Below are 288,358 nucleotides of genomic sequence, written 5' to 3'. Positions count from 1 at the left end.
CTGCTGTGCCAGTTTGACCACAGAGTAGCTTTCAGAGCACTCTAGGCTCAGCCTATGTCCTGAGGAGCTGGAGCTGACCCAGCTCTGCTGCCCATTGCTGGTGAGACAGAGCTAAAGCTGGGGCATCACTGGTGCTGCCTGTGCCCAAAGCCCAAATCTGTGCAGTCCAGAGAAGGCAAGGGAGGAAATAACCCCTTTGTGATGATTTTACAGAGGGGACAGCGGGATTTTCAGGGTTGGCAGGTCTGAGCGTTACAAGCAGGTCTCCAGCAAGGGGTGGGGGGTGTTGGCACAGGGACTCGCACCAGGGTGGGTTCGGGGTGCTGAACACCCATCAGCACAGCACAGACCAAAACTAGTCCCAGAGATTCATCAGGGGCTGCCTTTGATAAACAGACACACTGAGAAAAACTTAGAAGTGTCAGTGGGTAAATCCAAAGAAGACGAAGCCAAATCCAACAAAAGCACTTTCTGTTCACTATCTTCCTGTTCCTAGAAACCAGCTATTTTCTGTAGCCACAGTTAAAAATAACACCTGATTAAAATTTTCAACACTGTCTGGGAGAATTGAATCAGAGCCCACTAAAATGTTAATACTTACTGAGAAAGGTCTCTGCATTCTTCTGTGTAGAGAGCAAGTTAGATTTGGGTAATCCCATTTTTGGAAAGTACAGGCAGCATTTTCAGCACTGTGAACCAAAGAGTTATTCCTATCTATGTTTATGATATTTCTAATTGTCAGATCAAGTGAAAATGATTTAGGAATGTAAAATAAATAAGATATCCCGCAGCACTCCTGCTCCACCTATGTTGAGTTGCAAAGGCCACCTTAAGGCTTTCAGTGTTGAATCTTAATTGGATCTTCCAGACAGAAACAATCCACTCCTCACACAGGAGTGCCAGTAAGGAGAAAGAAAAGGACAAGGAATTTTAATTGCACTGTAACCCTTCCTTCTTGCAAACACCACATTGCAGGGACCTAACAGACTAGAACCAAAAGCAAAATTCACTGGGAACCTCTCAAAAGAAAACACATTAAAATCCATCCATAGATGAGTCTCCAGGCAGTTGGCCATGCTGTTGTTTAATGTAGGAAGTAATATAAATTAAACCATTTGTCACTCCTAACTGAAAGGGAAAAAGGGAACCAGCCAATTTGTCAGCAGATTTTGCCTTCATCATAATTGCTGTATCCATCTTTGCTGCCTCTCCATGCCCCAGCACAGGCTCCAATCTCTCAGCAGTTCTCACACTCAGCTTTGTTGCTGGGAAAACGTTTCAGTCTGTAGTTCATATATCTTGATGAGAGGCCTATAAATAGACACCATTTTCTGCTCTTGTTCCTGGGCTGTATCCATCACCCTGAGCAGCAAAATCACCTTTCAGCACTGCAGCAAGTCAATGATTCTCCACTGCAGAGCACCACAGAGCCACCCTGCTCACCAAAACCACCTGCAGCTCCTCAGTCCCATCAGGAGCGGTCCTGATGTCTCCACAAAATACTCAAGTTGCCAACAGGCTGCCAACCCCAGTTCCTGACGATCCAGACAGAGATTTCCTTGGTAAAGATTTGCCGAGTGGATTTGAGACCCAGCTCCCACTGGTGCTGCCCCAGGAGAGCCCTGCTGGCCATGAGGAGTTGGGAGGATGGGGATGGGGGATGAGCTCTTAGGGACTTGCTGGACCCTGTCAGAACCTCCCACCCCAATGAACTTTGGCAGCACTGTATTCCAAGCCTGGGCTATGGAATTGTGTCCATTTACATTATGGAATCCCAGAATGGTTTGGGTTGGAAAGGACATTAAAGGTCATCCAGTGCCACCCCTGCCATGGCAGGGACACCTCCCACTGTCCCGGGCTGCTCCAGCCTGGCCTTGGGCACTGCCGGGGATCCAGCGACAGCCACAGCTCCTCTGGGAATTCCAGCCCAGCCCCTCCCCACCCTCCCAGGGGGAATTCCTTCCCAATATCCCATCTAACCCTTCCCTCTGGCAGTAGGAAGCCATTCCCTGTGTCCTGGCCCTCTCTCCATCTTTCTTCTAGGTTCCTTCAGGCACTGGAAGGCCCCAGTTAGGTCTTCCCAAAGCTTCTTTTCTCCAGGCTGAACAATCCCAGCTCTCCCAGCCTTTCCTCCCAGCAGAGTTGCTCCATCCTGGAGCCTCCTCTGGACTCTGTACAACACCTGCTCCTTCATGGGGCTGTGGAGAGCATTCCCAACTCTTCCTGCAGCTTTAAAGCAAAGTTTAAGAAGTTTATAGTTAAGAAACTTTACAAGCATCTTTTATTTGTGACCATCACGATGGCAGAGTCCCAGTAATTCCCAAGGCGGAATTCCAAGGCAGGGCAGCCAGGCCTAGGTGGAGCAGTTTAGCTGTGCTGCTCCTCCAGGTTGCCTTGGGAATTCAGAGGGGGTTTGTGTGTGTGTGAGAGGGTGTTCTGCAACCCTTGTGAAAATCAAATTGCACGTTTTCCTTGTGCTTGTCCCTGATTGCCCCAGTTAATGAGTTTTCAGTGCACTGAACCCGACGTAATACATTGCCTAATAAAATGAGAGTAATTAATCAATTATCCAAAAGGGCCCAGCTTTTGATCGTTCTTACGCACTTCTGGCAGCAGCCAGGGTCCTTTCCTCACTCTCCTGAGAAACCTCCCCCTTCAGATGATGTCCTGGACACAGTGAGGGGCCTCTCTGATGGGGTGAGGTGGCTGCTGGCCACACTTTGTCCCTGCTGTGTGGACAAACTCTTGGCCTTGCTGACACTCGTCCCTCACCAAGCTGCTCCCAAGTCTCCAACCAGGACCACACTGGGGAATGCAGTTATCCTGGAATGGAAGTGTGATAAATGAACTTATGAATAAAAATTCGTAGAGGTCTAAATAAATATATTTGTAGCTATAATAATATAAAATATAAAATACAGTGTGGCAAACAAGTCCTTCCCCAGATCTAGTCGCGAATTCCCAATCCTAGCCGGCGCCCATCAACGGAAAAGAATGAGCAGGACACGGGCCATCAGGCTGACAAAGGAACGAGCTCGGATGAGATACTCATCACCAGACCTGAACACCCCGCCTTGCAGGCCACTGTTGGGGAAGCAATCAGGCTGACTAAGGGAAAAGTCCAGCCGAGATATCCATCAGCTCCAACCCAGATCCAACCACCCCATCCAGATGGCCTGAACCACAATGAAATCAAGGAACACCCAGAACTTCTTTACATATGAGGAGACTCTGCCCGGACGTCTATTTGACTCTATTCTCCAACGCCAGGAAATCAATTCATACGACAATCAAGGACCCTTGGTGAATGGTGCCTGCCTGGAATTTGGCCTCAGGACACAAAATCCCTATAAAAACCCAGGCCAGAGAACCCTCCTTCGTGGATTTGGGAACACCTATACCTTTGGGTATAGACCCCTGTCCACCCAGCGCTGCGCTGTTTGTTTTATTGTGGTTTTTCCTCGTTGTTTATTTTTATTATAAAAATTGTTTTATAATAAACTGTTCTTTTATTTAACCTAAATTTGCCTTTGCATATATAACAGAAGGGACCTTAAATCATCCACTACCACCCCCTGCCATAGCAGGGACACCTTCCACTGTCCCAGGCTGCTCCAAGCCCCAGTCAGCCTGGCCTGGGACACTGCCAGGGGCAGCCCCAGCTGCTCTGGGCACCCTGTGCCAGGGCCTCCCCACCTTTATTCATCTACACTGGCTCAGGACAATCTTCTTCACCAAAGCTAAGCCTTGCTGAGCTCCCTGTGCTGCCACAGTTTGAGTTTCCCACTCCCACTGCAGCTGTGTGCACTGTCCATGGAAGTGCAAACCCCCAGCACAGCCCCCAGGCTCCAAACACATCCCCTAAAACATCGCTTGCTGCAGCTGCTGGGACAGAGCTCTAGGAGTGTCTGCTGCTCCCTCCTGGCTCTTTCCTCAGACTGTCTCCTGCTGCTGTGCTGACCTTGGCAGAGGCCAAATCTCTCCTCTTATTTCAGTCCACTGAAGCTTCTGACCTTCTTTTGTGTTCCCTCCTCCCTCAGGCTGCCCCTCTGTCATGGCAGCACAGCAGTCAAAGCCTTGCAAGTCATCCCAAAAGAGGAACTACTGCAAACAGCCACACTTCGTCATTTACTCCTCACAGCTGAGCATCACAGAACTAAAAAATGAACTCATGCTCCTGCAGAAGCCTATCTGTGAGAAAAAAAGGATTTCTTCCACCTTAGTGACAAATGGTTCATTTCTAGTGGGGAAAGAAAAGGAGAAATCACAAGCAACCTCCGAAATCATCTTGCCAAGGTTCCTCCACACCTCACAACATTGGGAGTTGATGTTCTCTGCTGAACTCCACAGTGAACAGCTGAATGTTCTTTGCCTGGGATCTTTGTGGATGCTGAAAACATGCAGGTTTCTTCTATGTTTTCAGGGGCTTTTTTTTGTGGAAATATAAAACAGCACCTGCATGGCCCTCCAACCTTAAAACCTGGAAGGAAGGGAGTAAACCTTGGATAAATTAAAGGAATAGAAGGGACTTAAATATCAGACTTCCACTGAAAGAAACCTCACTGTAATTTAGGCAAAGATCATCACAGAACTCCAGACCATTCCATTTCATTCAGCTATGCCTGAATAAACCTGAATACATCAGGGTCAGGCCCTGCCAGAACTATTCATCCAGACTCTGAGTCATTCTGCAGTGCCCTCCTTCCACTCGCTCGCAGACAGAGCAGAGGCTCTGAGCTGGACCAGCCCCATCAGGAGATCTGGAGGCTCTGAAACCTCCAGGTCTTGATAATTCCACTGGATTCTGAACAAAACAATCCTTCACCCCTGAATTAACATCTAAGCATAGATAAACTCAAGAGGAGCCCAGCCCCAGCCACAAGTCTGCTCAGGGAGCAGCAAGCTGGTGCAAACAGCCCCACATTCCAGACTGGGTGGATGCCCCTGGGGTTTGGAAATACCGGGTCTGACAGCCGGGCTGCAGTGCTGGAGGGCAGCGCCTTCCTGCCAGCCTGCTTGCTTCCCTTGGCATTTCTGGACCTGCAAACCCAGGCAGGATCCTGGAAATACCAACTGGGAGCAGCCCAGCACTCACCACCGCTGTCAGGATCTTCTGAAGATCCTGATATTCAAGGGAATATTCAAGAGAAATCCACTGGCCAGATGCCCATCCTGACAGGAAAAACCCCCAAGTGTTTACTGCAAGGTTTTCAAAAGTGCTCAGCAATTAGTGAGGCCCAAACTCCTGGCGTGCCTGCCTCCAGCAGGCTGTGCATCCAATTTCCTGGCACATGGGAACAGAGACGTGCTCCATGGCAAGGAGACACAGGTGTGATCCAGGGAAGGAAGAAGGTTTTGCTCTTTTTTTTTCTTTATTTCCTCATCCTCCTATTGGAGGGATGGGACAGCTCTGCTGTGAGGAAAGGTTGAGTGAATTGGGATTGTCCAGCCTGGAGAAGCTTCAGGGTGATCTAATTGAGGCATTCCAGTTCCTAAAGGGGCTGACAGGAAAATTGAGAGAGACAATTTACAAGGGATGGAGTGCCAGGACAAGGGGGAATGGCTTCCCACTGCCAGAGGGAAGGGTTAGATGGGATGGTGGGAAGAAATTCCTCCCTGTGAGGGTGATGAGGCCCTGGCACAATCTGCCCAGAGAAGCTGTGGCTGACCCTGGATCCCCGGCAGTGCCCAAGGCCAGGCTGGAGCAGCCCGGGACAGTGGGAGGTGTCCCTGCCATGGCAGGGGTGGGATTTAAGGTCCTTCCAACCCAAACCATTCTACAATTTGTCAGACAGAGACCCTGAAAGAGGGAGAGGAAGCCACTAAAGAAGGGGCTCAGCTGAAGGAACTTCAAAGTCCTGAGAGACCCTCGGGGGCGATAGAGCGTGGATTGCTCTGCTGAAGCTGAGAGCAGAGAAGCTCAAGGGCTCTGCCACAGCCACTTCAAAGAGTTCACCTTCCTCAGTAAACCCAGGGGCATAACAGATTCTAATCTATCAGGATATACCTGCAATTTTCCCTATAAATTCTTGGAAAATTACCTTTCTGAAGCAGAGCTATTTTAGCACTCAGCCAGTGAAAGAAGAGCCTACAGCAAGCTCAGGGCAGTAATTGACTGAGCCAGGAGATGCTGCTGAGGCTGAAGCTGTTTGAAAGCACCTGGGAAAGCACAGACACAAAAAGCTGCTCCTTGGTTAAATCCAGGGGACTCCACATCCCTCTTGGAACAAAGCTTGGAGTGGTAGAGCTGGGAGGATAAATACAGCTGCAAGCCAGGGAAAGCAACAGCGAGACCTTTGGCAATATGAACATTTTGGGTGATTGCTCCCTGGCCAGGGAAAATCAAAGGGAGGCAGAGGCAACATAGGTCAGAATATTTACCAGCACCCTGCAAGAGACTAAAGCTCAGACACCTGGGACAAACTTTAAATTCAATTTATGTATAAATAGCCTCATAAAAGTCTGTGTTATCCCACCCTACAGTGTTTATAGAGGAAAAACACAGCTCGAGAAAGCAGGACCTGGTGAGTAACACACAAGGCTGTCCAGGCTGCTGTGATTAAATGCTTTACAGAAGCATATTTAGGCCAAATCCTATTCCTTATTTCCTTGTCTGAGCCTAATGCTACAAATGTGCATCACACCTTCTTTGCTCCAATGACCATGCAAAGAGATACAGATTTTACTCATTTTATGTCCCTTCATCTTGAGCCAAATCTCCTTGTTCTTATCCTCAAAGTGAAACAATATAGTCTATGCACTGAGGGAAATTCTCTTTTATCTCAAATTATCCCTCATCGCAGGAAAAGGGAAAAAACACCACCAGAATTGCAGACTTCCCTTGAAACATTCCAAATAGGAACAATAAAATATTTCCACAGCTGTGAAAAAATACAGAGTCATTTTTACCCAAGTTATAGGTGATTTTTTTTTTTTTTAAGCTTTAAAAAATTATAAATTGCCACTAGTCACAAGCCAAATATGTCTTTTCTTCATGTTACCCAGAATCAACACACACAAAGGTCATATGATGAAGTATCGGTGTCCATTGATTGAATTTTTTAAAAAATCAAGCTGGGATGAGAGAAAAGTGTGGTTTTCCAGGGAAGATGCTGCTTTATCAGGAAGGGCTGCAGCAGCTCCTGGTTAATCAAGCTGCTGAAAGGTTAATTATCTGTCAGAACACACATGGGGTGGGGGAAGATCCCTGTGAGCAGTTGCTAGGGAGGGGAGGCTCCAGAACAAAAGGCAGTGGGTGCTCGGGGCAGGGAATCTCCGTCCTGGATTAGGGAGGGAGGCACCTGCAGGGCACCTGCAAGGCCACGATCCCGGGCATGTGCAGGGCCAGCACTGGGCTCGATGGTCCCTGTGGGTCCCTCCAGCTCAGCACAGCCCATGGCTCTGGGATTATGTGAGCAGAGCGGGGCTGGGAGCACCCTGTGCCCACGGAATGCTGCCACAGGCTGGGGCACAAACCAGGCACAGCAGAGAGAGCTGCCAGCTCAGCCTGAAGGGCTCTGGCCCTCTCCCCAAGACCTGCAGCAGGACACTGGGAGCTCAGCCTGGCCTGCAGCGGGCTCTGGGGATGGAGGAGAGCTCAGTGTGCTCCAGCAGGCTCTGACCCAGCTCCAGAGAGCTGCCCTGGGCAGCCTCAGGTCCCACAAAGGATAGACAATGCACGGGGACCCTGAGCCGTGCCCCTCATCAGTCCAGCTCTGATATTCCACACACACCTTCGCTTGGTGCTGCTGAATTTGTAGCTCCCAGTGAAGGTGTGGCACAAACTGGCCTTACTGGGACTCTAACCCAGCCTGTCCAGAAGCCTCAGCCTCTCTTCCTCATGCTTTAAACTGGTCTTCTGACAGATGCTGATGCTGGAAAGCCTCCACTGCTCCTTTGGGACCCTTGGAAGAGCCTGGGCTGTGACCCAGCTCGAGGGCATTGCCACAGGAGCCCTCTGGCAGCACAGTGAGGGCACGGCCAGCACATGTGCAAGTGCAGCTCTCCTGCACCAGGCATCTCAGCCATCCCAAAGTTGCTGCAGGCTGTCTGCAAACCCAGGCAGAGATGGGAAAAGCAAATCTATTTAGGCAGATTTTAACAGGTTGACCAAAAACCCATAGAAACTCCCTTCAGGAAAAGGGAAAAGCTGGTTGAATATAATGGAAGCTCTAAGGAAGAAAGCAGCCCAGTGCATGTGAAGGTTAATCAAGCCCCACTTCAAGTCAAAACATGAAGGTATTTACTGGTGTGTTGGAGAAAAGGCTTCAGGAGGTTTAAATTATCCTGTCCAGCCCATATTCTAATGGCTCTGCCTGACCCCCAGAGATCATTGCTGGGTTTCTGGCTCACTGCCCTGCTGCATGTGATGAAAGCATTTGGGGCTTAGCAGCAAGGTTTTCATGGCTCTCCACGGGAGGCCTGGGCAGACCAGGGGAACAATGGACATTTCCTTGCTGGTAAGAATGTCGGGGGACAGATTTTATACCAGGCACTGAGAGGGAGAGGACCAGCAGCATCACTCATCCCACTTAGAATCGCTCATAGCCCGTGCACAGGGGTGTCCAAGGCTCTACCTCCCCTGCACAGCAGAGTTTGGCACAATCCCCGTTTGGTTCACACCACTAAACTGATATCACAGACCCTCTCCGGTGAGGCTCCACGATATCAACTCACTGCAGAAACCAGGCAATGCCTCTTCAGATCCTGACCCTCATGGCACAGCTCATGCAGGATCCCCATTGCCTGATCCCACTGAATAAACATGGTGTTGTACTAGAGATAAAGGTGAAATATTCATTTTAGCAAAAACAGAGATTAAAAATATGCTCACTGACACAGTGAGCTGACACATCCAGTTCAGTAATTTAAGACTAAAGACCATAACCTCATTATCTCCCTAAGATATGGCCCAGAAAAGCAGCCCACCAGAAATCATGGAGTTCCACACAAATTTGAGTCTCATAGGAATATTCCTCTATAGGAATATAAAATCAGTAATTGCTTCATGGGTCATTAAATCTGGTTTTATAAGCTAAAACAGACATAGCATATAATTCAAAATGAATCACACCAGAACAGGTCAGAGAGCACACATTAGCATGCAATTGGCTGACACTAAAATTATCCACACTGGCTGAGAATTTGGAAAAAATATCCTTGGTATTTGGGTTCATTACATGAAAGGATAATAGAAATCCTTTGCTTTTAACTAAGGTAATTAACAGCTTCCTACAGCACATTAATATTTCCATTTTACAGATGAGGACTGAGTCACAAAGACTTTCCTATGGCCAGTATCAAGTCAGGGGCATAAAGGCACCTGCTGCTTCAAGTACTCGTCCTGCGAAACAAACACACACTTCCTATTTCTAGCCCAATTAAAAAACAAAATCCTGAGCACTCGGAGAAGATCAAATCCAGCAGAAAGGGATGGAGAGCAAAATAAACTGGTAAGAAAAAGGGGAAGTTGTGCAGCCTGTGTGGTTGTGGCTGTGCCAATTATACAAATTATGCAAATGTGATGCTCAGAGAGGTGTGTACAGCAGCAACAACATACAAGTGCTTTGGGGCAAAAAACACATGTTCCCATGTTTGGAGCATTCAGTATCACAAATCTCAGCCAAAGCAAGAGACACGGGCTGGGAGGAAATCTTTTCTGCCTTTTCTCCTGCTTTTCCTACATTTATCCAGTTATCTATTCCTGAATGCTCCCAACTTCCCGTTCCACTGCATCTCCCTTCCTCCAGCACTCAGCAGCGCCAGGACCCCCGGCAGCTCTGCCTGCTCCTCACAAACCTCACAACTCGTGCCCAAACGCTGAAATCCAACTCCCCCCTCGGATTTCACATTCCCTTCGCTCCGGCTGCGCTGCTGGGAGGAGCTCTAGGGATTTATCTCGCAGGAGGGGATGGGAGGCTGCACTTCCAGCATCTCTTTTCTCTTTTTCTCTCTCTCAGACGGTTCTCCGGGAAAGAAAAGCCCCCGAAGAGAGTCTGGTGTGGAGGCTGCCAGGGTGACATCACGGATGGTGCCACCGCAGGAGCAGCCAATTGGGGAGGGTGAGTCCCTCTCACCTAGCACAGGAGCCTATGGGAGAGTGCTGCACTAGGCAAAGACTCGCTCCTGTTCCTACGATGCTGATCTTGCCACTCCTCCTCTCTCTCCGCTCCCCTCTCCAGCCTGAGTGCACACACACACACACACAGAGCACAGGCACAGCAAAAGCCGGTGTGTGAGCGCCTGGCAGCTGCTGCCACTGATCCACACCCATCACAGCTCCCTGCTCCTGCTGGAGCCGCAGGTTTGTTCAGAGATTTCAGTGGCAGGAAGAAGCTTCCTCCTCCTCCTAGTCACTGATGATTTTAACTCGTTGTTATAACAGCCAACAGGCTTTGGGTTTCTATCCTAAATGGAGTAAAAGCAATTCAGCTCCAGCCAGAGAGCCCAACCAGGCCTGCAAGGCTGTGGAAAGACAGCAGAGAATTGAAAGGTGGGGCTCAATAGGCTCGAGCTGCACCAGGGGAGGCTCAGGTTGGACAGCAGCAGGAATTTCCCCATGGAAAGGGTGGTCAAGCCTTGGCAGGGACTGCCCAGGAAGGTTTGGAGTGCCCAACCCTGGAGGTGTCCAAGGAAGGCCTGGAGGTGGCACTCAGAGCTCCGGGCTGGGGACAGGATGGGCATCGGGCACAGCTGGGACTCGATGACCCTGGAGGGCTTTTCCAACTTCAGTGATTCTGGGATTCTGTGCTCTGCCTTTCCCTGGTACCTGTGAATTTAATTAGACAAGACCTAATTTTTAGCACACAGAAAGCCCAGCAGCAGACTGGGGCAAACTGCAGCGCTTGCAAGTGCACCCTGTCTACACCAGAGATCCTCACTGCAGCTGCTGCCTAGGAGGAAATGGGCACATAAAGCTCTTTGTGAGCTGAAGCTATTAAAGCAATTTGTAGACATCTCTTCTACCTGTCAGACAGTGCTCTTAAAGCAGCAGCTGTAATTGTCTGCTGCTCTCACTCTGAAATGAAATGACAATCGGCACATTGTGGGAGCAAGGCTGGGGTGTCTCCTGGTACTGGTGCAGCCTTCTCATGTGAGAGAGCAGCCAGGCTCTCTGGGAGAATCCTAAAGGAGACTGTTGTACACACAGCTTCAAACCCAACTAACTCCCAGCACCTAAAAGTCTTGTGAGTACAAAGAGATTTTTATGTCCCATTCTTTGCAAGAAATATCTGAGCACTGCTTCAGCTCTGGCCAGCCCTCACACACTTACAAGGCTTTAATTCTGACTTTGCAAAGATGAAGCTGAAAAATGCACCTCTGTGTATCCATTTCTGACTCTGACACGAACTTTGTTCCCATCTTATCAGGATTTATAAAAGTATCTGTATTTTCACAAAGATTGCTGTAACTGGAGCTGGCTCGATAAGCCCAGGAGCAGAAACGCTCCATCCTTGCCAGGCCTGGGCAGCACAGACAGACCCTGCCCAGCCCAGCAGGGCAGAGTCTGCAGCTCCTTCTGACCTCCCATCTGGAGGAAATTGCACTGAGAGCAATTCTGTCTTACCCAGCACCACCAGCTGTAAACACTGCTCACAAAGCATTCTCCAGGCCTTCAGGAGGAATTCTCAGACAGAAAAATCCAGAATGGTTCCAGATCTGGAATACTGATTAGAGTGCATCCCCCTCTTACCTATAAACAGGACAGACCACTTCATAGAATCCTGGAATGGTTTCGGTTGGAAGGGACCTTAAAGCTCATCCCCTCACACCCCCTGCCATGGGCAAGGACACCTCCCACTGTCCCAGGCTGCTCCAGGCATATCCAGCCTGGCCTTGGGCACTCACAGGGATCCAGGGGCAGCCACAGCTGCTCTGGGCACCCTGTGCCCATCCTCATGGGGAAGAATTTCCTCTGTATATCTCACATAAATTTCCCCTCTTTCAGTTTGAACCCATTAGTCCTTGTCCTGGCACTGCAGTTCCTGACAAAATGGGAAACTTCCTTTATATATTCTCTGTATATGTCTCTTATGTATTATCTACATATCCTTTGTTTATATAAACATATATTTCTACATTCCTCCTTCCTTGGAGGGGAAAGTGAAGCAGTGGCCCCTGAATGCCCCTGGGCTGTGCCAGCTCCAGTCACACATATCAAGAGTTCAGTGCGAGACGCAGAGCTCTCCCAGCACCCACACTCCTCCCTGAAAGATCTGCAGGGCTCCTGGAACCAGGACACACACACAAAACAGGCCAGTGTTTTGTCCCAAAGCTCCCCAGGACAGAGCTGCGGACTCCAAGAGGCTCGAGGTGTTAGAGCAGCAGTGGAAGGAAGGAAGGAGTGCAGGAATGTCACAAAGCAGGGGGAGAACATCCCAGCCGTGCCCTGCACGGTGAGTCACAGGAATAATGCAAAGGCAGAAGAGGATTTCAGCCAGCAGCAAGGTGCAGAGCAGGTGTTTTTGTTGTTCCAGCTGCAAAATGAGGATGGTCCCACAAAGCTCCTCCCAGCACCTGAGGGGCCCCTGCCTGCTCCTGGCCACAGAATGAGCTGGAAGAACCAGGGGTGCAGTCTGTGTCTAAAATTCCACCATGCATTGTTTACATCATGCTAGGTCATAAACTCATCCAGCACTGTTGAAATAAATGAGGAATTATTAATTTTTTTATAAGGAAAAGAGGAGCAAGGAATATGTCTCACTCAACATCTTGCATTTAAAGGTTTTTCTATTGATGAATTACAATCTCCCAGCCTGTATTTAGATGCAGGTTACATGCCAGAAGTCAAAGGCTGTGAGAAGATTGGTCTTAAAACAGTTTTTCATTAAAACACTTATTAGAAGACACAGGAAAATGCACCTGAGAGTCAGAGGCTCCTTAATCTACCATAGAAAGGCATTCCAGGATCCAGGGGCTGAAATTTAAACTCCAAAGTAAAGTGAAGCTAAAAGTGGAACAGCTCAAGGCATAGGCTCAGCACAACTCCACACAGACAGCTTTGCAAGGATGTGTCCTAAATTATACACCTTAATACACTGCAACAACTTCAACAGCTGTAGGGCTATTCCCTTTTTTATAAACACCAGAATAAAGCATTTTCTGGCCTTAAAATTCACTGATTTGTCTTCAGACAACAAACCAAGTTACGCAAACTGCACCACTAAACAAAAGAAAATATCTAAACAAACTTCCCAGTCTTATCAGAAAAGTGTTAGGAAACAGTTTAAAATAGAAAAATGCCTGTTTCCATCCTCTCAGTTCTCTGGCAGCAGCTCAGAAAATTAAGTCATGGTTACTTTCCTTCCTGGAAAAGCACCCCTCGCTCTCCCCCTAATGTCAGCACTGCCCCTGAGTCAGCTCAGCTCACACTGGGCAGGGCACAAAGAGGGACCTGATGAAGTGGAAATTAATTGAGCTTCCTCTTTTTCATGGGGATGCTGTATCCAGCACGAGGTTTTTCAGGTTTTTGTTTTGTTTTGAAAGTGCTGGTTGAACTACAGGGCATAGTTCAGGGATCCCAGGGGTTTGTTTTGGTTTTCAAGGCCCAAAGCACAAAGGAATCTTCATAAATTGCAAACACAAGGCAAAGATCCTACAAACACTCGCAAGGAATCAGGGCTTCACTTTCAGATGGAATTTTTACAGGTATGCACACACACTAAGGTTTTTATAGTGATATTATATTATTATTATATATATATTTATATGTTTTTGTAGTGAACTTTGCCATTAAACAATTCAAATTCTAAGCTTTTCAGATGTGTACAGTGAAGCCTGAACCCAGTGTAAGGAGGACTCAATATCCCACCACTGACCTCAGCCACAGAGCACCTGGAGATTCCCTCAGGTCAAGGTAGAAGGGAACTTTCCCAGAATCTGAAATTCTTGGACAAGAATGAAAAGAAACTTGAAGACAATCCTCAACTCCATCAAAATGTGATTTACATCAGAATAATCCCAGAGAAAATAAAATGCTGCCTTATGCAAGGTGACCTTGTATTTATTCTTGCATTACAACTAAAAAGGTTTTGAAGAAATTCAAAAGTTCAGGCCCAAGTTTCACTGTGAGTGCCAGAGAAACTTTCTGAATGTAGGGTTTATAATTTTCTCTTATGTCTCTGCAAAAAGAAAATCCCATTTACACAAAATTCTGGATTTACAGATTAAAAATATACAAAAGAATAACTAAAATGGGTGGTGCCAGTAATCAGAATGGTGCCATTCCCACCTAGAATGAACAACTATCCTCATGATAAACAGAAATAACCCGTGCTCTTGAACCAGGAACATGGAGGCAGATTAACAATTAGGGTTTATGTCCCTTACTCTTTAATCTGCAAATTAAACACAATTAGGAAACAGAAAAGAAATACAAGGAATACAATAGAGTTGACCAATCATACAAAATCTCAGCAATTCTACTTTACATTTCATATGCCACCACATTATTTTCCTTTCAGAGTTTTCCTGGACAAGGTGCTGGAGGACTTGGAGAAGGTACACAAGGCCAACCAAGGGGAACATTTTTATTAAGCGCTTCAGGAAATGAAGCAGATGATCCCAGGCCACTAAAAAACAAAACAAAAACAAACCCAAGCAACCTTTCAAAAAAATTATTCCGGTCTATACAATGTTCATGTCACCCAGAACAAAACAGTTCCATAAAACATCTTAAAAAGCAAACCTGTAAAGAAAAGGAAAGAAAGACAAAACAAAGGCGCAGCATGAAGCAAATTCAGACAACCACTTTTGTGAGAGCTTTAATGGCACAAAATGTTTATAAGCTACAACTTATACATGTAAACTGTATATAATGTTACAAAGTGCTAACTAATTTATGAAGAATGCATAATCACTTTGGCTCAGTTAACTCCAATATTTCAACAAATGTCAATTAAAAAATTTGAATTTCTAACAATCTTCAGCTTTCACTTTTGAAAACAGTAAGTAAATATGCATTTGCTGCAGTTAGGTCAGCCTGCATCTTTAATGTGCGAGTTTATGCATTTTTTCTTGATCCTATTTACAAATAAGTCTAGGCCAGTTTTCACTGAATGTAAGAAAAATGAAGCCTACTTTTTTATTTTTTGTTTTTTCGTCCAAAACTGTAAACAGGTATAAAGCTTTTTAAACAACATTTATCTTAACAAAACTTCAACTCTCAATAGTTGAAACCCCTTTTTGAATGATACAACACTCTGTTCCTGTTCATTGTAAAACTGGAAGTTGCAGACTTTCCTCCAAAGCTTAGAATAGGGTCTCAATAAATACTGCATTGTATCCCAGGCAGTGTTACAGTGACCACGGGGCATTCCTCAGCTCTGGGTTTCACAGGTTTTACTCAAAATATCTTTAGTGATCTTGATACTCCAGCCACAAGCTTGCACTGTTATTTATCAGATATTCTGGAGAATTACCTTTTCATATAGAAAGGGGTAATTTACTGGGTTTTTCTCTTTAAAAATTATTCCCTACTTAGTAAAAATCTGTTTTCCCACTACTCCAATTTCATACAAAACAAGGTGCTGGGTTAGAACTGAAAGTGGTCCAACCTTTCTCCCATCCCGTCTGATTTTAGGGCTGTAAAATGAAATATTTGATGCTCTCTAAAATGCCCTCCACCACGTTCCCCTGCCCACCCCCACCTCTGGGTGAAACCCAATATCCACACCCAAAACAAACCCGCACTTGTGGGCAGTTCAAGCGCCACTAAGTATTCACAACTAAAAGAGAAAAAAGCAAATTACTCAAGAGGATTTGTTGTTCACCCTGAAAGCATTCTCTGACAGCATTCAGAAGTAGAGAATGAAAATAAATAGCAGTGGATTCATACTTTACTTTTTCACTTCCTGGGAGCTGACCAAATCTCAGCTGGGGTTTAGCGTCTATGCATCAATTGGTTCAAGCAATCACTGCTCTATCAAATAATCAACTTTATAAAGTCTGATGCAAGCAAACAATTATAGGTAGCTGTTTTCTCCAAATGGCTGACTAGATTTTCTTATTTTCTACAAGTCAGCCTACTAAAGTTTTTATTTAAATGAGATTTTTGCTAGTCTTAAAATTAGCATTGGTTCCCTAAATACTTAGTATTAAAGTCTATATCATATTTTTATATATATATTTATATATATATATATAAAAAGAGTATTCTATCCTTCAGAGTTCATGCTACATGTTCTGAAATCCAATAAAATCTATTTAAGGACGTGACTGTCCCGATGCTTTGTAACAATTTGGTACTAAAGCTTCACATTTTGAAAAGAAGTGTCACTGAAGGAGGACAAGGCTTAATGTTCCCTAAGATAAAAGTTCAACAATATCAGTGAGAAATCTACCCTAACATGAGACATCACAAGTGACTTTCAGGTTCCAAGTATCCCCAAAAAGGAGACTGTACAGTAAACAATGAGAGAGAGGAATATTGAAAATTCATTTGCAGAAGACATTTCAGAGCTTTCACAACTTTTGAACCTTTATGCACCTGCAAGATTGTCCCCCTTAAGGATGAGTCAAACACTTTTCCTGCCAGATCTTCGGAGCTGTAAATGGTTCCACAACAAACAGAATCATTTCCTTTTACACAGAGCCTACCTACACTACAGCTGTTGGGTTTTTCCTTAATTTAGAACTACTTTGAAAAGGAAAATTTCACGCTGAAAATTTTCCCTTAACAGGTAAAGAAAAAAAAAAGCTTCTTCACATGCAAACAATGCAATTTTTCTAATATTTCCTAGATATCAGACAGGTTTTCCTACAAGGAATAAGGAGCTGACTTCATAGAAAAGACAAGATTACAACAATTACCTAGTATTAAAATATGCTGATGGATTTAGTTATCCTACTTTCAAATTTATGCAGTCTTTGCCTCCTGCAATTCAAATGGTGTTTGTTAGCCAATAAAAGGGGCTGAGTAAATTCCCCCCAAAAGCTGATTTAAACTGGATCTTTATTGCCAGTGATTTCTTAGTTTATTCCATAACCAGCTTCTTTTTTTACAGAAGAAAAACTCTTTTCCACTCCAATCAGTAATTTACTTCCAAAGAGACTTTTATCACCACCATGCAGTCAACACTTTGACCCTGCACAGCTGCAACCGAGGTCAGGTTGCACTAAGGAGGCAACAGCATCACTGATAAAATTAAACTTGCTGGTGGCATTTTGCATTGAGAGAAGCCCTTGCAACATTGAGACAGTTGTAAACTCCATCCAGCAACTCTGACGTGTCTTGCAGGCCAAGAGGCAGGGGAATGGGAGAGAGGGAAAGAATGTGGATAGCCAAACACCTCAACAGAGTTCCAACACAATACTGAATTCCAGAGTTAGCAAAAACCTGGATATGGAAAGGGTGAAGTCAGGGTCATGCTTAAAATGGTCTCAAGTCAAATGTACTAAATGAGACAGTAACACCTTCACAGGTCACGTGGGTTCCAGGTTTGCTCTCCATGGTTCAATAAGTGCTGGCTGAAGGTGTGGTCAGGCGCTTCCCAATGTAGATGCTGAAATAAAAAGGATATCATATTGCACAGGAATACTCCCTGCTTTCCCACAGTCCCCATACACCCAGCTGCTCTAATCCCTCTCTCGAGTCTGAGATCAATCCACAGACTTGACTTCTCTTCTGTAAAATTACTCACAGTGAGGTTTTGCATGAGTCTGGAAGGATCAATGCTCTCAATACTCACCCAAAGTGGGTTTTCCTCCAGTCCCAGGCTCATCTGAAAACCCCAATCCAAAAGCTTTTGTGTTTTGAGTACCTGACACAGCAACACTCCCAGACAATTGGGGTGAAACAAATCAAGTGCTGCCTATAGAGAGGGGGGTGAGCTTTGAAACTCTGAGCATTCAGGATCTACGCAAGCACTGACCACAAGCAAGATTTAAATCATTGCAGAAAGGGACAATTTTGCTGTAGTACAAATATCTCACAGTACATCCTCACACATTCTATCCTAATTTACTTGATAGTTTACAAGAATTTAAAGAGACTTTAAACTCCACAAAACCAAGCACAAAGCTAAATAAAACCACGTTTTGAGTCCATGCTATTGCCCCATCCCAGAAGAACATAAGGTGGATAAACAGAACATAAGGATTTAGGCAAGGTGAGAGATTACGTGGGATTATACAGGCAATGAAAACACTGCTGAGCACAGACACAGTTGATCTTTCAGGACACATCCAATATTTTGTTTCTCTTACTCTAAGTACTCCAACCTAGACTTTCAGTTCCATCATAATGCAGCATTAAACTGGAAATTACAGAGTTTGTGCCACACACACCACCTCAGAATCATTATTGTACAGTGTAGTTTCATACTGGGCAGTAAAAGGTATTTTTCATCTATTCCAATTTTCCCTTTATAACCTGAAGCATTTAAATGGAAGGCACATAATCAAATTGCACATGTTACAACTGCAAAGGTTATTTGCAAATTCATCCATGCATATTCAATATAACTTGATTTATTCTAGAAATAAAGCACATTAAAAATTTTAATGCAAATTTTTAATTGTTGCAAAGTTTTCCTGCCTTTGTAGAAGTCCACCAAGTTTGGGCGAGAGGCAAAAATTGTTACTCTGGAAAAAAACCCTTTTCACAGGACCTGACATTCAAGCAAAGTGGAAAAGCAAAAGTTGAAGTGAGAATTAGGTTAATACTTACCCTAGTCCCAGAGCCAAAACATGAGATATGAACAGAGATGGAATGAAAACCTTAAGAAATTCTGCAGAGAAAATGCCACCTTTTTTCATTGCTCCACTTTTTCTCATACTTAGAGACACTGAACGTTTAGGATGTCTGAAATGGAATTCCCTGGAAGAAGAGGGGGAGGGGGGAAAAATTCATCAAGACTTTTTTATTTCTTTCCCTTTTTTCTCATTTTTTTTTGCACACAAATGCACAGTTCTCTGTAGGAACTTTTTTTTTTTAAAAGTACAAAGAGCTAGAGATCAAAGCCCGAGATCCCTTACACAGAGTAAGGAATCAAAGGTAATAAGAGGAGGGATTGTGGAGAGACCACTTACACAGACAGTATAGACACAAAGGGAGCAGGAGCTGCAGAGAGAGGTAGGTCCGAGAGAGGGAATTTCAGGATGTGATTTGTTAGCAAGAGGCCTCATTTTTTGTTCCAAACACAGATACAGAAGTCTGCCAGATTTAGACAGCATCCTCTATTTTAATAAAAATGCTTTGCATTCAAGGATCTCAAGGTTTCCCCTTCCGTGGATGAACATTACATATTTTACATAGAAAGAAAAAAAGGGACAGAGAATTTAGGAGACTTGCTCAACACCCTTCCATTCAATAAGCCAAGACTAAATCCCATGAATCCCAGCTCCAAGTACTCAGCTCTCCCATTAACTGTAATTTTGTCAAGAAACCTTGCAATCAGCTTGTTGTGGCTTTGTATCACCTTCAAGTCATTCTGTTGCTATTTTGATTTTCAGACTTCATTGTTTTGATCTTTTTAGCCTCCCCACAGAGAAATCAATGAAATCAATCTCTTCCTAAGATGAACTTATTTTGATTGTGAGATTGTGATGATCCTTTCCTTCGTCTATTCATTGAAATATATTAATATTCATTAAAAACCCAGAGTTGAACTCACTTGGGAGGAATGTTTTCAGGCCTACTTGACCAGTCTGACACCCAGTCTGCACTTTTCTTCAAAACTTCCAATTCTTTCTCTCCTTCTACTGCTTCTTCTTCGGACTGAAACACACAGGGGACAAGCCTTGTAACACTCAATTAGCTCCTCCTCAGGGTGTTAAATTGAGAGTGACAACAGTGGTGACACGATAGGCACCAAATGGTGGCACCTGATAAACGAGTAAGTGTTCTGGGACTGCTGATTATTTCAAAGAGATTTGATTTTGCCACCAGTAGTCAGGAAACCACGAATTCTATTAGTATATCCAGGATTTCCACGTCATTGCAAGCTGTTTGTTTTTTTAACTAACAAAAACAAAGGATTATTTTAATCCTAAATGTAATAAACCAGAACTGTGCAAAAAATATTTACAAATGGAAAAAAACATTAGGTTGATGGCATTCCATTGAAAGTCCACAGAATATGACTAAAAGCATGGGAAGTCAAATAAAAAGGTTTTAAAACCAGTATTTTGACTTTTTAAAGGTGTTTTTAGTCATTTAAAATTTGTACGACTTGCAACTAGTGGCTTCTAGTGGGTGAATACCAGATGCAGGAGGGAAAGGCAACTCGCTCTAATTGTATATAAAGATTTAACTTCACATCAATAGATGCAAGTGTTACCATATAAGAAAATAAATAATCAGGAAGAGTAGAGAACACCACTGACTTTAACTTAGTATTAAAACAATCTCCTGAGTGACTCTTATTAAAATAAGATAAACCACTTACAACATTAAATGAGAACCACAGCAAACCCAGAGGTGATCAAATAGCACAGGCACAAGTGAGATGCAGAGCTCACCGACACTGTCATTCAGACCCTTTTGGATGTCAGGGCAGAGCTGCAACAGTCCCAGGTCTTTGACAAAATTAAATGCAAGGTTTCATTCTTCCAGGAATGCTTTTTATTTATACTGCTGAAGACAGCAAATTCTATTAAATGATCGAACTAAGAGTTCAGCATTAGTCTCCTCTCAGTTTGTGTTATGGAGATTACTCAGTGTCATGTGAGTGTCTGCACAGCAATCACTGAACACCCTGAAATCTTGGGCAGAAATATCAACATTTCAAACCCAGCTCTGACACTCAGGGCCAGCAGGGTTACACAGTAACATGACTGCTAGGAAAGAGGCATTTCTCAGCTGTACACATGGAGATTTGTTCTTCCCTCACTCCAAAACTATTAATCCCTAAGTGAAATTTCAATTAAAACAGAATTTAAGTCTTTTGACATCACAAAGAGCTTGTTCTACCCTTCAAGCCTAGATCAAATATCCACAACTTACAAATGTATAGTTTAAAAGGAAGAAAATACCTGAGAACTACTGTCTTTACTTGTGTGCATTTCCACATCAAAAGTTATCTGTCCATCATCTTGAGGTGACGGGCTAAAGGAAAATTGATTTTGTTATGTCATTTTGTCAACAAAAGCATCATCAGTGTAGATAAATCTCAGCTGAATCATTTACTCACGCACTTCTGGACATTATTCAGCTGAGTTACAGACTGCACCACCCTTCAGATCCCAAATACCAGCATTAGAAAGTCTTCCCAACCCCCCCATCGTTTCAATTTTTTTTAAATTTATAATCCTACCTTTCTCACAGTGTTGACAGTTGCTCCCTAAAGCAAAGAAAGCACTGCCCAAAAGTTCAGCTGCTACAGAAAAGATGCAAATCCCTTTGTTCTTGTAGGGAACGCTGCCAGTATTGTGAATTACATGTGTTTTTGTATCATTACAAGTGGAAACATCACACAGTTACCACAAGCCAGCAACTATTCCAAATACTGGAGCACAACAGACTTTTATTCCCTGAGAAAAAGCTTCACCCATCCACAGGACAATAAATCGCAGGCAGAGTAGCCAACACTCCTTTACCTGTCACAGTGGGAACTACCTCTTGAACTGCTCTGTCCTGACTCGTGCTGGGCATCCAGGAGGATTTTTTCCATGTCTCCATTGTGGATGGAGGAGGAGGACGGGACGTGCTCCAGGCCCCCGTTCTTGCCGTTGCCGTTGTCGTTGCTGTTGCCGTTGCCGTTCATCTGCAGCTCCACCCAGGAACCTGTGGGGCAGCCACACGTCACCCCACGGACACCCCAGCACTGAACACACCTTCAGTTTATCAACTGCCCCCAGAGGGAAACACCGTCATGCTGGGCTCAGATAACACCCCTGACCTGGGAGCTCATAAACATGGGACAGAGGCAACAGTGACAGCCTTCTCCTTTCATCAGCACAAACTCCCCTAAAAGCTGCAGTGCTGCTCCCTAACTCTGGAGCTGGTCAATAAAACATCCCCTTTCTCCCCTGCTATTAACACTTTAATCAGCCACATCTTTCTGCAGCTTGGAGCTGTAATTAATTATGGCTCTACATTCCTTTCTCAAACAGAATTTTCATCCCTATGACCATGTCCTGGGGTGACTTTATGATACTGGTTTTCCTCCCTAATTTGCCCTAAACTAGGACAAACCCCTACTACAAAACTCCCCACGTGCAGCTTTATATTCTCCTTTCCTTTGCTTCCAAAGGCCTTGGATCAATCCCTGATTTTTCTATACATGCCATTCTCAGGTCCCATTCAGCTTGCTTTGCCCTGGCACAAACATCTCCCAAAAAGCTCCCATTTACTGTTTTTTTTGACATTTTTTGGGTAGTTTTACCTATCGGACATCTACATGTGCACTGATATTCAACAAAGAGCAAGAGTGTACCACAGATGACAAGAGCAGCTGCTAAAAAGTTCACACACTGTGTAGTTAAAGTGAGGATTTTTAATTTTAAATGTATTTATTTATATTTTATGTACAGATTAACTAAATATGAGAGTACTGATACATTCCTTAGTTGTTTCAATTGGAAACTAACAGGTTTTTGTGATATATATCACCACAACTCCTGTGTAATTTAGTTTATTCCACCTGAAGGCAGGCACTTTCAGGGATTTTTTTTGTATTTGGCTGACTATTTTTTAAAGTTTGGACATCTTCTTCCCCCATGAGTTAAAAACATCCAAGTAAGAAAAGCAAACCTGAAGTTACAAATATCACATCTGAAACTACTTTTTGAGCATTATTTGTACAGGTTCTACATTTTAGCACTGATTTTTGATTTCTGAAATATACCTGGGAGTGCCTGTACTTATTTTTGTAGCATGGTTTTGTCTCTGGGAGCTCTATCAGTGACACAAGAAGGGATGTTTAATAACAAGCTTGTTTTCAATTTGGTTTGGTGAAGAATTCACCTTTTAGCACCAATTACTCAGGATGCCATGACAGTGATGTCCATGGAAGCATCACGCTCTGGTGGTTCCCATCCCCGGTTCCCCAGGCTGGATTCACAAACAGGGAATTTTGGGAGTGCACAGGCACCAGCTCAGCACAGAACATTTGGCTTTTCAGACAATCAAGTGTTAACTGCTAAGAGGCAACTTTGCTCAGTCAGCATCAGACAGAGGCTGTGTTATTCCAGATTGGTGATGATTGCTGCTGTCTGAATTCCTAAATAAAACAACCAAACTCTAAGAGCTCCATCAGGAAGGTTGTTCTGCCTTGCAGCAGCAAGAGGCCACACCTGCAAAAAAGCAGGTGGCAAATGCAGTTAGCAAGTGGTCAAAAGTTAGGTAAAAAATGCTTTGTATTCCCCAACAACCACTTCTGGCTATTGGAAAAACAGGACCTGCAAAGCCATCTATGATTAAAAAAATCAGCAGAGGGCAAAGGTGCGAGGGGATGTGTTCCTCTGACACTAGAACACCCAGAGGATGGTGATCAGATCTCATTACTCTGCCACACAGCTCTAAACCCACCGCCACAAATCAAATTTTTATTGATTTACCTCAGGCTGACAAAGTCTGTGCTTATCTAAAACACACCGTGGCCGTAGTAGGAAGAAATCCCAGATTCTCCTGTAGTAAAGAGTCCCTGGGAGCTAAGTAGGAGCTGACATGAGGAGCAGCACGTTCCCAGCTGAGCTCACTGGGAGTGACTCAAAGCACATCCAAGGAAGCATAATCTGCCATCAAGCTGCAGCACGCTCCCCGCTCCCACCAGCACCCACAGCTGCTTTGGGACAGGGAGCAGCAACCACCATGGGCTGCAAGGACTCACCACAGGGACATAAATCTCCATTTCTTTAAAGAGATGGACAGGAATGTATTGGAGAATAAACTGCCCAAATAACAGAGAGTGGGGTTTGCCTCAAGCTCTTTTGAGAGCTGAGTTACATTATTCACCTGCCTGAAAACTTTTAATTTTATCATATTTCTACTTGACAGTAGAATAGAAATGTAGCAGAATGAAGAGTGGTAGAATTGAGAGCAATAGAATTAAGATATGTGGCAGCACCTCCTTCCTTTCACAAATCACATAACACACACTCTTTGGAGAAAAAAAAACCAACCCAAACAACTGTTCATATGAATGGTATTTTTCTACAGAATTGTTTGAGTTTTGGTTTTGCTCTGTGGCTAATTATTTTACTATGAATTTATATATACTGACTTAAATTCTATGTTTTTCCATAACTTGGTGAACTGTTTTAACAGCAGGAGCTAAACATGTTGAGGAAGATGGGTCTCATTTTGTTTATTCCCTCTGATTTCAGCTGGGTGCATGAAGTGGAGATATCAAAGGCAAGATATAAATTAAATACCAGTATACATTTTATAGATATAAAAATACTCCAAAGTAGAAACTCACAAATAGTCTGAGGCATGATAAACCTGAATAAACTAACAAATATCACTTTTACAATGAAATACAGCATTAAAAAAAAAAAAGAGGGAAAGGAAAAGAAAGCCAACCGGATTCCCACAATGGTAATTATTAAGCAGATGTTCCATGACAGAGCTAAATGGGCTCTTGCTTAAGGTGGGATTTCTTTTTGTCAATATGTAACAGAGCTTTATAATAATTAAAATATAGGAAGCATCTAGAATTCCCAAAGCAAGCAACTTGGGATTTTTATCTCTATGAACCCAACAAAGCCCAGGTTACCAGTTTTATCCCAGCTCTTCTGCCCTCCAAGTGCTAAGGGATCTTTCAATAGAAGGCCCTAAACACGCACAAATGACACAGAGAACATCATGAATAGGTGTCTGAGCTCATTAGCCTGAGAAGTTCACTGAAAAGCTGAGAGAATGGCAGAAAATGCCCCTCTCCCACCAAAGCATTGTGCAGGGGCTGAACATCTGAAAGCAGCACTAAGCCTGCGTGGAGCTGATTGGGTGCATTTATTTTGTTCCCAGAGCACAGTGTCCAACATTTCCTCTCCTACCTTGTGCTCAGCTCCTCCAGCAAACACTGAGCTGGGTGAGCCTCGAGTGCTGAGCCAGGAGCCAGAGCTCCGTGGGCAGATCTGTCCCGGCTTACAGGGCTCATCACTCCCATCACCCAGCAGATTTATGAGTCCCACAGAGTTACCACATCACCAGAAATTAAAAATAAAATATACAGGAATCAAATACAGTCATTTCTGATGTAAGCATCAAGTCAGGGACCCAGCATGTGGAAACTTTGACAGCCTAGTTGTTATTTAAGTATAACAGGCCTGAATAATTAGCCAAAATTATTGACTCAGGTAACATTGTTTATGGTGCCATGGTTATCACACGATGCACAATAGCAGCATTATGAAATGTGTTTCAGTCTATTTTCCTTTCATACAATTCCCACTGAGTTATGGAAAAGCAACTAACGAGTTTATTTTGTGGTGAGCTAAACTTCATCGAAAACCACGGAGATTACAGTTAATCATTAATGCAATTTATTCACCTCTTCTATCCTTAAAATTTAGATAAATAGATTAAAGGACACGCCGAAGGAGCTGTTTATAACGAAGGGAAAGCATTTGCTAAGTAAATACCAGACCCTATAGATGTGCCTTACTAGTGTTATCCCAGGAACAAAAGGATGCAGCAAAGCAGCTGACAGAGATGCCGGATATAGAGGGAAATAGCTCACGTCAGTGCTATTGACTCAGCCACTGAATAAACTCATTCCCACAGCCACGCTCCTCCCCCTACCCCGCTGTATCCCCATCCTCGCTGTTCGGGTAAACTCCGTGTAACCACGCAACGAGCTCGGGCCGCTCCTCGCAGAGCTCCATCGCCCTCAGCCTCCTGCGAGAGGCGGCGGGTCGGGTCCCCTCGGGCGCAGCACCCGGAGCCCGTTTAATCCACGCCGGCGGTGCCCCGCGTCCTCTCGGCTCTCCCGGCCGCGCTCCCGCCGCGCGAGGGGCTGCCCGGGGCCGCGGGTGTTCCCGGTGCGGGCCGGCCCCTCCCGGGCCCCGCCGCTGCCCCTCTGCCCCCTGCGGCCGCCGCCGGCGCATTTATACCCGCTCCGCCGCCGCCCATTGGCCCCCGGCGGCTCGCGCGGCGCGTCCTCCGCCAATGGCGGCCCGGAGCGGCGCGAGGGGGTCGCGGCCCTCACGGCCCCTCAGGGCTCCCCGCGCCATTCCCCGCCCGCGCCCCCGCGGCCGCACTCACTGTTGAGGCCGGGCTCGCCGTGCGTCCCGTCCGCCGGCGGGTTGTTGTTGTTGTTGTGCTGCGGCGGCTCCTGAGGGCTGGACATGGCGGCGGCGCGGCTGAAGCGACTGAGGAGCCGCTGGGGCAACAACAACAAACCCGGACTCCGTTTCGGGCCCGGCCGCCGCGCCCCGCCCCCTCACGCGCTGCGCATGCGCGGCGCGCGCCGCTCCCGCCCTCCGCCTCCATGGCGCGACCCGCGCCCGCGCACGTCCCGCGCGTGCGCATGGCGGGAGCGGAGGCAGCGGCGGCGGCGGCGTGGGGGGGACGGGACGCGGGCAGAGCGAGGGACAGCGGCGGCCGGGCTGCGAAAGCGCTCCCGGACCACCGAGTCCGACCGCTGGCCCATCCCAGCCTGACCCCAGCCCAGAGCTCCGAGTGCCGCCTCCAGCCCTTCCTGGGACACCTCCAGGGATGGGCACTCCGAAGCTCCCTGGGCCGTTCCAAGGCCTGATCCCCCTTTCCATGGGGAAATTCCTGCTGCTGTCCACCCTGAGCCTCCCCTGCCCAGCCTGAGGCCGTTCCCTCTCCTTCTGTCCCTGTTCCCTGGGATAAGATCCCAAATCCCTCCGGCTGTCCCCTCCTGTCAGGGAATTGTGCAGAGCCACAAGGGCCCCCTGAGCCTCCTGTTCATCTTGTTATCTTCATTCTATCTTGACATCACTTCAAGGTTTATTTGGAGGTCTAGACTCTTTCTGGTGGAGTTTTGTGACTTCAGTCTCATCGCTCTCACACATGTATCTATATTTATAGGCATTTTTCTTCCTAAAAGCTGGAGCCTTTTACACTGTAAAGTGCTCCCATCAACAGCCATGAGTGTATAAATTGTGGTTTTTTCATTACTCCACTCACTGTAGGAGTTCAGCAACACCATCTGAGTGAAGCCACACAGACACAACTCCAGTAGTGTTCTTTGTTTACTCCCCTTTACAAATGTGAAGAAATCACTTAATTTCTGTGTAGAACTATTTTAAGCTAGAGAAAAAGCTTGTATGCACAAGTGTCACATTCACCCCATACTACAATACCTATTTTAAATATTTTTTGTCTTCTATTCGTCTACACTAATGCTGAATATTTCACATCCACCTTTTGTACCACCAACACTTTTCAATTTGACTGCAGGCCTTGCATGACTGTACCAAATATCTCACCCTGTGGAAGATCTGGATGTCCCTGGGATAGCACTGGGAGAGAATTAACAACATTGGTAGTAAAAAGAAAGGGGCAATTTAATTAATTTGATAAAGCATCTATTTACAGGTAAAGGGGCTGCAGAAAACATTTGAGCTTGGAGTCAGAACAATGAGCTACTTGTGATTTTGAATAAAAAACTCGCTCGGGTAACTCAATCCTACTTTGCAACCCTCAAATCACAGCCTAACATGAGCATTTGTCACTACCCTCATTCAGGAAGCATTTGCCACAACACTTGTGGCATGAATATTTATCAGTCAAGTGGGACTATTAAAATTTCTGAGTCAGAAATAAATTGATCAAGATTATAGAGTGAGTCAATGCAGAGCCAGAAATAGCATTCACAAGGCCTGACTTTCAGCCCTGTGCTCGAACCACTACACAGGTTCCTTGAGGCATTTGAATGATGTAATTAATGTTTTTAATTTCAATCCTGGGATGGAAAATGCTGTGACAATGGCAGGGTTGGTCAGACACAAAACCACATGTTAATAGAAGAGAAACAATGGCCATAAATTCCTGGGAAAAGCTCTTTGTACTGGAGTGCAATACAAAGGTTTTTCTTCCAGGAAAAAAAACCAAAAAAACCCTTCAAGTCAATTGAAATCAAACAATTAACCGGACCTGTGCCAAGATAATCCCACTGGTTTATCTCATGGTTTCAAGGTGTTCTAAATGTTTGAAACAAGTTGGAAAGCCCTGGATGCCTGGCAGTGTCCAAGGCTGGGATGGACGGGGCTGGGAGCAGCCTGGGACAGTGGGAGCTGTCCCTGCCATGGCAGGGGTGGCACTGGATGGGATTTAAGGTCCTTTCCAACCCAAAACATTCCATGATTCTCGAGTCTAAAACATGCCATGATGACTTTTATTTTCTTTGTTTAGTATTTCTGTTCCCCAAAGCTGAAAAAGAGCCTTTTCCTGAGCTGGACACTCCCAGCACCCCCAACTCAAGGGGCTCTTTCCCCTGCACACCTCGGCTGAGCTCTTCGTACTGCAATAATCCACCCTGCAAACGCTTTTATAGCGTTTCATATTTAGCAACAACTGATCGCTGTTGATTCCGGAGGTGACTTCGAGGGACATTGACCACACCTCGTCGTGACCCCTCGCGGCTCCGAAGCCTCCACCTCTTTACAGGAACGTTTTGCCTCCTAGTGGAGAGCCCCGGCTCAGAAAAGCTTTATTAAAACCAGCCAGGGCTGTTTTCCTGTTTGCAAAGGTTGAGATTGTTAAAATTGGAGGGTAAAATTCACTGTGTAGAGAAATTGAATTGACAGTTTTTATTCTCTCAGCTGCGAAACAAACGCTGTTTTTATTCCACCGCATATCTTTACAAGCCCAAACCAAGTTAAATAAGATGTTTGCTGCAGGCAAACAAACAGCTCCAGACACCCAGAGTCATTACACAGCAGCCTCACTCCCAGCACACCTCGACCCAAGAAACTAGTCCTCCCCTTTACAAAAGCCAATTCCCTGGGAAAGGGCAAAAGGAGGCACCCTTTATTCAGTAAAAGGAGTGTTTGATGTGAGCCGGGATGTTTTACACCTCTGCAGCCAGAGGGGAAGAGCAGCACACAGGAAATTGCTTCCCAGCTCTGCTGTGCCTAAGAAGATGACAATAAAAATTTCTATTAAAATATTGGTATTCCATCATTCATAGCCCCTCTCCAGGAGGGGAAACCCCAGAAGTTTCTGCTTGTCAGCACTGCCTGAGCTTTTCCCAATCAGGCTGATAATAAAAGGATGTGTAGTTAAGCAATAAGTGACCCTGTCCTCCCTGAACCCAGCAGCAGTGGGGCAGGTACTGCTGCAAATCCAGCGTGTTTTCCAGGCAGCAGCCACGTCCTGGCAGGGAAGTGACCAAGGATTTGAGGCACAGGGCTCCTGTGCACCTCGGCACTGGGGCAGCTGCATAAACACCTGCCCTGAACAGAGCTGGTGGCAGGAGCGATGCTGCCGCTGTCACACTGCAGATACAAACCACCCCAGTGGGGCTGGAGGCGTTTCAGTACCATCAGCGGCTTCAGGACAGGAGCAGGGAAGAGAACACCTTCCCCGTGTGGTGTCTGGCATTCAGGGACTGGGAATTGCGGATTTGCACTGGTTTTACTGGGCACTGAGGAGGTTGTGCTGACTGGAGCAGCTGATGGCAGTGACCAGCACTGTCCTGCCTGCTCCCCAGGCACAGGGAAGAGACCACTCATTCAAAAATACCTGCAAAAGCAGAAGAGAAGGGATGGGAAAGAGCATAAAAAGCATCCTGACAAAGTGTATTCTCTGCGTACTTTTATTAATAAAATATATGATTTACAGCATGTATCAGTGGACAGTGTGCTTAGAGAATTCTCTAATGGATAGTGTGACAGCATAGGCAGGAGCTGGGTTTGGTGAGGACAAGTTAAACCTCAGATGACACCTCAAGGATCACCATTAGCAACCCTAACGTTTTCCCAAGGCAAGCTTTAACCCATCCCAGCAGGTAACCCAGGGTAACCCAGCTGCGCTCCAAGAGGAAGCTGTACTGGAGTATTGCTCTAGGTGACTGCACCCAGTCACTTGGTGCCATCTTCACGTGCTCAGCTCTAGCTGGGGCTGTGCTGAGCACCTTCAGTGCATCCCTGGGGCTCTGGGTGGCACAGGAACAGCAGCCTCAATTCCACAGCCCTCATCTTCCCAATCCAGCACCGTTAAACCTACACCTTTCACCAAAACACGGTTTCAGCAGCTGCACAGCAAAAGTGTCTCATCACCTCTGTGCCCTCACGCTAAGATAAAGAATAAACCCTGGCCGTGGAAACAGCTGTGCATGTGATTAATGTTACTCAACGAGTTGTTTCTTGAATGGTTGGAAAGTCTGGTTGCTGGAGTAAAATTAGTCACATGCTACTAAGTAGGAGTAGGGTGCACTCGTTTATTCACTCACTGGAAACCAGCTGCTGTCCCTGGGGCAGTTCATTTGTTTTACAAGGCTAGCAGGTGAAAAAAAAAGGTAAAATCCTTACAAAGGCTCATGGTCAGGCATGCATGGTACAAGACAAATACTGTATTTAAGAGAACTGGATTAATAAATATTAGAATTTTTACATTTTCAAAACACTGCACAAGGACTTAAAAAAACTGGAGTGATTGCCATAGTAGTCTTGTTAACAACCTCTAACCCAGCCAAAATTTTACAGCAGAAACAGTATCTCAGTTGATCAAATCAGAACGTCATTTTAATAACTAACTCTAAGCCACAGAAATAATTAAATATAGGTAACTCAAAAGTGAAAATTCTCCCAGTCAACGTAAATTCACCATGAATTCAAACTTCACTGAACATTTCCATGAAGGAAGAGCAGAACCTAAAAGCACGTTTAGCAAAAATATCTGGAAGTAAAAACTCATGAGCCTTATAAAGCATCAATATCTAGTTCATCTTTGGATAAACCTTATGTGCTGAAGAGTTGAAATCTCTCACATCACTATGAACACTTATTTCATGCAGCTTCTGTACTCCACGTTTGGCTCCTGGCACCAGTGAACATTTTTCTAAGTGCAGGAACTTTGCAAAGCCAAAAGCCAGAGGAAAACACTTGCATGGTTAAAACTACATTTCCAGTTAGCAATAAATACAGAAAATAGAGCAGCAGAATGCAGTGCAGTCATTAGCTATGGAACCATGGTGCTGGTACTACAGAATACCACACAAGAGCTCAGACAACTTCTCACAAAGCCACAGGGGACTTGGTGCTCTAAACAAGGCATTAAAGGTATTTTATCCTAAAACAAGGCATTGAAGAAACCAGGACAAAACGAAACATTAAGACATCAGTCCCATAGAATGGAATTTAAAACCTGAAGATATTCTATTCCCTTTCTGATTAAAGCAACAGGTGAAAAAGAGGAGCATTCAAGGACACAGGAAGTGACTGCTCAGATCAAAACCTGAGAGGAGTTGTGGTGCCGAGATGGAAGTGGTCACTCACTGGCTGGTGCTCAGGTTACTCAGGAGTGAGTGAAGGTACCTGTGAAATCCCTCCCTCTCTTCATTCCCATGAAAAATAATTAATACTGGTTAAAATCATTACAAAAAACATCATTTTATTTTCATGCATCTAAGGTAAAACACAGAGTATTTGTATAAAGAGGTAGATTAAAAAAAAAAAAAAAAGAAAACAGATTTTCCATTCTTTGTCACTTTTATTCAGTAGTTTGTTTGTTTTTTTCCTTATTTTCTCTTTTTTTTGGTGCCAGACATGGCAAGGAGTGATTACAGTCAACTGTTTATTAAAACATTTGTTGCAACACAGACCCCCTTTACCACTGACCCCAAACGGACCCATTTTATGTGCTTTATTTTGTTTATTTTTTTCCATACACCACCACCGAGGCAAGGTGGAGGGGGACAAAGGGGGAAGGGGGAGTCCAGGAGGCCAGAAGGAGGAGGAATGCTACAAGCCACAGCAAGAATGAGCTGTATTTAATAAAAAAAGGGGGCCACGAATGATACAGTAATGAGGTTACACAATTAAATCCCATAGCATGATTGAAGGCTTTCCCTGTGTCTGACGTCATCACAATGGAAGGCATAAAAAGTGGAGTAAACCGATGTTGAGACAGTCCAGTCTAGTCCATTAGGCAAGATGGTGCAAGTAGTCATTTAAATTAAAAAGTGCCCTATCCTCACCTAAATGGCTAGCAGGCATGGAGACAACAGAGCCACAGAGCCTTCTCCATGGAGCTATAAAAGTGTGTTGTCATATGGCACATTTTTAAACACTGGAAAGGGGTGCCATAATGGACCTCTCACTTGCTTTCATTACAGGTACAAATGCTAGATTCAACTATGTCAACTATGCAGGAAGTGACTCTTCAGTTAGGAATGCCAACCCTAATTCATCTTGTCTTGAAATATATACAAGTTGTTTGTGGTAGCTACAGCAATGATGTTCTCCTTGGGATGCCAGGCTGTGTGCAGGATCTTCTTGTTGAAGTCTAAGCTGTCGACACTGATCTCGTCCTTCTTTCTCTTGCCGCTGGCGCACACCTTGCGCGGCTTCAGCACCGTGCGGGGTTTGTTGTTCTCCCGGGACGCCTCCAAGGTGATGTCTCGCTTCGTGTTTCTGTCAAACATCCTGAAGAAGTTGTTGTAAGATCCTGTCATGACAATGCTGCACAGAGGGGGAAGGAAGAAAGAGGTCAGTTGGGAATTCCTTCTCCTTTTAGCAAGCTGGAGGGTCCCAGCTCAGGCCACGCAAATGGAAAGGAGGTGGCCTCACCCACACCTGTTACAGCTAAAAGGAAGCAGGTACTGCAACATTTTATAAATCTAAAACCTCCCAAAAGCACCCTTTTTCCTTCCCTGGGACTTTTGAGGTATTTTGTTATCTAAGCACCTCCAATATCATTATTTAATTTGTTTTTCACACCCACAAGAGATCCAACAAACCCCAAACACACTGGATTTTTAGTCATGTGGTTTTAGTGACACTCAAGCTGTGTAAATTTAGGTACTAAGCAGCACATCTAGTTTGTGAAAATCCCTTATAGCTCCTGATTCTGCATCAGCTGCTCAGTAACAAAAATACACTTACATGTTTCCCTGTCCTTCCTTTGCCTCAAAAAATATTTGAACAGATAAATGCCAAATTGAAAAAAAATAAATAAAAAAGCATCACGCCTGACAGTACTGACAGGGAACCTGAGCTGCTTTACATGCAGCAAATAAGCAGTTAATGACATGATTATCACAGAGGCAAGAGCTGTCCTAAGTGGTGTTACTGGCAGGTCACTACCATGGCAAATCACTGTAAAAAGGAATATTCCTGAAGTTTTTCCCATGGCTTCCCCTAGGTGTGTGCAGATTCTTACAGAGCTAATAATGCACATGTTAAAGTCTACTGAAGTACTACAGCGTTGTCCAAAACCAGGTATTTGAGGGCCACTGCCCATTGTAAGGACAGCTTGGAAAGATCTGAAGTGCAGAGGGATAAGAATTCCACTTGCCTGTCTGATCCATTCCAACAGCATTCAAACTTGTCAAAAATGCAATCATTCTCATACAGCGAGCAGAGTTTACTTCTGAGGTATTCATGCACCTGGAAAAGAGGGATCAGAGAAACTGAGTGAGCATTAGACTCACACACCTGTAAAACAGCCCTCCCAGACTGTTCCAAAAGCAAGGAACCTGAGCCTCCTGACAAGAGCTCTTCCTTGTAAAGAAAACAGCAATTTTCAGTGGTGGCTAAAAACATTTTACGAAAAGGAAATGTTTCATCTCCCGTTTTCTTCAGGAAATAACAGAACATAAAGACTTATGGTTCTCATGGCTGGAGATGACCTCTCCACCTCCCAAATTCCTGCTGGGTAAGAAGGAGGCTTTTTCAGCCCCAAACACAGGTTTGGGTTCTGCCACAACCCTGCAAATATTAAGATCTTTCAAGCAGGAGTGTGGAATCCCCAAACCTCAGGGATGCTCTGCCTGAATCTGCAGACAAAACTGCCACATCAAGACCATCAGTAAGACTCAGCCTCTGTCCAGGTTTTTTAATTTCCAACTCCCATGATTTTCACCCAATACCTGGTACGTTTCCACAGGTCTATTTTCCATATTTAAATCCCAGATCTTCACTGACAGATAATCTCTAGTCATCATATAGCGACCACTATGGCTAAATTTGACATCAGATATGGAAGAGATGATTTCAGAGAAAAATGATCTGTTGCTAGGATCTTCTGGTTCTTCAAACACTGCAGAAAATAAGACAGGCATTTCAAGAAGTAAGTTTGTATCTCTTTGATACAAAATACACCTGAATTACTTTAACATTAAGCTTTCCATCTTGTGTTACTCTGTGTTTTATAAAATAACTTTCAAGGAGAAACATTTGTAATACAGTTGCCATACTCTGTTATTGTTGGAGCAAGCCAAGGTCAGCTTCTTACAAAACATGAATTATTTTCTAATATGTCAAGTCTTAATTCACACATGCTAGATTTCCAGCATCAAGTACAGATCAAATGGCTTTTAACCACCTGAAGTCTGCAAAAAGCCATTCCTGGTGTCTAAGCAGAAGCTGCTACTCATTTTATTCACTATCTTCACTCCAGAAAAACATAAATATAATTTTAGGATTTATTTAGATTTTAGGCTTTAGATCTGTTCAATACACTACAGGAATCCTACACAAATGCACCAAGATTATCTCAAACACTGAATTGTCTAACAGCAAATGTCCTCTGGCGCAGGGAGACACTGAACTGCAGCACTCACACTTTGAATGTCTGTCACAGAGGGCTGATGCCCTCATGTCACACAGGCGAATGGTGCCTTTACTGCTGCTGTAGACAAACGTGCTGCAGCTGTTGGGGTGGAACTCTGCAGCTGTGATCACCTCTGTCAGCTCCTCCATGTTGGCAGGCTTGATATCTACAATATCTGCAGCAGCTCGTTATGGAATTGCCTCTAGTGAAATGGGTTTTTTCCCAAGGTATTTTTCAGTTTTAGATGCTTGCAGAAATGCTGCTTCAGGCTTGTGAGACCCAGGCACAACCCAGGCAAGAGTTAAAAGCAAGCCACACAATTTGTCTATAAAGCAAGGTGGTAACATCACATTCTGTATCAGTTTCAAGACAATTCTTACAGCAGCAAAAACCTGCTTCAGTTTTGCTCCACTCCAGCAGTAATTAACTCTATACTATATATTATCTCCCAAGTTTTTCATATTGAACTTTATCTTGCTTAAATTCTAATTATACTGCTACATTATAAAATGCTGCTTCGTATTAAAAACTATACACAGCTGTGGCTTCTCCATCCCTAGAAATGTCCAAGGCCAGGTTGGAGCAACCTGGGATAGAGGAAGAGGTTCTGCTGACCTGGATAAGCTTTAATGTCCCTTCCAAACCAAACCATTCCTTCTCCAGAAGTAAAAGCCCTTACAATCACAGGGAGAAATACCCAGTATTAATGGAGATGAATTCTCTGTTTATATACTAAACACATCTGATGAAAGGAAATAAAATGCAGCAGTTTTCCTGTTCCCATCCTACAGAACAATGGCAAAAGGATACTAAAACTTCTGTCTGTGATTTCTAGGTGCCACAGGTTGATCCGCAGGTCGTCTGCGGACAGGTACGTTTCATAGTCACTATTGATGGAGATGGAGTTGATGTGATATGTGTGGGCATTGGCAAATATCCTCCGTGGGCTGGCTTCCACCATGAGGTCCATAGGCCTGAACACTGGCACCTGCAACACACAGAGCAGGGCGAGAGTGAGAGCCAGAGCCAGCACCAGCACTGCTCAGCACAGCTCTTCGACGTGCCACACCAAATGGAGTATCTCAAAAGTCAGTATTTATCTCAAAAGTCAGTATTTCTGCCGAGTGGCATCACAGGCAAGATGAAGTTAAGGATGTGATGGGGGCAGCTCCTCCCAGAGCCATGGGCTGGGAGAGGAGAAATTAGCTGCTTGTGAGCTACTCACCCGTAGTGTTGTAACTGTAGTAGGATCCCTATACCGTCCATCCTCCTCCTTTAAATTATAACCCTCGGGTCTTTTGTCCCTTTCACTGATTTTCCATAACTTTATTGTTTTATCTGCAATGAAACAGCCACAGCTTAAAATGAGAGCTGTGGAGAGACACCAGTCATCACTGCTGATGCCTTCAAACAAGACAAGGCCGCCCACATGCACCAAAAAAGACAAAAATGCTGCTTGGGGAAAACAAGACAAGATAAAAAGCATTAAAAAACCTCCTCCACAGTTTGTTCTTTTTATAAGAGTTAGAGCAAGTTTCAGTTAGGACAGGGATTGCTATGAATGATTAATGTAAGCTCTGACACGGGGACTCACATACACATGAAGGTCTCTGGGCTATAAAGCAACTAAACCCCAAATACACCACCCCCCTGTGCTGGGGACACCTGTGCTCAGGGAAGTCACCAGAACCACATCCTCAGACCCTTGCAGTTAAACCCTGCTTGATTCCAGCCTTTTGGAGAGGGTTAGACCAAATCCTAATAGCAAGCCCACATAATAACATGTTATGGTGCAAAATAAACTTACCATTTGTAGACAATAAAAACTGAGCAGCATTTTTCTGGGGTAACCACCTAATTTTGTTGATCTTCTCTTCAATTTCTAAACTTTTCAAGTAGTCAAACTCTGGTTCATGGCTTTGAAAGGTACTGTAAACATTGTATTCTCCCCTACTGTGAGACTGGGTTTTGTTCTGAAAAGAGAATTAAATGATCAATATATGTATACATCGCACATTGGGGTACAACCTGCTTGATTTTCATGAGCCTGTGAACCAAATGAAATGAGCATCATCTCTATTGCAAGAAATTTATTAAAGTTTCTACTATTTTGGATAAGAAAACATCAGAGAACAGACAATTTATGCAGCAGTTAAGTTTCCAGAAACTCCCCTCAGAATGTGAATAACATCTCCAACAAGTTTTCACATTAATGCTGAGCAGCTGAACAAACTAACATTTTGCCCAAATATTTTATTAAAAAAAACCCAAAAAAACTACAATTTGTTTCATCTTTAATTTTTCCACCTTTGTTGTTTAAAGGGAATATTCCTTCCTCTGCAATACACACACAAATAGCAAATCTACTCTGTAAGTACATTCAGCTTTTCAGGCACACTATGGAAATCCCACATGGCACCTCTAAATTTATACCAGCAGCTCCACTATTCTGGTTTATAATCTCCAAGTCCCATGAGAGCTTCTGAACTGCTTAAGCAGCTTTTTCTTCATCATTCCAGAAGGGCAAAAAGCTCATCACCTCTGCTGAATACAGCTCTGGCATTAGAGTCACCCCTGCAGTTACCTGTCTAGGTGGAAATGTTTGCAAAACTGAAAAGCTTGCACAATTCCTCGTTCTGAAAGCTGCGTCTTAGGCACCAAAATATTGCACTGCATGGGCTGAACCTTGAATTTCATCCACTGTGTACAGAAAACTGGATCCATTTCTGGTGTAGTGCTCCCCACATTTACCTGAAGTGGTTTCAAGCTGAATTTTGTGATTTATTCCTGTCCCACCCACTCCAGAGATTGCACCATCAGATGCCTTTGCTATGATGTTCCTGGCTGGGGACTTTGCTCCTTCCTTCCCTGGTGTCTCATGTCCATGGGCTCATTTCATCCCTCAGTACCTCACCAAAACACATCTGATACAACCCTTGCTGGCCCACATTTGTCACATTCCTTGCATCATTTTCTCATGCTTCATACCCTGAGAGCTGGCAGGAATTCTTACACTTTAAAATAAGCTGGGGGCAGGGAAGGGATAAGGGGACAAAATGCTCAGAAATCCCATTTGGCCCAAGAATTCTGTACCCCACCTGTCCCTTACACTGGTTTTCCCACCCTGGAGGATGGAAGGGACTTTGTTCTAAGCCTCAGTCAGAACTAACAAGTGAAGCTGGGTCGCTGCATGGAAAAGCTTGGAAAGGAAATCTATTGTGCTGTAGGAAATACCTCAGGAAATCCAGAGAACTTTCTTTCAATTCCAGACTTACCAGACTGAGGCTTAAATATCCAACGTGTGTATTCTAGTAAAACTTTACAGCACCAGAATAATACATAAACCCAGTAATACATGAAATCCATCCTGGGAATAAAATCAAAATTTAAACTCTTGAGTCTCATGGTGCTCAAAGGAAAAAAAAAAAATCCAGACAAGGAGAGGTGTTGGCCCAAGTGCCTGACGTTAAATTCCAATTTAGGTAATAGCACTGTGCCTACGCAAATTCCTCCTCGGTTTCTGTGAGATGCAGCATTCACTTCCTGCCTGGCACTGAGCTGATGTCACTGGCTGCCACATTCCAGCCCGGAGGTGGCAGCAGTTTGGCAGTGGGTGAAGCCACGCAGGTTTGCACAGCTCTTCACACAGCCCTTGTCAGTGTTTCTCTTCCTGCAGGCGTGGTCTGCAAAGCTCTCCAGTGCAGTGTGGCAGAAAGAGGCCCAGAATTCCTAATAAAACACTTCTATTTTATACACTTCCACATATAAAACCTGCTCTAGACAGTTTTTTGTTGGAACAACCAACTACCAGTGCATCAGGGAATCAAATTCCTAAAAGCAAATCATTCCCTAAACACAGAGAAGCCAAAAAATGCCAAAAACAATTCTGTGGAATTTCATCTGACAGCCCAGGTGGTTCTTCCCACCCCTGGATCCCAGCTCCTAAGGATGTGAGCTTGGATTATGCTCCAGAAACCAAGGAGTCATTTAAACACAGCTCACCTAAGAGCAGGCAAGGAACTGCTGCAACTTTAAGCTACGCAAGAGGATTCTTAAAAGCATCAAGCTACAACCCAAGAATTAAAAGTACTAAAGAAATAAAAAGAAAACAATAAAAAGACACAAAATATGTCAAGAGCTGGTGCCAGGCAGCCCCACTAGATGTCCCCACTGACCGAGGGGAGCTGCTGGCACAGGGACAGTGCCCCTCCCACAGACCAGCCCCCTCCTCTGGGCACCGGAATTCCCAAGCTTTGGGCGTTTTAAAATGGAAATTAAAGACTAAACAAAAACTAACAGTGACACCTCTTATTTCTCCCTGAAATCCCCTCTGAGTGAAATACATTCTAACCACAGCAACTTCCAACTATAGCCTCAGTTAAAATCAGGCACTGCAGCTCAGCTGCCCACTGACATGGGGGTAGCACCTAAAGACCAAAAAACAAGGACAAAAGGAGAAAAGATACCCCTGCTACAAGGATTCTTTGGTTTTACCTGATTGAGACCAGCGTGGAAAAGGACATCTGATGTCACAGTCACACACCTGCTTAAGGGCAACTTTTAATATCCCCAGCTAAATCTGAAATCATTGTCACAGGCAGGAAGAGTCATTGTAAAAGAACCAACTTCAGCTCCCTCAAGGGTCTTTTGTGTCCTACCCCCTTTTGGTTTTCACTTTCAACATTCTTCAGACCACAGCCAAAGAGTATTTAAAATAATTTCTATCAGTGCCACAAGGTTCTCATTAAATTTCAGTATTGTAATCACTTATCACACAGGCATGCACTTTGTGTAAAGGATTTTATAAAAACATACTCCTTCCCTTTAAAAAAGGAACAGAAAGAACAAGAAATACAGTGTTATTAGACAGCACTCACCTCCTGCTCCTGTTGAAAGATGACAACTCTCCCTCCCTTGTCTCCTGTTGCTAACAACTCTCCAGAATGGTTAAATTCTACTGTAGAAATTATATCCGCTGCAGAACAACAAAAATAAACCCCACAGATTAATCATTCTAAATACCAAGTAGCCAAGAAAGCAACAATTTAAGAAAAAAACCCAAACCATTAAAAAATCATGCTTTAGTTAAAGGACATCTATGAAATGCAAGTAGAAGTTCCTTCCAAAAAATAACAGTAATTTTTAAGCTGTACATTTGAGAAGCATTAATAGATCACCATGCCAGCACTACAAGCCTGGTGTTGTGCAATACTTTGTTCTTAAAAGTTTAATATCATCAACTTCTTAGAACTGATTTTCCTACTCTGACTCAACTTTAGATAATATAGACTGTACCTTCCTAGAGAAACTGTGTACATTTATTTTCTCAATTTTTCCTAATGCATGATTTAGATACAATCATCATCCATATGACCTCAAAGCACCTTTTTTTTTTTTTGGTTTTTTTTAAGGACTCAGTACACATTTGATAACCTAAAGGCAAAAGGTATCAGGGAAGAAAACCATCAGTGTTTAAGGAATGCAAGGAGTAAGCAACAGCAGAAAACAAGGAAAAAACCTCAACAGTCTCCAAAAAACCCAAGTATCTCTTCTGGATGAAGGAGGTTTACATTATCACAAGTGTTTTTATAGGGAGTGCTAAAATTAAATTGTGAATATACACTGACAAGAATAGTAATCCCTAGTATCAAACTGAACTGTTCATACATCAGAAAGGATAAATTACAACTTAAGCTCAAGCCCACCCATTCACATTTCCAAAGGTACAAATGCTCCTTGAACTCCCAAACAACTGAATCAGAAGCCAAACCATTTTTGAAACACCAAACTGCAACACAACTCTATAAATCTAATTTTCTGCAGGAGAAACTACTTGAGAGTTTTACAAGTCTTGAGGCCGTTTCACTTCCATGCCAGTCAGCTGTAGATAAACAGTATTTTCTGTGGGATGGTTTCTTTTTTCTCCATTGCATTTGTAACATTCTAGAGTTAAAAAAGATCAATACCTGCTTGACTTAGAGCCAAACACCATCTGCACAGAGTTTTGTATTGTACAAACTGCCTCAGAGATGCCCCCACCAACCTCGCTGCCACTGTCACCTGGCACTGCTCCAGCTGGCTGGAATGGCTCCAAAGGGAGTTAAGGACAGAAACACAACCACAGCCTGTACCTCACTGAGCCAGTACCCACATCACACACACTAAAACTTCCATTCCAGGGCTCATTTTCCTCCCAAAGGCAGCAGTTACTCCAGCCAGTCATTCTTCTATTTGTGACCAGGATCAAGTGATTTATCTCACATCTGTATGGCTTGACGGGCAAAGCACTGAGCTGCAGATGTGGTGTTTGACAGGTACCTCTCCTAGGTGAGCACAGTGTGGAGATAAACAATTCATCAATGTGCAGAAAGTGGGAGGTGCAAACCAAGCAGTCCAATTTTGACTTTTCCACACAATGCAAAGCACATGGTTGTACTCCTCCAACAGGAAAATACCTTAAAAGATTATCAATTAATTGAAGAAAAACTCACATCTCTCAGCAGTGAGAAGTACACAGAATAATTACTACTGTGAAAAACACAGACTTAACACTACAAGCTCTGACAATCTTGAAACTGATAAGACAACACAGTAAATTATCAGCAGATCCAAGGTGTCCATATATGTGGAAAGAGAAGAGCAAATTAAAAGTTGCCTTAGAAATCTCATATATCCATCTAAGAACAGATGGATAAATTAATCAAAGTACTTATTTGGTGAAAGTCATGGGAAAGTTTAGAACAGGCAGCAACAGCAGCCAGAAAAACCTTTAATTAAGAATAAAAAACCTCTATTTTCCTAGGTCTGATGATGCTATATATTATATTTACTATAATAGAAATCTCATGTATAGCAGAAACACAACAACTTTTTTGTAGATCCCAGACATTCTTGCTTTTGCATTTAATTTCCAGGAGAATCCAAGCTGCAAACACAAAGCTGCTCCTGCTGGGAAATGATGCCAGTGCCAGGAGCACCTGGGAGGGCTACTGAAGGGAGAAGCAGATGTGTAGTGCCCTACTGTCACCACATCGATGGCTGCTGGAAATAGGATGCATTTCAGTGCCCTCTTCCAGCAGAGTGTCAGAGATAAATAACCATTGACCCCTTATCTGATTCCCAAACCCCTCCTAGGCCACAGGGTTATCTGCTGTCACACCCTACCCTGGAGATCAGATTTGCCTTCTCCTCCCCTCAAGCACCTCAGGACATCTCTGACACCAAGATGCATGTGACATTGCCAGTGCTGAGGGTTTCAAACACTACATGGCAGCATCAATCACAAGAGATGAAGACATGATTGTGACAAAGACAAAAATCATGACAGCAAGGTACAGCCGCATTCCTGCAGGGCACCTGCAATACCAACTGAACCAGGTTCTCATTCTTGCAGGACTTTGGACAAAGAATTCACAGGTTATTACATCATTTACAAGTATTTCTCTGCACAGATCTAATACTAGTCCTTTAGTTCCATTCAATATTCCTTCACAGACACTTATTGTTGTAGAAATGCTTCTGAGACTGCTAAACGCTTTCAAATGATGTTATTTAGTGACCTGAAAGCAAAGGGGTGGTGGGGTGGGAATCACCTATACAACCTGAAATCCATTTACGAATTAAAACATTCTGCAGCAGGTTGAGCAGATCACAATGGAAACACAGAGCTGCTGCACAGCTGTATCCCCACCTCAGAGATATAAAACTCAACAGTCGAACCAAGCCACTGATGACAAAAATCTCAAACTCAAGAGAGGCTTTGACCCATCAGCACATGGAGACAGGACAGATTCTGCTTCCCCCGGAGCCATCCAAAGCTTCCCACAGCTCTCCCAGATTCAGCAGCTACAATCTGACCAAGCTTTCCTTTCCTTCTGCACATCATCTTTATGTTCATGACCTGCTTTAGGTTTTTTAAGCTTCAATGAGACATCTTCGCTTTTCAAGTGCCCCAACAAAACCACCAGCAAGATCTGGACACTTGACTGGATTCAATCAGGACTAAATTCTTCCATGGTAGACATGGAGACAGGGACCTGAGAGCCAAAAAAACATTTAAAACAAGGTGTTTTGACAGGGAATAGGAAAAGGATAAAACACATTTCAAAGCTGCAGGCAGGGCTCTGAGACCACTGGGCCAGTGTATTGGAAAGAAAACTAGTTCAAATTAAAAAAGAAGAATAAAGGAATTCAACAGATCTGAAACGACTTTTCCCCTGTTAAAAGCAGTGTTTGGAACAAGAAAAATTCAGTGACAAACACTTAAAAATCACTTTCACACTTTAGGGGCCTTCCACATGTTGCAGTGAATGCAGAATGGGTGCATTGGCACCAAGTTTTCAGAAACTTTAAAGAAGGGACTGTGATGAGGTTTTACCACTATCCAAGTATCTATAGAAAAAGGGAATAAACCAGCTTCATCAATCCAAACCAGCAAAAGAAAACTGCCAATGACTTCATTCCAGAAAGCCCACTGCAAACCTGAAAAGCAATTCTGTATGCAAATTTGTTACCAATAATAGAATAAAGGGGATTTTATTAGTAGAGAAGAGGCTATTTATTTTAATGTTCCATGAACTTTATATAAACTCTGCTTAGAAAACATGCTTGGTAGGCAAAACATGTCACCTACTCTGCAGCATCGAGTCAATCATGGCAGGAACAAAGAGAGGCTTTATTTCAGCATACCCAAAAGGTTTCTGTGCAAGTTTTTGGAATCACGTTGATCTGCTGGCTAAGCAGAGAGCAAGTAAATCAGAGTGTTTACACAAGTGGAGCAATCTCCTGATGTTCCCAAGGACTGAACAAAGAATTGCAGCTTTTAAAAAGCATTTTAAAATTATTTAGAAAGTATTGTTTATAAACCTTCTCAGTGGCTCAAAACACCATTTCTGGAATTTTCCAAAGGAGCAACTCAAAAAAATCTTGTCCATAAAGCAGAGCAGATTATTTAAAGGCTGGCAATTCTGTCCTGGGGAGTGAAAACTGAATTCACTGACCTAACGTGGAGACCACTTCCTCAGTTTATCAGCCTGGAAAAGCTTATTTTCATCAAACTAAACAGCAATCAAGGATTGATCATTCCAAGGATACGTCAGAAACTGTCTCAAAAGAAAAACATTAAGAAACAACTTTTAGGACTGGTACTAAAATACATGGAAGCTCAAATAGCCTCAAACCGAGGAAGCAGCAGGGGAATGGATAAACATCATGAGAGATAAAGACAGTGAAATATTTGAATTTGGTACACAACTGCTGAACATGCCTGAGCCATTCTTCCTAAAGTGAGCAAGAGTATCTTGTCCAGGAGAACCTGCAGACATTAAGTGTCTGGAAATCACTTGGGGCTGTTTGGTCTTTTCCAATCCAGGTTGAAGCAAAACCTCCCTGCTTCAAATACTGAACAGATGTAACTTCCAGAAACTCCAGCTCAAGTCCCAGCTAATGACAGAAATTCGTGGCTTTTGATTGGACTTTCTTGTTTGTAATAATGGTTTTGTTTTGGAGTTATGTACTTCATCATTGGGAAACAAAACCCAAACAAACAATGAAAGACACTGGAGAGAAAACAAAAGCTCTTCCAAGGCTTCAAATATTTTAAGCAGCTCCACAACACACTGAGTCATCCCACCAACACCCCATTGTTTGTGATTTGGATTGACTACTTTATCCAGAGTCCTGATATATCGTGCATTTATCTCTGTATGTAGTGAGGTGTTAATCCCAAAGTGAACAGGAAGGCTGTTTAAACAAGATTGAGGTAGGGTGACCACACATCTGTGTGCAGAGAGCTCCCAACACAGGGTACCACAACTTCACACCCCAGGAAAAGAGCAAGAGCAAAATGCCATGCACTGTTTAGTGCTGGTGGTATAAAACAAAACACCCTCTGCATTCCAGCCTCATTCCTAATTTATGTCTGTGGAGAGGGGGAAGGGAACACAAGAATTGTATGCTCTAAAGTTACCATGACCAGTTTTACTATTGACTTCATTTCCCTCTTTCTTTATTCACTTGCAGGAGTGATTCCCTGCATTCATTCCATCTCCCTGAAGTGACCAGGCAACAAATCCAAAGGCAGCTGGGAGAAGGCATTCCACTGCTCAATTTACTGCTTGAGACTCGTTCCAGAAGTCCTTTAAATAGATCTCTTCTCTACTAGAGAGGGCATTAAAAATATATTAATTCCTTCAAATATGGGGACAGGAAGAAATGCACGTAGAAATAGAGAAGCCAGAAAGGGGTTATTGCCCTTGTGGCAAAAGCCCTCCCTCTGTGCTGTGCATCTCAGCCAGAGCCAGCTGGTTCCTTGTTCTCTCCCAAGTACCAGCTCTGGAATTTTGTAGCAAACAAAGCTGCCCTCCTTCCCAGGGAAGGGAATTTGTCTGATGGCCAGCTCACTTCTCAGGACTGTTGGCCCTGCTGGGGCAGACACAAACACACGGGAGCCCAGGGTGCAGCTCCAGCAGACAGTAATTAGGCTGGGTTTGCTGGCTTCTGCAAACCTGGGAGCTGTACAGAGACCAGGAAGATTTACAGAGCGTTCCCTGGCCTGCACGTTCACTCCAAGTGAGTGAACTCGCTTGAACAGCCCTGGGAGGCTGAAAACTAAAAACATGACCATGACGAGGTTGTAATTTTCCTGCTGATGCTGAAAGCATTTCGTGCCCTTTGAGGCTGAGACTCTCCCAGTCCTATTTACATCCCTACCCATGTGGAGCATACACAAGATACCAGTGGCCAAACAGGGAATACACTTCACAGAATAAATTACTCACCTAAGTAAAATAATCAAATATAAGCCTTGTCAACCAGGCCTAAACTACCATGACTTCATTCTAATTTCCTGGACTCCTCTATACTCCCATTGATTTTCTTTTATTCACCCTTTCTTCTCCCTTTCCTCCTCCAACTTCGCCAATCTTTGAGAAAAGACACACTAGGGAAGTTCTAGTTCAACAATGAGCTCAACTTTAGATTAGAAAGCCAGAGTGATTTACTCATTATTATTACTACTACACATTTAATTTGTAACTTTTTATTTAGCTCCCTAAAATAAAAGTTTGATACTGCTTGTTTAAGCTTCTTCTTTTGCAACTTTTTAAGTTGCATTAGCATGCCCCATACCTGCCCTGCTCACTATGGTCTCCCAGGTAAGCAGGGCTCTACTCTTGCATTGCAAAGCACAGCTCAGAGTGTGCCACATCCTCCTGAGATCACTCTTTGTGCTGTCAAATCCATGCAATGACAGCGAGAACACTGTTATCACCAGCCTCCAGAAGCGGGAGCTGGAATTAAGTCACTTTTTTAATGGGAGGAGGAACTGGAGGCAAGGGAAAGAACCAGTACTCCAAGACTCCATAGGATTTCTATGTATTAGGATGGCACAGAATTTACAGCTGCGCTTGTAACACTTAGATATTCTATGGGTAATGCAACTCAATACTCAAGTACAAAACAATGTTATTTTGGTGGTTTCGCAAATTCATGCAAATAACTTTTGTTAAGCCTCATGGCTTCCTAGAGAACACAACAACAAACTTCCATCTCTCCCAGGATGGAATTTAGCAAGGAATTTAGAATTCCTAGCAGGAATAGTGGCACCAGCCCTAATCTTGTTGTCATTACTTTTATGTAAGGCCAGTAATGCTCCTAACCAGCTTTACCAGGCTCAATGCTGAGAGCAGAACAACTCCAAATCCTTCTGTCCCATGCACTAGAAGCTGCTCCTCCCTGCAAAGCCAGAGTGAGAGGATGGCATTCGAACTGCAGAGAACAGGATTACCACAGAAGTGACTCAAAAGCTTCTACAAGCTGGGATAGGAACAAATACGTAGATTAAGTGTTTTACAAGATAATAGTAAAGCAGAGAAGAGAGTCACCATCTGCTAATCTCTCATCTGGAACAGCAGCTTCTTTCTTATGCATCCAGAAATCTTTATGCAATCTCAAGTTAACTCTGGCATCAAAGTAACATCCTCATTTAACCAGAATTCATAGAAAGCACAATCAACATCACAATCCATGTTGGAGAGACAGCAGCACATGGAATGTTTTCACTCTTGTGTTTGGCAAACAACTCCTGTGCCTCACTTGGGCAACTGCTTCAACATCTCCACTCAGGGCAAGTTTCCCCCACCAAATTCACCGTTACTATTCCCCACAGTCCATTTCTGGACCAAGGCAAGAGACCAACAAAGAATTGTGTAAACCCAGCAACGCTCAGAAGGAGCAGAAATCACTACAGAGAACTCTTATAATCATCTTCAACAGACACTGCCATCACCTCAAACTTCTGTGAACAATGGCAACACAATTCATTTCTGTTCAACGATTTGTATTTTGCTAAGCTAACAGATAGCTGAGACTGAGCTGAAGGCATCAGATGAGTAAATTTGCTGTGGGGGAAAGCAAGGAACACACTCAGGAGCAGCCACATCTCCAGCTAGCACAGCTGGATTTGCGAAGGCCACAGAGCCCACACTCAAAATGCCACTTAACTGCATTTCTGTGTGCAGTCTCCACGAGCTTCCGTCTAAAACAAGGCCAGAATCTGGCTTTGCTAGAACAGAAAGAAAACTGATTTAAAGTGCAGACCACTGCCTTCCTGTCTCCATCTATAGTAGGAAACTCAAGTCTCCAGTACACAGGACTCCAAGACACCTGTGGTGGCAGGGAAAAACAGAGATGACAAACGGCAGTAAGTCAAAGCACTCTGAAAACAGATGTGTCAAATACTGATGTGTCCCTGCTTCCCACCACTGAAAATGACATAAAATTGCTCTGAAATTTTATCTTAGTGAAAAGAAAGCATTCACACTGAAAAATAATACTATGAGCTTAGGGAAGGAACTTTTACACTTTAAATTGATTTAAAACTGTAATCCACTGTGCAATACCTGTACCATGACCACTGTAACCACTGGGCTGTAAGCTTTATTTCTGCTCACCAAGCCTGGCACTGCACTCTGTAACTCCTTGCACGCCAACTTCACTGCAAACCTACAGAAGAAAGCAAACCTATGGGGTTAGGATTTGTTAGCAGGAAACAGTCCTGAACTGACCCCTTGAAACCATTTCATCTGATGAGAGAATTAAATAGTTTTGGGGTTTTTAACCCCAAGTAAGTTTTTATTAGTAAGTGTTTAAAAAATTACTGTGAAAAATGCTCTCCTGTTAAACTCTCAACAACAGCAAACAGAAGAATGTTCTGGCTATACAAACAAATGCAAAGCTGTTTGGTTTCTGGATAGAAACCATTAACCCCCATCACACTGATTAATTACTTTCTATTTTTAGACTTTAAGACATGACTGCAGTTACCTTCAGAACACATGCACAGGAGATCAAGAGGCAAATTCCCTCCTTCCACCAAGCAAAAGACTATCAACTGAATGAGTTTAGTACAAAAAATGCTGCAAACCGGAGTTCCCAGTATTTGTCTTGCCCCTAGATGGACATGATGATCTCGTTGGGAGAACTGATGAAGGCACAAGCAGTCTGATGACATGCAGATAAGCAGGAAAATACATTTACAACAGACCAGATGAATAAACACCCAAAAAACTCCTGCTGCCTGGGCCGCCCAACCCAGGCGCTGAATATTTAACAGGTAAAGGTTAACCTGGCTCCAGCAGTGGTCGATGTGGAAAACATCACACCCTGAAATCAGCAAAACAGGAGTTGTGGCCCTCACTGCAGTTCCCAGGTAGGTCCTTTGGGAGCTGCCTTCACCTTCACCTCACACTCTGAGGTGTGTTTTACACATACACCCAAGGCCATCTACCCCACAGCCCTTGCCACCCTGGAATTGAGGGGGTGTCTGAGGCTTCTGCCAGAGCTCCACAACTCTGGAGACTGCTGTTGTCCCAGGAACTCTGTGTGAACTACTGCAAAGTGAGGACCTTCCCAGCTCAAGACAGAGCCATTTTTCAGCTCAACACAAGCTACATCAGCCTGAAAATACTCCAAACTCAATAATAAGGGATTATTTAATACCTGATGAGAATTCCCTGGAGGCATCCTCTGCCTGGAAACCACAAACAGCAGTTACTGCACTCTGTGAAAGGCAGCTCAGTCTCAAGATGAGCTGAGGCACCACTCCATTATTTCACTTTATCCTTATAGTTTCTAGTCTTTCCAAGAGGCCTCCAAGTTGTCATTTGAGGAATAAATGTGACTAGGAAAGCAACAACTAAGTCAATTCCCCCTTTTAAATCTTCATTACCCAGGTGCAGAGTTTTTCTCCCAAAGAATATCCTAAATAATGTACTCATACAGGGAATTCCACATTACATTAGTAGCATTGCAAACATATTTAGGAAGGTAAGAGACACACATACACAGGGAACATTTTGCTGGGGACAAAGAGCAAGGGATGAGCATTTAGTTCACATCTCTTAAAAACACGCTTCCCAAACTCAAATATTCCTTCAAATATGACAGGAAGTGCCTATTTGCTTTTCCTATTCATACTAATTCAGGTCTATTGTTGGTTGAAACAAAGGTCTTTCAACCTGCATCAACCGTTCCCAGGACATTTGACACCAGTTTATTAATATCATAAACAGGAGAGGCCTGAGTGGCAGAAATCCAGCCCCACTCCTGGTGCCCAGCTGAAGTTACCTCAGAATGGAGGGTGTCTCAGTTTGTGGAACTACAACATTTATCCAGGACCAGGAATAAGCAGTTGAAGGTCACAGTGTCTCCTTGAGTCTTTCTTTGCAGCTACTGTAATATTGCAGAATAATAATTTATTTTCTTTTTAAAAGGGCTCAATCTTTCCTGCTTCCAAGCAGAATTGTTCTGCTTTTAAACAAAAAAGTAATCAACAGTAAATCCAGTGTTTCAGCATTTTTAAATGCCAGGCACCTGTTTGACGGAAAAGCTACTGTGAGGCTCAGTTTCCTAACATCACAAAATTCAGCTGTTGAGAGCTTCCAGCTCCTGAAGCTTGAATCTATTTTCAGGCAGGGAAGAGGAAAAGAAGAGTGGCCCTCCTACTGAGGATGTGTCACACTCAGTGTTGCATCAATCCCCTTTCAGTTACAGTGAAAACTCCTCTTCGCTCAGTCTACGATTACCAAAAAAAGCCTGGGAACAGTAGTTATCCAGAGGTTGGATAACACCACAATCGGAGGCTATGCACCCCCAGCATTCCTTGAGAAAGGATGAGTTTAATGGGAAATAGGAAAAAAAATAACAGGCACACAAAACATATCAAATCTCCTACCTAAGCAACATTTGTGTTAAAAACAGAAGTGCATCATAATTCTTAATTCATGTTGTTTCCAAACATCATCTGCCATAAAAATCCATCTGACATCCCAGGGACCTGGCCTAGCTTTGCTTGTGCCTGCTGCCATCACAGGCCACGTCAACTACACTCAACCTGGAGAAGTTGTGTCCCTGCTCTGATGCAAAGCAGCCCAGAACCTCAAGCTTCCATCAAGTGCCACAGAATTCTGGGAATAAACAAAGGTTTTAACAGCCCACGAGAGTCACAGAACCAAACCTTCCTTAAGTGCACTGAAAAAAATGGGTACACACATATTCTTTCATGCTGCAGTAATAAAACTCTACCTAAAAGCAATTTTCTTCTATCCTCAAGTGAAATATTTGCTAAAAGGTAACAATATGAACTCTACAGTTTGTTTGAAGGGGGACTGGCAGTGTCAGGGTACTCTGCTTCCACAGTTTTGAATACAGATAAAACATCAGTTATTACTGCAACATAGAGATAATTTGGCTAAATTACACAAGAAAGAGCTTCCTTTCCTTGTAATTTTCCCTTTCAACCAGGCATTATCCCTTTAAACCAAGGAGCTGCACTAAGTGTTACACACAATCCATACCAGCTCTAGTTCCTTCAGAAACACTTCCAGCCACCAGAACCTACACTGATTTCTGAGACAAAGATGACAGAATGGTTTAGTTATATTTGTATTGTGTAGAATTTAGTTTGAGAGTTACTCATCATTTCTGTCCTTTGTAGAGCTGCATACAGATCATACATATCTAATTATAGGGGAACAAAATTAACTCCAGCAGGAACCAACTTCATGCCCACAATTGCTTCATCTGAGATCCCCTCAGGTGCCTGAACATTCTGTCACTATCACTCATAAAACTGGAACCTGTTGAGCAATAGGAGAATTGAGACCAAAAAAACCTTATAAATAACAGATTTGATTATTTCTCCTCTAACACAGCATTTGCCTGGTTTTCATACTCTGATATATTGCTTGTTCCATCTTTTCTGCCTGCAGAGCTTTAACTTACAACCTATCATTAATAAAGCTGCAGCAAAACTGCATATCGAATTTTCAAGAGGGTAACAACTCAATTTTAGCACTGCTGAAGACAAAAATTCATGTTTACTGATTTTCCAGAATAAACTTCATGCTGAAACAACAAAATTAAATGTCTATTTCTGACATTTGTGAACTGTAGAAAACACCCTGCTGACCTGAAGATAAAGCACGCCCTAGGAATCTATAAAGATTGAGGAGACCCCAAATCCATCTCAAGCCACCGCTCCCTGGCAAACCTGTAAGTCACAGGCTCGAGGCTCCTCAGGGTTTATCCATAATGCTCATAAAAGTGCTCCATAATTCTCCTAAGACATGCTTTGAAATGCAAGTTATACAGAGCAGAAGGATTCCCCAAAATGCATTAGAAGTATTTGACTGAGTCTTATTGAAGCTTTATTTCTTGTCTCTCTGATAAGTATGTTGGCAATGTATCTGTTTTGCAATCCCAGGCTAATTACCCCTTGGTAGCAGAAGTGCTTTGCTGGAGTGCAGAGCTGCTTGATTTATACTTCCAGTTTCTTAGGGAGCTGCTCTCAATGTGCCTACAATGAATGAAAAAGTGTTCATGAAATAAGAAAAATGAGAACAAGCTCAGAAATACCACCTGGGCCTTCAAAAAGAAAAGGGTGCCAGCACTTGAACTGTTCTTCCCACCAAGAAAGATGGAGAGGGACTATTTCCAAGGGCCTGGAGGGACAGGACAAGAAGGAATGGGTTCAAACTGAAAGAGAGGAGGTCAAGATGGGATACTGGGAAGAAATTCCTCCCTGAGAGGGTGGTGAGGGGCTGGGATGGAATTCCCAGAAAAGCTGTGGCTGCTCCAGTCCTGGACATGTCCAAGGCCAGGTTGGACAGTGTTTGGAGCACCCTGGGACAGTGGGAGGTGTCCCTGCCCATGGTAGGGGTGGCACTGGATGAGCTTTAAGATCCCTTCCAACCCAAAGCACTCCAGGATTCTCTGACTCCAGGTTCTCCCCAGTTATCAGCACAAAGCCAGAGCCTCAGAGCTGTACCAGCACTGATTTCCACTCCAGCCCTAGGTGCACCCCACACCCACAGTGCAGGGGCTCCCTCACCAGGGGCGAGGCCGAGGCTCTGAGCAGTGAAGATCTCAGAGATCCTTTTGAGACTGCTCAGTGGCCACAGCTGAAGGCTTTTAATAAACATCCAAGAGGAGCAGCAGGTACAGCTGAGAGATTTGCATTGAGAGATCATCCTAACGAGCTCCTGTGGGGCTGTTCTCAATGATCCAGCCTCACTCTGTTTGACAGCTGATAAACACATTTGCAACGATAACCAGGGGCTGAGGACACTCCAGAGTCCCCACTCTGAGTAGGGATTTCTCAAATGCTAAAATTACTTTTGTGCTCTTTGATTGCTTTTAAAAGTGAATTTCTTCTTTCTGAGGAAAAAAAAGTTTATGAGCAACAGGACCCACAGAGAATCAGCCTTGTGATCAGGCAAAACACAAAAGTATTTATTCACCTCTTTTCTAATTCACAGAATGTTTTTAAGTTTCTTCTCAAGAATACAAATTACTCGAGACAGCTTACACCGACTATAACTGAATATTCTATTAATTACTGTATTACTTATTCAAGTGAGTGTTTACCTACACAGCACTGAAAAATACAGCCTGTTTCCTAGTGCAGGTATCAATTCACATAATAAACATCCAACCAGTATCAATTTTGGATGTCTGTTCATGGAAAGAATAAACAATTTTAATTTCAAGTCGTATTTACTTGAACCCTAACCTAATGCTTAGTCATTATCTAATAGTGTTTATTTTAAAAATTCTAGAAAGAAAATCTACTTGCTTATGCTTATATTTATTAGTTTTTATTATCCCTTTTTTTCCCCTATGCTCAAGACAGGCGATTTGTGAGTCCTTGGATCTAATTTGATTGGTAATTATTTACTTTTAATTCCTGCTGACAGTCCTCTCATAACCCTATAGAAAAATTCCTCTCATCCACCACAATATCTGCCCTGAAGTACACACTAATAACAGGCTAAACAGTCCCTCAGCAGACCTTACTTCAGATCTTTTCAGGGTTTGTTTGTGTACCCAAGTAGTACAGAGCTATTTATGGAAAAATCTCTGCTGGAATCACAGCCAGAATTTCAATAGGCTGCACGGCACAGTGCAGCCAGGGGTTGCTGTTCTGTTTGCAAATAACAATATATTTGGAAATAACATACTGGGCCATTGTTCTGCACGTAGAGAAAAGAGGCCTTCAGGCAATGCCTTTCTTGTCACTGAGAAAGCTACAGACAGAGCTCTGCAATACCTTCATTTTCTCTTTTTGCTGAAGCCAATCCAAAACACATGCTGCAGGTTAAAATTTAGTAATACTATTATTAGAAAAAAATATAATACTTTGGCAATATCTTTCAAATTAGAACTCTGTGACTTGGTGTGCATTCCTGTTGCAGATATATAAAAAAAAAAACCAACTCCTCAAAACTACCCTGCTGTTTCAGACTCTTCTAACACATTCTTTGACCAAAGGATCTATTCCAGGTGCAAAGCTCAGGCCAAACATTTGGAGGCTTTTAATCTTTGTGTGTAGAATGCAGGAGGCTGTTGTGGCTCAGACAATGCATGTAGTGCCTCCTTCCAAGCAAGGAAAATGAAATGAGGAATTCCTCCTGCCTACCAGAAAGGCAGGGAGGGAGGGCAGGAGGAAGGGCTGCTCTCCAGCTGAATTTCAGGCAGTCTGCCGGGGAGCACAGGGCCTGTGAAGGTCACAAGTACAACTGAAGTTTCCAACAGAGATAAATACACAGCTCTATGAAGTGGCTGGAGAACCAAAATTTCTGATTACTTGCCTCACTCTGGTCACTCACTCAGCTATCAGTTCCTTTTAATACCTAATGCATCTTTAGTGGCACTTGGAACCTTAAAGAACAGTCTTCCTTTGCCTAGTTGCCTTTTCTCCCCCCACCCCCCACTTGGCAAGTGTTTTCCTGTGTTTCTATTCTGGCCCAAGCATACATACTTCAGCTTCTTAAAAAAAAAAAAAAATCATTATTAAACAGAAGCCAATGCTAATTTCTGGCCTGGACTCTGAGATTCCTAACACATGGAATCTTGACAACTCCAAAGCACATTTATAACACCTCTTAAAATTATATATATAGTCTACTAGTCTGAGCAAAATACCAACCTTTATTTTTAAGTGTTTGTTTCAAATATGTCTGTTTATAGACCAAGACCTTTTCTGTGGGTTTTGGAAGAGTTGCATAACAGATATATAGGTATATATATATATATTTGTTTATATATGTTGTACATATGTTTTATGTATAAAAAGGTAGAGAACATTTTGGTAGTGTTACTGTTCTGCAAGGATGTCAAAGGTCATTACAAAAAACTATAAAAGGCTTTGGAACTTCATTTTAGGAAACACCACCCAGCTCTCACAAGCAGGGATGATAAAGCAGGGAAGGGTTAAATGACTCCAAAGAAAACAACCTCAGATAACTGAAAGAAATAATCTCCATTTCTAGTCTTCCATCAGTCTCCCCACCATCCCCTGCAATAATGACATTCAAATTTAAACTTCTAAGTTGGCAAAAAGTAAAAGAGTAATAAGAACTCTGTAAGAAAATGGACCTCTGACCAAAGACCCTGGTTAGAACAAACATGAATTGGAAGATGCCACACAACTTCCAGTTGAATGCAACATAAATCCCCTGGAAAAAGAATTTCAGTGTATACACAAACAAGTTTATGGGCACAAAGAGAACTTGACAGCTGTTTCAGAAAGGACAGTGAGCAAGCAGCAGGAAGGAAATGCAGGATACAACCCTGCCATGGCACCTTTCTAACACAAAGGTGCAGCTAACCAGAGCGCAGGAACACTGCAGCAGCACAGAGGCATGACCTGCCTGCACAGCTGCTGATGCCAGTTTAAAACCAGCAGAATAATGAGCATCCCCCAGAAACAGGCAGGTGTTTGCTACTCCCAGGCTTGGGATGAGCTTCCTCAGGTCACACCAAGCAAAAGAATTCCCAAGCTCCAGGGAGCTCATGTGCAAAATATCCAAGTGATTTTGTTTTGTTTCAAATGCTCTTTACCTTCCTCCTGCCCTTTCGTCTGAGGCATCTCATTACTGGTAGACACAAACGAGCTGGGTTAAGCACAGCACGTGTCCTGCTGCAGGAACACAACCCTGCTGCCAGCTCCTGCTGCTTTCCAGAGCAGGTTACCACTTCCAGAAAGGTCTGGAATAAAATAAAAGACCCTGGATACTTTTTTAACACACACATACATAAAAGGAGTGTGAGATTTAGCTTAAAATGAACAAACAAATAAAACTAAATCAAAACAATGACATGTAGCTGTGAGAAGATTTTATGAAGAAAGGCAGAAGGATTATATGGTTTTAGAAAGTTTTAAACTTCTGGGCAAAAAGCCATTCCTGCCAGGTCCACATTCCAGTAAAACAGCTTATGAATGTTTCACTATTACCTCTATAAACAGTGACATTTTCTCACTGCTGGGCTATATAATGAACACTGTAGGCTTCAACTGCTGTTTGTCCATATTGATCTATGAGAAGAAATGTCCTCAAATATGAATCTCAGTGCACTGAAAGCAGAGTTTTCACATGAACAAGCAGGTATCAACTATAAACATGAGCAGGAGGCTCAATTGTTCCCAATTCCATAGTTTCCCATGTTGTCTTAGAACCATTATCAACTCTCCAAGAGAAGTAATCCATTCTTTCACCTCTTATCCCATTCCTCTAGGACCACCACCTATCCCACCACAAACATTTGCTAAGAGTTGGACAAATTAAGTCTGGAGAAGATGATGTGGAATAAAATTAATCCAAAAGGAAGCCAAGACATGAAATTTTCATTTGGGTTGGTTTCCCCAAGTGCCCACCCTGGGGCTCAGGGATCACTTGGCTCAGCTGAAGGCAGTGACTGGCAGAGGCACCAGGAAGGACCATTTCTCTCAGGAGCAGCAGCTACTTGAAGTGACAATAAACCCACAGGCAGGCCAAGGTGTAATTTAAATTTGATTTCCTCTTCCCACACCAAGGGCACACTTAAGAACAAGCAAAACTGGGTAATTATTAAAAAATAATCCAAATTTTTCTTTATTATCTCTAATATTCCTATATATTATTCCTTACACAATGCACCAGGAACAGTACCAGAAAAGTCAGGGGTTTGTTACGCAATTCCAATGGAAAATAGCCCAGGAACTCTCAAACAAGTGTCTTTGAGAGTCATTATATTTTTATGAAAGCCAAAGCTTTATTTCAGTATGTAGTTCTTGTCCACTGGACCAATTCACTTCCAAGTTATTTGAAAATAATGCAGGACCTTCAGATTACATTTATAAGCACTATACACAAGCATAGTTCATGACTTCTTAAATCATCACTTAACAAGAGCACAAATGCCAGCTAAAATCACTGCTTTTAAGGATCAAAAATGGTCACTGAAATACTTTTTATAGTCATTGAAAAAAAAAAGAAGAAAAAAACAGTTACTGGCATTCAACAAACAAGAATATATTAGAAATTATACCACATTTTAAATAAGCAACTATAATACGAAGTTTCAATTACCTTAACTGTTCCTGAATACATGCAATTATCTTTTCTCGGGTTCTCAAAACTAGAGTGCCAACTGTGTGCGTGTGCTGTGAGCTCACATTATTCCCAGAGCATTAATTTAAGAACTGCAATTGAAAATGCAAAGGGAAACATTTCCACACAACATGCCTTCTACATATCTGGGAAAATCAATTTTTCTTACAATACAACTCGTTTAAACGCTCTTTTTCCTGACCCTAAAATTTTCTTCCAAAATTAGATGCAAGCAGAACTGCCTCAGGGGTTTCACATGTGACCTAAATATGCTGGTTCTCTTCATGGTGCTATCACTTGTGGATCGCTGAGAGGAAAATACATTTTGGTAAAGAATGGCTGACCAAATTAATAGCTTCTCCTCCAGTGCCTAATAAAAGAATGATAAGTTAGGGGAAGAACAGGAGAAGCTTCCAGCCACTCCTGTTTCTCTCACTGAATTACCGTCGTGCAGAGAAGCCTCAAGTAATTGTTTTCAGTAATATCAGCTCACAGTAGCAGAACCTGATGGTGGTACTTAATTTCAAAGGAAAATTAACAACCCAAAACCTTGCAGTCCCTAAAAAGCCAGGTGAGAGCACCCTCATGGAACACTGCCTGCTGCCCAGAGCCGTGTCCCACCCTAGGCCTGGCTGGGAAGCCAGAAAGTGATCAACACTACATTCAATTAAGGAAATCCTGCTAGTAAAATTATGAATAAGTGCACACATACAAGGTATCAATACTCCACCTCATAAGACTACTTTTTATTCCTTTTTATGCTTTCCCCATTTTCAAAGGCCCATGTCCCAGTGATTTCCAGTTTACTGACACAGTGACCTTACAAAAGCAGCATTTAGCTGGTGCATGTTGCAAGAGCTGAACTGAGCTGTGGCAATATAACTAAAGCTATAATTATACGTGTTCCACTCAAGTTTAAAGCCTAGAAAACTGTCCTTGCATTGTTATTTTGACTGTAAGAGCTACCACTGCTTCTTGAAAGAGATTACTCCAAATTGGTTTGGATCAATAAATACTTCCTGTATTTATCTGCTTTCATTTTCATTGGAACAGGGTAACTGTTGCCTCTGTTCACATTCACAACCTAAACATCAACCTAAGCCAAGGCTTTTTACTCCTTTCAATCATTTCTTTGAAAGTGCAAACCTCAGTTTCACGTGATTACTGAACACTGACTTGTTCTGCTAAACTTTTCACTCCATACTAAATATACTGTAGACACAGTTATGGTGCTGCACACTATAGAGCATTGAAAACAGGAAAAAAGGCCTGAAAAATACCCTTAAGGCAGTTATTAGAACATCTTATATAATGAAATTATTGTGGGAGCACAGTGTTTCCTACAGATGAAAGGATAAACTGCAGCCTTAACTCGGTACCATCAGTAATTGATGTTTTTGCTCCAAGAGGCGCACACAGAGCAGATTTAATTGCATACCCACTTTAACAGCAGCTAAAACAAAGGCAGACTAATTCTACAGCATTTAATGCAAGACAATACATCAGTTTAGGTGAAGGTGAAATCCCAAAGAAGGGATCCATTTTTCAAATCATATTAAGACTGATAAGAAAGGATAAGAGAAGATTATCATTTGTCAGATTATCTTTAAGTGCTTTACAGTAAAGCAATCAGTAATAACCCACCTCCCATTCAAGTGGTATTATTTCCTACAACAATTTCAAAGAAACTGAACTGCACTGATATTAAGCTCATTTTACTAAGAGAGCTCGAAACAACACTGAACAAATCCCATTTCCACAGACTGCTTGTGTGGACACAGAAGAAAACCCACTCCACATGTACTATAAAAAAAAAAATCCATCACAAAATAATTCTGATACTGCAACAGTGATTTTATTGCTGGCCTGAAGATAGCACACGTTCAAAGTATGGATTTTGAAAAGCAAAGGTTTAAAGTTCCTTTTAGCAGCTGATTTTACCCTTCATGGTAGCACGACACTCAGAGATCAATCAGGATCTTACATTGCCTGTACATAAAGTCCTACAAAGAGACCAGTCTTCTTCCAGAGCTCCTCCTGTTCCTCTGAGCCACTTGATCACCCTCCGCACTCTGCTGGCATAAGCACATGCAGAGCTCTGTGAATCACATCAGGGTTCAATTCAGCCGAAAAATAATCCAGTGAAAAAACACGATTTTACCAATTTTTCAGCTGGATCAGCTTCCCCAACAAGTTCACTGTGCACTTAGGTGAACACCCATGCCAGCAGAGTGGGAAGGAGTGCCTCTTTAAGCAGAAATGCTGCCAAACATGCAGCTGTGGCCTAAATAGGCAAGCCAGGGAGAACAGAAAGAAGGAGGGGGGGGCGGGAAAAGTAGACAGTACAGCTTGGAACACTCAGCTTTTAACTCCTTCTTCAGCTCTGCATCCACTGGGAGCTTTAGTATTCATTTTAGCTCTTCCAAAATTCGTTCTGCAAAGCTACAGCTACCACAGAACCCCATTCCTACAGTAGAAATAGCAAAACCAGAAGCATTTAGGTAGCACCTTTAAAATGAAAAGCTAGAAAGTTTCACAAAGCTGATCCAGAGCTGCAATCCATCAGGACTGCTGCTGATAACCTAGTTTGCAATCGTGTGCTGTGGAGTCTGATGGCTTGATCACTCTAGGAGTACATTTCCAACGCAAAAGCCTTTTTTATAACTAATTTTTAATTTAAGACACAGATTCCAAGTACAGCAAAGCCTCACAGAAGGGACAGAAAAATCCCTGACTGACAAGCTGAAGTGCCCCAGCTTCCAAACCCATGCATGAAAGAGGACTGAATTACTTCTGGGGAGCTGAACAGCCACTGCCTATTTATCTGTCTGCTAAATGCTCTTTGTTTTGGGGGACTGCACACTTTAAATGCACACTCTAGTCCATCCAGAGCAGCAGTTCCTAGAACACAGTAGCCTATTTCTCTCTCTAGATACAGACAGTCATTCTCTGAACAGCTGAAGAGCTCAAATACAGAAGCAGATTCAGGAATAAAGAAGAACTGTAACCTTGGATCTTCCTTTTCTCCCATCTACAGCATATTTCAAACTACCTCTTAAAAACAAACCTATTACTAGGCCTTGCTCCTTGTAAATGTTACCTTATGAGCACAGAGAACATAACCACAGCCCTCAAAAACCCAAATTAGTTTCCCTCCCACAGTTATATCCCAATCTTTCCTCAGCAATATTATTGCAATCTCACTGTCACTCTTTTTCTCTGAGAGTTTTTTCTCCTCTCCAATTCCATCAACCCTCATTAAAAAAAAAAAAAAAAAAGGCACCCAGATTGTGGTAAACTACTTTTTTATAGCCATCCTTACTCCTGCCTTCACTCAGAAATAACACTTTTCATGCATTCAAGACAAACTACCACTGTTGAAGCAACATCAGTCCCCACTGCTGCTCTGCAATTCTGAAACCTGTCAAAAAAAAAGCATCAAACTACATTTGACAGACATAACACACCTAGAACCAAACACAGAAAGCATTCCTGAACAAGGGAAATGTCCAATTTTGTTTCAATCTTTTACCACACACAAGCCAGGGACAGAATTTTATCTGTTCATCATTTTCAGTCTGAAACAGACACAGCCATGTTTGAGTCTAAGAGGAGACATGAAGCAAACCCAAGATAATTAACAAAGCATCACAGAATGGTTAAGCATTAAGCACAAATAAAGTCACTAATTAGCACCCACAGCAAGTGTTCAGGCATGAAACAGTTAACTTGCCCAAGATGAGCAGTAATCACTCAGGGTTAAAGCTGAGGACTTAAGTTCCTGATCCCAGCCTTGGACCTGGACTATCAGACTTCTACATATCTTTGAATTACACCTGAAAGAACACTGAGATAGAACTGCTTGACTCTTCTCCTTCTGCTGAGCAATTAAACAAATTTGACTTAATTTGCTCTGAAGTACAAACTCACTCCATTAAGCATGTAGTTTTCAGAGGCAATTTAAACTCACAATTCTTAGTTACTCCCAACTGCAGTTGCTACTATACACATTCTGAAGATCAGCAAAAGAATAAAACCAACAAAACTTCTGCTGAAAATCTTTGTAATCCTTTTCCATAATCATTCCCATAAAGGAAACTTCCACTAAGAAAACACTGGAGTATTTCTGGACAATTAAGTCTCACTTGCACTGAAACTGTGATGGCACAAAAGAAAGAAATTTGTGCATTACAGGCACTTTTGATAACCTGATCACTGAACTCATCACAAACAAGCACTCTGTGTTCTCCACCCCACAAGACCTTTCTAACCGTTCCCCACTGCACATGGAGAGGAACACAGATATTGCTGTAGGACTGAGCTCCAGCAAGACAAATATGAAATTAAGAAGGGAAGAAAACTATTTCAGAAAGGGAGGAAGCAACCTGCAACAACCTTTGCACTCATACAGTGGACTTCTAAACCACTAGAAGGCAAACTTCTGCCATCAATTAGAATTAAGGACCTGAGTTATAATGAAGGTGACACCAAGATTTCAATTTATAACCTGATTTCTGTGCTTAACTGTGATCTGTCACAGCCAGGCCACAGCTTACAAGCAGGGATAAATTCCATTCATACCAAATAAAGAGAGGCTACTTCTGTTCCTCACATTCACAGTAGAAAAGCTTTGCCACAGCAGTGACCCAGGCCAGCCCCAGATACAAGTTCAGTGCCATCTTTCACCAGGCTTTAGTGGCAATTTCCCCTTCTACCCCTTACATCCATCCATCACACAGTGCTTGGAAAGCCAGAAAATTAAAAACTGTGTATCAGAGTTCATGTTTCAGCCACCAAAGCCACCAAATATCGACTTTGTAACAACCAGCCAGCCTAATCCAAATATCTAAAGAATTATAGGATATACATGTGATAGGAAGGCTGGAGGTCAGGTCTGACCTTAAATATACTGAAAGCTACAAAACAGCATTCTTGGCAGGCTCTTTAAAGTTAATACAACTGTTACTGTATTAAAAGTGTTACTGTCCAAAATGTTATTCTCCATTAGCCAGTTTAATAGACAAAAAGCACTGTAGGGAGACCAATGGGTTTTTATCTCACTGATTAAAGCAATTAAATGATGTAGTTTTCCTGGTTATCACTCCTTTAGCTTAGTTCAAGACAGCTTTCCAATGTAAATATTGCAACACTGAGTTACCAACAGGAGGAAAACAGAAAGTGAAACTCCCAATTCTTTTACATTTGTTTTCTTCACTTTGTTTTTAGTGAGTTTCAGCACTCCAGAACAAATTGCTATTTATATTTTGAGCTCTGCAGCCATTCAAAAATCAGGTCTCCACAGCCTTGTACTCCTGTACACAAATTGGTACTGTGCTCACCACAGGCATGATTGGAATCCAGACCTGTTCTCTGGCAGACCACACTGGTTAAAGAGTCATTAAAGCTTCAGACAATAAGAATTCCTCGAGCTTTCACCATGGGCCTGCCCCAAGAAAGCAGATGGAAAGGCAGGGAATAGGAAAGGTCCTCAGACTGCGCTTGGACCTGCTGTCAATTTGTTGTTGGGTATTCCAAAAGACCAGAAGCTGCTGCTCCAGTTGATGCAAGAACCACACAAGGCTCCATGTCATGGAAGTGAACCTTGAAGTCAGAAATATTGCTAGGAAATGGGAAAATTCAACCACCCAATTCCAACAGAATTACAGCGAGGCACTGTGCTGTATAACAAAAAATCAATATAAACAAATGCTTTCACCAACTTCCAGTATGGATTGTGGGAGCCAAATACACAGGAATAGGAAAGAATTTCAGCTCAACACAGTAATTACAACCAAGTATAACATCAACAATACTTGGGACCTCTCTCTAGGCAGCTCAGTTTCATAACATCTTGCAATGTAATACCTTTTGTATCTCAAGACTCATCCTATGTCAGGTAGAGCTGACAATGAAACAAAATTTCTCTCCACTCTTTGGGTTACAGAATCAGAAAGCTACACTGTCCAGACAACAAAAAATGGATATTGTTACAATGTTTCAGAAACCAAGCTGCCTGGCTTGCTGAAACTGCAGCCAGTTAATTCCCTTAAAGGCTTCCCTGAACCCCACCTCAGGATTCCAGCAGTGCTCAGTGCAGCTCCCAGCCTGGCAAGGCACCCTTTTGTAACACCAAGTGCAACACTTAAAACAGCTCAGTCTGGCTTTCCTATTTCCTCACTTCTGCATTTCCAGATCCCTGTAAAGGCTAATTTTCTATATTTAAGTTCAATACCACTAGAAGCGTATCAACATGTATTTTATTGAAGAATTATTTGCAAGCACCACAACTTCACAACCACAACTTCTTCAATACTTGCACATAATTAAGGATTAATTTGATACATAAATAAAACAAAGGTTACAGAATTTTAAATCTGTCAGGGAAAAAAATTATACCACATTTAACAGCACTTTTGAGTTCAAGTTTTAAAATCTTCTTCCTGAAGAATTTAAACTGGAAATTGCTACAGCTTTCTCATTTCCAAAAAATATATTTCAACTTGCAAACAACAGAGGCCTCAGTGCATTGTTTGCCACATGCTGCAGCTAATAAATAAAAACAACTCAGTTATGCTTATACTGATCTTTTCTTTGGGCCTTTGGAAGCTAATCTGAACCACATGTCAAGCAGGGAAATAATGGAAACTGTAGTTACTGCTTTTCTAAATATAACATTAATCTCACTTGTATGTCAGAGCATTCAAGATATGCAAAAAAAGAAAAAAACCCAGGAATTACATAAGTGACAAGGCCAACTGCTTGCAAAAGAAAACTTTTAACTCATGATCTTACAGGCTGCTTTGTGCAAATAGGATTTTATGGCCTGAAGTCAGGGGACCTCTCCTCAAGAATGATCACAGAAGATTCTGCTCTCCAGCACAGAGAAAAGCACCATTCCTCCAAAGATCTCAAAGCCAAGGGGGAAAAAAAGCCCAAAAAACAGTACAGTTTTTACAGCGAAATTCAGAGGCAGCCATCTTAGTGTAACATAACACTTGTCACTGCCAGCTTGGAAAAGTTTTAGACAACTTCTAGTATTATTTCAAACCCAAACGTGCTCTTTACCTACTAAGTAGGCGTGCACAAATATTCAGATTTCTTCCTCCTCCTATTAGGAGCTGGAAAGACTGGGATAATCACTTTATCTAGTACTTAGATCTTCAAAGAGTACAAATATTAATTCTCACAACACCTCCTTGTGGAATGCAAGTATCACATTCCCCATTTTGCAGATTAAGAAAAAACAAATCAAAAGCCAAAAAATCAGAAAAATCTTAATCTTAAGAAAACAATTCCAGCAAAAATAAGTTAAGAAGTCTGAACTTTTTTACAAGAGTGCTGAATGGTACTTTCAAACCACAGTTTAAACCTGAATCTGGATATGGGAATGCACATTAAATGTCCATTTGCTTTGCTCAACGTGGACACAGCAACACTGGGATATTTCAACGACTGCATCCATATCTCCCTACCTAAGGAACAGTTAAAAAGTCAGAAAGCAGTAAAAAATTTTGCTCTTACCTTCTGCTACATCATCGTCTACAGCGCCTTTCACCTGAGAAAAACACCACTGAATGTCATTTCCTCCTCCAGCTCCTAAAAAAATGAAAACAATTCAATAAAAACAAGCCCCCCCCAGAGCAGCAGTGCAAGCACACAATGGTTCCAGATTGCACATTTCAGAGCCTGTGCACGCCCACTTCCTCAGCAGTGCTGAGGCACAATCACACACCACCCTCCCCACCTTTTTCCTTTGGATATTGTTTTTGTCAGCCTTCAATGCAGTATTTGTCAAAAACAGGGAAGCACAAGCAGTGAAAAAGCTTCACTCACCCAAAGCTCGCTGGACTAATCACTATTAAATACAAATTTAAAATTCAAGTGCACGAATGGCCGTGTTTAACACGAAGCTTTTTCCTACTTGAGCAATCAGAACCCTCTAAACACACACACACACAAACAACTTAAATATCAACTATCAGAGCTGTGCATTTTTAGAAAATTTCAATCTCCCATCCAATACAAACCAAGCACGCAATTCATTTCCTCCTTTCACAAACCCACTGCGCCGACCCTACGCACTCAAGGCTAAAGAAAAAGAATTTTACCACAATTTTAGAGTCTCTTCGCAGAAGTAATGAAAGCAATTATCAGCCTGAAAAAACAAAAAGCAGCAAATCCGAGCAGAAAAGCAAACAAGCAATCGGAGTGGAACAAGTTCTACTACCATAGAAAACGGATCGGAGAGAAAACTTCAGGAACATTACTGCCTCGGCTGAAGGCAGTGATTCATTTGAACCGTGCCACCAAAACACACACCAAAAATCACCACCCATTTCTTTTGCATTTCATTCTGAGCAAATCACTGCAGGGCTGAGGACATACAGGAAGAGACAGAAATGGGCTTGCCTCGGTTGGTTGGTTGTTGTATTTTTTTTTTTTTCCTCCAAAAGCCACTGTCAAAATGGAACTTTTCCTCCACACAACTCAAACCGGCTGAGCAACAGATGGCATTTACACATTAATCCCGAGCTCTGGTAGGGCCTTGGGGATAACAAAGAATATAGGAGGAAACTCTTCCCAAGTTAAGAGAGGCAAAAAAACTCAAAGAGAATGAAACCAGCCTGAAAATAATCCTTCCAGAAAAGATGAAGCACCTCAGAATGAGAAGTCCTGGAATAGAGTACAGCTTGCATTTTTCACTTGCTTTAAATTCATCCCTGAAGGATTACAGACATCCAAGCTGCAGAATCTGAGAAGGTGGAGGCAAGCAACAGCACCCATTTATGCAGGAGATGGCAAAATGCTTTCCCCCCACATCATTCCCCCAAAATCCTGCAATCCATTTGCTTTCCTCTCTTCAACTTATTCATTTGTCGTTTAGCACCACAGAAGCACTTAAAGGGAACAGCTTGGAGAGAATCAGTGCTCCTGCTACTTCGAGCTGAACTCCTCTTTTCCATGGAATTTACTTGAACCAAGTTGGCACTTTTTTCCCCCCACGACTAAAACGGCAAGAGGAGGGTGGAGCATGTGCATATGGTGTAGGGGGGAAAGGCAAGCACAAGCCTCACAAAGCCTCCCATGCTTTGCTCCTCCACATGCAAAGCACTGAAAAGACAATTCATGTGCAGAGGAGGGGGATGAATAAATTTCCAAATGAAGAAATTGCCAGGAAAAGTAAGAGGGAAGAGATCCGTTCTGCACACACATTTCTAAGCCTAACCAACAGCACTTTGGGATACGAAATGGGGAGCAAGCAGTGGAAAGAATGGGAAAGAAAACACAGCGAGACCTGTGCTGTTTAATTACGCCCTGTGCCAAATTTTACTGGCATTTGCAGATGCTCAGAGGCTGCTCCCTACAGAAGGGTGCGACTGCAATCTGGACACCGCCTGCACCTGGAACCTCTCCGTGCACGGCAGCGCTTCTGAGAAATAACCACAAGCACCGACCCCAAAGCCTCAAGGGAAAAACTCTTTACCCAGAGCGTGTAGTGACAGGACAAGGGGGAATGGGTTCAAACTGAAAGAGTAGGTTGAGCTGGGATATTGGGAGGGAATTCTTCCCTGGGAGGGTGGGGAGGCCCTGGCATAGGGTGCCCAGAGCAGCTGTGGCTGCCCCTGGATCCCTGCAAGTGTCCAAGGCCAGGCTGGACGCGGCTGGGAGCAACCTGGGATAGCGGAAGGTGTCCCGGCTCATGCCAGGGGGTGGAACTGGATAGGTTTTAAGGTCCCTTCCTACCCAAAACATTCCATGATTCTACGAAAAGGCAGCAGACCCACCCTGCCTGCAAGCTCCTCAACTCCAAAACACACCACTTCCCCCTCCACCTTGCTTCTTCCATGCTTTTTTTTTTTTTTTTTTTTTTTTTTTTCCCCGAGAACGGAGGGAAGGAAGGGTGGGTGGGAGCAAAGCACGAATTCCCACAAGAGAGGATAAAAAAAACCAAAAACCCACCCCACAACCAGCAAGGCGCAAGCGACTCGGAACAGGAGAGGCGGCCGGGAGCCAGCGGGGAGAGCCCCCCGAGCCATGCCAGGGCAGGGGGGGCAGGCTGCCCTTACCTGCCATGTTGTGCTGGCGATAGCGGCCGCGGCGGGTCGGGTGGAGCGGGCGGCGCGGGCGGGGCGGGCGGCGCGGGGCGGGCGGCGGCGACGGGCGGCGATGGCGGCGGATGGAGGCGGCGGCGGCGCGGCCGCGGCGGGGCTGGGGCGGCCCCGCTCCGGCCCCCCCGGCGGTGAGCGTCCAAAATGGCGCCGGCAGAGCTGGGGGTGACGTCAGCGCGGGGCGGGAGCTAGCCGCCCTCACGGGGGCGGGCGGCGCCGCCATGTCCCTGCGCAGCCCCTCATGGCCGGGCTGCCGCCCCTTAGCCCGGCATCGACCGCCCTCATGGTGGGGCTGCCACCCTTCAGCCCGGCATCGACCGCCTCCATGGCGGGGCTCCGTCCCTCATGGCGGGGCTAGCGACCCTCACTCAGCTCGGCCCCTGCCCACCCTCATGGAGGGGTTGCCGCCCCTCAGGCCAGCATCGATCGGCCGCCTCCATGGCGGGGCTTCCTCCTTCGTGGCGGGGCTGCTGCCCCTCAGCTCGGTCCCTGCCCGGTGTCATGGAGGGGGTACCGCCCCTCGGCTCGGCATCGCCCGTTCTCAGCCCCTCGGCGCTCCGGTGGCCGCCACCCGCTACTCCCCGGGCTCCCCTGCGGGAAGCGCTCCCTTCGTTGACCCCTCTTCCCTCCGGCTCGCCCTTCATGAAATCAAATATCCTGAGCTGGAAGGGAAGCACCAGGATCATCGATCCAGCTCCTGGTCCTGCACAGACACCCCAAAATCCCACCCCGGGCATCCTTGGGAGCGTTGTTCAAACGCTCCTGGAGCTCTGGCAGCCTCGGGGCTGTGGGGAGCCTGGGCAGTGCCAGCACCCTTGGGGGAAAAACATTTCCCTGATAATCCCTTCATGTCTCTCAGAGCATCTCGCCCCTCACTAGTCCTTTGGTCTTGGGTTTTTTTTTTCTCCCCCCCCCTCCCTTTGCTCCCTTCTGCCATTTCCCTGTGCAGCAGCCACACATAACCTGTTTGCTTGCACATTTTCCACCTCCTTGGATGCTTTCTACAACGTCCAGGGCTCGGTCTCTGATTTCACTCCGTTCTCATTGCTATTCCCTGCATACACCAGCCATGCTCCTGAGCCATTTTTAGCCTCCATCCACCTTTCACACTGGCAGCAAGCAAGATCCACAAAGAAAGGCTTTCAGCCGAGCCCAGCTTGGCTCAGCTCCTGCTGGCTCGGGGAGGATGGAGGCTCCTTTTTAGCTTGCTGGGTCCCAGTTACAGTCTCAGCTGTAGTTAACTACAGGACTGGGATAATTGATTCAGTACAATCTATTTAGGATCTTGTGAAAGTCATCAGTTTCACTTCACAGATGTTTGTGCAAACATTTTCTTCTCGGGCTGGGTAGATCTTGTTAATCCAGATTTCACTCGGAGCTTCATGAGCTCATCCTGCAAACCCAGCACTGCCACAAACTCGAAATGTGACTTGGAACAAGTCTCCAAAACCATCCCATACACCGATTTTTGCATTTCTAGCTCTGAACACCTAAGAGGCTGCTTTTATAAACGAAAAGGCCATTGAATTGCTGCTCGAGTCCAGCACAAAACAGAGCTGTGGGAACTGAATAACACTTATGAACACAAACAGATAGGCTCCCATTAGAAACCCAGAACTGGCCCCAATTATCAGTTATTATGAAATTCAGATTTATCTCTTCATCCCTGATAAAAAATTGCACAGGTAAATAAATCAAACTTGGAAGGAACAATAACATTTGAAAGAATACTCAGCATATATGGAATGCTTTAAAGAATTGCAACTCACCCAAGCTTGGAAATCTCTGGAACCGAGTGTTTTGCTTAGGTTGTTTTGAGAGCAACCCAAAAACCTAAAAACAAAAACACTGCAAGTTTGAAAACTATCACAATGAGGACAATCTCCCTGGTCCCAAACACCCCAGTCCATGTTTCCCAGAGTTCAAGAGCCAATTCACACAATTCTACAAATTTGTGGCCGTGTTTGTTTGATACCAAATTCAGCATGAAAGTTGCCATTCCTCCCTTTTCAGAATTCCTTAAATACACTTTTTTCAACCTAAGCAGAATTGTCCTGCAACTGTTTAGTAGGAAAATTTAAAAATCAAGTCAAATTCGTCCGTTGCCTTCTGTATAATTACTGCAGAATTTGTCCTTATAGTAGAATAAGCATTGGTTCAAGAACTTTTGTTGCTAAAAAAATTTAAATAAGGCAAAGAGACCTGCAATTAGCTCTGTAATAGAAATTAATGAAGCTTTAGTACATACCTTATAATTAAAATGAAATCCCTCTTAGAAAAGATTTAATATCATGGTGCCAGGAGGATAGATTGTAACTTCAACATTTCAGGTTTTTGTTGTGAAGTAACTGAGCTACAGAAAATAATGGAGCATAATAAATAAATAGCATTAAATCACAACCAGAGTAATTAGTGAGACATCTTGGGAACCTTTGCCTGGGTGTTCACTTGCATGGTAGTTCAGAGTGTTCACACTATGAATGGCTGATGCAAATTAGGCAGTGTGTTCCATAGCCCTGATTCAAAGTTGGTGAGCACATACTTGCATTTCTCTGGAGCTTGAGCATTTGTTGAGGTGCTCTGGGGAGATTGTAACTGTAGGATGTTAAATTTATACAAAGCCACCAACAGCACAAAGCTTTAATAAGCATTTATCTACTCCAATCATGCTTTAATGACTAATTCTTACTCTACACACAAACTCCTTCAGCTGAGACTGAAGAACACCTCTGGGAAATGGGAGGGACTTACAGGAAAAAGGACTCACAAAACAGCATTTCTGGGTCTATTTGCTGTGCTATTTGTCAGAAAACTACATGAAGAGTGGTCAGTTCACAGCAGCTTAGACCAGGCGCTGTGGAAGTTAGAACAACCTAAAAATCAAAGTGTAACACGTGACCAGCAACCAATAAAAATATAAAATGTCAAATGACTGATCAAACAACTGAGGCTCCAAAGAAGAGCGCTATCAGCAACTCATTTTGTATCTGCTTTAGTTTTCCAGTAATTTGACCTGTTAGACAAGACTATAATGAATTACAACAATTCAGTTTAGAAATAAAAGGAGCAATTATCACCAGAATTATCACTGGAATTTAGTAATAGCTGAGCCATCTGAGGCCATGTGCAGGTTAACATCAGGGCAGTGTAATTCCCTCCTCTCTGTACTTCATTCTGCTCAGCTTCAAGCTCTCACTGAGAGGTTCCCATTGCATTTTTGCAGAGCATTTCAGAGAATAACAGGCTTAGCTCTTAGAAAATGTTTGCTAATGTTCACCCCCCTTTTCCCCACTCTTGATTTCCCATAAACAGCCATTATCAAACCAGTGCTGAGTCACATCTTGGTGCTGCTGCAGGAAAACTGAACAAAAGGTCAGGCAGACCCTGGTTCTGCAATGAGTCTCAGGGAAAATTACCTGTGGGACAAGTCCCAACCCATCCACCTTCTCTTCTTACACCAGCCTCGCTCAGGCAGCTGGGTCCCTGCTGCTGTTTGTGATGCCAGCTCCAGCCCAGCCCCTCTTCTGTGGCCACACAGAATTTCCTTTGCTTTTCCTGCCTTTACTCGGCCCGATTTCACCTTAACCAGGTTCCAGCTGCAAACCCTCAACTGCCAGTGGCCACAATTTTTCAGCTAAAGTTGAGGTGTAAACAAAGGTTTAAGCATTTCCAGTTCCTGCCACATTGTGTTCTAAATCTGAATGCTATAAAGATATTTCTCATGCTCTATATCACTACTGGGGCACTTCCAAAGTCACTGGGTCTTATTTTTGGGAAGGGAAATGTTGAAATTAAAGTTTCTTATGTGACTGAGTATCTGCACTTTTGGGGAAATCATGGAATGCTTTGGGATGGAGGGGACCTCAGTGACTATCTACTTCCATCCCTGGGCATAAAATATCATCTGATCAGTCACTGGGCAGCTTTGTTTCAGTCTGATCACTGATAAAAAGCAGAAGAAGATAATACATATCTTTTAGTCCATTTTGCAGCTGCCAAATTTTTAGAGACCCAATTCCCCAAAAGCCCAACCTAACAACCATCCAATGGTTCTAGAATTGAGTGTCCCAAACTACTCCTCATTGAGCAAACCTCTGCCATGGAAACTCACTAATTCTGGTAACGAGTTTTTGTCATTCCAAAACTGTCAAGTTCATTGGATTAAAGCCCTGCAATTACAAGAGGAACCCTCAGCATTTTTTTCTTCCTAAATTATTAAGACTTTTATTCTTAACTTTAGCTTGATACAAGCAAACAGAAGAGCTAATTAGGATTGGAAAAAAAAAAATCATATGTTCATTACAGTAGTAGTTTGCAAGACAGGTTTAAAACCAGTTTCAAATTTGATCTGTTTAGAACAGGACTAAGACACTGTTACTACTGAAAATACAATTTACAACCCATTACTTTAACTGATTATTTAAGCGCCTTTTGTATAGGATTCAAGCACCTGAATTTTATTTTAAAACAAGTGCAAAAATAGAGGGAAAGATAAAGGGAAAACTAAGCTTCTGGAAAAGAAGGGAAAAGGTCTTAGAGGTAGTCAGGAAGCACCTGTATGGAGGGAAGAAAACAAGCATTTTTCAGCTTGGAGGGCCTGTTGGTAGAGGCAGGAGTGTCCCAGTACTTTGGGGTTAAAAGTTAAGATGAGGGGTAAATTGAGTATAGAAAAATTTCATTCTTATTTCTGCATCTTTTGCTATAGAGTTTTTTTTTGTGGTTTTTTGTAGTTTTGTTTGGTTTTTTTTAAGCAAACTGTAGTTAGTTCTATGGAAAGATGAACCCAACCAAAAAATAAGAGAAGTGTTATGAGACACTAATAATCCCATTGAAACTAAGACTGGAGCCATAGGAGAAGATAAGAAGTTCACAAGGCATAAACTTGACACCCTCTAAAAAGAAGTAGCTAGAATTCAGTGTTTGGTTCTGGATAACCTGGCACTTTGAGTCTTCCAACTCAGGATAATTTGGACATTCTGAATGCTACACACAGTAGGAAAACCAACAAAATGAGAACAAACAAAATGAGAACAGTCACCCCAAACTATGCACCACGAGGACAACACAAGGCCCTCACAAAGTGGTTTTATTCTAACAAAAATTATTAAATACTGAATGACATTGCCAGAAAATACCTGCAGCACATTCACTATGAGGCACTCTTAAGAGCAAATTCCCTTCCTGGGAACAGGCTAAGTAGAGCTACTCCCTGCCTAAGGACAAGGGATGCTTTAGTCCTTGCCAGCCCCAATTTCCCCACCTAACAGAGAACCAGATTCTTCGGTTGAAACCAGGTTCATTGTACCAGTGGCAAAATCAAGTTACACCAAAAGCAATAAATCCATACTCAGAGAATACTTTTAATACTTTTAAAGCTATTAAATCCTCCTCCTATTCAGTCTTCAGAAAGGGGATAGTTAACATTTCTTGACTCTTTGAGTACATTTAGATTAATGAGAAGAACATAACAGAAATACAAACAATGAGAAGAAGAAGACACCTTGTGGGGAAAGCCCACCCTATCAGACAGCATGGTGCATCCCTCAGGAACACAGGGAGCTCCAAGGTGAGAGGAGCCTCACTCATCCTCACCACCTTTAGGAGGCACTTTGCAGGAAGGGGAGGAGACAGGATACACAACCCCAAAGGCCTTGAGGAGTTTGCATTTGGGGTTGGGTTATTTTTTCTTTTTAAGCTTCAAACTCTCATGGCCTATACACAGAGATTTTTTGTTTTGGCTAAAGGACTTCAGGATTATTGAGGGAAAAGAAGCATTAATTTTACTTTACTAATAAACCTGCCTAGGTGATCTAGAAAAGTGAAAGAAAAACCTCAGAGACTTTTGAAATGTTTATGCTTAACAAAAGCAGGAATCTGAAAGGCGAGCATGTTAAAAACACTGCTGTCCATAGGATTTCCCTGTTATATTTACCAGTTGGCTTTAACTCTTCTATTTTAGATTCCTACTAAAGCAAAGTGCTTTTAAGCATTAATTGAATTAACAAGCTATTATCCTTCAGTAGGAGCTCGAAGAATTACACCTGTGCAGGTGTATTTCAAAAGGGAGATGTAAATACGAGTCTTAGCTCAGGCCCTGTAGTTATCTTGTGTGACTGAAGCTGTTGTTCTAAAACACACCTAAAAAGCCAACTGATCTAAAAGGAGCGGGATCAGCTCCTTGGAATCATGTTTTTGCACTTTGAAGATGCCTGCAATTTTAGTAGCACTAGGCAGTAAGAAGTTAATTGGTAGCTCTGAGTGGTGCTAGCAGGGAATATCAACTTATCACATCAAGAATCCCACTTTGCCAGAAGAAATACTCCTTAAAAACCATGGATTGTGGGGAATGATAATTAAATATATAATTTGGACCAAAATATCACTTCAGGCTTTGAGCTGAGGCATTCTTGCTCTTGATCCGAGGTTCTAGACAGTTTCAATCAGCTTGGTGTTACCAAATTCCCATGGCATTTAAAGGGTGTGAATGCACTGATGTCCTAAGCCCTGGAATCATAGAAAGACATAGGAAATTTTCAGGTCATGTTTTTCCAGCAAATTTTAGCTCTTGATTCCAGGAAATGTGAAAATGTGACTTAAAAAAAAGAAAAAAGGAAAGCAAAGGTATCTCTTTAAAACTCCTTTGATAGTAACTTACTCCAAGTAGTAACACTGTCACATTAGTGTTGCTCAAGTCATGTGTGCAAAAAATGACATGTGCAGGTCGCTACCATCATTAGTCATTCATTAACTTACTCCTTGGTTTAGGAGTTCATTTACCTTTTGGTTTCATTTTTCATTAACAAGAGCACCATATGTTGAAGGTATTTCTAAAGTGTTTCAAACTTAATTAAGCAAACAAGTATATAAATCAAAATTCTGGTATTTGCAGCTGAAACATTTGTTCTGAAATGTTCTTGTCTTGCTTTGCTTTGCCCCACAGTTCTTCTGGTACCAGGTTTGCAAGGACCTGAGGGTAATGCCAGGAATGAACTTAGAAGGGAAGGAAGGGAGGCTGAAATAGCAGAATTAATTGTTCCATTCACATGGCTTTTCTGCTTGGGAATAAGTTCACATTGTAAACAGGAGAGAGGTGTGGTTTGCAGATAGGACAGGAAATCCTTAGTTCTAATCCTTGCTGTGTTGTTGGTTCCCTTGGAGACCTTGAGCAAATGCATTCTGTCCCTGGACTTTTAATTGGAAATAAACTGGGGATGATTGCCCTTAAGTAGCTCAGAGGAGCAGCCTTTCACTTAAACATTCATAACGTATTTAAAAACAGCTCCTGGAACTCAGGCTTGAAATCAGCTCATGTCTTGCTCTGGGGGTAACTCCTCACCCTGCTCTGAGGAGCAGGGAACTCTGAGCTGGGGTCACCAGAGCACAGCCGGGGCTGTGCTCCTCTCATTCGCTCGTGCCAGTGCAAGGCTTCACTGGGGATAGAAGGAAATGTGACCTCCTGTTGTCTGGTGTGATTTTCTCTGTCATCCTTAGTGCACTCTGGGCCTACAGCAATCACATCTCTTACCTTTTCCCCTGGACTGCACTGCTGTGAGTGAGGTGTGTTACGGGGAGAGCCCACTGAGGACTGTGCCTTTGAGGAGAGCTCTGGGTCAGACCCTCCTTACACACCTCGGCTCAGGCTGTTGAGCAGTGTGGCAGTGCCCTGGGTTCCCACACCTCTGAGGCAGCTCCTGGCAACAGTTTGGCCATGTCTGAAGGGAGAGGTCCTGGAACCAGCAGAGGATGGTGCTGGGAATCCTGCAGGAGCACGGAGCCTGGAGGTGTGACAGCCCTGCAGGGAGTCAGGGAAGAGATTCTGATTTTTTTTAGTGCAGATTCTCTGTACTGAGGTAAATGATGGTGTAAGTGATGAATCAGACTTATAGGCTTGTCATCCTGCTTTAACTAGGGAGAACTGCAGTGACAGGGTGTGCTAACAGTAGCATGAAAATGTTCAAGTCCAGACTCCTGGAAGGTGTCTGCACCTCAGGTTCCTCACTTTTCTTTCTCTCTCACTGCTTACAGACACAATTTCAGAGCTACTGACCTCCCACAGCTTGTCCAGAGGAATGATGGAAATATCTCTAGGTCTGAGTGACAATTTTCTTCCATTGCATAATCAGAGGAGGAAAACTCGCTAAAGAGTTGTCTGTTACTTACCAAACCTTGTTGGCTTTTCATTTGACTGAAAACATTTTGAACTGTCAAAACTTCTGAACTGTTGCTGAAACTTAGACAATTTTCTCAGTGTTTGTTTGTGACTACTGGTATTTCAAATTGCATTTCATCCTTGCCCTGAAAAGCTTTATAAATGAGGCTGAATCTGAAAGACAACTCTGAGAGCCTAAAGAAGTTTGGTTTTGATTTGCCTATCATTTGTCCTGAGCCTGGTATGATATCCTGAATTTAGCCATGAAGTTTTACATGTGTAGAACTCTATTCTCTTTTATTGCTGAGCTATAAGAACTGTAGAATCAAAGATTCATAGAATAGTCTGGGTTGGAAGGGGCTTTAAAGATCATCCTGCACCACCCCCTGCTATGAGCAGGGAAAATTTCCATTATCCCAGGTTGCTCCAAGCCCCATCCAGCCTGGCCTTGGACACTTCCAGGGATCCAGAGGCAGCCGCAGCTGCTCTGGGCAACCTTTGCCAGGTCCTCACCACCCTCACAGGGAAGAGCTTCTTCCCAATATCCCCTCTAACCCTTCCTCCTGGCACTGGGAAGCCATTCCCCCTTCTCCTGACACTGCAGACCTTTGTAAATAGTCTCTCTCCATCTTTTCTGTTGGCTCCTTCAGGTACTGGAAGGTGCGATTAGAACAGCCTGTAGCTTTTTCTCTCCAGTCTGGACAATTCCATGTCTCCCAACCTTCTCTCCCAGCAGGGTGCTCCAGCCCTCTGATCATCCTGGTGCTTCCTCTGGACTCTCTCCAACAGCACCACGTCCTCCCTGCGCTGGGAGCCCAGGGCTGGGGCAGCTCTGGGGTCTCATGAGAGCAGAGTATCCACCTGACTGTCTAAAAGTATCTTTCAATGTTTGCAAGATCTGTTCTTCCCATGCTTTTCCACTCCTTATGTATTTTCCACATATTCTCCTACTTCACTTTCTCCTCTTCCCCTTAAAAATCCAAACCTTTGTACCTCAAAGAAGAAAAATCCAGGACAAAAGTTCCAGCAAGCCCAACATTTTCTTTTCATTTTGACTGCACTGTGCAAGGACCTGTGCAGGGAAGGGCCAGTCCATGCAGAGGGCCAAGTAATTCCCATGTGGTTCCCAGAACCAGAACTCTGATCACTGAATTATGTGCTTGTGCTACAGACAATGTCATTCTCAACTTGGCAAATGGGAAGCTAATTATAAGACACCAATGAAAGACACAGTTATTTGTAATTAAGCCTGGCAATAGATCTCAGCGGCAGTGCCACAGCCAAGTGCTGCCATGGAGGAGGAAAAGGTGTCCCTTTTTCAGGGAGAAGAAATTGTGTTTCCATGTATCCATGATCTGCAGCAGCAGATACAGCTCAGAGGAGCTGTGTAGGGAGGACCCCTGAGAAATAGGAAAATGGCAAGTTGTTTGATGTGATTCTTAATTGATCAAACGTAGAGACTCTTTAGAAATCCTAGACAAGGCTAAGCCCTGAATTACTTTCCTTATTGACCTTCTCTGCTTTCCCTTTCTGTGCCTGGATCATCTTTGCACTTGGAAGAGAATAAATTTGCCTTTCAGGTTCCCTGTGCATATGGGTTTTGACATGATCTGCTTCTTGTTTTGCCCATCAATAGAGAGACCTGGGTACTTCTATCCCAGGGGGAAAAGCCATTTATTGTTTAAACTGAAAGTTACTTTATAAAAGACTCCAAGAGGGATGGAGGGATAGAAACTAAAAGCTCCTTTACTGATACTTGACTATCAGTTTATTCAAACTATTCTTGTGCAAACACAAGTGTGCAGAATGCCAGAATTAGGTATCCAGGGATCGTTGAAAGAGCCATTCCTATAAGCCAGGTGGAATTTAGGATGTGGTCACACAAGGACACAAGATGCAGCTGATAATGTCTAACGAGCACTGCACTGAGCTGCAATAATTACAGACACAGAGCATCTGCCCAACACGCTGCATGCAAAGAGAAATTAGTTCATCTGAGCCACTACTGCAAAGTTTAATTATTAAAAAGTGGTTCAGGTTGACTCCTTTAACTTTGCTTAACAGAAGATGTGAGTTTTTTTGGAGCTCCAAGTGTTATTCCTAGCCTTCAGCCTGACCACTGGGTAAAGCTACATTTCTGCAGTGTCATTGTTTTTATTTTATGGTTCCTGAGATTAAAAGTAAACTTCTCCTATCCCCATTGCATCAGCCAACATGAAACTTACATGGTCACGCTCTCTATCTCTGTAGATAAATTCCTATTTCTCTCTTTCCACATAGGAACTTTTGACTCAATGATTAATTCCAATTAAGTTTTGTGGTAATGGATGTTCCAAGAATATTCAGCTGCTTACAGCTTCAAGAAAATGATATTGAATTTTTGCCTGCATAGGGAGCTTGGGCCTGGTAAACTCCAGAGAATACACACTGGAAAAGTGGTGTTAAAATTATTTATCTGTGGAAAACACCTTAATCAAAATTTGCATCCTTCTGGACAGCAGAGAATCCAACTATGAAGCATATTTGTCTTAGGGACCAGACTTTCCAAGTCCTCCTGCTTCCCAAGCGGCTCATTTCTGCTTTTTGTGTAGAGCCCTCTCCTCTTGGTGACATTGAATCCAAGGATGAACAACTCTGATGGACAAAACCACAAGGTTAGAATAAGTCGGTTTTCACATTCCATATTTTATCACAGTTGCAAGAAGTGATAAGAAAGTGGGTGGCAAATGAGAGCTGCTCTTTGAAAGCACAGAGCTGTTCTCTAGAAAAATCTGAGCCACAGAAGAATGCGCATAAATATTCAGTGGCAGAAAATTACCCTCTACCCAAAAAGCAAAAGTATTTCTGGTTTGAGAGAAACTTCATCTTTCCAAAACTGGACCAAACTAGGAATATCTCCAAGAATCTGGAAGTTTCTGCAGGGACTCTGGGAAACCAAGGAGTTAATCACTTGTGCTCCAGTGGTTATACAAAAAAAGGCTGCAGGAAAAAGAATCAGTTGCAGGCAAAATGTGAAAGTTTGAGGACTTGCAGTGCTTCAAATTGAACATTTGGGGCTCAATGAAACAGGGTTCAGTTTCTCAGAGTGGGTTTGAGCAGCTCTTGTCAATACTCTGAGTATAATAATAAGTTCAGTCAAACACATTGACAGCAGCTATATTGTACCCTACCTGGAGAGAAAGCTAATTAAAACATTTTGTTTAAAGAAACGCCAAGATCTCCATGAAATGGTCCAAGATAAGAAGGGAAGGTACAGTGTTTTGATTTTTTTCTGCAAGGGTTTCCCATACACAAGAGGGTTAATTGAAGTTCTTGTTCTGCTTGATTCTGCCCAAGTCCTTGGTCTGTCACACTGCAAACCAGTGCCCTAATTAAATTTGTTGCTGGCCATCATCAGCAAAAGCTGAGTCTCTTTCTCTGTACTTTGCCAAGCAACAACAAAAGGGTTTTAAAAGGCCTTAGTTTTCACTACATTGTAGGGTGAAAAAAAAGTACATTTCAAAGCCTGGAAAACTTCCCTTCCCAACATAAAAATAAAATGTAAGACTTACAAAATCCTCTCTGCCTGCTTTACCCAACACTATGGAGATGTGCAGATTCTTCAGGCATCAGCAGAATGATGCGACAACAAAGTGGTTGTTGCAATCAAAACTTTGGTTTACCTGGACCCTTGAAAAACCAGGTCATTTTGAAAGCCAAACATCTAAACCCCTCTTCACAGCAGGTTATTTGAACACATTAATCATAACTTCAGTTTAAAGTGCACATAAAAACTTGTGTCTTCAGGAAGCAGCTACCAGTGAGGGACCATAGCCCTGACACCTCATTTCTGCCCTCCTGCTCAAAAAGAGCCTTTCATCCCTTAAGTCACATACATATCTACTTACATTTTCCTCTCCTCTCATTTTCTGGCCATGTTTTTGCTCCTCTCCTTGCCTCAGCTGGGACATTGCATAAGGAGGCAATTGTTTGCTTAAAGCACTGCATTTCTGTTGTTTTCTGGGAATAGCAAGGAGACAGCTTTGGCTCTGCCATGAAAAACCAGAGCAGCCACCACACAGAGTGAAGCTGCAGTGTTCATTTTGCAGCAGCCTGAAATAGATCCTTCCTCTGCCTGCTGCTCCTCCTGGTTTTCCTGTGCAGTGCCAGCATCAGCAGAGCTGTTGCAAACAGCCTGGGTGTAGCACCCGACCAGTTTCATCCAGCATTGCCAAAAGTGCAGCTCTCGGAGCCTGCCCACTCCTTCCCTCCCAAGCTGGCGGGATGTTTGCCATCCTCAGAGCTTCTGCAGAGCGCTCCAGATCAAATGGGGCTGCCCTGGAATGAGCACTTTGCTTTTGCTGTCCTGGGATGGGCGGTTGGTTTAGCAGGAGAACCCCGTGAAATCTGAAACGTGTGAAATTGTGGATTCATTGCCACATTCCTCCAGAAGAGATGGGACATTCCCTCGAGGGGGGGGTGCTGGAGAAGCAATAAACAGGGGATTGGAAAACACCATCCACTGGGCTCAGCCTGACATCCCTAACTCTGCATGAACCTGGAGAATGTTTATCCAGTGCTACTCCCTGCATTTGGAAATGTGCTTTTGGCCATGAGACAACTCAAACCAAGAGCTCCATGAGGAGCATTCCAACCCACCTAGGACTTCTGTTGACAACAGTAATAAACTATCAAACCTTTGTTTTCCCAGTCTCTGATGTTTCCAGGACTCCTAAAGAGGGTACAGACATGTTAAATATTGTTGCTCTCCTTTTTGCTCTGATCCACATCAACAGAATAATCCAAGCGAGTGTTTTCACTTGCATCATGTGAAAAATCACTGCAGAGGTGAGTGTGAAGGTAAAAAGAAGTTTACTGGTCTTGGAAACAAGCTTTATTCCCTAGAAATTGGCAATTCAGATGATTCTATCACGGTTTTAAGCTGAAACTGCCCTTTTTGCTTTACAAATTGTAGTTGTATCTATTGGAGGATCTGCCTCATGTAGCATTGAAATGCAGCCACTTCTGGGGTAGGTTTTGAAATCTGTTTGGTGGAAAAGATCACAGCATGGATCAAAAAGAAACTCGTCCTGTAGTTCTGTTTTACAAAAATGAAGGGTAAGTTCTTCATTAGAAGATTGACAAGGAACTTAAGGGATCTGTTCCACATTTGTTGTGCCAGCTAAGCAAATAATCTCATTTTTTCCTTCCTTTTTTTCTAAAAGAAGGAACAATAATAGCTTCTTTAGCCGGATCCATGCATTTGGACATCTCACTGCACCTAGCATGCAGGACTTACTGCTACATGAATGACTAGAATTGCTGTCTAAAAAGAAGGACCTGAAAGTCTTTTGGATCTATGTGTAAAATAAATTCTGTGTAAGATTTTATGTGATTGCAGAAAAATTATAAAAGATCACAAGACGAAAACATCATCAGATGAAGGAGGTCGGGTTTAGATGAAATATTAAGATGCAATTATTGCTTGTGAGGGGAGTGGGGGACTGGAATGGAATTCCCAGAGAAGGGGTGGTTTCTCCAACCCTGGACATGTCCAAGGCCAGGTTGGACAGGGCTTGGAGCAGCCTGGGACAGTGGGAGCTGTCCCTGCCCATGGCAGAGGGTGGCAGTGGGTGGGCTTTAAGGTCCCTTCCAACCCAAACCATTCAATGATTCTCTGTAAAACTGGGAAATTAAAGGTAGGGAACAACGACCCTTGGTGGAATTCAGCTAAGAATGATGAAAACAACCCCCTGAAAAAATAAACAGGTATAAAAACCTCTTTAAACACGTGAAGTAAAACGAAGTCATCGTCCCTTTAAATGTATATACAAAGCTCTTGGTTTTTTATTTCCCATCTGGGAAGGTGTGGAGTTTCCAGGGCTGTGCCAAGCACCAGGCTGTGCTGCTGGCTGCCCCCGGGCTCAGGGGACACTTGCTGGGTTATTTTTGGCCACGTGAGCACATCCCTCAATGCTGCCACTGTTTGCAGCTGTGACAAAGAGAGGCCTCTGTGTCATAAAACTCGAGTGGATGCGTGGAGGAGGGGAGGAGAAAAATGAGGAAGGCATGACCCAGACCACGTTTTGCAAACAGCGTTAATTCCCTGCTTAATTAAATAGTTAATTAAGTTCAGGCTGCAGAGTAGACAGAACAATTAATTGCAGGCTTGTTGCGTTTTTCAATTTGTTTTAAGAAAACAAAAATCAATTCATCATCATCATCATCATTCCACTGGATTTTGCTTACCTCCCAGAGCTCTGATGTGAGCGATGTAGCAGTACCTGCCCTTTCTGGTGATTGTGGGCCAATGCAGAAGAGATTCCCATGCTTTAGGGAGATTATTCAGAAAAGACTGGGAAAATGCACTAAAATAAGAGTGGCAGTTTCCTTTGGGTCGGTTTTTAATTTAAAGATTTTCAGCATAATATTTGGAGAGGGGAAGAGACTATGGAGAAGAGCTTCATTGGAGGAAGATGTTGGAGAATAATGAAAACAAAAAATCAGATTTTTCTTAAGTTTTATGAATATCTAAAGAATAAATGCAAACTTTCCCTAGTTCTAGTGGGAATGGGTGCTGTTTGTTAAAATGCTGTGAAAGAGGAGGGAAACCTAGAGAAAATACAACTTTCAGACCTTTATAATTAAACTATTGTCAAAATGAGAATTTATGTGAGATTTTCAGTTAAATTTTTGTTGTGTTTTTTTTTTTTTTTTTTTGCAGGTAGGAGCCCCAAAATACTTCAAATGAAAATTGAAATAGGAACCCCTCTCACCCCCCAATTCTGAAATTTGTTTGGGATCCCTTCAAGGAGAAGCCCTGGACTTGGTTGGGTCTCTCTCATTTGTGTGTTCACTATGTGGAATTTGGTGTCATCCAGGAACACTTCCAACACTTCAGAGCAGCTCAGGGTATTTGTCCTTGAGAGTGAACATTTGGAGTGGGTGCAGTGTCAGCTGTGGCAGGAGGTTTGAAGTGAGATTTCACAAATCCTGGATAATTTCTGTTCCAGGTCTCCATTGTCAGTGTGGTTTGTAGAACAGGGAATGTCTTCAGCCTCCTCTACAAGCATTGGTTTAAACTTTTACATTTTCCTCCTTATTTTTGGAGGTGAAATCAACCAGGAGAGGGGAGCAAAAGCATAAGTGGGTGAGGCAGCTGAGGGAGATGAGAGGCAGCTTCCTTGGGGACATTTCTGTACCAGTGTCCTAAAAAAGAGATGAGAAAGGGGAAGGAGGAATTTCGAATCACATGCACATTATGGAGCTGATAAAGCAGCTGAGGAAAATGAAAATCAGCTTTTGGAGGCTTCTGCTCCTCCTGTGTGGGTGATGGGGGGACTCTGCTTTTGAAAATTACCTGGTAAATGAGCCTCTGTTTTGGGGTAACCCCCCAGTTCTGCTTCTGAAAGTAAAAGCTGAGATTATTGGTAATTACAGACCTGTTAATAGCTATAAATTATCAACCCAGCTCATTATTGAGCCTTGTTTGGATGGAATTCCAGCCTTCCTACTGGATTTTAAAATTCATCCTCTAGGTTTGTATGGCAGCCTGGTCTGGGCGACAGCACTACAGAAATAAAGGAATTATTTCCTAGAAGGTTTTTCCCATAAGGGGGATTCCTGTCGATGCTGGAGCATCATCCTGCTCATCTGGATTTTTTCTTAAAATCCTGCAGTAATGCTGCCACCTATGGAAGATTCCCCAGCCCCGACCTTTGCAATCTGCCCGATGCGTTTACAGCTGTGAAAACAGGATCTGAGCGAGCTCCTCTGATCTGCTGATAAAACTCCCTATTTTCTACTGGATATTTCATCCTGACATGAAGAGGCTCAAATTCGCTTCCTCCCAAATAAATTACTTTTGAAATTGAAATTGCTTCTGGAAATTGGCCCTTAAGAAAATATTTTTGCTTGACAGTGGCAACTCAAGGTCCCAATGCTAAATAGCATTTTAAGAGCTGTAAGAACACCACAAAGAGCTCGGCAGCATTTCCAGCTCCCTTTTTTTAATTAATGATACAGCTGAAGAAGGTTTCAGGCAAAATTCCTTCTTCAGGGATATACTTTAACTTGCTGAGTGTATATAACATTTTCTATGATGTACATGGTGAAAGTTCATGTGATATTGGGGCATTTTCTCTTAAATTTGTGCCATTTTGGGTGTCACAATAGAAACCCGTCAGGAAATTTGCACATTAGGTCTGGGAGGAGGCCACGTTTTTGGAGTTAGGAGAAACGGGAATGTGCTTGACCACTGCTGCAGGTTCTCCAGTCAAAAGCATTCTCCTGGCATTAGTGCCTGTTTCCTGGGACTCACAAGACAAAGATGCTTAAAATGTTTGAGAAACATTGAAATAAATGTTTATGAAATGCTGAAAATGTGGTTTTTCTCTGCTGTGGAAAGCAGCCCTGAAGGCTTGAGGTAAAGCTCTGTCTGCAAATGCCTTTTCCTCTGAGCAAAGCACAGCTTTGACCATCACCCCCTGCCTTGCACATAGCCCTAGAACAGCAAATTTTAATGAAAAAAGTGGTCAAAGGATTCCTATTTCTCTTCTTTGGGGGGGAAAAAAGGGAAAGACTAGGAAAAAGGGAAGGGGGAAATGAGCCTTAAAGTCTGTGGGGGGAGGATGAGAAAAGGTCCATTAGTGTGAGCTGTGCCAGGTGTTTCCACTGAAGAGCGGATGGCTGAGGGGCTGCAGAGCCTTCTAGAACTGGGTGGGGCAGCTCTGGCTCTTGAGGTCTTGAGTCCTCCTCTCTCAGACCATAACTCTGCTTGTCTGAGGTGGGGAAGGTTCTCTGGTGGAAAAACAACTGTTTGAGGACGTTCTCCAGGTAGGAGATGATTTCATTTGCTGCAGTAGGGTGGCAGGATGGGGTTGTGCCCTGTCTGTGGTGCTCGAAGTGGTTTTTTCCCTCTGGTTGTGGCTGGTTTGTAGCCTGCTGTGATCCTGCCCTGACGGTGCTTTTGAGCTTCTGGAAAGGTTTGGGAAGGGCTGGTCTGCCCCTTCTTTTCTGTAGAATGGCTTTTTAGCCTTCTTGTGGTGTTCTTGGGTTGTTTCCAGTTCAGTGGGCTTTACTGTAATTGGTAGAATGAAATGAAACAATGAGTAGTGAAACTTCTCCATGATGTTGGTGGGATGCTTTGAGGTGAAGCACCAAGGCCTGCAGAAAGAGGAGTTTACAAATATTCACAAGTGGTTTTGTTCTTTGCTTTAGTTCTACCTTCTCTCCATAAAAATAACAAATAGAAGATGCTTTTGCTGTGGCATGAAATGTGGGGAGGAGTACTGGGAAGTCCATGGGTAAATGAGGGTGTTGCTGTTGCACCTTTCAGGAGGAAGGGATGCATTTTCAAATACTCAGCTGCTGCTTGTAAGACAAAGCTCAGTGATCACCAGCATGGCTCTTGTGTCATCACCTGGCACTCAGTTACTGCAGATAAGATTGGAGACTTCCCTGTGTTTGCGATCACCTCCCCAAGATGCGGTTTTTCTTCCCCTCTGGAGTTTTGAATACACATAGAAATACTAAAAATATAAGTATTTAGCAAAATTCAGACATGCTGTTATCTGTGTTGCATTTGATAAAGCATTTCCTGCTGACTCCTTGTTCTGCCAGCTCTTTACAATGCCTGTAAAGCAAATTCAAACCCTGGACCATGAGATTACTTTTTTTCTCCCATATATGTTTTTTGTACTAATAACTGCACAGCTGCCTGTTGATGATGAGGCTCCTGTTGTGTTAAATGTACTAAGAGTGCTGTAAAGAGGCTGTTGAGTTTGTAATTTAGATTAAGAGGTTTAAATATAGCATGTGAATGTAGCAAAGGCCAGTGGGATTTAGGGGGAAGACTTTATGGGCTAAAACTTTCAAAGGAAACCCAAAGGAATAAGGTGCTCAAATGCTGATAGAAATTGGACCCTAGAGCTTGTCTGAGCAAGGAAAATGACAGGAATGACTCCATAACTGTTCCTAATCACTCCCAGAGCAGATGTTTCCAATCCAAAAATCCTGGTTTGTCTCGATCTGCTTTACAGAAAACGAGAGCAGTTGTAAATGGCTGATTCTGTAATAAAGTGCCCTGGCCACCCTTCTCAGTGCAGTGTGGCCTCTGTTGTTTCACTGACAGAGCTCTGAAGCTGCTCCACTGAGATGTGAAGGAAGCAGCAAAGCAAAGGGAGAGGAAAGGCAGTAGCTTTCAATGTTTTTGGAATGAGTTTGTCTGTGATGTAAAACTCTCTGAGGTCCATGGCTGATTGGCAAGTGTAAATTAGAGTAATGGAACTACAAAATTAACTGGTAAAAGAAGTATAAACCTGGCAAGGCAGTGGTTTTGTCCAAGAGTTGCAGTACAAACAGAGGATGTAATCCTCTGAGGAGGAGGATGCTGCAGGCTGGCAGTGTCCTGTTCTTGGCTCCCTGAATCAGTTCTGTGTCCAGCAGGGCAGGAAGAATTGCTGTCTGTGCTTTTGTGCCCTGGAGAGTAGCCTGGGCTTGCACCATACAGGATGTCTTGGTTGTATCAGTAGAAGATATCCAAAGTATTTTTGAATCTTTATGGAAGCTTCAGATGGGCTTTATCTACTTAGAGTAGAAATGGATTTTGCAATAGTCACGGGGCCAAACATGAGAAGTTTGATATCCACGATTTTTCTGCCTGTCACCTGAAGATCTTTAGTCATACTGCAATGGCAAAACTCAGCCAAACCTGGGATTGTTAGTCCCTCATTTGATCTGTGTAGGCACTGAAAGCTGGAGCTCATCCAGAAGGGAATCTGCCTTTATGCAGAATTGCTCTGGTGTGTTCCAGAGCGTATTCCTTCTGTATAGAGCATCCCTTCGAGCCTGTGCTGCTGCTTGTGCTTGGGGCGACAAAAGCCTGGTGTGGAGGAAGGCTTTGATGTGCTGGGCTTTGTGGAACCTGGTTTACATTGAGGCCATCATGTCTCAAAAAATTTCCCTGAGTAGGGCTGTAAAATCGTGCTCTTGCTGCAGTGACCTCCAGGGAGAGTTACTATCCTAGAGAAAAGGTGGGTGGGAAAGCCTGTTGGGATGGGATACGGTTCAAAAGAGAGGAGAGGAATCTCTACTGGAATAGCAGTACAAAAAAGGCCCTTTTCAGAGCTCACTGAGTGTAACTTTGTGTTGAGAACAGGAATTTATTTGTACTAACAATGGCTAAGTAATCATATATCATTAAATTCCATGACTGCCACTCCACTGGGGCTGTTCAGCACTGGAGTTTGAGCAGAGCTCCCTCAAAAGAGAACAGCTTTAGGTTCAGACCCTGTTGAGGACATGGGGATTGGAGCAGAGAGTTGTTGTGCAGACCACAAGGTGGTGGCATTGCCCAGGTAAATGGTGCGTGAAATATCATGATTTTAGTATTTCTGTGTGCTTGAACTGCAGGTTTGTCATTTGTGCCAGCATTATTTTGGGAAAGGAAATCCCATTTTAAATATTTGACTCTGTTGCATAATTAATCAGGAGTGTAAAATACTTTTCTTGATGCTGGGGACTTTTATTTTCTCTTAGAACATTTTCCTCTCCTGCTTTCCCCAACACTAAGCAATTTGAACAACATTTAGCTGTACTGCAAAGGGACTGAATGCAGTTGTGCTCTGAAAGACAGCTCTGGGGAGTGGGAGAGTAGGGCTGAGTTCTTCCTGTATTATTTCAGGCAAGTGGCTTAAATTTCATGGCCCCCTGTTTCTGATCTGTGAATTGGGAATGTAGCTTTCCTCCTCCTGTTCTTCATGGCACGTGCAGGTGCTGCCTCGCTCACTAACCCCCTCTCTTTTCTTGAGGATTTAAAGTGTAATCCCTGCAGAATCAAGAGGCACAGTGCCAAAACATCTTTAATTTGCTTGTTGTTGGTAAATTTGCACAAATGTGTTGGGTGTTCATCACTGGGAACAGCTCATGCTGAGCCCAGTTCCTGGACCTGTGCACTTGAAACATGAATAAGCCTCAACACTTCTGCCTTAATATTTAAAAAATCTGAGTTTTGTCTTTCTACCTGAATTTCCAGGCTCAGGCTGTAGGATGGGGATATTCTGCCCCTGTGGAAGTGCTCCCCATGTTTATGGTGCTACTGAGAGGGGTCAGTTTAGGTGTTGCTTCAGCTTTGCCTCCTTCTGTTATTCCCTTATCCATCCTTTTCCAAAATCATGGCCTCTTTAAGGGCCTTTCCCCAGTGCTGTAGGAGCTGCTGCCTCATCAGCCTGTTTCCCATCACCTTGCAGCTCTCCCCTTCCTCCTGCAGCATCTGTCAGTGCCTGAGGAGAAAGTTGCCTGACAAACACTTCAGACTTTGCAAAGTTTCAAACAAGATTGGTGATCTTCTCCCTTTCCTTTTCTAGGAATTCTCTAGATCTGAAGGTGAGTTTTGTACTAGGATATGGGGGAAGTGTAGCTCAGAATTCATCTGCTTTGTTCTGAAAAGCTTTGAGCTGTGTTATACAGATTAAATCACGGAACTGTGATTTTATAACTTTTATGTTTGGCTTCTGACAGCTGAATGGACTTCTGCTTTTATACTAACTACTCTTCTGCACTCAACCTACAGACACATCCTTTTTAGCTCCTCTAACTTGTATTTCTTGAGTTGCACACAGATTCTGAACTCCTGGATATTTGGAGTTTCTGGGTCACACTACACAGCACTGGTGCTTGTGACAAAGGACAAGGCTGGGGTGTGTTGTGAAGTCAGAGATCAGGGATCCAAGTGCAGCTTTGCTATTGTTGAAACTGAGGGTGAAACTTCACCAGCCCTGATTCTCACCTGTTGTACCCATGAACAACAAATGTACCCAAGATCCTGGGGACAGGAAGTCAGTGCAGCTGTTAAAACACCTTGCATGAGCAAATATTTAGTTCCTTTCTTACCAAATAATTAGGCCAGGTGTAAAACAGGAGTTCTGCAAACTATTAAGGCTTGTAAGTACGTAATATGCAATATTAATGATATGTATGTAATATGTAAATCATATTTCCCGTTTTACTAACAGTGTGGAAGCAGAAACCTTCCAACCATTGAGAGAACATTTTATCAGTGGCTGAAGTTTTACCTGTAGTGGCAAGCTCGACTTTCTAATTCTGTGTTACAAATGCACATATGTTGTACACACACACCATGAACATGTAAGAGTGTGTAAGTGCAGGAAATTCAGGTTTTTAGATGATGCTGTCGATCCAAGTGAATGTCCTTGGCTCATTTAACCAATCCTTGGTGGAAAGGCAGAGGTTGTTGTGTTCCCAGCCCACGAGGATGTTCCCAAAAACAGATGTTTGTGTTGGCTGTCTTTGGTACTTCTTCAATGTTGTTATTTTGCAGGATACGTGGCAAACGTGCCAATAGTTGAGCCCTGGGGATGTGTTTGCACGTGTCCATGGATGGCATTGTCCCAGGATTCAGGAGCTCCTGAAATCCAATCCTGTCCCTGCCACTGACCTGCAGCAACTTTGACTTCCCCGTTTTCCCACTTTTTACAGGCCAGGAATGATCCAGCAGCATTTACCTGCAGCAGATGCTGAGCAGAAGGGCTTGGTGTTCACTGAAATGGGGTTTGTCACCTTGGGTCTGAATTATGAAGGAACAGCCCATTTGACTATGACTAGATTATGTAATTTTATTGAAACCACAGTGGTCAACAAAACCAGGGAAAAATAATCAAGAAATGAGAATCTAAGGGAAAACAGGAAGAATTTAACTGTGTCAGTTCTCCCAAACTGGACTAGTCACTGAAGCAAACCTCTTTCTTTTATGGTTTGGAGATGTGAAATTAGAAGTGTTCCTTAATATGACTTATTAGTTAATACAAAGTATTTTGCCTGATTGGTAATGCTGATTATCCTGGCTGACAAAAAAAAAAAGGAATAGCAGTGAAAATGGTAAAATGTGGGTTTTTTTGTTTTGAAACGCAGGTCGTTACTACTTGGCCAAATCTGCTTAAACTGAATGCTGTGCAGGACTAATAATGGCCAGAAAAATTCTGCTTTCTTACTTATTTCATCCTGTAGTCTTATTACTTCTCACACTTGAATTCTCTTTGGAACACTTTACAAATTCCTATGAATGGTTTAGCACTGGGGAGCTCTGGATTCTTGGTTTGAGCCTTCATGTGCTGTTTGGACAAAGGATGATAATAAAAGTAGGGATTTTTTCATTGGCTTCCCAACCTATGTTCTTGTTTGGAGCCTTGGCAGATGAATATGTGAATAATAACAATTTCCTTATCCATTAGAAAATTACATTAAAAATAATTTCTTCCTTTCTGTTTATTGGGTGATTTTTTTAAAAAAAAAAAGAAAATATAATACATTTTCTCTTTGTTTTCTCACTGGAAACCAGTAAGGATGTAATTCCTTAATGGTCACTGTCCTAGGCTGGAGTAGGAAATGCTGGCTGGCTGTGGCAGCTGGCAGGGAGCCAAAGCAAGGTTTGGAGCTGTTTGATACTTGCCAAGGCCTTTTATTGCCTGTAGGCTCTGTCACCATGAACATTATTCATGTTCTGTGCCAGGAAAAATCAGGTGCCACAAAGCATCCTGTGGGATGGCTTTCCCCTCCCGAGGCTGCACGTGCTGTGCTGCTCTCCTTCCCTGGGTGTGACCCCTGCCTGGTCACCTCGAGGTCAGCAGAGCAAATCTGGCCTCTGGGGGTGCCTGGGTACGGCTCGGGGCAAAATCCAGTGGTGGGAGGTTTTATCCTGGAGTACAGCCCCTGAGTGCCTCAAATTTTGTAGCTCAAATGTCAAATCTTGAGGCTCAAGCCCCTCGGGTGCTTTCCAGGCTTGAGGCAGTGCCCATGTCCAGGGTTGTCACTGCTGTAGGGTGATGTCCTGTCGTGTGGGACACTCTTGGACACTGCCTTGACCAAGCAGGAGTGAAGGGGAAAGTCCATGAACAGCATTCCTTTAGTTGCTTACTAATGATGTTGTGTCACCCAAAGTGTTCTGAGGTTGTGTTTTCTCCTCCTGGCTTCCCTGTCTGTGCCTCTGCTCCATCCTCATTTCCCTCGTTATTTCTTCTAAAGTTTGGATTGTGAGCAGCGCAGCAAAGGAGCTTTATCTCATATGGTTTAGACCTTGGGTACTAGGCTGTCTTAAAAAGCACAAAGTCAGTTGAAAGCACCATAATTTGCGAAGTATCAGTGCAGGCAGAGAGCAGATAGAAAATCTTAAAGGTTTGTGACATATCTTAAAGATGCGTGACATGAGTTTGACCAAGCAAGTTGCTCAGTCCATCCTTACCAATAGTCCCTGAACATTTTTCTGATACTCACGTGCCTCGAGGTGATGCTGAAGACAAAAAAATAACCTTGGCTGATTCCAAGTCCACGGGACATCAGTGACAACATAACAGATGAGCAAGTTCAGAGGGTTTAGGGCACCCTGAGCAGACACAGCTTTGTGGTCCACATGCATTCTTTGGCTTTAGGGAAGGAAAACACCCTCTGTTGTTTTCAAGAGCATGTGTTCAGAGCATCTGAAGGCTGGAATATGTTGAAGCATATGGCATATTATTTCCTTTCTTCCATTCACAGTCTGCAGCAAGATCAGTCCTGGTAAGAACAAGCTCCAGCTTTCATTTGAAGATATTTCTGTAGCCATTTCTGTCTAGTAAGCAGAGCTTTCTCTTGAAATACAGAAATAGTATCAGACTATTAAGTAAAATATACAATTTTTGCTCTCCTAACTGATGAAAATGTGATGCTTTACAAGCAGGCTGATCAAATCCTTTCAAGTATCAGAACCATTTAGATGTGAGAAACTTTCAAACCATTGCTGTTTAGCCTGCTAAAATCAGCGATGAAAGAAACAGTTCAAATGGTAAATTGTAATTAAACACTGCAGAAGGCCTAAATCTCTGGGAAGATTTCTTACCTCCTGGAAGATAATGGTCAGACTAACCTAGATCCAGATGACTTAAATTTTGAGCTTTTGGTTTTGGCATTTTCACTGGTTATGGGAGATAAAGATAGAACATCACTGTCACATAAAAATCAGCTCCCCTGCTTTGGATACAAATCTCAGCATCAGAATGTGGCTGTGTAATTTGGCAGCTTTTGAAATGCAATAGACTGAGGTAGGAATCCTGTTGGCTTTCTGGAGTGAGGTGTGTTAATAGTTCTGTTCCACCAAATAACCTGAAGTTTCTTTGTTTAATGTGCTTCAAAGAAGAGCTGAGCTGTCTTTCCAAGGTTCTAAAGCTCTAATTGTAGAATATTGGGATTTTTACTGCCACTTTCTTGCCTTATGGAAAGAATGTAGGAATAGTCAGATTTGATTAGATTTTTTGTGTATTTTATTTTAGCTTCTATTACCAGATGCTTTAAAAAAAGGCACAGGAAACTTTTAAAGAGGCAGGTATTATGATTATTGACTGTCCAAGTGATTTTCCTAATCCTAATGTGCTCTGCCTTTTCTATCAATGAAGGGAAAAACTGGCAAGTTTGGAATTAGACACAACTTGCATAATCCTGCTTGTAGTTTGATATTCCTGTCACTCGAGAGTATTCTAGTTTATATGTTAGGTTGTACTTCACAGGAGATCTGTGAAGTACAGAAATCTGCAATTCTTATATTTTTAAATTTAAAATAAGGGTTTTTGTCTAGCGAGTTGCTTAAGGCTTGCTGACTTTTGAGCTGGCAAAGTGTCCCTGTGGCACCACTTGAGAGTGACTATTCATGTAATTAAAGTGAGACACCTGTTTAAGGCAGAGCTGCATTCAGTTGAGTCAAGAAATAAAAATCAGGCCCTCACTGTGCAGATGTTTGAGCACGAGGTTAAGCATGTCTGCATTGTCAAGTAATTCTTGTAAGACCACTTGAATGACTAGAGTAGGTTAAGTGCCAGTGTAACAATGTTTGCAGTTCTGAGGACCACTTTTATTTGGTTCAGACATTAATGAATTAATTGAATTCTGATCTCCAGTGTGTCTGCATTTATCCAGTTGCTTGTGGAGACTCCATTTGACAGCTGGGGTTGGATCCTAAGCACACACCTGGAACTAGAAAGACTGTGATAACCTAAACTCCTTCCTAGTGAATATTTCAGGTAGTTTATATACAAAGACATATTGAAAAGTTGACTTTGATTGCTTTCCATAAAGTGCAAAATGAGGGAGAGGATCCCAGCACAAATATACACCCTCTTCAAGTATTTTTCCTGAGTGTGGTTGTTGCTTCAAACCTCCATGTGGTTACAAAAACAAACTTCAGCACTATGACTCCTCAAATCTGCATTATAAAATAAAATGGAACACACACTCCCCATGGTAAAATATTATTTCCTAAAGTGTTCCAAAAACTATGCTAGGCAAAAGGCAGTAAAAGTATCTTTTAAAAGAAAAAAAAAAAAAAGTTGGATATAAAATGTAGCAGATGTGTTTTTCTGTTCTAGTGAAAAGAAAAACACCTCCTTATTGGAATGAGCAGGAGACTCAGAAGTGGATCTGATGGATACAGTGTTTTCTCTCTTTTGGGAAAGATGAGGTGGGGAAGAAGTTATTAAATGTTTACATATGCATTTGTGAGTTTGAAAGCATTCCTTTGTTCACTGCTTACAAGTGTGGTGGGTGGAATCTCTGTAGTTTGTGAGGGCTGTGAGCGTGGAGAGCTGCCTGCAGTAAATAGTGAGTGCATTTATGGTGCCACAGGGAAGGGGAGAGAGGCAGAGACCAGGTAGGGCTCACAAGGCTGCAGCTATAAACCCCTGCTTCTGCTTTTACTGAGGCTGTGCGGGGGATCTGATGAGGATCTATTGTTTTATTCTTGGGGGCTCAACTTTTTGAAGCAATCAGATGGAGAGTTCTCTTCTGAGAAATGTGTTGATTGTATAAAACCAGGTCTAGAATAAATATCACCGATGGCACTGCAGCACTTCAGAGCCTGTTTTTGCACTTTTTGCAGTTAAGAACTCAAGTTGCTTTCAGGGTTTAGTTGCACCCACCTGAACTGCTTTAAACCTCCCCTGTTAAAAGCGTGTTAAGAAGGTTTATTTCCTTACCTATGTTTTAATTTTAGTTAAATCGAGAGTCTTGCAAATCGGGAATAGTCTTGCATAAGCTGGAGCGATTTTCTAGTCTGGTTGTGTACACAGTGCTCTGACTGCTCCCCCACGCTCCTCACTGCTGGCTTTTGTAGCCGCATTTCTATCACAAGCGACCCCGTGGAAGTGGATATTTTGTCTATGCTGATGCTCGGCTCTTGAAAGCTATTTTCGGGGACTTTGTTTGTTGAATACCGTTACTATATTGCTAAAAGTGCAGTTGGTGTGTGCTTGAACGCGTGACTCTGAACCAGAAGCTGTTACCAGCTTAAGGAAACGTTTCTAAAAGGCACATTTCTTTTTCTGGTACAGGTGTGCTGGAAAAATGAACCTTCCAGTGAGATTAGTGGATAAAGAGGGAAATGTATTAGTTGTCCTTCTCCATTCTGACACTGATAATTTTAACCTACAATTCGTTCCCTTGAGGCACCTGAAGGTTGGTGAATTCTCACAAGTGAATAGGAGCACGCATGAAATGTTTCCTTCCAAGTGTTGTCTTTAGGCTTACTTTAACTTTTATTTTTTTTTCCTCTGACATTCTCCCCTTAAACGTGAGAAGAAACAATAGTAGTTGAAGGTTATGCTTTCAAATGGGTTAAATATTATCTTCTATCCATCTTGCTTCCTGCTGGGAGTCGCTGAGATGTGCCGAGGAGTGAAAGTTGACTCCGGAGTATGAAACGACGCTGTTAAAAACCTGCTAACAAAGACGAGCATCTCTCTTTACCACGTCAAATCTGCCTCACCTGTCATTTTGACCCCGGCATGTGGAAACGAGTGCGGCAGTCTGGAGGGGAATAACTCTTCCTCCAGAAGGAAATGATCAGCACTCACCGAACCAGTTGCTTTCCACACCCGCCCTCCCACCTCCCACCACCCGCTTTCTCTTTTAGTCCGAGGAAGAAAATCGCTGGAAGCGATTCGCAGAGTGAAGGGATGGAGAGCTGGGGGGATTCGGGGGCGGCCGGGAGGGACCCCCCGAGCCCGGGGGATGCGGGGAGTGCCCGGCCCGACTCCCTTCCCCTCCCTCCGCCCGGAGAAGCGGGGCGTCTGAGCCGCTCCAGGCTCCTCTGGGCTCCGGAGCCCCTTCCCAAACCTTCGGCTCCCATTTGTGTCCGTAATTGTATTTACGGCACGGCGGATGCGCTGCTGGAGGCTTCCCTCGCTTTCCAGGGGTCTGGAAGGTTGTTTTTTGGGTTTTTCCACCTCTCAGAGTTCCGCGGTGCTCTTTACCTGCCGGCGGGCGACTCCCCGAGCCGAACTGCGGAAACCTCTAAAGCGCAAAAATCCAGATTTATCGGCGGTCGCTCGCGTATAAATGCCGCTTTTTAAATTTTTTTTTTTCGGAGTGAATTTGCATCAGAAGAATCTGAGCGATGGTCTTTTCGCTTGGTTTAAATACAGTTTGGGCTTGAAATGGGGAATCTAGAGCAGGAGTTTATAATTTCAGAAGTATTCAAGGACTGGAGTGATTTTGCAGTGTATCTTAAAGGCGAGAAACTTGCTTGGGGGAGCAGATTGTGCCCCCGAACGCCCTTGCCCTGCCTGGAGCGGTGCAGCTCCCCCGGCGCTCCCGCAGTGCCCGTGGGAGGGGGCACCCCACGGCCGCAGCCCCCGCGGGGCCGGGAGGGGACGATGCTCCCGCATCTGTGCCTCGACTTCCGAATCCTGGTGGCAGCTGTGTGGGGTGAAGGCAGCGCATCTCCCCTGACCTGCGGCGCTGCCCTCTGACCCCCGGAATCCCTAAAAGCGGGGGTCCCCCGGGGCCACCGCACACGGGTCCCCTTTGTTCGGAGAGGGGCTGGGTCGGAGCCGACCTTGCGGGGATAGGCTCGGCTTTATCTCCAGGGGAGATGGGCTCGGTTTATTAGGGAGCGTTCACTCCCTGTAAACGCATCGGCCAAGGTTGCAGCGAGAGGGAATTCTGCCCCCTCCCCTTCCGCCCCTGCCCCGGGTTAGGAACAAACGTAGGAACGCTCGGACTGGCATTGCCAGAAATTATCTTACTACAAAGAGGGGGCTTTTATTCGAGGAAATGCACCCACACCTATTGCGAAATGGTAAAAAAACCCCAAAACCAACAGTATAATATGCCTTACCATCGCCTGTATGTTTATCTTGTATGCTCTGGTTTCTCACTTTTTTTTTTAGTATTTTTTTAACCTGTTTGGTTGGTTTGGGCTTTTTAATACAGAGAGATTGCCTCTCAGGGATACCAAGATCTTATATTGAAATATTGGCCTCCGTCAAACTGCTGTTGCTTTTCTCTAACGTTAAAATAGCGCCAGCCTCTCCTATTGCTAACCTGGCAAAATCACTTCCTGCATATTTATCAATTTGGGGAGGTGGGTTAGCATGGCAAATTTCCTTGAACAAAGATTGGGTGAGAGGTATTAGTTCATCCAATACCATGTCTGTCACTTATGTAGACAGAATGAATCTGAGTCCCGGCTTTGCCCTCAATCGTGTCTGAATTAAGGATACATTTTTATGAAAGTTTTATGGGAAGATTTTAATTTGAGATTCTTTTTGGAGAGAACTGTATGAAACTCCGCGAAAATAATCTAGAATTTAATAGACGTCTTTTTGAATCGCGGCTGAACGTGGATGGAAGGAGTTCGGATTTAATCTGAAATGGAAATTATAGTTCTATCCCGTTTAAAAAAAAAGTAAAACTAAGCAGGTTAAAGAGAGGAGCTGCACATAATGAGTCAAGGAAATACTTGAATCCTTGCGCTGTGCCTTTAACTACCGAACATCTGATTCCCTCATCTGGCAGATGGTCTCTGAGCACAGATTTGCATTCATTGTCTTGAAATCTGTTTTCGCGTTGGTGTTATATAGATTTCAGAGGCAGATCTATACGCGGATCAGAATACAAAAAGGCCAGGAGGAGAACATCGCCAAGGCAGGGCAGTTTAAAAAAATAAACTAAAATAAATGCAGACCTAGGTACGGTGGAGGGTCACGGCGGGCCGGGCTGGGAAGAGCTCCGGTTTCCTTTAATGGGAAATGTTGCCTCCATGGGATGTTATAAAAAGTTTTAAGGTGAGAGCTGGCAGCTCTCAGGGTGTAACTTTGGGGTCTGTTGGGTGCCTGGCGGTCTCGGGCTGGCTCTTGCCCTGCCCGCAGCCTCTGCCCGCAGCCTTCCCCGGACCCATTTCTCATTTTTCATTTTAAATCCCGCGCCTGGAGCCCAGCGGCCGCTGCCCGTGCGGCGGCTTTGGCAGCGCGCTCAGAGGGACAGAGCTCGATGCTTTGGGGGCACTTCGGGTGTTCTGGGCCAGGACAGGTCGGGCTGAGGCTGCCGGCACATCGCGATAACCCCGCGGCTCCCGTGCCCGGCTCCGGCTGTCCCGGGACGGGCGCGCTCCTCCCGCTCCGGCCCCGCGGTTTCAGCGCACTCTGTGCGGGCTGGGGCAGCACCGCTCGGTGCGAGGCTGTCGGTCCCTGGCCGTAACCCATCGCGATCAACCATCGCGATAAACCCGCTGTTCCCCTGCCCGGGCTTCTGCCGCGAGGCGGGCGGCGGGTGCGCTCCTTGCAGCCCAGTCCCGCAGCTTCAGCACTCTTTATACGTTCTGGGGCAGCACCGTTCGCTGTGGAGCTGCCGGGCTACGACGATAAACCCATCACGATAAACCCATCGCGATAAACTCGCTATTCCCCGTGCTCCAGATGCGCCAGGGTGTTTCCACCCCGGTCCAGCTGCTTTAGCACAGTTTGCGCGGTCCGGGGCAGCACCGCTCGGTGTGCGGCTGCCGGGCTATGAGCACAGCCCATCCCCATACCCCTATCGCGACATCCCTATCGCGACATCCCCACTGCACCAGCCCCGCCGGGCGCGCTCCTTCCCCACCGGCCCCGCGCGCGGGAGGGCGCGTCGAGGGGAGGGGGCGGAGCGCAGCCGAGCGGCTCAACCAATGGCGACGCGAGATGCAAATGAGATACCCTTATTTGGCGCGGGGCCCCGCCCCCCGCGCGCCGCCCGCGCGCCGCCCGTAAGCCATTGATGGCGCGGGAAGGGCCGGGCTGGGTGCGGGTGGGAGCGGCCCCTGCCCCGCTCCGTCCCTGCCTCTCGTGCCCATTCACCGCTGCTCTCCCCTGCCTTCCTCCCGGATCAGCCTGCGGCCAAAGCCTTCTCCCCGCTGTCTGCTTGAGGAACAGGTGATCCTCCTTAGCGGCCCGTTTCTGGATGCGGCTCTCTCGCCTGCGTGTGAAGGATGATGATACCAGGCGAGGCTGAATCAGCGTAACTTTTACTTGGCAAGAGGAAAAACTTTCTTCCCCGTTTGAAGGCATTAAAAACACGTAGCGTTAAAAAGCAGAAGAAGTTGGTTTTAAAGCTGAACTTCACTTTCCTGGGATTTGTGTGTCAGATTCAAAGGCTGCATCGTTTTCTTTTTCTTATTTTTTTTTTCCTCCTTCCTTATCTCCCAAAAGGAAACTGTTGCTAGTTGGAATAGACTTTTTAAATGTTTGGAATTCAAGACACGTTAGGAAGAGGACCGATTCTGAAAGATAAATCTCTAGGTTCTGAGATGGATTCCGTCAGGTCCTGGGTCAGAAACGTTGGGGTTGTGGATGCAAACGTAGCAGCACAAAGGTAACCGTGCCTATTTCTCTCCCGCTTTTGCCCTGTTTTTTTTTTTTTTTTTTTTTTTTTTTTTTTTAAGCAAACCTTTTCTTTATGCGCTGTTGTTTGCATTTGATATTAAATTACATTTTTTTCCTCTCTGTCTCCCTCCCGGTCTTCTCCAGTCAGCGAAAAGTGAAGGTTGGAGCTAGAGCTAGGCAGTAGCGCTCCAAAACCGGAGAGCGTCAGGAGTCCTAAAACCCAATGTGGGGCTCAGATGACAGCGAGATGGGATCACCCTTTTATTTTCTGCCCCAGGAAGGTGTGTGGGGCCCTGGATCTGTTGTTCCCAGTGATCCAGGGTACCCCTCCCTGGGCTACACAGCCGAACGGAAGGGGACCAAGTTAGAATGAACTTAAATGTAGATGTCAAACCCCCGCTTCCCCGGCTCGTCTTGTGTTGCTTAATTCATGGTGGGCATCGCCGAAATCTTCACCCGCGGGTTCAGGGCAGGCAGAGCAGGGGCTGAGGGAGCAGGGGAGGGCTCGGACACCGAGGATCCCCGCGGGCATCCTGTGCCCGCCCGCCTGGAGCACCTGCCCGAGCATCCGAGAGCTCTGTGCTGAGCTGAAATGCCTCTGAACACCGCGAAACTGGGGCCTGGCTGGTTGCTTTCCACTTCTTTGGGCGGCTTATCTCCCTTTATACCCCCCTTTTGTTTTCTCTTCCCAGCCAAGTCGGCACAGGGCACTTACCCCACTCTCTTCCCGTTGGGGTAAGACGATGAAAACTCTTTTAGGTTTTGTTTTGTTTTTTTTTTCCCTTTGTTTTGTTTTCATTGCTCTCTGGATAGCTTTAAAAAAAAGCAGTAGCGTCGGGAAAGGCTAAATTTGCACCCCCGGGGATAAACCTGATTTTATTTAGTATTAGAGACAAGGTGAAGGGCATGGAACAGCAGAGGGGACTTCAGCTGAAACAGGGACGGTTTAGAAATTGTACATCCATGCCCCCAGCCACGGCTTGATCCGGCAGCAAGGTTTTCCAAGAGCCATGGGAGGAGTTATCAGAGTTTTATTAATGTCGATAGAGCGTTTAGTAAATACGGGTGGTGGCGGAGAAGAGGTTTATCCTCGAGGAAATCGAAAGTAAAAGGAAACAGCTCCTAACAAGACTCCACGGGAGCGGTGGAGGTGCAGCCGTGTTGTGCTGCCCGCTGGCATCGCCAGGTTTTTCTCCCAGCTATTCCTAAGAAACCAATAAATCCCAATTTTTACACGCAGAACCAGAGGAAGCCCCAAGCTAGGTGTAGCCGTGGCGGATGTGGCGAGTTCACACCGTACCTCATTGGCAAGGAAAACATCTGTAGTTCCCCGAAAGAGTCAAATACTTTTGCCAGTGCTGTGGAACTATTCTGGGGACTAAAACCCAAAGTTGTCCAGCTCTTAACTAATCTGGCACATAGGTTTAATCTGTCTATTAAGTAATTTGGAGGTGCTCATGTGCACCTATTTTCTTCGCAGTAAGTAGAAATTTGCTTTAGGGAGAGGGAGCAACAACTAATTTCACAAAGAAATAAAGCTGCAGTCAGGGATATTGTGGGTAAACAGAAGCATTTGAATCTTCCCAAGCCGGGAAATGCGTGGGAAACATCACAATTTTTTCTGCAGTCAGACTTTCGCAAGGGCTGGTTAACCCGAGACTAAATTCTTTCAGCTTAAATCAGATATTCGATTAGCAGGGATCGGTTTAAGTAAGTCAGTGACAAGTCAAACTTCGCTGCCGGGGGAAGTCGCTGCTCTGCTTCAAAGTCGTTGTCTCTCACCAAAACCGAGGTGCCCCGAGCTGACAGCAGGGAAGATTTTTAGGGTCGCTTGTTTTCCCCTACAGGAAAAGGGACCGGGATGCGCAGAGAGCGTTTCCAGAGCCTCTGACACGTTCTGGCCGCTTCCCAGCCCGCTGCACTCCGGCGAGGAGCCGCGACAGGCGGGGAAATAAGCGGAGGGAGGAAAGCCCCCGCTGCCCTTAGCACTAACCCCTCTCTGAGGATTGGCGCTGTCCCCGGGCTTGGCAGGGAGCGGGGCCACGCTCCGGGGCGAGCCGGGCTCCAGCGAGCATCGGCCGGCGGTGCCCGGGGCAGCCCGAGTGGGCTCTGCCTTGTGTCTTGTTGTTTTGCCTTTACTGCTGCACAACCTGGTAATGTCTTTGTCTCTCCCCCCTCACCCCATCCCGTGTGTTTCCTCCACAGCGGAGTAGCTTTGTCCAGAGCCCACTTTGAAAAGCAGCCACCCTCCAACTTGAGGAAATCCAATTTCTTTCACTTTGTTCTGGCTCTCTACGACAGACAGGGGCAGCCCGTGGAAATAGAGAGGACAGCTTTTGTGGACTTTGTAGAAAATGATAAAGTAAGGCTCCTTACTCTTCTTCCTCTTTTTCCTCTCCAATTTTGATCTTCTCCCCCCGCTGAGCTGCCGACTTCTGATACCTGTTGTCCCTAATAAAATCCAGCCGTGGTTTGGTCAGGGTTCAGGTGCTGTGGTAGAGCTGTAGCTGCTGTAGTTAAAAAGAGTAGGAAGCCTCTGCTCTGTATCAGGAATTTCATTCACCTACTAAAAATAAAATGAATAAAATTCATGGGGGATAAATGAATTTATTTTCTTTTTTATCTCCCACATCTGCCAGGTTTTATTAGTACCCAAACAGAAATGGAATCTGACCTGTGATATATCAGATTATCGTTAAGCTTGATTATATGTATTTCCTAAGGCTCCAAAGTCAATGGCAGGACTTGAAAAGCATTTGCTTTTGGATTTTAATTCCATGTCTTGACCACTTTGCATTTTTTTAATTACTTTCTTAGTCATGAACAAGATTTTTATTGAACTGTGAATCATAAATACTTATCTTATAGGAAATTACATTTTAAAAAATGCGTAAGAAACATCCCTGTACCACAACCTTCAGGAAATAAATATAAATTTTGACTCAAAGTAACACTATTGCAAAGCAGTGATCACAGTAAAATCAAAAGCCATTGTGTTTTCCCACTGTCAATCTGCTTTATATTAACTGATTTGAAATGCATAAATTCTTCTCAATGTATTGCCTTGTAAAAGTTGAGAGCATAATGGCAAATAAGAGAAGGAAATAAGTTCTTGAACTCCTACAGGAGAAGATGTCAGCAGTATTTTGTAGTTTGTCCTGGGTCACTCGGAGGGTTAATACATCCCAATCAGTGGATTCACCTCTTAGAATTTTAATGAACTTTGTTGTCACTTCCATCATGATTATCAGCTCTTGCATTTTAAATGTGCCAAGTGTAAGTTCTGGAAGGATTTTTTTTTTTCCTTTTTTTTCCCCCTTTTTTCCAAATTCCCTTTCAGGAGCAAGGCAATGAGAAGACGAACAACGGCACACACTACAAACTCCAGCTCCTCTACAGCAACGGTGAGTGCCCTTCCACGGCACCTCCTGGGGGCTGTACAGTGAGTCAGGGGCTGGCTGGAGGTGCTGTGATTTCCAAAATATCCTGAAATTCCCTTGCTCTGAGGCCCCTTCAGTGCAGGGATGGGCCCTGGAGTTTCTGTGGGCTTGGGAAACAGAACTACCTGGGATGCAGAGGGTGTCTGGAATGGGTTTGTTGTGCTGCTTTTAGGGCAAGATGCCCATAGGATGTTATTTATCCCTGCTCTCCCTCGCTCTAGGAGTCAGGACGGAACAGGATCTCTATGTGAGGCTCATTGATTCTGTCACCAAGCAGGTGAGCAGGGCTGATCTGTGCCAGGCTGTCCTGTCCCACCTCATCCTTCCTGTTTGCTCAACATTTCCTCACATGTTTTTCCTTCTCTGCTTCACTCTGGTTTCTCACTCAGCTCTATTGCAGACCTGTTTTGGAGGGTAATTGAAAATTGTGCTCTTAAGTCTCTTTTTTCCCCCTTCCATGGACTGTAGGGTTTTATCCAATTCGTATCAATTTTCATGTAAAGCTGTTTTCCCTGCACATAAAGGGGAAGGTGTTTATTTACAGGCGGTGGTGAGCAGTGCTAAAATCCCTTCCCCTCACATCTGAATATCTTAAGGAATAAATAACCCCCGATTCTCCTGCCTTACCCCTTCTCTTAATTTTTGTAGCCCATAACTTACGAAGGCCAGAACAAGAACCCCGAGATGTGCAGAGTGTTGCTCACCCACGAGGTCATGTGCAGGTAAGATGAATTTATTAACACATCGCTTGTGAGCTTCCCTAAATGCTGGAAGAGCCTCTCCAAGGAAATTTTAGCTAGGGAGAGTTTGATTTTGTTGTTTGTTTTGTTGTTGACTCACAGAGGGTCTTTGTGTAGGAAGATTTTTCTCTTTACGTGGGTAATACTTGCTTGGGTTCAAAACAGATATTTGGGGGGGATTTCTGGTTTTTTTGTTATTCATTTTTCCTGCAGGAGGCAGGAAAAAGCACAGCTGCACTATTTTCGTTTAAAGTAGGCCGTTGCATGTGTTGTTTAAATCAAGACTTTTATGTGCTTATCGCTCATAAAACTTCTGCTTACCTTATAAGAACAAGCAGTTTCACTTCTATATTTTTACCTGGAAACTGCAAGATGGTCTTCATGTAATTTCCTTTGGTGAAATATTTTAATTTCCTTAATTAATGTGGTATCATTAATATTCTTTAATTTGGGGCAGTTCTACCCCAAAAAGAAAAATCCCTTAAGCCCTTCCTTTGTATACATGTGAACAATATTTAGGGGCCTTCTACTTTTTAATTAAAACAAAAATCCAGACACTATTTTTAGCATTTAAATTTATAAATTAGAGGGTGAAATGACTCGAGGATGTTTTTAATAACTTTTGTATAAGTCTGAACTTACATGTACCTTATGTATGTATGTCGTGCTTCCATGGTAACTTATTACTTCTCCTGTTCTCGGGTAATTAAATTTTTTTTCAATACATATAATAATGCAAACAGTCAATGTTCTTATATTAAAATGTGTTAAAATGTGCATAGAACATTCATAAAACAAGAGGTAAAACCCATTTGTGACCTTTATTAAACACAGTTTGTGATTTATTGTGTCAGTGGGAGAGGATTAAGCTGTTGGACTCAGTGTTGCTTCTTTTAATGGTGCAGCTTGCTACTTGATTGTGATTTTTTTGGGGTGTTTTGTTTTGTTTTTTTTTGTTAAAGAAACCTTTTAAATAAATGTAGCAGTGAGAAGCTTATTTGGACAGAATTTTTATCAAGGGAAAGTCTTAGTTTCAGTACTTAATTATGTCAACAATTCCATTACTTTTTAATATGATATGAATCAGGCATTCAATATGAAACCAATGTATTGTTTCTCTGTTGTGCTTAGTTCTCATTAATTAAGGAAATGAGCTTTTGACCAATATTTCCATATTTATGCCCAAAACCAATGTATATCACATATGAGGGATGAATTGGATGTGCTTCACAAGGACCTGGTGATGTAGTGGCAAAGATCAAAGGTGTATAAGTGACTTTCTGGCACGTCTAGAACTCACATATATAATTATATATAAATATATATATATATGTATGTATGTATATAAATACACGTATATATGTATCCATGTTGTTGAAAGGTTTCACTGTAACCAGGTGAAAATATGAGGAGAAAAATCTGATTTCTTGTGCAGCTGGGCTGTGGTTGGTGATAACACAAGAGCAGTGAGCCCATTTCTTGTCTCCACTCTCCCTGCACAGAGCACGGCTCTGGTTTGGAAGTTCAAGTATTTTAGCACCTTCTGATCCAAATGGGTTTGTTTGATTTAAAATTAATTTGGGCTTTCCCCTTGCTCCCTCTCCCTGCCTTTGTGGTATCAAATGATCTGCTCAGCTTTGATATTTCTGAGCTCCAGTGATGCCTGCAAACCTCCTCCGTGCTTGATTTAAGGTAGCATTGCACAAATCTAAGCCATTATTCTGATTATTCTCAGCTCTGCTGCTTGATAGATTAACCAAGGAAGAATTACAACTCAGGGACGTCCTTCCCATGTAAAACACAGATTAGTGAAGGGAATCAAAGGCGCTCTGTAACCTAATGAAGACATTTGATTTTAAATGTCGTGTTTTCCTGAAGTATCTCCGAGCAGGATGCTGTGTGTTCTGAAGAGGCATTACACACATCACTTTGAATAATGCCAGGGGAATGGCTCCAACTCTAGTTAAACTTGACATTTTATTTTATTTCTTTTAAGTACAATAATCAAATCTTCCTCATTGTGTGCTGCTTAAGTGGCAGCATCAATTTTTAAAGCCCCTAGTTTAGTTTGCATTAGGAACAGTATATAAAATTTTAATGCACTGTACCCACTCTGCTGTCGAAATTGATGCCTACTGCTTTTGAAAAGAAAAGCAAGAAGGGTCTGTCTGTCTTTCTGCTTCTCTTCCAGTCCTCCCTAGTTGAAGGCAGGACTTTTGGGAGGGAATTTTCTGTACATAACCACACACGGAGATATTTATTGCTGCGTGGAGACGAGTGCCTCCGAAAGTGCCCGTCTCTCCCTCAGACAGTGACAGATGCCTGCTTAGCAGGAAAGTTGTCTAAATATTGATACGGCTGCACCAATCTGTCATAGCCATTGAAAGTTCAGCTCTCAATAATTAGTGCTTCCAGTGAGAGGCTCAATTTATTCTTTCCCAATCTGAATTATTATTTTTTTTCCATTTGCCTTCTTATGGCCTAACAGGAACAGTTCCTAAGAGGTGGGTTTGTGTGGAATAACACAATCCCGAGGGCTGGAAATCAAGGTAAAACAACCTCCTCTCCTGGAATAATTCCCCCCCCTTTCCAGATCTTCTTCTTTTTCTTCCAATTATCCTCTAAGAGGAAACTCGTTGTTATGCTGCTGCCAGCAACCCCCTACGCCCTCAATGCTCAGAGGGTTAAAAGGTATTATAATTCGAACAGAAGTAGTCTCAGGGTCTACAGCTGGCTAATAACAGAGTTGTATTGAGTGGAGCGAGCCCCACAGCTGTGACTTTCGCCACAAGGCTCAGACTAGACGGGAGCTCTAATCAGCTGGGCCAGGCGGCCACTGGGGCCCGTGTCTTTATCGGCCAGATGGTGTGAATTTAGACACTTTTGTTATGCAATTGCAGGGAGGAGTTGGGCAGAAGAAAACAAAACAAAAGGCCACCATGCTGTGAGCTTATTTGAGTTTGAAATTAGAGACAGATTTTTTTTTTTTTAATTTTTTTTAATTTTGGTGTTGGGGTGAGGGGAGGGAAGTTGAAGGATTAATTTTAAAACCGTCTTAGTCAAGCTCGAGGAGGGAAAAGGATGGAAGTTTGGCTTCTGGGGTGCTCAGTTTGTAGGGCTGGGGTTGTCTCTGGGAGCTGTCTGGGTTTGGTTTTAGCTTTTTCTGGACCATTCTTAACATAAACCCTCATTTTCCCGAAGTAGATCTAATTAGAGGGGGAAGTAGAACAACAAAAGATGTAGAAAATCACCTGAAGCCTTGATATTCTTGTCCTAAGCAGATGAGCATCTCTAAAGGTGCGTTCCCAACCCAATGCTGTAGCAGAAATGTAAATATTGGTGAAGTCATGCCAATAATTTTCTTGAAGAGAATATTGAAGGCTTGATCCTGAACCACCAGAGTTTGGGGGTTTGGGCTTGGTCTGAAACTGGAACTTGTGAAACCAACCAAGTGGAAATGTTAGTGCTTGGATATGGGGCAAAACACCTGGAAATGGGGATTTAAAGATTTAAGAGGTATTTTTGCTTAAGTGTTGGGTTGAAATATCCTCAGTCCCACTCTGATCTTTGTGCAAACAAGTCCTTCACTGGAAGTGGCTCTTCTCCCTCATCGTGATTTTATTTCATATATTTGGGCTCAGAAAATACCATGGTCAAAGGGGAAAAAGTTTATCACTGACAAAGATCTTTCCCCAGCTGTGATAGGAATGTCGATATCAGTAAAATATTTGGAGAACTTTAACTGCAAGCCACAGGTTTAGAGGGAAAATGTTTGAATATTACAAACATAAAGTTCAGAACTGCAGTAATTGTGGAAATAGAAATAAAACAAGATGCGCTTGTTTCCGAACCCAGCCACTTTGTGCTAAATCTCACAGAATTCACCCTAAAACACTCTGGAATCACTACAGAAATATTTTAAAAGCTGTGTTCCTTTTTTTTTTTCTTTATTATAATGGCCTCTAAAGCAGCAAAGATTTTATTCCAAATGTTATTTTCCATGTGTTGCTAGATTGGACACGTCAAAGTACATCCCAAATTTATGTTCCTTTGAGAGGATTTTCTGCTCTTTTTTGTGGGGGGTTTATTATAATTTTCTCCTTTAGAAAGCATCTCCCATCTTGACTCCTGGTATAAAACCACTCCATTCCTTCTAAACACGGATTAGGCAGTGAAATCCATAAAAGATGTACTTAAAATAAAGTTGGGAGAAGGAGGGAGGGTGATTTTCTGTGCTGGTGTGAATTACCAGAGCTGCGATGAAGTCGGTGGAGCCATGACAACTTACAGCCGCTACAGGGGCTGCCCCAGGGATTTTTAAATATTTAGTGTATCCTTTTATTTTAAAAGGAGTAGCATTGATGAATAAGTGCAGGTTTGAGGCAAGGGGGATGTAGGAATGTTGAAACAGTTAGAGCTGCTATTCAAACAGATCTGCTCCTTCCAGCTCATCTGGCTGGGCAGTTCCAGCCCCAGAGCAGGAGCTTCCTGGAAACTGGAGGAAATGTTGGGATTTTTCATAGCTGAAACAGGTTTTTTCATCTAAATGCTCATGTTAGGCATTTATAATTGAATTTTAGGCATATCAAGAAAAACATCCCCACTTAAGTATTTTATTCTGCCTTCGATGAATTCAAGTATTTTATTTATTTCTTCTTTTAATATTTATTTATTTTTAAATTTATTTATTTTTTATTGTATTCTGCTTGGGGTTGCTCCCCAGTTGGAAAACTGATATTCAGAATGCTTGAGAATTTTGTGAATGTATTCAGCACCCCTGTACAAAAACCCACCAAAGTTTCTCCATCCCACATGTGTAAATCTGCACAGAAACCTCTGCAGAATGTGGGAAACATCTTCTGGAAAGTTCTGATCTGGTGACTTTTGAGGGATGTGGGAATTCTGACAGAGACTTTTTAAACTTTGGGGTGCTTCCATCCTCCCCATCCCATGCTGACTTTGACTGAAACAAAAAATCTGAGAGTAAAAACAGCTTAAATCTTCTCTGTTGCTTCAGGTTATTAAAAGTGAGGATTTCAGAGCAAGAAATTTTTTTTAAATCTATTAAATTCCTGGTACTTCACTACCATGTGTGCTAGGAGCATCACCCATGTCAGTGATTATATCAATGGAAATAAAATAATGAACTCTCAATTTTAAAATTTTTGTTATTATTTATTATAATTAATATAATTGAATGTGTACTAATTAATGCTTAATCCTGAGGGTTAATCATTGCAACAATTGCAAAAGCCAACCTCTCTTCAGATCCTTTATAGGATCTAAGTATGTTCAGTTTCTGGCTTTTCATGGAGTGCTGAAGTTTTCAGTCACCATATAAAACTTAGATATTTATTAATAAAAAAATACAGTAAGGTAAGAAAATAATATTATTGGAATATCCCAAGCCATTAGGTTGCATTAGGTTATAGTCAGTTCTAACACCTTTTGATGGACTTTTAACCCCACATAACCCATTTGGTCCTGCCTGTAATGACATTATGGCATCTGTTAATCACTTATTAGACCTTTATAAATATCACCTCAGTCTCAAGTGGGGCCATATTGCTGTTCATTTTTGGCTGGTTAATTCAGAATGGATTACAGGGAGCCAAGTGCCAAACTCCAGCTGGAACCAGCCAGGACTTAGGCACCCAATTCCCTTAATTTTCCCTTCTGGAAAGCAGAATTTTTACCCTTTCAGCATATATTGAACACCGAAGGTTTTCTGACAGACTTTGAGCTGGTTCCTTACCCTCAACTGTCCCAGTTGTTCTTTAATTTTGGATTTCTTTCCCTCTCCAGCCGGTGCTGTGAGAAGAAAAGTTGTGGCAACAGGAATGAGACTCCATCTGACCCTGTGATCATTGACAGGTAGGAGATGAATCCTCATTTTCCTGCAAAAGCATCCCTAAAATTGTTGTTTTTCACTTGGAATGATCTGAGGTTGTTTCTTGCTGGTTATCTGTTGATGCCTGACATATGGGGACCTTGACAAAATTGATGTTTATTTTTTAAATGCAGTTCTGTTTTTATTGTGACCAAATATCCCATGTGTGCACCTGGAATGTTCCCCCCTCACCAGGGGTGAGATCCAACTGGATTTACTGAGACAGATAAAGCTTCGAGCAACCTGGCAGCTTCAGGAATGTTCTTTAACAAATGAACAATATTTTTGTAGAAATGTGGGGAGAAAGGGAAGGGTAAAAAGGCCAAAATGCAAAAATCTGACAGGCTGGGGATTGTGAGCAATTTTATGTAGAACAGCTTGGTGTATTACTCAGTTTCAGCTCCAGGTTTCAGTTCTTTTGCTGTTTTTAGGTCAGCAGGATAAATGGGGAGAGCAGTAGTCTGTTAAACCATGAAGTGGCACTGTAAAAATTGTGTGCATTTGGGGGTGCTTAAAAAACTTCCTTGTGGAACCCACTGACATGGAAGGGTTTGAAATCTGGAGTTCAGCAAGGCTGAATAAAAGGGAAAATAAAAACAGGCAGAGCTGCTTCAGAAAGGAGCACACTCAAGGGCTCCAGAAGGGGAACAGTAAATAAGGAAAAGCCAGGAAGAAAATGTTTCCCCCCAGATTATTCTGTAGTAACTGTTAAAGGGTTCCTTTTCCCTGAAGCAGATGCTACAAGAGCTGGTGCTGGAGTGGGTTGATTTTAGTCACTTTTTATGCCTTTCTGTGTCTGGCCTGTTCTAGCTCCTTTTATTGTCACAGTGTTTCTTGTGGACTTATTTTGGCACTCAGAGCAGTAAAGCTGGCTTGAATAAAGATCTGCAATAATTTCCTTCTTTTTTTTTTTTTTTTTTTTTTTTTTTTCCATCATAGAGTTAATCTAAATAATTTTGGAACTCTGATGAGGTGATGGGTTCTTCTTTACCCCATGGTTTTCCCTTTTAATTCTGTTCTCACAAGTTGTGGTTGGGGCCAGAGCTGGAAGTTGCAGTGAGATCTTCGGGGAGCAGAAGTCCTGGATGTGCCATCTTGACCTTTCCTATGAAATTTTGAGCTTATTTTTGGCTGTGTGGATGCTTGGTATGAATGTGCATTTGGGAGCTTTCCAGCCTGAAGTCTGAATTTTCTGGGAAGCAGCTCAGGATGGAAGGCCCTGGATTTGCCCCTGGATTGAGACCTCAGCAGGGGCAATTCCTACCCCAGCTGAATTTGTCATCCTAAGCCAGCTGCCTGTCCTCAATTCTGAGGCTTCCTTGGGGGGCTTTGGGGTCTGCTATCAGATGAAAAGGAACCTATGAGGAAGAAGAGGGTTTTTCTTTCTAACCATGTGTGAAACGTGCATCACAAGTCACCTGTTGTGCTCAGCGAATCCCAACCTTTTCTGTTTTGCTCCAGGACCTCTCCTAGCTTCATCTAGACCTCTCCTAACTTGTTCTGAACCCAGAATTTTTTTCCTGCCTGCCCAGCTAACAGCAGCAGGCATTCTCTTGATGTGGAAGCATCCTCCAGGCTCAGCCTGGCAGCTCCTTTCTGTGTGCTGGTCCTTCCCTTTGTGTGTGTCTCCATTCCAGGAGAACTCTGGAGCTTGGTGAGGGAAATAAATCAGGTGCAGCCTGATAAAGCTGCTCCATTCGGTGTTAAAGGCAGTTCCTAAATTGGATTTAGGCCCCAGAGAGAAGAATTTATCCCAGCTCTGCCCTGCAGTCTGAAGAAGGCTTGACTTGGTGAAAGGAGCAGAGGAAAGAAAAGGAAAATGGAGACAGAAGAATTGCAGGAGCACCTTTGTGTTATGCAGAGCTGGGTCTAAGCAGTGTGGGCAAAGTGAAACAGAATTTCCATGGAATAAAATTCCAGAGTCTTTGAGATTGGAAAGGTCCCAAGGTCATTCACTCATAACTCCATCACCAATATAGTGATTTCCCCTTTATTTGTTTCTCTCCCCACATTTTTACCTTCTGTGTGCTGGAGGGAGACACAATTCACTGGTGTTCACCAGATCCTGGGGATTTGTATCGCTGTTTAAAAAGGAAGAAATAGTATAATGGGAAAAAAATGTCAGCCCTCTTGTTGTTGTTGGGCTTTTTCTTCTCCTTGAAAGAATTCCAAAAGTTCTGATGCTGAATAAAACATTTCTGCAGTGACCTTTGCTCTGGGGACTGGATTTAGATCCGAAGGCCCTTGCAGTTATTTTTCCACTCCCTCTTGGAAATGAGAACGTTTCCATATGAAAGGGAACTTCTCTCCTGAAATTTAGAGTGTGCCCTCTCCTGCTGGCAGAAATCTGTGGGATACATTGGAATACTTTGGTTCCTGTGATGTTCTGGGCCAGAATTCCAGTGTAACTCTGGTCAGAATTTGATTTCAGAGTGATGCCTCTGATTTAACAGGGATGGCACAGCTCAGATCCTGCAGTGCTGCTATTACAGGTGTTCAAAATTGGGAATTCTGCTGGAAGGACCTGGGATTGAATTTTTAATCCAGAAGCACTCGCACTCCAATGTTTTGGACAACATGAGCCATAAGCAGTGCTCAAAATGTCACAGCAAACTTTAACTCTGTGTGCACAACCAGAATTAGTCAGAGCAAGTTGGTTCTGGTGCGTTCCTGTGGTGGATCCCAGCTCTGGGAGATCCATCCTGGATTTCTGCCTTTTGAAGTTGGTCTCTGTGGAACTGGTTGGTTTAAGAGACATCAAAAATGTAAATATTGTCTTTCCCCCTCCCCCCCCCCCCCCCCCCATGGCTGAAATGCTGGTTCTTGATGTTCCTGGTAGCTGGAGAGTGAATTTTGTGTTTCCTTGTTGGAAATCCCAGGGACAGGAGGTGCAGGGGCTGGGGGACTTTTGGGTGGAAGGGTGGAAGCTCATTCCTCTGAAGATGGCACTTCCAACTGAAAACTGTATTTTGTTGCACCTGTGTGAGAATTACTCAGTTTGTTGTCTTTCCTATCCTGCTTATGAAAATAAAAAGAAACTTGGTGTTAGGATGAAGAGGTCATGGAAGATGCAAATTAATTTAATTAATCACTTTACTGCAAATTTTCTCTCATTGTAGGTGAGTAGTGTAGTTTTGGATATAAATTCATCAAATGGCAGTGATTTTTTAAAATTTTATTTTATTTGTATTTCTTGAAGATTCAAGCTCTTTAGAAGAGGTTATTTTGTGTACTCATTACTCTTAATGCTTTACTGAGTTTACTGAAGCTGTTGTTTAATTGAAACCTCTGTGGTACAGGGGAGAATTGGTGTGACTCAAAGTTGAAAAATTTGCTTTTTTACCTTTCCCCCCACCTTTTTTAATAGAGAGAAACAATCAAAAGGAATTTACATGTAATTCAAATGAAACCTTTTAAACAGTCAAAATTTCTATGTCATTCAAACAAAACATCTTAATTCAATTAACAATGCAGCATCATTAGGGTGGGGCAGGATTTTTTTTGTTCCTACAAGGGAAACTCCTTGGAACAGCACAAAAACTTGGGATTGCAAACCCTGTGTGCTGTTTGTAGTTCCTCTGTTCCCTTTGGGCTCACGGAACGAGGTCTTTTCGCTCAGGTTCTTGCAGAATCCGAGCCATCGGGTCCAAGTCTTTCTGCTTTTAACTGAGCTTCTTTTCCTAAGCTCTCCCTCCTTGTCCTGGGAAGAGTGCTGTGTGTTGCACACTCGATGAATTTATTGCTTGTGATTGTTGCTGGGGAGGGCATGAGGGGTTGGAGTGAATTTTGGGATGCAGGCTGGGATCTCCAGCTGGGTCAGCACCACCTTGGGGTGGGTGGTGAAGGGCAGCCTCCATCAGTTGTTGCGTGCTGCAAAACCAAAACTGAGGCTTCTCTTGTTGTTATTTAACAAAAAACCCACATCAGCCCGCTGCCTGAGCACGGCTGGCAGCTTGTCAGCCTCTCTGGGGAGGAGCAGAACCTGGCTGATGTCCCTGTGCTGTGGGGGTGCATCCCTCCAGGTGGAGTTGAGGTGCAGGGATGGAGGTTTCCACCCCTGCAGGGACAGGGCTGAGTTCTCCCTGGCTGCCCCATGTCCCACTAAAACTCACTTCAGGCTTAACAGGTCTGGGCTTTGCATCTTCTCTGTGTGTGTGGGTCCCTCCCTCCCCACTTCCCTCTCCCTAAAAAATGTAAAAGAACACATTTCATTCCTTATCCTTAATTTTGAAGGCTCGAACTCCAAATAAATGCAGACTTCTCACTGTTGCCTTTCTTTTTTTTTCTTTCTTTTCTCTTTTTCTTCCTTTTCTCTTAATCTCAGCCATCTGAAAAGGACTTTATGCCTTGTGCCTCCCTTTTGGGGTGCTCCCAAAATCCACTGGGTAACTCAAGGATATTTCCTTGTGCTCAGAGGCAGAACAGTGAGACTGGAGAGGCCTGGGTTGAATTCCCACTGACACTGGGTTGTCCTGTCACCTTAAGTGACATAAGTATGTGCCTCAGTTTCCCCCTTAATACAAAGCATTAACAACTGCCTGGCTGTGGAAAGCGGCTCCAGATCCCTGAATTGGAGTTTTTGGGGTTTATTTTCCACATTCTTGCTGCCAGGAGAATTTAATCTGCTCGGCAGAGTTTGATTGTTCCTGTTCTGCCCTGTTCTCTGTGGCCCTCGTGAGTCCTGCCAAGGCAAAATGAATGTCTGGGATCTGTTGCTGCTGTGGAGTGAAACCAGGAGCTCTTCCCTGTGTGCCCCAGTCCCCCCTTGCAAGCCCCCCAAACCTACAATGATCTCCCCCCTTGTCCTAGGGAGTCAAAGTCCTTTGTTCACTGCTAAACCCTGCTCTCCTGCAAAGAGCTGCTGTTGTGCCATCTGTCTCTTTATGAATTTTTTAGTAGACTGGATGTTTGTGGGGAGTCAGTAACTTAAAGTGCACTATCCCAGCCATTTGACAAGTGGTTCTCTTAGTGCCTAATTTGTTTCTTTTTATTCTCCCCTCTCTTTTAGACAAAAAGAAAATTCTTTACTAGTCTGCTGTCCAAAACATCTTGAAATCTTTGATGTGTGCAAACACCTAAAGCCTGTAAATGGACTAAACTGGAGTGTAGCTTGTGTCACTTAATTTTTTCATTTAATGTTGACAGACAACAGATTTTCCAGCAAGCTGGTGAGTCAGAAGAAGCCCAAATCTTTTTGAGTGTGCTAGAAAAATGAAGAATGGGCTGGTTGGGTCTGTGGCAGTCCTGGGTTCTGCTCCTTTCTTTCTCCCCATCGCAGTCCTGCACTTTGTAGCCATTCACAGCGTCTGTGTTTGACTATAAACCATGCGTGTGAGCTTCTGACTTTCCCTGCTAACACAAAGACACATTTGCCCAGAGCTGATGTGTGGAAATGCTCTGGTGACGTGCAAGAACATCGCTGTCACAGTGGAGATGCTTTTGGAGCGATTTGTGACGTTTCTCTCCCCCAGGACTGTTGGTTGCTGCTGCCTGGGCTGGAGATGCTGCTGCTTCTGGAATGGAGCAGGAAATGAGATGGGTTTAAATCACTGCTGGCTTCAAGCACAGATTTTTGGGGAGTTGAAGCCACACTTATTTTCACCAGCATTTTCTGCAGGTTTTCTCCTGGCTGTGTGCTGTCACTGTGGCATCTCTGCCCTCCAAACAGAGAGATGCCTTTTGGGATGTGTCAGAGGGAACACACGTGTGGGAGTGCCCACCAAAACTGATCTCTTCAGTTCCACTAAATCTTTAACTAGAATAGTTAGCTTATGTCCTGGTCTGGGAACAGTGAGGGAAACGTGGCTGAGCCTAAGCAAGGGCACATTACATAATTTAAAGAAATAAAATCTGACTATTTCTACTACTGCCTGGAAGCCTTAGGAAAATAAGTCAAATGAAGACAAGACCCAAAGGACTTTAGCAGTTCTGCATAAATCAGATAAGCTTCCCTGATGTTCTAGAGCAGCTTTGACACAAGCAGGAATGGATTCCAATCTTGTTAGGTTAGTTGAGATAAAGACACTTATGGTGCTCAGGCTAAATCCTGCATGAGCAGTGCAAAGCTGGGAGCAAAGTTTACACACGGTGTAGGAGAATCCTCGTTTCTTTTTAAATTGAGGCTTTTTGCTGTAAATGGGGAGAGTTTGGTCCAGTTTGTGCTTGTAAACAGTGAGTGAGGGGGTTAAGGGGCTGCTGACCTCGGAAGGACGGAGAGCAGAGTACGGAGCCATTGGAATCAATGAGGCTGGTAGTAGTGGAAAGGGGAATAGAACACAAGTTTCCCATGGACTAAAGCACCTCTGGGAATAGAAGCTGAGGATAAATTCACCGCGCAAGCAGCGCAGAAGAAATTCTGAGTATGTAGAGCAGCAGTGTGTGACATGGGATCTACACAGCTCCACTCCTTGGGTCTGTGTTTGCCTGGCTCCATCTGCACTCATCAATAAAAATGCCAATATTTCAGAGTATTTTCATCCTAATGAAAGCATCCCCTGTGTATTTATGACCTGAAATACTCTTCCTTCTCACTTTTGCACTCCTCTCAGCCTCTGTCTAGACCTGGTTTTATGGACTTGTCACTTCATCTGCCCTAAGCTTTTTAGTTACTGCCTCTTGCTTTCCTTTTGAACCTTTTGTTTCTCTTCATCCCTTCCCTGTGTGTTCCTTTCACCATCTGTTTCTGGTGGGATCTCCCACATTTTCAGCCCTGTAAACATCCCAGGGTTTCAACTTCTCTGAATTGATTACTTCACCTCTGAAAAAGTTCTCCCAATTAATGTGTCCTGCTTTCAGATGGGGCACAAAACAATTTGTCCTGCTTGGAACATCACCCCAAATCCTTGTGAAGTGAAGAAAAGATTGAGACTGAAAGTACATAATGTGCATCTGAAGCTTAAATCCGTCTGAGAAGTCATTTTAAAGCTATTAAAATCTTACATGATCTGCCCAAGAGGATGTAGGAGACAGGTTGCAGGACACACTCCACATGAAGGAGTGGAACCCAAGTCTCCTATTCCAGGCTGGATCATGTAAGCATGTCCTGGAACAGCATTTCCCCTCTGCAGCTGTGATTCCCATTCTCATCTTCCTCTCTGGTTTGGGTCTTTAATAGACTGCTGTCATCCCAGCCATCCTTCCTTTTCCTCCTTATTATTTTCCTTTTTCTCCCCATCTCCTCTGCTACTCAGAAATAAATGTTCATGGCTCGACAGGCATCCCACTTAGAGCCCCACATTTGGTGGCTTTTTCTCCAAGTGGAGTCCATGGAGCCTGTAAATTGTATTGGATCAGTGAGCCCATAATGAGGCTCCTTAGTCCAAACAGTGCAAGTCTGCTGGGATTTTATTGTTCATAAAGCTCCTTCCCTGGGGAGTGATAGAGCCATTAGGTGTGTGCTGTGTTTAATATTTGGTCATGACAGGAAGCAATAATTTTCTATCTTTTACTGTGGCTCTCAAGTAGTTTTTAAGCAGTCAGCTTATTTAGTCTCGGTGCCTGTGAACCCATTAGGCAAACAGCTCTTCCCTCTGTGAGTTGGTGTCTTCCTACAAAGGCTGTTTCAAGAAAATAAAATCAAATGGCAACTGCTTTCCCTGTGGTGGCTTTTAATCCCTTGCCCTTCTCAGTGGCTGTTGCTGACAGGAGTTGCCATAAGGCTGGTTTCACCAGAAAATGACATTTCTCATGCTAAATGAGATTATTTTTTTATTTATTCCAGCAGAGAACAACCACCAAAGCTCCCCTTTGCATGGTGTGTTATGGGTTTGGGTATTTATCTGGTGCAAATCTATTCTTTAATTTCAGTGGAAGCAGCAGGAAAGGTTGTATTCAAATATTCTGGAAGTGGATACCTATATAAACAGAATATATCTGTTATATGTATCTATATAAAAATAATATATATATCTATATAAACAGAAAAAAAAGAAAAACAACAGTTTTGGTGTAGCCTGCAGGAATCTGCTCCTCTGACTGTCCTTCCCTTGCATTCCCAATGCTTCCCTCAAAGAACCAGGCAACTTTCTCCGTGGATGTGCAAGGAATTCTTCACTTTCTGTGCTCTGATTGTACCATCAGGCTGCTTTTCAGCCTGATTATTGCAGGTGTTCTCTTGCTCTCTGCTTAGGTCTCTTCCTTTGCTCCAGGGGAAAAGTTTTCCAGTTCCTCATTTTCCCTCTGGGTCCTTGTCTTGGATCCCTGCAGCTCAGTGGGAGAGGTTTGTATCAGAAAGGGACGAAATAATTGGCTGCTCTGTGTCCCAGAGCTGCTGTGAGGGCACAGAAACATGGGGTGGGCTGGCATGAACCAGGAACACGTGGGTTCTTTTCCAAACCAAACCTCAGAGGAAGATCCTGGGGTGTTTGGAAAGAGGGAAGGCAATTCTAAAGGTGCTCACAGCAGTTGAAAACAAGACACAACCACCACATGAAAGCAGCTCATGGTATAAAGAAATTAAAGCTGAGTGCTGATGTCTTATAAATCTTATTTAATTAATTTTTAAGAGGAGCACTTAGGTTTTCTTACCATAAAAAGTTATTTTAAATGGAACCTGGTTCAGCAAAGCAATTAACACTTTGTATTACCTAGCATCAACATCAAGAAGGGTGGATGTAAATAGTTTAAATGAAGTGAATCCTGGAAAGAAAAATGAAACTGCAAATGTTGAAATTGGGGCTCCTGCTTCCTTTCACAGTCACAAAGTTTCTGTAAGAAAATTCAGATCTTGAAGTTGCCTTTTTTTGAAAAGATGAAACTTGAGGTGCTGGTCTTCTCATGACTGTAAACCACAAAGTGCAGTTTTGGGTGGCTGACAAAGCTGAGTTCTGCCTCCTTACACCCCTTTACCTTCACTTTCTACTGTGGAAATGATCTTGGAATTTATGGCAGCTGAAAAGTTCCCTGGGTTTTCAAACTTGTGTGTGCTAGGCTGTAATCTGGATTAGGAGTGCTTCAACATAAATTGTCATTTATTTTAATTGTCATTCTTGTCATTTGGATTAGGAGCACTTGGATTTGGTTTTCCAAATCTCTACTCTCTTTGGGAATGGGCGTGCTCGGGGCCTGGAAGAAAAGTAACCACAGCTTTTCCAAGTGCCAGTGTAAATCCTTTCCCTTGATGCTGACAGAGGATCTGCTCAGTCAAAATTCCTCTGCTGAGGAGGGGAGGAAAAGCTGTACGGCGTTGTCAGTGTCACTTGGTCACACAGAACCTCTAAAAAACCCTCATCCTCTGGGTTGTTTTGCTTAAAGATATTTTTTTTTTCCCCTTTCCTCTTTATCTGAAACATTTCCCAGCATTCCTTCAGGCACATCTGGTTCTCTCATTTTCCAGCTTTCATTTGGTGCCTTCAGAAAGTGTCACTGTCGGTTCTTCCTCTTCAGCCAAACAGCACAGGCTCGTCCTGCCCAATAATTTGCCTAAAATGTGGTTACCTTCAGAAGCAGAGACAGAAACCATTTCTGGGATGGGGAATGTTAGTGTGAACTCACATTTAGTTTTATTTTTATTTATTTTTATTTATTTTATTTATTTATTTTTATTTATTTATTTTTACAGAGAAATATCTATTATATATATATACAATATATTTTAAAAAAATAGACCTCATATTATGTGTTATTATTGTATATTAAATATATTATATTTATAATATAAATATATATGATTAGACATATTTTTACAGACAAATATATCATCATTTTTACATGAAAATAGGTGAAGTTCAGTCTTTTCTGCACTCATAAATTGATGCTTCTTTAGAATAATAAAATACCAAAACAGAGTTAAGGCTTGTACTGGATATGTCAGAGATGACTTAATTTAGAGTTACTTCTTTCATCCCACTTCTAGCATTCTGTAACCCCTGAATGAGTTTTTATGAGGAATATTCCTGTACTCAGATCTTTGGTGTGTAATTTTCCTTCAACATTGCTGCAGCAGGGTGTGAGGTTTGGTCTGTCAGCAAGCTTTAATAAGGATGTTAACAATAATAATAACAATAAATAACAATAACAATAATTCCCTGTATCTTCCATGTACTTTTCTTTTCTCTCTGTATAAGACAGCTGGAGCTGTCTCAGAGCTGTTTTGGGGCAGCACCAGCACTGGCAGAGCAGCACGGGGTGGTTTTTGCACACTCCAGGATAAGAGCCTGCAGCACAACCCAGCTCATTCCAGGTCCCAAACGCCCAGGATTGTACCCAAACTCCCAGGGTTTTGCACAGCTCAGGAGCTGATCCTCTCTGCCACCATCACCTCGTCCCCTGGCACATTTCAGGTCCATCGTGCCCCTGAAGAGCGGAGTTAAACCAAGACATGACTAGATTTGAGTTTCCTCTGAGATGTGGAGCTGAGCTTGGGGAGTTCCCTGAGCCAGTTGGTGCCTGCAGCAGCCCCCAGCCCTTTTTTTTAGCTAATGCTTTAAAACCAGGGCAGCTGGGCAGGAGCTGTGGTAGGGAGGGACATTGGCAGGCTCCAGCCCGGGCAATGGGAAGGGGAGGTGGCTCCTTCTCCTGTCACCCGTGCTGTGTCAAAGCCCCCAGGTGAGAAGGGCAGGCAGCTCTCAGTGACATAAATCTTCACTTTTCAGTCGTAGGGATTCATCCCCCTTGGTCCCCAAAGGTCTTTGTGAGATATTTCATCCCTGCCACGGTTCCTATCGCTCTGGCACAGGGAGCACATCCTCCACGTGTGCGCACGCACCTTGGAGTGGCACATTGTCCCTTTCTTGCATTTCTTAGACGCTTTCTTGTCTCTTTTTTTGCATTTCCTAGCATAAAAATGTCCCTTTCTGGAGGTTTGTTGCTGTTGCAGATGGTTTTTTATTGAGATTTTGGTGTTTGGGTGGGCTAAAGGGCTCTGTGCTCGTGTGCCCTGTGTGTCTCTGTGTCACTGACTCGGGCTGTCACCTTGTGCAGGTTGGTTTTTCCTCTGGAGGAATTGTCAGGAGCATGAAGGGTCGTGTTCCCACTCGTGCCTGAGCCCATCCAGTGCCTGGTGTCAGAGGAATATTGGAACTCATGTCCCATTGTCTGTGTGAGCTCTGTTTTGTGCTGTCTCCTGCAGAAAAGGGTCTGACGTGGAAAACTTTATTTCATGGAGAGTTAGTCTGGAGACAACTGCAGAGCACTGTGCTGCAGGAATATTTGGGAATACAACATTTAAAAGGAGAGTGTAGTTTGTTAGTTTGTAACCAAAAAAACAAATCCAAATCCAGCATTATCGCTGTGGGTCCTCTGCGCTTCATTGGCTGCATTAAATCCTCAAATCTGGCTCTTGCTTGTATTAATTTAAATATCTTTTATGCTCTTCATATTTTAGGGCTGTCCAGGACAACTGTCCTGTTTTTCTTGTATTTCAGCTATTCCTTCTCTATCCTTTCTCTCTGGGAAGCTCTGGAATAAAGGGGTTTGTACTGTGCCTAAAGAATTGGGGTCCTGCTCTAGGCTGAGTCTGCAGCTGCTTCTAAAATAATGCAATAATTTCAACTTGTCCCTAGTAATATTTACTGCTGGACATGGAAACGTGTTTGCTTATTAAATGGACTCAAATGAAATGTTTATTTTCTCCTCACCCCACAGGTGTGTGTAAAGTAATTCATAAAACTGAATAACCATTTAAATATTTTTGCTAGTTACTTAAAAATTCTCTTCTAGAATTCTTCATATTATTTTTGCATAACTGGCAAAACATTTCAGTAGGTTTTGTCACTTGTTGGAAGTCTTTGAAAATAAAAAAGTGTTCCTTTATAAAACCTGGTTCTGTTCAATTAGCATGCTCATGCAGCATTCTAATTGTTTCATCAAGAAAAAGTAATCTCAGATTAAAAAGTAGGGATAAAATCCTTCATGAAAATTATTCTACTCTAATGCCCCAAATCATTCCTGCTAACGATGGGGTCTCTCGTTTCCAGGCTGCTGGTTCTAATTGATGCCATTTGATCTGATCTGTTTGCTGGGCACCGAGTGGCAACTGAAACATGAGCTGGCTTTTGAAGGGTCTGTGTGAAAATAATTTACTGCCACGTTGGTGTCCCTGCAGGGCTTCTGGCTGCAGAGGGAATTCCTGTTGTGGGCAGAGACAAAATCTGGATTTTAGTCCCTTTTTGTCTGGCCCAGGTCTCATATCCCCAAATATTTGCTGTAAATGGCAGAAAGCTCATTGGGACCAGGTGGGACACTCTGAATTCAGGGGCTCTGTGGGATCAGCGATTCTCTGTCAGGCCAGTAACCCACATGGAAAACTTCCCCTCATCTCGTTATATAAAAAATCCTCCTCCCTCATCCCACTGGAAATTTCCCCTGTTCCGTGGTCCCATCTCTGTCTCCTAAGCCGTGTTTTCTCCTGGAGTTCACCATTGTTTTGCCAGCCCACCCCTCACAAAGCAGGGGTCACATCAACACGACCTCTTTGCTGGTACGAGGAGGCTGCTAAATAATTCACGTGGCCAACTTGATTTCGGGGTCCACATTTGTTTTTTCCACTCTCCTAATCAAGATGCTCATTTAATTCTATTCCAGCACCTGTTCAGCAATTAACACCCTACAATTTGCATCTTACCCTGACATTTGCTATCTTTCCAATTAGTTTTTATATCAGTATAATTAGGTAGGGTTATTACAGTGCATCAAGCAGGGTCGAGGATATTCCCAAGCCTTTAAGCTCTTTCCCAGATTTGTTTAGGGAAGCCACTAAGGGTAAACGGTTGATTAGGATCACTGTTTTTCTTCTTCATTCAGATCAGGCGAAAACTGTTTCCCCATGTGGCCCATGAAAGATCAGGGAAATATGTCAGGCTGTAAGAACTAATATTATGTAGTTCGTGACTTTTGGGGTGAATTTACAGGGGATTAGGAGTGAGGGTCAGGCTGTGCAGCCCCTTGCAGCAGCATTCACCAGTAGCCTTCATTATACTCTTGCTTTATGTTAAGCTGAGCAACTTGCAACAATGACTTTAATTTTTAAAATCAATTTTTTTTTTTTTGAGTTGACATGTGGGTGGGTGGGTGAAAAATCCAAATTAGAGGATGGCCTGACCATATTGAACACATTGGTAAAGACTCTGGGAGTGAAATGACTACTCCTAACACCTTTTAATTTCGATTTCACAGAAGGAAGGTTTTGCTGTTCAGCTGTGATTGGTTCGAGCTGTGGTCTCCTTGAATCCAAAATTGGTCCTGCAGCCAATGTGGCAGCACAACGGACCTTCCTAAAATTGCTGAACTCCAGGAGCACCCCCCTCAGTACCCAGTGCTGACAGAAGGGAGAGTGATGTGTGGGGGGGAGTGGGACACGAGGAGGGGAGATCTAAAGTATGGATCATAGGGGAGAGGATTCTTTCCTTACCTCACACCATCCAGCTCTGCCTGGTTTTTTTTAAGGTTCAGCTTGAAATCATCTCCCTGCTGCCCCCAAACTCCCCTGCATTCCCTTCTGGAGGAGCACACAAAGGCTGGTATTACCAAGAGGTAACGTTGCCCTTGGCAAGGTTGCAGTGGAGAGTGGGACTGGAGGAAGATTCACATCGTGCTGGGGAAAGCGAAGAGTTGGATAAAAAAAATAACCAGAAACAGCCTCACTGCAAGTCTGAATCTGAGTGTTATTCTGACCTTTTCTGCAATGCACCTCAGTGATGCTCTCCAGGCCTTGGCAGGGACCTGCTGGGACCCCAAAGGAGGGATCAACCCAAATTCCCCAGCCTGAAAAGGCTGGAGAGAAGTAGAGCTCCCCGGTGCTGCCGTGGTACAAGAAGTTCTAATGTTTGCAAGTACACAAGAGGTTCACCCTTGCCCAACTTAATATTATTTGCTGTAATGAGCTTCATCTCTCCTCATTCTGTTGGGGTTTTTTGAATCTCCAGTTGCCCTATATTGGTATCTGAAGAGGCTGAGGAAAATAGCAGGGTGAAATACCCTGGGGAGCCAGGGCAGCGAGGAAGAAGTAAGAGGTTGTTTCATGGAGCGGGAGGAAGGGGTTGGATGTAAAGAAGGCAAAGCAGGACACAGAGATAATAGAATTCACTCCCTCTGCCAGTGCACAGAACCAGCCTTGCTCATCTCCCTCCTCAGCCTGTGAGAGCAGAGTCTGACCTAAAAACCCAAAGTCTTCCCATTTATTGCTTGGATCAGGCTGTACTGGTAGAAGTTATCTCCTCAAATGAATACAGCTACAAAGGAGAGCAATAAAAAAAAGGGGACTATTTTTTGTGAGGGTCAAAACTCCACTTGGGGAGAGCAGAATCAACAGAAGCCCCTCAGCGGATGCTCTGCCCAGCAGATTTCAGAGCTTCTGCTGTGAGCAGGCAAAGCAGCTGCTTACCTGTGCTGACAGGAGCTGTGGGCTGTCCTTTTCCCAAGGTTTTGTCTCAGCCAGGAGCCTTGTTCTTGGGCTGAGCTGTCTGGATAAGAACGGCCTTTTTATACCTTAAGTCCTACACATGGATGGCTGTAAATGTGCTCTGAGAAATGGGGAGGGAAAATTTGTATAAATCTGATTTAAAAGGAGGAAGAGTCTATCTTGAGGAGACTTTTAATGAGATTTTTTTTCAAGCTTTTCTGCTTAGCTGGATGATCATCTAAGCTAAGCAGTTGGAAACCTTCTCTGAAGCTCACCTGCTTATTCACCAAGGTCTTGGACTTAAAAAAACGGATCTTTAGCTCCCCCATCACTATTTAGAGCAGATCTGCCATGCTGCCTAGGACTTCATAGCAGTAATTATAATCCAAATCTAATGGCTGGCTTGGGAAAGCCATCCTAGAGGCATATTGATGTTATAGAAATCGCTGGCTCTTAAGAACTTTTGAAAATGAAGCCCTCTCCTGCCAATTGCTTTTGAATTTCAGGATTCTGTTGTAGATTGTTGTATCTTATGTACGCAACGTGAGTGACTGTTCCAGGAGGGAGAATGAGATGCACCTTTTATCAGTGTCCAAAACTTAACCTGCAGCGTCCAGAATGTGCTTGTGGTGTCTTTCTCTGTCAGTGGAATCAGAGTTATAAAAGTTGGGTCTTTTCCATCTGGATTAGGTCATGCAGTGCACTCCCTGGCGTGGCCCTGCTCAAGAATCCCTCACTGTATTTTATTAATGAACCTCCTGCTGTAACCTGGCGAGTTTTTTCCCTGAAGGATGGGATGTATCCCAGGGATGTATCCCACCCTGTGCTGTACCCAGGAATGGGAGAAGAGTGAGCTCCATCCCGTTAATGATGTTTGCTAAGCCTCTCCTCCAGTGCACCAGCCAATGTAATTGTTTCAGAGCTTTGTGTGAAAGCCAGCAGGCTGATGGAGAAACAGAAACAAAATTATTCCCTTCCCTTTACCCCAAACAAGAATATATCCATTAATAAGGGCTCTTTGTTTCCTAAAAATCTAAAAATAGAAGCATAGTGTGTGAGCAGGCAACGTTTGTGTGTGTAATCAGTACTGGCTGCACTGCCAACTGCATTGAATTTCCTCTGGTTTGGGGGGATCTTCCAGGGCTTTTGTAGTTGTGCTCATGGAATGAAGTTTCTCTACATGAACAACTGAATATTTGTGTGTGAGAACCTGCAGTGATCACTTTTGAGCTGTTTTTCCAAGCCCAGATCTATCAGCACATTATTAAACTGAAAAGACACAAAACTCTGCAAATCCCTTTTTAATCTTTAAATGAAATTTGGGGGAAACAATAATAATAAAGACAGGAATCCTACAGGTTAGGTACCATCAGCGGGGTGTTTGACTTCTCGATTTTCCTCCTGTAAATCTCCTCGGGTGAGCTCAGTGCTTGTAAGCTGTCAGGTACAGAAGGAGGCGGCTGCTGTTTGGAAATAAATAAAGTTGTAGGATGAAAGGTCACACAAAATATTTGGGACTTCTGCAGGTGGCAGCGGGAGCAGTTGCCTGGATTCCCCCGCTCGAGGTGTTGTTGTGATATTTTGGGGGATATTTAGGGGAAAAAGGGAAGGGGGAACCTGCTGAGTGTTTTGCAGCCGGGAGCAGGTGACCAAATTGATGAGTTGCTTCTGTGTTTTGTGCGAGGAGGGGTCAGGCAGGAGAGAAGAAAAAAACAACCAACAAAACGTGTGCGGGGAGGGCTCTGCATTTTAACACCTTCCCTGCTGAGCAGGAGGCCGGCTCGGGGTGCTAAATTCCTGTCTGTGGAAGAAATCCGTGCGCTGTGCAGTCCCAAGCTGTCAGCAGCGCTTTGCAGTGATGCCTTTGGAGAGGTTCGCATTGCTCCCGGAGCAGCCGCAGCCACTAGGGAGCTGTCTTTAGCTCGGATTTCAGAGTTAGCTCATTAGACCAATAACAGCAGACACTCACTGGCTTTTTCTTCCAGAATTTGTCAAGCCGGGGTGTATTTATAGAGTTATGGCTCGACGGTAATGATATTACACCTCTCTTTACCTGTTGCAGTGGTTTTCTCACAGAGATCGGCTTTCCCGTTATTCCCGAGCGCTATTCTCTGCGCTCGTCTCACGTCTTCAAAGGAGCTTGGGATTGTTGAATTCTCTGGCTCTTCTCAAATTCGGGGTTGGCCTTCTCTTTTGAGCAATAACCCTAAAGATAGAAATGGGAAAATGCTACACCATCACTCCAGCCATTAAGAAAATCTATCCTGTAGGGTCTGAAGAGGTGAGACAGCCCTGTTAATTCCAGTGCAGGAAAAGATGTGGAATTACCAGAAAAGCAGAAGCCAGAGACTCCAGTTTAATATCTGATACACTTCCCCTTAGCCAAGTAACTTGATGTCTTCTCTTAAATTTTAGCAGTCAGGCCTGACTGGTTTGGGTTGGAAATCCTCAGTTAGATTCATAAATAAGAGGGAGAAAAGTGTGAAAGAAAAAGAATAAAAAAGTTAATATTTTTCAGTTTCAGCTCTGGTATGGGAAAACTGTGACTTGCAGCTTTTGAGCCTGGTCTAGGTCATCACAAACATCGGCCTGGCTTGTTACCAATGACATTTGGGATTGTTAAAGCAGATCTGTGGTAGCACGGCTCAAAGTGGGAGTAAGGAAAGTCTGGAAATGTTCTGTGTGATCCTGCCTGGAACGTGCAGAGCGCTTGGAGCAGGTGGGAATGCTGTGGCAGGATGTGACCTGAGGAGGAAGGATACGAATGCACTGTGACCTCCCGGTGTAAAATGTCATCAGCCAGTGATGGCTGGGAAGGCAGGGATGGATATCAGGGATGTGCCTGCTTTCTCTTCCAAAGGAATGACTCAATCTGCCCCTTGTTTCCAGACACCTGGTGGGTTTGGGACTGGAATAGAGAGAGCAAAGCCAGAAGCTGAGGGGAACTAGAGGTAAATATCTGTTTAGATAAAAGGTGACAGTGTTGGAAATTCAGTGGTACCTTTCATATCTTTTAAATAAGGAAGGAAAACCCCTGAACTGAGCTAATACAATTCTTATTTCTGCTCCATCAAAATCCTCTCCCAGCTTTGGACCTCAGCCTAAAATTTGTCCAGCTGATATGTCTCTGCATGGGAAACAGTCCAGATAGGACTGACAGGCAACCAATGTCCAAATTTCTTTTACCAGACTAACATAACCATAAGTAAGTTTAAAAAAAAGTAATACAGAGCCAAGTTGGTTAGGAGAACATGATAGTGGTGGCTTTTCCTTATCAAACAGAAGATATGGCTCGCTGTCCTTCTGGCTTCTACTTGGCACTTGTTTGCCTGAGGGAAGGAAGGTGGGTTTGGAGCTGGAGCTGACACCAGAAGTGATTAATTTGTCACAGCACCCCCTTAATTCTGTGCCTTGCTCTGGAAAAGCTGTGAGTTGCTCTGTGCTGCACTGGAGGCACCAGAGTCCAGTTGCCATTTGGGTTCATTCCCTGCAGGAGCAAGTCCAGCACAGCCATATCTGGCAGAAAAGCACTGGCAAACTGCACATTAATTAAACAGCTGATAAAGTTTCATTTGGTTCATTTTCCCTGCAATAAACCACTAATTATGTCAGAATGGGAGGGTTTTGTGAGCACTACAGCAGGATGGGGTTGAAACACTGTGATGGCTGTGAGTGCAAAACCACCCACACTCTGCAGCAGTGCCGGGAAAAGCACAATTCCAGAGCCAAGGGATGAAGTCGAGGAGGAAGTGGTGGGCTCTGATGGTCAAATCTTTCACTGAATCTCTCTGGTTTCAGCACACAGTTCAGCATCTCTCTGCTTCAGCTGATAGGAGGAAACTTCCACTCAGATGGTTGATAGTTAGAATGGGTTGGAAGCTGTTTGGGACTTTGTGTTTGCATAATAACTCTAAAAATTAATAGTGACAAAGTTTTCCTCTCTTAGCACAAAGTCTTTGGAAGTTGTAAGTGTATTTTCAATTATTGCAGAGAAAAAAAGTAGCATTTTTTCAACCAGTAAATGCCCAATAAATGTGATGAAGAGTTGCACTGCAATACTTCTTGAATCCTGAAAAGAGCATAACTAATAATGGAGATAATTTCTTATGACTGTTTAAAATTATTCTTGGTAGATTGTTTTTTCCTCCAGATCCCCAAACCCTTTTCAAAGGTAATGTTGAAGGACATGGAATAGGACTGATTAGCAGTATTTCTGAATTATTTGAATTGATACCTTCTGTAGCAATAAAAACATTTTTCAGTTAATTTTTCCACTAATAACTTCCCATTTTGGTGATTTTGTGCTAATTTCAGGACAATTTTCTTAATAAGAACTACCTTCTTTGCAACCTTCAAACTGGGTTAATGGATTTTGCTTTTGAAAGTGTAAAATAGCCAGCTCCAAGCATCCAAATTTATCTGTGACTGGGACTTGGTTCTGTGTTTGGAATATGAGTATGTGGAATATGAGACTCTATGACAAGGCTGATGTTTAGGGAAAGGTCAATAATCCCATCTTGAAAGGGTTACACAATAGGTAGTTTGGACAATGTTGTTGGCTGAGCCCAGGCCTGAAGGCAGATGAACAAACTGATGTCCCTTCAAGGTCTCTCACAGTGTTATTTTTTAAAGATTGAGGGTGGTGTAGCGTAATTTCCTTCCAAAGACAGCAGCCCTGAGTGCTCCTGCCCTGGTAAGGGCACTCCTGGAAATTTAGCTTTTTGGGATCCATCTGGCAGCCTTGTTCCAGGCAAGGTACTCCCAGATGTTCCCAGATGTGTGGTAGTTTCATGCATGATTTTGTGTAAGGCAAACCATGTTTTTAGGCTGTGTCTCATCCTCTCTCCTCCCCCATCCTCATGTGGTTGTTTCTCCTCTGAGGTTAAGCTACAGTCGGGGAGAATAAAATAACGAATGCAACGAGGAAAAGAAGCTGGGGGTTTCTTTTTAGCATTTCAGTTTTATTTCTTTCAAATGACACTTGAGGAGCTGGAGCCTGTTAAAGCTCTCTCCAAGGAGCAAGGTTTCTTTTGAGAGGAGGACCACGGGGAAATGCAGCAGCAACAACAAAAGTGTACCAGAATCCCTCAGACCTGGGCATTCTCCAAAGAGCTCTGGCTGTCGTAATTTACACACCTTGCCTAATTCAGAGCACATGTCTCAGCTACAAGAGGCATTCAGTAGACATGCTGCTGTCTTCCTCGCAGTGGGCCTGCTGTGAGTTTGTCAGCAGTGCTGTTAACAATGACAAAGTAGTTCATCAATGTATTTCTTTTCTTTTTCTTTTTTTTCTTTTTTTTTTTTTTTTTAACACCAATATCCCAGAAGCAGCAAAAATCTCCCATGTTGTTCCTGGGCCGTAGCCTTAGGGGGAAGCTCAGCAGTAATAGAGCTGCTGCTGCTGGGTGCTGAAAGCTTGTTCTTTAATCATGGAATCGGCAATTTTCCCTTTAATATCCCTGTCTGTGGGTTGTTCTTGTATCCAGGTGGGATTCCCTGGGCTGCTGACACAGCTCACAAATGCTGCTGGGCCAGGGGCTGTCCAGGGCATTAAATGCAGTCTAGGCAGAGCCACTTGTGCTCCTGCATCAGCTTTGCTGGGTTTGGAAGGGCTTGGAAGGGCCCAGTCTTTGGGCCTGAGCCTGGTCTGTGTCTTCTGTGTGGAGCACAACCAAGTCAGCTAATCCTCATGGATCCAGAGAAGCTTGGGAATGTGATGTGGGGAGATGTCTGAGCTGGCTCTGCAGGAAATTCAGCTGGATGATTCAATTTCCTGGTGATTTTCATGCTGCTGCCATACTCTGAATGGCACTTTATTATCCAAAAATCACCACTTGCACTTACCCGTGGACCTCTAATCTGACCCAAAATGACCACTTGTGCTTTTCCGTTGTCCTTTAATATGCCCCAAAATCATCACTTCTGCATGGACTTTTAAGCTGCCTGTCTTCCTTGGTGGGTCTGATGGGAATGGAGCAGAAATGTGTTGAAATTAAAGACTGATAACCCAACAACAAAATCAAATGGAACTGGGGAAAATTTCTGGAAGCTTCTGGAAGTTCTTTTAGGAGCAGATTCTGGAAACAGGAATGGGAGAGAGTAGATAAAGAGTCTTGGGAGCCTTGGATTACACCTTGTTTCAGTATAAAATTGTCCTCTAAGGTTTGTCTTCTCAGGCTCCACTGAACCCAGGAGAGCCCAGGTACTGACCCTGAGGGCTTGGGCACCGACTAGAAAGTTTCTGGTCAATAAAAGAATGAACTCCACCATTTTCATCCTGATCTCATGAATTTCTTAATAGTCCTCAGTCTTCAGCTGCCTGGTGGGGCTTTTTGAGGGTGCTGGGGTGTGGAACTAGGAACTGAACCCTCACAGCTGATAAAGGAACCTTCCCCTCTCCCCCTCCCCACTGCTCAAGGAGCTTGGTCTGACTCATGTCTGGCCTCTACAACATGTGGTAAGAGTTAAGAGAAAGGAAAAAAGGGAAAAAAAAAAGTGGGGGAAGGGTAGGATGAGAAGGTTCCACTGAATTTAGTAAGAGTCCTTAGAATTGATGCAAAAATCCTACAGTGAAAGTGAACACACAAACACACACAATGTTTCTACAAGTTTAGAGCCAGAAAATGCAGAATTTGGGTGGAGGTGTTCAGAAAAGACACAGGGCTTGCAGGTAGAAAAGAAAAATGAAGAAAGACGTGTGAAAACAAACTTGAAGTTAGACCCTGGTGGGTTTAACCTTTTTAGGACCTTTTTAGTCCTAAAGCTGTTGAATTCCCACTCCACTGGATGCCAGCTGGGGGGCTGTTCTTCTCCCAGAGAATGTTTGGGAAGAGCTGGTGGAACTTGCCCTTGGCTGCAGCGTTGGGTGAGTGTTTAAGGAAATCAGATGGATGCTGTTCAAGCCAAAGTTGCAGAATCCATGTTCCCTTAATCCCATCCGTGTTTTTATCATCCCCACGGAAGGCGGTTTGGAATTATTTCTGAGTGAACAGATTTGTTCAAGAAAAGATTTGTAGAGCTCAGCTGCACAAGTCTCAGGCCCGGGTTTGCTTCATGCCCAACCTTCTCACTGCCTTGATCCCAAATTGTGGGAATTGCTCTTGAGTCAGGTCTTAGTGCAGATCCTACAGGGAGAGTTTGTGTTTCCCTGGAATATCTTAAGGCCACATTTGTTGTGTTACCTCTGTGTGGGCTTTTTGGCTGCCCGAGCACTAATTTGTTGACATAAGAATAGAACCATATTTTCAAGCAGCATCTGCTTTGTCTTTCTTCCATGAGTTCTGCATATTTTCTGCTGTGTTTTTCCAAAAGCTGCTGGGCGTACATCCAATAACCTCTCCCCAGCTCTTCCAAAAGCTGATTTCTGCAATTGCCCAAGGGTCTGAATAAGGATGAAAAAAAAAAAATAAAATAGGTTATCTGCATGAGAATGATTGATTGATCGATCGATTGATTGTAAGAGTGCAATAAAATTGGAAAAGCTAAGCCCTCCCTCCCCAGGAAAATGTATGATCCATGGAGTCCATGGCCATGGAGTTTTAAAAACAAGGCCTTGGGGTGTAGTTTGAGCAGTGCCATAAAATCAGTTTGAAATCTGCTCACTTAGGGCTTTGATTTGTGTTATTTACAGCTCAGGTGGTGCCTGTTCTGTACTGTGGAGCTGGTGGAGTGAATCCCAGAATCCCAGAATGGTTTGGATTCAGAGGGCCCTTAAACCCACCCAGTGCCACCCCTGCCATGGCAGGGACATCTCCCACTGTCTCAGGCTGCTCCAGCCCAGCCTGGGACACTGCCAGGGATCCAGGGACAGCCACAGCCAACAAATGTGCCTGAATTTCACTCACATCATGGACAAAGATGTAGCTCAAACTGCAGCTGAGCTGGGTTTAAGCCAAGCTTAGCTCCTTTTACAGCCAGGTAAATGCTGTTTGTTCCACTCCGCTCTGAGAGGGGTAACCCCCAAAAATCATAATTATGAACTCTGAGGGCAGAAACTTCTTTCAGCCCTCCCAGGTGTGTGTGTGAGGATATCTCTGAGCTGTTCCTGGTGCAAGTCTAGTGATGAAAACCAACCAGACAACACATAAAGAAGATGAACTTGTGGGCCACCCTTGTGCTCCATGAGTTGGGAACTTGGATCATCAGCTCCTCTGGAAACGAGATCAGTCTTGTCATGCAGTGCCAGCTCCAGCTCTTAATTGCCCTGTCGTAACACTCTATTCCTTTGCTAATAGTTTGAGTTATTTCTTTGTTAACCTTTACACAGCCAATAACAAATTAAACATCATTATCTGAGTTTAAAATAGGCTGTAAATCTTGAAGCTCCGCTTGGTTCTCAGGTGCTTACAACAAGGGAGCAATAAAAGGACATTTAATGACACTCCCAAACGCAATGTGGGAAGTGTTATAAGCGAAAGGGAGGAAAACAGGGCAGTTCTGAATTGTCCATGGGAAGATTGGTTTGCATAAATGATCGATCTGAAAAAGTGGTGCTAATCAAAGTTGTGAGCTTTTCGAATTGCGGGCAGGTAACGCGGTTCCAACGCTCTGAATGGTTTTGACTAAGCAAAATTAAAGTCCTCTAGGAACATTTGCCACAAAATCACCCAAATAACTGCCTGCCTCATCCCTGGGAGTGTCCAAGACCAGGCTGGATGGGGCTTGGAGCAACCTGTCCTAGTGGAAAGTGCCCCTGTCCATGGCAAGGTGTGGAGTTAGATGAGTTTTAAGGTCCCTTCCAACCCAAACCATTCTGGTATTCTGTGAAATGCTGGATGTGGGCTGAATATTGCAGTGCTTTAATCTCAGTCTTCAGTCTTCAGCAAATTCCAGGATCAGACATTAGGAACAATCCTGCCTGGGACATTTCCTGGCTGTGCATGTACCACATTTGCTCTGCAAAGGGAAATCCCACCAGCTCCCACCCCAGTTCCTGATGGGTGGAGTTGCCTGACTGGGGGACAGATTTCAAGCAGATTGGATTTTTTTATTACCTTTCCAGAGGACCACAGTGTGCTAAACCCTATTTTATTTCTATTTTATGATGAAAATGCATTGTGGCATTACAATACTATGATGGTTTGTTTTGGAAGGGGAATTGTTGGCTCTAATGTCCTTGGGGCAGATCCTGGTTTAGGTACTGGGTCATCCCATTCTACCTCTGATTCCTGATGAGGCTCTTCACCAACATTTGTCCTCCGTGCTGTCACCTATACAAGGCCATAATTCCTGCTGGCACTACTTGGATGCATTCCTTCTGCCATAATTTCCTTAAAACCTGTGATAGAAGGTGTTGTGTGCTGAGCTTGGCTTGGGGAGAGAATCAGGATCTGGTTTTCTTTGTTTTCTGCTCTTGGTGGCTTTGGCTTCCACCAACCTAAGCCAAAGATGACAAAAATGTGGGAAGAGGTTGGACCTGGAGTTGCTCCTTGCTGAGGTCTGGGCAGCTCCTCTGACCTCCTGCAGCTCTGGAACAAACATATGCTGGGTGGTGCCTACAGACAGGACGTTTATTAATTTAATTTTTTATTGATTTCTTGGTAAAGGTGCTCATTCAGCTCTTTAAGTGTGCAACACCTGTTACATCTTACTGCGGCTTGAACTGGAAATGCTTCTAGAAGATTAAAAAGAAATAAAAAATTAAAAATCAGGTGTTATTTTTGAGCTTTGTGCTGTCAAATAATATGGAGTTTGAAGTAATAATTAAAAACCAAGTGTTAGTTTTTGGGCTTTGTGCTGTGTAATAATATGGGGTTTGCTTTTTTACCTGGAACAAAACCTGCACAGAAGTTGCTGTGGTTTGGAGATGAGTGACCTGGACATCCTGAGCAGCTTCTGGAGAGGCTCCTCAGTGCTGCCCTATTTATTTTTGCACTTGAAGAGGCTTTGGAAAGTTCGTGGTGCTCAGGGAGGGGGTGGCAGGACCTGGTGGAGGATCATTCGAGGTGTCAGAGGTCGGCAGTGCCAGAATTGACACACTTGACCCATTTCCCTGTCCCAGGAGGGAGGGAATTCCCTAGGGGCCAGCACAGGGGGTTTGGAGCTGCATCCGCAGCCCTGCCCTCCCCCGAGGTGTATAATTTGCTATTTACAGCCCTTCTCTCCAACAAGGTCTATGACACCTCGGGGACCCATTGGGGAAAGAATGCTGATTCCCTTTATGAATTTTTGATGGGGGAGGAGGAGCAAGGGAGGCCACATGGGGAACTTGTGAAATGTTAATATTTTTTTCTTTTTTAGCAGTGCTGTGAACATCCCCTCTGATTATGTTTGCGAGGATAAACTTCCCTGAATGTCCCTTCTCTTCAATTCCCCTTTTCCTGCCTCCAAAGCAAGAAACAATAGCCAGGAACTCTCATTTCCATTCCACAACTTCAGTAATGACAGAATTTTCAGCTGCTGTCCTCCTCCAAAAAACCGAGATGCTCAGCAAACAGGATATTTCCCTTGAATATGCTCTAAATGAGCCTCCTTTGTTCAGCTTTATTTTGGTGGTCCATGGGGGTGGCACTCCTGGGACTGGGAGTGTCTGAGTGTGTTTCAGTGCCGAGGAGGAAATGAAGGGTTTGCTTTTATTAGAGCGTATGAATACATATTACTCAGCTGCAATTTTTCTTCTTCCCATCATCAACACAAACAAATGTTCGCCCCTGCCTTCTTTTTGCAGGTGAAATGTTCCCCCAGTGTGACCTGAACCACAGCTTTAATCACAGAGAGGGTCTTGAGGGGTTTTTTTTGTGAGGTGTTTTTTTGGCGCGTTTCCTTTTTTCTTATTTGTAATTCACACAAAGCTTTGCAGAGGTAAATCTGATTCTGTGCCTTTCCCTGCTGGCTTTGGTTTTGTATTTAATTATAAATTTGGCTTAGAGTGATGCAAGGTCCGCATAACAAAAGGAACTGGTGATGCTTAAGTTTTGTAAGGGACCGTCAGACAAGGGTTAAAGAGGACAAATGTGTCTCCTGCAGTCCCATCACCTGGGCTGGCTCCACGCTCAGCCTGGGCGCAGTTTGGGCTCTGTAAGTTGTGTTTCCCCCTCTCCCTTCCTGTTCTGAGGGCAGGGTGTCAGGCAGGGAGGTTTGGGTGATGCTTTTTTGGGTGCAGCAGGTTGGCAGGTAGAACTGGTCTCTTATCAGTACAGCTCACCTGGGGAATTCCTGCCTGTGTGCTTCCGCTGGAGCCTGAACACTTTGGGTTACTCAGAATGGTTCATGCTAGAATTCAAATGTTACATCAAATAAAAAGGGAAAATAAACCCTCTCCTCCCCATTTGGAGCTGGCTGCTCATTCTGGTTTAATTTGTGTTCTGCTTTCACTCACAGTCTGTGTCTTCCAACCTTGAATTAGGGTTCTGTGTGTGCTTGAGAGCCCTATTTCTGTCCCCAGAACTTTTATTCACTTTCTTCTTCCTTCAATGAGAATCAGAGCTGTCCTTCACTAGCTGTGAAGCCTCTGAGATGATGTAAAATGATGTTACAGAGCTCTCTGTCAAAAGCTTTGCATGGTGTGGTGAGTTGAGCCTCCTTCCCAGTGCAAGGTGATGCAAATGCTGCTCTGAACAGTCATGAAACTCCAAATTCCAGCAGGATGTTGAGATTTTGAAATTATTATTGAGATTTTGATATTTTTACTTTAGCTGGGGCAGGTAATAAATGTGTCATCTGCCATGTTTTGCTTTTCCTGTTGATTGATTCCCAAATCAATGTGAAAGCAGAGGCAATTCCCACTGTGGCCTCCATGCTGGAGGCACTGAAAACATGTTTTTAGCTCTGCTCTGGGGAGCAGTCCTGGGGAATCAGCCAGGGCCTGGACTTTGGGGGTCTTGATCTGTTAGCTCAGGAAAGTGGGAATCAGAGCTGTTGCATCCTGCCCTGCTCCCAGGGGTGGAGATGGTCTGGGAGTGGGATGGAGGAGAGGGCATCAGGGAATCAGGAATCAGGAGGTCTGCTCTGTTTGTGACTTCAGAGGAGTAAAAAAAACCAAAAACCAAAAACCAAACCAAAACAAAAAAACACCAAACCGCCCCCCCCGCAAAACCAACAAAATTACCAAACAAACAAAAAACCCAAACCAAAACAAACAAAAAATAAACAAAAAAAGGAAAGAAAAAAATAAGAGAGGAAAAAAAAGAGGTCTGGATCTTTGCCTTGAATTTCCCCATCTGTTCAATAAAGATTAAGATACTTTCTCTGCCTCCCATCAGGGTGTAAAATTTAATGGATTAGATTGGCTGCTTTTTGATGGCACCTGTTAGGTGCTGTATTTTCAAGCCTGGAGAATGCTGTGTTTCCTTCTGTGAAATCTTTATCCTTGCTGCTTTTTGCAAAGTCAGGAAAACTTTATTTTTGTGCTCCTTTTCTCTTCTCAGTCTGGTCCTCCACAATTTGACTTTGTTTCAATGTTTTCCTCCTCTAAGCCAATCCTCAGATATTTTTCCTTTGGCGTTTCTCATGCTCCCTGTTTCCCTTCACAGCCAATGCTTTGCAGCAGCCTTGCAAGGTAAATTTGACTTTTGTTCTTATAATGATGTCAGATTATTTTCCAAGAAGCTTTAATGCTCCATTATCTTCAAGAATCAGAGGCTCAAGGCAAATCTTAATTTCATCATTTCTTTTTGCTGCACCAGGACCCATTTCTTACCTCTTCCCTGCTACTGTCCATTCCAGACCTCTTCATGAGGGCTTTTTTCTCCCTGTTCCCAACTTGTTAAAAACCTTTGGGAATGCAGAAAAGACCTCCAAGACCCTTTTATAAAATAACTTTAACTTTTGTGCTGATCCACTTTACCATCTTGGTTGATTTTGCCTTCCTCCTTTCTTCTGGAGTGTGTTGGAATTTGTGGAGGAAACCCAATGGACTGGCAGTGTTTGTGCAGGACATTGCCAAACTCGCTGAAACTTCTGCCAGCTCTTTGCAAATATTTGTTGTCTCACGTGGAAGTCTTGTTGGGAACAGCTCTATGGATGTGGAAAGCTTTTAGCATCAGGAGGGACAGGGACAACTCTCCTACGTCGTTAAAGCAGCAGAATATAAAAAGCCTTCACACAAACGTGTTAAAAGGAGCCTCCAATATAATTAGATTGAAGGAGGCTGTTAAAAACATTCGTTCCCATCATGATGAAAGTGGGCTAATGCAAACATTGGTACAACCCCCACTGTCACACAAGCAGAGAGTGCTGCAAACCCCTGCAGGAACCTCCCCGTCCCCTCAAAGGTGCAGCAGCCAGCCAGCATTTCACAGGAGTCTCGCTCACCACAATAAAAGCAAATTAGCCAGGCGAATACCACAGGCATCTGGCAGTAGAATCCCTGATCTCACTTGGAGCATCTTGGTTCCCAACAGCCATCTTGACATGTGGCTGCACCGTAAATTGCTTGGGGAAAAAGCCAGGCATTTAGCAGTCGTAAAAGGAAAAGCTTCCTGCTGCTGCTGGGAAGGGTTTGCTGCTCCCCACGCCCCATTTCTGCGCTCCTACAGCAGCTCTGCCTCTTGCTGAGCTGCAGGTGAACCTGTCTCAGCCTTGCTAGCCCGTCTGTCTGTCTGTCAGTGCTCCTTTTGAGGAGTACAACCCTTCACTCTGGCTCCCACGACGTGACCAGGCTTCAGTGGCACCCACGATGTCACCAGCCCTTGACAAGGTGCTTTGCTGCTGGGTGGGGTTTGTGGTGTTTTGTCTGCTCCTTCTGAAGACACAAGGGTGGTTTTCCTGGAGTCACCAGCAGGTCAATGGGCACGAAAGGAGAGGGACAGATTCACTCCCAGTTCCTCTCTCCCGGCTTTTTCTGGGGGCTTCCTCCTTAACCCATCAGTCATGGAGACAAAGTGCCACAAGTGTTGGGACCTTGGCAACTCCAAAATGGATTTGGCATTCAGTTTCCAAAGCAAGAACTTAAACTTCCCATTCCTATCCCAGGACTTCATAATCTTAGCAAAACTGGTAGCAAAGTACTCACCCAATTAGGGAGCAAGAAAATTCTTTGGGTTTGATCCTGCAGGGCCAGCTCCTGTTTGGTTTGGTGGCACCGAGTTAAAACCAGACACCTGCCCTGCTTCCCCAGCCCCTCACAAGGGGTTTGTGTCCCTCCTACACCCTCCTCCTGTTCTTGAGGAATTATAAATTATTATATCTGTGGATGTTAATGGGCTCCTTATTGCTAAAGTTGCTGGTGGGTGACAGGAAAGCCCTGCCTGTGTTGTTCCACCAGTCCCCGTGTGCTGCATTAATTGATTGCAGAGAAACATCGTATTCCAGCGGTTATCAGAGGTCAATATTTTTCTAATGGGACCCTTAATTCTGTCTGGTGTGGAAGAGGAAAAGAGGGATGAAGTTAAAACTTAATGCTTAAAAGTGGCCTGCTTTTGATTGTGAATTTTGCCACGAGCTTCCTCAGTGACTTGGGGTTACTCAGGTCCACAAAACCTCGGTTTTCCTGTCCAGGAAATGGTTTTTGTAGCATTTTCTTACAACTCCTCTATGTCTGAGATTCTGGGGTTCAGTACTCACAGTGTTCCATGTATGAGGAAGATCCTAAACGGACTGAGAGTTAGTGATTTAGTGTGAATATTTCCCACAGTTTTCTTTGAAGATGATTCAGTGGCTGGAACACTGCTCCTGCTCTGCTGGGCAATTATTTTGGGGGAGCTGTTTAGGAACTCATCTCTTTCCATTGCAACTTCTCATGAGTAAACAGAGAGTATTGACTGCTGCTGGTGGTTATCAGTGAGTTACTGCTCTGGGTTGTTTTGTTCAGCTCCAGCTTTGGAAATGCCTCTTTTCTCTATTCCCTAATTGGATATCAGTCAGAAAATAACCCAGCCTTGGGAACATGAGATTTTAATGTGCACTGAAAAAGTACCTTGAGACTGAAGCCTGTCACTGGAACTCATCTGGAATTGCTTACCATGGAGTAAATTTACTAGAAGCCGTGCTTAATACTGGAGTTTAAAAGGTGGCACCTAACGAAATCCTCTTAATGTCTCAACAAGCTGATGTTGACAAGTCCTTTGCATTAAGGACTTATGGCAAAGTCCAAATCCTTCCTCAGTATGTTAGACAAATAATTATAGAGAATTTTTATCTGGATTCTTTGCTCTGAGGTATCCATTCATAAAATATTTACAGTAACTGCAGAGAAAGCAACAATCAGTTTGAGGGTTTTTTTTTTCTTCCTTTCTTTTTCTTCTCTCTTCTCAGAACTGTAGGAGTGAAACCTAGGCTTTAAATTTTTAGCAGAGATATTTCCTAGGAGAGATAGATTTTTTTTTTTTCCCCTGTAAACTTTAATAAATGCAAGAAAATACGGTGAATCGTACCCAAGTAATCAATGTGCTCAGAGGGTATTTTTTGCAGCTCATTCCCACTTTGTGTCATTTTCCAGTCTCATGCCCAGAATGTTATGAGAGCTCCTAAAGATGTCAAGTGACCGCTCAGCACCTACCGGGGCCCACAAACCTTTGTGGAAGTCAGCAAGTTCAGCACTTGGCTGGCTGGGCTTTAAGAGCAGCCTGTGATGGGAGATTGCCAAATTGGCCAAATTATCCTGATTTTGAGTCCGAAGTGGGGAAATAACATGGAAAAAGTGCCTGCGGTTTGGAGGAGCTCTGTTCAATAATGGTTTAACCATTTTAACCACATCCTATTTAAAAAAAAATATTAATTTTTTTATGAAGGGCATGATGCAATGTTTCATGTCCTGAACATCTCCATCAGAATCAGTAATGACTCATAATTTGTATTATTTATAAATGTGTGCATGGCTGGCTATTTTTAAATTGGATATTGGTTTAAACGTTATTTAGGAATCTTGTAAAGATTTAAACCAGTAGCATCAATTCATTTTCTGACTTTAAATTTTTACTTTTCATTGGTAGCTGCATAAACTCTGACAAACATTCCTGAGAAACCATTGCTATTTAAATAGAATTCCATGGCTTGTTGGTGTTTCTCAAATACACATTAATTTTGTATGGTGCCTAATTCTCTGTTTTGAAACATAACATTGATGTAAAGGAGGTGAATGCTTGGGGTGCTTTTTAATTATTTTGGATATTATTTTGGGACACATATTTTGAAAACTCCTATTTAGATAAATATAAAAGCACACATTGGATGCCTCTTCTCAGTTATTTTGCATTGGAAGTTTAAAGTACAGACAGATGGAATATTTAAAACACATGATTTAATTAGGGAACATACTGAATGAACACACAACGGCATGTGTTAGAGAATGGAAACACTGAATCTGATCTGGATTCTTAGTTGATATATGCGAACAATTCCTTGGGAAAAAAAAGGAGAAAAATTCTCTCTTCTACCTATTTGCTTAAATATTTTTTTTTTCCCCAGCAAATTATTTTGCTGCCTAATTTAGCAAGCAAATGGAGTTAGTTTATAGCCAGGAATGAGGGAGTCCACGTGAATAATGACAATAATAATAATGATGATAATAATAACAATAATGATGATGGTGATGATGATGATGTTTGGCTTGGTGGTTTGGATTTTTCACAGAACCAGAGGTTAATTTAGCTACTACTGGATTTTCCAAACATAAGTGTCTTTGTTCCAGGTGTTTTCAGAACAGCCCAGAGAAAAGGCCCTTCCTGTCCCAGGCCTCTTCCAAGAGTTCCTAATTTTACATGATATAAACCCATAAAAGAGGTAGAAATTCTCCCCTTGCTCAGCTCCCAGAGGCGCTGCCTTGGCCTGGAGTTACTTTGAGCAGGATGTAAACTTCCATTTGTATTTTTCGGGGAGTGGATGTTGGGTTACGACTTAAAAGAATGGAAGCACTGAGGGAAGGGGCCATCCCCAATTAATCTTGTGCCTCTGGGTTTCCCACTGCTCGTGGCTGTGGCCGTTCCTCTCCCCCAGAGGCCGCCCGGTAACGAGGGGGGAGGCACAGCCAGGAGCTCGATTGTTCTGGATGAACTCTCAGCCATCCACCGGGAATTCTGGTACCTTGACCTCCCTGACCCTCAAAGTGCTGAGTGTGGAAAATGGGAAGTCTCCACGGACCTCAATATGCACAAGATGTCAGAAAAAATTGCAGTTCTTGGAAAACTGTAGCTTTTTCTTTTTTTTTGTTTAAGGTTGCATCATTGTGCTAACATTACAAGTTTGCCTCCTTTTTGTTTGGTTTTGTCCCTAAACGCGTGGTTCTGGTTTTTTTATTCTTTTTTGTTTTGTAGCCTTTCAGTAACATTCACGTTTTCATTGCATTTTTTTGGGGGGTGTTTGCAGCTGTCCCAAGAGAAGAAAAAAAAATGTGAGAGAGGATTTTTAAACACATTTACAGCGCAAAATTATGTTGTGCTCCTTCTCCTGCCTCCACCACGGGGCTGGGATCTCTTTTAATAATCTCTTCCCCACATTTAGCCAAAAATCTCTGCTGAACTTGAGTAAACTTCCTACAGCTCCTTTTGGGCTCATTAAGGGCTGAGCTATATTTCAATTTTGATATTTGGGTGTTTCCTTGGCAACAGATTTATTATTTTTTTTTCATTTGGACACAGGGCAGGTTATGGATCCTTCACTTTGCTGCTCTGAATTCCCAGGGATTGTTTGGGATGGGGGAGCCCGGGCTGGGGCTGGACAATAACAGAGCTGATTGCAGAGGGGCTGCTCGGCACCAAGATTGCAATTTCTGGGTTCATAAGCGCTTCCAGATCGTTTCTGCCAGAGATGTTGCACGGTGAGCAGACAACTTGCAGAAAGTTCAGTCAACAGTTTAAGATTTCAGTTCCTGAGCCAAGGTTTAATGTTTTTTTTCCCCTCCCCGTCCTCTTTAGAGGATTTGATTTACAGTTTCTATAGCGCACCTCTTCGGGGCTTGGGTTTGTGTTTTTGTTGGTTTTTTTTTACCTAATCATATTTTGTTTTTAATGAACACACCTGCTCTCCCTCTCAGTTCACTGCAAGTGTATTCTCCCCTTTTCCCAACGTGATGCATAAAGCTGAGCATGGATTTAAGGGTTGAGAATAAAAGTTCAGCTTAGGCTGGCTTGAATAAATTAACTTTTCACCGTCTATGCTCTGGTTTCTGTATCTTGGAGGAAAACCCCCAGATGTTTAAGAGGAACTGAGACTGGATTTTGAAGGAGTTTCAGTGATTTGCTGTTGCAAGTGAGCCCCTTATCTCAGCACAGATGCTGAGGCAGCAGCACAGGCCAGGCATTGTTCTGGATTTGCTAAATTATTATCAACGTTCCCTGGTTCTTGATGGGATTTCATTTCTGGGCCTTGGAGCATCTTAACAGAGAAGGTGCTCTGGCTTTTTAATTTGGATGCCCTTGACATGGATGATGGAGTTTGGTTTTTGAAGATGCTGTTCTTGATGAGGTGCAATCGTTTAGACATACCAAAAAATTTCCTAATTAACAGAAGAAATCAGCAGACATAACTAATATAGTTAAAAATATATGTACTGTGTATGCAAAATTCTGATCTTTTACTCTTGAAACAGGAATAAATCTTACTGTGTCTGGTCTGCTACTTGAAAATAAAAATACAGAAGGGTGCTGAACAGTAACAACATTTTAAGGGATACAAGGAAAGCAAAAGGGCTTCTTCCTTTACCATGGTCACTTTAGACCTTTGTGAAAGTTTGAATCAAAACTCTGTTTTTCAACCACTTCAGTATTGTCAAAGCAATGAGACTTTAACAAAGAAAAGTCCAGTTTAGTGTTCTCCACTAGGAAAATAAAAAAATACATTCAGTACTTTATCAAATGAGCCTAAAAAAAAAATAAAAAAAATTGAATTCTTAATTCCTGCAGACTAAATCCTTATTTACCTGAGAGACCAAACATCTCCAGAGGTGGTTTTCTGGTCTTCAAGGTAAATAATGAACCCTTTACAGAAGTGCTTACTTAACATCCTTAGCCGAGGTCTCTCCAAGCTCCCCTGCGTAAATTATGTGTTATATGAGGCTGGTAAGAATTGAACACACAAACCAACATTTAAATAACATAGGGAAGGTTATGAGACCGTCCCTGCACTCCCATCTGTGCACAGGTGGGCCTGAGCCTGAAGATTAAAAGTTCTGGCAGGAATTATTTACAGCTCAGATCATTTTGTCTTTGCCTTTTCTTTTCCATACGAGACAGAATTTGTTGCTATCAGCCTTAACTTTCAATTTCCTGGGCTTTGTCAGCTTAAGCCAGACACTTAACCTCATTCAAAAACTTTTTTATTTATTTAACTTTTTTTCAGATTATATGAAAATTTGAAAAAAAAAAAAAGACTTGGCTCGAACAATATTGAAGAGCAAAGTTATTTTTCACTTTCTTGAAACAAAGGGAAGGTAAAAAATGCTGATTTTTTTTTTTTTTTTTTTTTTTTTTTTGTTTTACCGCTACTTCCCCAGAGAAAAAGGGGAGGTTGAGGCAGGAAAATGGCCTGGCTGTGTTTGACTTTGCAAACACAATTCCAAAATCCAGATGTAAAATTAAAGTCAGTGAGTCAGAAAACCGTAAATATTGCAGCAGACTTCAGAAGCACCAAGGGTGTTTATCTAGGGCTCAGAGGCTGCAGCAAAGACAAGATGCAGGTTTTGGTTTTGGTTCAGGGATCTCTAGCAAGTGTTCCTGCCCTGGGATGCTCCTGAGGGTTTTATCTCAGGAGCCCTTTGACTGGGGGTGTGAGGTTTCCAACTCTCAGCTCTTGCTGCATTCCAAACACCTCAAGAGAATGCAGTCAGTATTTCCATGGACTCATGGAAAAATTTGGGTTGGGAAAGAGCTTAGAGTCCACCTCTTTCCACCCCTTGCCATGGGCAGGGACACCTTCCACTTCCAAACCATTATGGGTACAAAGTGTTTCAGGAGGTTTCCTATCAGCTTCCCATAAACCTCAGTAAATCTGTAGAAATGGCAAATTAAATCAGTTGTGGGCACGGAGCAGTTTTTCCACTGCTGGGATGTGCTCGTGCTGGTGAGGGAGAATGTCTGTGGTGAAAAAAAAATCCTGATTACACATGGATTATAATTGCCAGGAGTTCTTCGAATAAAGAATGGGAAGAGCAGCCATGGAGACAACAGAATATTGGAGACAACTCTGGCTTCAGAGGCACCTTGTAGGTTATTTTTGTGGGTCTGAAAACCTGAGGTATCTAAGGATGTGTGTTGAGTCCAGAAAGATTTTTTTTTATAAAAATACCTAAATAAGCTGGGTTAGAAAAGCCATGCCTCAGTTCCCCACTCGTGGATCCTACCACCTTGGAATGCAGAAATACAGATATTCCTGCAGATACTGAGAAGAAATACAAACATTCCTGCAGATTCTGAGGAGAAACAGACAAGTGATGATTGGTTTTTAGCAGATTAAAGGTATTTTTTCCACTGCAGTGCTTGCAGCGCTCCATTCTAGCTGGAAGGGTTGTGGTGGTGGGGACAGGGATTCCTCTGGATTCAGAGGTTCACAGGGTGCCGTCTGATAAGGGATTTTCCAAGCCACAAACTCAGGGCCAAAAGAATTCCCCCAAACCTTTCCTGAGGATGGAAGCGCTCCAAAAGCGTTCCCAGCCCCTGCATTCCATGGAGGTGTGAAAGTATGGGAGAAGTGACCCACGAAAGGCTCTGTTTGTTGTGGGCTCTTTTACTGGGGCAAGGAAAGCAACTCTGCCAGTTTGCAAGCCTGAGGAGAGCTTAATTAAACTAATTTTCTGGTACTTAAAATATCCATGCACCTGCTTCTGTGGGGCTCCGAGAGGCTCCTGCTCCCAGATGGGGCAGATGGGCAAAACTGGGAGGAGAAAGTCAGATTAGGTTTTATTCATCCAGGCTCCTGAGTCTTCAGATGCTGTGTTTGGATTTAAATATACAGAAATAAAAGTGAAATTTAAGTGATTTTCATGGGGAAAATTCCCAAATAAGAGCAAATTCTGTAAATGTTCAAAAAACCTTATTTCTTAGCCAATAACAGCTCAGATTTTTCAAAATGCTTGGTTTATTGTTTAGTTATTCACAACTTTTTGAAAGAGTTGTTAGACAATTATTTTTTCTGTGTCTTTTTTAAATTTAATTTAATTTTTTTATTATGGGATCTTTACATAGAAAATCGAGGTTGGAGAAGAAGACAGCAAAAGGAGTAAAAATTTAATAAAACTCCTTCTTTCTCCCTCTTGCCCAATCATAGGAAAAATATGGGAGAGAGGACACCCTCGACAAGTGTTGTTAATTTAAATTTAAAAAAAAATAGTATTTCGCCAGCTCTGATTTCAGAAGAAATTATTCATTGTAGAGCCCAATCTTGTGATGGAATTTCAGCGTCATGACGCAATATGCTAAGCATATAATACAAATATTATTTATTAATATTCTTCATTATATAAATATTATTTATAAATATTATAAATAAGCATTGTTTAACATTTATTTCTTATAATGGGCCTCGTAATAATCCGGGGAGTGCGTGGCACAGGTGATTGAAGCCACCTGGTGCGATGCTGAGGAACTGCACCGGTGTGGGGCTGATCCTCAGCATCCCGGTGACCCAGAGGATGCTGGAATTCTGCTGGAGAGCTCCAGGGAAGGGCTGTCCTCTCTCTGCTCTTCCCACTCCCAGCTTGGGGGGAGGAGGATGAGGAGGAGGAGGAAGCTCTGGGTTAATTCCCCCCAGGAAGGGAAGGATTTCCCAGGACAGGGATTTCCCGGAGGAGCTGCGTGTGAGGAGATGCTGCTTTGTGATCCTTGGGAAGCGCTCCAGCCCCTCTGGAACAACCCCCGAGGATTTACAGGCTTGGCCAGCAGCCAAAGCAGTGCCAAGGGCTAGCTGCCCTGGCTTTGATGGAGCCCCGTTATCTGCAGCGTTACCACGCCCTGCAATAAGCTGTTAATTACTCTAAAAGCTCATTAACATGAGTGGTTCCATGTAAAACCGGTGGGACACCCCAAACGCTGCACAAAATCTTTGCAAGACAGTGCCCTGATATCCAATGGTCTCACTGGTTCCTGTCCTGGCTCCTTAAAGCAAATGGGGATGTGTGAAAATTTGGGTTGGTTTCTTTCTCTTTTTTCAAAGTTCCTTTCCTATGGTGCTGTGGCCTCTTTGTCTTCTCATCGGTTCAGTCTCCGCAGCAGATTCCCAGGCTCCTCTTTTCCCTTCTGTTCTCAGCAGTGATTTAATAAATGCATTTCAAAATCACTTTTTCCTTTCTCCTCCACCCAGCTGCCAACTCCCACCCCCAGAATGTGCGTCTGAATGTGAACCGAATTCACATCCGCAGGCACTGATAGCTCTGATTTCACCACAGCTTAAGATGATCTGGACTTTTTTTATTTTAAACGAGTTCCTTTTTTATTCCTTCTTTTTTCTCCTTCTCCCACTGCCTGTGTATTTTGGATCTGGGGTAAAAGTCTATCTCGCAGTTAGAACATGAATTAAACATTAGGCTGTAGAGAAAGGGAAAATCAGGGTGACCAGGTCACAGTTACCACCAGATACTGTGCTGATTCTTTTGCCAAAACTTGCTGGCATCGAGTAGAATTCCCTGAATTCCCTGACCAAATTTGCTTGGTGGTACAGTAAATATTTTAGTTCTTGTTGCTTAATATTTAGCAGCAGGATGCTTGGATGTAGTGGGACTGCCTGATGAGTGTGTGCAGCTCTGCTTTCCAGTGCTTGGATATTTATGGGAATTTTCTGCTTCTGAGACCTCAAATTCAATTTCCATTGGCACTGATCTGTGGCAATTCCCATGGATTTTGGTGGCACTTACGGCACAGAATCTCTGGATGTTTCAGTGGAGCACAGGAGGACAGGGATCTCTGCTTTCCTTCCACTGTCCCAGGTTTCTCCAACCTGGATTTGGACATTTCCAGGGCCAGCCACAGCTTCTCTGGGAATTCCATCCCAGCCCCTCACAGGGAGGAATTCCTTCCCAATATCTAATCATGCTGCACCACAGAGCTGCAATCCTCAAATTTTCCTCTCCCTGGACTTCTTTAGCTGGAGTTATCTTATCTCTACCTTAAACTTCCTTTTGCTTCTTGTATGCGATAAATTTAGATTCAATTAACGCGTAACAAGGAATTAAATAGCAAAGTTCTTGTCTTCTCTTCATTCATCCCCGTGGCTGTAATGAGTGCAATAAAAATTCATGCAAAGGAAGGAGTGGTTTGCTCTGAATAAACTCGGGACAGAACACAGCCCCAAGATTCCTGCACTTCGTGTGCTTTTAAAACCTGCATTTCTAAGCTGGTCCTGCTGCCCCATTGGTAAAAAGCAAAAAGCATTAAAGACCTGAATATAAGTGAAGTAATGCAAGACAAGATCTGTCAGCACAGGCTTTAATGTTGCTTAACAAAATATGTTACAGTAAATCTTTATAGACTGTATAAGTACGTCGAGTTCCAACAAAGTAAACCAAAGTAAACATTTCTCTTATGGGAAATTAAATTCCATGTGGTTAGTGCAGAGCCATGATTAATTCAGAGGCAATGAGAATACAGTAAAGTTATTGACTGTGTCTGAGAAACAATTTCATGTCAGGGAGAAAAAGGGAGGAAAAAAAGAAAAAGTTGAAGTACCAGATAGTAGGAGGGGAAAAATAGAAGTGGAGTTTCTGATCTTTAATTATAAATGAAAGCATTGATGCTGTAGGTATTAAAGGGGCATCAATTATTGATAATGAGCTCGCTGCAGTATTAGGGAGGAATTCTTTGCACTGGAGATGCCACTTGGAGGGGATGTGTGTGTGAGCACAGGGGTGTGAATTCCCTCCCTGCCTGAGGAGCAGCGAGGCTGCGAGGGCTCTTGGACAGCAGCCTCAGCCCCAGTGCACGGCTACACCATGTTCGTTTTAACTTTAAATGATTTTTAATATTCCACATATGGTTTCATGGTTTTAAGCCTCCTCACTGGGAATGAACAAGGCTGTGGTATTATGATGAATAGTGGATCAAGTCCAGGAACACCCACTTGCTTCCCCACATATCAAACATGTGGCGCTCCCATTAAATATGGGAATCTCCCTGGGGATTAGGGTTGTCCTATCTAATCCAGTCCTATTTTGTTCCCCCGACCCAAATTGAGTAGGATGCATTGTTCCCATACATTCTTCTTTTAATTAAATGCAGTAGATATGTCATGTCAATGAAATATTCCAGGTCTGTTTTTACATCTGTAGCCATTTTCTCCTCCTGTACTTCCATTTGCCTTCTTGGAAAGAAACTCTTCATTAAATACTGCCTTGGATTAGCTGATTGGCTGTGTGTGTGTGCTGCCAGAACAGTTCAAATAAAAATCTTAATGTTGTTTTTTTTGGTTGTTTTTTTTGGGAGGGTGGGGTTGGTTTTTTTGGGGTTTTTTTGCCTATGTAAAACTAGACCATGGTGTGACAGAGACACTGCTCCTCTGAGTAGATGGAGAAAAGTCAGCCTCCAAATTACCTGTGTTTGTTTTGCCAAGTGCATGGGGTTTGCAGCAATAGCACCGAGCCTTTTCCACCCTGCTCCTGCTCTAATCCCTGCAGGAATTAGCACAGCGAACACCAAGCTGGGCTTGTTTTGTAGATTTGCTGGAATATTTTGGAATAACTGATCCAGTGGACACAAAGATGCACCGTTATTTAAAATAAAACCCCTCTCTGAGTGTATGCCATGCAGATTATCCAGGTTTGGAAATGGATCTCCTTTTAAGAACCCAGTGTTAAATTATTATTTTTAAAATGCTGGATTACAGCTATGAATTCTCTGGAGGCTAAACTGGAGCCTTATTATAAGGGGAACTACAAGTAAACATTATTAATTATAAAAAAAAATTGCTTAAATTAGGTTTTTTTCACACCTGCTTCTTTCTTAATTAGCTCGTAGTCCACATATTTCAGTCAGTTGAACTCTTTAGTATTTATTCAAGCATACTTGACATTAACATACTGTTTGATGTTTGATATCCTGAGTTTTTAATTTACCACATGACAACAAATGGTATTTATGAAATATCAGTGAGCTGGAAAAATATCCTGTGTTGCAGTTGTGTTCTGGAGTGAGCTGAAAGCTGCTTCCTCTCAGAGGTTTAAAAAGGGCTTAAATGCACAGGGGGAATTGGTGCCTCGTGCTGATACCCCTGCTTTTTATCCTTAGCAAGATTTCCAGGCTGCAGGGGGTGCAGAGCTACCAAGAGGGAAGCAGACCTGATTTGGGAGCGGGAGAAGAACCACCAAAATATTTTCAAAATGATGTCGTAACTCAGAGGTTTCTTACAAAATGGGAATTTGTTCTGACACACAAGTCACCAGCAAAATATGTGTCTGGGTTTATTCATGTTGTTACATTTATTTGGGTTGCTTCTTCCCCACCTTCTGATGATTTACAGTGATATTTACAGTTATTTGCAGCAAAGTTTACCGATTTGTGTCCCAGCAGTGCTGGGAGCTGGCCTGGCTCTGTTGGGTGCTGTTCACCACAACCCCTGCCAGAGAGAGAACTCGCTTTAGAACCAGATTGTACAAACACAGAGCCCAGAAACCACAGCAGCCTGTGCAACAACTTCCTGAGGATTTCACAGCGGGGCAGCGGCAGCACCAGGATTAGAGCATATTCCCCAAATCCCCGTCTGCTACGACAGCATTGCACTGTGGTTTGTTCATTTATTCCCTTTTTTAAGCGGGCAAGCTGAGGTGTGGAGTGCCCAGCTGGGTTTTTTGGTGCTGGGGACAAGCCCCAGTCCCTGTGCTAGTGTTTGGCTGCAGCGTTGGCTCAGCCCCTGTGTCTGTGAGTGAATAATCTCACATTTGTCATCCCCGAGCTCGTGGCCAACGGTGATGGTGCTGGGCCCTGGCCAGCCTTAAATGCACAAAAATGATCTCCAAAATCTCGATACCTGCTGTGCTGGGTTTGTGTGTCATCTCTGCCAGGTTACAGGGGTGAGGCTCTCGGTGAAGGCTGGGGGAGATGTGAGTAATTTGTGAAATCTGCTGCAGATTCTCTTGTGCAAGTCTTGTCCTCCAAAGGCTCTTTCCTCTCTGACAGCAAAGTTTTCTCATTTTGCTGAACGGCTCTTGCATTAAGCAAAATTCGGTGTTTTTAACAGAGCTGTGCTGTTAATCAACTTCTTGGTTTATTCACTAAAATATTTCAGAGATCCCAAACAAAAAGTTTTGGAATACTAAAAATAGGAAATGTCAAGCCAATTTAAAATTAGAATTTTATATGATTTTGAATCTAAGGACTGAATTATGTCTTAAAAATAAAACTCCTTATTTTAAAAGGTGATAATAAAATATTTTTGCACGCTTAATGCCTTTGCTTCCTGTGAAAAGCGTAACAAATTGTAAATCTCCTTTTGCTTTTTGTATTGCACGCTGAAATGTGAGGTGTGATTCTGTATTTGTAAAAATGCTGTTAATCACCATGAAGACATTTTTAGTTTTTTTTTTCCTAAGCCATGTGGTAAAAAGATTAAAAGCACAACATTTTTGAGGATAAACATGTATCACTTCTGTGATCTTTACTTCTGGGTCAGCAGGAACAACCAGAATTCCAGCAGGAATATCCTTCTAACGAGGAAAAACTGGTACAACACCCTCTCTTCAGCTTAATACTAGATTCTTGTAATAAAAGCTTGCTGGTTGTTTTAGCAGACGCATTTACACGTGATCTTGATCACCAGTAAATCACTTTATCTCTAGTCACGTGGTGGTGGGAGCACCTGTGTTATCACTGCTTGGCTGCTGCTCCAGTTCCATGGCAGGGGCTGGCTCTTCCTTTTGCCATTTAAATGCTGGTAATGGACAAAAGGAGGCAATAAAAGATTATTTGTGCTTGCACCTCATGTCTCAGTGTCCCACACCAGGAGATGCTGCTGGGGTGGGGCTGGGCCAGGCTCAGGCTGTGCTGTGAGACAAATGAGGCACGCAAAGAAGTATCAAACAGGGAGGTTGGAGAAAACCCCTCATGTTAGGGGAGTGTTGTGAACTGAGGACGACGTCTTCATAAGAATAAACGGGAGAGAGATGCATGGAAGGGACAGGAAAAACGGAGTGGAGAGGAAGGTCAGGTTTAACTCTCCCACTTGTCAGCAGGTCACGATGCCAGGAGAGGGGACAAAGCTTTATTTTGAGTCACTGGAGCTCATTCATACACAACTGCACTGTCCTTGCTGGGATCCTCACTCTGTGGCTTCATTAACGGGGATAAGGGTGCACTTAGCTGGAGCTGGGATTTCTGAAAAGAAAGCTGATGTCAGTGGAAGCCTTCACTGACCTCGGCTGGCTTGGTCTGGAGTGTGGGGCTGGAAGACCTGTCCGAGTGCCTTTGACACACCAGTGTGGGTGAAAAACTCTGGGTTTAGGGGTTTGGGAATAGAATAATTGCTCTGATGAGTTCCCAGCCCAAATAGAGAGAAGAACAAGTATTGACCTCGAGGAGGAGGTGGCAGCACTGCAGGAGAGATGAACAGGAGAGCTCAAACCAGTCCTGGAGTGCTGTTGTGGTTCATGAAACCTACACTGCACTTCATACCCTGTTTGACTGTCTGGTTCAGAAACACACAGAGAAAACAGTTTTTCCAAGGCTTACCCTTCTCCCTGGCCTGCCAGGCTGTGTCACTCCCTGTCTGGAAGCTGAAACCTCGCTTTAATCTCCTACAGCTTGTCTCTGGCAGGTGGACTTGGCCACACGACTGTTGTCTTTGGGCAAAGCTCGTGGCAGAGCTGTGTGAGGCAGTGTCAGCCCCCAGCACTGCTGGAAAACCTGGGAAAGGCCCAGAACTATGAAAAAAACCACGCTGCTTTTAAAATTTACTATCATTTCTTTGAATAGAGCAAATAAATAAATAAAAAGGACAGTAAGGACGTTTGCAACTCATTTGTGCCACAAAAGCTTCCAAAGAGGAAAAAGTGCCTTTGAAAGGCTGAGCTTCAACACCAGGGCTGCTCCAGCCAGGGACAGGGAATTGTTGGAGCACAATGCACACTCTGGACCTGAAATTTTTATCTGTGTCTGGGTGTGCTTTGATCCTAAGTGTTGCTTGAGTTCTCTCTCTCTCACAGGGAGGTCAGTGAGAAGTTTAAGGGAGAGAGTGGGATTCTGCCAGCTGCAAAAACCAGCAGCTCCCAAGAAAGCAAAACACATGGAGGTCTCTCTCAGAATTAAGGCTTCTCCTGTCTGAAAAGAAGAAATCTTTGAATAATGGTGGTTCACTGTCCAAAGTTCAGGTCTACAGTGGTTAGGTTAAAGGGAAAGGCCCAAATCTAAGAAGGGATGAAGGTTTTGAAAACTGCAGGTTGAAATTCTGAATTACACCAGTAATTCTGCCATTACTCCTTGGGTGCAGGAGTTATTTTGGAGAGGGGGGGCTGCAAATAGTGATGCCAGGAATATTTATGTAAGTTTAAAAGGCCTGAATAAAATTACTTGTGGAGTGGTCAACTCCCACAAAAGCAGAAAAGACTGAGGGAGAGGTGGAGAGGTTTGTGAGGATGTTTTGAAGTGAGAGTTCAAGAAAATGCATTGGGATAGCTGGAATGAGCTGACCTGGAGGAAGGAGGTGCTGAGGAGAGGCTGATCTAGAAGAAGACTCGATGATTAAGGAATAAAGGCACCAGACTCAGCAGTCGTGAAGTGAAGATCCAGCCTTTCCCATTTGCAGCTTGAGGGAAACATTTCCCCTGTAACCCTGGTTTAACGCTGTTTTTACCTCAGTTTCTGGTCCTTTCCCTGGTCCTCTGTGATCTGTTGGTGCCTGACTCCTGCTCAGGGTGAGTGGCAGTTCTGGGACTCTGCTTCCCATTTATTAACAGCACTTCCCTTACGTGTGAAAAGGGGAGAGACCTTTTGCAACCCCCCAAGAACAGTTCTATGTAATTTAGAATCTGGAAAGTTCTTTTGCTCTGGACAGTTTTAGTGAGAACTTCAGTTCTGCTGCAGTTCAGCTTTTGGGCTCCACCTGCATGAAACACATCCTTAAATGAGCCACTGAGAGGATGATTTTTCTTTAAAGACCACAATCCTAATGCCAGATTATTCCACACATCCACAGCCAGACCTGTGTAAACAAGACACCACAGACTATCTGCTTGATTTTTTATATTTTTTTTAATTATTTTTTTTTTATTTTCAACCATTAAAAAAAAATGTATAAAGAGGCTACTTCAGATTCTGCAGAAGTAATAATAAAACCAGACCTAATGGGTCACCATATGTGGAGAGGAGTTCTCTTGGGTCTTAGGATATACACTTAGAGAGTGAAGTAAAGAAAAGGAAAAAAGCAGTAATATTGGCAACTGTTGTTAGGTAGTATAAACAATAGCCAGCCATTGGCTTGGAGCAGAGGATCAAGTTCCAATAGCACTCAATAGGGAGCCTTCCTTAAAAAATTAGAAGAAGCTGGGTTGGAGCTGGTCCATGCTGGGAATGGCAGAAGAAGCAAAAACAAGAGTAAATGAATGGAAATTAAGCAGCAGGAAATGGGGATTTGGCACAAGGTTGGAATTTGAAACTGCAGAGAGGTGTCAGTGATAAAGGTTGGATAGAGTTTCTGGCCAAAAACAGAAAGAAAGAATGCAGATGTGTTCATTGAATAAAGTACAGATGTAGAAACAGGGAGAGGGGGGCTGATGGGGACAGAGAAATAAAGAAAAGAAAAAAAAAAAGAAAAAAAACCTGAGGGGAAATAATGCTGAAAGTAGGTACATTCATGTTTAATGTTTTTTTGGAACAATTTTTCTCTGGGAGTCCGTAGAGAACGACAGGTCTGGGCTTAGCTTGATCATTGCATTCTGCAGGGAGCAGATTTTCACATTTAACTTATTCTTGGCCCTTGTGTGTTTTGGCCCCACATTCCTTTGGATTGTGCACTGTTCCATATCGAGGTGTGAGGTGGGACTGGGGATCTGTTCATTTATCATCTGACAGGATCTCTTCAAGAAGAGGAGCTGATGTCATTGCTGGGACTACACAGTTTAATGTTCTGGACCTCTCATAAAGAGCCTGGCATGTAAAGTCTTCTGTGCAGGTTTTTATTGGCATTATCATTTTCTCAATTGTTTTTGTTCCTTCCTACCTCTCTACAGTGGAGTATTTATGCCTAACTCCAGGCATATGGCAGCAAAATCAAAATTTATCATGTATTATTTAAATAAGCCCACATTGTGGCAAATGACAGTGGGTATGTTCTTACTAATTACAAAGTTAGCTGATTTGCTTAAACTGTTGTATGAGGCCATTTCCCCCTTCAGTTGAGCAGGCTAATGACAGTTTTGTTTCCCTTTCTGCACTTCATCTGACGAGTGATGCTGTCGTGTTCTTTCCCCAAAGTCCTTTTATGGCCCCCAGGGCAGTTGCTTCTATTTTGCGTGTGGAGATCTGGCTCCAGTGGTGAGGGGAAGTCCTATCACTCCTGCTGAACACCCAGCAAACCCAAAGTTGGGAGCTTTGGAGGCGCTCAGCCATTTGTCTCCCACTGATCTGAGCCCATAAAATAAGAAATATGGTCTTAGCAACTTGCCAAATAATCCCATAGCCTGGAGCAGAGCTCAGGGTAGGATCTGGACTTTCTAATCTTAGGCTGGGCTTCAGCTATTGAACCAATTCCTTCAATGCTGTGCTCACAGAGCCCAGGGAATAACCAGTCCAGGGATCAGGCAGCATCCTGGAGATCCTACAAATATAATTGCATTTAATTGATGCCTTGTGCCTTGAACTCACAAGTTTTAATCTGCAAAAACATAATATCTGTTACAAATGTCGTGGTGGGTTTCTGAAGGGCCTGATCCTCTGCTGACCCATGTCCTGTGTGTCACTTGCCAAGCAGCAAAGTTGGTATTTTGTGTCTGCTCCACGGTTAATGTGAATAAATGACCTGCAGGGCTGCATGAGGCCAGAGCTCCCTGCAAACTGCAGCCAAAATGAATGGCAGCCTTTGAGTAATGCTGCACCAAATCATTCTGTGGCTTATGGATTCATGATGTTAGACCCTCATCTTGTCATTCAGTCAGGCCCTGCTGACTTTTTAAAGAGCCTGTCCAGAAAAATTGTTTCCCTACCCAAGGTGGTTGCAAAAAAACCCCACTGATGTTTTAGGCCTTTCCACATGTAAAGGTGGGTAATGCCCCAAAAAAATCTGGTTATTTGACTTTTAAATTCAGTGTAAAGTTCACAAAGAGGACTTAGTGTATTATTGTGGCTCAACACAGGTGAGGGGAAAAAGATGTAGGGGAAGTTGAGTAAAAAACAAGACATGGAGAGATTGAAAGGAAAACAAAACACAGGGAGTTTAAACAACTGCTTTGACAAATATGACAGGGAGTTTAATGGAAAAACAGGAATTTAATAAGAGAATTACTTATATGGATTTAAATCTGTTCCCTCCCCCTAGCCCTTCTACCAGGAAAGATGTAATTCATCTCAGTTATATTGATTAATAAAAGGAAAGCTGTGAAGAGACATTCAAGCTCCTATTTCAGGGCTAATTCCAACTTCTTCAAGGCTTTATGATGAACCTTCTCACTGTCTGTCTTCTGAAATGGTGTCTGGCTCAGGTCAGGGGCCAAGTCTGAGGTTAAAGGGCCCAGATTTACCTTAAAAGAACATGGAACAAGTAGGATTTGATGTGATGTGCCAATCCTTGTGTTTCCTGGTTTTCTGTGTTTTTATAACCACTGGACAATCTTCTGATCAAACCCCTTGGCATCTTGCTGGTGCTCACTGAAACCGGCCCAACCTGCCTGGACATTTAGGGACTGACCATTGAGAATCTGTGGCTGGGTTATCCTCATGAAAACTGTGGCAGCTGCTGTCAGCCTCAAAGGCTTTGATCAAGGAAGTGAGGCCAAAATATGGATAATTGAATTGTCTCTGAGCTCTGTCCAAGACCTTTATGCTTTGTGAGACCAGTTTCTACAAAATACTCCAATAGATATTGTTGTCTGAGACTTTGTGAGAGCTTAGATCCCATGATCATGGAAATTAATGAGCCTGGTTTTACAGGAAGGAAGACCTTCAGCAATCTAAACCAACAATAATAAATAAAAACTTCCATATTACTTAAAAGATATTAACTTTATCTATTAATAAACTCATTTTAGGTTGTTTGCTATTTTACTTCTAATTTTTGCAGTTTAGGACTTGGCCATCTGAGTCTGGATTTTATTTTTCATTAAGACAGAAAATAAATTATATTTTTGGCATCTAAGCATCATTTGATATTTAGCTCAAATATAAAATGTCTCCACTCCAAAAAGTCTTTATTGTCTTTTGAGCTCTAGAAGGAATTTGTAGCTTTTTCACAGCTGTTGTTTTGCTCTTAAATATGAGTAGTGGTTGCACAACATTTCCTTTATGTTTCAGGGTATCATTGTTAAAAAATAAACCTGCAAAATGAAATGTGTTTTTAACGGACAGAAAATTTAAAGGAGTGTTATCTCATTTTTTTTTAAGCAGCATTTGGCCACCTTCTTTATTCCATTTCTCCATTTCTGCTTCAAATCTCATCCCCTCTCCCCCCACCCTTCCTTTTATGGAATCTTCTAAGTGGAGATGCTACTTACATGCCTAAACAGCTGTAAAACTACCAGTGCAAAGCCCCTGGAAATGCTGAACAGATGTGCAGGGGTGGGATTCACATCTGGGCAGCACTGTCACCACATGGGAGCCTGGACCCTGCACCTTCTTCCCTCACTGGGAGAGCAGAGGGGAAAAAGGGCTCTGCCCCAAGGTTTGGCTCCTCTGTCTGGATCTTTTCACTGGGTAGACTGGGAAGGGAATGTGTCCTCATGGAACCCTGGAATGGTTGGGGTGGGATTAAACCCCATCCAGTGCCACCCCTGCCATGCCAGGGACACCTCCCACTGTCCCAAGGTGCTCCAAGCCCTGTCCAGCCCAGCCTGGGACACTTCAGGATTCTATGATAGGGTTTGATCCTAGTCCTGGGTTCAAATTTGGACCAGATGAAAGTAACACAGGAGAAATCCTGTAGGATTATGAATGACAAAACCCTGTATGAACACAAGGCCAGAAGGTATAAAATTAATGCTTAAACCCCCTCAAACCCTGAGGCTGAGGTCGGTGAAATGACCAGGAAGTACAGAAACATCATTGAAAAAAAAGGCAAGAAAAAACTCAACAAAGCAAGACACAAAAAGGTGAGAAACGAGAGGTGCAGAGGGTTGATGTTTGTGGTGGTATATCAAATGCTTTGAGAAAGTGCATCTGAAGACATTTCTGCTGCTAAGAACATATAACCACACTAATAATAACCTCTAGATTATAGTATTTGGCACATGTCACCCCAAAATTGTTTCCAGGAGTCATAGGCCGCTTGAAGCGCAGCCAGCCCGATGGTGGGTGACAGCAACCAGGCAGACAAAAATATGCCCTCATGTGAGGGCAGAAATAATTCCTCAGGAGAGCACCAAAGCCTTCCCAGAAGCACCAAAAACTGACCCCATGAACACCAACGTTAATCCTGGGCAGAGAGGACGCTGCCTTTCCATCTCTTTCCATCCACATGGAACGTGGTGGGATTGCTGGGGGTGTCCTGTGCAGGACTTGGATGATCCTTCCTACTCAGGATATTTGATGATTCCATGATTCCACCCAGCCTTTCCACCCCTGTGTGCTGTGTCCACACCCTGCCTGGGGCACAACAGAGCAGGTCAAAGGAAGATGGAGAGTGAAGAGAAGCAACAATTTATTGGAAAATCAAATGGAAAGGAAATCTTTGATGATAGAATAGGCTTGGAAAAATCCACCTTCTGATTCATGCTGGCAGGGAACTGCTGTGGGATGGGGCTGCTCTTGGACATGGCTGGTGCTGACATCTCTTCTGGGAATCCCCTCCTCAGTGCCCACAGCTCTCTTGTGCCTCTCTGTGCCCGCTGTGGTGAGGTTGGGTCATGTTCCCTATCTGAAAGCCCTGCTCCAGTGAATTCTTGACTCATTCCCTTTCCACAGATTGTATCCCACACCAAAAATGAGTCAGACACCTCTTCCTAATCATCCACTTTACAATAAAAATCCCCTTTGCTGCCAAGCAGTGGTTTGTCAAGAATCAGCCTGTTGATTTAGCTGAAAATGCTGGGTGGGATCTATACCAGTGACTGAAAGGTTTTATCACCCACTGGAATCAGAAATCCACAGCTCACATCTTGCTCTGTGATATGCAGCTCTGACTGTGACAAAATTGATCTCAGCTTTAAAAACTCCAGACCTTTGCAATGAGCTTAAAGTGATCTGATGGAGTTTGGTTTGATTGAGTCTGATTTGACTGAGTCTGATTTGAGGTTTTCAGTCTGAGCTGTCTTTGTGAGTGATGGGATTCCCATTTAAGCCTGAATCATTCACTGGCTTGGTGGGTACCCAGTTTCTGGGGACATCCAACTTTCCTGATTTAAATCTGTCTGAGAAATTGTTGCCCACATGGTGGGACTCACCTCTCATTAAGGTTCTGGGCAGTTTTATTTTATTAACAATGGAGGGAGGTCAAAATTCCCAACCTCTGCTTTAAGGTACATGTAAAATTCTTTAAATCCTATGTTTTGTGTAAGATGGGAGACTGACAGGGTGATGACTGGAGAAGGAAGATAGTGCATTTCCACACTCAAAAATAGGACCAGATTTGCAAATAAGGTTGAGAGGACTTCCTGACCTGCGGGGGTGGCTAATGGGGCTGTTTTTGTGCCGAAACTATGTGAAAACTGCAGCTGTGAATAAGGATGTGTCTGAGCCACAAGGTTTGGATTCATTTCCAGATTCACAGGCATGGGCGTTGGGATGTGAGATTGCAGTCTGAGCTGCTCCTTGGGTTGGATCCAGTTTAGATCCTTGTGTTTTTCTTCTTGAGCTTGTTTTGTGCCCTTCAACTCGCAGCCTAAGCTGGTGGAGGTTTGCAGCCCTGGAATTCCCTGTTTGCTGTCAGGGAGGGCAGAATTGTTCTGGAATCATGAATGTCCTTCTGAGGAGGGGTCTGGGTCCAGCAGAAATGCAGAGATCTCACCTGCCTGGTGAAATATTTGTAGCTTGGATGTTAGAGCAGCAATGCTTTTTCTGGACATGGGGCTTGCATTAAAATTGGTATAATTGTTTCTTGCCTCGTCTCTGCGTGATCCTTCTGTGTTCCCCACATTTTGGATTGCAGCGTGCAAATTGCAATTCCTGCTGCAGAGAAGCTCTGAGGCCGAAGTTCTGTGCAAAGCATTACTGCCCCAAACAGGTCCCTGGAAATTAGCCTGCCTGCAGCAGGGAAGTGGGATTTGGTTCTTCCCCCAAACTGCAGCTCCATCACATCCCCCCGATTTCAGCAGTTTGGCCAAATGTTTAATTATTGCAATTACAAAAGGGCATCGTGCTGCCTGTCAATCATCCTGCTTGGCAAATATTTGCACATAACCAAGATTGAGAAGAAAACAAATATACAGGATGTGCATATGTTCTAATTTCAATGTGAAATACTAATCTTGGAGCCTGTTAATGTGCAGCAAGATTGGAGCAACACTTACAGAGTCTCCTTCTGAACTGGCTGAGAGCTCCTTTTGTTAGCAATGTTAAATATGAGTTCTGTGAGTTTTATGAAGAAAAGCTCCCTTCTCCAAGTATTTTGACACTTCTGTGATCGTATCTCTAAATTTTGCATCAATGTGATTTAATTCACCAGAGTAGTAGCTGGAAAAAAATATTTATTTCTTCCCTCTTGGAATTCTACTGAGTAAATATCCATAGGATCCTACATGCTAAATTATGATAGAACCATATGGTTTATTCCCAACTGAATATAGGACTTCTGAAAAGGAGGATGGTGGCATAATTTTTTTTTCAGTACAACCATCATTGTCTATTTACATCAGTTTCACAAGTATATATTAGGGAAATGAAGCTGTTAAAATATTCCACTTTCTGGTTTTTTTTGAAGGGCCACTGTGGGATGGTGGGAGTCGATTTTGATTCTAAGAGAGATGTTTCTGACAGTCAAGCCTGTGAACAAATATGGAAGAAAAATCTAGAAATGTGTGACACTTTTTTTTTTTTTTTTTTGTTGGCTGATATTTGATTCTCTGTCGTATCTAATTTTTTTTTTAATCAAGAGACTTCTTTCTGTGCAACTGTTGAAAAATAATCTCTGGACGGTGACATAGTTGCGCTCCCACTCCTGTGGCTTTTTCCTCTATTAAAAAACAGATGATGTCATTAGGGTTTCCTTCCTAATTTTCATTTCTTTTAGGTATTTATTTGGTTCTTTTTTAGCTAAAGCTTACCAAGATACATCTGGATCTGTAAAATTCTGCACAAGGTTAAGATATGAGGCATCTCAGTGTATTTTAAGCCAAGCAGACTTTTTAACAGCCATGTAGCTAAACTGATTTATTTTTTTCAATCTCCTTAATTTCTTTTGACTCTTGTGGGGGGCAGGGGAATAAGCAGAGAGGAAAGTGAAAAAAAAAATAACATTAACACAAAGGAGCACTTCTTATTAAGAGTAGGTGGGTAAAGGCATTGGAAAAATAATACCTCAAGATGCATTGAAACATTTTAGGGAATTAGGGAATTCTGATCTCCTGCAAAAGAAAAAAAAGGAGGGGGGGGAGGAGAAAATTAATATTAAAGACAAGCTGTGAGTTTCCATCTGGCCTTGCCGCTTTCGACTAACGCTTCCATGACGGAATTCATCTGTCCATCAACTGTCAAAAATTCTCCTGTCAGTAAATCCCTGGGTACTCTCTCTCCAGCCCACCCCACTTAAAAATATTCTGAGCCACAGAGTCCTCCGAATTCCGAATGTCCCCCCTGACCCCCTCCCTTCCCAGCTCTGCTCTGGCTGCTCCTGAAGTTGTAGGGCCCGGCTGGTTGTTTGTTTATTTATTTACTTCGTTCCTCCTTTGGAACTGGGGTTCTGGGGGGGGGGGGTGGGTGGGAAGAGAATGGGGGAGCCCCTCAATCATCTGGAGGTTAAATTCCCACCAAGATCCTCCCGAGTCTCCCCGTGGCAGGCTGACAGCAGACAGCCCACATCTGTTTTAAAACACTGAGTGGTTGTGAAGTGTGAACTCCCCACTGTTTAATGTAACTACATGACTATTTAATGTACACAGTGGTAGAGCAGCCCCGAATGCCAAACTGTTGTGACATGCCTGAAGGACATATATAAACATAATATACAGTGGTTTATTGTGACAAAGTGCATCTATACCACAGCCAGAGAGGGGTTGCTTTGCTCCTGAGTGGAGTCAAATGGGAGCAGAAATACAATTTACCACGGGTTGGATTTTTTATTTTATTTTTTTTTTCATTGCAGGCATAAGATAAATATACATGAAACTTATGTTCCTTAAATAGCATGGAGTCTATTGAAATTCTCCAAAGGAATTTTATTTTATTTTTTAGTTGAGGATTCAGCCAAATTTGTGTGTTCTATGCTGTTATTGATGGTGAGAATAGGAGGGAAGGAAGCAGGTAGAGAATTTAAGCATCTCCTGTCAGGCTCCATCACTTCACATGGCCCAAAAGTCCCATTTCATAGTCATGATTAAAAGGGTTACACTTCCCAAAAATTTGTGGCGACTCTAATCTTAACCAGAGTATTGGTTTTTTTTATTCTATTTTTTTTAACTGAAAACCCTTTGAAACAGCTGCCTGTTGTAGGGTGGGAAGAAAAGTGGGAGAAACATAAAATCTTTAAAACTACATTTTATTTCAATGTTTCCCCTTCAAAAAAGTGTTGGTTACTTGTGGCTTCTGACACCTCATTAATCAAGTGATCAGAATTCAGTATTTTACAGCAGCAAATCCAATTAACCTTTGCTAGCTACATAGCAGCCAAAAATAATTTCTAATTGTCAAAAGGGGAAAAAAACCCCACCCCAAACACTGCACCTCTGAAGGATTATAAAGATTTTAAAAAGCGAGATTTCTCTTTTATTTTGCAAGCATTTAATCAGGGAGAGATTCTAAACTCTGCACACGTGGGTTTCTTTTTTGAACTTTTGAAAAGAATGAAGAAATTCAGAGCAGGGAATGTTCAAAGGTTTGACTCAGCTCGATGCAGAGGGCCAGCCTGGAACGTCCCTAAATCCCTTTGGATGAGGGCTCAGGCTCCCCTTCCCGGTAACTCGAGATGCTGTTTGCTAAAACCCTCCCTTTCCCAGCGAGGATGCTGGTGGTAGACAAAAGATGATGGGAAAGTCTCAACTTGAAGCGTTTTACTTCGGTGAAAATTTCATTTTAGCCTGTCCAGTGCTCTCAGTGTCGCTGCTCCCTCTTGCAATGACTTTCCCATCCTGCAGAATTCCCGTCTGGAGCATCAGGGACAGACCTTGGTGGCACTCAGGGAGGGAATTCTGCCAGCTGGGCAGCTGAAGGTTCCCTGTTACACCCCAATATCACCACTTCGGGGTTGCTTGTCACTCCTGCACCCCTTGAAAGTAATCCGTTTTTAGTTATTTAGTTATTAGTTATTAGGACTGTATTTATTGTTTGCAGTTTTAGAGGCAATCAGAACTAAGCATTCTTTTGGGTAGCTTCAGATTTTTGAGTGAAGATTACCTTAAAATGTCTTTTAAATATTAATTGAGGGGAAGAATACTGAGATAAGTTTTTGTAAAGGGGAAAAGTTATCCAAACGGTCCTTATTTTCTTGTTATTATTTCTCAAGAGTGAGGATAAAGACTGTCAAAATCCTATTGTGGATCTTCAGATATACCCAATTAACCAGTTTTGAGGGAGGAGCCCCCATTATGCAACCATCTTCTGCTTTCTTATTTCTCTCTCCTTATTTCTCTGTTATTTTTATGCTTTTACATTATTATTTAGTTCTGGTTTTTTGACATTTAAGCCATCAGGAGATCTGGATACAAAGTCATGCTGAGGTTCAAATCCTGTACGAGCTTATTAATGAGACTTTTATTGCCAGCTCTTAGTTAATGTTGTGTTGAAATTTTCACTCAAAATAGAGTTCAGCTTGTAAATATTTCCATTTATTCCTGACACTTAGTATGATTTTCTTTTTAAGAGAATGGTAACTTTCATTTTTTTAATATGTTCATTACAACCTAAAATTTTATTCAGGCATTTGATTCAAATTTTCAAATGTGTGGACTTACCTTTGAGAAGTATTTCCCATTCTAGTTATTTTTTCCTGAGTTAGATTTCGCCAATCATGCTTTTCATTACAAGCAGGGCACCTCCATCCCCACTTTGGCCACAGAGTGCAGCACCAAACTGGGCACAGAGTGCAGCACCAAACTGGGCACAGAGTGCAGCACCAAACTGGGCACAGAGTGCAGCACCAAACTGGGCACAGAGCATCACCAAACTGTGGTCAAGCTCAGCCTGTGAATTTGGGGGCGGTTTTTTCCCTTGTATTTTATTTCTTTTCCCCCTCCTCTCCATGCGCCCCTTCTCCCCCTGCCCGGGCTGCTCCATCCCTCGCAGGCAGAGCAGGTCAGAAGCCCCGGTGCATCTGCAGGAGCCAAACAAATGTGCTTTCTGGGCCCGGGTGACATGTGTCACCCTGTCAGGGCGGAACAAGGCAGGCAGAGCCCCCAGACAAAGGCGGGGTGCGCTGCCCGAGCCCGAGCCACACGCGGGGCTTTGTGCCGCAGCTGCCGCCGCTCATTGTTCGCTCCCCGCCACCCCTGACAACAGCCACTGCCGCTGGCATCCCACCCCGACATCTGTTCAGCTTTATTGATGCTCTCCTGGAGGAATTCCCAGTGTAAACAGGGAATTCTCCACGGGAACCCCGTGTTGTAAAAGGGATGAGCTGCATAATGCAAAGATTTAACCACTATTTAAAGGTGTGACACTTGATTGAGAGTGACTTGAATTTTTTTTTTTTTTTCGCTCTCTCTCCCCCTCTCCCCAGCCACCTTTAACTGTATTTGGCACAAAATGTCTGGGTTGACTTTTTTTAATTTTTTTTTTAATTTTTAAATTTTGGGTAGGATTTCTCCTCCTCCTCCTCCTCTTCCTTATTCCCCCTCCTCCCTTCTTTTGTTTCGTTGTCGGGATGAATGAAAACTAGGAAAGGGAGAACACCAAAAATGGAAAATGAAGCAGAAACATTGCAAAGGTGGGAGAGAAAAACCTGGTTTGTGTGGAGAGAAGTCTAGTTACTCCTCTAGAAGCTGTCAAAGCCCACCTACTCCTAGGAGTGACAACAAATGGCTCCAAGATCTTTGTGTCTCTCTACTGAGAATTCCTTCTGAGGGGGCTGGAAACTGGGACAGAATGTTCAACATCCGCAGTGATAGGAAGGAAAATCATGTACTGATCCATAAAACCTCTTTATTCCTATCCTTGCTTCCAGTGTTTTTAAAAGGGAATGCTGCATGCTTCCAGATCTGCTCCTGTGGAAAATATTCCACTGGATTTGGGCACCCAAAGAGCAGATCCAAAATCCGTACCAGCTGATGAGGATCAGCCCAAGGGTTGGAATTGGCTCTGGGGCAGGATATCGAATGCTGAGGTGGCCAGAACAGCACGAGGGGCTGGGAATTGCTGTGTGCTCTCATCCAGGGAGCACCACAAGAGCTGGCAGTGTTTGGACTGCCTGATTTGTTTAAATAAATATGTGAAAATAAACGGGGATGCTTGAAATGCAAACAGGAGGTTCTCTACTAATCAGATCAAGCAAAAATGTACTGAAAAAAAGAAAAAAATCATGCTACAAAAGTTCTGTAGAATTTTGTAGGATATAAACTGATATTATTCTGCTGGAATTGCTCTGTAAACCATCACGTCTCAGGCTGGAGATCCAGCTGAGGTTCCCCAAGCCCGAAAACATAGTTATTTAAATTAACTCTGGATCTGGCCTATAAATCCTCATTCTTTGTTCAATTCTGGTGTATTTTATTGTTGTAAGTTGTGTGTTAGGTATAAACATCTCTGTTATTGGATGACACACAGGTAGAAGAAGAAACCCCCAAAAAGTGAAGTGCAATAAGAGACACCAAACCTACACTAAAAATTACACAGAAGGAAATAAAATGTTATAAATGTTTAAGGAACAGGAAGAAGGGCTACATTAAAGAGAAATCTCTGAAGTCTGAAAATGTTATATTTAAAATCAATTCAAGGTTAGACTGTGTTAGGCATAGAGAATATTCTGTAGTTATTTTGGTTCTTCCTGGGATATAATCTTCCAGGCTGGAGTTTTTATTAGGTTTATGGCATCACTGGGATGAATAAAGTAATCTCAAAGTTGTAGCAGAAATGCACAGTCTGCATTGGTTTGGGTTAATAAAAATTTCTGAGGTGGTTGTTACGAAGGAAAGTCTTAATGAAACGACAATGTGAAGTTTTATTGGATTGCCTATAGGTTTTCACAGCCAGTTGTGTTTGTATTCCATAATTTCATTGGATTGTTTAAAAAATATTGCAAATCTGCTGATAGCATCTAATTTTTAAATTAAAATTAAATTTTAATTGGAAGGATTTTATAAGAATCTCTTTTAGGAAGCTCTGGCTAAGTTATATTAGTTCCTTCTGGAATTCTTTCCAAGAATGGGGGTAAATGTCTGAGTTTGTTAAAAAGGAAGAAAAATCCAGAAACGTTTTCCTTCCCTCAAAGCCAGTGGCCAACTGAGCACCTTTTTGTGGAGCTGATAGGAAATGCGGGCTGGAAAAGATGATCTTCAAGGTCCTTCCAAGTGGAATCAGTCTGGGATTCTGTGAAATGAGGGGTCTCAGTGACCAGAGGGATGATGCAGAGCCAGCACAAGCCCTTAGCAAAGAGAGGCAGAGCTCCCGAAAAAGAGCAGGATGAGGTCCTGGGGATTATTTCGAAACTAAAACCAGGATTGTAGGGAAAGAAACAGGAGACTCCTATTGAAGTTACAGAGAGGTGGGTTTGGTGGCATTTCTAGGAGTGTCTCTAATTAGAATGTCTCATTTTCCCCCTCACTTCTGCTTTCCCTTTGCTCCTGGTAGTGGAAAATCAGGAATACAAACACCAGGGGCGTTGATGGATGGCCAAAGTCGAGGCCAAATCTCACTTTGTGCTTCCTGTACAGCTCAAACTCAAACACAAAGAGAAGTTGCTACTGGAATTCTCCCCATCAGTCAATCAAGACCACATTTACAATGGAAAATTTGGCTTCCCCTCAGAACAAACCACTGAAAGATTTAAGGATGTAAACAATTCCCTTGTAAGATTTGTCTGGAGCATGAAGTGATTATGGTTTCATTAGAACCCTCCTCTTGCTGGTGTCCTGAAATGCAGCTTTTTTCCCCTACAAGGTGTAAATATTTGGGCAAAATAGTTTTTTTCTAAAACAAAGTTAGCAAACATTCTGTGTACTTGTCTTAATGTGAGAAAAGTGACAGGAATAGTGTGTTTATACACTAAATAAATATGTGTACGGTACCTATATGTGTATGAATGCATATTTGCACTAATCTATTTGGATCCAGGTCAAATAACAGCTGTTATTATTAAGTTCAGCTTTTATTATCAATTTGTTGGTGGATTCAGGCACTATTTAAAACCAAAAATACCCCTCCAAACCAGAAATCCACATCTGAGCTTTTTCCTAATCAGTTCCCTCATTTTGCTAATATTCTAACGACTGTCAATTTACTTCAGTGGTGCCATTTGCAGAATTTTCCAATTAGCAGGAAACCTGTTCCACCTTCTCCCGTAATTACTGGGGACTCGCTTCAGATCAGCTGTGGCCAGACAGCATCTGATGCACTTGCCAAAATCTGTGCACTGTGGGTTTTTGTGTGTGTGTGTGTGTAATTTTTTTTAACCTTTGCGTGAGCTGGCACAGAGTTTACATCTCTGTTGTAGGCAGGGAGCTCCCTCAGTAGTGGCATGTGTCAAAATATCCCAATAATTCCCGATAAACACACCACAGTGAGAACACAAATACCAGTCTAGCCATGCTTTGATGGGATGTGATGGATGCTCGGTGCCTTCTGCTGACACATATCTGTGAAAATCAGGGAAACATTCAGTGTTCCACTCGCAGCAGATGATTTTATTCAAGAAACATCTATTTGGTCACTTTTTATCACCTTTATCTGCTGGTGTCTGTCACACAATGTCCTGACACTCTCTGATATCACCCCAGCTCATCAAAAAGCAATCAACCCCTTTTTTTTTCTTTTTCCCAGAGCTGCTTAACCAGCTGATATCACAGCCCTAACAATGGAGCGGCAATAACTATTATTGTTACATGAAAAGAAAATATATTTAATAATAAACTCATTGATTTTTAACAGCATCTCTGTGTTGCCTAATTGATGGGAAGTTGTATGTTTGTGTAGCCAACGGGGGTTATGAATTAAATATGGTCGTCATTCCTTGAGGGATGCATGTCAATGCAAGAAGGATGGAGGATCTACATCTCCTCCAAGCTAAACAATCCCCTTGTAAAAGACACAGGAAAGCCTGGAATGGGAGGAAGGGGGCGGGGTGGGGGGGAAAGGGAATAAAAAGCATCCATCACTGTTTATTAAGTGCTGCTACTTGAAGGTAAAAGGGGTATTGAACTGTTTTCAAATTGCAAGAAATGTAGCTAAACAAAACATTGATGGTGATATTAGGCTGGTGACAAATTTTATTCATTTGTCCACATTTATTACAGCAGCAGTTTGGGATGATTTATGCCTCTCACCCCTGTGAGCATCTCTGTGTATGCACACTCACCAAATTTGAGTGTTTTTGAGTAAGAAAACAAAACTCTTTCGGTGACAGCCACAAAAATATTGGGTAAAAGCATCTGGAAATGCTGGATATTAAATTTAAGGCACTGAAGAGGCTGGTGAACAGTCCTTGGTATAAAACAGGCTCATCTGAAGATGCCTCAAAGTGGGCACTTGATAGAGAATCTCTGGGAACTCGTGCAGACCCAGGCCAGACTGTGCTTAGCTCAGAGGGATGTGGGCAATGCAGGGGGATGCTGAGGACTGCAGTAGTTTATTTTCTGGAGATTTGGAAGATGCTAAGCTCTCTGGAAGCCCGAGCTCCCCAGGTCTTGAGGCCGAAATGTAAATTAAAGGGAAGCTCTGAGCTCGGGCCTCTCCTGATGAGCAGCTGTAAGCAGAGCGTGGCTCAGTGCTCGTGTGAGCCATCCCCAGCGCCTCATTCACATGGGTACAGTCTGTCACAGGACCTAAAAACCCCCCAAATGCCCTCCCATGCATTTATTGCTGTGCTTTAATCGGGAGTTTTCTGCAGACCGGTACATTTCTCCTCTGAGGTGGCAGCTCCTGGTCTGTAGAGAACGTTGATGGTTGTTACCCGTCACTTTTAAAGTTCTTCTTGCCCAGGTTTTACCTCATTCTTTCCCCACTATTTTTCTGTCTGCTCCTTCAGCTTGGCCAAAGGAGGCAAGGTTTGGTTGGTATCAATGGGCAGGAATTATTGGACCATAAAATGCACAGGGAAGGGTAAGAACAACACAAACTTTCCTGCCCCCAAGGAAGTTCCGAGAGCTGCTGGACCATCCAAGTCTGCGTAGTCTGTCAAAAAAGTTGTCCAAAAATTTCCATTACCAGGTTTCTGAATCATAAATGCCATTCTATTTTCTTCTGCCTGCTGCTGTTCTGTGGTCAGATCTATGATTTTGCTGCGATTAATGGGGACAACGTGAGGCAGAGCAAAGTTTGGGGTGACCACGTGTGTGCAGGGAATGGAGTCTGCAGGCACAGCTCTGGCTGCAGGAGAATATTAAGACTAAATCATCACAGAATTTCTGCTAACTTTGATTAAGAAATGGAGCTGTAGCAGTTGTGTTTGTCAGAACAGGGTTTGTTCTTGTAAACAGCTATGACAAAACCAGAACCAACACCACTGGGATGGTAATTAAATGGGTAGAGCCACAGCAAAACAGGGTTTGAAACATTTAGCCCAAAGTTTAGCCTGAGCAGGGAGTTCGCCTCAGGATGCTACAGGAAAATGAAAACCACCCTCCCAGCCAGAAAAGGAACAAAATGCTCATGGTGGGAGGATTGGTTCTGGGAAGGCAGGAGGGTTTATTAACCAGGAGATTCACAGTTTTGAATCATTTATTGTCAACTTCAGCTCCCACTTCAGACACTCTGAGGTGGGAGCAGTCATTGGTAAAACAAAACTTCTGCTGGGTCCAAGCAAGGCTTTGAAGCCGATTTCCCCTCATTGTTGGGTCCTTAGAGGCTCAGGAAAGGGACTGTTCTGTCTCCTGCTCTTTTTATAACTGCTGGGACAGCCCTGATCCCTCTTTAAAGGTTTTGGAGAGTCTTTCGGTAAAAATAATTCCTGTCACTGAGAGGGAAAGATGTTCACAAGTCCCCAAACGTGGCCAGCACAGTCAGAGCCACAGGGAGCCAAACCAAACCGTGGCAGGGAATGGGAGAGGAAAAGCCATGTAAAAAAACAATTTCACCTTTTTCCAGAGTTTTGTCCTTTTCTAAGCTCCAAACGGTGCCAAACATAATAACTGCCCTATTATTTTTGCTCAGGTGCTCAGGAATATGAGCTTACTCAACACGGAAAGAAAATGAGCAGGTTTTTATTTTATTAGAAAGAAACGCTCTGTTGTGTGTAAAAGACACTTTCCCCCTAATATTTTACTTGCTAATGGATAAGTACAAAGTAATTATGTAGGACAGATTAAATGGTTTCTAATGCCTCATTTCAAGAATTGTAGTGAATGTTTTCCTAAGCTGTCCTCCAAATCGGTAGTCTAATTAAGCAACAAAAAATTATGTTGGCATTCACTGAATTACTACAAAACCAGAATTTAGACTGAAACTGTTAATTTTATTTTATTTTATTTTTATTTTTTTTTGGTGGAAGGTAGAGAGGAAAAAGAAGACTGGAGAAGGGAGGGATTTGGGATCTACTATTAGAGGAACTGATTATTGTCTAAAAATTTTTAAACGTCTTGGCAGAGATCAGAGTTTCTGCCTTGGCACCCCTTGGTTTGATGATTTCTTATGAGTGGGATCAATAGATTTAAACCCCAAAAGCTGTGGCACGTCCTTGTAGGACAAATATTGAGATGTGCAAATCTTTTAGTTCATCTAGAGTAAACCCTCATCTTCTAGAAAGAGATGGAAGGTTTTGGTTCAAGAAAACACATTTCACCAAAATAAATGTCTGTAAAGTCACTTAACCCTAAGTCTCTGTAGTGAACTGAATTTTTGGCTGTAAGGCCTCACAAGGCAAATGTTGCTGTAATTGTCCTACTGAAAAATGATACACAACTTCCTATAGAGACCCTTCAGAAATATCTCCCAGCACTCCCAGTGCAAACCCAGCTTAGGGTGAGGTTTTTAGGGGCTGTTTGAGCTCACAGCTTTCACCAGAGTGGGAATCGTGCACTTCGGCATGAGGAAACTTTGCAGAGTTAATTTTCTTGGTAGCAAAAAACACCTTTGAAAATCTTCTGGTCTTTTATGGAGCATTTTCCCCTCTCCTGCTGGCTCCTTTCAAGATGGATTTTGGGCCCAGTGGACCGTAACTCCTGTAAAATTGCTGTTCCACAGATATTCCGGGGGATACTTCCTCGCAGCTCCAGAGGAGCCTTTGCAAGGGATTACATCATGATGTGGAGTCATTGAAATCTTTCTGCACATTGGGGGAAAACTCACTTGTGCAATGGAGTGGAGAGGGAATAGACAGGAGCTGATTTCACGGAGAAAAGTCTTTACCTGCCCCAAATCATTATAATTTAATGATTTAAATTATTTCACACAACTTCTGTGTGACTGTACATAGCTGAGAGTATTTGAGAAAATCAGGGAAAAAGCCTGTATGAAATAGCAGAAAGTTCAACCATCACAAGGCTTTCACCATTCTCAGTCACAGCAGTAGAATTTAAGAAGCGATTTTTAAAAATCAATTTATCAAAGCTTCTTCAGACCTGCGCATTGTGTTACTTCCTCTTATACTGACTTGACTTGAGTGAGGTTAAGGTTGGTTTTTAGGAGGTTCAAATTAAAACAAAATGAGAGTTTAACAATGGAGGCAAAAAATCAGGACAGAAAATTTCCAGAAGCCACATTCTCTCAGACCGGAAATTCCACAGTCAGTCTTGAAATCTTAAATCAAAACAAACCTACTTAGGTTCAAGCATTTCATTTGGGAGCCCCAAAAAACCACCCTTGCACTCAATGAGCTTAGTGAGAGGGTCTACAAAGTGGAGAAATGGGAATATTTAAACATTTATTTTTTATTTTTTTATTATTTTTTTTTTTTAAATCAAACCATATGAAGAAACAGAAGCTTCTACAAGGGCAAAGCTCAGGATCTATTTTCCTTTACAAGTTCTGTGCAGTTTGTGTCAAACCTTGCTCAGCATCTCTCCGAGTGTCAGGGATTGCACTGATTTAATGTTTTCCAACAAGCTGCACTCCTTCCTTCTCCTAACCCATCCTGGCACTGCAGGGACCGAGTCCTGATCCAGTGTCTCATCCTACAAGTTCTCCCTAACGACTGCGCGACTCCCATTAGCCTTCCTTGATGTCTATTTACCATAGCAGCCTCTCAATTATTTAAAATGTAAACATCTGGATTAAATATGTGAAGAAAACATCCAGGAAATGTTTCACGCACTCAAAAAACTTTTCTCCAGGAATTATGGCTGCGGTAGAACTTGGGAAGGGGGCAAAAATTCCAAAATTCACTGCATGCATCAGGCTCTCGGTACACCAGGGATGTGGGCAGGAAGTCCTAAAGTTGGGAACTGCCAAGAGACCTTTATTCAGTGGAGGGGGCGTTGTGATGATGCATCTGGAGCAGTACCTTGTTATTTAAGGCATCCAAACAGGAGGATTTTACAATCAAGAAGCCAACTGTTGACTGGCAATCTGTGCTCCCGTGGATGTGCGTGTGCCTGCACATAAAACATGTAGTACGTGTGCACAGAAATATGCTGGACATCTCCAAGAGATAAAGTTGGTTGGCTTTTCTCCCTGAGAAGTCTTTCGAGCTCAGTTAAGAGCAGGTTTGTGTCCAGCTTTGTCACTGCCAGACTCTCAACAGAGCCTCATCAACTTTTGCAGCGCCTCCTTCAGCACCAGCCTCAGTCCCTGGGAATATAGGGGAATATTATATACAAAATAGAGGGGAATATCAGGATTTGAAGTGAGTGAAGAATGTGTTTGGAAATATCTGGAGCCCTCACATGAGCTTATTGGTCTGCTCATAAGCAGAACCTTCCAGAAGTCTTCCCTTAATGGAATTAAAACCAACCCCAAACAACCCCATGTGGGAAAGAGCAGCTCCAGGTGGGCTCCTGGTTACTTTGGGAGGCTGTTGGGGTCTTGGGGGTCTTTGTCCATCACTGGATGGAGCTGTGTGATCAGAAAGTGCCTGGGAATACAAAGGTTGGTCACTCGTCCCAAACTGCCCACAGTGTTCAGCCTCCTGCAATTCCCCTCGAGGAGATGCCGAATTGTGGAATATCCTGAGCTCGAAAGGACCCACTGGGATCATTCAGCCCAGCCCCCGGCCCTGCACAGACACCCCAAAATCCCAGCCTGGACATCCCTGGAGCACTGTCCCAATGCTCCTGGAGCTCTGGCAGATTTGGTAATGTGCCCATTCCCTGGGGAGCCTGGGCAGTGCCAGTACCCTCTGGGGAAAAAAACATTCCCCAAAATTCAACTTAAACCTGCCCTGGCACAGCTCCAGCTGGTCCTGTCCCTGTTCCAGAGAACAGAGAGGAGATGCAGACCCCGATGAGTCTCCCCTCAGGCTCCTCTTCTCCAGCTGAACAATTCAATGCCCTCAGCTGTTCCTCCTGTGGCTCCCCCAGAGGAGTGTAACCACCATGGAAAAGGGGACCAGGAATGGGATATTTTTTGTGTTTGGCAAAAAAAATAATGAGTTCATCTGCACTTTCAGTGGGTGGAAGGTGAGGAGCTGGAATTGCCAAGTGTTAATTTTGGGTCTCTGATCACTGGGAAGGTCAGGAAGCGATTTCTCTCTGCTGTTAACATCGCTGTACAACCTGCAAGTGGGTGCATGTGCACACATCGGGGAGAGGGGTGGAAGGGAAGCAATTTCTCCTGTAGCAGAAAGTATTGGCCAGGGCCAAAATAATTTACTGCAGCCCCGAGATTCCAGCAAAGGGACTGCCCAAGTGCTCGGATTTTACCTCGCTGGGATTTCTGGGTGCCCAATTTAAAGCACTTGTAAGGAGTGTGGTTTTAGTGATGTATTTCAGGAATGTTTGGGCTTTTTTGGAGCTGAGATTGGGCACTTGAAGTTGCTCTTCATGCATGAAACCTGTTCTTAGAGCTTGTCCTGGTCTTTCCCACAACTTCCTGCTTTTTCCTACAGCTCAATCCTGAAAAAAACATATCAGCTTTCTTCACTGATACCTCACCTCTTTGCCAGTTAACAGGGTTTGTACCCAAAATCCTGCTGCTTTTTTTGGTCTCTGTATGTTCTGCATCCAAGGGTACTGAAAAGGTGAATTAATTTTGGAGGCAGTACCCAGGGATGAATGAAATGTTTGCAGTACAGGGTGGGATCACTTTAAATGTATTCATTTTTTTACATCACGTAAAGTATTTTCTTGTTCCTCATAAACTCAAGATGGTGCTTATTGTCTAAAATAATAAGTCTCTAGGAAATGAGTGGATTTCTGGGGATATATGTTAAAATATAGTAAAAAGGTGAAGTTTAGAGTTCAGAATTTTTCTCTTGAAAGCAAAATTGCATCTCCATACACACATACACAATCTTTATCAGGTGTTGAAACAACAAGAAAGTGAAAAATAATTTCAGCTGTGGCAGATTCCATGGCCAGAGAACTGGGAAATGGTGGGAAGCTGTGGCCATCAGAAGCCTGAAGACGTGGGTGTTGATATTTGGGGTTGGCCTCACGCTGTGGCTGCAAAATCTCTTCTTCTGACAAAACAGGGATAGCTTTAAAGAATGTCAGGGACTTGCTCGTGTACCAGAACCATGGCTCTGGAGATACAGATTCTATTTCTGCCTCAGCCACGTGACATTTATATCTTTGGGCCAATTCATCCATGGTTTAAAAAAAAACAATAAGTGCAGGCAGAAATGTGGAGGGAAAAAAATACAGATCTAATCCTGATTTTTTTTTTTTTAACTCATTACATCTTTTCTGTCTGCTGAGTTGGGATATTGGAAGGTAAGAAATGGAGATGGATGAGGCAGTGAGATGTTTTCTTTGTTCCTCTTTAACTTCCTTTGTCACCTGGTGATGTGTCCAGTGGTTGTTAAGAAAACAACATCTATTGGGGCTGTCTGTAAATTTATAACACAGAATTGTTGGAGCTGTTCCACGCTCAGTCCTTCAGTCCCATGGTGATTTCATGATATTGCTGTGCTTTGGGACTGGACAGGATTCCAAGAGTGCAATTTTTCTGTATTTTTAATTTCAAGATGATATTTCTTCCCCCTTTGTTCAACATTTGCCATTCAGAGCACCTCTCTGCTCTGAGGCGGTTCTGATGACAGCAGAATAATTTTCTGTCTTCCTTGGGCCAAAAAAGTTGTTTGGCTTGATTTTTATTTTTAAAAAAAGAGTGATTTCCTGTGGGCTGTCCAGTAGGAAATACTAGAAAGAGGCTTGGTTGGCACACAGTGCCAAGAACTTGTCCTGTTTAAGCTTTTATGTTTTCTGTTTATGCAGAACCCAGGTCAATTTAAATGATACATTTATCTGAAGAGGGGCACTTGTCCAAGTTAATAAAAAATAGCAAACTTCAGGCAGAAGTGCCTGATGAGAATGTCACATGCATTGTTTGGAGCAGACAAGCCACGCTCAAAGACTTGAAGTGGCTCAGCAATTTCCTCAGATAAGAATTAATTTTTTTCTTGCTTCCTTTGTTGGGAATCAGGAGGTCTTGTCACAGATTTTGCTTACTCACAGCTGAGGCAAACACAGGTTGGTGTTGAATTTGAAGAGGATTGAGGGAAAGACAAAACAAGAAGTAGAGCTGAAATGCTACATTCCAAATAGCTAAATAAATACAGGGAGTGAGGCTCCAGACAATGCTTATAAATAAAATACTCATATTGTTGTGGCCATCCTCGTTTGCACAACATCCTGTGACGTTTTGGATCTCCCTCTTCCCCTGCATGATTATTTCAGAAAGATATATTTTAGATCTTAAGACTGGGCTGTTTTGAGCACAAGGGCTCTTTCTGCATCACTTTGTGGCCTCTAACCCAGCCCATTTAAACCTGCTGTGGCACGTGCCCTTCTCCGCAGCTCTCCAACAGGAAAGCACAACCCTTCATTTTAATCAGCGGAGAATGAATCCAGTGCTAATAGCACTTAATTGTTTCTCTAGAATGCTCCCGGTTGGTTTTGGCAGCGGGGATGAAAACAATTCCAAATACCATCAAAGGAGCTGATCCACACCCAGCACGTCCAGGGTGAGGGCTTGAGAGACAGTGTGGGGTGGCATCAGAGCATCTCCTGATCCTCCACCATCTCCCTGCCCTGCTCACTCCATGATCTTGGAAGGTCTGAGGGGTAAAAGCAAAAAAATAGAAAAAAAAAAAGGAATAAAACAGACACAGAAAATCTTGGTCCATGCCCCTGAAAATAATGTGCTGACGGTCTCTTCAAGCACACACCTCTATTAATCTTGACTTTCTTGAAGCCTGCCCGCTAGTTTGAATTTGTATGCGACATCAAACATACCTTTTCACATATGTTCTTTCCAGATTTTTTTTAACAGTTACTTAGCAGTTTATAGAAGGAAGTGAATGATCTCATCAAGCTGCTTAGAAATTAAAAAAAAATCTGTGCTTATTAATTATGCAGGATTAGTCTAATTATAATTCAGCAAATTAATTAGCGACAGAAGGTGTTCTGAAACATTGGAGTACATTTGCATGTTAAATGGAGAGGCTAGTCTGTAATATATGTAAATTTATGCATGGCTTCATAGTTTAATTTAAAAATTTGCAGCTGCATATGGTATGGGAGCAGGTGAAAAGTCAGTTTTAGTTTAATGATGCTAACAAACATTGGATGCTGTCCTGTCTTAGGGAAGGAATGCGCTGAATGCACCCCTATCTGCCAATCCATAAATCTGTCACAGGAATATAATGTTACACCAATGTTCGGATTCAAGGTCATCTGTGCCCAGACCCAGAAGTACAATAGGTGCAAATCTACCCTCTGAACAGCCCTGGAGAAGGGGGGAGGCAGAATGTGCCTGGATGCTGAGCTGCTGGGATGTAAATCTGCCTCTTTAGCACGTTTATTCCAGACAAACCCAGTTTGGGGACAGAGCCCGAATGAGCGAGAGCTCTGAGCTGAGCCAGATCCACTCTGGCAGGTGTAAAATGGGAGCCTAACCTTGGTTCCATCCCCAATGCTCACATCAGCTCTGTGCTCTCCTGGAGTCACTGGGAAGTTATTTCTGAGTTCTGCTTTATCTGCAGGGTAGGGAGTTTTTGTGTGCTGGGCTCTGCCATCTGGCAGCAGCAGTAAAAACCAGCAGAGCCAGCAGAGAGGGGCCACTGGTGCAATTGGTGCTCACTGCTCAGCCTAGCATGGCTCAGCAGGCTGGGGTTTTGGAGGGAGATGGGCTGGGAGGATGGAAGAGCCACAAGAGGAAGGAATTGCAGGTTTTCTCTTGGTATAGAAAAACAAAATGAGTGGGGATTGGGGTCTGTGCTCATTTAGCGCCTCTGCCAGCCTTTCTGGGATCTGCAGGGTTTGCTAAGGAGGCTGGAGATAAATCTGCACCTGTGTAGAACTCAGAGGATGAGGTGATACCAAAAATGACTGGATTTAAGCAGGACTGCAGAGCATCCTTGGGCCTGTGACACAGCCCAGCCCCAAATCTTGTGTGTGCTGCTGAGGCTGGCAGGATTGTAAAGAACAAGAGTCTGGCCGTGTTTTCCAAACCCTGCTGGGTGTTATGTGTGGAGGCAATGAGCTGAATGAATTTTGTGTCACTGGTAAAAAGAACCAGTTAAAATCCCAAGAAGGACTGGGATGCAGGAATGGGATGTGGCTGCTGCCTGGAAGAGCAGCTGGCTCTGTGCAATGGGGCAGGCCCTGGTTTTCTCTGTGCCTTGACTTCCCCGTCCCTGAGATGCACAAAAGCCTTTTCTCCCCGCTGTCCTTTGTGCCTCCTGTCCCCAATAACAATTTCACAATGTGCCCAGCACAGTTGGAGCCCACAGACACCGTAATAAACCAGGGAATATTATCTGAAGGTCCCTTTCAACAGCCCGTCAGCCCAATCCTCTCCTCTATTACCTCCCTGCCTATTGACTCTTGATTATGCTCTGGCATTTGGGCTCGTGCCAAACAGAATGAATAATATGGATCTTCCAGGATAAATAAGCTTTTACCCATTGTCTTGGAAGTTACTGGAAAGTTTTGGTGTAGGAGGAAAGGGGAAAGCCCAAAGGATAAAGGGAAAACTGCTCAAATTGCAAAGAGTCCTCCAAAGACTTTTTGGAGAACAATTGCAATTACAAACATGCTGTTAGTGTTGTGTTTCATTTTCAATTCGATCCCATAGAGTTCAATTATTATTTTCATTAATGGTGTCAGGTTTTCATCAGAGTGCCCAAACAAGGAGGTTTTCCTTGGGGATTTTGGGGGTTTTTTTCCCCCCTAGCAAATGTGGCCATGGGAAACAAGAGCATTGAGCACCGAGAAACGACTGCCCGGGTACCTGGCAGGGCACTCTTGCCCAGCTCTTGTTTCTTGAAAATGGAATAATTTTGCAACAGAAGAAGCATTTATTTCACAAATAAAGCATTTATATCCCAAAGAGCGTGAGTTGCAGTTGTGGGGGCGTGTCCCTGCCCTGAACCAGGGGGACACAATCTGCTTCAGAGATGAAAATGGTGAAACGCATCGAAGATTCACAGCAAATCAACATCAAGTTTCCTGACATGTCTGGAGGTCAAGTGACACGTTGCAGGTTTATATTCAGTTATTATTGGTTTGAAATTAGGCTTTTTTTAAAAAAAAACAAACCAAAACAAACCCACTAGATAAAGGGTGGAGAGAAATATGTTGTTCCAGGCTGCAGAGAAAGGGGATATTTGAGGAGGAATTGTTCAGTGCCCGAGGGAAAGGACTGGGAGTTGGACATGGATCCATTGCTGTGGACTTGTGTGCAATGTTCTCCTTTGATCCATCTGAAATATGGGATATTTTCACTCCATGTCTTTTTCAAGCCATTGTAGAGAGTGTTACCTACCCGAGTGTGAGCAGGACATCCTGGCATAGCAAAAAAATTATAATTAGAGGCAGTTTTATGTTGGGTTTTGCCATGCTGTAATTTTAAAGTTGATTTTTATGTTGATCAGATCTCTTGGGCTCCCTTAGCTGACTCCCAGCCCTGTTTTTGTTCCTTTTTCGCACCTATCTCCAACATTGGCTTTTTTGAACCCAGGGCCAGAGGAAATCAGACACTTCTGCCTTCCCCCAGTTGGGGGGAATTTCAGGGATTAGGCCCTAAATAATATTCCCACATCGAATCTTAAACTTTAAACCTAAAATCTAAATTGGAGTGAGTGACTGCAAGAAAAGTCACTTAGGAAAAAAGTGTAACCAGACTGAAGAAATTGCTTTGAATCAAGGCAAGAGGATAGAGAAGAGTTTCTTGTTTGTCCCATCAGGAAATGAGGATTTTGCTGGGTGTAGGAATAACAGGCGTAGCGTTAATCTGCTTTCTGGTTCGTTTTTGTTTGTTTGTTTTGTGTGGGGTTTTTTGTGAGTGTGTTTTTTGCTAGGTTTTTTTTTGGTTGGTTGGTTGGTTTTTTGAGCAACTGGAGTCTTTCTATTAAAAATACCCCAAGTGACAAATGAGCAGCCAACTTCTCTTCTCATGGCCGAGGCTTGGGATCTCATTGCTGACTCCTGCTCCCTTCTCTCCCAGTGAATCTCTGACAGACTCAGAAAAGTCTCCTGACCTACATATGTTGGTTTTCACGTTTGTTAAACTGGGTTCACACTTTATGCACAGGAGTTTTGTGAAGATTAATTAGCTGCTGTTTGTGGAGTATCATATAAATACTCTGGCTCACCGCAATAGCCCCCCTCATTTCTCACACCATGGAAGGTGTACGTTCATTTAAAGCGCCTTTGTGCACTGCCTGATCCCACACTGACTGTAACTGCTGAAAAAAAAATGGGGAATTTTCTCGTCAGCTCCCTAATAATACACATAATAGATCAAAATTACTCCAGAGATAAATATTCAGATTACAAAGAAGTCTTCTACCATGATATTCATTAAAATCAGGATGGTGATATCCCATAAATGCAATTAATTGATTTGAAACAGGGACCTGCAAACCTGGCTCTTGGAAGGGAAGGAATGTGAGGCTGTGTGGGGCACTGGGCAGGGTTACTTGTCCCACTTCTCTCAGAGTTTGCCATGCCAAGGGACGCACGGGTGACCTGAGGGGAGGGTCTAACTGATCCAGAATTCCCCTGCTCTGATGGAACTGGAGTCAGACCCTCACTGCAATAACAACACTTTTGCAGTGCACAGGATATTTAAATTTAATATTGTTTAACTGATACTCATAATAACAACTTCTGTTTTTTTTGTTTTTAATTTGTTCCCTTTGTGACTTTTTGGAAGCACTGAATTATTTAAGCAGATTTGCACCGTATCTTTATATTTCCATTAGATTTTGGAGCACAGGATTTGCTGGAAAGCATAATCAGAATTATCCTAGACGGTATGTGTGTTCCAAAAAATGAATGATGCCACAACTCCAAATTCCACAGCAACCCCAAAAAGCCAGAATTACTTGCTTTACAAGGGAAAATTTTTAGGTGTATCCAGCATTTTTAGGTGTATCCAGAGGCTGTTCCCAACATACAGCCAATGTTGGACCTCTTGATTCTATACCTCTGTTTTAACGAAGCATCAATGGTGGATAAATATTATTAATTGATTGATTGATTTTATTTTAAATTACACCTTCTGCTGCATGTGGGACTGAGCTTTAGGGCTTCTGCCTAGTCCTGCTGAATGCACCAGGAGGATTTTTCTGACTCCAGCAGGATTTGATGAAGGTCAATTTGATTGTTCTCACTCATCTGAGGTGGACAAACATCCTCGGAGGTGTGAACGCAGATTTCAGTTCTAGCCAGGTGCAGCACCTGCCAGTTTGTGCAGACCAGGTGGGACTGTGGGTCAAAAGCTGCTTTGGAAACTGATGCAAGACCCGGTTTAATTTGCGCTCAGCCTTTCTCCACGTCCAGGGAGAGCCCTGTGAAGCCCTCAGCTGCGTTAGGAGCTCTCCTGGCGCTTCCCCAAGGACTGCTTGAGGTAGCGCAAAAAAATGGCTGAGATAATTCAGCTGGCTTGGGGGTGAAGGGGAAAAGGGGAACTTCAGAGTTCCTCAGCTGAGCTGGGCTGGGTGGGAGCTCCCAGCAGGAGGAGCAGTGACTTCTAAAATAGCCCTAGAAAGTGGGAGGAGGATTGAAGGTGGCGTTTCAGAGACCTCTCAAGTGCATCAATCTGTACCCGGTGAGGTCAGTGACGAGACAGAAACAGGAACAGAAGTGTGTGCTTACATCTTAATTAATTTTATGCCTGGGCATCTGCTTTTCTATAGCAATGCCAGAGTTTCCAGGGGTAGTTATTGAAATAACTGAAATATTGAAATATTGATATTTTCCCCCAGCACCCTGAAATATTGAGAGGATGGGGCAAGGTCCCTTTGCTTGGCTGGAGCCAAAGTTACCTGCTAAACTCCCACCTAATTCTGTCCTTAGCAAGGCCAAAGATTGGCAAAGAAACATCAAAATCAGCTCATATTTTTTCTAACTGTTTTGTAAAAATTATTATTATTTTTTATGTATATATAGGTTAAGGCCGAACACTGGCTAAAGGGTCTCATTTAAAGAAATTAATAAAATCCTTCTGCAATTCTCCTGCTACCCCTAAATCAGCTTCATTTAGTGCTAAATCTTCCCTCCTCTATGCTCCCCCCAAGTCATTTTTATTCTAATGCAGCAATAAATATTAATGCATTTCCCAGCTGCAACTTCTTAAAAATATATAGATATACATTTATACGCACACGTATATATGTATATATAGCAACCTACCAAATACTTCATGCAGGTGCCCACTTGCAGCTCAAATTTGACTGGGGGAACTCTGAAAAAGAGAAAAAGAAAGATGTGGTTCAACTGGGGGAAAAAAATATATAAAAATCCCTGTGTGTGCAGCTAAATGAAATTAAATTTTGGGGTGATGGGAGGGATATTGTCATAGTGCAGCACATCCAGTGACCTCCAACAAGCATCTTAGCAAAAGAAATATGAATATTGCCACAATGTTTAAGTGCTAGCAGCAAACCCAGCACTTTCTGAAGTGAGCAAGGCAATTTTGTGATGTCTTAAAGCAGCAAAAATTTCAGCCTTTTGAGCTGTTCAGCAGTTGCAGAAAGCCAAGGCGCCTCTAAGACGCCTCGGTGGGATCCCTTGCATTGCTGGGGTTCGATATCCCGGCCGAGCCCCGCGGGTTTGGATGGGTTTGGTGCAGAGAGGGGAGGACAGGGAATGCTCAGTGCTGCGGCAGCTCGGGGAGAGGGGAACTTTTGTTTTCTGTGGTTTTTTAATGGCCATTGCCCCCCTCGACATGAATCAGGCCAGATTTAATTGGAATTCAGCTCCATTTTCAAGCTGGTTTGTGTTTGCTGGGGTTTGCTGTGTTTCCAGGGGTCTGAACCCTGACTTTCTGCAGGCATTTAGCAGAAAAAGGGGGTTTTCTTTCCTTGCCGAGCCACGTTGCAGAGTTTGCTGGTGGATGCTGTTATTTGGAATTTTTGCCTTTCTGTGTCTGCCTTTTAGGGGTTGTGTCACTGACAGTCCCCCAGAATCTGGGCTCTTCCCAAAATCAGCCCAGCTGACACAACAAGTTCTCTCCCAGACACCTTTCCCTGCTCATTTTCCTCGTTCTTCCGTGTGTGTTGATGGTTTTTCTCATCTCAATCAAAAGAGATGCAAGCATTAAAAAAAAATTATAAAGTAAGCTGGCCATCTTCCTGCTTAATTTGTTTTATATTTCCTTAGAAGTAACAACCTGTGGATTTTTTTTATTGTTGTTGTTGTGGTTTTCCTGCAGAATGATCAGCCAGTTGCTCAATGATTTTCATGGAAAAGTTCCTTGCCTTGGTTCATTTTATAGTTTGGTTCCATTCTGGAGCTTTCCTTTGCACAGGAACATCTCCTATAAGCTGTTTATATATCTGCAAATATACTTTTGTGTATCTCTAAGAAGAAGGAAAGAGAAGAAAGAGTTTTTTTGAGTAACATTTGTGCTGATTCACATTCTCCTGTGAATCTCCAAGGGTGCCTGCATGTGGAGGATTTTTCCTTCTGAAAACATTTTTGGAGATAAAATCTCACCAAATCTTTCATATAAAAAGAAGTCACAGGTTTTAGCATGGACTCGACAGGACTTATTTAATAAAATATATTCAGTGCTGCTCCCAAGGCATGAAATTCTGTAGGATTTTTTAGTTTGGAAGACATGGAGGTGCCCGGGGCTCTGTTGGCAGGAGTTGCCCTCTGAGAACTGAGCACTGACACCTCTTTCCTGCTGAACTTCAATGTCCTGCTGAAGGGAGATCTCAAATGAGAAGGAAATAGGGAGAAAATAACACTCTCACCTTGAGAAAATAGACATTTTAAAAAGATCTAATATATTTGAGAGAAAATTTAAGAAATGATAGCTAAAAAATTGGACATTTTAATTGGAAAGGGTTCCTGGCAGGGTGGATTTTGTGGCAGTGGTTTCACATGGCACAATCTGGGTCTTTTTTGTGGGTGAGGTTTGCAGAGGGGTTTTGTTTGTTCGAGCAACATGCGAATGGATCCAACCCATGGCTTTTCCTTTGCATTTTGGGGCAGATGGAGGAGAAATCTCGTGGTGGGAGTAGTGCAGAGAAAGTGGCACTAACAAGGCAGAGCAGATTTTTGTGTTATTGTCTTGTGCTGGGGCTGGTTTGGAGGGTGTTGTTGGTAAACCCAAGAAATATCCATCTTTCTCCTTTAAAGTTCTAATTCAAGGCATGAATGTGTGAGTTCTGAAGGGACTTAGGGACTGCGGTAAAAAATCGTTGTCATAGTAACAGAAAGGGAAATAGGCCTGGCTCACCTGGGACTTTAACTTACTGCAAAAGCAGATTTATTTTTTTTTTTTTTTAAAGAAAGCACTCAGCAAGAGAAATAAATAAATAACTTGTTCTTTGTATTCGAAATCAATTCTTCAACTATTTATTTTTTCTTGCACCTGAATCTTTTTCCTTCTAAATCTATCTCAAAGTCTTTGATTTATTTTTTTAATTATAATTGTTGCGGTTAAACACATCTTGTCTGACAAACAGAAACAGAAATAAGAATCACAGAGATATTTTCACTTGCAACAGAGTGCATAGTAAGATAATAAGCAAGAATAATTTCACTTGCAAAAAATTTCTTGCTTATTCCTGAATTTTGAAGACTTGTTTGTTTTGTTTTTAATCCAACCACTGTGGCTTTTCACACAGTTTCTTTACCTCTGAAATGTCTGGATTCGTTCAGAAAACAAAGGGGTGAATCCTTTCCTCCGTGGGTGCAAGACAAAATTTGGTGGAACAGCTTAGGGGAAAATTCCTGCTTAATATTTCTAAACTGTAAAATGTCCATGCAGCATTGGGTGAGTCACCAAACAGGGTGGAGATGCACCTGGGGTACATGGACAAGCAAAACTCTACAGAATAATAAACCATATGAAGATGGGTGTATGTGACAGGGCAAAAATAATTGGCACGAGAACTTTGTGGGATATTAATGGGTTTATCTGCTCGGACAGCGTGAGCTGTCATGTTTCACTTGAGCTCATGTTTTCCTTATCCTCCCTCAAAATCTAGGTAGGAATAATCTGGGCTTTTGGCAGTTCTGCTCCTCTGCGTTAGCGACTGGAATCTTCATCAGAAAAAGCCATCATCAGGATGAAACCTCATCAGATTCTCCTCTGAGCTGTGTTTGCTCCTGGGTTTTTCATACATTCCAAGTCGTTCCAAGGCTTATCTGTCTCGGAGTTGCCCTGTTGGTTTTGTGGTTTCCACAATACTATTATCCCTCTATATTGTTTCATGGGAAATCCCTCCAGACAGCCAAAGAAAAACCTTGAATGTGAGGGAGAGATAAAGGAAGAGTCTAAAATTGTGTGGTCAAACCTGCGGAGAGGGAGTGGGTGTAGATCAGAGGAATTATGTTTGTTCACTTACACCACGGTGGATTTCTGTCACACTGGTTATACTTTGCCGGCTGGCTTTTGTAGATTCTGTTTATTAGAGTTTGGTTTGTCTGTGTTTTGACAAATTCTCGTAGCTCTGTAAGAGCCACCATCACACAAATCACTTCATGTACATTTTAAACCAGAATATAGCAACACCTTTTGCTGTGGTTAATAGAAGTGACGTAGCTCTTTATCTTTCCAGATTCTTCCTCAAATTTTTTCTCAAGTGCAATCAGAATTGCTTGAAAACAGCAGGAAACCCGAGAGATATGAGACGGTTCCAGGTAAGTCTTACAAGGCTCAGCATTAACCTCTCTGCCTCTGTTCTCCTTTTCCTTCCCCATCTCCTCTTTCCTACATCATTCCAAATAAACACTATGACAATCTATGAAAAGCCGTATCAGTGTTAAAGTTTTTCTCCATTTGTTGTGTTTAAACCTTCCCCCCCTCCACCTTTTTTTTTGTTTTGTTTTGTTTTCCTTCCCTCTTTTTCCACCCTGAGTCCCCAGGGGGAAGTGCTGTGCTGTACCAACCAGCAGTGGATATTTGATTTGACACCCTCGGGCAAAGCGCTCACACATACAGCTGCCCACAGCAGGGATTGTGCTTGTGATATTTAGATGCCTCAGAATTTTTCAAAGTAGCTCTGTACGTGCTACACAAGCAACCTCCTCATTCCCTACCTCTTTCCCTATTATTTTTTTGCTTTCTAACACTCTCACATCCTCCCTTCAGCTTCTTGAAAAAAAAAATAACAAAACAACAAACCAAGAAGCCAAAATAGTGCTGGTCACTTTAAGATCTCACAGCAAAAGCAACAAGCCCCGTGGGACCCTGACCCAGCTGCCTGGCAGTGAAATCTGCCACTGCTTCCATCGGCCCCGTGGCTGATGGATTGTGAATTCCAGCTCAGAAACACCGAGCAGGTAGAGTGTGGCAGTGGGGAGAGGAGAAGAGCTGATTTCTTTCTCATCTCTGACTCCACATGGGGCTGCTTACCCTGGTGAAACTCCATAGTATTGATCCAGGAGAGCAAATCCATCAGCCAGAGCCTCCAAAATTCACTGATGGAACCCAGGACCACCCTTGAAAATGCTGCCTGTTCCCGTTATTGTGCCTTCACTCACATCTTATTGTGTCTCAATAATAATAATACTCACATATTATCGTGTCTTGCATCTCTAACAAAAATTGGATTTTAGCTCACTGAGTGTTGTGTGGTTTTCCTGTAGATCCTTGACATGGGAAGGTGACATCCATAGGTTTGGTACTTGATGCTGCATTGCTTTATATTTCATGTTTCGTGTTCATTTGCATGTTTCCTCATTTATAAAGGGAGTTAAAACTCCACAGGAGTTTACAGAGTTACTTCAGACTACCCAGCAAAACGTGTTCTCATAGAAAAAGTGATTTTTTTCTTTTTCTTCCGCTTCTGCTAGCAACGAAAAATTCAATAATTAAAAAAAATGTTTCAACTTTACGAGAAATCCTGCAAAACAAAAGCTTCTGAAAGCTCAGAGAAATTAAAGAAATGCAGGCAAAAAAATAAAAAAATATATTTATTAGCTTTCTGTTTGGAGCACAAAGAAATTTAAAGAGAAATTCCTGACCAACCTAATTTTTTTCACCAGTAGTTTAAAGAGACTGCAGTGACTTTTTCACTCTGTGTTTTTTAGAGGTGATAAGACATGAGGGAAAAAAAAGAGGTGCTCTTTGTTAGGGAATTTATACTGAGGTTTTTTTCAAGTGGCAATTTTCATAAAGAAAAAACCCAGCAATTACTTATCATCTGCCAAGAATGCTAAAAAATCAGGAAAGGAGGAAAAAAACCCCTCTTTTACAGCATGTAAACACATCTTGTTGGCTCTTGGAGCCAGCGAGAAGAGCTGATTGTGAAATGTCAGGAAACATAAATAGTCTTTATTTTGGGGGGGTTTGTTCTGAGTTTGTAAAAAATCGTGCCCAGGGCTCTCCTGATTAACACCTGGGGACCTGAGGCGCTGCCATAATACACAGAATATTGTTTTGAACTGCCAAAAGAGAAATTCTGGACCCCAAAACAGCGGAATGTTGGAGGAATTCTGCTCTGATTTCAAACCCATGCTGGCTGCTCCCAAAAAAAATCCTCAAATCCTTGATTTCCATCAGATGCTGAGCTGCAGGGGGAGTTCAGAGCCAACTTTTTTTGGTCTCAGCATTATTCTTGGTGTTACCTCAGCCAAAGGGGGATGTGACAGAGCCCACCAGCCTCAGGTGTCCAGGGAAACCTTGAACAGGGAAACTGAACCAAATCCTGCAGGATCACATGGATGCGGATGGAATTCCTGCATTCCTCAGCCCATCCACCTGGCAGCTCTCCTGTATGGGAGAGAGCCTGGCCTTGCTTTTGATCTCTGCACCAAAATCAGCGCTTTATTGAGAAAAGCGAGCTGGGATAAACTCCTCAGCTGGGTTTTCTGCCCCTGAGCAAGCCAAGCTGGGAAAACAGCCGAGAGAGACTCCAGGGCTCTGCTTCTCTGGGATAACTTCAACTCCTCCTGCACTTTTGTTCCATGGGAGCTCATCCCGTTTGAGTCTCAGTGGGAGAATTCAGTTCAGGCCCCCAAATTAATCAAGATCAGCCTTTAAAACCACTAAGTTCACTTTGCTTTTTATCAGCCCTCCCCAAAACACCAACCTTTTCTCACGGTTACAGAACCCAAACCTCTGAGACAAATTGCAGAACTCTTGAGGTTTTGAGTGAGAGCAGGATCTTCATTAAGGCTCCTTCAAAGTTGGACACGTGCATTGGTGAGCTTTGTTCTGGGCTGCAGAGGTCAGTGTGGACAAAAAAAGATACAAAAAGTGGCTCAAATTGCTAAAATTTGACACCTTGGGTATAACAAAACTTCGTGTTCCAAAGCAAATTAGCCGTGATGAGCAGCAAGGCCAATAGGCAAAGACAGCTTGTTTCTGTCTGCCTCCTGCTTTCTAAGGGTAGCATCATTACTTCTCTCAACATAACCAAATTTAAGAGTGTTCTTGAATGTTCCAATAGCTTCTGGACACTTATTTTTGGTTGATTTTTCGGAGGGTTTGTTGATTTTCCTGTTTTAAAATTTTGATTAATTCTTTTTGCCTGCTGCTTGCTGAACGTGGTTGGTCAGCAACCCTGAAAGTCAAAAGCAGGGGGGAAAAAAAATTGCTTTAAAATATTAGACGTCTGTTTTCACACTTTGGACATGTTAATTTTCATTTTAATTGTTAATATATTCACCAGGCAAAGCAAGGAACAGTTGTCTGTTAGGTTTGAAGGGATAGTTGTCCATCCTGCCAGTGCAGGAACTTGTGAGCAGAGGAAAAGCAGGGTCAAAAACCACAGTAAAGCAGAGTGGTTTATTCATTTCATGATTTAATTCATTTTGTTTCAGTCTTGGGCCATATCTAAGACCTCTGCTGGTCTTTCCCCAATAAATTATTTGTACAGCTGTTGTTATTAAGCCCCTCCTTTTCCAGACATTTCCAAGCACTTCACTTCCCTTATGCAAACAGAATTCTGCAGCAATGCTCATCTAAGGGCATTTTAATTCCTATCTGTGTTCTTCTGCATAGCCAAATATTTTCATTTTCAGTGGAGTAGTGCTTGTCAAATCTCCAGGAGACATCAGGATACTTCTGTGGTTATTAAACAAAACAGCAGAGAAAATCCTTCCATCATTTAATCACTACTGAAACCTGGGCCTGAAAGGGTCTCCTCCAACACCATTTTTGCCCTTTAGAGGAGCCTGAATGGAAGCCCAAACCCAAGGCTTTGTTGATGAGACACAAATACAAATTAAAAGATGTGGAAATAGTACTTTAAAATGCATCCTACTGAGTTTTCCAGCACAGAGCGATGGTTACTCATGACTGGAAAAGTGTCAAGCTAATGCTTCTGATTAGAGATGGGTGTGAAGCTGCACAGTTCGGCCTTGGTTTGGCTCTTCCCCAAAATTCCAGGGCACTGGGATCCAGTGTCCAAGCCCAGCCCCAGCCTCACTCCCTGAGCCATGGATCCAGTGTCCAAGCCCAGCCCCAGCCTCACTCCCTGAGCCATCACAAGATTTAGATATTTCATACTATATATTAAGATAAATTAAATGTTAGGTTTCAAGTGTATTGCTAAAAAAAACGGGGGTGGGGAGAGAAAGGGGAGGAAAGGTTACATTAACACCGAGTTGTAAATTTAATGCAGCTCCAGATGCCTGAAGAGTTGGGGTTTCTTTATTTTAATTCTTTAGTTTGGAGAACAACACCAGCTGCTTTGAGATCCTGTTGATTATTGGAAGTTTGCTTTGATATTAAGAAGAGCTTCAGAAATACAATTAAATTCTCTTGCCTTCCTTTCTTTTTCTTTTTTTTTTAACCAAATGCAATGGTTTTGTGCTGTTGAAAACCATGTTTTACATCAGAAGTTAAGAAATGTGTGATCATTACTTTAGTGAGGTTTTTTCCCCTGTAGGAAAATGATTTTATTGTGAATTACTACCTCAATGTCTGTCAGTGGCTAAAGCAGGGAAAGTGAATCTTTCTAGAACTAAAGAAAAGGGAATATTTCTAGAACTAAGGGATACTTTCATAGTTACTTGATGGCTGCCCAAAACCCAGAGAGATGGAGCAATATGTCCCTGTGAATTCAACTGAAGCAAATACTGGTTATTCATCAATTAAAATATTTCCAAATAAAGCTGGTGGGTGGAAAGCTGAGGCAAAAATCATCCTAAAATCACTTATTCAAACAAAAGGTTTAAGTTCAGCTCCTCTGCAAATTGAGTTTATGCAGGTATTGTTAGGCAGGGCTGTGTTCTCAGCGAGGGATTCTCCCAGGAATGGAACTTAAAATAAAAAAATAAAAACTATGCCCTCCATTTAATGAGGAATTCTCCTGAAGAACTTGATGGAAGCCCAATGATCCTTTAATGGTAACGACCGGTGTGTAAAGGGGGACGATAATTCTGTGGAATTGAGATGAGGCTCTTCAGCTGGAATGCTTCAGCTGAGCCCTGGTGCTCACACATTAGGCTCCTGTTGATTGGGAATTCTGCTTCCTGCAGGAGCAGAGTGATTAAACAGGTCCTGTAGTGCCAAGGAGGGCTACGAGGCAGCAGAAATTGGTAGTAACAGTGGTCAGCTTTGAGCCAATGTCGTTTTCTAGGAGCAAAAAGAGAAAGGTCAGTGATTGCCCTCTGTTTTCAGCAGAAAACATGGCATGGAATGTTTTCTGGCAGGTACTCCCACCTCCTCTGGATGCTCTAGGGAGGAAGAGAAAGGAAAAATAACAAGGTGCATCCCTGGGGAGGTTTCCTTCCTGACCTCGGAGTGGTTGGATCAGTTCATCATCAGACACGTGAGCAAAGCTGGCTGGGGCTGGGGTTTCACCCAGCTCACCCTAATCCAGAGCTCCGAGGGGTCTGTGTCACTCAGGGAAATGGAAAATGATTGAGAGGGGTGGGATGATATTGGGAGTTAGGAATGTAGGCCATAGGAAGCAAAAAGGATGGCAAGGATAAAACAGAACTGCTCTAAATGGGAAGGAATCAGGAAGGAATGTGCCACAGACCCCCATGGTCAGGCTGGGATACAGAGAGGGATCACTGAACTCTGCTGGAGCTGAATCCTACATGGAATAATCATTTTGGGGCACTGATTTCCCAGGTATAGATTGCAAAACAAATGCAGCTGGTGTCAGCAGAGCCTGGGCTGTTACTGCAGGGGGCAGATCTCTTAATCAGGTACTGACTGACCCAATAAAAGGTGAGGTTATTTTAGATTCTGTGTGAGTAAGGGAAGGACTGACTCAGCTGCAAAAGAAAAAGTACTCAAGGAGCTTAATGTGCTCAGATCTGAAGGCCAAATATCCATGGGGAAAGAGAGTTCCCAGAGTGATGTGTCATCCATTAAAAACAAACCACAGATGAGATCCACTCTGTCTCACACTGGCAGCAGAAAGGAGAGGGATTTGTTGCATTGGGCCCCTCTGATTTCTTGTTTGGGTACAATACACTGCATTAACTACAGTCAGAAGAGAGCAAAATGACATTGGAATAGGTGCAGGAATGGGTCATTAAGGGGACAGGGGCTGGAGAAGAGCTTGGCTCAAATCCTTGCACTGAGGAGAGCTGGAACTGCTCTCTAGAATTACCCTCAGGTAGGTCAGGAAGGGAAATAATAATTTTAAAGCTAATGCTAAGTATAAACAGACTAAATTTAGGCTGTAAACCATAAATTTCCTCACCCCCAGGCTTTAAAACAAGAAGGGTGTCAAAAGCAAAGGTGGAAATGGTTGTATAGGATTACATGGAAGCGGCTCCGTGGTTTGGCTGTGGATAACAGCAGGAGATGAGGTGTCCATGGCCCAGGAGTGGAGCCCAACCCCAGTGTCCCAAAAACCTCCAGATTCCCTGGGGTGAAGGCCAAGTGCCCAGTTTGCCCTGTCAGCCCCCACTTTGCAGGCTCAGCGTGCTGGAGAGGATTTCCCAAAGAATTCCATGGAAGTTTTGAGCAGAGTGAGGCCGCTGGCATTTTCCACATTGTTTATCCTATTCCTCATCCAACTCTGAAGCAAACCCATCACATCCAGGCTCTCCTCCTGTGTTACTCCCTCAACCAAAATTCCTGTTGACATCAATGGGAGCCCTGTCCAAGTCCAGGCAGAAGGATGAGGCCTGACATCTTTCCTTCCACTCAGCTGGAAAATACTAATACTAATAATAAAATAATAACAATAATAAAAAATTACTATGTTTTAAAATCCTCATAGCATTTTTGGTTGGTTTTTTTTATTATTTTTTAAAGTTAAAATAACATGGTGCTGTGACTAGAGAGTTATAAGGGAAAGTGCATCAGGAATGCAATATTGTTTCCAGATGTACAATGTCATAAAGAATTTTTTCTACACTTGGAATGGTAACAGGAATTTTTTTGAGAGAGATCATTTACACAGTGATGAGATATGTTACATGTAAGTAAATGCCTGTATGCCCTGGAATGTTTGTACCATATGTCTAAATAGGTGTTTGTGACTGATACAGATTTTATATCTGGGGATGTGAATGGATTTGCATATCTGTGATTTGAAGAGCAGCACACTTTAGAATATAAAAATACTGATATAACATAGTTGGGGGAGGGAAATGTGTAGTACCCAGGTGAGGGTTTGTAAAGAAACACAACCCCCTGAGCTGGGAGGGAGGCGAAGGAGAGGCAGTGCAGCTCAGAGGAGCCGAGTTTAATGTGCTTAAGACACTTTGCCTGGATGTCACAGGAGGTGAACCCTCCCCGTGGGTTCTGAGCAAGGACTGCATTACAGAAATGCACCTAGGAAACAAAAATAATGTGGAGATATGGCTCTGGCATCTCCCCAGGACTGCTGGGGAATCACTGCTTTTGGCTGTGGTCTCTCAGCTGATAAGAAGACCTTTGCAGATTGGCAGGGAGAACCTTGAGGAGTGTGAAAACAGCTTAGAATCCTGTAATTCCCCCAGTGTTCTGAGGGAGATGGGATCTGTGTTTGGAAGGATGAAGTAATAACACATTGCCCTCTCTCTTTCTTTCTTGCTTGCTGTCCTCTGAAACCCCAGCAGAGGTGACAGTTTGGTCCAGCTTTTGGGTGGCACAAAACCTGTAGTTTTTATGATGGCTGTGCCCAAAATTTGGCCCTCAGACTCAATTATCAGAATCCATGGCCTACCTGACCTATTTTTTTGTTCTCAGATCATTCCCTTTGGATTAAATTTTGCCTTAGCAAATGGTGTTAGGTAAAAGATTCTCCACTGAGAACAGGCAAAGAAGCCAAATTATCATAGGCAAGAAGTGGTGCCATCAGGGCAGGAAAAGAAAAACTCACCAGAGACATTTGCCAGCACTGTGGGCAAAAGTCAGAATTTAAATCTCCAGGGAAGTTTGCACATCACCTTTCATCAGCACTAAATACAGGTTTTTTTATAAAGGGGCTTGGACTGTTTTACTATGTTGGGAGAACAAGTGTTGCTGATAAATACATGTTCAGGAGAGTATTGGCAAAAATGCATAGAAATGGTTAACAAGGTAATGGTAAGAAATGTTGACCTTGATTTGTTTAGCTAAGATGTAAAGATTTTTGAAGGTCAAAGGTGTTCTTGTGTAGTGTTTTGGAGTCTAACTGTGTCTGACCCTCTAACATTAAGCTGCTGTGGCCTGCAGTTTTGAAGAGTGAAGCAAACCAGGGGAAAAGCGGGAAGGGGGAGAGAACAGGAAATGGAGTGAGGTGTTTCAGGAAGTTGTCAGGAGTTGACTGATTGATTCCAGATGGAAAGGGTCACCCTTCATGACCCAGGAAATACTCACTGGGGGAAAGCAGTTGGCTTGTGAAAGGGAAGGGCCTGGGAGTTAGAGACCATGGTGGAATGCACATTCCTCCTCCTTTTATCCATAAAACATTGGTTTTTAATCTCCAGAATAAAACAATTGTGATCTCCATCAGGCAACAGGGAATGGCTGGGGCAAAGTGAAGAAGTTCAGTCATTTTGAGGTCCACGATCTCACCTGTCCTTTCTCCACACTATGGATGAGGAGTTGGGTGGTGGTGGTGCAGCAATGACCAAGATCTCTGCTGAAATTCAGGTTACAGCAAAAAAGGCCCCAGACTTTGAGAAGGTTCCGCTCCAGGTCTAAACTTTGCATCTCATTCTGCCCACGAGAACACGGTGTTTATTCACTCTGGGTCCCAGACTGCAACAGGCCAAGTGGCTCTGGCTGTCCTGTCATGACTGGGAGAGGTGGATAAAAATGGAACCTCACACGGACTGAGGTCTAGGAGTGCATCTTCCATTCCTGCTGGCTCAGGGAGCAGAAGATGCTCAGCTCTTGTCTTCTGGGCTGGTTCATACTTTGCCATTGCTGTGGGGGTCTCTACATCTCCTCCCAAAATGTGGCTCTTGTCTTGTGCACAACCCAAACGGTGATTCCAACACTGACCTCTGCTCTGGGACAGGGACAGGACCTGGGGAACGGCTGGAGCTGTGCCAGGAGGCTCAGGCTGGATTTTGGGAAAGGTTCTTCCCCCAGAGGGTGCTGGCACTGCCCAGGCTGCTCAGGGAATGGGCACGGAGGCTGCCAAAGCTCCAGGAGCATTGGGACAATGCTTCAGGGTGGGATTTTGGGGTGCCTGTGCAGGGCCAGGAGCGGAACTGGATGATCCCAGTGGGTCCCTTTTCCACTCAGGACATTCCATAATTCTGTTCTATGTGTGAACACTTAAAGGCTGCCTCTGCTCTCCCTTCCTGGGAGCACGTGGGTGTGTTTATCCCACTTGTGTAAGTGAGCTCAGAGATGTCTCTATTCCATACTGTAACTGTATATACAAGACACACTTTTTTTTTTTTTACATTTGGTTGCAATTTAAACACTTGTCGTAAATATTTCAGACACTGGAATAATTCAGGCCTATTCCCCTTTGCCACAGTGTGCTCTGGGCTGGCCAGTGAGAGACTAAAATTTATTTCCATTGTTTAAGGGAAAATAATGAAGTGCATCTGAGTGGGCTCAGCTATGTCATGCGGGAAACGTTCCCTTTGGATGGAGTCACACCCCACCCTAATGGGAATGAGGAAATCAGTTGGCACACAAAAGCAACACATTCTGTGACAAGAATGCTTGAGAAGTATAAGAGTACAGGATGACAAGAGCCTTTTGGAATGAATTAGATTCGTCTCAAGAAAGAAAGTATTCTTTAAGCTCTCCTAAGCCTGGCGGGGGCAAGGTCTCTCCTGCTCTGTGCTGAACAGAGTTTTATCAACAATTAGAGCTTGACATCCTCTTACCTCGGCTGTGACAGCTGAGGCAGTAAAAATCCATGAACACATCCAGGGTTTGACTTTCCATGGCTGTAGGTGTGGCACTGGGATGGAATTAAGCTTATTTACACCAACTAATAGTCAAAACCACTCAATCTGAGGGCATCTTCTTTCAGGAGTTAAAATGCTGTTTGTTTTTCCCAAAAGTCTGTGGCTTGAAGTCACACATGTTTCTGGATTGATGGGATTTAGAGCTTTGGATACTGTAAAAACTAAAGTGGGTTAATTAACATATACAGTTACTTCTTCTAAGAATTCAAATTGGAGCCCAGTCATGGAGGCTGAGGTTTAAAACCTGCTGCTTGGTTTGGGGTGCTCAGGCTTAGATGATTTTTCAGGAGGCACCATGCACTCACATGTCAAAACCAGGAATGGAATTAGGTCCTGTTTTCATGGAGTTTCCATACTGCAGGAGCTCTGTCACTATAGAGTGAGGCTTCTATATAGCCCACATGTGTTAAATGCAATTAATGCATTGAATGAAGGCTGAAAATATTTTCTCCCCTTCTTGTAAACCCCCTCAGGGTGTGCTGCCATTTTACAAAACAAAAGGGTTTAGAACAGAATTATTAATCCTTAACAAGCTGAATTTCGAATAAATTCTTTACCTGTCTGTTTTTTCCTTTTCTTTCTAAATATCCAGGTGGTGCTATCGACAACAGTGAACGTGGATGGGCACGTGCTGGCAGTGTCTGACAACATGTTCGTGCACAACAACTCCAAGCACGGGCGGAGAGCAAGGAGACTCGACCCCTCGGAAGGTGGGAGTTTTGTCTGGAGAGCAGAGCAGAAATTACCCATTCTTCCCTTTCTGTTTGTTTTCAGGAGGGAAGGAGAGCTAAGGGGGAATTGCAGAGCCTCAGGGGGTTTGGGGAAGGCAGAGGCTGGAAAACAGTGTCTACTGCATGCAAAATATGATCCTCCTCACTTCTAAGGGACTGGCTCCCCCTCCCCCTGCAATTTATTAATTAGTATGTACTGCAAAGATGAAAAACACAGAAACACCAAGTATTATCTAAATTTCAGCCCTCTCATTCAGCTGGGATAGATTTGATTTCAGGCAAATTAGGCAAGATGACATCTTAGTTAAACAGAGCCGTTCCAGCACAAGATGTGTATGAAAAAGTGTCACTGGTTCCCTTAAACAAACTGTGCACGGAGCCTAACGATGCGCAGAGGGAGCTGACACTAATTGATGTGAGTTTGTTTGGCTAAGCCAGACTCATGGCCAGCTCCAGGATGGGTTGGGGACTGTATTCAAGCAATTACAAATTCTTGTATCTGTTAAGTTTCAAAACGTTTGGCCCCTCCTCTCCCTCTCCGTTCCCAAAATGTTCCACCTCTCTCAAGCAGACAGTGCTCAAAACTGACTGGAAAATGCTGGAAAATGCTATCAGTGCCTGCTTTTCCCTCTCCTGCAGCCACTGAAAGTGAGAAGAGCTGGTGATGTTAGTAGAAAAGACAAGCAAGGATATTATTTCATTATAATGTTTTGCTGCCCCACTTCTTAACTGTGCCCTGTATCAACCTAAAAGAAGAATTAATGAACTGGAAGAAAATGATTGAATCAGTAAAGAATTCAGAGTGGTGTTAATTCTCCCCCAGCGGGCAGTGAAATGGTAGAAGGAAAATCCCAGGATTCCTAGCCTAGGAAGCCATCCAGTTTTTCCTTGACTGATTGGATGTGATTGACTGGCTGTTCAAAGGAGTCTCATGTTTTTGGAGCACTGCCAAAGTTCCCCTCCACCTCTGACCCTGTCAACATTGGGAATGGAGTGATGGATTGACTTTGGTTATGGCCTGGAAACCATATTGGGTTCCTGATGGGATGCATAGTCCAGAGGCCTTGAACATATGGAAGAGAGAAATAAAAAAAAATTAAAAAAAAAAAAAATAATTGACTCTATAAAATCAAGAAAATTATTAGAAATTATGTCCTGATATGAATTGGAGGAGACATTTGATATTCCCTTCTTTCACCCATTGATAAACTTAATGACTGTGACTCTACCTTTTTTTCCACAGGATTTGTGGGATCATATGCTAATGAGTGGGTGCTATTTTGTTTTTTTAAGCAGCCTCTGCACAGCCATTTAAGCGTTTGGTTTTTACACCCACTACAGTTGGCCTATTAGGCTTTAATGACACGATGTTAAGTGTCAGTAATGAATAGGCAAGTAATTAACACTTGCAAGGCAGAAAACATTCCGTTATTTATTTATTTATCAGCATGCTGGGGTTTGTGGAGTGGTGAGCAGCCTTCTTGTGTGGATGGCTGGAAGGGATTTGTCCTAGGCCTCTGCCAGCACTGGGAATTCAGGAATTCCCAGGCGTGGATGGGTGGAGCTGCTCTCAGCTCCAGTTTTGCCTCACTTGGGATGCTCGATGCTTGCAGGAATTGCTCCAGAGATTCACACCCAGACCTGCAAACAGCCTCAAAGCTGTTGGGGGGATAAAAGAAGACACCTTAAATTGAAGTTTTGATGGTTTTTGTTGCTCTGTGCAGCCACGCCCTGCATCAAAGCCATCAGCCCGAGCGAGGGGTGGACCACAGGGGGAGCCATGGTGATCATCATCGGGGACAACTTCTTTGATGGGCTGCAGGTGGTGTTTGGGACCATGCTGGTGTGGAGTGAGGTGGGTACAGACTTCCCTTTCCTGAGGAGGCTCGGGGTTCAGTGCTGTTTCCATGCTGCTGTGGGAGGTGGGACATTGAAGCCTGTGTGACAGGAATTCATGGAATGTGCTTTCCTTGCTCTGTGATATTACTGAGTGATACCTAGAATGGAACTGAACAATTCTAGGTGTCTATAAAATCAAATAAATTATTAGAAATTGTCTTCTGATATGAGCTGAAGGAGACATTTGATATTCCCATATCTATTTTTACATATTGATGAACTTAATGAATGCTACTCTACTACTTTTTCTACAGGGTTTATTATTTACACAGGTTTATTTACATAAGCAAAGGTAGAGAAATAAAGGGTTTGACTTTGGGAAGGAGAAAAATAATCCATCTGGGCTCAAGAATAAGGCATCAATTAACCAATGGGCTTAACAGTACAAGTTTCTTAATGACCATTTATCCTAAAATGTGTGATCCTCTTCTGGAGGCCAGGAACTAACCCAGGTGTATCCCTCTGCTGATCTATAGGGATAATAAAAAATAAAGAGTTTTTACTGAGGCCTGTGATGGCAGGGCAAGGGGAAATGATTTTAAAATGAACAAGAGTAGAGTTGGAGATGAGGATGATATTTTTTATGGTGAGGGCCTGGTACAGGTAGCCCAGAGGAGCTGTGGCTCCTCCATCCCTGGAAGTGCCCAACGCTGAGCAGGACTTGGAGCAATCTGGGATAGAGAAAGGTGTTAACTGGGGATGGGACTGGCTGATCTTTGGAGTCCTCCAACCCAAACTTTTCTGTAATTTACTGGTGAAGTAAAAGAATAGAGCAGACACCTGATGGTCTCATGCCTCCTGTTGCCATCCCCAGCTGATCACACCTCATGCCATCCGCGTCCAGACGCCCCCCCGACACATTCCCGGTGTGGTGGAGGTGACATTATCCTACAAATCCAAACAGTTCTGCAAAGGAGCACCAGGCAGGTTCATTTACACAGGTGGGTGCCTGGGGTTTGGGCTGCAGGAGCTGTGTTGGTGATTGGTATTGACAACCTTTGGTTTGATTGATTAAATAATTGATTAATTAATTAACCCTCTTTCTCTTCCAAGGCCACTCTGGCAGTGGTGACATTTGGGGGTGTAAGGAGGAGGTTTCATAAGGCATTTTTACTGCACACTATTAATATTTTTCCCAACTGCTGTCACAACATGGGTCTGCCTACAGAATATACAACCAAATATTTATGTTCAACCTGGTTACATTTGAGCTTTCCTTTTTTATTTTTTTTGGAAAGAGTCACACTAAGACAGATTGTCTGAAGAAGAAAATGACAAACTGTTGGAAAGATGACTATAAAAATTAGCTATACGTTTCAAGGGTAAATCTAGCTGGCAGAGTGAGGCTGTTGTGGGAGCTCATCTGTGTCCTTTATGTCGGGCTCCTGCAAAGTGTGCCTTGCTAGAACTGCTGTACTTTGGGGGCTCTCAGTGTTTCCATTACAAAGTGCTCCCACCCAGGGTGCTGCAACCTGGCCATCAAGCCTCCTCTCATTGCCAAAATGGGACATTTGGACTTTTCCATAAGGTTCCCAAGTGGAAAACTTCCTGTCAGAGTGAAGCCAGCAGGATTCTGTAGACATGTACAGCAAAAACCCAGACAAATGGCTCATTGGAAGGGAATGGCAGCTGCTGAATCAACTGTAGCAGTTGAAGTAAGAGATGAAATACTTAAAATGAGAGATAAAAGGCTGTTTTTAAATCACCACACCCAAACATTTAGTTCCCATGTGTGCTTTCATCTGGTGAGGATACAGGTTGCACACATATCCCTGTTCTGAATTGCTTTCCTTTCATCAGCTGCTCCTGGAATAAAAAGACATTTGTTCTCTGCTGCTAATCTTGCTGTAGCCTCATATTCTGCTTTTAATACGACACAAATTCAAATTCTCTGCTGCTGTAAGTGGTTCCATTATAGTCCCCTTGGCTTTAATAACACACCAGTTTATGCCAGCTGAGGGCACGTCTTGCAGGCTTTCCTAGCTCAGCTTTGATCACAGTTCTGCATTTACTTTGTCACAGAGATGCTAACCTGGAAATGTGTATATCAGGGAGATTTGGAACATAATTTTCCTTGCTGAGCAGAAATCCTCCAGGGGTTACCTTGTCAGAGCAAACCAATATAAAATAACCTGTGTGAGAGGTTGGGCTCTGGGTTGTGCTGTATCAGCCTCTGTGCCAGGATCCAGGGATGAGAAGGTGCTGGTTTACTAAATCTTGTAAGGAGATCGGAGCTCTTGTTTTCTGCTTGTGAGAAACAACACTTACAAGGATGCAGAGAGCTCTATAAATTGGAAGAGTGAGTTCCCTGGGACAGAAATAAAGAACAGCCTGCTTGTGTGTCAGACCCTTTTATGGTCTCTTAATCCATGAACTACAAAGCATTTGGATATAATTCTGGAATATTTCTATGTAACACACAGATAAATCACTCTTGATCCAGCAGCTCTTTCCTCAGTGGAAGTGGAATTGTGGGAAAGCTGCTTAAACTTGCTAGTGGATTCTTCATCTTTGGCCTCCACTTGGGAGTAGAGTCCCAAGTATTTAGTATTTAGTTCTCCAAATACTTGGTGTTGGTTTTTCACAGGATTCCACAACAGAGATATTATTGTTCCATTAATGAGTAAAACCGGGAGTGGGCAATTTTGTCGCAGGCTGTACAGAAAACCTTTGTGCTGAATGACATAATGTACACATTGATTCAGGATGGCTGAGTCCTGAGAACAATTCAGCATTGCTGGGAAATGATTTGTTGCTGTTGATCTATCAGGATGAAACTGTCCATGTCAATCCATTGGAAAAATGTTGGTTGAATAATAGCCAGCTACTTCTTCCTGAATTAGCATTTTGTATATTCCCACTAGCTATTTTTAGTAACTTGATATATATTTGAATTCCAGTATATTTCATATGCTTGAATTCCTATATATTTCACATTTCTTTATCTTGAGATATATAACTTAAATGAATAGATTTGTGATCAAGAAGAGAAATGGCACATGATGATGTCTAGGCTCTTGAGAGAACTGGCCTCTAATTCTCAGGATTATTGGCAAAATAACCCACCCCCCAAAAACTCCTCTTCCCAAACGGGATGTAGATCCTGTGGCAGTTGAAATGTGTATTATTAAACTCTTTAAGCAAACCAGAATGGCTCCCAATGGAGAGCAAAGACATTCTAAGTATAGCCAAGACTAAATTCTCAGGTCTGGGTTTTCTCTGCTCAATTCCCACTCGATTATCTCCTGTAATATTTAAACTTCATGCCATGCCATAATTATTTAATAAAAAGTAAATATAAAATGTATCTCAGTGGGGAATGTGACCTTTTACCTTCATGTTGTTATACGAAAGGCAGACAGGGATAAACAGGGAACAGGGATAAACAGGGAACCTGGATCAGTGTATTTCTGTCCCACTCGTTGGGTTCATCTGGAGCAGGAGATGGTTCTCCTGTGAGGTACTCAGGATATTTTGGATAATTCAGTAGGAACCATCAGCATCTTTTGTAATCAGGGGTTTTCAGCAGTGCCACTGCTAGTTATTTTTAAAAATAAAGATTTGTTTTCCCCCCCAAAAGAAGCACAAATGGTACAAGAAGGTCTAAGCCAGCACTGGCTGAGGGTAGTGCTAAAGGACTTACATATGTTCCTTATTAAACGTGTCCTGAAATTCTTCGCAGAATCCTCACATGAATGTATCGTTTGTGTTAAAATGTACATTTTATACAACATGAAGTTGTCTGAAATCATCAGCAATGTCAGCAGGGCTCTGCCAACTATTGCTAACTGAGGATCTGGGTCAAAATATCCTGGTTTATCCACCAGAGATTAAGATCATTACAGGGAAGTGGCGGCGTATGCAGAACACACAACTGGGGAAGGGAATGTGTCTGATGAAGAGCTGTGCCCTACTTTGGGACTGCAAAACGTTGGGGGCGTGTGTGGAATGTGTTTATTAGAGGAGCAAACACGGCTATCTGATTTCTGGCTGTGTAACCAGCAGGAGAAGACCTGTTCTGGTGTGTATTTGTCTCATAATTTGCTTTATTGCTATAATGGTTCTGTCCAGAGTGAAACATTCATCTTTAAGGGAGTATTTTGAGACAGTGCTGCTGCATCTTGCAAATTACTCATTCAGCTTTTGATAGAGGGCGAGAAGTCAGCCAGGGAATCTGAAGCAGTTTTAAGTGCAGAAGTCATGATTTCTTTGTTTCCCTATTGGGACAGAGCCATATAAAAATACCTGTTTAGACACACTTACGTATTGTGGTGGGTTTGATGTTTTCCTTGCAGCTTTAAATGAACCTACCATAGATTACGGCTTCCAAAGACTGCAGAAGGTCATCCCAAGACATCCTGGGGACCCTGAAAGATTAGCTAAGGTAAAACTATTTCAAGCATTTCACTCCACCCACCAAATATGTTCTTTTCCCTTCTAATTCATAAAAGAGACACAATCATATCTTAAATGACAATCACCTCTGAATTCACCGATCAGTTGTGAGTCTGGCAAGATGGGATTGTGTAGAAGCTGCAGTGATTTTTGTGTGTTCTTCCAGCAGTCTCTGTGTGATTTTGCTGCTAACTTTCATCCAGTGACCGTTCCCAGTTCCTTGTCCTTGTGCTCTGCCCTATCAACGGTGGCAGATCCCTGAGCCCAGAGCTGTGTCCATGCAAGGATGGACACATACATACAATGCAAGGGAATGATTTGAATCCTACACAAGCTTCTGTGTCCATGCAAAAGGACGCACTGAAATCCCCAGGGCACCGGTGACATCCGGGATTTGTCTCGGCTTTTGGTGCTGCTGAGGTGGAGCAGGTTCAGGACTCTGGAGAGCTCCGGGTCACGGAGGAGCCCCGGACACGACAAGGCCGAGCCAGGGATCAGCCCCGCGGGCTCCGAAGGGACTCGTGCTTTGGGGGGGCTGCTCTGACCCACTGGTAAGGCTTAAATTCTTCAGGTACCTGGCAAATAACACCTGGCGAACTCACCCGGGCTTCAGAGAGACCACACACAAACCCCGGAGTAACTTGAGAGAATACTAGCTCATGGTTTTATTTTATTCAATTATTCTATTCTATTCTATTCTATTCTATTCTATTCTATTCTATTCTATTCTATTCTATTCTATTCTATTCTATTCTATTCTATTCTATTCTATTCTATTCTATTCTATTCTATTCTATTCTGTTCTATTCTATTCTATTCTGTTCTGTTCTGTTCTTCTATTTATTGTATTTTTTTTTTTTTACTTCAGGGTAGTCTAGTCTATTCTGTCTTATTCATTATTTTATTTTATTTATTTTGGCCTATTTTATTGAATTATTTTATTGTGTTTATTGTATTTATTTATTGGCACTTTATTTATCACATATTTACTTAATTCACTGCATTTTTGTATTTAGTTTTATTTATTATAAGCTTACTTTTTATTTATATATTTTTATTCTATTTTTATTCTAATTTTAACATTTATTTATTACATCTATTTATTATATTTCTTTATTTATTATATATTTATATCGCCTTATATATAATAAATAAATATATATTTCTATATATTTATAATATATATTTTTATATTAATATATATGTATATTTATATTTAAAATATTTTATATGTATTTATATATGATATAATATATAATATATTTTATCATATATATTAGATATATTATATATAATATAGAATATATATAATATATATTTAAATATATTTTGTATATTAAAATATAAATAAATAAATATATTTTTTAAAATATATAATATATATTATATAGTGTATATATATTATATATATAATATATATATTTCTAAAAAATATTTTTATTTCTGTATTTATAACATTTGTATATTTATTTTACCGGCCAGATCTACTTTTTGCCATTACAACACTTCTTTCCCTCCTCCCCACAGGAAATGCTGCTGAAAAGAGCTGCCGACCTGGTCGAGGCCCTGTATGGGACCCCCCACAACAACCAGGTCAGGCTGCCGGGGGTGGGACGGCACGGCCGCAGCCCCCGGGAAGGTTCCCCGTTGTGGCACTCCATCCCTGAGCTGTCCCTCATTCGCAGGACCTGATCCTGAAGCGCGCGGCCGACATCGCCGAGGCTCTGTACAGCGTTCCGCGCAACCCCGCACAGATCCCGGCGCTGTCCAGCTCTCCTGCCCACGGCTCCATGATGGGCATCAACTCCTACGGCAGCCAGCTGGGCGTCAGCATCTCCGAATCGGCGCAGGGCAACAACCAGGGTGAGCCCCCAGCGTCCCGAGTGCCTCATCCCAATCATTCCCAATTGGATTTTTCCCTGGATCTCCACGTGCCCAGCGATGGCTTCAGCTCTGGCTATCCCAAAGGGTGGTGCTGCCCCTGTGTCTTATCCAAAATACTTTTTGATTATTTTCAATACTAACTCGGCCCTGAATTCCCTCCCTCTCCCCCTCAAAATATCAGTTTTGTTGATTATATCTCTGTTTTCTCAAACGGCAATGGCAGCTGCTGAATAAACCTCACACACAGGTGGGAAATTTTCCTTTTTTGTTGTTTTTAAGGCAGCTGCTTCAGTGGTAACTCTACCAAAATTCATATATTATATGTATTACATTTAGTCCTGATAGACTATGGACTGGGAGAAAAACAACCGATAAAACAATGTATTAACATTGGAAGAATTATCAACTTTTCTGCCTCCTGAATATTTTGATTTTTAGCACACAGTCTGTGGTTTTTCTCAATAATTGGCATGTGTTTAACACTTCAAGGCAGCAAACCCAGGTCCTTTGAAGTTAATTTTCTATCTGCTCAGTTAAAATCCACCATGAAAATAATTTTGCTCATTTTTTCAAGATCTTACCAGCCCTGAATTAGAACCTCCTAATGTAAATGAGCAGAAATTACCTGACTTGATATACTTCAATATTAGATCTAAATAGTGACTTCTCTTAATGTAATTATTGCATGAGTAAAACTTTCTCTAATGATAGCTTTTCCATGGAAAAACCCTTCTGCATATGGAATAACGATTTTATCCTTTTATTTTGGTAGCTACAGTCTTCAGCTCTCTTTCTGGAGTAAAAAAAAGGCTAAATTTGGGCTTCCAAATATTTGTTAGCATTTTTTAATGCAACAAAAATGGGTTTTACTTATCCAGTTTATTCTTTCTCCCAAGTAGAGGAAATTAAAAGTTAAACTACAAACTTTATAAGGGTAATCATTTCCCCTTAGTAATATACTTTATCTGTAATTTATCTGTAATTCAACAATAATTTGAGGAGTAAAACCTCCCGCATTCAATGGTAGAAAATCCCATATATTATAAATTCTACCCCAGGTAAACATGAGCACACACAACCTTGTCCAGGTCTTGGAATGAATTAAAAATTGCAGTAAATCAAATTTTATTGGAAAAATGTACATCAGATCACTTCAAAAAGTTGGTTCAGAATTTAAACCTCAGGAAACAAACCCACTGCATTTATGGCTGTTGCCTAAATGTTTTCAATTATCTGGATTTCAATGACATTTATTCAAGCAGGGGATGAGCAGGAGGAAGTTTAGAACCACGGAGGTGCTGTGAAATGTGTTTTATTTCCATTTATTATTGTGAAATGTGCTATATTTCCAGGCTACATCCGGAACACCAGCAGCATCTCCCCCCGGGGGTACTCGTCCAGCTCCACCCCACAGCAGTCCAACTATAGCACCTCCAGCAACAGCATGAACGGCTACAGCAACGTGCCCATGTCCAACCTGGGCGTGCCTGGCTCACCCGGCTTCATCAACGGCTCCCCGACAGGATCTCCCTACGGCTGTACGGCCTCATCCTCCTGTGCCCGGTCCTCCCTCATCCTTGTGTGTCCCCACCCTGCCTCATCCTCATGTGCCCGGTCCTCCCTCATCCTTGTGTGTCCCCACCCTGCCTCATCCTCGTGTGCCCCCACCCTTCCTCATCCTCGTGCACACCCACCCTTCCTCATCCTCCTGTGCCCTGTCCTTCCTCATCCTCGTGTGCCCTGGTCCTTCCTCATCCCCCTGTACCCCAACCCTGCCTCCTCCCGCCCCAGCAACCAGCAAAAATGGCTTCAATGCGGATTTTGCCAAAGGCTCCCTTTGTGTCTGGGTGTGTCTGGGTGTGTTTGGGTGTGTCAGTGTGTCTGGGTGTGTTTGGATGTGTCTGGGTGTGGTTTTGGGTGTGTTTGGGTGGGTTTGAATGTATTTGGGTGTGTTTGGATGTATTTGGGTGTATTTGGGTGTGTTTGGGTGTGGTTTTGGGTGTGTTTGGGTGTGTTTGGGTACAGGCTAGAAAAGGCTCCCATTTTTGGAGTGTTGAACCTTTCTTTTTTATTTTCCTCCATTTTTTTTCCTTATGCAAAGGATATCCTGAGTGGGAAATGAGGCACAATTTGCAGATTTATTAAGCTAGTAGCCACTGCTTTTAGCACAGAGACTTTGCAAATCCTGGGTAAAAGCCACTCAGAAATAATTTTTATGAGTTTGAAGGCATTATCATTAACTGAGAGCAGAATTGGGGATTAATTTCCTGTGAAACCATATTAACTTCATAACAAAAAAAACCCCATATAATGGAATTAAGCTCTCAATTTCTGCTTGTTTTACCATAAGGAGCCACTCTTCCTTCCATACCTTGATTTTCCTCTGGCTAGGGAATGTGTGAAAAACAACATAAAAAATGTATACACCACCAGCTATGGTGTAAGCAAATAATTAAATATATGTTATACATGTATATATATAAATACAGGATGAAGAGTTAAAATTATATTATTATTATTATTATTATTATTATTATTATTATTATTATTATTATTATCATCATTCTCTCTTCTGGAGCTTTCCATAATGTCTCCAGCATCATGTTATTGTGATTTCAAGCTAATACTTCCAAGAGACCTGGGACTTCACATGAAATATTGTTATTTGTTCCTCCTTTTGCTGAGGAACGGCTGATATTGTTCTGGAAGCTCAGCAAACAATACTTGGACAAGTTATTGCACATAGAAAGGGGCTTTCTCCTTGCAAGGCACTTCTTTAAAAAGTAGCCAATTTAGAGTAAAATCCACGCAGCAGCTTGAAATCAAGGAAATTTAGTTTTAAAAAATGGGGGAAGACAGAGGATTTGCCACCCTTTCCAAATTCCAAGGACACTAAGTGGACAGGCCATTTCTGTTCCTATTGACTCTGGTTTTGCCTTGATGATTTCCAATTTTCTGGCACCCTCACCCTTAATTTTGAAAGAATTAAGCACCGTTATTTTTCTGAACTATTCTGTTTAACTCCCTCTCTACTCCAGACTTGCTCTAACTAAACTCACTGAGAGAATGAGAGCTCCTTTGAGAGGTGAAAAAAGGAACTCAGACCATGCATTCTTGAAGCAGTTTTACCAAATTTCTGATGAGGAACCCCCTTTTTATTTTGTTCCCCTCTGGCAGTGATGTCTTCAAGTCCAACAGTCGGCTCCTCCAGCACTTCTTCCATCCTCCCGTTCTCCTCCTCGGTGTTCCCTGCTGTCAAACAGAAGAGTGCCTTTGCTCCTGTCATCAGACCCCAAGGGTCCCCCTCTCCCGCCTGCTCTAGCGGCAACGGGAACGGGTTCAGAGGTGAGGAAAGTGTTCCTGCTCATTCACAACTTCAGTTTGAAATTTCAGTTTCCCGCCTGAGTGCCATCACACGAGGAGTGCAAGGGCTCAGGAGTGAAAACCTGCCCCGCTGCAGCTGGATCTAAGGATTCATCCAAGCTGTTGGCTTTAAAGCAGGGGCCAGGCGCTGATTTCCACAGGAAGGTTCTGGCCCGATGCATTTCAACCCCAGAATGGTTTGGGCTGGGAAAGGACCTCAAAGGTCCACTTCCAACCCCCACCATGGGCAGAGACACCTTTCCCTAGAATATAGTGGAATTGCAGGTCTTTTGTGGGCAATGACTTCTCCTCAGGCTTGGGGGACTTGTTAAACAGAGCAGAGTTAATCCCCAGCTCTGTCCAGAACACAAACCTGCTTCGAGGTTTAGGCTCAGCCCGGGAATTGAGCCCCACAGCCCATTTACAGCCCTTTTAAAGGTGATCTGTGAAACAAATGTGAGCAGTGAGATAAGAATGGAAACCTGTACCCAATTCTTCCTTTTAACAGGCGGGGGGGGGGGGGGGGGGCGGGGGGGGGGGGTTGGTGTGTGCAGCACATAAATATGCTCCAAGTCTCCATAAAAAATGCCTTTATAGGGCCTGGGAAATCATCTGGCTCCTTCAGACTTCACTGGAGATAGCCTAGGAAACACAAGTGTGGGAAGTGAGCCGTGCCAAGAGCCAGTGGTAATTCCAAATGAGCCCCACAAACAGCACCTGTTGGGCTGGGTGTGATATAAACCCTTAGCTGGGCCACAGGGACTTGCAGAAAGTGTGATTATTTTATGTAATAAGGAAATTCTAAGTGTGCTGAACAAAAACAGTAACATTTTTAAAACCTAACTCAGAGAATTCTGAAACAGCTTCTTCCCCTGCCCCAATTACAAGAAAATCCACACTTTCCTAAGATTATTTTCTTCCCATGAATGGGTCTATCCATTGATCTCACTTTAGCCTACTTTGAAGTTAAACTTGTCTAACTGTTATGTAGAGAAGGCCTAAATATTAAGCTTAAATATTCAGGAGTTACCTGAGGTGGTAAGAGAGAAAACCACTCAGGCTGCTTCTGGGAGGTAGAAAAAGGACAGATTAAAATACTAATGAAATGTTAAAATTAATAATTTCCCTTAAGGTAACACTCAAGGCTCTGCTTAGAAAGATTTCATCTCTCTTTCAACCTATAAGGAAATAAAGTATTAGAGACAAGTCTGTGCCATCTTTGCTATTTGCCATTTTTTATCCAGTCTATAAATCAGTAATTAATGACAGATTCTAAAAACTGAGCTTTAATATTAAATATAACAAAATCTCAAAGCTAAATCCTGACATCCATCCATTTCTACTGACCAAAGTCCAGTCCTGAGCTGGTCAGGATTAATCTATGAGTTAAGGTTGTGAATAATTGCTGAATTAGCAAAATCAGAGATAAATGGATACAGAATTTATTAACCACATCCCTTTCTTTGTGGGATTTCTACCTGTACATCAACACAAAGATGAGTATCTTCATATTCTAGAGCTGTTAAATTTAATACCCAGTAAAGCAGGATTGGTCAGTGACACAACAAGAGGAAACAAGGTTTGTTATGCCAGGTCCTGGTAACTATTGAACTCTTTCAGCCAGGGATGCAAATTCCAGCTGAAATATTTAAATTGATGCAAGCTGGGGAGCACATGCTTTGGAAAGGATCCAGGTACACGCAGCCTGATATCCAAATTAATGTTCCCACAGTGCTGACAGACAGATGTGTCCAAAAAGTCAACAGGAGGCTCCCAAAGAGGCTTTTTGCCTGAAATGGAGAGATGGGGAGAGGGAGATGGATAATGCCCTCTGCCATGCCAGCCCCTGGGGCTGGAAACCAGGGATAGGTGTGCTGGGCATGGAATTTGGCATTTATTTACTTATTTATCAAACTCAGGCATCCGAAAATGCTGCTGGAGAGAGAATAGCAAAAGCACAGGGCAAGCAGTGAATATGTGCAGGCCCCTTTCCAAAGCCCATGAACTCGGAGTTTCCCCCCACAACATGTGGAAAACATCTCCTCAATATATAATGATAATAATAATAGTAATAATAATAATAATAATAATAATAATAATAAAAAATTATAGGATTATATATCCACATTTAGAGGATGATAATCATAATCTTCCTAGTCCTCCTCCTTCTTCTTATTTTTATTATTATTACTGTTATTATTATTATTATTATTATTATTATTGTTATTGATCTTATTATTATTATTTACCAGCCCCTTGGAGCATGCCACTCTTCTTACAGGCAGCAATGAAAATCTAGATTAGAGCTTCCATAGCTGTTAACCACAGCAGTATTTAAGCCTGGATTAAAACCAGTCTAAACAGGAGTAGCTGTGAGATCTTCCTCCTCAGATTTGCATTCCCATTATTCCAGCAGTTTACAGGGAGGTTTTTTTTTTTACAAAAATGTATTTTAGGAGGATTTGCTCCCTGTGGGGGCAGTGAGGGGCTGGGATGGAATTCCCAGAGCAACCTGGCACATTGGGAGGGGGTCCTGCCACGGCAGGGGCGGCTGAGCTGAGATGTAAAGTCCCTTCCAACCCAAACCATTCCATGATCCCAGCTCAGCACTAATTCCCTTCCCAGTTCTCATGTTTGAATTGCAGCAAGTCCTTTCCACTCCGAGACAGTTTTCCAAAGGCCACTTGTACTCACCAGGCTTATGATCATTATTAATTACACCCATTAAAGGTGCCTATCACCAGATCATCTGGGTGCTACCCATCTTTGATTATTTATTTATAAAAAAAAATTCTCCAACCTTGTGACAATTTTAATCAAGTGTTTCAGTTGATAATTGCAAGCTGTCAAGGTTAATACAATAAGGCTCATCTCTAATTCTTTTTCCATTTCCCTCCAAGAGGAAAAAAAAAAAAAGACCCTCTGGGATAATGACTGGTGGTTGCTATATTCCCAACTCATCAGGGAGTGTCCTGCATTGAACCACCTTTATTGAAAAGTTACATCGATTCAATATATAGTAATACAGGCAAAAATAATTACAGCTTTGCTAGTAGTGTAAGACCTTAATCCAAACCTCCCAAACATTCAATAAAAAGCGATCCAGGCTGGGAATAGGCTTTTGACAATGCAGCCCCAACGGGGAGTGGAGGTGGGGTGGAAATGGGCAGAGCAGGGAGTGTGGAAAGAGAGAGAAGCCCTGAGATGAGCTGGGGAAACCAGGTGAGAATTCCAGGCAATATTCCTCCACCGACTCCTTGTGTGCTGCAGGAGGAGCTGAGGCTGAAATGAAATGCCAGTGACACAAATTAGGCTTTGCTTGTGTTTTCTGTGTTATAGAACTTGCTATATCAGATCATGGAATGACAAAACCCCAGGATGGTTTGGGTTGGGAGGGACATTAAAACCACTCCCTGCCATGGGCAGGGACTGCTCCCACTGCCCCAGGGTGCCCCAAGCCCTGTCCAGCCTGGCCTGCGACACTTCCAGGGGCAGCCACAGCTGATATGGAAACCTGTTCAATTCCAATCCATATATTATTTTATTATTAATATCTCTAATCCTACAGTAAAAAATTTACTTTCATTTAAAGTTAAGAAACTTTCCAAAATGAGGCACCTACAAGTTTTCTCAAAATATTTTTGAAGAGACATGGCAGAAACTCAGGTTTAAGCTTTGCTTTGCTTTGCTGGAAGTTTACCTCGATTAAAAAAAAATAAAGGGAAAATACTGCAAATAAAAATAGCATCAGAAAAAAGCATTTATGCCATTATGGACTGGCTGTCTTGGGAACAGAGTTCAAAGGGCACCAGCTCCTGACGGCTGAAATTAAGCTGTGCTAAGCTGTTCCGGGGTGCAGCCCATGTGCCCAGACATCCAACAGCCAGAAAAGGCCACCCTGGATGAGGACAAGCCTGTGCAGGTGCTCCTTTACCTGCTTCAGGCAAAGACCCAGCCAGGACACCTCAGACAAAGAGTTTTTAACCTCCTGGAGGCAGCCTGGATGATTGTGCCTGGAGCAGAGTATGAGGATCTGCTCCCCTGGGATGCCTGTGAGATGGAGCCAGCTCGGAGGGCACGAGCTCATCTCTTCCTCCAGCCCAGCAGAGCCTGGAAATGGCAGAAATTTCATGGCAGAAATCCAAGGCTGAATCAAGTTTTCCTTTCTAAGGACAGAAAGGCAGGCATGGAGTCAATACCCAGCTCTCCATGTCACTCTGGGACCACCACTATTAGGATTATTTTTGGGGTTTTGGGGTGAGGAGAAGGAGTGGAGCAGCATCCTTGGTGTCATCAGAAAATCTTCTAACATGCTCACACATACCCTAAAAACAGGCATTAAAGTGTTTACCTGCTTTATTTAGGGTTTAAAATATGAGGAACGACAGCAAATTCCAAAGCAATTACAAAAAGTGTCTGTTTGACTTTGGGCTGTTGGGTTTCACTTTCTCTTTCAGCTATCTGCTAAAATTGGCAGGGACTTTAGCCCCAGTCAGTAAGAAAATATGAAAATATTTCTTTTCCTATTGTATTAAATAACAGACCATATCCATACTTGCTCAAAAACACAGCTACAGTGGCAGACTTGTGCCAGCCCAGGAACTTGCCCAAAGCACTTTTTTAAACCCCCTCAAGGAAAGGGTGAAATGAATTCTCAGGAGGACGGGGCTTTAAATGCACCGATAATCCCACAGATTCCAGTGAACATAAATCTTTGCAGGACTGGGACCTCGCACTGCACCAAGGCCCCTTTGAAAACGTGACTCACTCATTTTGTTACATAAATACATCTAAACCCAACTCACCCCTCAAAACCTCAGGGAGCAGCACCGGTTCCAGGCAGCTCCAAATTCCGCTGCTGTTGGTTAAGAGGAATACAGCTGCAATTAAAGGCAGGAGAGTGACTAATAAATAGTTTACTTAAGCCCAGCGTTCTAGGACCATGCCAGCTAGGGCTGCAGCGACTCAGGCACGTGGGGGAAACCAAGTGAGGAAGTGAAACTGTTTCCACTGGAGCCAGACTGGCAAAACCCAGCCCTGGCCTGTGGTTCAGGGCTTGGAACTCCCTGGCTCGGTCTTGTCCAGCACATGGGGGAGTTCCTTTGGATTCCACACCTTTCCAGCCCTTCCAAGCTGATGAGCAGAGTGGGTGGGGAGCAGAGACCCTGCTCAGATTTGGCTTTTGAGGATGGTTTTGAGTGTTCAGCTTAAGAAGTCGGAATTTGGGGACTGTTCTGAGCAATGTCCATCTCCAAGGAGTTCTCTCCAGAGATAAGCACTCAAAGATGGGAAGGTTTTTCTGCAAATGCACATGAATTTAATTAACCCTCTCTTTTTTATCCATTTAATAATGCTGGTGGGCCTTGGCTTTTCACAGAATCAGAAAACCAGGGTTTGGGAAGGGACCTGAAATCCCATCAGTGCCACCCCTGCCATGGCAGGGACACCTCCCACTGTCCCGGGCTGCTCCAGCCTGGCCTTGGGCACTGCCAGGGATCCAGGGACAGCCACAGCTTCTCTGGGAATTCCATCCCAGCCCCTCCCCAGCCTCACAGGAACAAATTTATTCCTTTTTACCCTGGACCAGACCTTTGCTCTTTGCCTGTGCCACAGTCAGTCCTCACACTTCTCAGTACAGCTCCAAAAGATTTAAAGACACTAAAACTCGAATTTAACCTCAGATCAGGCCCTTCCTTTCATTCCTGACTGCTCACAGAAGGGAGAAGGGCTCGAATATATTTTGTTCCATAATATTTTGCTGCAATTTCATCTTTTTCTCTTTTCTTTTTCAGCCATGACTGGTCTTGTCGTTCCCCCGATGTAAGGAAGGGGCAGCTTTGCTGCTCTCCCTCTTCCCTTTTTTCCTCCTTTTTTTTTTTTCATTTTTCTTTTACAGCACAATACTACTTATTGTGATGGACCACTAAAAAGAAAAAAATAGCACTACAAGCTCTTTTTTGGGGGAAAGCCAGGCCCGGGAAAAAAAAAAAAAAGGAACATTTTTTATGGATTGGACAAGTTAGAAGTCTGCATCATTTACCTGTTTCATATTTCTGACACAACCACATCGACTCCTCAAACATTTGGAATGAAGAATCAGCAAGAGCCAGGATGAACAAGAGTTGGCAGGATGGAATTAGAAATGCAAAGTCTTTCCTGGAAGACACGAAAACCTTCCTATGATTTGTAAAATATTCAAAGGGGAAAAAAGAAATTGGCAAAGTGATTCAAGCTTGATATTTTGGATACAATTTGTTTTACTTTGTAGGGGTAAAAAAGTTGAAGTTTCTATTTTCTATGGAGCCTTTCAGATATCGATTTAGTTTATGCAGAAAAACAATTCAACAAAACAGGGTACCAGCATGAAAGAATTTCTAGGACAAACTGACATGAATGATGGAACTTTGGTGTATGTGTGTATTTGCTTATAGTTTAACCTCTTTAAAAAAAATGTAAGATGTTTTACAATTATTTAAATAAATAAACTTGTAACTTATTGTATGTAGAGGTAGAAATTAAACCCTTTTTTTGGATTTTTTTCCCCTCCAGTTGTACAATGAAGAAAGATGATGCAAAAATGTAGTGATAAGTTTGAGATATATTATTACTGCTGCAATTGCTCCTCACTTTTCCCCCCCTCTTACTGAATTCATGTGCAAGGATGTATAGGATTCCTTCTGATGAACAAAACCCTCAGAAACTTTCACTTACATTGTGATAAACAGGTCATGTAGGAATTTTTGCACCCTCCTCACCTCACCCCCTTTCCATTTTTTGCTTAAATTAAAATATTCAGGTATTAAGATTAACGGCTAAGTCTCAAAGACCCAGCTGATGAGTGAGTGGCACTTAGGGATTTGAGTGAATCGGATTTTTCACGAGGTACTGAGTTTATTTTATAGATTCAATGTATGAGTTGGGAGGGGAAGGGTTCTCTGGGGTTTTCCATGTAGTTAGAACACATTAAGTTCAGTTATGCTTCATATTAAGGGTGCATTTATAAAGGGTGAACATGCATTTAAATGATTTATGCACTTTTATCCCGAGTCATTAAAAATGGTAAGTATTTGCCAGTTATATATTGAAGTTCATAGAGGTAATCAATTGCTTTGAATTTTTCTGTGTTTTAACCTAAAAAAGAGTTCAGTTCTCCTTTGCCCTCCTTTCCTGAAATTGGAAGGTGAGGACAAGTCTGATAAAATAAATCACGAATTATCCAACGAAACCAGGGAACACTGAAAAGAATTTGGATGCTGGAAAGCCATTTTTAGTGGGGAAAAAAAGAAAAAATCTATGGAGACTCCTCTAAAATCCACACAATTAATGGCTGCCCGGACAGTTGTTCCTATGGAAACACCTTGTTGTTAATCAATAAACCTTAAATAAGGCCCCAGGATCCAAACTTATCCATTGGCCCAGTAGTTTTATGGATGGGTAAGGAAAATTGTGTTCTTGGTGATCTTTAGGGGTGGTAGAACTGGGACAACTTGCACGGCTGAGCTCGTTTGGGGCTGTTTTGGAGCTAATTTGGATTAGGAAGAGCCAAAAATCCTCTCTGCAGATTCACAGGTCTATGGTGATGGGAGGCTGAGGGGGGATGACCTGAGGGATCCTCACCTGAAGGACAGGGCTTGGGCACAGGGCAGCCTGTGCAGGACAGCAGAACACAGAATCAGAAAATCCTGGAATGACTGGCTGGGAAGGGACCTTAGATCCCATCAGCGCCACCCCTGCCATGGTAGGGACACCTCCCACTGCCCCAGGCTGCTCCAAGCCCCATCCAGCCTGGCCTGGAACACTTCCAGGGACTAGGAAACACTTCCAAGGTCCTCCAGGTTTCCTTTCCTGGTGCAGTTTATGGGATAAACCCACTCACTGTACCTGGAGTTCTAAATAGTGTCTCAAAGGGACTGGAGACACCAGCTGGGCCATTCCTAAAGCAAGTCCCACTTTTGGGAAGGGTTTTTGTATTCCTGACCTGAGTGAGGTTTGGCAGGCTCTTCATTTGCTGCCCTCTCAATGCCACTGATTCCCATTTTAAAAAGGTGGAGTGGGGCTGATCTCTTCTAAAACTCAAGGCCCAACTTATGTTGGCAAAAACAACGATTTAAAGAGAGATTTGGTGGGAATAAAGTGGGTTTTAAGAGACATGGATATAATTAATAATTCACAATCAGGCTACAAAAACTGAGTTCCAGAGAAAATGAAATAAAATAAATCCCTGTTAATTAAGGCTGGCAGGTTCTCTGCATGCCTCTCATGTCACCAAGCATGTGGCAGTCACTGGAGGTCAGCCAGCACCCCTGAAACCAAGTGAGCAATGAAATATTAGAGAAAAATAGATGTTAAAAAGCCTGGGGTTGTCAGGGTACCTCTGATAACACCACACGGTGCAGGGCCAGACCTGGGCTTTCCAAACAGCAAAACAGCAACAACAAACCCCCCCAAAATTTCATCTACTCACAGGTACTGACATCTCAGCAGGGCTAAGTAGGAGGTGCAAATTCATGTTTGAAATTATGCATTTACCCAGTCATAAAAATGGATAAAGCACTGGAAGAGTTGGGATTGAAATTTCCATAAATCTCAGCGAAAGCACATTTACTCCTAATTCCAAAAATTATCTTGGTGGACCAGGCTCATTCTATCAAATCCCTTCCTCCATCCCCACCTACTAAAAACCCCAAACAGCTCCAAAGCATGAAAATGATGAATATTCTCCTCCCTGCCTTTCAGGCTACTTCTAAAATTGATCATCAAATAAACTCAACATTCTGTCTGGCAAGTATTCCAGATCAATAGGAATTTCTAGACCACCTGCTGGAGAGCAGCAGTTTCCTACCTTAAAGCCTCTCCTTTTTTTTTTAACAAATGGGATTTTCATTACAAAATATCAGTCAGGAAAGTTTTCAATTTAAAAAAAATAAAAAAAATAAAAGAAGAAGGAAATATTCCATGGAAAAATCTGGGTCTTACCCATTCTTTTCTTTTTTTTTTTTTGCTTAGTCAGCAGAGGCACATGGAAAAAAAGATCTACCGCATCACTAGAAATCTTGGGAAGATTCAGGGGGGAAAATGACAGTCTGGCAATAAAAAATAATAAAAAAATGAAATTTTCTGGAACACTGACCATACCTTTCACCCTTCAGTTGTTTTTATCAGCGCTGTCCAGTTGCCCAGTTGCCACAAGTCCAAGTGAAAAAGAGAAACCTCCCGAAAAAGCTGCTCCAAGCACTTGCAGAAGAGGCACTGCCTGTGCTGATGCAAATATGAAAAATCTGGTGTGCTTTGAGCCAAAAAAAAAACCCAAAAAAACCCCAAATTAAACCTAGAAATTATTTAGAACATGGCTTTTCCTCATGCAGGGAAATCACGGTACTGGAGATGAGCGTAGGATTAGTTGAGGTTTACAGAGAAAAACACCTGTAAATAAACACAATCAGAAATCCTTGGCCATGAAAAAAGACTTTGGCAGTGGCAAAACCCTCAGCAAAGAGGGAAAAGACGATTTTAGAATTGATGTGTGAGGACTTTTCTGAGTGTCCTCTTTGAGTGGTTGCTGTTGCCAGTTCCCTGCGAGTTTTCCTCTTTGCCACTGGGAAGATGAAAATGTTGCAATAGGCAATGACAAATTCATCACAACTTTGGAAGAGTTGCTTTGATCTCCTAATTTATCTCGGTAGAGCATCTTCCTCCCCCTCTTCCTTTGCACACTTCCAATATGCATGGTTTTTCCAAACCATTTCCTCCCTCCTGTAAATTAAGGCCTCATTTCTCCCTTCTGTATAGTTTTGGGGTTTGTTTAGGGTTGGCTGGTTGTTTTTTGGGGGTTTTGGTTTGGTTTTTCTTTTTTTTTTTTTGCTTTGTCAGTTATATACAGTATGAAGTTGCTATGCACAGAGCTTTTGTAAAGGTAGCTTTTTGGTTTTTTTGTTTACTGTTTTTAATGGTCCTACTTACGGAAGAATATCTTGTTTGTAAAATGAATATGTCTACTTCAGTTTTAAACTTTAAATTATCCTAACAAAAAAAATAAAATTTTTGTACTGTAAATAAGGGGGGAATTATCTTAATTTCAGAGTGTTCAATCTGCTTCTTTATCATCCTTATGGGTCACTCGGGGCATCAAACACACTTTAAAAATGGTACAAAATGTTATGCGAGAATTTTTAAATCAAGATTTGGAGATTTGCCTGTAAAACATCCAACCAAAAAGTGGAAGAGCCAGGTTGAGATTATGCTGGGCATGGAATAAGAGCATAATTAATGGTCTTTTCTGACCATTCCTTTATTACAAATGGACAACATCAGTGAGAGTTCAGTCCTTTTTGGGGGGTAAAAACTTGTAGGATAGGACAGGGGGAAGTCCCTTCTGGACACTCCCCTTTTTGTTATGAGTATACAGTTGGTCAAAGAACAAAATCAAAATTAAAAACTGGAACTGACGGATCCTGGCCTTTCCCTGGACTAAATTTGGGGTTGGTCCTGTTTTAGGCTCCATCTTTGTGCAAAACTCTGAGCAAACAATGAACTGATGCTGTGGAGGTGAATCACGTTGGCTGCCAAAAATAATCTGGATATATTTACTCCCTCTTGTGCGGAGTGCACATCTCAGCCACGGGGATGGACAAAACAGAGTGCTGAAAACTGCTTGGGAAACAGTAACTGGCCATTTGAACCAGGAATATTCCATTTTCTCCAATAAAAATTACTGGAAAGGTTCAAACAAATGAGAATTTTAATGCTGAAGGTCACTTTTACTGACATTTTTGACAGAATGTGAGTCAGTGTTTAAATTACTGCCAGATGTCAGTGAAAGCATCTGAAAACAGGAGGCACTAACAGCCCAAAGCTGAGGGGAAAACAGAGATTTTTGGTATCCTGCACCAATTCCTCCTTTCAGGATAATGTGCAATGAGCAGATGACCTTCATCCCAGCACTGACACACCAGGTTTTCCACTGTCCTGACAAAATATCCTTCATCTCCTCTTGAACAGAGGCCCATTCTCCTGAAAAACCTGATTCAGCTCTTTCTTCCCCCCCTAAGAAATCCCAGCAGTGTTTTAAGTGATGACTTTGGTGATAAAACCAACAGTTCCTGTGAAAGGGATTCTCAGTCTTTAACAGGGCCCTACTGTTGGGTTCCAGAGAGGAAGTGTGCTGGGCAGATGAAAGCTGGAAATCTGCTGTTCCACTCCTGCTTTTATTACATCTCTTAAGGACTTGGTGATGGACAGACACAAACATGAGCCTGGGATGTGTCACCCTCCAAGCCGGAGCCTGAGCAACTTCCAAACAAAATGCTGAGGGAGGGAAGAAGGAGATGTATGAGGGTTTCAGACCAAAAAAATCAACTTCTTAACTCAAATAAGCACATAGACAATTCCCTCCAAGCACAAGTAGCTCAGGTTATCAAGAATCATCTGCACAGAAATGTCTTTAAAAACAAAAATAAATCTCTAGGATCATTGCCATGAATATATTTCATTACCAGTCTTACTCCATTCTTAAAAAAAAAAAAAAAAAGTGTGAAAAAAGTTTTTTTTGGTCAATGTTAAGACCAAAAAAGGCTTGAAACTTCCTCCCATGTTAAATCCTTGGCTCGCCAGCTTTTACAGGAAGATCAGATGTTCAACCTTCCCTCCAAAGTTGCTGCTACAATTTGGGAGAGTTGAATGACTTTGGTCACATCAGACATAGAAAGCAGCTCTTTTCCAAAGGCAAAAACGTCTGGGGGCCTGTGAATTTGTAGTGTATCAGGAAGAGCAAAGGAATATTCCTCCTAAGGGCAGTGAAAATAGGAATTAATGATCCTGCAGGTTGTCCTTCCCCAGGGAGGGGGCAGCCACACCTGGCACGGCCTGCTCGCTCTAGCTTGGCTCAGAAAGGCCTTCTAGAACAGCTCATCTTCTCCCAGCCCATTTTTTGTTTCTTTCCAGGCATTTTCTAGATATAAAAAAAATCCAAATTTCACTTCAATAAATTGTGAAACCAAAGCCACTCCTTCAGCCACTCGTGTGGGACAGGCAGGGAATTGCCAGCCCAGTTAAAATATTTATCTCCATGACAACACACAGCTGCTGAGGTGCAGGGATCTGAAGCTTTAATGGCAGCAGGTTATTTGGGCAGGAATGTCTCATTAACTCCAGCTGGAGATGGAGCTGAGGGTGCCGACAGAGCAGGGGAACAAACACCCCCCAAGATCAGGGGAAACCCAACACTTCTCCATCCTGGCAGGAAAGGCACCAAAAAATGTCCAGCAGAGGCAAGAGGAGAACTCTGGGGGAAGCACAGCAGGGAGGGTGGGAAGGGAAATGGGATCTCTTGTCCTGTGCTGGGTCTGGACAAAGTTTCATGAGAAAACACAAGCCTAGCCCTGGGCACGGCCTTTTCCACAGGGAGACGCAGATGCAAACCTCTACCCTCTGGAGGCACAGGAATTGTACCTCCTGAAGTCACTATCTTTGGCAAGGGAAGGTCCTTGAAAATATGGTGCAGGTTTTCAGAGAGGCATTTTACACTGCTTTTACAGTGTGACATTAATCATTTTAATGGTGGTTATTCCTACTTTAAGTTGCGATTTTTAAGATATGACTCAGTTATTTTTAAGAGTAATAGAGGAAAAAAAATATTTCAAACAGCAAGCAGCCTTTTGAGAAAGCTTTGGATCAATTTTCCTAACCTGGAAGAGAAATTCAAGCACCTCTCCTTTTCTCAAGACTCCCTGGTTTAAGCAGCAGCAGCAGCAGCACGCCATGAGAGTCAGGTTTGTGTGGGGTTGGGATGGAGAAGGACTTCTCCCAACACTTCCCTGCCATTGCAGGGACTTGATTGGAATTTACCAGCAGGGTCCCTCTGACACTGAAATTGCTGCAGTCATTTCTTTGTCTTTAAAATGCCATATAATTGCTAATGTAATTAGTGATGTATACAGAGGGGGGCCTGTGCAATTACCAAGTCCTAAGATCAAGTAATTAATGTTCTGTCAACAAAACAGCAACTGTTTCATTAACAACTGTCTGGGTTTGAAAACAGATCAGCTCAGAACATACCCACTTGGCTGAGTTTGGCAAGAGCAGTGAATTCCAGCCTGGATCAGCGGGGTGTGGAAAATGGGATTGTGCCATTCCCACCTCCAGCTCCAGTTATTCCTCCCTCAGGAAGATGAGGATTCACCACCACTGCCCATAGGGACAGCTGGAGGTCCCAGTTTTAGGGATAATCTCTGGTTTTAAAAAATTTGCAGAGGGTTTCTAGGACCTGCAAAGGTTCATTGGATTGCAGGACCTGGAATTTTTGTGAGGCCTATGATTTTGCCGACCTCTGAATTTCCTTTGTATTCCCAAGGTTTTCTGAGCTACCACCACCCCAAGCACCTCCCTCAAAGGGACAAGAGTGGGGTGCCCACCCTGGTCTGATTTCTCACTCTCCTTCCTTTACGAATTTGAGTTTTACAAAGGTTTTTTACCCAGGTTTTCACCTTGTCCTTTTCCTCCCAGCTCTTTTCAGAGAGCTAACACCCCTCCAAGTGGCAGCCAGCCCCCCTTTGGTGTCCCTTGCCTGTCTCCTTGTCTCAGTGCTTCTGTCCAGTGCCCATTCTGCAAGGTGAGACCCTGAAAGGTGCAGCCTGGAAGCAGCTGTGCTGGTTCCTCCCCAGCTCCAGCCTCTGCTCCGTCCCCCTCAGCACCACCCGCTGTTCCTGCACTCTCAGTTTGCTGCTTGAATTTGCTGTTTGAGGTTTGAATTTAGTATTTGGGGTTTGCATTTGTTGTTTGAGGTTTGAATTTAGTATTTGGGGTTTGCATTTGCTGTTTGAGGTTTGAATTTAGTATTTGGGGTTTGCATTTGTTGTTTGAGGTTTGAATTTAGTATTTGGGGTTTGCATTTGTTGTTTGAGGTTTGAATTTAGTATTTGGGGTTTGCATTTGTTGTTTGGGGTTTGAATTTGCTGTTTGGGGTTTGCATTTGTTATTTGGGGTTTGCATTTGCTGTTCAGGGAGGGATCCCAGGACACAGCTCAGACTTAGAGTCCTGATGCATCACCTCAATTTTCCAGGATGGGTATGCTCCCTGTGCCCCCAACACCACATTTGCTGAGCCTCCAACCCAGGATGAGCTCAGTGCTCCACCCCATTCCTCAGAGGATAGAATTCCCAGTCCTCCAGCCGCCGTTCCTGCTCTCCCTGCCCACTTTTCCCTCAGACAGCACAGGGGCCAGGGCACAGCACAGGAGCTGTGGCAGGCTGGAATTAAGCAGCAGGAGCAAGAGGGATCAGCGAGGATTTCCAGGGAGATTTGAAACACAAACAAGCATGAGGAACTCTAAAAGTACACAATTTTTCCTCCCGCTCTGTGTGTGTAGTTTTATTGCAGGGTAATTAAAGAACACTTTAAAATTGTGATTAATGGGCTTTTTAGCTTCAGAGAAATCACATCTTTGATGTCAGTTGCTTAAACATTCAGTTTACTTTGCCATTGAGGAATGGAAATAAATAAAGAATGCCGAGGATGCTTTTTTCCCCTTTTCTGCTTTCTACAGGGGAGGTTTGTAACACTCACATGGATAAAAATGGGATTTATGCAAGAAAAAAATGCCCTCCCAGTCTGACTGAACGAAACCCTGGTCACAGGGCTCAGCTCTGGTCCCACTCAGTGTCACAGTGGGACTCCAGCTGCACTTGGTGTTTACACAGAATTTGGAGGTTCCCTCTTCTGGGAAGCTCCACACAGCAGCAATAATTCAGATTATTAGATTTTAAAGGGGGTGGGGGAAGCAACTGTGGTGATGCAGATCCCAAGCCAGCACCAGGTACCTTCACAGCCCATTCCCTGGGGAATAGATGCTTCCCTGGATAGAGGGAACAAGCTGTTCCTGGTCTCTTTAGCAACACCAGCACATCTCAGGTGCCCAAAACCTGTTTTTCTGCTTAGTTTGAGGCACTGATTGAAGCAATACCCCTCTAGGGTGCTTGTTTTTATTTCTTAGGACTATTTTTAACCACGGGTGCATTTGCACAGAGTGGGGAGTTAAGGAAGTGATCAGTTCAAATTGCTCTTATTTCTCCTCTCATTTAAGATCTGGGCTCCAACACCACCCACAAACCCTAAACCCCACACTTTTTATCATAAACGTTATGGAGGTGTTTAGTCCCATAGTATTTTCACCCCCCTGGCAGCCTATTTAGCGAATATTTTTTTCTTAAAGACTAATTTTCACCCTTTTTTCTCCATTTCTCCTCTCTCAGCCTTTCCCTTTACATCCATAATTACGAAAAAAAAGAGCAAAAAGGCAGGTTTTGGGGTTTGAGGGAATAAATTAATCAGTTAGCCTATATTTAAACACCACTTTCTTGAAATATTTTTTGAGCTTTATTGGAGTTCCTTAACATACTTTTGAAGGTTTATTATATTATTTTTTTTTTTCATAAATCCTGTTCCACACACATGCACACACACACACACACACACACACACTCTTCCTTCCAAATATCCTCCTCTAGGCCGATTAAAATTATGGATGCTTTCATTCAGCTGCTTTTGGAAGAAAAAAGGAGGAAAGGAAAGAGGGGAGTGGGGGAAGAGGCAACTTTAATACTCTACAGTAGCACAACCCCCCTGGGCACGAGGCAGTGCTCAGGTAGACACATCTGGTGAAATGCATCACATCAAATTAGTATCAAGGGTATTGAGATTCCGAGACGCCTGGCAGACAATTCCCCTTCTAATGTACTGCTTTGGAGCTTGTTGAGGAAACTTGAATCCCAAATCTCCAGTGAAATGAGTGATACTAAACATGCCTGCTCAAATACTGAAAGTGAAGATCAAAGACGCAGTGTCCAAATTGGCTTTGCAAACAAAGAAAGCCTGGGGATCCCCAGGAGGACGTGGTGCTAATTTTATCAGATCTCCTTGACTTCTTCCTTCCAACAGTTTGTCATTTGAGAAAAAATAAGAATTGTAATAATGAGAATGCATTTCTGGCTGGCTGACAGGAACCTGGTTGTGAGACAAACAAATTCAGCGCCTCTTACGGGTGTGCTTTGCAAGGCACCTTAATCCAGATAAAGTGAAAAACGAGATTTCAGATTTCCCTCTGAAATCTGCCCACGCCTCAGTCCCCAAACCTCACAAAGACAAACACACAAGGCCATGAATATTTCAGTACAGCTCAGCCCTTCAGATCAATACAGGCAACTCTCAAGTTCTATTGATTTTTCAGAGGTTTGGCTCATAGGGGTGATAGAATATTTCTCAAGTTATGAAACCCTAGCTGGCGAGTTTTGCTGATGCCTCAGCATTTACCAGACACATCCCTCTCCCCTCCGTGTGGATTTATGACTAAGCAATAAGTCCTGGAAAGGTGGGCCCTGCCATCCCAAAGGGCCCACTTAAGGTCAAAAAGAGAAATCAGGGCGGTCCTTCAGGTCACCAAAAATTCTGTTTTCTGAGGTAATCACTTATTCTTTTCCCTCCAAGTCCTCACTCCAAGATTCATTAGGCAGCAAGTGAAATTCCCTTTCAGCGTCCCCTGTAAGCTGTCAGAGAGAAAGGGACACCAAAGCAGACACCAAATAAAGCAACTCCCTGCTGAGGCAAGGGAGTTAATCCTCTCCATATGGAAAGGAAATGCACTTAATTATGTATTTATGCATGTCATTGCAGGCTTATATCTTGTTTCACTTTCATCCACAATGATCCAAACCTATTTCAATATAATGAGTAAACATTTCTGGGTTTGCAATAACAAAAGCACTCACTGGCTCAGCATTTCCAGACCGTTTCCTTGCAGCTCAGTGCAGTTTTTATTTGTCCTGGAACAGCACCCAGGGAATGCTGGGCTGGACTGTGACTGTAAAGTGTTTATAGTTACAAAACCTAGAAGAGCCGGCCCCAAAGAGCTTAAAACTGAGCTGGAAAAGGATTTTGAGAGAGGAGAGGGAACCTGTGGATTCTGCTTGCAATATTCCAGTTATTCCCTCCCAAAATGGGTATCTCTGTATAACCGAAACTCACTTTTTTAACCCAGTGTGTTCCCCACAGTCCAACAGAGTCACTCGGGGACTGAGGTCATTTGCTGGCCTCACCAAGAGACCTGGTATGTGAATTATTTAAGTTGCTTTTTGGTAGTTCAGGAGTAGACTCCTCTCTGCTTCTGTATTTTAATTATAATTCTGTATTATTATTAATATAATAATATTAATATTATTAATATTAGGGTTTTTTTGCAAGGAGCTTTAAGGGCGAGGGACACCCTGTGCTCCCTGTTGTCCCTCAGGTGGCAGGACAATGTCCCAGCCAGCCCCTGCCAGCTCCAGGGAAGGTTTCAGGGGGAACAAATAGCAGAGGAAAGACCTGTCCATATCCACAGGCCAAGGTGAGAGGGACCCTAGGAGACATCGCCAGAGCTGCAGCCTGCAATCAAAAAATGGCAACAGAAAGGACATTTTCCAAGTGATTCACAATAAAAGAGGATTTGTGTGCTTGGACAAAGACCCACTGGCACAGTTACACTGCCCTGATCTGTGCATGAGCTCGAGAGAGCACCTGAATTGCACTGAGACACCCAGAAAAGCTCATTTAGAGACCCTTCCCCAGGTGCCAGATCTTGGCATGGGAATCCATCTTGCCCAACTCCCACTTTTCCCCTGGGTGGTGGCCTTTTAGGACTTTCAAGGAGTCAAAAACAAAAAACAAGCCCTTCATTTCACTTCTTCAAACCAAATTTGGCTTTCATCCCTCCCCCTCTTCCTGGCAAAGAGAATCCATCATCCCCTCATTTCAACACGGTCCAGCGGGCTCTGCAGCCCAGCCCAGTGAAACTCTGCTGCTGTATCCCAGGCTGGCACTTCAAAAATGCAAGTTCACATCATCCCATCCCCATCCAGCTCTCCCCTGGCAGCAATACCTGGGAAGAACCCTCAGTCAGTTAAAACCCACCTCAAACCCCCACATTGGCCATCTCTAATCCAATTATACTTCTCAAGCTGTTCACTCCCAAAACCCCCTCAAATGCTTTCTGATATTTTTCCCACAACTGGTGTTAAGCTGTAATTGCTCACTGCATCTTTTTGCCCATCTTGAATAATTGGTGTTAGATTTGCCACTTTATAGTCCTTGGGAATGTGACCTGTCATTATAAAGCTTCTAAAAAATCTCCGTTAACGTTTCCCAATTTTCTCTCCTTTATTTCCTCCTGCAGCAATGGATGTGCCCTCCCTGGACCAGATACCTGATCTGCCTTTGGAGCACAAAAAACCTTTCAGCAATAATTTTTGCAGTCATTTACGCAGTAACACCTCTAACATGCCTGGGAATAGAGAGTCGGGTCTTTAACGGATGTAAACTGGCAGAGCTCCACAGATTTAATGGTTACCTCAGTTTGCACCACTTGGAGGGTTCCCTGAGAATTTTCTGCACATTTACAAGCTCAGACAAGTTCATTTCTCATTATTTAAAAGGCTCAGCTTGAATACTGCATAGAAAATCAAACTCAAGTGATGAGAGCATCTCTTATTAAATAAGAGATTTCCAGACTAAGTGGAGACTGTATTTCAGGACATGCCCAGTGGAAGGTCTAGTGAGGCTCAATATCCTCAATGATCTCCTTGATCCGGACCCTCAGTGCCTCATCTTCCAATTCCCATCTTTTCCATTTCCAGGAGGGCTGGGAGGTGCAGGAGGTAGGATTTTGACAGCCATAGCCAGGAGGATCCCCCTTTAGATGAGACACACGCAGGGTTCCCTTTGGAGAGGAGGAATTTGGATACAGAAGGTGTTCTGGAAGGCTGTGATTTCCTAGTGCAAGCACAAAACTTTCCTTCAGCAGGTTCTTGTAGAGTTTCAGCAGTGCCTGGTGCTCTGATTCCCATCTCCCAAATCCCTGGATCTCAGCTGGTATTTATGGTGCTTTAACACACACTTGCAGTGGCTGGCTGGACCTTTGCACACTCACTCTCCAAGCCCCAGTGTCCAAGAACACTTAAATAAAATAATACATAATATAAATATATTTTACAAGATAGATATAATAAAAATAACACATTTAAAGCACATTTCTTGACCAAGGATTGCCCAAACTCTTTATAAAATGGATGGAATTCCTCAGCCATGATGGGTTTGTCCATTCCTCCTTCCCTGACTGTCACCGCCCACGCTGGTGTCCAGTTTTCCCAGCTCTGGGCAGGTGAGGCAGCTGCACCCAGCACTGTGACCCCCTGGCCCCTTCCAGCAGCCCCTAATTCCCGGTGTTACATGATTCCTAATGGCATTTTTTTGGCACTGGACAGGGCAGAGGTCAAGGTCTGGAATGTCAGCAGAGCTGCTACTTAACGGGGACAGACAATTAGGGGATTGTCTGAGGAGCTGGGCTGTGATAAACTGCCGTCAGCCTGGGAGGTGATAAGAACAAGCTGCTGAGCCACCAGCCTTCCCTTCCCAGCCTCCTCATCCTCATCCTCATCTTCATTCTCATCCTCATCCTCTTGTGGCACCCCTGGAGTTCCCCCTGCCCCCTGCTGCTCCTTCCCTGCATCTGCTGCTCCCCACCCAGCTGTGGGCATCCAGCTGCACTCAAAACCCTTCGCCCTCCAGAGAACTGGGGCTGGGCCCTTTTCTTTGTCATTTATTAATTAATGAGTAATTTAGATTTATTATGATGTTATTTATGCAAATACAGAACTCCTAGTTCGAAACTAACAGCTATTCCCTGACAGGCACACACACCCCACTGCCACTTGCAGAAAAGAGCTGAAACTGCATTCCCAAAACCCACATTAAGCCACTGAGTTACTGCATTTTAAATATTATTTAAATAATATTAAAATATATTTATTTTCTATATATTTTATTTTATCTTATTTTTTATTATATATTTTAAAATATCTTTATTTTAAATAACAAAACTAACCCCCTAAAAAAACCCAGGCAAACCATTATTCCCAAGCATCTCAGGCTATATTTGTCACATCTAAATTATATATTTAAGATGACCAGGCCCCATTTATTCCTGGTTGGAGGTGGGGAATAAATATCACCTTTTTTTTTTTTAACTGAAAAATATTGATAATGACATTACACTTTTTCAACACCTCTAATTCCAACAATCTCCCAGTATTTTATTGTGGCCCTGGTTCACCAAAAAAAATATAATCACAGAATTAAAATCCCATTTACTCCAGCAGAATGTGCTCAAGTGCTTTGCTGAACTGGGGGACTAAACTATTAAAATTTACATGCCCACAAGGCAGGAATTATCTACCCTGGTTCACAGAGGAGAGGAAATGAAGCTCGCAGAGAAACTCCCTCAGACCTATACTCGGTGATTCAAGGTATGCCCAGATCAAACACAGGGGTGCACAAGGATCCAAAAACAACAGACTGGAGGCAGACCCTGCTTTAAAGAGTTTGATGTGCTCATCCCTGAGCCGCAGAGACCAGGCTCGAGTGGAGAAGAGACCAGATGGGAGGGATGAGTCCATGGGCACTGAATATGAATAGTCTGGAGAAATCCCATTAATTGCTCTTTTCCCTCAGAATGGGCACCCAGCTCTTGCTTTAGAACTCAACATCTGAGATCCAAATCTTGCCTCTGGCTTCACAGAAGGGTTTATGGAAATGGGAGCCTTTTCAAGCTCTAGAGCCAGCAGGAAAAGCCCTGTGGATGTGTGTCTTACCCAGAGCTGTTTTACAGGACCTTCCCAAGCGCCACACAATGTCCTGGGAATCCTCCCCCCCGATTTCCGAGTGGGACTAGGGGAGAAACCCTGAAGATCCTGCTGGTGTTTGACACTGAACCCACCCACACATGGAGGGAGGGACTCTTCAGCCCCTGTGTGGGCACAAGCCATAAACTCACAGCTCCCTTCTGCCTGCCTGGCTTTACAGAGCTCCCAATAAACTCCACACAAAGCCAACATTTTGGACAAACTCTCCCTTACATAAACCAAAGGTAAGAGAAAATCCAGGATGTGTTTTACTTACATCCCTCAAATAAGGCACTTGGGGCTTTGGGGGTTTTGTAGTTTGTTGTTTTTTGGTGTTTTTTTTTCTCTTTTTGTTTCAAACCAACTTTTGTCAGATGAGTTTGTCTGAAAATTTCTTGTAAAGCCCTGAACAAGTTCTGCTGAGCAAATCCAGGCCTGCATTTACTATTCTCAAGCTTCCAAGGCACCTTCCTGCACCATAAATGCACCGTCATGGAGCAGCGAGGGGAAAAAAAAGGAGGGAAATGAATCAGGGCTGGTCATATCCAAACTATTAAATGTAAAACTTCTGTTTGTGAGCCTCAGAGGCTTCTTAAAGTGTGGGGAACGTCATCAGTCTGCCCGTGCTGGGGGCTGTGGGTTGTTTAAAGCTCGGTGAAGCACTGTTTCTTTGAGGTTCAGACCCACTTAAGCCCAGCCTCATGTGAAGTGAGAGGTTCTATAAAAACTGGGAAAGAATGGCTCACTTGGAAAACATCTGTTGCAAGGTTCTTTGTCGTCTGGACCAGTGACAGACTCAGATCCAACCGGTGCTAATGAAAGGGTTGCTCAGGACTGAGAGAATGGAGATGTGGAAGTTGTTACCCACCAGCTACAGCTCTGTCTGGCCCAAATTCTGGAAGAAATTCTTCGTGAAAAAGGGCTGTTAAACATTGGGATGAGCTGCCCTGGGAGGTGTGGAGTGCCCATCCCTGGAAGTGTCTAACGAAGGCCTGGGTGCGGCACTCAGAGCTCAGGGCTGGGGACGAGGTGGGGATCAGGCACACATAGAAGACCTTGGAGGGCTTCTCCAACCTCATTTTTTTCCCCATGATTCTCTAAAATGATTCTGGGAGTCAAAAGACCAAGTCAGAATCTGCCTTTCCTTTCCTGAAACACCTGATGCAATAGGAACCTACTCCATGATAATTTCCATTGCATTATAAACAATTACAGATGAGTGTTTGTACAGCCTGGGCAGAATTTAGAGCTACACTGGGTAAAAACCTTCAGCTTCTATTGTTGCTTCCGTGCTGGGTGTTAAATCAGCTGCCACTGGTACAATTCTCCTGCAGAAAGAGGCCTTTCCTCCTCCCCTCATATAATTTGACCCCCGGGGCATCAGAGCTTTCTCCTCTGCAGCTCTTGCCCATCAGTGCATCTCCTTTGCATCTCTTTTCCCCTCCAACTCAGTCACATTCTCTTCTAAACTCAGCTGGAAGCATCTCTTTTCCCCCTTGCCCATGACTCTTAATTTCTCTCTCCCTTGGCAGTTATTTAACTCATTAACTGAATTAATTTTAACCCTAAAGCACTTCGGGTGAATAGATTTTATGAAAGATCTGATGCAAAATGAAGTCTTGGGGGCCTTTTTTGGCACTGTAGGTGCACAAAGGAGCCTCAGTGTGCCTGAGAAGCAGACCCTTATTTCCCAATTTCGACATGGAGTTGAATCTCAGAGAGACTCCCAGATTCCATTTAATGACAAAGTGGCTCTTTGATTGATAAAAGTCCCATGCCTCTGATGCAGACTAAATAGCCAAGCATCCTGAACGGCAGAAAAATTATTCTTGGATCTGTATGAAATGAGGCTCTCCATCATTTTCCCACTCTTGCTCCTTAGAAAAATCCCTTTTCATTTTAAAATGCTGTTTTATTAGGAAATATTAAGAGCAGAGGACACTCCAACACAGTGGTTTTGCCTTTTTCTCTGAGAGGTGGCTGTTTGGCAGGGAAAATAATCCCAGAAAGTCAACAGAGAAATAACATGGAAGTTGTCCTACAGATTGTTTATTTTGCTTAGGTGCACTGGTGGCTTTGAAAAGCAGTTTAGTTTCTCTTTCAGGTCAATAACACATTTGTTCACCAAAATTGCGCTGGAGACAAGAGTCTACGAACAGGAGGTATTGATTGGAGGCTGCCAGCACCCAAAAAGGAGTATTTTCAGCTGGCTGGGCAGAAGTGGCTTCTGAGGCTACAATTTTCCACATAAATGCCAGCGCGAGGAGGAGGAAGGGAACCTGCAGGAGTGTGAAGGAAGGAAAGGGAATTAGGGCTGCTCAGAACCGTTCCCATAGGTATTCCACATATTCCATGGACAGGAACACAGCTCCTGACTGGCAACTTCATGGGATTCAGACCATCTGAACCCAGATACACCCACAAATTTATACATTCCTATATCATTGGCTGCATTCTAAAATGATGATCACTGTCCACCCTGCTCTTTGGAACTGGGAAACTCATTATAGCCAGACCATCCTTTCCAGAGGCAGCCAATTTTCCCTGAAATTTTCCCTATTCAGGTCTAGCACAAATCTCAACTTTAAAGACCATTTCTTCATCAATACAATTAGAGAACAGAGAACTAAGAGTGGCACATAAAATCATCTTCTGTTTCCCATCCCTGCCACTGAATCACCTCGAGCAAATCACTTCCCAAATCCCTTTTTATTCCCAACCCTTCCCTACTCAGACCAACAGCTGTTTGGGACAGGGACACTGGGTGTGAGAGGTGAGCAGGTTTCATGTCATGATGGCTCTGCAGATGAACAATGTTCCCATAAAAATATAAATACACAAAGTGCCTGGAACGTGCCCCATCCCAAGGGTGCCCAAGGCCAGGTTGGACAGGGCTTGGAGCACAGTGGGATAATGAAAGGTGTCTCTGTTTGTGGCATGGGGTGGAATGAGGTCTTTAAGGTCTCTTCCAACCCAAATCATGGTTTATGCTATAAATAATGGGAAAAAAGGGTCCTGGTTGGCTGCTATCCTCTTATCCTGAAAGGAAAATCAGTACCTATTTGAAGACCAGTCTGGCACACAAAAGCTTCAGTCCATTTTTTATTATAACATACTTATTTCAGTGTGTTTGAAAGTTTCATCAGCTTCTGCAGCAGGACCAAACTTCCAGGAAAAGGGATAAAAGGAGCCAGAGCACACTGCTGATGGGCTTGGGAAAAGGGGGAGAAAAGGAGGAGCAGGGGGAGAAAAAAGGAGCCTGTCTGCAGCTGCTGCTATTTTCTCCCTCACAGCCTCTCCCACACTTTAATCACCCTGCTCTGATCCTCTCAGCACAGGTGACCTCGCAGCTCCTTCCTCACCTGTAATTCCCGGATTTCAGCTCATTTCAGAGCCTGCTCAGAGCCAAAGAGGAGCCCCTGCACCATGGACACGTGCCTCTGTCCCCGAGCCACAGAGTACATTGACCCCAACCCCAGCCCTGGAGCTGCTGCTGCTTTTCCCTGGGAGCAGAAAATAAGGAGCAGGGCTGAGGAGCTGAGCCAGAGTAATTTGGGCAGTTATTCTTTGCCTGAAAGGTGATCCTGAGCGTTTATCCCCTTCTCGTTAGTGGCATCATTCAATCAGGACGACTCAGCCTCCGAGTGAAGGGATTGCAGTCACCCAGGGAATTCCTCACTCCAGCCAGGAAATGTGGGGTTTGTTAGTTCAAACAGCATCTGTAGGAAGCTGGTAAACAACAGCTGAGATGATGAAAGATCACATCAGCTCCTTGCTTTGAAGTAAAAGATATTAAAACCACGAGTGCAGGAGTTCTTATTCTAGCTCAGCCCCCCCTGCCTGCTGATCCCCGAGACCTGGCATGGCTCTGGCTGCTGCATAACAAGCTGGATAACAAAAATCCATAAAAATATCAACAAGACTCTTGGAAGTGACATGAAAAAAGCGAGGGATGCCTATTTCTGGTGATGCTGCCATTAAAGGCAGCTTGTTACTCAATGCCTGGAATGAAATCAAACATCCTTCCAGGCCCAGACTGACATTTCCAGTCTCAAAAACTTAGGAGGTGTCGTCACCTGGCTGGGCACGTTATGGATATTCCAAGGCAGAGCCATCAGCATCATTTGTACATGCAGTCAGCATCAGGAACAAGGACAAGGGGTCACATTTTAACAGACTTGTGAGGCACTGAGCTGTGAATTCTCCAATTTGCAAAGTCAGGTCGATTTCTGTTATTAATTATGAAGGCACAAAAGCAAGTTAAGGAGCCTCTGCAGGGCTGCAAATCAATGCCTACCATGGACTCGATGACCCTGTGGGTCCCTCAAGCTCAGCTTGTTCTGTGATTCCCTAAAGCTGTTGGAAAAGCAGTGGACACAGCTGCTCCTGAAGGTTCTTTCCAGCCCTGACACTACCTGAGATCTAGAGCACACATCCCTGCCAGCCCACCAGACCTCCTCACCCTCTCCCTACCCAACATCTGCTTTTCCCACCTCTCCCAAAGCCCCTCAGCCTTTGGTTCTGTGCTTCCCTTCTCTTCCCCCTCCACCAACCTGTCCACCTTGATTTCTCCTCTGAGCTAATTCATCCCCTCATGTTTTCTACCCTTGAAAGAAAAGGCATCTCCAGAATGCAGAGGATGAAGCTCTGGCCTGGGATGGTGGAGTCTCCTGAATTCCAGGGCTTCCAAGCAGTTTCCCTCTCTCAGCCATTCCTCTATAAAACAAGAACAATTTACATCTTCATTTGAGAAATGCTTTGAGATCTCCACATGAAAAGAGCCAAACAGCAAGAATGAATAATAGATGAGAGCTACAGGACAAGAGAAGGGTTTATTCCTGGTCCTAACATGCCAAGTGCAATATTTTTATCTGTGTAAATATTTTTCCACAATAAATTATTGTTAGTAACTGCTTTTTCCCTGTTTTTTGTTGTTTTTTTTTTTGTTTTGATTTTTTGTTTGTGTTTTTGTTTGGTTTGTTTTTATTTTTGGTTTTGGGCATTTTTTTGGTGGGGTTTTTTAATTTTTTTTGTTGTTGTTGGTTTTTTGTTGGGTTTTTTTTATGGGTTGGTTTTGTTTTGTTTTGTTTTGTTTGGTTTGTTTCATTTTCATTTTGTTTTGAAGCCTTGAGCTTTCAAAATTTCCTGGTCAGGGAGACCTCAGAAAAACATAACCTTAAAGATGTGGAGTCTCTTTCTAGTGCTACTGTGCAGCCCCTTGTCCCCCAGAAAAGGACCCCGAATTGTGTATTTAATACATATCCAAGCATCATTAAAAGGGTGCAATAAGCACCTAAAGTCAAATTCAAACACTCACGTTCATATGTCAAGAGATGTCTGAAAGCTGAAATACTCAGAGGCATTTTGCCACCTATTTTGATTAGATGCCTTTCAGCACATTAAAATACATTTATTTCTGATGCCATGAAGTTTACAGAGAAAAACAAAGCACAGAAAACAAACATCTCACAATAAACCCCACACCATCAGCTCTGGCTCTTCAGCAGAGCTGGGTTTGTGATTTTAATGTAACAAGTCATAAATGTAGCTGCTGTTCCCAAATGAAGGAGGGATAAAGGATGTGGAGAAGGGGCTGGGCAGGGTTCGGAGCAGCCTGGGACAGTGGGAGGTGTCCCCCAAGCAGGGATTTAACCATCCCAACCCACACCAGTCCATGATTCTAGGGTTCTGCAGAAAGCAGATGTTCCAGAGGCTCCAAACAGCCACCAAGGAGCCTCATTCTTCTGGTTTTGTGGGGAATATTGAGATGGGAGGCTGCAGGAACAGTGTGAAGCCCCAGGGTGGGTGGGAGCTGCAGCCAGCAGTGCCTGCTCCCCTTCCCCTGTGTCCCTCCCTCAAGGGCACCCCAAACCTCCCCAGGTGCCTGGACAGGGACAGGAGCCCAACCTGGCAGCAGGGGAGAGGTTGTTAATCCCTGGTGATGCTCAGCCTCCCCCAGTTCCCACTGGACAAGGAAGCATTTTCCCTGCTCCAGCCAGGGGCTGCAGCAAAGGCTGAGCACCCAGAGCACTCAGCTTTTGCTTCTCAGTGCAGGGCACAAGCTCCAGGGGCTGGGAAAACGGGGCCCAGCTTGGGTAATCCTGGCCCAAACACTGCTGTTCTCTGAGATGTCTCTTTTTTCCAGCACCAGGTCTGATTCCATCAGCCTCGAAACGTGGGATGTGAAAACAAATCTGTTCAGGTTCCTTCTCTCTGATTGCAAGACTTAGCACCTCTGCAGAACGAGCAGAGCAACACACGCTCTGCAAATGAATTAATTAGACCTCAGGAAAGAATGTGTGGGCTTGGAGGAGAGTCTGAGCGAGCAGTTTGCAAAATAATAATGGGTGAAAAAAAATGGAATTACATTCCCCAGTGCCCTGAACAGGACAGATGGGAAGAGCCGGGGCAGAGAGAAGGGTGCTGGATGATGCTTTGGTCACCAGGAATCTCTTTGAAATGGCTCTGGGATGTCAGAACGTGCTGGACTTCAGTTACCCCCTTCTCCAATCTAAAGGTATCTGCCTGCGTTATGGGGCTGCAAGTAATGCCATAAAAAGAAAAATTCTGTTTCATTTGACTCCTGTTGCTCTGTACACCAGGGCTGCCTGCTTTACAAGTCTACCAGAGTGAAATAAAAAGTAAGACTTCCTGCATGTCTGCTCCACTTCTCAGGTTATGAGGCAGAGAAAAAAAAAATCATCAGTAACTGCTTTACATATAAATGTGAAAACAATTTTAGAACTCCCTGGCCCTGCATCAACATTCATGTGCCTCTTACCAGCTCTGAGCTGGGTGTTATCCTGACTTTAGAGCAATGATAAGGGGAATGGTTCTGCTCCACAGATCTAGGTTAACCTGTTTACATCCAAGTATTTGCAGAATTCCTCTTTTACCCTCGAGGTGTTGCTGGGGATGCTAAAGGCTCTGCAGTTTGTTCCATTAGGTAAGGGGTAAAAATATAAAAACCTGGGACCACCTGGATCCACCCCAAAGCTGTGGAGAGGAGCAGGAGAAGGAATCCAACACTTGAATTACAGCAGCCACAAGTGTGGACATAACATCCGTGTGCGGTGCTGCTGTGGTTTAAATTAATGCAGAAAGTAGAGTGCAGAAAGAAGAGGACGCTCAGTTGTGTGTATTTCATTAAATCCGTTATGGAAAGCCAAATTCTGTGTGGCACAAAGGCAGGAAAACTTGCCCCAAAAGAACTGGGTGGGTTTAAGCCCCAATACAATTTTATTATTTCAGAGCTGCTCCATCCACACAAACTAGCCCCACGTTCTGCTGCATCCATCAGCAGCAGAGCACACGCTTCACCAAGGAAAGGAGAAAATCAATACTATGCAATTAAAAATATTTCTTCTAAGTAGCAGCAACCTGTCTTTTCCTTTGGCAAAGACAGCCAAAAGCTTGTACAGTACAAACACAACAGAGGTAAAGCGAGTGGACATTCTCCTTCAGCATTCATAAGCAAGCCCCAGGGAGCTGAGTGCCACTTGAGGAAGAAACAAAGCACTTACCTCAGTGTAATGCACTGCCAGAAACCATTAAAAATAAAAACCCACCGGCATCCAGCAGCCCAGGCACTGCAGCTCCTCGCCTTGCCTGCTGGGAATGGTCCTACATCCCAGCTCCTGCTCTGGGAACTCCAGATAAAGCCCTCTTGGAGCACTTGGAAAGAGGATTGAAATTCAGAAGTTGTATTAATTAATGCGTTGGCCAGGGCAGGGCAAGGCAGGGTTGGATTCTGGCTGTGGAGGGAGTCCTGGAAGCCTGACTGGTGTTTTGTGGCCAGGCCTTGTGCAAACCCACTTTTATCATTTCTGCAAAATTCCTCCTGTGGGCCCAGGAGCCTGTGGAATGATGTGCTGGATTTTAGGGCCAGCAGTGCCATGATTGAACTCCCTCTCCTGTGCAGCACAGGCTGGATAATTCTCCCAACACCCTGAGCTCACCAGCTCCTGCTGCTTTCAAAAGAGTCACTCAGCCAAACGGGAGAAGAGGAAAGGCTGAGATTCCATCACAGTCGTTGTCCCAGGGGCAAAGGCTAAGTTTAAATATGAGACAAACTAAACTTCAGCCAAAATAATTCTGTCCAAAAAGAGGATTTTTTTTCCCCCTCTGCTCTCTATGCCCCTACAACATTCCCCCAAAAAATCCCCCTGAGACAACTGGTCTTTTTCAGGTTAAAAGAAGTGAAGAATTAGAAAGCTAGACATGGGAGACATGTGGAACAAAAATACATGAGATATTTGTAATACGTTTAATGTTCTCCTGTCCTTTTACACCGGGCTTTCATTTCTAAAGGGAACAAATCCCAGATCCTACTCCGTGAGCACAGCAGGGTCCACCTGACTCTGGATATGGCTGGTCACAGGTGCTGAGAAGGAATTTTCAGTGCAATCAGTAATATTTGCACACACCTGAGTTATTTTCTTCCCCTTCATCACCCCCCTCATTCTTTAACTCTTCTACTCATTATATCACATCTGAAATTTAAAAAAAAAAAAAAATGCACCGTGACAAATTTAAGTGTCTGATCCAAAGGCCAGGAAAGGCTTCCCTGGAGGTGTCTTTAGTCCTGTGGAGTTGCCAGCCCAGGATTTAACAGCTTTTGTGTAAAGTTTTTGTGTAAAAAATGGAGGGGCAGATATTAAACACCCCCACCTTGAGGAGATCAGAAACCATAGGAAATGGGGAGTGTTTCATTCCTAAGAAGAGCAAAAGATCTAGAGTAAAACCAAGCTGACATGGACCTGAGCCATCAGGAGCCAAAGGACTCAGCCCAAACCCTGGCCAGGATGTTTAAGGCTCTGATTTAGTGCCCAATGAAATCAATTATTGATTTCCACAGGAACTGGAAGATGTCTTCTGTGAGGTGCCCAAAGGGACACAGGAAGTTTATGGCAGAGCAGAGCATTAGCCCAGCTCCCCAGACCTCCCATGTAACCATATGTCCATGTGTCCTTTCAGATTTCCCTATTTCATTTTCAGAAGCCATTTCCCCCCAGCTCTGCCCCCCTGCTCTGCTGGGAGGGAGGAGATGGCACTTTCCCTCTTCCAGCCGCTGTCTGTCAGCTACCTCTGCCACTTGGGATGTGCTGTCGCTTCCATGGAAACAGAATCATGAATCTTTTTCCCAGGAAATGCCTCCAAACTGCCTTCATTTTGTTTTCCTGTTCTTTCTAGACAAGTCTGCTGCATGTGCACGCTGAGGCTGGAGGACTTCTGCTGTTGTTTAATGCAGAAATGTCCTTTCGGGGAACCAAATTGGGTGCAACATTAATTTAAATGGAAAATACCCTCTTTTTTTCCAAGGATTTCCCCTCTTCTGCCTGGGGCTCCTTTGCCAACATTGGCCTTGTGGTTTGCATGGCACGTGGGTATTAAAATATTCACTGATTTCCCTGCATCTGTCATGGTCAAGAGAAAAGAGAATCACACAATCATGGAATATCCTGAGCTGGAAGGGAACCACCAGGATCATCCAGTCCAGCTCCTGGCCCTGCACAGACACCCCAAAATCCCACCCCGAGCATCCCTGGAGCGCTGTCCCAATGCTCCTGGAGCTCTGGCAGATTTGGGAATGTGCCCATTCCCTGGGGAGCCTGGGCAGTGCCAGCTCCCTCTGGAACAATCCCAAGGATCTCTCCCACAGCAGGTCCAGGTACAACCCTGTAGTTCACCCTCAGCTCTCCCATCAAGGTGAGGATGACTTTCCATGACCTTGTTAAGTGCTGGGGGCTGGACTGGAAGGACGTGGAGCTGCTGGAGAGAGTCCAGAGGAGGAACCAAGGACAGGCAGCACCTGAATGTAGGAAGTGCTCCTATTTTGGGAAGCATCCGGAAGTTCCAAGTTAATCCTAGAAGGAGGTACATGGATTTAGCAGAACTTCAAAACTCAGTGTGATACAAGTGCTCAGGAGGGCAGACTCCTGGTCTGAAAACATTGCACAGAATTTTCACAGAATCCTGGAATCCTGGAATGGTTTGGGTTGGGAAGGGATTTTAAAGCTCATCTTGTTCCACCCCATGCCATGGGCAGGGACACCTTCCAGCATCTCAGTGTGCTCCAACCCGGCCTTGGACACTTCCAGGGATCCAGGGACAACCATGACTGCTCTGGGAATTCCATCTCAACCCCTGACACCCTCACAGGGAAGAATTCCTTCCCAATATCCCGCCTAACCCTGATCTCTGGAAGTGGGAAGCCATTCCCCCTTGTCCTGGCCCTTCAGGCCCTTGGTAAAAACTCTCCATCTTTCCTCTTGGCTCCTTCACGTCCTGGCCACAATGAGGCCACCCCAAAGCTTCTCTTCCAAACAATCCCAATTCCCTGAGCACTTCCTCCCTGCAGAGCTGCTCCATCCCTCTGATCATCTTCCCCTCCTTGGAGCAAAGAGAAGCCAGAATAAGGACAGGAGTAACCAAGGTGACACAAACCGCTGTGGGAGCCGACCCAGCTCTGACAAGGGCTGAACTATTGGAATCATGGAATTGTTAAGGATGGAAAAGACCTCAAATCCAACTTTTAACCCAACACCACCATGTTCACCGCTAAACCACATCTTCCAGTGCCACATCCCCACATTTTTTAACACTTCCAGGGAAAGAGGAGCTGCTGGAACAGAGGAAACTTTGCTTTCTCATGTCGTTGGACCAACATGCCACGCAAAACAAATTATTTTGGCTGCCAAGGGGAATTTTCCCATTGCTCCATCTGCAATGCCGAGCGATCCACAGAAACCACAGTGTTGGTTTCATGTCTCACAACAGCCTGGGGGAAACTTTACTCCTTTCTTTTTCTCTAATTCCATTCCTATTTCTTCCATTTCTCCTCTGTCTTGCAAACAATTAATTATATCTCTATACCTAAATTATGAATTACTAACTTTTGGGGGGCATGGGGGAAAAAAAAATAAAAAATAAAAGACTTAAAAATTCTGAAAGGCTGAGATGTCAAGACTGGGGAGAAGCAGCTGTTTTGGAAATGTTGCCTTTTTCTTTGTTCCGAATGCTATTTAAACATTGGCAGGGGGCCTCATTAAAGATGAATCGATGAATTAGTAAGTAGTGTTGTAGCCAGAAGAGACAGCATGTGCTCCTGTGGTGAAAACAGATTTGCACAAAAGAAAGGAACGGGGGGAGAAAATACCCCCCTCTCAACGTGCAACAAAGTCGGTGCTTTACAATATTCCATCAGAGCTGCACCAATCCCGGGCAGGATCCATCAGAATTTCCAATCTAAATTCATATTTGGGGGGTTAGAAGTTGGAACTGGCTGCGAAGTTTCCTCTGGGCTAAAATGGAATAGATAAGTTTGGAGCCCCAGAGCATTTTGGTTACCAAAATGTTATGAAGTGTGAAATAATAATAATTAGGGGTATGGCATGGGAATCACAACCCAGATATAATCCAGCTGCAAAAGCAAAGAGAGATATCAGCTCAGCCAACACCACTGATGTCTGCAGGCATTAATATGGAAATGGCACCTCACTTTTGGCACCAGACTTCAAGGGAAACCCTGGAAAAAAGGATCAGCCTCAGCCATGGAACTGCAGGGGGGACCCACAGGGTCCAGGATGGCGAGGGGAGAAATATCAAGGGGCAGACCCCGAGTGGAGCTGCTTGTCTGACTGGAATGCAAAGAACTCCAGGACAAAAGGCCTGTCACAGCTCCTGCCCCCAGCACGGGACTTGTTCTGGCCTTTCCCTCCCGCTCCAGCTCCAGGAGCTGTAAAACTGGAGCAAGGTGGAATTTCCAAGCCAGATCAATGGGAATGGAGCTGCCAACGTGCCTGTGATGTCACCTGCATGTCCCCACCTGGCCCTGGATGTGGTTTCCCCCACCTGGGCACCAAGCTCCCCATCCATGTGCCACCAGACACCTCCGTTTGTGCCACCAGACACCCTCCCATGTCCCATCTTCACAAACAACCTCCCTAAGTTCCCCAGACAACCTCCCCAGGTGCCCAAATCACCTCCCCAGGTGCCCCAGACACTTCGTTAGCACCTCAACACAAGCTGAGAGCAGCCAGAACCTGAGCTCTCATTTTGGTAGCACAAACCAGCTCCAAGCACCACCTGAATACTTTTTCAAAAGCCCCAAGATGTCTCTGAGGAGCATTGCAAAGAGAAACGTGAGGTTCTCCAGTGCTTTGCCACTCAAAACCAAACCACAACAATTCCAAAGTCACCAGAAGTTGCGCCTGTATTTTAAATTGATGGAGAAGAAGGAGCTTGCACAGAACCACAAAATCCCAATCCCATATTGCTCCATGAGACTTCATTTCTTCTTCATTTCATTTCATGTCATTGGAGAATAATTTGACCTCTTAAGAGAGACCTGAAATTTTGGGTTTTTCTGGAAAATTGTAGGACAAACTATAGGAGAAACAATCCATTATTAATAAATAATTAACTGCTGATAATCCACTATTATCACCTATGTGCTACTAATTCCTCTCCCTCTGTGCTGGGCACAGTAGGCAGAGGACAAATGAAACATTTACACAGCCCAGAGAATATTTTAGATAATTTAGTGCTTATATTTGCTCTGATTTTTTTGATCTGAGTCCTGAAAGGGGAGAATTGAGGCCCAAAGAGGTTTTGTGATTCACTCAATGTCACCCTGGGAGTTTCCAGCTGAATCCAGAGTTCCCATATTCAATATCCTGCATCTCTGCCTGTCATGCAAACCACAAAATGAAGGAAGGCCAGAACTAGCCCCTAAGCACAAGATTTCTGAGGGACTCCAGTGCATTTTAGCTCACATATAAAATACATACATAAAATACATTGTTCCAGCTTCCAAGACCCTGATTCATTTCAGATCTATCGCTGTTGATAAACCTCAAGAAAAGTCCTAAATTCTTGCAAGACATTAATTGTTTGTTTTTTTACCAGAGGTCCATTTATCCTACTTTATTAAGTGTGAAGAGTCAAAATGTTCAACTACTTTAAGTTTTTATCCACACCAAGGATTTGGAGCAAATAAAAATTAGTGTCATTGGAGTTGATTCCTACAAGTCGATTCCTCCTTTGTTGTTTTGTTATTTTAAATAGTTTACTGTTGTAGATCTGGTGCAAGACACCTTGAATTTGAAAGATTTGGGGGTTTTTAAAGAAAAAAATAAACATTTTGTGTTGACCATCACCTGAATTACTGACCCTGAGGCTGTAGGTGGGGACTGGCACTGCCACAGGAGCATCCTGAGCGGGTGCTGGAATGGAGAATTCCTGCATTCCAGCACTTGAGACTTTCCTACCACCCCCTGCTGCTCCCTCAGGACTCCAAAGCTGAAGAACACACCAGGTTTTCCCCTTTGTTCTGTCTCCCTCCTATGGAATCACAAGATAATTAAGGTTTGAGAAGACCCTTTGGTTCATCAAGCCCAAACATCAACTGGCCATCATGTTCCCCACTGAGCCACATCCTCCAGAGCCACATCCAAAGGTTTAGGGATGTCCAGGATATTGGAAAGTCCGTTACAGAGGCTGTTGGAAAGTCATTTTCAGAGGGAAGGTCCTGATTTCCCCCTCAGGTGCTCCCAGCTCTCACCCCATGCCAGAGGCAGCGCGTGAATGTTTCCATTTCCCCTTTACACCAACCGCTGAGACCTTGATGTCATTTTACATTTGTTATCAATGATATGAAGAGCAGATTTTTTTTATTTTTTTTTAATTAACTTTCTGTCCCCTGACTCCTCCCCAGGTTCTCCATGCACATCATTATTCCCTTTGCCTTCCCATGACCGTGACCCATATTGGAGCTGGGACCATCCAGGAGGAGCAGGATCAGCTCACCTTGGGCAGCCACACCAGACCTGACTTGATGGCTTAAGTTAGAGCAGCCCAGAGAGTCCTCCAGGACACCTTCAGTCTAACTGGACCCCACAGCACAAGAAAATCAGGTGCCACCAGGTTTCTTTTGTCTATTTTATAACCCGCATCTCTACAGGAACACTTTAATTTAGAGCCTCCCACTATTAATATTCACCATTGACAGGTAAATTCCCATCACTTTGCACCAGCTGGGGAAAAGCAAACTGGTAAAACATGGGAAAGTTTGGGGAGTAAATAGAATTTCCTTCCTTAAAAAGCAAGGGAATTGCTTGCAAAATGAAATACCACTCAGCAGAAATAAAGGGGAGGATATTTAGACTGTAAGCCGCACCCTGATTTCAATGAATTACTGAAAAAAAAAATATTGGGGATGGGGGAAATTCTCCAGCAGGTTGTTTTATAGCTCAGATTGGCAAGCACCAAGAGAAATGCCAAAGGTAAGATGAAATCTGAATTATTTAAATCAAGGAGACAAAAATGTTAAAAAAAAGCTGAGAGAGAACAGTGAGAGAGAGGAAAATAAAATAATAGTAAAAAAAAAAATTGGTGGAGAAATAATTGGGGTTTTGATGTCTGAGAAATATTAAGGTTGCAGCCCCGAAATTGTTAAAAATTCCTGCAGCAGAACATGCTTTAAAAATAAATAAATTAATAAATGAAGAAATCTCAGTTCTCTCTTTTCCTAAACCACCATGGCTCCCACTCAAACTGTTTGTTTCATCCCAGGGCTGCTCCTCTGCCTTCACTGCACTTTCCTGAGGTTGGATCATAAAAAAAAAAAAAATATTGTACCTTAAAAAAAAAAGAAAAAAAAAAAAAGGAAAAAATAGAAGTACTTGGATCTATTGATTTGTGCTGTAGCAAAGCCCCTGACATTCCAGCACGATGAAGATATTGCTCTGGACCCTGTGTGCCTCCTCATACTTCTCTTCTGCTTATGAGGGTCTCCAAGGATGGTATTAAAGATATTGTAGTTCCCACTTTCCGACTCTGGGATATCAGCGAGATTCTCCTGTGTAAAGAATAATTATCAGCACTGCTGTTACCTCTAGTAAGTGTGTAATTACATGCTCTGTTTTGTGGGCTGTAGGCTGTGCAATTTTAAATTATACAGTAATGACAAATTCTCCCTTTTTCACCACCTTCTTCCAAATAATCATCATCATCATCATCATCATCATTGTTATCAACGTCATAATGAAAGAAAGAAAACTGTCTTCTCTGGTAGCATTAGCAGCTTGTGTTTGCTTGAGGATTTATTTTAAGGCTGAAAGGAGCCTTGAAATTTAAAATTTTTGCTGAAGAATAGAAGCAGGTTAATATGGGGAGAAGGGGAGAGAATAAAAGCACAGAAGTGCTCTGTGCCTGCACGAAGAAAGGAGATTAATTTATTGGGAGTGCTCAGAAAACAAGAGGTAAACCCCAAATTCATTTGCAGCTCTGCAAAAGCAGTTCAGAAAATGAGAGAAGCTCTTTAGCCACTTTAATCATCTTGAAGAGAGTTAAAAGAGTTGATATTTGCTGCAAATTTGGTTCATGGCTCTATTTTTATTTTCCTGCTCCCACCAAGGTTTACAAATATTCATGTTCCCTTCAGGGAAAGTTTTATAGTGATTACTGGGGAGAAAGCCAAAAGGGACCTCTATAAATATACCTCTAAACACTCCAGGATTGAAATCAGATCATTTCCATGGTTTATTTCAAGGATGGGGCTTGCAGAGTGTCCTGGGGAATGCAACAGTTTGGATCCAATCCTCAATGAAATTCTGTAGGAATGTCACAAAATGGAAAATTCATTATGGCATTATTTACTAATTGGGTTTCTTTTTTTGTTGCTTTTCAGCAGATTTCATTCCCGGTATGAGAAGCTGTAATTGCAGCACCATTCCCAAGTAAATATTCACAGGAGAAAACCAGGTAGGGTCAGGTCCTGAAGGGCACCCAGGGGCTTGGGGAGCATTCTATCAAATTAATCTTGTCTACAATGGGGACAAATAGATTAATAATTTGGGATTTTGGCTTGCAAGCTGTTCTTTGGAAAGGAAAACTGGTAGCTTTATTTGCAGAGCAATTACATGAGATTAACTGGAAGCCCAGGACTGTGTTTTATGACTCAGGCAGTAAATAACTCTAAAGGGATGGAAACAACTCGGGCTTTACTTCTACTCCGTTCCTAATATCCTGCTAGGAATCAATTCTCCTACTGCAGCCAAATTCTGAGGCAACATCCCAGAGCTTGGAGTGAGCTGGACTTTGAGATCCCTCCCCAAACCATTCTGGGACTCTGGAAACTAACAAAGAGCGAGAGAGGTGAATGAAGGCCAGAGAGGGGAAAGGCTCCTGCCCAGAGTCCCAAGGGCAGGAGTATGGGTATGGAACCAGCTCTGGAATTCAAGATTCCTGGCTCCCAGCCAGGAGTTCAAGGCCTGGAGGGATTGAACTGCCTCAGGTTTTCCAGTGGAAGGACAAACCTGCCTGGACACTGGTACAGCCAGAGGCACTTCAGGTGTCAGGAAAGAGTTTAACAGATGAGGCCAATTCACTGAATTTCGGATCAATTTGTGACTAGATGCTGCTTCTCCAGAGTCTGTGTGAATCTGCTGTGGATATGCAACTCAGCAGTCCAGGGAGGAGCTGGCTCCAGTGCCAAGGGCAATGATGGGATGTGTGTAATTGGTGTGGAAGTGCTCAGCCAGAACCACAAATCTGGGGTCACATTTCTGCTGCTTGGTACGAGGGAAGATCAGTTCTTCTCTCCTCACTCTCCCCAGGCAGGCCTGTTTCCAGTGAGCGGGAGAAAAAGTACTATCACTGTTTCATTAGATTTTTATTTAACAGAAAATAGTGGGAAATCGTCTCCTTTTCCACTATTTCAGCATGTAGGGTTTAATACAAGATCCTAAAAGGTTTCAAGCAGCACTGAGAGACATTTTCTCATCCTGTTTTTCAGCTCTTTCAGTCCCTGTGCCACGGTTCTGGTGTGGAAGGGAAGGAGGGATTCAGCTCCTTCTGGAATCCCGAGAGATTCAGGGACCAGCTCACCTTGGAAAAATCCTCTCTGTTAAATCTGAGGGAAAAGATGCTCGAGGGCATTCTTGGATCAGCCTCAAAAGAAAAGAATCAAGCCCTAAAAGAGCAAGGTGAGGGAGAGGCATGACTGGGATGTGAGAAATAGGGATTAAGTCAAGCATGCAAAATTGTCATTAAAATTTACCAGGCCAGGGACTAAATATCTTCCTCTCCCTTACAAAGCCTGATGGAGAGAGTCTTATAAAAATGAATAGGCACTGAGTCAACAGCAGTCTACAGGAATAAAGCAGGATACCATAGAAATTACTCCAAAATCTACAAGGACAGGTGAAGTTTTAAATACGTTTTTTTTTTCTCATATGCTCATATCAACAGCAGTAAAAGCTTAAAAGAAATGTAGAAGAGGAAATAATTCATCATTAAATACTAGGAAGATGCAGGGGGAAACACACTATTGTGTGAAATACAAATATACTTGTTATATATAATTATTGATATATAATTTATATAATTTATATTGAAATATAAAAGTACTTGTCCAGAGCTGAGAGAATTTTACTCCTGTGTTACATCTCAGATGAATCTGAATGGTTTTTACTGTACCTGAGAAATGTTTGAGGAAGTTCACAGGAATGGCATCTTTAATCTGTGGTTTTGGTGTTGTTTGGTTTATTTTGTTCTGGGACACAGAAAAGGCTCTGCCCACATTTAACAGGTTTTTCACAATAAGAAAAAACAAATCCTTCAAATATCAAGGGATGAGACCTAAATCAAGGAGTGAGGCAAAGGGCTGAGATGCTGATTGAGGTAATAAGGAAATAAAAATAGAAATTTGGGCTACAAAAAAACCCCAAAAAAACCTCCAAACCAAATCAAACCAAACAAAAAACCCAAAACAAACAACACCAACCAAAACAACAAAAACAAAAGAAAACAAAAAAACCCAACAAAAAACTCCAACACCCCCTACAAAAAAAAAGCCACCACCAAAAAGCCCAACCCTACAACCACAAAAAAAGCCTCAACACAAATCAATGCTCTGAAAATCCTCAAACAAAACCCCAACCACTTTGCTTGGTGCTTCAACTCCTCTTTTCCCCCAGTCTACCCCTGTATATCCATCTGACCACCCCAAGGATGAGCGATTTGCTCCCCCAGCTCCATCAACAAAAGCCTCAGTTCAGTGTCCCCTAGTGAAAGATGCCTCATAACTGCTAAAATTCATTAATAAACACCTTCTCTACACATATGAGAGCTTTTTAACCCTTCAAAAATAGCAGGAGGTTGTTCTCCTGTGACTCCCACCAAAATCCATATAAACGTTAAGTGCGGGGTTTTTTCCCTGGCAGCTCTTCCAAATTTGTTAGGGCAGATTTGGTTCTTCTGTTTCAGCTCAGTGGGGAAAAATGCTGTAAAATTTCAGCTTCGGATGATTTTTCTTCTCTCTGAGGTAGAGAGAAGACAATCTAATTTCTTTGTTACTTACAAAGACAGTTTTGAAAAGCATCCTCAGGCTCCCCATCCCTTTTCTCGGGGCTCACATTTCAGATTTTGAGCAGATCTCTTTTCCCAGCCTCTAATTGACAGTGAAAAGCTGATTTCTGGAGCCAACATAAGGTACTGAAGGTAAGTGATCAAAACACTGCCCCTGTAATAAATCACTGGAGCCCAGGTCAGGGGCTGGAGTGTGAATGCAGCGTTCAATAAAGAAACACTCTGCACCTCTCAGCTCCAAAGTGACCCAGCTAATTGACCTTGTTGTGCTGCCCCCATTAATCATCCTGGCACGGGGGGCAAGAGGCAGCTCCACTGCACAGGGGTGGGGGTGGAAATATAAGGTGAGATGAAATCATAGACAATTCTTCCTTAATTAACTTGTTGGACTGCCTGGTCTGGGAGGTGTCACTGTTTTTCTGATGGACTATCAGAAATCAGATGCTCGGTTTGCCCAGTTTGTGGTCATTTAGCCTGTGGGTGCCCAACACAGCAAATTTAGTGAAATGTGAACAATTGCCTGGATGCAAAATCACAGAATCTGTGGGGCTGGGAGGGACCCACAAGAATCACCAAGCTCAAATGTTTGGGTTTGCAGTGCAAATCAAACCCTCCATCTATAAAAACTTCACATATTCACACAAATCCCATGTATTCAAATATCCCTGAGTCATTTACACAACACCAGAGTAAATGGAATTACTGATACACCTGCCTGGGGCTTCCTGCATGGGGTTTTCCATAAGAAAGTTGTGTGAGAACATGTTAGAAAACCATAAAGCCAGTCCTGCATCCCTTCACCCTTTATCACTCTTCATTCAAGGTTTAAAACCATTGTTTGGCACCTAAAACTCATCAGCTCGAAGTTTATCTATTTGTCTGATAATTTAGAGCCATCTTCCAGAGACCGTGGCCATGCTCATGTGAGGAATTTCAACAATTTAATTGAAAGAAATCACCTCATTAATTTGGAGTTAAAGTCTGGGTGTAGACTGGGAGCCTGTGTTGCATTTTCCAAAGAAAATGAATTTTTGGGTTCCAAAATGTCGAGTTACCAATGTCATTCAAAAATTGGGGCAAAAAAAACCCCCAAACCCAAATGGTGAGAGACAATGGAATTTAATCTCTGAAATCTCTGTTGAAGAAAGAACACATGAGCACTTCCGAATTTCCACCCGTTTGAGGTTTGTGCCTGATTTATTTTTCTTTGGTCTCAATCTGTTTATTGGCTGTGAACAACAAGTTCTAACTTGAAAGTGGCCCAGCTTGGAGTGGGGGATTGGAGCAATGACCTCCACACATCCTTTCAACCCAAATTATCCTACAACTCCATTAGAAAATGTTAAGGATGTACTGAAATCAGCCTTTTAAACACTGAAACTGCAATGATCTTAACAGGAACAGATAATTATTTGTTAAATCACCAAGAATTTCTGGGGAAACAACCACCACAAAGCTGAGGTTTTCAAACCCTAAAGGATTTAAAGTGAATGAGGAGCTCAGAGCTCACGTCTGCATTCACAAACATCACCCATATTCACAAATCACTGGAAATTTGGGAAGACGATAAAATATTTAGTCCTGTCTTCACACAACACCACACTGAACCTGTTCATTTAGACAAGGAGTTTCACAGTGGGGTGTCCCACAGATGCACAGTTGCTTCAGCCCAAGGAATTGCTTGTGGTATCAGGGAATAGCACAATTTACAGGGAGTGCTTGATTTACAGAGACCCTGAGCATTAAAACCAAGTTACTGGAAAGGGAGCATCCCTATTTCTGCACAGCCTCACATTTCTAAAGCCACACTCCAGCCTTCCCTGAAACCCTCTCCTCTCCTTCCCCATTTTTCTCCATTTACGGGCTCTGAATGCTTGAATGCTTCCCCACCAGCAATTCCAAGGCAAGGACAATCCCCTTGGAGCACGAGACACAGAACCTATTAATAAGCAAATGGAAAAAGCTGGCATATATTTCTCATTGTTTAATTCAGCAGCCACCAGAGCCCAAGCGCTCCTCTCCGGGGGCTCAACCAGGCACGGGCAGCGTGGGAGATGACTCAGTGCTCAGCATGGAGCAAACAGCCCCAAACTCATCCCACATCCCACATCCCACGGGATGGAGGTGTTCCTTTAGACAGCCAGGTCTGGATTTGTGGGGGAAGGAGCCTTTAATCTCCCCTGAGCTGCCCACACCACACTGGGTTTGATTTTGGGGGTGGAAAGGATGCGGAGCTCTGGGGGAATGACACACTCTGCAGAGCTGAGGGGCTGTGGGAAAGGGGCTGGGGAGGGGAGCAAGGCCTTATTCCCAACTGGAAAACCATCCTTCAGCTTGTGCTTCTGGGGCTGCCTTAACCCTCTCCCCTCCCAAATCTCATCCTTCCCTCCTGTAATCCTGAAGAGAATTCAAACCACCCCTCTCTGAGATACATTCCTACCTACCTTCCCTTGCTTTGGTGACAACACTTACGTATCACATCAGGACTTGCTGAATTATTCCTATTATTATTAAAAAAAAAAAGATATTTTTCCAGTTCCTGGGGTTTTTTTTTCTCCTCATACACTACAGATTCTGCACAACCCCTCCAAGGATCAGCACAAATATTCCCTGGGAAGGGACTGCTGGGTTCTAAGTCAGGCTCAAGGGAGCAACGTAGACAGTCCCCAACAATCTGCACTTCTCCATCCTAAAAGCATTTTCACCTCTGCTGCTCTGTATGAAAGGATATTTTTCTGCCAAGCAACAGGAAATATCAACTCTGATACAACAAAATGCAGGAATCCACTATTTTTCCTTTAAACTGAGTACATACAATTGCTGGGCCCAAGAACACATTGCATTTTCTGCCCCAGGCTTGTCTTCTCTTCCCCAGGCTGAATTCTGCAGGTTCAGTTCCTTCCAGCATCTCCAAGTTTGTTGCATTCCTGCACTCCACACATCCAATTTGCTCACAGACACGCCAGAAACGTCCCATGAGGAGAAAAAAGCAAAAATCCTTTGGGATTTGTGTTTGGGGACAGACACCCTCTGTCCCCAAAGCCCCAAGCGCAGCAAGCTCTGGATAATTACCCTGGTAAAACACCTCTCCCACCTCCACTTCCCCAAAACTCTTATCCCGGCCCTTCCCAGCCTGGCAATGTTGTGTGTTTGAATTCCAGGTGCTGTGACAACCCTTCTGGGTATTTCCTGTACTTAAATCATTGACTTGTCTTTCATATTGACACTTCCTCCAGTGCAGCCCCATCGCATAAGCGAGTGTTGCACATACAGAGCAGGCTCCGTGGTGCTCAGAGGGCATTTTAATGTTGTGAGCGGCCCTTCACAGCCTTCATCCTCCTTCCACCTTGCTGCCTCTGCTCCTCCTAAAAAAAATAAATAAAATAAAAATAGAAATGAAATAAAAATGTGAATAAAAAAAAAAAAATTAAAGTAAAATAAATTAAAATAAAATAAAGTAAAATGGAATAAAATAAAAATAAAGTAAAATTGTAATAAAATAAAATAAAAAATAAATAAAATAAAATTTTAATTTTTTTTAAAAAAAGCCTGTTTCACTACTGCTCTGATTTATATATCAATACAAATAAATACAAAATATATATGAGCTATATATTACACATATATATACATATTCATATTATACATATATATGTATATATAATATATAATAAATATATGATACATGATATATCATATATCTTATATTATCTCTATTTTATATTATATTTATATAATATATATAATTTATATATTATTTTATATAATATATAGATACTATATATAATTATATATAATATATATAATTTATTAATAAAATATTTTAAAATATATTATTAATTGATAAAATAATTAATAAATCAAAAAAACCCTCTTCTTTATGAAATCAGCTCCCCAGTTGACTCTGCTTGGATGCACTGAAAGTCTTATGCTGTGAAAGGTGACCAATAGGGACAACAATTCCCAGCCTCAGAGATGAACATTTTCTGGCAATGCCAGCTCTGACCTGGGGAAAGGGCTGGGAAGCAGAGCTCTGTAAGTGCTCTGTGAAACCCAGCTCCATGGAGCACTTGTACTTCAAAGCTCCTGAACAACAGCAGATCAGAACCAGCCTCTGCTGGTGGGTGGTCACTGCTGTGATTCACCAAAAAACAACTTCTCATAGTGAATAAAAGATGTGTTTTAATATAAAATATTATAAATATAATATTTACTATTAAATAATCAATAGTAATATTTAATATAATATTAAAATAAAATAGTATAAACCCACACTCACACACAGATGCCCAAACAGTAAGAAATTCCAACTGTTCACGTTATTTCCCTGCAATTCCAGGAAGAGCTGCCAGAGAGCTGGTGCAGAGTGCCCTGGAGCAGGAGGGCTTTGCCCTACCTGGGCATGACACGAGTGTCAACAGCACGGTGACAAAGGAGCTCTTGATGCCCTTTGGCTTTCCTGGGTGATCTCCCCATGCTGGCTCCAGAAATGTTGGAACATGGAATATTTTACAAGTAATTTCCACATCCCTGGTCAGCCAAAAACCAGAAGAGTAATGAATGGCAGCGCTGCCCTTTGGAGGACCAAAGTTATTATCCTAATGCACCGGGAGGAATGATGCATTAAGGCATTAAAGAATCAAAACAATCACATTAATGCCTGACAGCATAAGGAGGAAACAAAAGATGAGAGCTGTAATCCAAACCATATGGCTTAATAACTAATCTCTCATTTAAGCATCGTTATTAAAACACCTCCTGAATGTTTGGGCCTTACCAGGACATCTCAGTATTGTTATTTTACATATTCAGTCTTCTTTTTTCTCTCCTCTCCCTGCTCTTTCCCTCTCTAAAAGTGTTTTGTTGTGAGTTTTTTTTTTTTTGTTTGTTTTTTGGTGGGGGGAAAGATTTTCAAACTGTTTCTCCTTTCATAAAGTCCAAATCCTACATCAACCCAATTAAGCCTCCACAGTCATAACAAATGAGGGTTGTCAGTTAGGCTCACTTGAGACACAAACTGTAGCTAATATTACTCAATATGCAGATGTTTTCTGTCTCTTTCCGTTGGAAAAAAAATAATAAAGTATTATTCAAATGGATTAATGATGAATTGCTGTTAATCTGAAGAGGATATGCTGCAGGATGACACAAGGTTGCAGAAATGTCAAGTGGAGGAGATGTGTGTGAACAATGAAGAGCTCTCCGTGTACTGCTGGATTTCAGTAATTCCCAAATTGGTGTGGTGCTGGACCATACCAGCTCTCCCTTAACAAAACACCCCAAAAATGGGTTGCATTAAAACGTTTGGCCCTCAAATGATGCTCAAAGAGATCCAGCTGGGGATCTGTCACAGTGAGAATTCCCAGTAACACCACAGGGATCATTTTCAACTCTCACAGAAGTTTCTGGCGGTCAGGAGTCCTTGAAACGTCTCAAAATCAGATTACACCTGACTTTGCCCAAGTGTTTTACCCCCAGGATACACCCAGCGGCTGCAGCTCCAATGACTTCAGTGCAGCCACCCCATAAATTGATTAAAAATTGTCTCAAATCTGCTTTAAAAGATAATAATTCCCAATATTAACAATGCCAATGTGAAGCATCGAAAGTTATTTAAATGCCTGAAAAAAAAAATAAATTAAAAATCAGCATCAGTTTTACTCAGCCCCTGTAAGTCTTTCTGTGAATTTGGTTGAAAGAAGGAAAATTTTGGTCAGAGGAGACATTTCTCCCTGTGAGGGTGGGGAGGGGCTGGGATGGAATTCCCAGAGGAGCTGTGGCTGCCCCTGGATCCCTGAAAGTGCCCAAGGCCAGGCTGGAGCACCTGGGACAGGGAGAGCTGTTGGGGTTGGAGCTGGATGATCTTTAAGGTCCCTTCAACACAAACCATCCCAGGATTCCTTGATTCTTTTCTTTTCATACCACTCTTTCTACAGCTTTCAATATTTTTATGTATTTATTTCACAGATTGACACCAATGACAGAAAAAATTTGAGCTGAATTTGAAGCATTTCAAAGCTTGGGGAAGCTTCAAATCCTGAGCCAAGGACTTATCCTTAAAATAATATTTGAACAACAGGTGCAGAAAGGAGCTACCCAAGTGTAGGTGTAGGAAAAGGCTTCCAAAAAAATCTCCTAATGCAGCATCTTGAATTTATTTTTGATTGAAGAAAAGGCTTTATGGAGGAACTGGAAGGAGGTGGAGAGAAGAAATAAAAACTAATTTGTATTGCAGCAGAATGCAGGGTTAGGGCTTAACTCAAATGCTTTACTGCCCTATGAGTTTCCCAGAAAAAAAAGATAATAAAAAAGTACATGGAGAGTTTTTCCTCCTTGAGCACCAGCAGCTGCATTTTGTGCTTCACCAGACACAAATTCCTCCTGAGCTGCTAAATAAATGCTAATGATCAGGATCATGCTTTTCTTTGAGGTTTTTTCCCTCTCCTTTAAAGATTTTTGTGGAGTGACTGAATGCTCTTATTTATCTCCATTATAGCCAACCTTACACTGAAGACAGAACACTGTTTTCATTCAGGAAGAGTTTACTGGAAAACATCCAGAGCTGGAAATTTTGATGATGGGTGGGTTTTTTTCTCTTTCTTTCTTTTTTTTTTTTCCTTCTTCTTCCCTGTTTTACTCTGCTTTGTTTTCAAAGCAGATTAAGAGGGCGAAACACTATAGAGAAATCAAAGTTGCAATAAAAATGAGCATGTAAAAAAACTTCTAGATGTAACCAGCCTTACCCTGAGAGCAGGGAAATTCCAGTTATATCTACATTACACAAAATAATATTTTTATTTTTAAAAACTTTTGTTTCTACAAACCAAACTCCTTTGACTGAGATTACAGGAACTACCTTGGGCTGATACTCCTGTGGCTGCACTGGGTTTCATGAGGAAGAAATCAGGAATTACCAGAGCTGCTGCAGACTCTGTGATCTCTGAATCAGATGTCAGCAGAATCAAGTAAAAATCAGCAAAATTTTAGTTACTTATTTAACTTTCCTCCTGCTCTGCGGTGTATTTACAATCCACACATTTGTTGCCACAATTAATAATCTGTCTTTTGATATCTTAAGCTTCTTCTGCGGATTTGAATGCAGAAATTAGCTAACATTAAACATCAAACATTATCTGATGCTCTAAAAATGAGATACTGTAAATCTGATCTTAATTTACAACGGAGTTACAACAACATCAATTATCAGTTTCAGAAGTGTAAATTAATTTACTTCAGGCACAGAGATAAAGGGGGATCGAGTCCTGTAGTACAAGAATTTAATGATTATCCACTGGATCTTGGACTTTTCCACCACTGGGCATCACCTGTGCCCTGGAAGCCAAACCAACCAAACTCCCCCACTGCTTTCTGCATTCATTGTTCACAAAAAGAGGCAAGAAAAAAAGCAAAGCACAGAGGAATTACAGTTCCAGGCTGTGGGAGAGAACGCAGAGAAGTTCGGGGTATTTTATTTAATTTTTTATTCCCTCATTTTGCATCCTCTTCTTGGAAGGAGTTGGCAAAGTGTGTCAGCTTCCTGCCTTAATTGGAGTCTCTGTCTACCGAGATCCACAGTAAGTAATAAATAGATTCTCACCTCCCTACTTTCCAAAGCTATTCAAAGCCCACCTGGGCTACTGATGTTCCTGCTTACAATGGAGAATAGAGCAGGAGCTGAAGGATTTGACACTGTCTGAAACAGACACTTAATAAATAGTGTTCTCTTGTAATGATTAAAACCAGCTGGCCACAGAGAAACAGTGTAGAATTTAACTTGGGAGAATGAAATAAAGTCAGAATAAATTCATCTTCTGCTTCTCAGCCTCGCTTTCCTCAGCTCCTCTCCCTTCCCCCAAGGCAGCAAACCTGGTTTTCATAACTGGAAAAAGAAAAGAGAGGGGGGAAAATCCAAGAATTCCTGCTAAAAGAGATCAGCCAAATGTAAACTGTTCCAAAAAACATGAAAGCCATTTGAAAATCTTCTATGTCTCCAAGAGACCAGTAATTCCCAATGTTTGGCTGCTCAGCTTCAGAAATTGAGAGGTAGGGGAGGAAAAAAAAAAAGAAAAAGAGGGGAAAAGGAAAATTTAAAGCACAGGAACAAGATTTCCAGTCACGAGTAATGATTTTCAGGGACCCAGAGTGAAATCCAGTGAAAAACACCTGCCTTGCTGGTAAGTGATTCCCTTTCAGATAAGTCAAACTGGACAGCCCTGGAACAGATTCACCTACAGTCAGGTTTTTCATTTTGGAAATAAAACTCAGCTCCCAGATTTGCCATTAATATAACATCAATCTTGTTTTTTTTATCCTTAATGGAGTCACAAAGTGTTTCAGGGGGAACCTCAGTGCTTGGCTGAAGTTCAGCCCTGGGGTGAAGCCACAGCAAAACTGCACAAACACGGAGCAGGTTGGGGCATTCCAGCCAAGGGGAAGGGCAGGGAAAACCCTTTCCCCAGTAGGACAGGTCCAGGAAAAGGTTCAGAAGTCCTCTAATGCCCACATGGTTCGTGCTTTCCTGAATTATAGTGAGGCACTGCTGAATTTACAGGGAGAAATTCCTCCTTGTGAGGCTGGGGAGGGGCAGGGATGGAATTCCCAGAGAAGCTGGGGCTGCCCCTGGATCCCAGGTTGGTTGGGGTTTGGAACAGTCTGGGACAGTGGGTAATGTTGGTGCTGGAACTGGACGAGTTTTAAGGTCCCTTCCAACCCAAACCATTCTGTGATTCCATGAATTCTTCCAGAGCTGGATGGACACACTCCACGATGCAAATCCCACTGGGACACCTCGCTTCAGTGTCCTGCAGGAGCTGGCTTCTGTCAGCACCCACAGACACCCAGATAAACATCAACCACTCCAACTGCTCCTTGCCTGACATCTCTCATCCCTCTCCTAAGCCCTCCCTCGTGGGATGTGCCCCTGCCCACGGAATTCTGTATCCCCGCTAGCAGTGCAAGGATAGACCTTTTCCTTTTCCATTCCAGTTTACAGACAACTTTAACAGTTCAAGGAGAAATAACCTCAGTTTGAGCAAGAAGAGGTTCAGGGGAACCTGAATATATCAGGATGATATATTCATATCAGAATATCAGGAGGAATTTCTTCATGTTTTAACATTGTCCAATGTTGGCAGGGGCTGCCCAGGGAGGTTTGGAGTCCCCGTCCCTGGAGGTGTCCGAGGGACGTCTGGATGCGGCACTTCCCAAAGTGATTTACTGGGCATGGTGGGATTTGGACAAAGACTGAATAGATGAAGCTGGAGGTCTTTTCCAACCTTAATTAATCAATAAAATATTCATCTTCAGAATCAGCAGCTAAAAAGGTGCATCAGGGGTAAAATGACACTAAAAGCCACTGCACAGCTACAGGCAACCACTGCAGCCTGAAGGATTTTCTCTACCTCAGCTTTCTGGCCAAGAACAAGAGGCACTGAGTTGTTTTTCAGACAGAGCAGAGTAAAAAAGAAGACAAATAATATTCTTAGAAGTTTCAGTGCTCCAGAAGCTCATTTGTCATGTGACACATGATAAGTGACTTGAAGAAACGCAGGCACTGGCTTGAAAAAAGAGGAGAAAATCATTAATTTTTGAGTTTGTGTTCAGAGGTCACAAACCTGAGGCTGGAAGTTACTGGAAGAACATTAATGCACAAACACAGAGGGAAGAGCCTGATCTTTCTTACAGAGACAAATGCAGAAGGATTCCTATGATTATTTAACAGACACATTATGTAATATATTTAACATGGATCTCTTCAGGAAAGTAATTTCAAAACATTCAGAAGTTGCAACCACCCCTTGGAAACATCTCATTCACAGAACATGAATTTTGGGGGGTTTTGTGTTGGTTTTTTTCCAAGATACCAGTGAAAATTATGTACCGAATTTTACAGCTGAAAGAAGCAGATCTGGGATGGAAAATTCTACAGGTCTGAGGGGGAAAAATGATTTTGTTAACCATTTTAAAGCATGCTTTGTTTGTTTCCTAAACAGTCTGATTTACTAAGGCTGAAAGACATTAATAGGCATATCCCAAATACTGGAATGTTACCTCCCAGTGAATTCTCCCATCCCGACTCTTCCCACTCACAAAATTCAATGTAATCCTTGCAATAGCTAGAAAAGTCTTTTTTCTCCAAGTGTCCAAGGCCAGTGTGGAAGAGGCTTGGAACACTCTGGGACAGTGGGAACTGTCCCTGCCCATGGCAGGGGTGACACTGGATGGCTTTTAAGGTCCACCCCAACCCAAACCATTCCAGAATCCCATGACAATCAGGAATTATAATGTATTATCCTACTTATCTAAAACAAAATACATGAATTTTCCCTATTTTTCCCAGAAACACAGGTGGATTCTCTGCTAGGATGCTGTGCTTTACAGGAAGTCTAATAAAAAAGGTTTGGTTCATTTTTTTTTTAAAGAATAAAAGCTCTTTTAAAATCCTTTTCTGAAGAGAAAACTTCCCTTTAGCTCCCCAGCCTGCTGTTGTTGGGGAAGGCCTGGATGTTTTTCAGTATTACAACATTTAGCTTGATTTAAACCCAGAAAACTTCTCAGGAACCAAAGAGTTTGTTTGAACAGAGGGCCCCGCTCGGCTCCTTTACCCCATGTCCCAGTTTTGCAGCGTTGTTATCTAACAAGACCAAACCCCCAACACTAATTTTTACTGCAGCCACCAGGGTTTAGATTCCAGTTGCTTCCATTTTATGGGAGACTGGCTGATCAAATTCCTTGGGCCGAGCGGGGACGTCCTGAAAGCGGTGTTTTTTTCACTGAATTAAAACCAGAATAAAAATCCCAGTCGGTGCAAGTAAAATCCTTGTAAAGGCCCTGTGACCTCCTCAGCTGCTGCAGGGCTTGGCTGGGGGTGTCTTTGGGAGGTGAAACAACACCTCCAGCACAGGCTCACCCAGGGCCCTGTTCTGCTGGCCACCTGCTCCAGGGGCTTCTTTTCACACTAAATTCTCAGGTTTGGCCATTTAGGGATGAATTTATGACCTATTCTGCACAATTTTGTCAGCTTAAAGCCAACAGGCACAGAATTAAGTCACAAGACAGATCAAAATCAGGTCTTGAACATCTCTGTTCTCATTTAATTGGAATAAAATGGCACTCAGCTCTGGCACCAATCTCTTTGTTCTGGACATTTGGGACAGAGGTCCTCTCTCTGTGTCAGAGGAAACAGACTCAAGTTGGGACAGGGAAGGTTTAGATTAGATATTAAGAATTATTTTTGTCATGAAAATTGTCCTAAAATATTGGAATGGGCTGCCCTGGGTAATGGTGGAGTGACCAAGCCTGGAAATGGCACTTGAGGATGCTTTTTAATGGTGAACATGGTGGTGCTGGGCTCCCAGTTGGACTTGGTGGTCTTAAAGGTCTTTTCCAGACTTACCAATTTCATGATTCCACAAAATGGAGGTCCAGAACGGTCCAAAGTCATGTATGAAACGTGTAAAAGGAGCCGATCCTGAGAGATCCCTGAGAGATTCCAGCTCTCTGCAGCAGCTCAGGCAGACCCCAGAAGTGTTTGAAGTATTTGGAAACCATAAATACACACAGAACTGGTGGCCACTAATAGCTGGACAAGCACTGGGAGGGAGTGTCCTTCTCCTGAGAAACAGGGGCTCTGAGGAAACTGGGAGGAAACGGGGAGGGAGGATTCATCAGCAGAGGATTTGGAACAGGAATCACAGAATCAAGAGGTGGTTTGTGTTGGAAGGGACCTTAAATCCCACCCCGTGGTTTTTACAGTCCCTTGCAACCCAAACCATCCCATGATTATATAATAATTAGCGCCAAGGTTCTAATTGCCCTCAGCAGGCTTTGAACCAGGCTGAGTGGGTTGAGAACCAGCAGCTCCCCAGAGCCAAAACCCTGGAATGGCTCCTGTGAGGTGGATTCCCTTCATGGACTGCAAATCCTGCCTGTGGGAGAAGCATTTTCAACCTTCTTGCACTTGCCATGTGTTCTCTCTCTCCACCAGGAGCCTGAGGACCATGACTGGGCTTTCCATCTTCAGAGAAGCCCTCAAAGCTGCCCACGTCTGCTCCAGAAGGATAATTCCTGTCACGCAGACAGCACAGATTTGTTGAAGTGAGAGAAGATTCTCAGTCTAATTTTAGGGATCTGAACAGAAGGCAACACTCCAGCTGGGAGAAGATTTCCACCGAAAACAGTTTTCTGATGCAAACCAGGGGGTGAGGGAAGGGGGGAATTTCACAACATTATTTCCCTGCTTTTCCTAAACCTGCTTGGTGGAATCCACATGGGACATTCCTTGGTAACAGCGATTATCACTGAGGGAGCTGGGATGGTCCCTGCAAAGGCTACCAGCACAACCAGGGACCTTCTGGAAGGCACAGAGATCTCTCCCAAGGAATTTCATAAGGGGATGGGTGGCAGAGTGAGGCAGAGGAGGCTCTGTGAACTGTTCACATGAGTAGCCTCGAAGAAGGGACACTGGACACAATTCCTCAACAATTCATTTTGTACCTGGGCACTGGGAGTTGCAAAGAAGGAAAAAGAAAAAGTCCTCAACCTGCAGAAATGGTTATCCTTCCCTCCCTCCAAAGGAACCAGACTTGAAGAATCTACCTGGGATCTAGCTGTCAGGTTTTTTGGCTTTTTTAAGGAAGGCAGAGTTTCAACTCAGTCAAACCAGCAATTTTCTGAGAGAGTTTAAAAGCTGAGGTTTTAATCAACCTCAGCTCCAATTCACCTGTCCCACAAGTAATTCAAAATTTCCTCCCTTTAAGGACAACAAAAAGGTAGGAAATTTTCTAGCCAAGGCAGGACATTTATTCATTCAAAAACAAAAGTCAGACCTTGCCAAAATGCACATTTAAACTATATAAAAAAAGCATTCAGAACTCAGGGTCACCCTTAGAATCGATCTTGTGGGAATAAGGGAACTCGCAGGGAATGCTCAGAGTCTTGCTCTCTCTCTCCTTGGGATGCTCTGGGAAGGAACCAGACCATGGACCTGGGGCTGATGTCCCCTGGTGCCCATCCAGCTCAAAAAAAAAAACCCTCAAACTGTTCAAGAAACCCAAACAAGTATTTATAACTTCCCAACAGCCCTGAATCACACAGAGCTTTAAGACCCCTGTAAAGTCTATCTTCCCTCCTTTCTCTCTGACGATAAAACTTGTGGCACTTTGGGGTGAGTCGTTTCTCCCCCAGGTACAGAGCCAATCCTGGAGATGCCCTCGCTCTCAACACCACCTTTCCAGCACCTCCAGCTGCCAAATCTCCCTTCCCATCCCACAACCAGCCCAAGGCTCGGCTCCATCCACAAATTCCAGCCCCAGTTTTGAAGATAATGGAAGGCACCAGAGAAAAATCCTCCAAGTGGCAGGTTTAGGTGATAGAACAAGCAGGAATCCTGGCAAAATCCACAGTGGGACTCCCGAGAAATTCTATATGATGCAGGTGCAAAGAGGTTTGGTGGTTTGTTGGTTTGTTTGGGGTTTTTGTTGTTGTTGTTGTTTTTAATTCAGGCCCATTAAAATATGCATTTTGCAAAATGGATTAAATTCAAACATCTGGGAGTGAGGAGGAAAGAGAGGAGCTGGAGAGCAGAGCAGGCTTGGTCTACATACACACACAATTACTTTGTTCCAGTGAAAAAAGTGGACTTGAAGGCCCAGGACTTCATCAGAACCCATAATTGTGGGAAAGTAACCTGAAGATGCCAAACAACAGGAAATTACCAGAAGAATCTGTCAGCACAATCAGCTGCTATTTTCATTGTTCTTTGGCAAATTTATACACAGTCGGGAACACCTGGGCTGGCACCCAGCCCGGCCCTGACTAATTGCCAGGGGAGAGGAGCAGTCATTTGTCTTCAGTGGGGTTTCCTATGCTCTCTCCTCCAAACATGTGGTTTCACTTTTCCCCTCTCTCTGCAGGAAATGGCAGGACAGTGAAACACAGAATAAATGAGCTCGATTCCAAGAGGTTGCCTCCTCAGAGGCCACTCCAAAAATAACTGTCTTGTGAGAGGCTGTTAATAACCGAGATTCCCTGCACTGTCTGCAGCAAACCGCATTTCAAAGGCACAGGGCTCCTCTGCTCCCCTAGCCCCTGCGTGCTTTAAAAACACTGTGGGGGGAAGAAGAGGAAGGGAGGGAGAGGAGGAAGAGTTGTGGATCCAGTGTATTTTTGTGGGGAATTCACACTCTCTCCAAATTGCACCTCAAAGAGGTTGATTGAGTTTTCCTTCAGTAGGACACCGCTGCTTTCCCGGGTTTATTCCAGGATTGAAAAAGGCTTTGTTGAGCAGCTCTGTGGTGGCTCCTCAAGGACATTTCCCTCTCTCCATCTCACACTTCCATCTTTTTGGAGAATGTGGAATACCTGATCCCAGTGGGATCACAGCCATTTACAACAGACAAAGGCTCCTTCCCAAGAAATCCAGCAACAGTCTCCCCAGCAGTTGGTGCTTTGATCCCCCTCACTCACAGGGATATCCCAAGGTGTGCAAAAGCAAGGCCGTGCTTTCCATGCTTCACATTTCCAGGGTTCATGTCTGTTGGAAGCAGGTATTTGCTGCATGTGTCTTATATTATAAAAAAATTTTAAAAAAGCAAGTGCCTCTCCAAATGCAAGTTCTGAATGGGATTTTAAAGCCCTGTGACAGACACCAGAAGAGTCCCAGCACTCACCTGTGTTATAGCTTTATCTCTGCCCAGACTCTGACATGCTAAGAGTGCACTTTAAAAGATCACCTCTTTACAAGAACCACCTGTCTAAAGCGACAGCTTTCTCCTTTAACCTCACAACAGATTTTTAAGGTTAGCATACCACTTAAAACAAAAAAAAAAATGCCCCCTCTTCCCATTATCACCAATTCTCAGCAAATCCAGGCTGTGATGTCCCCTCTGTGCAGCAAAAATAGGTTTGGTGTATTTTTCTTTTAAACATGCAGTGTTTTTAATTTAAATTGCACGGTATTTACCATTTGGGATGGTCCCAGCAGCAGCATGCTTTATATTGACGTGTTTAGCCACATTTGGGATATTTTCACCTGCATCTTGTCCAGCCCCGACAATGATTTAACATCTTTGCCCTCTGACAGCAAAGAATTACTCAAACGGACCAAGACAAAAAAACCCACCCAAACCCAAACACTAAAAACTATTTAAAACATACAGCAGATGATCATTAGGGTGGGTGAAGGAGCTGAAGGAACATTTGGGTTTCATTTGGCTTCAGTTGCAGCCTCCTGAGCAGGGCAGAACTGGGCCATAATTCTAAACTGACCCAACTTTTCTTCCCTTCCCCCCAAAAAAGGTGGAAAACCTGATGGAACATTTCACAACACGCAGCACATCGGTTACGCTGCAGCGCTGAGAGGGCTCAGACTTGGCTTATCTTCTCTAGGACTGAGATGTTTTGACATGTTTATTTGTTTAATTTGTTTATTTTGACTAGCTCTGATTATAATTGGCAGCAATGAGCAGCATTAACATTAGGCAGTGTCTTAGACTTGTCGGTTACAATAATGCAAAAGGCATTTGAAGCCAAATTCTCCAAAGGAGTGACAAGAGCTGGAGTTTGGTTCAGCAAAAAAGCAGGGAGAACAAATAGGACTGGAATTTCATCTTCCCACTGATGGAAACAACACAGGACCGGCCCCTTAAACAAAATTAAAAATTATTATTATGTTTAAAATAATAAAATCTGTAGCCTCTAAATTGGATTTTAATGTATTTTTAATCAGAACCATCTATATAATCTAATCATAACCTTATCTAGAATCTATATTATCTGTATTCTATATAGATAATATAGATTATATATTATAGATATATTATCTATACTATAGTATTTGCAAAGTGCTTTTGCCCTCAGATGCACTCCTTTGCTGCCACAGACAGTGCAGAAAGGGCTCGTGATCCTTCGTAATCAGACTATTCATCATTTATTCCTTGGAACTTATTCAGACAATGAAGACCCTCATTGACTTCTCTTCCCCCAAACTTTCATTTACTTTCTTGCACTGGAGCTGCTCTTTAGAGCAACAAACTTTTCTGGATTTCTCTTGGGGTTTCTTTGTTCCTTATTGCAGCCACAGAAACACAACACGAGTTGGGATGTGGAGGGCGATCTCTTCAAGACATGCACTGCAGAGTATTCTGAATTCTTTTTTTCCCTCCAATCCAAATGTTTTGCCTCCAAGAGCATGTATTTAAACTGACAAAAACAGGGATATTTTCTGAGCTGCTGCCTCCCTCACACAGGCTACCGTGCTGTGATGTTGCAGCCCATATGTTCCACGACCTCACACTTCCCAGCGCTACCTGGGCAACGCCAACAAATCCCCGTCTGTGCCTGGAGACCGAGCAGAGGGTGGGGGATAAATCTGCACCCAACTGCCAGAGCTTCCTTTCCATGGCTGGCCGTGCTCTGCACACCTCATTCTCTGTTTTACCCCTGTTCCCCACCCCAAAACACCATTACAGCCTCAAATCACAGTCAGGTTTTAGCACCCCCAGGTTCTCCAATGAAAACTTGAAATGAAAATGCCAGAACATTGCTCTGTTCCATTATTGAGCAAATAAAACACCCCCTGAACTGCTGAACCTTAAAACACCATCCTCAGCCTCCACCAGTTAAAGACTAAGACCAAATGCTCAATCCAGATCTTTCCCAGGATTCAAAAAAATCCCCTCACAGAGTCCAGCTGCGAAGTGCAGATTCTACTGCACAATTCCAAGAGCCTGACAGCTTTAATTCGGGATCCAAGCATCTCCACAGAGCAATGGAGATTCTGGCCAGATGTCAATGGCATATTCCTTCCCAGAAGGAACATTCAGATCATCAGAGATAAACTTCAGACTCTGCACCAGCAAATCCCAGAGAACTTTGAAGGGAAGGGAAGATAAAACTACAGCAGGTTTTCAAGACGAGAGTCTGAGGCACAAAGGAAAAATAAGTGATGACAAACATAAGTAAGAAGCATAGGATTTAACTGTACTTAGTTTTTGTTATTATTTTTCTTTTCCCAGAGATTATTTTCAAGGGATGGATCGACAGGAAAAGGGGGGAAGGCTTTAAACTGAGAGTAGGTTTAGATGGGATACTGGGAAGAAATTCCTCCCTGTGAGGAGGGAACAGGCTGGGATGGAATTCCCAGAGAAGCTGTGGCTGCCCCTGGATCCCTGGAACTGCCCAAGGCCTTGGGGCAATCTGGGACAGTGGAAGGTGTCCCTGCCCATGGTGTTCACACTGCACAGTTCACCACACTGGATGGGTTGGTTTGACACTTTTGTTTACTTGTTTTGCACTTTTAAATTATTTAAAGTGGTTTGAAAACACATTCCCTCCACCAGGCCCCATGTTCAGTTTTGAGGATTCTCCAAAATTGGTTAAAATACCAACAACATAAAAATATAACAACAAAATACATGGAACTGCCCAGGACTTCCCTGCACAAGGTGAGCAGCTTTGGGCCTCGTGGTGGAGAGCAAGCTCACCAGCTGTGTGCATTCAGTTTAAATATTCAGCCCATCTTTCAGTGAAGATTCATTTGTGGTGTCCCTGGGCACTCTCCAGTCTAATTATTGAAGGCTCCACACTCCCCTCCCCACTCCAGAGCCTGTTGGTTTTAAAGGGATAACACACAGCTCAATCAACGCAGGGAAAAGGCACAAGGTTCCCTCAGCTGCAAAATATTTGTGGAAATGGGCAGAATTTCCCATTTCTAGCCTGGGCTTGTGTAGATGAAGGGATGAGAGGTGATCGTGCCAGACCTACACTGAAAATGCTCAAGTCCACCTGAGGAAAACACTAAAAATATTTTCAATCTACCCCTTGGCTCTTGTGGTAGAAGATCTTGGAAGGTGTTTGTGTCTCAGCAGAGAAATTCCTGCCAGGGTAGTGGCAGGGAAGGTGCTGCTCACACTGCTTTGGATTCTCAGGGATACACAAGCCTTGAGTATTTACCATGCCACAGCACCTTCTCAGCAAACCAGGCCTTTAAATTCCCTTTACACGACTTTCCAAACCACGAGGCAAACAGAACCTCCCCAGCACACACTCAGCAGTCTTCCTCATACAGCAACATTATGGAATCACAGAGTCTTGGAATTAGTGAGGCTGGAAAAGCCCTCCCAGACCATGGAGGCCCAGCTGTGCCTGATCCTGGCCTTGTCACTGAGTGCCACCTCCAGCTCTTCCTGGGACACCTCCAGGGATGGGCACTCCAAAGCTCCCTGGGCAGTTCCATGGCCTGACTGCCCTTTCCATGGGGAAATTCCTGATGCTGTGCACCCTGAGCCTCCCCTGCCCAGCCTGAGGCCATTCCCTCTCCTCCTGTCCCTGTTCCCTGGGATAAGATCCCAAATCCCCCCGGGCTGTCCCCTCCTGTCAGGGAGTTGTGCAGAGACAGAAATTCCTCCTGAGCCTCCTTTTCTCTAGGCTGAGCCCTTTCCCACCTCCCTCAGCCCCTTCTAGAACTCCAGCCCCTTCCCAGCTCCCTCCCTTCCCTGGACATTCCAGCCTTTCTCACTGTTTCACAAAGAGGAATTTTGAGCATCCAAATTAGGGTGGGAAACCAATCCAATACAGGTGGGAAATGGAGGCTGGGCCAGGAGCCACCCCCAAAGCCAATCCTCAGGGCAGCCTTTCCCACAGAAACAGCCCTTCCCAAACCACCCCCAGTGTGCAGGGGGATAAAACACCTCCCAGAAAAATCTGTTCTGCTGGAGATGTTCCCCAGGGGTGCCAGTGACAGACGTACAACACCCTGGCAGGGTCTCCAACAAAGGCAGCACGTCGGACACAGCTCCGACATTTCTCCACAGAGTCCGAGGCAGCAAAGGTCACTCCGTGCTGACCCTTCCCAGAAAATGCCCGAGAGAACGGAGGGAAGCCCAAACCCCTGCTCTGAGGGCTCTGTAAGTGGCTGGTTATTGCCATCTCGTGGATGAAAAATACACACCAAAATCCCAGCTATGAGCAAAGGCTCCAAATCCCCTTCCAAACCCAACTCAGTATCTTTCCCTTTGGATTATCTCTGAACTCCTATTCCCCTGTGTTATCAGCTTGTTGTTTGCTTTTCAGATAAAGTGATGATTTTTTTTCCTGTTGACTGAAAAATCCAGTGAAAGGACAGCCTGGGTGAAGTCTAAGTTGCTTTAATTAGTTTGAAGAACTGGCTGGAAGATGAAAGAGAAGGGGAAAGTAGATGAAACCTGTGCCAAATGGCAAACAAAGGGTTTGCTCTGCAATTTCATGGATCAAGCAGTGGTCAAGGGGTGAAAACCTGAACTGAGACATTTAAAAGGACACAAAATTAATGTTCATTTGGAAAGATAAAAGTTTTCCTTTGTCATGAACAGTGAGATCCAAGTTCCCTCCTGGCCTTTCCTCTCCCAGTTTACCCAGGGATGAAAGTGTTTAATGTCATTTATTCAATGCCACGCCATGGGACAGTGCAAATTCTGAAAAATGGGAGGTTTTGTGCCCCTTTTTTGAGTCCCCAGTTCACAACAGTGAGAGAGGGAAGCAGGAGCTGGGCCTGGAGGAGTTGTTATGCTCAATCCTACCCCTGGAGATTTATAGATATTGGGTTGAATCACACATTGCCTCAGTGTCTGCCAATAAAAACAGCTCAGACCTTCACATCAGCTGCCAGATGACCCCAGAAAGTCTCCCTGCCTCAGTTTCCCCACAGAAAAAATTGCAACCCATTCTTGGACCTTCAGTTATTAACCCCCCTTGAACTTCCCAAGTGGTGACTCCTAGTAGAATTTAACTATTATTAACATGCTATTTAAAAGAAATCTTCTGAATTTTGTTGCCAGCACAAGCACAAAAAGCTCACAAAATCAATGATAGCCCATACAGAAAAATAAGAATTGAGGAAGTTTATAGGGAAGATGCCATGGGTCAAGCACTGATATAAATTCCAACAGAGAGATTCATTCATATTCAGTCAATCAAAATAATAGGAAACCAACCAAAACCATAGGAAAAAAATCTACATTTAATGAAAGAAACACTATAATAATAAACATTAAAAAACATTTGAAGAAAAAAATCAGTTGCAGAAAAATTAATTTCAAGAAGAAACATTTCAAGAAAAAAAACAAAAAAAATGTTTAAAGACATTTCAAGAAAAATATTTAAAGAAATAAAGAGTTAAAGAAAAAGTTTAAAGGAAAAACATGTAGAGAAAATATTTAAATAAAAAAAATTAAAAATGTTTATTTAAAAAAAAAAAGATTTAAAGAAAGAAAAAAACATTTAAAGAAGAAACATTTAAAGCTTCACTTGAAGTGACTCAATCAAGCCCTGTAGCCCCACACTGAGACCCCCAGGATCTCCAGAATGAGCACACTGATGTCTGACACTATTTATCCTTTAAACAAGGTGTCAGAGAAGTCAATCCATGTCCAATGGATGGTGTTTAAGGAGCAGGAAGATGCTTCCCTATTATTTTCTGACCCCAGGTAATGGGGATGAACATTTTCCACCTGCCAGGGAGGACATCCCATGTTAAATTGTGACAGATGAGTTTGGGGTTATGAGCTTTACTGGCCCCACATGGTAACTACAATTCTGTTGTTTGACAGCAGAGCCAATCTGAAATGATTCAGATAAAGTGGCAAAGCTGATAAAATCGGTTCTGATAAGCAGTGGGACAGGCTCAGAGAGCAGGGGCCACTCCCTGCTCAGTGCTGGACCAGGACCAAACCTCACAGTGGCTCCCCCAGGACATCCCAGCTCAAAAATCCCCCAAGTTCCCAGCAAGGGCTCACCAAAGAACATTTGATTCGGCAGAGACTGGACTTTGGTTGATTTCCTCTGCCACAAGGCTGGAAACACCTGAAAACACCAGAGTCTGACACATAAAACACCAGAGCAAAATCCCTGGAACTGTGTATTTTCCTAGCTTTGCTCTATGATCTTGGGAAAAAATGGACCTCAACATTCTTTGTGCTTCCTGTATCCTCCAAAGCATTTCTTGAGGTGCTGTTTGGGGAAGAAAAGCTTCTTAGTGTATGAACAAATCAACTTTTCCTCTCAGACAGACCCTCCAAGGCAGGGAACTACCCCAAGTGTGGGGCTGGAAGTGGAGAATGGCCTTGCAGTGCTACAGCTGAACAGAGAAACCTGGGCAAACAGCTGTGGCAACCTGGAGAAGTCACGAAAAGCCTTCATTTATAACCATTTCTTTCCCAGCTGCCACTATCTGTGGGCTCTAACCTGGGAAAAGGCTCCCCAGCTCTAGCTCTTGATTTTGGAAATCTCCAAATATCCACAGAGCAGCTGTTGAACCAACAGAGTTTCCAGCTCATCATTTTAAGATTACCCAGGCCAGATTTTGGATTACCCTCATACCTAAATCAGGCAGTTTGAAAAGGGAATTATCACAGCTATTTCAGTTTAAATCCATCACTCTGAATCCTGGCTTGGCCAGAGGGGACTGGAGGATTCCCGGCACACTGAGTTCCACGGGCTTGAAGTGTCCAGGAACATTTTCAGCTGGGAGATGAGCAAAGTTGTCCCGTTCCCTCCGAGCTCGGGTAGTTCTGTGAGCCTCTGCCCCAAATGGCACAGGAGCAGGAACCCACCTGCACAGAGCCCCAGGGGAATGGAGCAGGGAAGCTGAAAATCCCCAGGAAAATGGGTTTTGGTGGCCTCAAGGAAATAGGTTTTGGTGGCCTCAGTGAGTTCCTTGGTGATGATGCATCAATATCTGGGCATCCAGGGTCAATTCCACCCCTGGAGCCATTGGATGAAGTTAAATTGCCCTCCCTGCACAGAGATAAGGGGGTGGAAATCCATTTCAGGCAGGAAAGCACATCTCAGGCAGCACTTCAGGGCTGGATGGTGGCACTGAACCCCACCAGCTGATTTCACATGTGCTGGAAAGACAAGAAATCCAATAAATAAACTACCATGGCAAGATGCCCCACTCCATTCCTGCAGATGTCCTGATAAATATCCAAACACTCAGGCAATCCTCCAAACTCGTGCTGAATTACAAACCTTCTCCGTTTTATTCTTCAAAATTCCATCCAATTCCATGAGGGACTTGAAAACATTTTTTTTTTTTTTAAAGTGCAAAGTGAGTGAACAGAAGGGAGAACAAAAAGTCACCAGCCTACCCTGCCCCATTTATTCTGCTTTGTATCACTTAAAAAAATGAGCACTGAAGGGCTGAGCTGGGGGCTCCCTTTTTTAATGTACTGTAATTTCTCAGGAAAACTCTTTGTGAAAAGTAAGCAATATATCCTCATGGATAAGCCTGGAACCACAGTTTCCCCCACCATGCAAAACATCTGTGCCCTTGCCCAGAGGTCATCGCTGCAGTGGTGTTTCTCTTTACTTTTAAAGAAATGTCAGGCCATTTTTTATCCCAGACTTATGACAGGGTGCTGTTTATTGTATCACAAAGCCACTATAACTCCAGCCCGAGGAAACTGCTATTATTTGGAGAGTATATATCTTCCTGACTAGCAGTAAGGATGAAAATAAGAGAGGTCTTTTTTTGGAGTGTAAAAGTCAGAGTCTCACCTACTGACACCGACGTCTTCTGAAAATTCGAATTTCTGGGTTGCTCAGCCTGATCAAGGCTCACATTTTAGGCTGGGTGTTTCTATCAAGTCACACAGCTTATCTTCCACTGAAAGTGGTGCCAAAGTCACAATTTTTGAGGTCCCTCACGTAACCATCAGATCATTTTAGCTACCAGACTTCAAATTTCAGCTCCCACACCATCAAATCTTTCTTGCTTCACAGGAAAGCGTGGCAGAAAATGTCAAGGACAATTTGGGGCAGAATAAAAACCATTCCCCATTCGCCTCTATTTCCTTTTCACCTCTATCATGGCAAATTGCTTGTGGTTTTTCTGGTGGCTCTGCTCAGTGCTGGGCGGGTGCTCTGGGCAGGCACCAGGCTGTGAGAGCTGCATCTCCTAAATCAGGATTTGACTTAGATCCCAACTCCTCGTGTTCATTGGAGCTCCCCCAGTGCTCTTCGCAAGAGTAACCCCTATGTCCTGGCCAAATTCCAGCTCAAGTAATTACAATCCACTTTCCCAAACATCTCTCCTCTCTTCTCCCTGCAGCACTTCCAATTGCATATGAAATTATTCTATTATCTAATTAGAGTGGTGCCCGCAGCCTCCTGCCAAGCCTGGGGACTCACAGGGGCTGTGGGTGCACCTGGAGCCCTCCCCTTCCCCAGCAGCCAGAACCAGGGCTGGCACTGAGAATGACTGGCAATGACTGGCCAAACTGGAGGACAGGGCCCAGTCTGAAGGGCAATAAACTGGGAAAAGAGAAGGAGAAGGGAGAGGCAGCTGAAGAAAGGGAAGCAAAAGGACAGCTCGTGCTGGTGCTTTGGTTCCCCGGTTTTTGGATGCTGGTTCTGTTTAATCAGCAAAACAAAACCCAGAACTGCCCAGGGAACAAATCAGGGGCTGCTAAAAAGGAGGGAGAGGGACTCTCTCTTTGTTGTGATAGGGATACTGAGAGACAGGACAAGGAGCAGTGGTTTTAAACTACCAGACGGCAGGTTTGGATGGGACTGGGGAGAAATTCCTCCCTGGGAGGGGTGGAACGGGCTGGGATGGAATTCCCAGAAAAGCTGGGGCTGCTCCTGGCAATGTCCCAGGCCAGGTTGGACAGGGCTTGGAGCAGCCTGGGACAGTGGGAGGTGTCCTTGCCCATGGCAGGGGGTGGAATGAGATGAGTTTTAAGGTTCCCTCTGAGCTGAGCCGTTCCATGACTCCACGATCTGGACCCTTCACCCAGGTCTGTCCCACCTGAGGCTCCTCATGTGCCAGCTCTGTCCTGCCAGTGCAGTGTCCACCCTGGCTACAAATCATTTTCCTTCTGATCCAGGGGGATTCCATGGGGTTTCCTGTAACCCATACACCTCACGCAGCTCAGGTGAGGCCTCTCCCAGGCAGGTAAGAGCTTGTTGTGCCCCAAACAAGCCAAGCATTGCCAGTGCAGCTCCAGGTCAGGGCTAAGAAATGCTGCAAAAAGGCAAAATTTATCAAATTGTTCTCCAACACCTCAGGAGGGCAGCCACCAGCTCAGGTGCTTCACTGAATTAGGGAGCCTTTGATTTCCTGATCAATCACCTCTCTCATTCCGTATTTGCACAAGCAAACATCAGTGAAGCCATTAAATGGGAAAGACCAGACTTTCTAGGAGCTCCACTCCCACCTAAGCACCCAGACTTTAAAATCCAAGCAAATACAACTGGAAAAATTCATTAAAAATTTTAGATGTTTTTTCCAGCACGCTCAGTGAAATCAACTGCTCAGAAACATTACCCAGTTTAAACTCAGACTATTACACAGCTTGAACTCAGAGAGATGAAATTTAGGACTACTGAATTAAATGGAACATTAAGAATTTTCCCTGGCCATTTTGGGAAACGATCTTTGAGATATTTAACACAGAATTGACCACAGAACATTCATTGTCCACAAACTGCATCCCAGCACCCAGCAATAAGAACACCAGAGTGAAATAAAGAAAAATGTCAGCATCTCTTTTGAAACATTTGTTTGTGGTTCATTATCATTAATTGGGAAAAAAGGATTTATGGTTCTCTGGGGAGAAGAATTTTTTGATCACTTTGTTCTGCCATCCATCATAAGCCTGTATTTGGGTAACAGCTACGAGGACATTTCAGTTTAGGTTGTTGTTGTACTGTTAAGCTAAATTTTTGATGCTTTTCCTGATAATGCTATAATTTAAGTTACCATTTTTAAATGGCAATGGCAGCAGGATGCACCAGCAGGTGCTGGGTAGCCCACAGAGGGCAATTATTCATTTCCCAGGGACACCTTTCCTTTTGGTGATTGGCAGTGGGGGTTCGTTTTATGATTATGATTATTATTATTATTATTATTATTATTACTCATGGCTTTTTCTTTCTCCATGTCTGTATCCCCACACTCCTGCTGTGCCAGGGATTCTGGGATTTACTGGGGTGTCTCTCCTGGAAATGTCTCAACAAAGAATTTCTGAAATAGGCACTGATATTCCCTAAAACCCTAAACCATCATTACAGACCAAAACCGAGGGACAAATTCCACACTTGGGCCAGGCTAACAAACCTTTGGCTGGGAAAAGCAAAGGAAAAGCAAATTCACAGCTCTGAAGGAGCTGCCTGTGCCTTAGCCCAGCCTGACATTTGGAATTCATTCTTCACCTCCAAAACGCCACCAGTGGAGATGGATTTTTGCTTGTTCCAAACATAAATTCTTTAGTTCTTTCAGTGAAATACTCGGCAGGTAAAGAAAACACTCAGATTATACCAAGAGCCAGGCTTAAAACAGAAGGAAAGCCCAACCAAGCTAGTTTGGGATGAAGTGTGAGCAGGTTAGGGACTCTTCAATACCAAGCACTGATCCCCAAAGTGCCTCCCCAGCTCCTGCAGGATCCCTGTCTATGGGAAGAGGACACTGCCAAGGAAAAGAGGGCTCTTTTTTATGATGGAGCCTCAGCTCTGGAGACAGAGCCCTGCAGGTGCATTCTTACCTCCACTTAAAGCCCGTTATTTTTAGCAAACAGCAAATCCGACAGAATCCATTTCTGCAGATTCACACTGAGTTTTGTTCTTTATGAAGCTGCTCTTGAAAGAGAAACTCCAAAAGTTCAAAAAATTTATCCCTATACTGCCAATATGGGATAAATAAAAAAAAACCCAGGGGGGTTTCACCGATTCCTGAACTTCTCTTCTAGCTCTGATGTTACAAATTCCAGCCAAAGTTTTAATAGAATATTAATAATAATAGAATAATAGAATTAATAATAATAGAATGGAGATAAAGATTTCCTTCTCCTAACACTTGGACAACTCTTTATTACTTCAAAAACCCCAATATTCATTAACTGAGTAATTTCTAAGCAGCCTCTTGTAGTGCTTGAGGCTGAAGTAGTTACTGAAGAAAGATCAAGGGTTAAGCTGCACGACTTTAAAAGAAATAATAATAATAATTAAAAAAAAAAAAGAAAAAGGAAGAAACAAAGGAAAAAAACTTCATCCAATTTTTTCCCCAAATTAAATCAAGAACATTCCTAATTAGTTTTTCCACCGGAGACATCTAGTGGGAAATGAAAGAACTGAAAGAGCCATAAGCTGCCTTCCCCCTTTCATTAATATTTGCTCCCAAATGCAGGTCAAATAAATCTAACTCACAGTTTGAGATGAGCAGCGTTAAAACTGATGTATTATTTCTGCTCGGGTTTATGCCACCCATTTTGGATAATTACTCCCAGTGCTTTTTCCCCGTTGGATTCAGAGCTTCTTCATAAGAATGAAATGAAAAGTTGGGATCCTTGAGAGCTTTCCTGCTTTTAATAACTTTTCATTTCCCCTCCACCCTCAAAGGTCCCTTCCAGCTTGGCAGTGTGAGGAGCTGGATGGTGCTGCCTCTTGTTTGGGCAGGTTTGGCTCCATCCAGACACACAGCAAAAGCAAAATCGTGCCCTCTAAAGCTCAAATTCCCATTTACAATCCATCCAAAGCTCTAAGTCACCTGTGGTTCATGTCCTGGATGACATGAGATCATCAAAACCAAAAATCAAACAAAATCATCAAACACCAAACACCCCAATCGTCCCTGTCCTAATTGCAGAAGGCTGAAAGGAAAGCTCAGGTTGGAATTTGGGGGGATCTGAAGGTGAGCTCAGTGGTTTGCTCTGGAAGGAGAGACTGGGAACCCAAGGGGGTAAACTGGGACTGCAGAATCTGAGGAGTCAAGGCTTTGGAGAGAATCCAAGATCCTCCACAACTTCCAGGAAGGAAATCAGCCTAAAACGAGCCCCAGAGCAGGAGCAGGGCAGCGCTGACCAGAGCTGGGTCTTGTTTTTGTGACCAGCCAAACCAACAGACAGCTGTGAGCACCCCTGAGCAGAAACACTGCAGGGCGGGACACAAACCTCCTCACTAACACCTAAAATCATTCATTTATTCACACACAAAGCCATACCATGGCCTCTCCATCATTTTCCTTCCTGAATTTTAGTGTATCTGGGGTTGTAGCCACCTCTGCTGTAAAAATGAGGGTTAAAACTTGAATTTTGGAATCTGTTTTGGGTTCATCAGAGTAATTTAATCCCTGCTATTGATTTCTCTGCCTGCGTATATAACATTTCTAAATATTCCTTGCTCCCTGACTGGTAATGCCACCCAAAAAGGACTGGCCAGCATGTCCCAATGTCCTTTTTCTCAATATTTAACCTTTCAGAGGGTTCTGTCTGCAGAGATTTGCCAGCTGAGGGTGGTTTCAGGCTGCACATCCCCGAGGGAGGGCAGGCTCTGGGCACTCCTGGAAATTTAAATTTTATCCTTGTCTATCCCTTTGCTTCCCTTCAGCACATCCAGTAATTGTGAAGGGAAAACCTGTTCTCGAGAATGAGGAGCTCCAGGATATCTGAAACACTTACAAAGACAAAATAAAAATTTGCTTACTTCTTTGGAGAGCTGAAGTCTTGCCAGATAAAGGGAAAACCTAAAGAGGAAGAAGAGGCTCCACAAAGAGGAGCATTGGAATGTGTATTTCAGGCAGGCAGGCAGACTTGTTCCACCTGCTGAAGAGAGGAAATCAAATTAAATCCTCTTTGCTTTGTTTCATTCCCCCCTCACAGCAGAGTTCAGGTCTTGGATTCCCTGTCCTCATCTGCCCAGAGCAAAACTTGCCCATTTTCTCAGCTGGATGGTGGAGAAAAAATTTAAAATGAAAACCCAAGTCAGGTGGTGATGGAGGAAGGGGGAAATTTGAGCAAAGCAGAGCTATTAAGGCCCAGCTAAAGCAGAGCTGGGGCAGGTGAGAGGAGGATGTGGCACCAGGGCTCAGTCCCTAGCCCAGCTGGCCCTTGACCACTGAGGCAGCTGCCCTGGGGGACAGCAGGAAATTGCACTTCTGCTATTTATAAACTGTGAGAGGGACAGAACATGAAAACTCAGGGTGTGCCTCTGCCCAGCCCTATCTGAGGGGTTTAAGTATCCTATAACCCAAATAATTGGTGTTCCTCACCTCTCACAAGGGTACTTTCCTCCTCCCAGAGCACATTTCAGTGTCACTGCACTGCGATACCAAACTGGCTAAAGGACATTTTGGGGCACTATACAGCTCCAAAGTGCATCACTTTATTTCAAGTTTTTTGGAAGAAGGTGGTTTATCTGTGCTGCCTTCGTCGCAGAGCCCTGACAGAGCTCCACATCCTTTACAGCTTCATTTTGTGGAATTATTCACACTTTGGACCTTCCTGTGTATAAAATTAACAGATAAGAACAAAGCAAACAGCCTCAGGTGAAGTCAGCCTAGCACATCAAAGACTGATCCCAAATTAATCCAGAGCCCAATGCATAAGTATCTCAGGAAAAGAAATCTACCTGATTTGGAAATAAAAATGGGAAAAAACAGGTCTGCTTCAACAGTGACTGTGGGGTTTCTCCTCCAGACTGATAACAAAAATCCCTTCATGCTACAAACAAACATTAAACTTAGGCCGGTTTTATAGCAAAATGTATAAAAAGAGATTTTCTGCCTTGTAAAGCACAAGTTCAAGTTACAAGCAAGACTTTTTTATTCTGTATTTATTCCTTTATTTCTGTTCATTGCCATGTCCCAGCTGAGGCACCTGTGAGAGTTTCCAGGAAAGCACAAACTCACCCCAGTGGGTTGTTCCAGCAGATTATGGTTTGTAATATTTCCCCCAGCAGAGCTCTGTTAATGGGAGATGCTGGTGCTGCACTCACCAGCTGGGAAAAAAATTCAGTTTCTACCAGATAGTGTGAGGTTCAGCTTTTCAGGGCAGGGAAATTCCCACTGGGATGGGAAAAGCTACAGCTGATGAGCACATCCATAAAAATAATAAAAGAAGCGCTCATGATTGTACCAAGATAACGACAGGAAATAAAAAGATTTTGTGCACTGAACACTCTGGAATATTTAATCAAAACGCTGGTCCAAAGGGGCCTCCAGAGTGAGAAATAACTGTGGCATTTTGGAGCTGCAGGGATGGGGTCCCTGCTGTAGGATCTTGGAATGTCCTGAGGTGGAAGTGATGTGGGGTCACTGATCCAGCTCCTGACCCTGCACAGACACCCCAAAATCCCAGCCTGGACATCCCTGGCAGCGCTGTCCTGGACAGCTCTGGCAGATTTGGGAATGTGCCCATTCCCTGGGGAGCCTGGGCAGTGCCAGCACCCTCTGGGGGAAGAACCTTCCCCTAAAATCCAGCCTTTCCCTGCTCTCCTGGCACAGCTCCAGCCCTTCCCTGGCTCCTGTGGTGCCTGGAATCAGCTCTAGTGCCCGGGCAAGGCTCAGATCCTTTCAAGCAGGGACCTCTTCCTTCTCTAAGGTGGCTCATTTGGGCTCACCCCACAGAGAAATGGCCACTGCAGGCTCAGGGCAATGCTCCCAGCACTTCTGTTCCCAGCACTGATAACTGCACCTCTCCAAATGTGCGAGTGGCTTTTGCAAAGCAAATGCAGAGACTGCTGGTGCTGAAGGAATTTGTAAACTGAACTCTGTGGTCGTAAGTGGAGGGAAATGGGAAAAAGGGCTGAAGGAAAGGAGGTACAAAAAGGTATCTTCATGGCACACAAAGGGTGAGGAAAACTCCTTGTCAGCTGTAGGGCTGAAAATCTAGCCCTGAGAGCGCCCAGAGCTCCCCCAGCAGCTGAGCCCCTCACCTGCCCTGGGTCCTTCCAACCTGAGTAAACTCCCCTAAGAGAAATCCAAAGGTACCTTCAGCCTCTCCCTGTTGGAAAGGTGTGAATTCCTCTAGCCTGAATGTTGTGGAGAAATTCCCGCCTGTGAGGGTGGGGAGGGTCTGGGATGGAATTCCCAGAGCAGTTGTGGCTGCCCCTGGATACCTGGAAGTGCCCAAGGCCAGGTTGGACAGGGTTTGGAGCAGCCTGGGATAGCTGAAAGTGTCACTGGGGGTGGGACTGGATGGGCTTTAGGACCCCTTCTAACCCAGCTGGTGCACAGGACAAACCAGCAGCACCCAGTTCCAAATTTCATAGCCATTTAGCAGGGAAAAAAAAGACCAAAAATCCTTCAGTGCCAACCCTGGCCAGCAGAACGTGCTGGGGCTGAGCCTTCTGGATGCTCCTTCAGAGGGGTTAGATCAGAGTCCAGCGAGGAACCATCCCCTCCCTTCACTTAAACATCAATGCTTTGCTAATAAAGTATCCCAGGCATTGGGTTTCAGGTCTGTGTTTTCAGGGATACACGGGTTATTTCCAAGCCCAGCTATTACCAGTGCACGCGGTGACATTAATATGAGTAAATGCAGGAAAAAGGATGAAATAAAACATATCCTATTGAAGGAAATGAGAGCTCCTTAAGAAAGAAAAACACACATAGGAAAGACGTGGGCATATCAGGATACAAATGGGACGCTGGGGAGCTCCAGATTCCACAGGCATGATGTTATTGGAGTGTTTGATACCAGAGTAAGCACCTGCAGATATGAATTACATCCTTGTTCAGACCACGAACATCGCAGCCCTGACATCTCAGGAAGTGCTTATGTTATATTTCAAATCCCCCTGCCAACTGCATAAATATCAAATAAATCAATCACGGATCTAAAAGGCATTATCTTAAGGACTTGCAAAAGCTGAACAAGCCACCTCTCTTCTAAAAGTAGCCCCAGACCTGAAATCATTGGGGTTTTTTTCTGTGGTTGCACCTGAGCAGCAGGGACAGGAGTGCTGTGACTTCACCTCTGCCCCCAGAGACAGGAATGGCACATAAATGGTTCAGAGTGACAGTAAAAGAGGTTTTACATGAGTTAAATGTAATTTCTACTGCCTTCAAGAGGGGACACCTGATTTTGCACACAAGGCATTGATGTACAAATGGGCTGTGCAAAATTCTACAAAGGGCTCTGGAACGGTGTGAGCAGAACAAGGGAAGGACCAGGAGTCCTTGTGATGCCCATCAGACCATGCAGATTTTGTTTTCAATCTATTTTGAAAGAGAAATATCTAAATTTTGTACTTACTTCTGTGTATGCTGACCAAGACAGAAAATGCAATCCAGGGATCAAATGTTTTTGTGGTAGAAAGACTTTTTGTCACATGGATCAGGTAAAAAGCCAATTAAAACCAGACCACAAACATAGTCCATTTCATACAAATTTAACTGACAGTGTTAATTCTGCATTGAAAAATTCAGATCTTCATGCTGATTTTCTTAAAAAAAGTTTAAAAGTAACAAATATCAAAATATAAACTCCAAGTCTGAGTTTTTAATAATGCTGAAAGCCTTAATAAACTAAAATTTTGCCAGAATTTGGGATTTTCAGAACACTTCTCAATTTAAGAGTTCCCCCATAAGCTCTTATTAGATTAATTTGTTATTTTTCCTTGCTTGCCACAGGAGTCTTAATTACAATTGCTCCAAATACAGCTCCCATCCATCTTAATCAACAGGGACTATTTGGCCATGCTGTTAAATCATCTGGTGTAATCACTTTGAAAAAGTTTGTTCTGCACTGAAAAAATGGCTGAGAAAGGAAGCAAAAGGAAATCTATCTTTGCACATTCATCTTTTCCCATTCAGCTCCCAGCAGCAAGAAGATGAAGTGGCCCTTTGGCTTCTCATCCACAGAGCTCAGAAGTTGAAAAAGTTCTTTTTGAGTCACAAATTCTAGGAAATATTCAAACAAATTCAAACAGAATGAGTTTGGGATTTAAAGTGGCAGGAGAATCCAAACGTCACAGAACCCTGGAATGGTTTGGGTGGGAAGGGGCATTAAAGCCCATCCAGTGTCACCTCTGCCATGGGCACTTCCCATTGTCCCAGGCTGCTCCAAGCCCTGAACACTTCCATTAAGTTAAATTATCCACTTCCCACTTTGTCACGGGATGACCTCAGAGCCTGGCTGCAGCAGTAATGAGCACAGGGTAATTACAGTGTGTGTAACTTCAGAACTTGGTTTGGCCAAAGCCTTCCCCAGCCTGGGCCAATTCCAGTCACCAACTCCAGCACCAGGCCCAGCTGCCCCAGCTTCATGGGCCCTCTTGTTAGGAACAGTTAAAAATCTGTGATTTTTTTTTTCCTTTAAAAAAACCCTACAAAACTCCACTTTTTAGAAAGATTAGATATCAAATAAAAATGGAGGAAACACCTGCAGGGCTTGACCTTCACTTCAACCTCTTATAATTTTCAAGTGTCAGAACCCTTGAGTGAGAAAATCAAATTTAAGTAAGTTTTGCCCAGCTTTGTTTTCTCCAAGTTGTGATTGAAGGTGCAAAACAAAAGGTTTGAATATGAAAATTCTCTCTGTGCCCATCAAACCAATCTGGGTCACACAACTCAGGTTCCTCTAATTCATCCCAATTTCACCCACTCCTGAAACACTCGGTGCCCTACCCTGGGGCATTTTTGCCCAAGGAAGTTTTTCTTCCAAGTTTTATTCCACTGTTTTGTATTTTCGTTGGATATCGACTAAGGAAATGCTGTGAGCTGAAGATGAACAATTCAAAACCTTCCAAATCCAACTTGCTCTCAGGTCCTCGACTGCCTTCAAACCAAAGTGTGAATTGCAGCTTATCAGCTCTCAAAGAATAATTTTGCAGAGCAGAGCTGCCATATGAGGGAAAAAAAGTCATAATAATAAAAACCCTCTTGACCTACACTACTACATTTAAGGAGTACATTTTTCCTTGTTCTGAGAGTTTCATTTGATACAGGAAACCTTATCAGGAGCCTCCGTGGTTGATGGGGAAATGCTCCCCACACAGAAGGAAACACAATCCTGCTCCATCTCAACATTGTCCCATTAATCCACCCAAATCCCTGTATCCTCTGCTCTTCTCAGAGGTTCCTCTCCTTTTAATCCTCAAAAAGCCTCCTAAATCCAGAGTTTCCAAGGAAGTTTCCCTAATTAAGATTTCATTAGCAGCTTGCACACAGACCCGGAGCACCTTCAGCAGCGTCGCTGTCAGAGGAATGAGACAACCCATCACCTCGGCTTGGATCACAAGGAGAGAGGGGGAAATGTAATGACAAAAACAAAGAAGGGTCAAATTTCCTTAAAAAAAGTCCAGCCCCCCTTTCCCTGTGCTCAGCTGCAGCAAGGTGAAAGGCTAAATGTGGACAGAACGGGAATACGTGAGTGCTTTCCGAGCTTCCTGGGGGGAATACTTAACAGCAGAAATATGTTTCCCCTGGAGACCTTCCCCACCATTTGGTCCAATTTCTTACTCCAAGAACTGAACCAGCTCATGATGTAATGCTCCAGGGAAAACATTCCTCTTGAAAAAGAGTATCTTCCTAGGGAGAAGTTTGAAGAAAACATCTTAATATTGTTTAAACAGCTTTTGGCACAGGCACACTGGTTGTGCTGCGCTCAAGGCTGAAAGCAAAGCAGGCTAAAAAGATGGAAGCGGAAAGTTTTAGGATTTCGTTTTAGGCTTCTCCTCAACTACCAGCCCAAGTCCCCAGTCCTTAATGGAATGAGGAAAAAAAAAGACATTTTCAGAAGCAGATATTTGCCTTGCTAATCAAAGAGGAACAATTTAACGCTTGGGCTATGTGTCAGGAGGAAACCACGGGTTTAATTCTGCCTAAAGCCTGACCATTTTCTTAACTCCCGCACAAAGGGGCAGTTCCAAGGCACAGAACACCACGGATCTGGCTGGGAACGAGGCTGCCTGCAGCTCTTGGAGGGGGCAACATTCCAAGGACCAGGAAAAGTTCCTGCCAGCCAACCCTTCATTGATCAGCTTTTGTGTACACATCTTCCCCCTGCTCCCGACTGCTTGGGTCCATTTCTGGACCACCTCTCTGAACAAATTTGTCACTTTTGTGACTGGAAGAGCTAGACATTGGTGTTAAACAAGGGCAGGAAGCACTGGGGACAAAGAAATTCAACAGAGGCAGAGCAGGAGACTCCAAACCCGAGGCAGGGGTGCAGGAAAACCCAGGATAACAGAGCTCCGTGAGGAGCAAGCAGGGGGAGAGCTGGGAAAAACCAATGGAAAATGAACATTTAGGGATTCTATTCCATAGCTGGGATTATGTCATGCTTAGCACTGATATAAGCTCCATGTACACATTACCTACTCCTCACATAAACCTCACAGAGCTTTCCTTGCAAAACACACCCGGGGTACTTTAGGGTTTTTTCTTTTCCTTGAGGAAAGAGTAAAATGACCCTTTTATTCCTCATTAATATTTGTACCCACACAATTACTTTTTCCTCAACGGCACACCCGAGGCCACTCAACAGCTCCAAATCCCAGTTCAAATGTGAATTCCCTTAGAACCTTAATAGATTTGCATTAGTGAATATTATTTACTGCCAGAACCCAGCATTACTGACCTGCTGATCATGGGGCTGAAGGCATTTGTTTGTCCAAACATTTGGGTGCCACAGGCAGGTTATTTATGGCAGGGAGAAGTTTCTATCTCCAGTGTAACCCAGGTGATTTAAGGGATGGGGATATTGGATCCCTGATTTCCACCCTGATGTTCCACAAGCTGGCAAGACAAAGAGCAAGGAAAACAAGCAACAACTCAATTCAAGGACAGCATGAGCCCAAACCCAGAGCACAGAGGGGATAAAACTCCCAATTTTCCAATTCTTACCTTGTTTAGTTTTGTGCATCATCAGGGCTTTCAAGGGACAAGCACCATTTGTGATGCAGCTTCTCCTCAGACTTTGAGGTGCTCAGTAATTTTTAATGATTAATCATCATCAGGATTTTAAAACGAGGCTCTTTTGTCTACTTTGAAGTGTTAAGTTTTGCATTTTATCTCTTCAAAGGGGTTTTGCTTGTGGTGAGTGAGGAATAAAAGCTTTGTAGGGTGGAGAGGTGGCTGCTTTGATAATTCAATCTCGCTCCTTCATTGAAACCCTCGAGAGACCTCCGGGCACAGCAACTGAATTGAAAGGTGGTGTTAATTGTTATTATTATCAATAACTAGAATTGTTCAGATCACAAAACACGCTGCACAGCATGGAATAGTTCAGCTACAGACTGCCAGGGCTTCGCTGCACTGCCTGGCAATGCTAAAACCCAGCAGTAAAGGCTCTGTAAAGAATTTAAACCAAACTCAGTGGAGTTGAAGGCCAGTCATTTGCAGGCTTCTGTCAAGAGCTTTTACTGCTCCTTTGCTGGGGCTTGTGGCTGCAGATTTTTCAGGTTCTTGGTAGACCCTAAACTCTTAAAGCCTTGAATCACAACAATTTATCACCCATCAGGGAGCTACATAAAATGTATTTTCCTTCAGAGTGACTATTCTCATTAAAAAAAACTAATTTAAAAAGAAAAAAAGACAATTAAGAATGTTTTTTAAAAATCTACACTACAGCCCAACTTTACAGGGATCCTTAAACCTAAAAAGTCTGGCCCCCAAAAAATTAATGCCACCTGCAAGCTGTAAATATATGTATTATTTAATTTTTTTCTCTCCAAGTATTTTCTTTGGCTGCTACATTCAGCTGAACAAGGCCTAAAAATTGTCAAACTAAATTCTTGTTTAAGAGTGGAGCTCTAACTACTGCCAGTTTGAGTGAAACACACAGCCAGGTTTAGGGAATATGTTTTATTTATCTTGGCTGCAGCACAGGGTGGAACATTTTCCATCCCATCCGAACGCAGTCAAAAAGGGGCTGAAATATTGCACAATAAAAGCCATTCATTATATCTGTCTCCTCCGCCTTCCAAAAACAGAGCTGCCTGACCAGCCCCGAATCCGGGCAGGGGGCAGGAAGATGGGAGTCAAGGGGTCACTGGAAATAACCCAAGACTAACACCAGGATTTTCAGGCCTGGCTTAGGGAATCTGTTCCATGCCCTCGCTCCCAGAGCACACAGGTTTTCCTGCTCCCCCCTCCCAAGCTGGCTAAAGTAGTTAATTGCTCTGTTATGCACAATTTACAGGAGTTAATTACTAAACTAATACATTAGGCTGCTTGTATCCCAGTCCAGGCCCAGCTCCAGCTCCTCCACTGGGACACGGGGAAATTGGACCTTACTTCAACTTAAAACATCTTGATTTTACCTCCTCACTTTAAAACCACGTTGAAGGAATACCCCACCATTTCTTTATTTATTTCCAGTGCTCATGTACCTGTTGGCAGCTTGAAAATGCAATTTCTTTCCCTGTTCCTTGTGTTGAACCCATCCCTGCCGTTCTTCAGGGGAATTTCCCCCTTTCTCCATATCCTTGTCCACAGCTCTAACAATCCTTTTGCTGTTTGTTCGCCTCTTCATCACAAAAGTCTCTCCAGCTCTAAGAGTGAGAGGAGTCACAGGGACGAGTCAAGCACAAACTTTTCTAAACTGGCCCAGACAAACCCACACCAGTGACATTTCTAGGAAGCCCTCAGGTATTTCAGCATCTTCTATTGCCCATTAGTCAGGAGAAAGTAGAGAAAAATCAGCTGAAAACCCCATTTATTTACAATTATTTTAAAGTGAAAGAAATAAAAATGGTATATACAGTTTGTGTATTTTTTTCCTTTGCTTATCAGGTCAGGATGAGGAAACTTTAACTTTTATTAACTCATAAGGGAGACATTTGGTTCATCTCATCCCCACTTTCATCATTTATGTGCACCTTAATTAAGGCAAAATATTGGCATAAAATAATTCCTGGGAAACATGAACCCTTTCCAGTGAAAACCTCCTGGAGAATTCAGGGATGAGGACTGCTATCTGTACCTTGAGCAAAGTGAAGCAGAGACTTTTCCACTGTGAAATAGCTGCCAGATATCCAGCTCTGAAAATCTGTCACCACCACAATTCGCAGAAGTGATGTGTAATTACCCTTACTTATTAACAACATCGTAATTACAGAGCAGCAAAACAATCAGCCTTTCCAGGCCCCAGCACTTGTCCTCCCTGCCAGTCAGAGCAGTAATTACGTGGTGAGCTGTTAAATGCAATTATTCACCAATCCACACCCAGGGCTGGCCTCTCCCTGCTTGAAGTCCGTACAAATTAAAGTAGGGAAGTATTTTAAACACAAATTCATCATTATAAAAGCCCTCCAAAGGGAGAAGAGCCTCGCTTGGGAAGAAGAATGGCAATGCCATGGATTTTTAGGTGCCACTATAACACAGGGTCTGAGCTGGAGCTGAGCACAGAAAAATGGGATAAAACCACTGGAATCTCCTTCAGAACCACAAACTGATAAAGTCCTGACACCTCTCTGCTGTCACAAACCTCGATTTCATTTCCTACCCCGCAGCACGGCCACCAAGACAAGACACAACTCTAGAGCAGCTGCTGGTACAGGGAGAAGGAAGCTGCTGTCATTCTGAGGCAAACATCGGTTTTGGAAAAGCTGATGTGACAATGGAATAACGCTGCTGCTCCCACCCCCTGTGAGACACCACAGGCAGCAGGTGGAGGTCCCACAGTTTCAGGAGTTTAGGGAGCTCCAGCTCTGAGGCAGAGCAGGGACTTGGGTAAGATCTGGGTGTTTAAACCCTGAGATGCTACACAGGCCTTGCATGAGGAGCTCTCCCAAATTCCCCCAGCTGAGCCATTCCCCAGCTCCATGCTCCACCATGGAGCCCAGTCTGGACAGCTCAGCAAGCCCCACATCAGCTCCCACAATCTCCACGATCAGAAAACACAGCCAGAGCCCTCCAGAGGCCATCCCGGCCTATCCCTACCCCAGGAAGGATCATCTGTCATTCCTGACAGATATTTGTTTAATCTGTTCCTGAAGGCCTCCAGTGATGGAGATTCCACACTGCCTAGGCCCTGGATTCCCCTGCTTGGCCATGGCTGCTGCAAGAACTTTAATGTTTAACAGAGACATTTTCCTCCAATTTAAACACATTTCTTGTCCTTCTCAGTGCAGATATGGAGAACAGATTATGGCCCCCCACCACTGCACCTTCTGCACAGCTGAGGACTCGTTCAAGTCCTCTCCCAATTAAGGAGACAAAATATTTTGAGGATAAATTCTATCCAGAGGAGAATAGGAACTAAAAAGCACTATAAAGTAGCAATCTCTCTTGGAAAGAACTGCATCCTCTTCACTTCTTGTAGGTTTCCTCACCCTGCCACTGCCATCAGGCATCCACAAATGATTCCTAACAACCCTTTTCTACCCAGCTGTACCAGGAAGAAAATCCAAGCTCTGTTTCCCTCTCCTCCTGCCTTCAGTCCCAGCTGCAGCCCATTCAGAGAGCCCCTTGGGGAACCTCGAGGGAGAGCTCCCTGTGCTGCTGTGTCTCAGCACCCCCAGAGCTGGGATTAGCCCCTCCTGGATCAAACAGGAATTTATTCCTCTTCCCCCAGGACAGCTCTTCGATGTCACTATTCCAGTCAGATATTCAGGATGTGACAGCCACAGTGTCACCAGTGATTTGGTACCTAAAAGCTGCACAGACACACCCAGACAGCTCAAGTACAACTTGACTCTGTTTAGGCACAAAGTGATTTCCATCTAAAACTCACACCTGATTCCAGTCCATCATCATTTCACTCTCCCAGTTTAACTCCAGTTCAGTTGCTGCTTTGTTTTGAACAGTAAAAGGAGCAGCTATTTTACTAATCTACTCATTTTTCAAGCTTTGCATTTTAACCTCAGTCAGCCTCTCAGAATTTGTCCATGATATTCTTTTCCATGTCCCTTCCAAGCAGAAAGCTCAGCCCAGCCTGCCCTCTCCTGGCAGCCAAGCACAGCATCCAACCCAGGAACTCTCCCAGCCTGCTTCCAAGCCTAACCCCAAAAGCAAATCCCCAAGTCAAGCATTAAGGCAACTGTTTTTGGAGGGATTTAAGACATGGAGATGTGGCACTTGAGGACGTGGTTTATGGGCCACAGGGCAGTGCTGGACTCTGATCTTAAAGCTCTTTTCCAACCCCAATGATTCTGTAACTCAAACAGCACTTAAATAGTGGTGTTTCTTTCAAGTTGCTTTAGGAATTCTTGTATTGGGAGAAAGGTATAAAAATCTAACTGCTCTGGTTGCTTTCAAGCTCTATAAAAGCAGCCAAGTACATAAAGGGTTTTATCCCACATCACTCATGGTAAAAACCAGGTCACAGAAGGGACACAAAGCCATTTCCTCCAGGCTGGCACAGCGATGCCTCTGGGCTGGAACACACCAGGATGAAAAATGAGAGCAGCAACAAACCCTGGAGCAGAGCACCTGCAGTCCTTGCTCTTGATTCCATTGCTCCATGCAGAAAAATGCAAACAGGAAGATGACAGGGGATGGACTCGGGACACACACATGGAAGGGAAGGGCTGGGAATGAATCCTGCTAAGGAATGCTTCTCTGCTCTCAGCCAGTCTCATTTGCCAGATGAATTTTATACACAATCAAGGTTTAAAAGTATTTTTTTTTCTTTAATGACCACCCTTTACATCAGAGAATTATTCATGAACTCTAACACAAAATTTTACTCTAAGGAGCTCCACCACTGCTCATGCCCAAAGCCTCTTCAGAAGACAGAAAAGTTACCCACATCCTCCTCTTCCCTTTCAAGCACAGGGGAAACAAACCCTTGGAGCAAGTGTAGCCAGAAGGACACATTTGACACTGTGGTTTAATGTCTAAAGACAAGCCCACATTTATGGGAGAAGAAATTTTTATTCTCTTCATTACCTGCCATAACTGTACCAGACCAATGCTCTGAGCCAGTCTGCCACACAGCTCAGATCTTCAAGCAATTTAGGCATCAAGACAAGGAAAATGAGTCCTAAGTTATCCAGAAAATTAATAAGAAAATAAGTGTGGAAATACAAGTGTGGAAGAGAGAAGAGAACTGCACTTGAGAGACAACACAAGGCTCTAAGAAGCACCTTCACTTCAGAAAATCAGAGATGCCTGAAACATCTTTCAATCTTAGCTCAAGAGTTTCTGCTACTTCCGAGTGTTTTTGGTGACTCCTGTCCTTCCCACACCCAGAATTTGTGCTTCTCCTTCTCTGGGTGGGAGCCCAGGGCATTTCTCGAGCTGTGGCTTCAAAGAGGCTTCTCCTCCTCCACCTCCTGCCAGGACCAGCAGCAATAGGAGCAGAGCCCTCGTTCTCCTTCCCTGGGGCTGACAAGGGGAGGAGGTTTTGTTCCCTGGGGTGAATATTCTCAGATCCTGCCAGGATGGATGTGCTGAATCTTCTCCTGGCTTTGGGAGCAGCTGGGAGGGAAGGCTTGGGAATCTCGCTGGGAAGCTGAATCCATGCAAGTCCCTCACTCGCTGCATCCTTGCTCAGCCTCATGCTGCGCCTCACCCTGACCTCAGCACTGGCACTGCTCCTCCTGCAGGCCTGCAGGGATCCCTCCTTTGCCTGGGGCACTGAGAAAAATTCTTCCACATTGTAAGAGGAAACTGGAAGATCAGCCCCAGTTATTTCCAAGTTTTCAGCAGGAGGGAAGAAGGCACGGCTGCTTCTTCTTCTCCGTGCTGAATCACCTCTGACAGAATCCTTTTGAGGACACTTGGTTCTCTGGGCAGCCTCCTGTACATCCTGTCGTTCCAGAATTTCCAGCCCAGTTAAGAGATTTCCTTGTAATTCCTCCTTTTCTATCATGGAACTGCTTTCTTTTGCTTCTTTTTCACATGGAGTCTCTTTGTCTTGCTGGAAATACTCAGATGTATCAAAATCACCTTCTGCATCTAGCACAGTGTTTGAAAACTGGTGGGACAAAAAATAATAATAATTCTTAGGTTTTTTTAAATATAGGCAAGAGGTAATCCATAAAAAAACTGGTTTCAAACAGCTGAACTGGTTATTGTTGTCATGTCAATCTCCAAAATCCCAACAACTGACAGGGAATCCTGCAGGCTGGAATCTGTTTCAGTGTGAGGCCAAACTTAGGTTGCTTGGGAAGCAGAGAATGCTGGAATGGCCAGGGCTGGAAGAGACCTTAAAGATCATCCCATTGCACCCCCTGCCACAGGCCCAGGCTGCTCAGAGGCTCAGCTGAGTTCTGAATGCCCAAGGATGGAGATTCCATGTCTGCCTGGTCCCCAGTTTGATCACTCCTAGTGTTTTTCCCCCAAAGATCCCTCCTGTGGTCCCTCAGCCCAGCAGTTACCTCAGGAGCAGGGCCAGGAGCAGCCTCCAGGCTCCCTGGCACCTCAGAGTCTCCAGGCCCAGAGCTGGAGGCCGCTGCCTCCTCCAGCAGTCCGGGGCACACAGTAGCTGCACGGAGCTTCCCGCTCCTATTCCCAGCCTGGGGCTGCTGGGGAGTGTCCCTGCAGGCACCCCTGGCTTTGGGATTGCCCAAAGCTGCAGCCTCTGAATGAGAACAAACATGTAGTTAATTGAGTACAAAACCTTCCAGGTATTACAAGAAAAGCTTTGTGGTATTTCACTTCTTATATAAATTATTTCTTATACTTCTTTACCTATATAAAAATAACTTTCTAAATGAGCATCCCAGATAAACAGTGGGGAACAAACCCAACAGAAAGCTCTGCACATCCCTTAACTCTTCATGCCCAACTCAGCAGCTTAAAGACTGTGAAAAGAGCAGTACCAAAGTAAAGATTTACTTTAATAAATTGTCAGATTTACACTGAAATCCAGCAAGAACTGAATTTATCAGATGGACATTGTTAATTTATTAGATCCTCCAGACTCTGCTATTACAGAAGCAATTAAAAGTAAAAAAAAATATTTTTGTGTGTGTTCTTGTGTTGAAATAAAGGAACAGAAAGAACAAAGCAAAACAAAACTAAAACCCAAATTACCTGTAGAAAGGGTGGCTGCCTTTGGTGAGTTTGGAGATGAGAGGGAAGAGAAAACCTCTGGAATTTCAGGGATAGGGCTGAGAAGGGGTTTCTTGGAAGCCATTTCTCTTTCCCCATACAAAGATTTCTTGACTTTTTTCTTTCTTCTTCTCCCAAAGCTTGGGTATTTTGTTTTCTGAAAAGATTGAGAAGGACAATAAAACAGAATAAAGTGAAATTTTAATAATCCTCTACAATATTTTTGAGTAAGTGATGTCATGACTGGATTTTGATGGATGACAACTGTTTCCCCTAAAAGGAAGGTTCCACTTCTTTTGCTAGCTACAGAACAATCTAAAAACTCAAAAGCAAAAATTAATTACTTTTCTAACAAGGCTCTGCAAGAGCTTGGTAAGGGAATAACCACTTGTTGGCCCTCAAGTCTGAAAAGTAACACACAAACACCTCTCTCCAAAAAGATCCTTTTGGCCCTACAAGCATTCAAACCCTCAAGTCAGTAAAGAAGAGGGATGGGACAGGAAATGCAGGAAAACAAGATGGGGATGAAGAAGAAAATATTGGCAGCAACAGGAAGATCAAAATAAACCTGCAAGACACAAGGAGAGACACTTGGAGAGAGAAATAAATAAAAATAAGAGCAGAATTCAACAACTGCAGCAGCTGGCACACACCTTGGTCTTCTTGGGAGCAGCTTTGGTTGGATTCTCCTGTCTCTGAATCTTGCTCATTCCTGGGTTTTTAGTGTCTTTGTCATTCCCAGTGTTTGTGGCTCCCAAGCTGCTGCAGACAGTGTCCTCTGTCACGGCCCTGCACTGCTGAGGAACGGGATTTGGGGTGCTTGGGGGCACCTGCTGCTCATAAAACCCCACCAGAGTCCAACAGGCATGAGAATCAAATGGAATTAATCTCTATCACCTCATTAAGGGTTGGCACAACTGGAAATTAAATATTACAGACTCATTTCTCCCAGTGTTTGTATTATAATGAAGATGCAGTAAATTTTCATCTTCAGTTATTTAAGAAAATGGGTTACTGTTCTTATATTCCTCTGATTTTTGCCCTCCCCTCCCACCAGAGCTGTCCAACACTGAAATCTGAAAGCACTTCTTGTACAGTCAATTGTGTGCCTTGAAATTCCAGCAACCAAAACGTTTTGTCAGATTATCTGGAAAAGCACCTGGAAAATTCAATAGAAATTGTCAATTTAAGTATCAGGCTTTATTTTTAATAACTGGAAAATCATTTTCATTGAAAAAATCTCATTTCCTCAAGGCACTAACAGGAGGTATTTGCATACACCAGGATATAGATAATCCTCATACCTGAGGCTGGAAAAAACTTTTTTAAGCATCAAGAGGGATAAAAGAGAACAATTCTGCCTGAAGAAGTTCAAAAAAACAAAGTAAATTTGTTTATCCTTATCACTAAGGAAACTCACCTTCCTTTTAGCAGACCAAATTATCATGTCAGGTTTGTCAGTCTCTGCTACTATAAATGAAAAAAAAAAAGGGGTTTTAATCAGTGTCAATGCAAGTTAATCACATTTGGAGGAAATTACCTACATAATTTCTGATATTATGCACTTCAGACACTTTAATCTGGAGTAGAAATTCAGTCTTGAGGACTATGAAACATGTCAAGATAAAAAAATTCTACCTTGCTCTACAAAACAGAGGAAAACTCAGCCTGAGAGGATTTGGTAACAGCAATTAGAACATCCACAGCTTTCACAGATAAATATGCACAACCCACTTTCAATTATTTTCTTGTTGGGTTGCTGTTTAAAAATCATCAAAATTACAGTATCAGAATCAAGATTCTCAAAAAAAAAATTACTTTAAGCAGTAAAGTTTTCACAGGAAGATATGACAAGTCTAAATAAGATCCAGCTACTGCTATGAGGTTCAGAAGAAAACCTTTCCATTTAAATGCTAGCATTCAAATTTTAGCATGATTGAAAAATATCCCCTTGTATTTAAAAAAAAAATACAAACAGAAAAATGAACCAAAAGTCTCAACTCTTAATTTTCAGGTACAAAAAGATTCATTATCTACTGAGCAAAAGACAAGTTGGGGTTACCTTCTGCATTTTCGACAGGTGAAGGGGCTCCTGCAGCAACAGAACCTTCCAGGAATTCTGGGAGAGGCTCAACACCTTCCTTCAAACAAAAAATTACATTTTTTGGCAATAAATTACAGCAGATATTTGATGGACCTTGTCCATCAGTGTTTGTAGACAAAATGGTTTTGTTTCCTGAAAGAAAACACCTTTGCTCTGTGTGGCAAAACAAAACACAACAGCAAAACATAAGAAAAAGCAAAGGGAAAAACATTTCAAGATTCAGAAACCTCCTTAAACAGCTCTCTAAGCCAAAGTGCTGGTCAGAATTCCTAAAAACTCAACTTCTCAGTGTGACCCTAGAAGGCCAAGCAGACTCTGTTTCAATATTTCAGCAATCTCTTTGTAAAACCAAGGAGGCTGGGGGTGGAATTAACCAAGAATTGACCATTCCCAGGGAATAGAGAACAACAAACTCACATCATCCCAACCAAAATCCAGGAGGGGCAGAGGCTCCTCAGAGAGGCCTGGCCTTGCCCGGAGGCTCTGCCCTTGGGGACAGCCTGGGGAGGCTCCTCTGCGTAAGGGGGTGTTGGCAGGAAGGCTTTGGTCAAAGACTTCAGGGCTCAGAACTTCCCCAAAAGTCACTTTTTTCTTCTTTGGTGTTTTGGAGCTCTGGCTGTCAGTTCTCTCTGTTGGAATAAAATGAAGTAAACAGCTGAGTGAAGGGGGATTGGCACAGAGCAGAGGCTTTGTAAGAGATTGAAATATTCTCCTAAAAACTATCACCCAAATGATCAGCAAAACGCTACTTTTCATGGCCTGTGAGGCCAGCCAGGATTTTCACTCTGGATTTATTAAAAAATTAAGGAAGAAACAGACTAAAAATTACCATCTGTTCCCCAAGTTTGAGTTAAAAAATGTAAAACTCCTTTAAAAATCAGAGATTCTATTCTGGTGTTCGAGGCTTTCTGAAGTTTTGGGGTGGGATTAATTTTTTTTGATAGATGTTCTTTTCCTTGGCAATCTTTCCATGTCATCAACAGGATGCCACAAGGAGGTCATTCAGTGATAATACCAAAAACAAGATTTTGCAAAGAGGCAAAATCTTTTCATCCTAGACAATATTTTAGTTAAAAAAGAAATAAAGAAAGCCAAGGGGAATCTGACCTGCTTGCAATGTTTCAAAGGCTTTTACACACTTGGAGACTGCAGCAGATTCACCTCCTCCTCTGTCACTGGCACTGTTTGAGTATTCCTGTCAAATTTAAGAGATACAGTTCAATAAAATTTAAATAAAATATTGTCTTCTAAGCAGCATTTAATAATCAAGCCTTTTGTTTAGCCAAA

At 43.4% G+C, this 288,358-nt stretch overlaps 4 protein-coding genes across 14 annotated transcripts in view; 1 reads left to right on the top strand and 3 right to left on the bottom strand.

The window, feature by feature from the left end:
• Window positions 1–14,736: 14,736 nt before the first annotated feature.
• Window positions 14,737–26,319, bottom strand: BNIP3L (BCL2 interacting protein 3 like). Of its 2 annotated transcripts, none has more exons than XM_014260826.2 (6): window positions 26,150–26,319; window positions 21,538–21,724; window positions 20,974–21,046; window positions 19,614–19,717; window positions 18,668–18,817; window positions 14,737–17,501 (listed from the first exon to the last, which is right to left on the bottom strand). In XM_014260826.2, the coding sequence occupies exons 1-6, from the start codon at window positions 26,232–26,234 to the stop codon at window positions 17,453–17,455; spliced, it is 648 nt and encodes a 215-aa protein (XP_014116301.1). In that variant the 5' UTR covers window positions 26,235–26,319; the 3' UTR covers window positions 14,737–17,452. The 2 variants fall into 2 exon arrangements, with proteins under 2 accessions (XP_014116301.1, XP_087924534.1); XM_088068408.1 differs by lacking the exon at window positions 26,150–26,319 and adding an exon at window positions 25,688–25,946.
• A 5,123-nt stretch (window positions 26,320–31,442) lies between these two features.
• On the bottom strand, window positions 31,443–67,662 carry PPP2R2A (protein phosphatase 2 regulatory subunit Balpha). Of its 4 annotated transcripts, none has more exons than XM_088068265.1 (10): window positions 67,632–67,662; window positions 64,081–64,155; window positions 39,508–39,605; window positions 36,438–36,603; window positions 35,856–36,001; window positions 35,441–35,618; window positions 34,641–34,805; window positions 33,948–34,117; window positions 33,374–33,465; window positions 31,443–32,538 (listed from the first exon to the last, which is right to left on the bottom strand). In XM_088068265.1, exons 1-10 carry the CDS (start codon window positions 67,645–67,647, stop codon window positions 32,259–32,261), a joined length of 1,386 nt encoding a protein of 461 aa, XP_087924391.1. In that variant the 5' UTR covers window positions 67,648–67,662; the 3' UTR covers window positions 31,443–32,258. The 4 variants fall into 4 exon arrangements, with proteins under 4 accessions (XP_087924391.1, XP_087924392.1, XP_005532295.2 ...); XM_088068266.1 differs by lacking the exon at window positions 67,632–67,662 and adding an exon at window positions 66,627–66,708; XM_005532238.3 differs by lacking the exon at window positions 67,632–67,662 and adding an exon at window positions 64,787–64,895 and having other exon boundaries at window positions 35,856–35,968.
• A 15,856-nt stretch (window positions 67,663–83,518) lies between these two features.
• On the top strand, window positions 83,519–210,678 carry EBF2 (EBF transcription factor 2). Of its 2 annotated transcripts, none has more exons than XM_005532235.3 (17): window positions 83,519–83,631; window positions 97,296–97,458; window positions 99,675–99,831; window positions 100,810–100,873; window positions 101,131–101,186; window positions 101,558–101,631; window positions 107,455–107,523; window positions 182,223–182,304; window positions 192,515–192,632; window positions 194,378–194,508; window positions 195,367–195,493; window positions 198,848–198,936; window positions 200,475–200,540; window positions 200,633–200,810; window positions 202,184–202,369; window positions 204,009–204,176; window positions 209,987–210,678. In XM_005532235.3, exons 2-17 carry the CDS (start codon window positions 97,328–97,330, stop codon window positions 210,016–210,018), a joined length of 1,728 nt encoding a protein of 575 aa, XP_005532292.1. In that variant the 5' UTR covers window positions 83,519–83,631; window positions 97,296–97,327; the 3' UTR covers window positions 210,019–210,678. The 2 variants fall into 2 exon arrangements, with proteins under 2 accessions (XP_005532292.1, XP_087924357.1); XM_088068231.1 differs by lacking the exon at window positions 209,987–210,678 and adding an exon at window positions 204,792–205,326.
• Window positions 210,679–282,578: 71,900 nt separating this feature from the next.
• CDCA2 (cell division cycle associated 2) overlaps window positions 282,579–288,358 on the bottom strand; it is an 11,016-nt gene continuing 5,236 nt past the window's right edge. For 4 of the 6 annotated variants that reach the window (XM_088068442.1, XM_014260819.2, XM_088068443.1 and 1 more), the window contains exons 8-15: window positions 288,179–288,266; window positions 287,489–287,700; window positions 287,030–287,108; window positions 286,388–286,437; window positions 285,621–285,764; window positions 284,950–285,124; window positions 284,292–284,494; window positions 282,579–283,888 (exon numbers count right to left, since the gene is read on the bottom strand). In XM_088068442.1, the coding sequence (XP_087924568.1) occupies window positions 283,058–283,888; window positions 284,292–284,494; window positions 284,950–285,124; window positions 285,621–285,764; window positions 286,388–286,437; window positions 287,030–287,108; window positions 287,489–287,700; window positions 288,179–288,266 (1,782 nt within the window). In that variant the 3' untranslated portion in view covers window positions 282,579–283,057. The remainder of the gene's footprint in view (window positions 283,889–284,291; window positions 284,495–284,949; window positions 285,125–285,620; window positions 285,765–286,387; window positions 286,438–287,029; window positions 287,109–287,488; window positions 287,701–288,178; window positions 288,267–288,358) is intronic. The other 2 variants (XM_088068445.1, XM_088068446.1) reach the window with 1 other exon arrangement.

Source organism: Pseudopodoces humilis, chromosome 30 (assembly GCF_049639895.1).
Source record: "Pseudopodoces humilis isolate 2021_Gansu_Grassland_sample_001 chromosome 30, ASM4963989v1, whole genome shotgun sequence".
Taxonomy (NCBI): domain Eukaryota; kingdom Metazoa; phylum Chordata; class Aves; order Passeriformes; family Paridae; genus Pseudopodoces; species Pseudopodoces humilis.
This window is presented reverse-complemented; position numbering and strand designations above follow the sequence as displayed.

Excerpts from the sequence above, each read along its gene's own strand:
- PPP2R2A (XM_005532238.3), bottom strand. The coding sequence starts at position 64,895 with ATGGGTGGTGATTTTTGGTGTGTGTTTTGGTGGCACGGTTCAAATGAA. Across the intron at positions 36,604-39,507 it reads TCTTTCAACAGGAGCAGGAG|AACAAAACCCAGTCTCACAG; the intron begins GTGAGTGCTGTC and ends TTCTCTTTTCAG. Across the intron at positions 32,539-33,373 it reads TGTTGGAATGGATCAGACAG|CATTGTCATGACAGGATCTT; the intron begins GCAAGTGGAATT and ends CCCTCTGTGCAG.
- BNIP3L (XM_014260826.2), bottom strand. The coding sequence starts at position 26,234 with ATGTCCAGCCCTCAGGAGCCGCCGCAGCACAACAACAACAACAACCCG. Across the intron at positions 18,818-19,613 it reads CCTGAAAACATTCCTCCCAA|GGAATTCCATTTCAGACATC; the intron begins GTGAGTTCAACT and ends CTCTTCTTCCAG. Across the intron at positions 17,502-18,667 it reads GTTTTGGCTCTGGGACTAGG|CATCTACATTGGGAAGCGCC; the intron begins GTAAGTATTAAC and ends TTTTTATTTCAG.
- EBF2 (XM_088068231.1), top strand. The coding sequence starts at position 97,328 with ATGTTTGGAATTCAAGACACGTTAGGAAGAGGACCGATTCTGAAAGAT. Across the intron at positions 198,937-200,474 it reads ACCCTGAAAGATTAGCTAAG|GAAATGCTGCTGAAAAGAGC; the intron begins GTAAAACTATTT and ends TCCTCCCCACAG. Across the intron at positions 200,811-202,183 it reads GGCGCAGGGCAACAACCAGG|GCTACATCCGGAACACCAGC; the intron begins GTGAGCCCCCAG and ends CTATATTTCCAG.